We start from the raw sequence: 288,358 nt of genomic DNA, 5'->3' as shown, positions 1-288,358 counted from the left end.
GGAAGTAAATTTTACCGGGTCTGTTGTGCCCTGGGCAGATTATGACCGCTAAAGGGCAGGAAAGAACCTCTTCCTGGGTTTGGCATTAAAAGTCCTCACCAAAAGAGACCATAACAGTTCGAGTGAAGGTGTAGGAACCCGAGCCAACCTGGCATCGCACAGCTGACAAATAAATAGCATGCCCTGCCTCAACTCTCATTTAATTACAGGTATGGTTTACCAGTTACGGCTTATTAGCGTTTCCTTGGCAAACTATAAAAACTAATGACACCGTTTTGTAGTTGCCTCGGTTTTCTTGCAACTGCCTTTCTTTCCATGTTCTTAGACAGAGCAGATTATTTTTAGCCGTGAGTGGTGAGAGTTAAACACTTACAGCCAAAGCTAACGTCTGTTTTCTCCTTCGGTCAGCACTTAACATCCTGCAGTTTTAAGATACTGTGACTGCAGCTGCTTTTAAATGAGAGCTGGATGGAGGGCGTTTGCAACGAGGTAATACTCCAACGTGTGCAGTCGGAGTGTCTCTAACGTTTTAGATATAATAAACAGTCCGCTGTGTAGTTTGATGATGAGGAGATGGTGGATTTAAATCTGATGAAAATGTATTCTCAAATGGAATCACACAGTAACCAGCTCAAATTCACACAGCAGTTCTCTGCGGTTAATACTCCTGACGGACTTGCTCCCCCTGGTGTCACTGGTTTTAACTGCACGCTGTTCGACAAACTCCTGTCACAACTCTGATTCCTCCAACCCAGCGTTTGTCAAACATCGTTAATATGCAGATTTCAGACGAGACGCCACACATTTTCTGACGTTTGGCAGGCCGTTCTTTTTCATAAGCTTATATTTCAGAAAATCAAACCACAGTTACCCTTTGCCAACATTATTTAAACACTGTTAACTTTGGCCAGACATAAAGCTCGGGACACCCTGCGAGTAATCAGAGACCGCGGGCTTGTGTTCAGTTTCGTCGCCACAGGTGATACTTAAGATGTGTATGAGAATCACGGTGTCCCGACACTAAAACAGGCTTGAATGACTTTAGTGCCGTCCTGGGGGCAGGTAGAGCACCGTGACCTTCCTGAGCATAGTTCACAGACAGTGCTGCTGAATATTTTGTGGGCATGTTTGTTAATGTTCAGTTTTGGTTGGACGGGAATGGATGCAAAACAAAGAAAGATACCAAATGGCCCAAGACTTGGCAAGAATTTTCTTTCAAGTCAAAGGCAAAGAATATCTTTTTTTGAAACATTTAGTGTGTATGCAATGCTCACCGATGAGGAAGCTTACCTGTACAAGCACAGCAACACTGGTTTCAAAAATGCATTAAGATTAGTAGAACATCACCCCGAAAAATACAAGCAAGCAAACCTGTCAGAGCCATCATGTCTAGAGAGCCATGTGCATGTCGCCCTGCACGCATTACCCATTCTTCTCCACACATCCATTAATACATCTTGTTTGCTTGTTTGTTTACTAGTCACCACCTACTATACCTCGCTCCCACTCAGTGGTGCTTCAGTATTCACAATGAAGTAAAACATGCACATCTAATATTTTATTTAGTCATATTCCATGTTTTATTGTAATAAAACACATATTTGATTCTCCCTGGTATTATCCTGACATTGTATTTCCATTATTTTCTCTTTAAACATTAACCACAACATTGTTGCGGATGCATTTCATCTTCCTCTTCTACTGCTTAAAGATTCAAACGGCCTGCTGGTCAGGACAGGCAGGCCGTGATGTTTAAACGGAGCTGACAGAGGAAGTAGGGAAAGGAATGTTTTGCCTAAAATCTGCTGAAAATTCACTTTTTACAAGCCTCGCTCTCTCTCCCATTACAGTATAGTGCTATGGCTGCAGTTTGCGGCTCGCCAGGTGCTGAGTGGGGATTTCTTCTCCATGGTGATAATAACCTCATACAACACACTTACACACACAGATCCTCCATCTCTTGGATAGACTTACTGCTCTATACCTACCCCGTAAAATGAGCATCTTTATGCACTTTTCTTTTCTTTTTTCATCAGGAAAATGACAGAAGCTCATCACTTATTGATTTGGCATTGATTATCTTGGCACGAGAAGGACACGATGAGAGCCCTGGCTTGTCATACATTCATTAAAAATCTCTGAACTTGCAACTAAAGTGTACATTGTAAGCGTGTGCAGCCATTTTTTTTAACATCAATTCCATGCTAGCAACCTAAAACACATCCAATTACACTGATGCATGAGCGTCAAAGAATAATTCAAAGACAATTTCAGCTTTTTAATGTTGTAATGCATAACGTTTTTCACTGTCTGGTTGGCCAAAAATATGTCCCTGCACTGCAAAACAATGTTATTTCTTGAATAAGTTGGCATGACGTAGTGCATAAAAGTGTCAAGACCCCCTGGCAGGGGGAAGAAAGGAGCCTTGTTATCCCAGAAGTTCCCATACTGTTTCAGTGATTATAGAAGCCATGGGTCTTCACCAGAAGCGCCGCAAGTCCCCTCTAGCTGCCAGTCGGCTGATTGGCTCAAAGCTACTTTCTCACATGGTGTCCTGACTGAATCAGAATCAGACCCTGATTAGATCAAATTGCAGGGAAACCTGTGTGCACCTATGTGCCCATCTTTACATCGCCTCAGTGCAAGCAGTTAAATTGGAGATTTGGAGGCAGGGAAGCAGGTCCTGTTCCTGGCTTTCAAGAGCGAGGGAGCTGACACTTCCTGTGCTCACTTCCAAATTGATTTGGGTTGGAAGTAGACAACACTGCAGAATGACACAAGGTAGCCAAACCAAAATCTTGCCCATTTAGACTTTATGTGGGCCTCAATCTTTGTTAATGGAAAAGGCAGTGGTTTTATAGTATAGTATAATATAGTATAGTATAGTATAGTATAGTATAGTATAGTATAGTAAGTAGTACAAACAATCGACTCAGACCCTCTTCTCAGCTCTTGTGCATCAAGATGAAGGCACTGGTCTTCACGTGACGCTAAAAGGCCGTACTAATTTTAAAGGTCAAGAACGTTAATGGATTTTTGAGAAATTAAAAGATAGAAGATGAGGTTGCAGGGGCGTGAATGTGTCCCCTATAATTATTTCATCATAAGTGCAGCTCATTATCAGCAAAGGAGACGGGAGGGTAATAAATGACACAAATGGAAGCCATGGATGACAGCTATATGCCGGGATGAATACCTGTCTCCATGGTGCACAGATGAAGTGCAAAGGAGTCTGTGTGTGAGCAATTTTGTTTTTTGTGCACTTTTAATTACATTGTGAATTGCTTTCTAAATAAGCAAGGTGGCAATTTTTTGCCAATCAATCTCTACGTTTGATAGCCAGTTATGACATTGAAAAGCTGTGTTTGGAAGGGTTTTTTGCAAATGCATTCAAAATGAAAAACTCAAATGTTACATTTTATATAAAAATTAAGAGCCTCCGCTCTGGCAGAACGGTCCACCTGTAACTTTCATCATCAAATTAACCACTGGTGATCATTTATGTGTGTGTAGGGTTGTAAGATGAGCATATTTTATGCTCTGGTGTGCGTGCTCTAGACGTGCGTGAAAATGTGCATGTAAAGGCAAAACGAACGCGAGTTAACAGAAACATGGAGAGAAGACAGGAGGAGGAGGGGGAAATGGATGACATTCATTAGCTTTTGATGGATCTAATGACCAGGTGGATTTATGTAAAGCGGAGCCGGATAATGGAAAAGAGGCGAGAGGCAGGAGAAAATCATTTGAAAGAAAAGAGGGGGGTGGGGACTCTATCAATGGTATGATGAGGGGGTAACAACAACAAGCTGAGAAGCATCATGACCGGAGATATAAATCAATAAGTCCTCCATTATGTTATGAAGAACACGGAGATGAGAGGAGGAGGAGGGAGGGGGGGAAATGGAGGAATAATTTGCCTGATAAGTGCGCAGGGGAGAAGGTTGTGTATGTGTGCGCGAGGGGTACTGACAGGGTCACATAAACAAGTGGCAGCATCTCTCCCAAGAGGACCAGCAGTGATGATGAGGGGAGGAGGCGCCACTGGAGTCTGGGGGTGAATAGCGGGACGCGCTCCAGCAGCATCCCTCTCTCTCCCTCTCTCTTCGGTTGGTAAAAATAAAAGTCAACAGGAAAAGGGCTGGCGAGCGGCTGCCGGTGCGATAGCCGCCATCCGTTACGGGTAAATTGAACTGTCAGCCTCTCAGTGTCATTTCCATGGCTGGATGAGAGGCAGAGGCAGAGGCAGAGAGAATTATGGGGGTATTCACCGGGTGATCACAGTGTGCACCGAGACTGTTCCGGCAAATTAACTCCCGGCGGAGACGGGGAACAATGTTAGAGCTGTCAGAGAGATAGAAGGATGGGAGGATAAACAGGCAGAGGGAAGGAGAAAAAACCATCCATGTGTATTTTCACAGGATATTTACTTTGTTTTCTTTTCCTCAATTACCACGTTATAACATATTCTGTCACTGGATGCATTTGGTTCATGTTAGCACCCTGCCTGCATTTAAAACATCTCTATCGTTTATATCCTACTATATGAAAGCCAAAGGCCAGTGGGCCTATAACTCCAAAGCTGTCCACTTGTGAGATGTTCTGCAGGATTTGTGCGACTGTATGAAATAATGCATTCAGTTTTATTTCAAGTTGGCTGTGAAATATTTGGCATGTGCATGCTTTTTGCCAATAAGCCTCTTATAGGTGAATAAAAGTTTATAACATAAAGGAGAGCCTGCAGTATGTGGGGAGACTTCTACCCTCGTGTTTACGTGGTCACACAAACCTCACCTGCTCTCACCTGCATATCAATATTAATGCTCAGCCAGTAACCAAAGTGTTACTTTTCCTCCATCATGTCAGTCTACTTTCATTGTGCAACCATAAACAAGCACTTTTGATGTGCAACAAAGCCGAGGAGGAAAGGAATAAAAAGAAAGACAGAATGAATGAAATAAGAGAAAACTAAAGAGTCCCATGGTTGGACTCGAACTCAGCTCCAGGGAGTTTGGCGACTATCCACGTCCTCATCCTTTGTATTTTTTTTTTAAGAGCAAGAGCTGGAGAAAAATATTTTATCTCTCTGTAACTTATTTTACTTACCGTACTGTAAAACAGCTCCCTGTATGTTGAGAAGTTGCGCGAAAAGTACATACAAAGGGCTGTTGATGCAGAGAGTTAGGAAATCAGCCTTGTGCACTCAGCTCTCCCGACTTTTTGCCCATTCTCTCTCTATCCTCTTACTTAAAATATTTATGAAAATACCTATTATTGTATTAACTATTTATTGATTTATAATTTAAAAGATTTATACTAAGCCCCGAGAACTGCCGAGGAGAGCACCTTCCATTTACAGACATCCATGGCTATTTATTGTGTTTTAATGTTAAACCTGCTCCTGTTTGCCTCTTGGCATTCAGAAAGAGAGCGGAAGAAAAAGAAACATGGAGAAAGACAGAAACAAAGATGAAATAAATAGAAATTGATATAAAGGACAAATTGGCTCAATGTTGCTCCTGGCTGAGTGTTGGTGATCTATGCTGAGCGTCTCTGAGGAGCAGGTCGTGCGCCGGCAGCTCATACGGAGCATTGACAACGAAAATGTTTCGCTCTTTCCCATCTCTTATTGATTTACATAACAAGACTCTGGATGTGAAGCACTTTTCTATAAGTCAGATGGTCGAATAACATCATTTTGTAAGTGATCTCATTGGAAATTTTCCCTCGGGAAAAAAAATATAGAGCATATAGATTTTAATCCTTTTGTGCACAAATAATATATAATCCATTTAAGTGTTAAATGTCACATGTTATGCTCAATATCAACATCTCAACAGCTAAAGCTTCAATAAAGAACCGCAGGTGTAACTATAACGAAACTGTAATCATGTACAATTACAACGACTAATAACTGCCGTTCATGTCATTACTGGAACATTTGAGTAACAAAAAAATAGATCTTTGGTAAATCTAGAATAATTCTAGTGAACACGGACACAGGAAGTGAGTAATTTGTTCACCGTTTGGGGATTGAGAGCCTCTTAAAGCAGACGAGGGGGCAGATTCATCATAAATGAGGAGCTCAATCAGAAGACGAGGGTTTGAGGGACGGAAAGAATAAAAGAAGAAACCTGTCGTGGTCAGCAGGAGGAAGGATGCTTGTGTGTGGAGTGGTGGGTGAGGGTAAGAGGTTTGGCGCAGAATGAGAGGTGTTGGAAGTGAAAAGCAAATTGTGCTTTCATGCAGTGCCCTGTGAGTGACAGGGAAACCATTAACGGAGTAGCGCTAGCCAAAGGGATTAAGTCCACACATGCATGGCTATTATTCAAGCTAATTAAAAGTCTTCTTTTTTTTCTCTCTCTCTTTCTGAGAGGCCGGGTTTACATCCACAACAAAGCTGGCTAGGAAGCCAGAAGAAAACGGATCGGGAGATTTTGTTTAGCTGGCAAATGCTGACGCTAAACAGACAAGTGCAGTTGAACTGCTAAAGCTTATTACTCTGCTCATGGGTTCATACTTCGACGCTCCTCTGTTAGTAACCTAATCAAAAACGAGAGGGAATCATTTTAACAGTAAGTTAATATTGCAGAGTGTAAGCAGTATTCATTCAGGTTCTTGGACCCTTCACATGATGGAAATATGCAGTGTTTTGTCAACAGAGTTTGTCATAATTCTATCTAAAGAAAATCTGATCGCGTGGTTTTATCAAAATTCACCAATTGTACCGAATACTTGTTATCAAGGGTCTAAGACTGACTGATCATCAGATGAAATTCGAAAGGAAAAAGACCCCAAACACATGGCTAACATTTATACTATAGGTGGAGAGGGTGTGGTTTAGACTCATGGCTCTCATGGTTGGCTGGTTCTGGAGGCTCGCCCCCTCGTCCAATCCGGTGCCGCCGGTAAAGGGAAAAAACTACATCCGGTGACACCAGAGGAGAAGAAACTACATCTCCCACTTATTGACCACATTTACGATACAAAATGACAATGGCAGGTACATTAAATGCATTTGAAAGATGAAGAATAATATTCAGACATGAATACTGTATTTGACATGAATATATGAAACTCATGTAATTAAAAAAAAAAAAGTTTTTATTGATAAAATGTCTTACTCGTGGCATGAGTAGGACTTATGGCAAAGCTGCAGAGGATCCACGGCTTTGCTACAGGCTACTTGGAAAAGTTACTTGAAATGAACTGTGGGTATGTGTATGTGTGTCAGCAACGGCATAAAACACAACTGGGCCCAGTGAGGACTGACCCCACACAGGTCAGACATGTGTGGCTGCTGCTCGCCAGGGGCAACAAGTGCCCCCTGTCCACCTGTGAAACAGCTCCTAACACCAGCTGTGACTGAAGAACAGAGAAAAGGCTCTTATTCCTCACTGACCACATCATCATTATCCTCATACCTTCAATTTTTAGTAACGTTTTGTTCAGACAATACATAGAGTTAAATAACATACTTGATATTTTTATGGTAGCAAAATACTCCCACTGAATCAGAATTTTTCGTTTTATAATGTGCAAATTGTTTCCAGTTCGTGAAAGGTTTGGACAGCAGACAGGCTACTGCAGCAGCTTTTATAATAGATGCTATTATTGCATCGTCTTCCTGAAAAATTAACCATGGAAGGTCTTCCCAGAAAAAGATGTTCTAAACAATACTCTAAAACCTGTATTTTCATCAGTGACGCTTTGTTGTACAGTTTTCCAGGTATTAATACGTCCAGATTCCACCAGAGAGCCAAGCCAGGTGGTCCAAAAAGTTTTCCTTTATTCCTGATTGAACTTTGGCACAGAGACGACAGCATTCTTCACTTCGATGGGCGACCACTGCCCATCTTTCCTTCTGAAAGACTCTCACTGACCTGTTGCCAGTGGACTTGACTAGGTGCAAGGTGTCCCTTCAGATATTTTGCTGCACATGTTCCAACCTCTTTGAAACGTGTCGCTGCCATCAAATTTTAAATGAGATAATATTGATCATGAAATATTAAATTGTCCCACTTTCAACGTTTAACTTGTTTTCAGAAAAAAAATTGCAGATCGTTGCATCCTAATTTTGCATTCTAACAATTATATTTGTTTTGTTTTGTGTCAAATCTGTGGCCCACCTCTTCAACCACGAGCCCTGACTAAACCAGTGATTGGCTTCAGCACACCATCCTGGCACTCAAGGGAGGTTGACACACATGCAGTGTTGTGAGACGGCCCGCGGCTCACCAGCAGTACTAAACAGGGGGATCAGTGGAGGTTCTGTCCCCAGCGGCTGTAAATAGCTGCCAACTATCTTTCCTGCAGAGGGTGATTTCACCCTTAAAGCTCTGCGGAGACTGCTGGCCTCTCAGCAGACAATCAGGAACTTTACCAATGCAGACAGCCGCAGGGATAGAGGGAGGGATGTGAGGGGAAGGGAGGAGGCAAGGGACATCACTTTACTGGTTTTACACCCACGCACATGCCACAGCAGATCAGTCAGTTGGGATTGCACCTGACACCTGACATACCGCCAACGAGGCGGACAGGCAAGGAGGGATGAGAGCGAGCGCCAGTGGGAGCGAGAGAAGAGAGAGAGGGGATGTTAGAGTGTGGTGAATGACAGACAGCCAGCAGATAGGAAGAGACGGGTGTAATGGGGTGTGAATTGGAAGACCCCAGGAGATGGTGAGAGAGACCATCTGCCTGTCAGGACTGAACAGCCTCTCTTCTTTTTCTACAAACCTCTGGCACAGTGTACAGTGCCCGCGCGCACACACACACACACACACACACACACACACACACTAGGGATGGGCGGTATGAACTAAAAAATGTATCACGATAATTTGTGGCATTAATCCCGATAACGATAAAAATGACGATAAAAAAAATACCAATTCAACTCCACCTTTTTAACTATAAATCTATCTCGCTCTCAGATTCGCCATGTTTGTTACACAAAAACGTCATCAACGGGAATTTATCCTTCTTTCTTTCTTTCTTTCTTTCTTTCTTTTTTTCTCTTTCTTTCTTTCTTTCTTTCTTTCTTTCTTTCTTTCTTTCTTTCTTTCTTTCTTTCTTCTTTCCTCCTGCTCTCTCCTTCCTTCTTCCCTTCTTCTTTTCTCCCTTCCTTCCTTCCTTCCTTCCTTCCTTCCTTCCTTCCTTCCTTCCTTCCTTCCTTCCTTCCTTCCTTCCTTCCTTCCTTCCTTCCTTCCTTCCTTCCTTCCTTCCTTCCTTCCTTCCTTCCTTCCTTCCTTCCTTCCTTCCTTCCTTCCTTCCTTCCTTCCTTCCTTCCTTCCTTCCTTCACGTACGTTGTGCGTGGATTTAACACAGAACCATAAATCAGCTTTACACAAAAACGTCATCAACGGTAATTTATCATTTTTACCGTGAGATGACAAATTCTTATCGTGAGGAATTTTTTTTACGGTATATCGTGAACTGTAAAATATCGCCCATTCCTAACACACACACACACACACACACACACACACACACACACACACACACACACACACACACACACACACACACACACACACACACACACACACACACACACACACACACACACACACACACACACACACACACAAGAGAGATGGGTCTCTATCTAAATGACACTTGTTTGGTAAAAAAAAACTGTCAGCCACTGAAAGTCAACAAGAACAGTGGCTTACAGTCTGGTCCAGGACGAATGACAGAAACGATTAGAAAGTCATTGGAAAGTCTAGATCGGAGTTGTTCTCACAAAGTTATGTGATGAAATATTGTTTAGTAATATCCCAAAAAAATCGATAGCGACTTCCATCTTACAGAGGATGATTGGCGAGTGAGGCTTACACTTCATCTGCTGATGGCAGAGCACTTTCTTAAACAAGTAATATATCATCTCAGGAAACGATGAACAGCAGCAACTCAGACTCAAATACAGAATTAAAAATGAAACTGCAACATCTCAAACAGGTAAAAGATATTTGTAAGATAAAACTGAAATAAACAGAAAAAGACACTGAATAAGAAGCAGCAATTGTTGATGGATGAATGTATGGTTGTTTTTTTGTTGAGACCACATTCAAACTAAACTATTTCAGCAAAACTATTTGTAATCTGATTTATGTTCAGATAAGTTATGTTATGTACACAGTGGAGGCACTGTGGGTCGTATTCCTTTTAACGACATGATTGAAAAAAACAACTATAAACCAAGCCAAAAAAAACTCCAAACTTCTTTCTCCTAATGCATTATTTCAGTATTTCACATAAGAATGGAAGAAAAAACTTCTAAATTAGCTTTTCCCACTGCAGCGGGGATGTTTTCATCCAAAAAGAAAAACTTTTTCCTAATCTGATCGCAAGGGTGGATAGGATATCTGACATATGTGGAAAGCATTAAAGTTAGTGAATTAGCTGTTTCTATCCCTACAAAATCCCTAAAAACTTTTATTTTGAAAGGATGTACATATGTGCCATGAACTAGAGCACAACAGATAAATGCAACGCAGATTAGAATGAATGACTCAACCAGGGTAATTCTCAAGAAGGATAACAGGATAAGCAGAATCATTTTCAATTCTCAAGAAGAATGACTCAAGAAGGATAATTCATTACAATAAAATGTTAAAACCAGTATAAATGTTTAATTACTAGTTAAAGGTAGTAATTCAAATTACAATAATTAAATGTTTCTTCTGTGGGCCAAGCGTTATTTCTTCATATCATGTATCTCAGGCCATTATAAGAGGCCCAAGGTTTATTTGAATCGTGGTATTTTATACAGGAAACAAGTTTGTGCACTAAAAGCTGTAAAATCCAGTTATAAAAGGTGCACATATACTCACCCAGCTTTTCACTTTCTTCACATGTACATGCTAAGGATTTTTCTACATGTACTTCGATTCACTTTCCATTAATTACTGCCTAGATATCTGTATATCTTAAGAACGGTCCATATTGAAATCGTGGTGCTCAAATGAACACTCAGATAAGCAGCTAAGTATAGACTTACAGAAAATTCAGGACAAGTCACTTCTAATTATGCTCAACCGTGACAGGAACATAAATTCAATTAACTTGCGTATTCCAGATCTTTTGGTATTGTTGCATGTCAAGGCAAATAAGACGTTACTATACATAAATGAAAATATACCATAGTATATAAACTATGCTTCAAGAATTTTGAAAGATGCTAGTAGTAATTTTGTGCTCGAATGAGACCACAAAGTGGAAACTGTCAAACTTCCTGTTCAAAGTGCATCATAGTGACATGTTCTTGTGCAGAACTCAACACCGGCGGTATTTCATAATGTGGGACTGAACATAAAATGTGTTTTTAATGTATCAACATGTAATACAAAAATACAAGATACACTTGCTCAATATAATGATTTGATTGATTACAGCCAATCCTTGTCCTGGTGAAAAAAAATCTTAGATATGCATTAATAGTCTCTTTTCTCTAACTATTGTACCAAGACAAAAAAAATGCTTTGAATGTCAGCGAATCAAACTGTTTTCAAATCCAAAATCTAAGTTACTGAATCTGTTATGCGTTATAAATATATACAGTAGATAATTCCTTGTTGTGCTTGCCTCAAATCCAAAAGTTAGTATAAAAATGTTTACCTACGGTAAATGCTTTTTAGTTTAGATTTTAATATTTTTTCAAGTTCTGTCTTTCATTCAAGGCTCGTCGGTTTATTATTGATTTTAATTCATCTCCACTGCTCTGCTTTTTGTGTGCTCTGGTTGGATACGTCTACATTATCCACACATTTAGTCAATTTTGGCGTGTTCTTATTTACGAGGCATTCTTGAACTGATTCCACGGCACTGACAGAATTACGCTTTTTCAATAAAGTTTTGGAAGTTATTGTCAAATTCTAAGTTATTGTCTTTGCAATCAGGATTTATTCCCTCCATCTGTTCCCAGAGACGCTGAATTGGAAAAGTTTCAGTAAAAAAAAAAAAAAAAAAAAGAGCGAGAGAGAGAGAGAGAGAGAGAGAGAGAGAGAGAGAGAGAGAGAGAGAGAGAGAGAGAGAGAGATAAAAGAGAAAAGAGGGTACATTAAGAAAATACAACACTTTATTAATATGGAGAAGATCAAGATTAAATTATGGTTTCAGGTGGTTCAAGTAAATGTCATACAGTGGAGACAACTATGTCAGACAATAAAACCATCCTTGTAGTTTTTCAGGACTATTTATATCAGGAAATGAGCAGGACTGTTGTATGCCTTCGTGACTAAGAGAACAAAAACTTTCATTCTAAAAACATGGTCCATGTGTCAAGTACTACGTCATGACTATCTGTCGTTAAATTGTTGTGATGCGTCAAAATATATAAAATGTAGCCTGCCCACAAGTTAAGACCAAAGTGTTTACTGTTGTACCAGACACCCAGACGTAAATGCGGGCAAAGCAATAGTTCCCTTAACTGCACCTCACTCAACCATTCATCCATCCGTGGCTTCAGCTGAGCGATCTGTTTGTGTTGCCTAATTACCCCTCTCTACCTTCTGTTTGGTGCCTTCATCTGTCTATCTACCGACTCCCATTCTCTCTGGCGGTGATAAAAAACAGTAACGCAGGAGGGGGAACCAAACTGCTTCTTAATTTTCCCTGACAGCCTCCTTTAAACACACAGGCCCAAATCCACACTCTAATTGAAAGCACATTCCTATTCCAAACAAATTAAGCACAATTAAGGCCCCTGAATTATGAGTATCTATCACTGCACGATGTTTTTGTAAAAATCACTGAGCTCTAGATCAAAGTCTCTCGACCCCTCAGCTTAATTGCCTCATTAAGAGCTCCCTTCTTTGTGCTATGGGCTTCATAAATACAGGGCCTACTTGTTTCATTTGGGAATTACACTAAAAGACGCCCCTTAAACTAATCGCTTCCACGTTTTCAATAAAAGTTCATCTGTTTTTAGGTAGAGAACAAAATGAGATTTTCGTCCATTTATAGAGCATAATTTGCAAGGCCCTTTTAGCCCACGGTGTGATGTATCTTTTCACTGTGTCTTTAACAAGGCACAAACCTGTAGCAATGTTTAGCTCATTTGCAACGTGTGCTGAGAGGCTTCTATGGCATTAAAAAGTTTGGTTAATCGAAAGAAAACGCAAGCTGAGCTGGGCACCTTAGCTCAACGTCCTAGGTGTGGCATTTGACACATCATAACAGGTGACAGGAAGAAGGTGTCGCCACCGGGAACCAGAAAATCACATGGCAGGAAGATGATTGTGTGCAGCTGAAGAGGTTCCCTGCCTCCCTCTCCCTCATCCTCACAAAATGCCATCCGAGCATGGCTGGCTTTTAATTTAATCTTATAAATGAGGTGCGCACTCCTAGACAACATGCTGTTCCAATTTGAAATGGCGGCTTTATTGGGGGACAGCGACAGAGGGGAGGGAGGGAGGGACGGAGGGAGGGAAGGCGAAGGGGGGAAGCAGGAGAGTGGGAGATATAGAGGAGGGGGGCGGTAGGGAAGTAAAAGAAAAAAAAAAGAAAAGAAGGAAAGCCAGGGGAAAGACGGTGGTATGGAACATTTGTTAGTAATCCAATTCCACATACCATATGGCTTCATTACCATTATGCGGGAGAGAAGACTTCAGTCAGTCTGAAAATAAAGACCTACTTAGCCCCATCCGAACTGACCCCAAATGAGACATGTTTGTCTCTGTGTGACAGTGTTAGTGTTATTGCCCTGCTCTTGAATTCTTTGTGGTTCGGTTTAGATTGAACTTGCAGCTGTGCATGATAGTGTTGTGTGCGTGTACGCGTGCGTGCACGTGGCCGTCTGTGTCTGGGTGTGTGCAAGATAGGGATCGGGCTGTTTCCCAGTGACTGATTATTACGGAAGAGAGTCCTTAGTCATTACTGCGGAGAGAGGCAGAGGGAAGAAAAGGCCCATAAGCCAGCTCCATTCAGATGTGAAGATGACTGATAATGCAGGAGCAGCAGGACCCCTCGCTGGGTTCATTGGCCCCTAAGTGCTCCTTTGCTGAATGTGTCCCTTATCTCGCCCTGACAGCAGTAATAGAATATGCATAGCTCTATTAGCATACAAGGTAATGGCACCCTTGAGGGAGGGCACTGACATAAAACTTTAAGTAGAAATCAAAACATTGGTAAAGGCAGAAGCAGAATAAAAAGGGTTATTGTCACCCTGTGCAAACATGGCCCGAGGCCTCGACTGTGACTGCGTGCAAGGTATGCTGCTGTCACGCTTCCATGCACATCTGTCCGCACACACAGATACACAGAATATTTAATAACCTTGCCAACAGGAATTCACAAATATGTGTCATTTTATCACTTATAAAGGACGGGTTACATATTATGGGCACATTTTGCACATAGGCATGCATGAACTCAATTGAATAACCCTCCTCAGGGCTGCTAAGTAAATTAGATAAAATTGGGTGCAAAAAATAAAAAAAGTTCCAGGTCCAGCCTGCAAACATGCTGTAACCACATTACATGTGAGGTACTCTGTGGACAGTTACGTAGTTTTTCACAGGACCACACAAACAAAAAAGAGATGAAAAACCATGTACAGTCACTCCGTTGACTAGTGGAGGATCACAACCAAACTAACGGACATGTTTTTTGGACTGTTGTGAGGAAACCCATGTTAGCACGTCAATTTTCCCAAAAATGTAACTGAACAAGACCTAGCATGGCCTCACTACCTCTGATGAGGTTTCATTTATATATACATATAAACATATCGATTGAATGAATTAACTAAAATTTTTTTGTAGCAGGCGATTTAAAAATGAGTAAATCGAGTTTTTGTCTAACGTCGCATTTTTGACTCCTTAGCATTAGTTACACATAGCAGTATGGCAAGAGACAACAACATCATAGCACACAAGCGCACACACAATAAAAGCAACCGCAAGCTACAACGTGGTGACCGGTGAGAGTGAGAAGTTTGTTCCCAAGAAAGGAATAAAATCATTGTTGGGAAGAGACCCCACGCTGCAACATTTGCCTAAAGCCCATCGCTGTCAAAGGCAGCAGCACCACAAACCGATTCCAACCCCCGAAAAAGAGGCATCCAGCCGAATATGAAACATGCCAGTCTCTGCGAGACGAATAAAACCGCAGTGACCAACAAACCTTAGCTAAAACACAACTAACTGTAGCCGAATCCTTTGCACAAGACACCGCAAATGACAGTAAAGGGGCACGGTGGAGAACCATCACCGAAGCGGTCGCTTTGCAAATAGCCAAAGACATAGAGTCCATATATACCGTGGCGAAGACAGGATTCATTAATTTGATTAAAATCAAATTAATACATTTGAAAAAACAATCTAGAAGAATAAGTCTTCACCTGAATTAGAAAAGTCAGTTTTGATGAAAAATGTCTTTGCAAGAAGAGGAGTTTGACGCAAAGACGTCGAAAACTATGGTCAACAACAGATGGCTAAATGAAATTCAAATAGGCCAAAAAAAGAAGGTGATTAGTTACTTAGATGCGCAGAAAGTCATGCTACAGTTTCCAGATTATAAACCGAACCAGGGAAGGCAAACAACACAGAAAGGTCTGTCATCTGCAGTATGAACATTCAGCATAAGAAAGCAATTTACTGGTCCTGACATGCCACCCCAAAAAATGATACAAAGAGAGACTGAGTCCATTGACAAGAATAATTTAGTGTTGGGGGGCATGGGGGACATAGGGAAGTTCTCTTTCCAAATTATTAACTTTTATTAAATATATTAACCTTGAGGAAGAACAAAGGAAGTGGTGTCAGTGGAGGTTAAGAATTAACACCACCAGTGTGAACAGTTAAATAAGTATAGTACTTACATGTAGCATAACCTTTTCCATTTCTCTCTCCTTTATTCAGCTTTGGTAAGGGTGCAAAACAAAATCAACACTAATAAGCTCATAATATCCGTAATTGCATCCTCAATTGCAATTATGGTGATTATGGAGTCCTCTTTCATATGCAGTTCTGCTGTGCTGTCGATACGAGCCATATGTGAACATGAGGCAATTATGCTAATCATTCCACATGCAAGTACGTAAGTGAAATAAAGTTCACCACCCTGACTAAGAAAGGCCGGTAAAGAATGACCCCCTATGTTGAAATTTGGACCATTAGGAAATAGAAATTAGGCTAAGGCCAGTCGTCAGTGTAGGTCTTTGAAGGAGGAAATTCAGCAGTGCCTGACAAGTTAGGGACTGTTTTATGTTAATTACCATGAGGAATGCAGGCTAGATATCAGAAGAAAGAAAAAAAAAGGAGTAAAAAAGAAAAATACTGTTGACGCTTTCTAAATACTTTGCATTATAGGACTCATAATTAGACTTGGCCCAACTTTTATGGCCCATTTTGGCCCCTGCTAATGGCTCTGTGCTCGGACTCAAACAGACTAATAAAGCACCATCTTGCATTGTAGACTGGGCATTATTAAAAAGAGGCAGACACTATTAAGAACCGTCAAATCCATCTCTAAGTGGGCAGCACAATTGCTTTGTTTAGAGACTGGCAAAACAAAAAAAAAAAAGAAAATCTGACTTTTGTAATTTGTGGTTTATTTAATATGTTTATTGCATGGGTGGCCAGTTTAATGAGCAATCTCATGGCGACATCTCTTCAGGAATAAAACAGAGAACTATTCCAACAAAAATCCACCAGGCAAAAACAATAGAGCATAACTGTCTCCAGAGAAACCGTAACCATTTGTACATGTAGTGAGTATTGATTGTGAGTTGATTTTTCATTTTTAAGGATTTCAACTTTCAGTTGAGACTGGGTGTCCCACCGCAGGTCCCTCACTCTGGTTGGCCTGTTCAGTGAAAGATGAATGGCTGTATAGCAAATAGCGTTCAGAGTTTTCCTCAGGCTTGCACAGATGGTTTGGCAGGGTGACGAGACAAACTGGCACTGGCATCAAACCCCAACCTCTATTTCATGGTGGCTTAACAGTTTCTCTCTCACAAGATTGCACTTGACACGTTTCAAGGTTGCAGCTCCATAAACTGATTTACCAATCCAATGACCAATCCATTTACCAGGACCAGATATTATTCTGGAGAGGTTGTAAAGGGCAAACAAATAATATATGATGCTACACCCTTAAGAAACGGTTCATTTCTTAAACTGATATAGAGAATCTTTCCATTTACTTTCCTAGTGTTTCACGTTACACTTTTTAAGAAGGACGGTGTGGCCGATTCTTGATGTAGCACATTCAATTTCATTCCTGTAGCAACAACAAAGTAGAACAACATGAGTCCTGGGTGTCTGTGCTGTCTCTGTACCGTTCGTGCGACCCGACATCTCGCTCTACTGGTGACTGACTCATTTCAGAACATTACATTTTCAACAAACAGGATTACATTACAGTCATGTGATCATGTACCGATTCATCAAGTAAACATAATTTTTAAATAAAAAATAACCATCTTGCATGAACTATCCTTTTATAACGCTCAATTTTCTCTCAGAATAACAGCCTTTAAACTTATATTTGTTTTTAGGCCATTAATATTTACTATTGTCTCTGTCTACTCCATGTTCACTAATAACATCAATGAACCTCCATGCAGAAATCACATCTCCCATAAAATCTCTTATTTTGAACTGTGATAGCAAAACCCATATTACAAACATCTTTGATGCTCTTATTTTGAAACTCGCCGGAAACTGCCTTCCCGTCCGCCATCAATCAGTATGCAGGCTTCACTACTATGGTGTTTGTATTTGCGCATACATGCAGAACTTATGTTCTTTTCAATTTTCTCGCATTGTCTATTGGCACGACCTTGCTTCGGATTATCATTTATGTACTTATTTTTTGTTTACTATTGTGCAGTTCACTTTCCAAAGGACAGTTCCAGAACTCGCCCCCAACATCCCCGGCATCGCGCGCCAAATTATACTGTTATTCATTATCATGGGCTTAGCCTACTCATCTTCATTTAAATCCACGCTCATACTCATCACACGAAACTGTCAAAGTCCAAGGCTCCCACGCGTATTATTTTTATATTCTACTCTGGACATGGTTTCATCTTACCTGTAGGAACATCGAAGCAGAACGTCAGGCATGGACGTCTGTGCGTCGCCCGTTGACGCATTACATGCACAGCGCCCTCTGCTGGCTGTCGTTCGTTCGTTTTTGTTCATTTCGAACATGTATAAAAAACAAAAAAAATGATAAGAAAACAAATCCAGGTGGGCATTCCACCACATAAAGAAAAAAACCAACATCAAAACACATATTTCAGTTACATGTTCGAAAAGGAGTGGGAGGAAGTATAAACATATTTAATCCCACCCCCTTTCCACAACTAAACATAAATTAATAAGTCTTTATTATTTTTTATACATTTTCATAAATTTGATATAATTTTTATAAATATATATCATTTTTACAAAAATAACCTGTTCAATACAAGATATCAATACAAGATATAAGCTCTATCGTAAATATAATAATATATAATATAAATATAATATAAACTATAACTATAAATAAACTATGATATAAATATAATACGTATATATAAGTATATAAACATACAAAGACAACATGACAAAATAGCAGAATACACACAGCTGGTGATCTTTAAACACAGTCTTCACTTTTATACCTCAAATAAACTATTTCTTTATATTTGTTCTTAAATTGTTTTATGTTTATACATTATTTTAACTCCAAATTCAAACCATTCCACAGTTTAATTCCACAAACTGATACACAAAAACTTATTTTTGTTGTACGCACAAGTAAAGATTTGAAGTTTAGGTTACCCCTTAAATTATAACCCCCTTCCCTCCCAATGAATAATTTCTGAATGTTATCCGGTAGCGAATTATTTTTTGCTTTAAACATTACTTGTGCAGATTGGCTTATGTTTTAATTACGTCGAACAAAACCAGACCTGCTCGGAAGTTAACAAAATCACCTTAAATATCAGGATCAACCCTTTTTGACATGTTTTGAAGTTTCTTTTAATTGAGGGGAAAGATATTTTACTCAAGTCTTCCAACATCAATATCTCCGAAACACTTTTAGTGTTTCCAAAAACAAAAAATATTCAGTAGGAAAATACAAAGTTTGCTTTTCAATGAAAGTTCATGTGTACTTTGGATTCTACGCTGTTCTGAGAAAGAAGGAGTCGCATGCGCCTTGTTTAAGATGCAAGGTGTGCAAAATGAAGGTCAAGTACTTTGAAAACACATCAGGTCTTGGGTAACTTTCTTCCATCACCTACAGTTGAAAGATGGTGAACAAGCTGACTGTGTAGCTACGGAAAAAAACATCTTTCACTTTATATGTTCCTAGTTAATCAAGTGCTACTGATTAGCTGCACATTACTCTCTTGATTTCAATAGATTTCTATATTGCTTCTGCGTTCTGACTTAGTTTTTGTTAGTGATATAATGAGTTGACGCAAAATGTAATTGTGATTCATACTAGGTTGACTCGTGCTGATCTGTTAACCGTCAGTTCAAATTCCTATTGACCCTAAATTAAGAGTTTGGTGTTGGGAAGATAGAAAAGTAAGACATGGTGGAAGCAACCTCCTTAACTGTCCCAAGGATTCTCAGCAACATGTTCTGTGAGGACATATTATATAGATGTAACGCTGATTTAAGTTTGCTTATAATACTATTGACTACTGGTGGCCATGATGGAGGGGTTTCTCTTTGTGTTTGTCTCTGTGCATTATTCCATTTCTACATCTTTATAGCCACTCACATTCAATATCATTATTATCAACAATAATAATAATAGTATTTATTTCTTCATTGACTATATTGTGCCACACTGCTTACAGAATTTACACTGATTTACACTGATATTAGGGGTTTGACGATACACTTAATTCACAAGACGATACGATACAGATGAGTGGATATTTTTCCATTACTTTGAAGAAATCTTGCAGCAAAAAAAACTTTTTATTTGTCAGGCTTTTAAAACAATTCAAGTTTATGTTTCATAACTGCAAATATTTTAATAACTATGCATGAACTCACATAGGCTTTTGAGACATGAAAATAATCTATCAAAACATTTTTGTCTTGTACAAAATACAAAGGACAACACTGCAAAAAAATTCAATGCAATGCAAAAACAAAATCACACGATGTTGTGTTGGCCGTTGTGTTTCCAACTCTTCAGTAAGGAAAGTAGCTGGCTCTCCTGAAAGTAGCTAGAAGTCATCAAATGGCATTGTATGTCGACAATGACAGACACACTGACAGTATAATTTGTCATTTGTATGGAATCGATACATGCATGAGATACATGAGAGAAACAATGTCATGGGAAGTAGGAAAGGGGAGTAAAAAAACACCCTAAATCTGTTTAAAACTACAAATTAATAGTTTTTTCTCAATTGCTTTTATTTTGTTATCACAATTCTAGATGGATATATTATCAGTTATTATTGGCGATGGGCCAGTGCAGGGTTAGCCAGCAGCAGCTATGCGGATGCATGATCCATTTGCAGTCTGGAGAGATGGTGAACATCTCCAGCTCTGACTGGAGCTGGGAGCAGCTGCTGCTGCCTGCACATGCTTTGGTACGGGGAGGGGGCCACGGCTGCACCTGCTGCTTGCTGAGAAGAGTGAGAAGAATGTCTGCTTTTATGCTTGAGTCTACGGAAGTCTTCAATAACATTAAAAGTTGCTGGATTTGTCACAACTGAAAACGTCTGAACACGTGCTAAATATCGCAACAAAGTTGCTAAGTTGGAAACCGGCCAACTGTTGTTGTATACACGCTTTCTCTCTCACTCTCATTCTTCTTCTCTTGGTTTTCTGGCAGGCTAGAAGTATTAAGGATACTGTACATTGACCTTCCTACAGGCTGGTTCACAATACAAGTTTTCAAACGAGAAATATTGTTTATTTTAAATATCCTGGTACAATTATTCATCACACCCCTGGTTACTATGACAAAAGGAGAAGAAGTTTAAATAATGTATTTCATTATAATGGGGAGAGTAAGATCTTTTGTAAATAAACTGAATGAGTTTGGCGCACAGATGAAAACATTGGGAATTTGGTATGTTTGGTATGTTCTGCCAAGACAAGGCTGCAGGACGCCTCCCTATGTGGCTTTCGTACTAAAAGTCCAGACAGAGGTGAACATAAAAGAGGAGGGACTGCAGTGGTTGCTAACGACAAAGGAGCACCTTTGCATCCCAGAAACTGGAGAGATAGTCAGAAACTTTGGTCTATATTATCAACCTAAGCAGTCCACCTGTTTCATCTGCCACTGCTGGATGTGACGTCATCATGTATGCCACTGCTTCCCAACCCCAATCCTGGAGAACCCCTATCCTGCATGTTTTACATATTTCCCTGCTTTAACACACCCTGATAGATGTGAGTGTGTGTTAACAGACTTGTCCAGACCTTGATGATGACCATTAATTAGAATCAGGTGTGTTCCAACAAGGAAACATCTAAAACATGCAGGGCAAGGGGAACTCAAGGACCAGGGTGGGGAAACACTGATCTACGCTGTTACCGACCCACCAAATACTCCCAAATCAATTTATTGTGGTTTCAACCTCACCTCTCCCTCCTTTATGTTCTACCTTCCAGCAGTTTGTCAGCTGGTTTTCATTTTCTTTTACAGCATTCATTCATTTTTTTTATTCATTCATTCATTAATGTCACATGCACATTTATCAACACTGAGAGGCTGAAAGAGTGGGGAGTAAATGTTTTCACAACTTTGTAACACATTCATGTTTCACTGAACAGATGCTTTTTATTCTGTTTTTGTAAATCTGTTTAATTTGTCCCAGTTACCGAATTCCTTAAAAAAAACATACATACATACATATATATATATATATATATATATATATATATATATATATATATATATATATATATATATATATATATATATATATATACCGGTATATATATATATATATACACACACACACGCACACACATATACATATTTATATATATATATATATATATATATATATATATATAGAGAGAGAGAGAGAGAGAGAGAGAGAGAGAGAGAGAGAGAGAGAGAGAGAGAGAGAGAGAGAGAGAGAGAGAGAGAGAGAGAGAGAGAGAGAGAGACACAGTATACAGACCAAAAAAGATTTTGCATCTATAGTGTTTAAATTAGTAGTCTAAGATAAAACTGCAGTATTAATTAAATAACCTTTGTTTTTCATCTGTGATTTACATATAAGAAAAGCCACACAGTTTTACTCTCATTTTTTTTGCCTTTATCTACTTTGAAATAATTTTGAATCTTTATGTTTTCACTTCATTCACTTTGTTATTACGTTTAGTTGCAGTGTCCAGGTATTATCAAGCATCAAGTTCTCAAACTTAGCTCTCCTCTTTTTTTCTTGTTACTTTCTAACCAGTCCTCCCAATCTATGAATCTTTTATGGCAGCATCACGTCTGCCCAGAAGGGAAAGTGTTGAGGTGGGACAAACTCCTTGTGCTTCATGACAACTCAGTCAGGAACATAACACGAGTGCCCCTTTGCTCTGTCAGGCCCGCTCAGACTCAACCAACCTCTAGTGTTATTTTCTTTCTCACAATGGCCAGGTGTCTTGAAAGGGTTTTTTACTCAAGCAGAGCTATGGTTCACTTAACCATGAGATTGGGCTGTGTATGCATACACACAGAAGGAATTATTTTGATTACTTATTACTTAACCTTTAATGTATTCTGTTCTATTTTTTTTTTTTTTGTCTTTATGTCGTGCTTCCCCCTCAGTACTCTCCTCCCCTTCCAGTAAATAAATGGAAAAATATTCACTGCCCTGGGCTACCGCTGAACTTCTCACTCTCTGCATCCAATTTGGAGCGGAGCTGCTGTGATGTCACCAGATCATCCAAACAGGGAGGAAGAGGAAAGGGAGGGAAGGAGCCGTGTGAGAGAAGCTGGCAACCTTCAGACCTCCAAGGTTAAGCTTCTTAACCCCACTGCTAAAAATCCAATAACACTTTATGAATGTTTTAGCTAGAAGTCATTAATGCAGCGGAGCATCTCCTTCGAAAGGAAAACAAATGAGAGGCTGTCTTGCTCCACACTTTCCAACCTGCCTTCACTCACTCACACACATACGCAGAGTGGCCCTGGACACAACATCCTGCTGTTGGGTGGGGCCCCTAGGACCTGGACTCCACAGCACTAAACCAGAAGCATTTCTTTGGATTTGACAGGTTGCGTATTAAAATCAGAACTCAGTTTTAAATACTAGCCTATACATGCATATCATCTTAAATCTTAAATTACCACTGAGACTTCGGTGACATAGGATCCATATAGTGGTCTGAGTGTTGCAAGAGTCAAAGTGGATTAAGTGGCAGCCTTTTATTTCCCGATAGAACAATCTCTCAAGCATAACTCAATACCAAACGTGCCCACTCCAATTGGTGGAGAAATATTCAATACAGAAAACCTGCATTAAAGTAAAGAGGGAGTGTGTGCACACGAGTCTGTCCCCCTGCACAACAGTGAGTAAGAAGGCTGGCAGTTTAAATAAGCCAACAATGTTGCTTACCCTCCCATTTACCTGTGTTGGAGCTCGTGGTCACAGGAGGAAAAGGCCAAGGGAATAGAGGTGTCGCAGTGACCGTGATGATGATGGAGTGTCTACAAATATGACTCCAAAAAGGGTCATTTTGATGTGCCAGCAATACGCAAAGGCTGGCCCGTAAACTCCTGACCTTTAGAGTGTGACCTGTGGGGGAGGGGTCTATCCGCAGGAGAGGACAGAGAGAAAGGGAGAAACAGAGAAAGGGGCTGTGCGGTGTCACGCCCATTACGACCCGCTAAAAACTTGGACCGTTCTCCAGCGAGGAGCCATCCATCATCGGGGCCTCTCTAATCAGCATGTTTGTCACTGTAACTAAACAGTGGGCTGAGCCACATTGCCACGCTATTGGCCCTGACAGGGAGAAATAAATCTGCTGCCGGCCAATGGGCTGCAGGCAGCCGAGCGTGACAGGAAAGGTGACAGACTCTTGAGGTCTCAACTAGTGCGAGATTAAGGGGAACTAGCGCAGACTCTGGGGTGGAGGAAACATTTGAACGGTTTTACTGGTCTTTAGCAGTGGAGGCTGGGGCTGCAGGAACGTGGGTGTTGAAAGTGAGAATGCCTTTGTCTCCCCTCGCGCACAAGACAGGTCCATTTGTTCAGTTAGAAGGAACTCTGGTTCCCTTTGTAAAAGCTAACAGATAGATGTTCTGTTCGCTTTGTCCGTGACGTCTCACAAGTGAAAATGTTTTCTACGCTGGTTGCAGGGGATTAATCCTGACTCAATCTCCAGGGGAAAATGTTCCTCGGAAAACATAATATACCGTCAAGATATTGTGACGAGACCGCAGTTCATTATCGCGCCGTCTCCACCTCAATCATCTTTTCTGCAACTGCACATCACAGAAAAGAGTCCGCAATAAAAATGTTCCTCTTTTATATACACGTCATGTTTTAGAGAAAACATGGTTTCTGCGTAGGAAATCCAGTCTGTTGGCCTGATTACTGTTGTTTTGTTTCGTATTGCCTGGCCCCTTGCTTACATCTCAGCAGGCGGGCTGTACACAGAAGCTGAAAAGCTTCAGTTATGTGACCACTTGGAAAAGGAACATTCTTTCCACAACAGCTAGCAGCCCAGAAAGTAGAAAAACAAAATAATCTTGCCGATACAATGATGTTCACAACTAACGACTTGAAAAAAGAAGAAGAAAAAAAACCCCAAAAACCTGGGAAATCTCAGGAAATCACAACTGGCACTGTTATTTTGTAGGTTTGACGACTTGCATCATAACATCGTACTCCTGGCTTTTTCCTCTGGTCTTCAGCAAACTTGGCCAGGGAGTGCACACACTGCATTGTATGGATCCTGGCTTCCTACCAAACACAGATTTTATTAGCAGCCTTCTGCTTGCAGGCTGAGAACACTAATGCACATCAGTCCTTCCACAGTTGTAGCTTTGCATTTTTTCTGGATTTCTGCAGCACGAGGAGGCGGACAAGTCAAGTTTCTTACAATTACAGCTCTGCATTTAAATGTTTAATTCAATTATTGCAGTTTGAAGTTTAAAACTAGTTACATTTTAAAGCCATATCTAGCAAATAAATTAAATAAAAATGATTTAAGAAAAAAGTCTGTTTATTTATCTTTTTAAAGATACAATAAAGATGTATGAAGATGAATGTATTAATTCAAAAAATAAATCAAAATGCTCAGTTTTTAAGTGTCTGAAACTCCAATTGGTCCAGGACTTCCTTGCTCAGCCAGAAAGATGTAGCTACAGTTAATGATTATCAAGGTAAATGAATACCTTCAGGTTCCAATCCATAATTTCCGTGGGTCAGTAGACATATCTAATAAGGGGGGTGTTCTTTCGTAACAGCACTGGTAGTAAGCGGGGGTCACATTTCACCCTCCATGGGTTTGTAGTAGTGGTGGCGACTGGTTGAAGAAAGGGGGAGAACATGCATATACTCATTTCTGCAAAGTAAAATGACACTATATCAAATCAAGCATTTCCATATGTGGACTGTTGCGGGTCCAGTCGTGCAGGGGGGCAGGGCAGCAGAACAAGATATGGGCTGAGCTCAGTGGTTTGGTTGGAGAAACAAGCATTCTGTGTTCTCTGGAGCCTCCTACTGAGAAAAAACAGAAAGTGTCTCTCGTTCCACAAACACCGTCTGTGAGATATCGTGGAATAGCCCATCTTTGGTCAAATATACAATTCAAATATCAGCTTAAATGGCAATTCATTTTTGCGCCGTATAACATCATCATCTACATGCCAGTGGAGTTATAAGATCATTTTTTCTGCCTAAATCCCTTGTCATGTAAAGTAGCTGCAGCCAAAGTTGAGCAGACACTTAAACTAAGCTTGTTCAGACACAAAAATGGACACATGGGTTTGGGAGACAGCCCCATTTTGAAAAGTTAATAACTCCTACTTTACCATTAGACGTGGGAATTCAGGCTATAAATCTCAAGACCACTTCAAACTCGTCTGGAGGCCAGCTAAGATAATTGGGTGGCGTTCGGCAGCGTTGGGTCTTTCTACCATAAGAGGATTTGTTTTGTGTATTAGGGTGCTGGAGATTCGTTCCAAAGATCGGTATAACCCTCTTGACTCTCATCAAAAGTTATCTGTAGGGGCAGGAGTAAAATAAAAAAAAAAGCCTAAAATGTTTCCAAGATGGCACACTTTTTTCCTTCTGTTACCGCTTCCTCCTCCCACCTAAGAGAAATTAAATTAACCCGTTTGCCACAGTGTGGGTCAACGGCTCAGGCACTGGCCTTTTACTGGAAGCTCCCATTTGCCAAGCCTGTCTTTATAGACGTAAATAAGCCCAGGAGTGCTTGGCTAAAACATGTCAGGGGCTAAACGAAGATTGAGTGATGAGGTCGAACAGGGGAGACCGAAGACCAAGGAGGACTAGCAGAAGGGAGAAACTCTTGTCCTTCACCGCTTCATTGCTGACCCCCACCGCTCACCACCTCCCCTGCAAAAATAGAGAAGGAGGAGACGTCAAGTTCTCCGGTACATGAGTTGGCACAAGTTAGAGCTCAGGAAGTCCAGGAGACGCCTCTGCTTGCCCTGAGAGTGAAACATAAAACCAGCTACATAGCCAATACATGTCATATTCTCTCAGTCAAAAATGGTTTATTTTCCAAGGAATTTCAGCCTAAAACCTGTTCTGCATAATTATCCTGATTTGTTTGAAAAACCAAGGTGGATGGGGCTGGCCCACTTGCCAACAAGACACCGCTGTTTTGTTTGGTATCCCCCAAAAAAGGTTTTTAGAACAATGATAAAATATCTTGCTCTGGAGTGGAACTTGTGGATCTCTTTGGTGGCTCAGTTTTGACACACACACGCACACAAACATCAGCAAATCTGTTCAAGAAGACAGAGTACAGGGGCATCAACAGGCATAGTGTAAAAGAAACCAGACTTTCCTCCACTCAGAGAGTGCCTATGGGTGCCTGGAGTGTCTCCAGATACTGCTCTCCATCCACATAACTTCAATTACTGAAAAAGACCAGGGAGATTCTGATCACACTGTTGCAAGAATTACGAGACATTTTCCAAGAGCTGTGTTGAAAAAGATTGCAGGAAACAGACTGAAATATGTGCAACTCAAGGGCTCAAATTGTCTATAAAATCTGATTCTTCTAATTTTCAAATAGCATACAGAAGTATTGTTTTAAACCGAAGAATTCCTAAAACACGCGAGCAGTTTAAATTAAAATAGCCGATTTATAGCATTTCCAAATCTGTTGGGAATAAACAAATCATTGGCTGGGTGTGATTACAATATCTACTTGAATTCAAATGTATAATACAGCAAGATGGAAAAGATGAGAGGACTACGACCATGCTTGCAAGTCTTCACGTGTTCATGTTTATATATTGTCACGCGCAGGTGGCGTTCACGGTCGACTTCTTTTTTTATTTAGATATTTGTAATATGCAACTCATCCCACAATTTTAAGGAAAACTCCACGACTACTAATTATGGATGGGTACAAGCAATAAAAATGAGGAAAAAGGGCAAGATTTACTAAGATAGGCAAATACGCAGGCGTTCAAATAACAGCTCAAATTAGTACAGTAACAAAACCAAGCAGGCCTGTGATGTACTGGTGGCACAGGTACAGCTTGTTTCTTATTACGGCGCTGATTACATCATAGAACGGGTTAAAAAATTGAATTTGTACGAAAAAAAAAGAAAATACTCTTTGTTTGATCATCTTTGTTAAATAAACTGCCAAGTAAATGACATACGACTTCCCTTTTCGAGTTTAACGACATGCAAAGTCTTTCCAGTTTTCATTGTTAAACATTAAAAAGCGCACAAGCGTTAGGAAGAGTCATTATTACGTAGTACTTGACCCAAACGTCAGCTATAACCCTAACCTGGTACACCCTTGTGATATCTATAAACGGCCAGTATTCCAGGAAGGGAATATAATGATGAGGGAGAAATGAACATAAACCTGCTGCTGCCTCCCAACCTCCTGGCACTTTGGTTATATTAAAACCCTCTGAACAGTGAGGGAAGTGAACATCTGGACCAGGAGTTCCTTAAAGAAGTTGGAGTGAGTCTATTACTCCACAGCCATATTTCCTCCTTTCAGTTAAGTTACAGCATGAGCAAAAAATCTGATATCATCTTCTTCAGTCATTCCAAATAGGTTTAGATGATTGGTGAATGTTTCCCTTCACACGTTCTGCTCCCAGACGTGTCGGGCAACACCTGTGCCTCTTTGGCACAGCAACAATCAGAACCACATCAAGCACAAGATGCATTCATCTTTACAAGAATAATTCATGGTGCAATTAGCTGCAAATTCCCAACACAAACTGTACTAAATCACTCTGTGTGATTAATTTGAATAATCTCCCCAGAAATGGGTCCTGAAAGGAAAAGTCCCATAAATACATATGAAACCGCTCCGGCTGCAAAGGAAAGAAAGAAAAATGAACATTTCCAATGCTTTCAGGTGTTAACTTCCCACAGTGCCTCATTAGGAAAAACAGTGTTTTGGTTTGGTTTTTTAAGACTAAATCAGGGTTTTTGTCAGGTGCAAAATGATAGTGAATCTTTCCCCAAATCTTATCTTTATCATATCTTATAATATATTTCTTAGAGCCTGATTTGCTTAATAAACTGGGTGGGATCTGCTTCTCATGGAGCCTTGACTCCTTGGTGGGGTTGTCTGATTACTGTATGTAGTCTCGAACCTCTTTGTCATCCATACAGTTATGAAATTATAACAACTTTAATGCACAACTGTTTAAAAATAAGATATGGCTGAAACAAATACATCATTGTACAAAAAAAACAGGGTTCATAAAGGTTTCGGTGTAAACATCAGAACCGAAACACATAAAAATATTATTTACCTGAAGCAGCTGGATTAAGACCCCATGAATTCAACATTTGATAAACATCTGCAAAAGAAAAGAAATAAAAACATTAACAGGGTGTAAAAAAAAACCCATAACAAAATAACTACCATCAAAATTACAATTCGAGCATTGCTAGCACTGGCTGAGAAAAATATGTCTGTGCCTTTAAAAGTTCTTGTTTCACTATTAACAGCAAGTTGGTGAGGCTTGGCGTGGAACGGGTGGGGGCTGGAGGGGGGCTCTGCTCCTCTGTTTAAAAAACCCTGAGGTATTAGGGTGGACTAATCTTTAAAAGGTTAATTTATTCATAGAGATTTTGACAGAGATGTATGGCTGAACCAACATCTCAGGCACCTCTTCCCAGAGGGAGACGGCTTGTGCAAAGAACAGAGAGGAAGACGGGGAGGGGAGGTGGATGGTGGGGGGGCAGGCAGCAAGATGGAGTGCACAGGAGAGAGAGCGTGGAGTCAACACGCTATAAACACAAACACATAATTACTTCATAGGGGCTGACAATGACTCTGGCCTTTAACCCAGTACACTTAGAGCTCCCCCAAGTCTGTCCTCGTAGCTCAGGAAGGGAAACGTGGACGAAGTGGAAACGCACTAAAAACCAAACACATATGTTTTGAAAGGTGTGGCGATCTCATTGTTTGGAATGAGTGTTTTTTTTTCTGTTTTTTTTTTTCCCCTTTTTATTGGTACTGGAAGGTTAATATTTATGGAGCAAAGTGCTTCTAATACGTCAGTTTGGGTTGTTAATCTGCTGCTACTGCAGAGGCACTTGCGTCTAGCAGGAGGTCATCAGAAAATGAAACTACCAGCAGCAACTTTCACGTCACCGTGTCCGCGATGCGAGTGAAACTTCAAGAGGCAAGGACTCCGGACAAAACATGGGAGCCAGCAGCACCTTGGCTTCACAAAGGGACATTTAATCAAATTATCAACATTATTCAAATGAAACAACCATGAACTTAGGCTAGCGTTCTCGCATTACTAATGATTAGCTGCTGTGCTTATGTGAACTATTTAGCTGGAGGGGACAGAGTGAGGAGTTTTTGGTCAAAACCAGCTGCACAAATTCACCACTGCAACAAGAGCTATGGAAAAATTATAGGACGTGGTTATGGAGAACAGGGAAATGAGCTACTTGAAATAAGGTGATTCAAGTACACACATTCGCTTGGTCTCCCTTATTTTGTTTACACTTCCATTTTGCCGCTGGCAAAATAACTGGACATCCTAGCGTGTATAAATATACTACATTTGGTGATGTGGTTATGTTGCTTAAAGGAACAGTGTGTATGATTTTGCAACATCTAGTGTAAAAGGAGCAGATTGCAAAAATGTAATTGTCATAAACTACCATTGAAAGTATTTAGGAGAAACTTCAAAGACTAAAAACATGAAGAAAAAAAAGGTCTCTCTGTTTTTCAATGTGACAATGTATTTAAATGAATCATTTGCAAAATACTCACGAAAAAGCAAGGTCTTCATGACTTGGTTACCTGGATGTGACCCATTAAAAAGACATGCACACACACACACACACACACACACACACGAAAAAAAATGTTTGGTTTAGGATGCAACAGCTATAAAATAAGAGGCATTGTAAATTACACGTCATTAATGAGAGTTTGTTTCTGTAATTTACTGCATCTCAAACTGAAAAACAAAAAAATCTTAAAAAGAAAGCTCAGCAACCCAGGCAAAGTTTCCACAAATTGAAGATTAAAGTAAACAGTAAATATACATTTTTATGTTTCTTATTTTTTAACTCTTAGTGGTGAAGTGAGAAGTAAAAGGAAACTAAGTTTCAGTATCTGACCTCCAAGATAATTTGAATGCATAATGTAAGACAATGAAGGTGAACCAGCTTGCTGGATTTGCAAATCACTTAAGGATCCTACAAGCACTGCAAATAACATCTGAAGATCACAAAATGTTCTTATTATCGTGTGTTTCTACATTAATGAAAACATTCATTGACATTCTGTGATATTCTGTAATGTTTGCTCTTTTTCTAACTATTTGAGTTGAATTATGAAAAGTGCACAGAAAGGGCGAATAGGATTTATAGAATTTTTCTCGTTGCTAAAGTCACATTACTAACTGCAGGGTGACGCCAGAAAGGATCAGTGGATCCAGAGTTTATTGCAGTGTTTTGAAGATATAAAAACTCTCAACTCAACACCATTCAACAAAAACACTCAGTTCAGTATTTGTGGGGGGAAAAACAGTCACCTGCCAGTAACATCTATTGAAGCAATCATTTTTCTGGTCTTGTAGTGGCAAACACTTTGTGAAGCATAGTTTATGCACTTTGAAAAACTGTGCACAAACGGCCAAAAGACTGCTTTTAAACTCAGTCTGAGCTGAATGATGCTGAAAAAAGGATTTTTCTACTGATGGTTTGTCTGTAAAAGACACTGAAAAGAAAACCAACTTCTAAACAGTTTGAATAATCATGCCAAAAAAATGTAATACGTACTTAGCAGGTGCTGAAGTGGCATTTCATATAAAAGGATGGATATATATTCTGCATATGCAAAAATAAAGCAATGCATTTGTCTTTAATTAACACAAATGTGCTGGTTTTGGGAATTTCAGCTAATTTTTGAAGAATTCTGATTAAAAAATGTATTTTCACTCAGGTCTGCTGTATAGATGTAGATTATATGGTAACATTTTGTTGCATGACTGTATGATTTTATAAGTCAGGACATCAGGAGCACATGAAACATTAATCTTACCACACTGACACGTTATCCAATTTAAAGTATGAGAGTCACTGTTACTCAAGGTGAGCACATATAACCTCGCATTTTCATGAATTCATTTTCCTTAACTGTATTAGACTTGTTGTACGCTTGCATCTTAATTGTTATCATTAATATTATTCACGCACTTATGACTAACTTTTAGCATTTTACAACACACTATCTCTTATTTCAACGTCCTTAGTTTTGTGATGCTCTGCGATTCTACATAAATACTGAAACACCATATGTTTTATGGATCAGGCAGTCTGTGGGAGAATTGGGTTAACCAAAGTCAAACACGGCTTGTATGTGGTAACATTCGCAATCATCAGTACTGAGTATGACAGCTATGATGTCAAGAGGGCCAGCTCCAGGTCATCAGACAGAAACATTATGGCTGCTGAGGCAAAAAGCTCGGCCTCCCCTCTATAATACCCTTGACATTCAGAGTTATTTAAAGGGACATGCAGGACAGTGAAAACCGATACAGTTTGGTCTACCTCTTCCACGTCCTTCAGTCTTGTGTAGTTGGATAGAACTCCTCTGCACTTTAGTCATTTTTGCTTTATAAAAAAACAGCGTGGGGAAAAAAAAGGAAAGACATGGGAAAAATAGATTGTCTTAACTCCAATAGATTAGGAATATGTTTGTGCAGAGTATGTAGTGCCCTTCTCTGACCGCTAAATCAATTTTGGTAACCAAAAGCCCCTTCATGTGCCCTTGAGCAAGGCACATGAGCGTACGTGGTAGACTCGGTGGACACAGCAGAGGAAACCAGCGGTTGCATTTCTGGAATGAGCATTTGAAAGCAGAGAAGCACTGGGAGAAAAAAAAAAAAACAAAAAAAAAAACAAGCTTAGCAAAGTTTGATGAATGGAAGTGAAAAGAGAAGTCGGAAAAAAAAGTGTTTTTTAAGCAGTGATGCTTTAATCATGTCAGGCCCCTTGTGATATCGATCCTCTGTCCTGCGACGTGACCTGAGCAGTCCAGACTTTGGCACTGACTTAAATGAAGAGGAGGAAGTGGGAAAACAAGCCTGAGAGTTTGTCACCTTTCAAGTCACCTCCCTCACCCAGACGTTTTGGGCCATGCTGGTCTCTTAGCCTCGATGTCTTCCCAGTACCCTTGCTCTGGGCGCATCTAATTGAAAGCAATCTCGAGGCTAAGAGAGTTCCGTTTCTTCTTTAATCCCTCCACTGGGGAGGCTCACATGGTCTCAATTACCCCCACTCCGCATCAGAACACTGGGTCCCCTCTCTCTGCTCTCTCTGGCCTGCTCCTCTGCCAATGCACCGGCCCGGGCCCTTTTTCAGCAGTTTATGTTATTAAGCACACACTGCTGAGTTCCTGTCCTTCACAGAGGCCTGGAGATGTTATCTCCCCTGCTGCCGTATACAGTTACCTCAAAAATATTCCATAAATTAGATTGGGATTGGCAATTCGGAATATAGGGGTTGTGGCTGAGGTGGTCAGGAATTGGCTGGGGGTGAGAGGGTGGAGGTAGGGGCGTCAGCTAAGCACGCTGGAATAGCACAGGAGAATCTCCATGTGTTTACACTGGATGGAGAAGCACTGGGAGGTATGTCACTGGCAAAGTGAAGGTGAACTGAGGAGAAGTGGAGGGTGCTTAAAGGCTTTGGGATAAGCAGGAGACGAGACCTAAATCCAGTTCCTATTTGGATAGAGATTCTTTTCGGGGTGGGGTTGAATATCTATGTCTGAAATTAGTTAGAGTTGGCATTTATCGGGCTTGAGAGATTGTGTGTGATGATATGCATGCGTCCATGTCCTGTAATTAAACAAGGCTGTATTTGGACAACTGATGTTTCAAGTCCTGAATGGCTCTGTCAACCCCAAGAGCATGGAGAAAGGTCCTAAGCCAGGACATGTGTGGCCAATTGGATTAAGGGGAACCTGTGAGGTCTTCAAACAATGGATGCTCAGAGGATCTGCAAAAACACTAACATGGCCCCTGACATACAGCTTCAGAACTTCAAAAGGCTATTATTGGTCTAAACTGAAGGGGTTAAAGACACCATATTAGCAATCACAAATGAATTACACTGGTCTGCTAACTGAGAAAGTTCATGGTCATCATTTGCAGAGATAGTTGTGGGTATAACACAGCAACGTTTTCAGTCTTTCCAGGAGTTGATGCCTCTGAAAGTTCAGCCCAAGGTCAGTGCTCGGAGAAATTATCGATACCCATAAACTGCATCAGCAAGCTGAATATTGAAGTCTGTTAAAGTACAACTAGGAACATACATTCTCTAAAAAGAGCATGGCAGAACAGATTAGGTTTGCAAAATTGCATCTAAATAACCCACAAGATTTTTGGAAAAAGGGCCTTTGGACGGATGAAGCTGGAGTGAAGATGTGTGGGAATAACGTACACTGCCACCCTTGGAGAAAACAAATGACAGCACATCGGCACAATCGCCTCACAACTTACAGGCACTGTGGCAGAGGGGTGTTGTTTTGGGCTTGCTTTGCAACCACAGGCCCTGGCCTCCGTGCAGACGTTGAGATGACCATGAACTCCTCTGTACTCTAAGGTATAAACGTTAAACGTGACGCTGTCTCTCTTATGGCGTATACTTGGGTCAAAATCCGGTCAAGCAACAAGGCAATGATCCCAAACACATCAACAAATCTACAATGGAACGCCTGAAAAATGAAAAAATCATGGCCGAGTTGGAGGCCAGACCTCAACTTTATTGAAACGTTGTGGCGGGACCTTAATAGAGCGGTTCATAAACAAATACTTGCAAACAACAAGGAACTAATGCAATGTAGGAAGAAAGAACAGGCCAAAAATCCTCCAAAATGATGTGAGATACTGTTAACATCACACAAAATACAATTACTTGTGCTAAGAACACTTTTCCAAACAACTGAATCACCGAACCACGGAGAGTACAATCTATAAAAACATATGTTGTGAACAATTGCAATGACATGTTGCTGACAGTGTCCATGTCAGCAACATGTCATACGCCGGAATACTTTTACTGCATTTTGGCCTTTATTTATTAAAGGAGCTTGAGGCTCCTTTTAAGAAATGAGACTCTCTAGCGCCACCCTTCACCACGACGGCCGTCGGGGGTACTGCAGCCAACAGTGAAGCCGGCACGGGGAGAATGTGCATGCAGCGTCATGTGACGTCACATCCGCAGGACACCACGGGAAATTCGGGACCGAATTGCAGCACATTTTGCAGCACACAGCCTGTTCAAGGCAAAGGAGAGATACACTAGAGGGCTCATTCGTTTGGGTTTGGAACGCTTCATCTGACATTATTACTAGAAAACTTAAAATTTATACGGATTTTTTTCATAAATCTTGCCACAATCCGGCCTCAAGCTCCTTTAAATAATATCAAAGTGTAAAATGTCAGCTGTTGTTGTTCATCTGAGGCTGTATTTACCAAACTCTAAAGCCTGATGTGTACTAATGTTAGTCCATGATGAATCTAAGAAGCAAAAGAGGTGTACTATCTTTCTCATGACTTCATTATCATCTCATCAAGTGAAAGTTGCATTCACAGCTGTATCTGAAATCTATTTCTTTCAGTTACCTCCCGCACGACCCGCAAAAACCATCACAACAACGTGGTCATTTCGGCCAATACTAAAAAACCAACACACACACACAACAATTATGGGTCAACCTCTTTAATTAGAGTCAAGTAGTTTCCTGGGCTAAGTTGAGAAGTAGATGAAGGACGTTACTTTCTCTTTGTCCAGGTAAAAGAGAGGAAGACATTCAGTTAAGCTAAGGAAAGTCTGTGTAAGCGTGGAAAGAAACAGGGAAATAGGGCACTGGGTCTGGGTCAAGGGTTCAGTCTTAACCTTGGGGGCTGACGGATCTCAATATTCTACCAGCCTGACTCTGCGCATGGCTAATGCAGGGCGCACTGTCCCTTTAATTAGAAGTGACTTCCTTGGCCAGGCTGCAGTGGTTTACAGCATTGCAAGCCAGAGCAGCCTCATGATCTCAGAAGGCTGGGCACCCAGCGAAAACTCCAACCAGCTCACTAATTACAACAGTGTAGTTTCAGTAAGAGATCTGTGAAAAAAAAACAAAAAAACAACTTCAAACTTTCTCGTGCTGCCAGAAGAATTGAAACATAATACTGAGCAACAGAAAACAACAAGAACAGCCTGCAATTTCATGAAGGAAAACTCAGCAAATGACAAGTTTTCCATAATTCAGAGAGCCACCGTTAAATAAACACAGTAGCTCTGGAAGCAGCCACCAGGGTTGAGACAGAGAGAGAGAAGAATAGAAGCTTAAACATGCAAAAAGAGTAATAACCCCCTCTTTTTGTCATTACTATGAAATTAAAACAAAATTAGCTGAGGCAGAGTGTACAGTGCTGTCTAAGTGCACCTATTCACTTGATCTTGTTCTGGATATCATCAGGTGTTTTGTTTACCAGAAATAAATTCCCACAATCAACATTTCTGTTTGGATGAGCTTTTAATTCCATTAACGATTGTCGTAAACAGAAAACATTACAGTTAATTTAAGCCCACTGTGTGCTACCGATACATTGCCAATATAATAACTTAATCATGCAATCATAATCTCACATGAGAAACTAACTTTCAAATCTTAATGTTTGAACATGTAGTTTCAATTCTGGCATCATTGTTTACTTCTAAAAAGTAAAAGGTATATGGAATGAGAAATCAGTATATTGATTTATATGATATAATTACAGTTTATATAGAAATAAATGTCTCTTCTTAACCATCTCAATCATTTGCGTTGTTGCTGCCAAATGAAGTGAAGTGCACACCTCCCTAAACATCTGCTGAGTAGAAGAAAACATCCTTAATATTAAAAAAGAAAAAAAACAAGTCAGATGCAAATGCATCTGTTTCTCTGAAACTGTCTCAAATCAAATCCATTTCTTTGTTCTTTTCCATCATCTGCCCATCTGTTGCAGCATTGTTGTCGGCGGCAGTCTGCTTTTGATTCGGGTTTCCAGATCCCTATAAAATGCACGATGCTGAACGCGTGTCGCATAGGAGTCAAAATGGAACCCTTGATGATAGGGCACCGACTCCTGATGTGGAGCTCCGGAGGCGGCCTGTGTTTGTCTGTCGTACACTCTGGAACATGTGGTTTTAGTTACAGAATGTTTTACTGCTCAACAATGTTTCTGCCTTGGAGCTCGGCACGCTGCATAAAGACTACTTTGTCCCCTGATGCCCACACGGGGAGAGGCTGCCTCATTGCACACGCACACGCTGGCGATGATGACGACATCCGCCGGCCCACTGAGCCAATTTCGATAAAGGTGCCATTTTCCCCTCAGACCTCTGCACGTTACACATGTAACAGCGTATTGTATGACTTCTTAACCAAAAGGTGAAGATTAATATTTTCACTACGGTCCGTTCGCACCAAACTGTGATTTAAGTTGGAGTGTCTGTCGGCTGCAGCAGTTCAGCGAAAGCACGTGGTGCCGACAAAATCTCAGGGCTTAGATGGATCACTGCATAAATGCAAAAGCAGACATGCCACCAGCCCATGTGCACGGCACTGAAACCAATAAAGCTCAGACATATTGAGCGGGACATTTAATAAAAATAACAATGAAATGAGTAGAATTACACATGTGGATGGATGCTAGTAAAAGTTCAATGCTCAACTGTAAATTAGTGAATTGCAACAAAGCTCTCATAAGCCTATAATCTTTGTAAAAGTGTGCAAAAGTGATGGAGGTGACAAGTGAACACATGTCACTAACACAGCATCAGGCCTGCTGCTGTTTTCGCTTCTTTCACAGCGGCCTTTTACAACAAGAAAATGTGAGCGTGATCTCACGGCCCCCGCTCGAGGGAGGCGACCGGCACAGCCGGGAGTGCAAAGTGAAAGGCGACGCGAGACTTGGAGGATGTCTGGCATGAAGTCACTGCGGTTGTCACTTGGCGGACTAGGCCACGGTCTACAGCAGAACTGGCGCTAATCGCTGATCACGTGTAATATCAACGCTATTCAGCGCGCTGAAAAGCCATTTAATAGTTTCAGCATTGTGTCATGTTCAAACTCTGTTTCCCCGCAGAAAACCTGCCACAGCCACCAAGCCCTGGGTAATACGCCGGTGGGATACGGCAACTTATATTTCGAGCTTTCTGCATATCACTCTGTCTGCAATACTCAAGTGTCAGCTGTCACTTTATGTAAAAAAAAAAATGTTAATACCTCAGGGCATGACAGATTCATGCAGCCTTTGGAGAGGAAACGTGCCACTTGGCTCAACCGGCTCCTGCATATTACGTCTAATGTTCCACAGTCCATCACAGGATCCGAAGGTTTCCCCACAGCTTGGGCCCAAAGTGTTTAGCAGCCTTCGGTCTCCATCTAACGCCAGAGAGGAAAGCAGGGTCGAGAATTAAACCTGAGTGCCTAAAAACATCTCATTACAGCACAAAGAAGCTAAAAGATTACGTGTGTTAAACACGTTCCTCTTTATTAGTGCATGGACTGAAGATCTCAACCCTGCAGATTAGTGATGATCAGACACAGGCGTCCTGGTGAACACGAGCTGTTCAGCACATTGTGGTTCTTCTCAAACCAACCAGTGTGCACACACAGACAGAGCAAAGAAAAAAACACCAGTTCGGTTTAGTGAAGCTGCCATACAAAAACTAATACATACAAATATATAAATATCTTCCTAAAAGGGGGGGGGGTCAGTTTAGCTCCTGGAAACAGCTGGGTAATAGCTAAAAAGAAGCAGCTTTATGTTGACATCAGTCAGGTACCTCTTATTCTGAAGGTTCTGGTCGCTGGGCGAGTGGTTATGACAAGGTACTCTGTTGCCACCTTGTGGTAAATAACACGACATTACCGCAACTACTATTGACAACAAGTGTCCTTTTTTATTATTTATTTCTGATGAACATCCTGTGTGAACTTTCATCATTTTGTCAACAACACCTGTCAAGTACAACGTGACCTCTCAATTCAAGAAATCCCACCTGCTGTCAAATGTAAAGACACAAACTTTATCCATGCAACAGCTTTATCCTTCTATCCTTCCATCATTTTTATTATTCCATATCTCATTTGTTAAATCTTTTTCTCCACGTTTTCCCTTTCAAATCATTTGTTACAATATTTCATCCTGTGTTTATAGTAAATGTTTATATGTACTGAATGGAAAAGGCTGCTTGTAATTTGCTGATACATACTTGCATTAGGTTTTACATTTTATTTTACAGTTTACCTTGTGTATACCTGAATATGACATGTGAACAGATCCGTCTCTGTTCTTGGGTCATATATTGTATTTGGGTATCTGAATTGAGTACACATTGAAAAACGCAGCTTTGGGACTTTGCCTGGGGCCTTCCACGTCTCATTAAGACGTCTCATTCAGTAAGCTATTTAGCTTTGCACAATATTGTTATGTCACAAAATCAATTCAGCAGAATTATTATCCTCCTCATCTTTATCTCCATCTGAGTCAAGCGGGGCAGTCCACCATGAAAACTGGCAGCTATGAAACGAGATGCAAGACCTGGCTCAGAGGGCGCAGTGATACTGTAAGCTTGTGGTATTTTCATTGAAAGCATATCAAAAAGACCTCGGGAAATTGTCACCTTCTGAAAAATATCTACCTCATGAAGCTAAATCTCTTCACAACCACCTGAAGTCAAACTTGAAATGCTGATACAAAAATCCTACAGCAGCAGTAACGCAGTTAAGAGCATTTTAGGATCAATGTGCAAGGGGAGATGCTGCTCCAGCTGAAATTAGAGCAGAGACTTTAAACTGCCATTTAAAGTTTAGCAACTAAATACTTGTAACCATTATAATTTTTTTTTAAATGCATGTTAAATGTAATTTCTTTTTTATGCTGTCAAGAAATGAATAAAGATTGGAAAAAATGCACCTTGTCATCAATCGTTAGTGAAAGGACTCCATCATGTCAGCAGGAGTGGTTACAGCAATACATAACTCAAAAATAGCAATATGAAAAAAATTAAAATCAAATTGACTTGGCATATCCTTAGAAGTACATGAATATATATGAAAGAAGAAAAGAAAATTGCTTGATGCTGAGGGTGACCCTTCAACTGCCCTTTATGTGTATGTGTGTGTGAGGTGGATGGGCAGGTATCCAGCGGGGGTCATTTAAATGAGCACACAACAACTCCAACAAGTGGAGCTGAAAGAAGACCAGAAGACACCACAAGCTGGGTTTGAAATGCCGACTCACTATGGCAACCTCACGGGAGACGGAATATTTCCAGTCCAATGTAAGCAAACTTGTGTGCAAAGCCACGATTACACAGCTGAAAGAATAAGAACCAGAACTTGTTTTAGAGATATGCAGATATGCTTGGAAGAAAGCAGCAGCGGGTTGAGATGTATACACCCTCTAAAAAGAAAAAAACAAACAAACAAATAACTTAGAGGATGTCCCCACCCAAACAGGCACGAGTACACTCGCAGGAAAGAAAGAACACATGTTTCCAGTCAGCAAACCCTTGTGTTTAAACGTCTTAGTTTTCCACAGACTCAGAAAAGTCAACAACACTTATATGAAACAAATTAAAAACAGTCTGATACCTCTGGCCTCAATCACTAGTGTGAATTTAAATGTCAATCAACCGTCAGTCTTATTGGGTTTTTAATGTAAAATAGATTTGGGCTACACTGTGTTTTTATGCCTGTGATTGTTGCTGAACACTTTGCCAGAATGACAGATTTTACCTCCAAGTTGATGCTCAAAGGCCTCTCATCATCAGTTTCCACATGAAAGTGACGTGACAATAGAGGAAAGAGCTGATGTTTGTGAGTAATGTGGGCAGTTGACTTAAACAATTGTTCTGAGGTTGTGGGACGTTTGTATTATTTTGCATCCGATCTTAACATACTTTACGGTTTTGTTGCTTGTTTGCAGCCTACATGGCGACCTCTCCAGGGTGGAGGTTTACTCCTGTATTCCTCCAGAAGACATCTGGGATATGTTCCAGCTAGGGTTGCCACCCGTCCCGTAAAATACGGAATTGTCCTTTATTTGAGAAAAAAATGTTGCGTCCCGTATTGAACTAATACGGGACACGATTTGTACTTTTACACCATATTCTAGTTGAATTATTGAAATAAATTAACTTTTACACCATATTCTAGTTGAATTATTGAAATAAATTAACTTTTACACCATATTCTAGTTGAATTATTGAAATAAATTAACTTTTACACCATATTCTAGTTGAATTATTGAAATAAATTAACCTTTACACCATATTCTAGTTGAATTATTGAAATAAATTAACTTTTACACCATATTCTAGTTGAATTATTGAAATAAATTAACTTTTACACCATATTCTAGTTGAATTATTGAAATAAATTAACTTTTACACCATATTCTAGTTGAACTATTGAAATAAATTAACTTTTACACCATATTCTTCACCTGTAGGCTATATTACATCTGGGCTGATGTGGACATACGTAGCATAGGAGGATATTTCAGTTGCTAGTATGGTTGGCTGTCTGTACAGTCATGCAAGTTCAATGCTATTAAAGCACTTTAAATTTTAAATCAAAGCATTTTGTTTTTTCATATAAAATAAACACATTTTTATTCAGTTTAGAAGTTTTGGGGCTTTTTTTTGGCTCCTGCGCTGCTGAAATCGGGGCGTCCCTTATTTCTATTTCTGAAAGGTGGCAACCCTAGTTCCAGCAGACCCCTGTGAGCCTGCGTTGGAATTAAAGGGTAAACATAAAGTATTGATAGATGGGTGGTTTTAATATGTAACACATCATTAATCAATTTATAAACAGGCAGAAGACGTAACAGCCTGAACAAGACGATGTCCGATAACTTGATGCTGTATATAATTTGGCGGCCGCTAGAGGGCAGTGTTGCTTTGTTAACGATACCCTGCACGTCCATAAAAGATACACATCTATTAAAAAAAAAAATCTGTCAATAAATACATGTAGCTGCGGTTTACTTGGATCATCATGACTTTTGATTACATCACGCTTATAGAGGGTTTTAACTGTTATTTCCGTCCAAAGTTGTTTTAACTTTTAAACAAGATCTTAAATACAAGAGGTGACTGCATAAAGTTTAACCAACATGTCCCAAAGAGTCTGTGTGTGCATGTTTTTTTTTTGTTTGTTATATATATTTAAATATTGGTACACCACTTGATCCTCATGAATAGTATTCTTACATTGGAACATGCCTATTCCGTCAGGGAAGAAACACCTGTACATTCATTCTAGTCGTCATTTGACCCCACTTTTGGGTGCATAATGCTGAACGTGTAACTGGCCACGTACAGCAATCTCAGATCATGACACTCACCCTACAGGTTTGTACTGCAGGCACTCGGCATGATGGCTGGGTTTTTGTTTGGTTTGTCTTGTTTGTTTTTTGTCTTATAGGCGCGCTGATAAGTGGTTTTCATAAAGGTGTGGAACTGCTAGGGCAGGATGTCAAACCCCAAATCTCCCTCATTGCCTTAGCCATTAAGGGGTTACACAGCTGTGTTTTTACAGTGTCGGCCCCGAGCCTGGATAAATGTAGAGGGTTGTGTTTGGAGCGGCATATGACGTAAAACCCTGTGCCAAATCAATATGTAGAACACCGGTGTCTGATGTGATGACCTCAAAAATTGGGAAAGACATCAAATTGTAATTCAAGAAGTACTGCTTTGCTTGGAAAAAAGTGTCCCAGTAATAATTTTGTTATGATAAACAGTGCTGTAATATTCGGACAAATCCTGCATCATCATGTTCTAAGATTATATTCTTTAGTGTGGGTTGTTTCTGATCTTTTTCATTGCTTTCTGGCCTGCACGCAACTGTTCTCAAACGTGTCAGACGAGCCGCCAATTGACGGTGACAGCCCACACTTTATTTGAATCAAAACATTCACACGACCACCCAGGGACCCATGAGACCGGCGCTCCATCAGTTTGCATTTAATCAAATCTTTTCCCGTGTTTGTTTGTTAGATTCTATTGTGATACTGCATACCAATGCGAGTCGACTGCGCACAACTTTATCTCCCAGGAAAGTGAAGCTGGATAGAGGCAGGAAGAGGAAAGGCTCTGCAGACACCTGCAGCCATTCAGAAAACTCCCCCTGAGTTTTTATCAGGTTTTTACAGTACCAAGTTGCAAAAGATACATAAGTCATCCGTATAAAGATGCTGTGGCAGTTTTCACCGTGAGAAAACGTAAAGCCTATTTTATCAGGTGCTACAAATTCAGAAGGGCGTGTTGTTCCTGCGGTGCAACCAGCAGGCTGACAAATACACACCCCTAAAACGGGAAAACAGAAGAACTGCACATTGAAATCATTTCAATCCAAGTACATGGATAAATTGTCAGTTTATCTTTGACTGTACAAAAATGTAGGTAGAGGAAGCTTAAAACACAACAGCATTAACTAAAATGTGGTCACATCACAACTCTTTCTGAAATAACTAACATAAAGAGTAATTCTACAAGACATTGGGTTAATGCATTCTTTATTTATTGATCAAGAGCAAAAATCAGCCAATCCATTTTAGTTTTTGGTCATGACCTGGAATAAAAAAAAAGGCAAGCATTAAAAGAATATTTAAAATGATTAACTACAGAAATAAAAACTGCACTTATTCCCCTTTGACTGAAATGCTTAGTTTAGTAGTAAAACACAAAAGAAACAAACGGGACTGAATATGTAGTCAATAGGCCTTTGAGAGAACGAACAACAGACAGAACAAGAGACAGAAATAGCTTAACGTTTGATTTCTGGGACCAGTAATATAATGATAATGCATTTAAGCAAAATAACTCTATTATGCAATCAGTTTCATGCACAAATATTTTTAGTAACAAGAGCTTTTCTACTCACCTCGTTGATCCAGCTCATGTAGGCGCTGACTCTGGTGAAGACAGAGGGCTTCTTGGGGTAGTTGCAACCCATGCTTGAGCCAAAGCTCACCACTCCATGGACGTCCCAAGAACCATCGGGGTTCTGACAGTTCAGAGGACCGCCAGAGTCTCCCTGCAGGTAAACAGACACGAAAGTGACAGAGGTCATGGATGTAATGCTGAGGTATAGTTACAGTTTAAACATTTCACTGTACGGCTTTGAGTTTTTGAAGGGGACGTATTGTGAAAAAAGGGATTTTCCTGTGGTTGAAAGCATATTTGGCTGTCTGAAGCGACCACCACATCAAAATCTCTGCCATAACACAACCCTGACACTTTGTTGGGCAGCCTTAGAGTGTAAATATGTTACTCTGTCAGCTGTTCATATTTGGAACTTCTTCTGAAAGTCCCAGTCCTGAAAAGAAATACCCAGCCTCCCCGTATTTACATCATGCATCCTCTGAAATCAGTAACTCAAAGTTATGAGGTTAAAAAACATTCAAAAGATGCACATCCTGCACATAGGAGAGGTGGAATCAGTTTGAATGGTAGACTCCACCCCCCTAAAAACTGCCTGCTGTAAAAACATGCTGAAAACGAAGCTGTTTTATTCTTTTTGGTTATATATTTGCTATTTTATCCCTTAGACAAGGGTAAAATCCACTTCCTATAAAAACTGAGTTGAAACATGTCATAGATCAAAATCAGGGAACTCACGTTGCAGCTGGCCAGGTCTCCGTCTCCTCCGGCACAGATCATTTTGGTGGTGACCAGGCTGCCCCACCAGTCGTACCTGCTGCAGTTGGTGTGGTCAACCACAGGGAGGAGGGCCTGCTGCAGGATGTCAGCGATGGGACCTCCAGCTGGAGAAAAGAACACATTTATTAGATCATCAAGGCCACCGTATGTCTGTTCTCAGTCTCGGTCCTAAAGACTTCCCATCCATTCAAATGCAAAGAACATTAAATGATATAGTCCATATTTTTTAAGCAGCGATCTTAAAAACTATGTTAAAATTTACATCTGTTAGAAGCAGAGGTGGGTAGAGTAGCCAAAAATTGTACTCAATGGAAAGTACTGTTACTTCAGAATAATATGACTCAAGTAGAAGTAAAAAGTAGTCATCCAAATAATTACTTGAGTAAAAGTAAAAAAGTACTTGGTGAAAAAACTACTCAAGTACTGAGTAACTGTTGAGTAACGTCTGATTTATTTTTTTAACTCAGTGTGTGTGTGTGTGTGTGTGTGTGTGTGTGTGTGTGTGTGTGTGTGTGTGTGTGTGTGTGTGTGTGTGTGTGTGTGTGTGTGCGCGCGTGTGTGTGTGTGTGTGTGTTTGAGTCTGTGTAAATGTGACAAAACATGCAAAAACAAACATTTTTCCCAAAGAATCACCCAGTGATGTCATGAGCTTGACACGTACGCGGAGGGGATAAAAAAAAGAAACGTAATGAGCTCAACGTAGCCTAATGTAGCGGAGTAAGATTAACAGTTTCTTCTTCACAAATCTACTCAAGTAAAAGTAAAAAGTATAGCGATTCAAAACTACTCCTAAAAGTAAAACATTTCCCAAAACTTACTCAAGTAAATGTAACCTTTGGTTAAAAGTAATCTTCAAACCTGATTCAGTCCCTTCAGCCCTGTCAAAATGATTGACAAGTAGGGTTTCAGGTGTTGATTTAACCTTTGACTAACTCTTGTTATCTTGTATCTGAAACTCTAATGAGAAGGGAGGTCAAAGCGCTGAGAAAAACTCCACCTGGGCTGCCAAGTTAACACCAACCACACGGGGAGATGGATTACATGGGTTACACGGGGCTGGCAGGCGTTCAGAACAGCGGTGGAACTTACTCCAGAGACGACCCCAGCCGGTGACGTAGCAGGGAGCTCCGTGAGACAGGATTTCGTCGGAGTTGGGCAGACAGGCAGCCATGATGCTGTTTGAAAGCTTGACTGGAGTTTCCAGCTTGATCAGGGCAATGTCATTACTGGGAGCCGGATACAGATGGAGCAGTTGGAAACATGACAATAATGAGTATCAATATCACAAATGAGAGCCTCAGCAACATAATATCTAGTCCAGTGTATATCGTGAGGTACAAACCGGATCCTGTAGGAGTCCCAGGCCTCGTGGACAATGATCTTGCCGGGGGTCATGGCGATGGCACCATCCTCACTCTGCTTCAGGTTGTGTTTTCCCAGTAAGACTCTGTAAGTGCGACTTCTACAATGCAAGATCAGGAAAAAAAATAAAAAGCAGAATTTGAGTTTTCCAGATCTGATAAAGGGTTATAATACTTTTGCATTATTAAGACTGTAGGCCAGGGGTATTCAACTAGATTCGGCCGGGGGCCACATCTGCAAAAGGACTGTATGGAGAGAGCCGCACAATTTGAAAATGTGGGGGTTTTCAAAATGTATTTCGCACTCAAAGACGATGACTTATGTAAATATAATACATTTGTATTATACATTTGAATATATCTAGTTTACATATGAATTATGTATTAATTGTCTCCAGATTTAGTAATTGTGAATGTTAAATATAATATTCAGATAAAGAAATATTATTTTGAATGCAAGTTCATTTTGAAACCATGCATTGTGCAAACTTAATGAAATTGATATTGACCTACTTTTAATAAAACATGCCATAATGACAAAGCACCACTTTCCACCAAGATTTCCTTATTTGAATATTATATTAAGCATTGAGCACAACCATTTTAGTCCATAGTAGCCAGTTATAAAAATATTATTAAAAAAAAAAAAAATAATAATTTTTTTTTTTTCAACAAACACCCCCTTTTTTGAAATATGACCGGGGGCCACATAAAAGCTCCTGGCAGGCCGCATGTGGCCCGCGGGCCGCCAATTGAATAGCCCTGCTGTAGGCCAACTAATGCATTATATTTCAATCTGCATTAATCGAACTTGAGTTTAAGTATACTTTCCACTGGTGTGTGTTTTAAGCACATATTTTAACTGCTTAAATTCTACTTCGTATTTTATTGTTGATGAGACTATCCATCTATCTATCTTTGAACAAATTCCTTACAAGTATTTTGCCTTTACGCAGCTGTGCTTAGCTTTTAGTTAAGATGTTTTCTAAAGCCTGATGGGGGATTTAGAAGTCTTTCAGTTCTTTACCCGATGCAGTGAGCAGCGGTGAGCACCCACTGGTTGGAGATCAGAGTGGCACCACAAGTGTGATAGAAGTTGTTCCCACTCTTGTACTGCAGAGATGCCTGTGGACAACATGCAACAATAGCAGACAAATATCACAAAAATTCATGATTTCAGGAAGAAATTGAAAGTTAAAAAAGAGTTTTTAAGTGCGTGTACCTGCCAGGGCCAGCTGTGAGGCCTGACATCTTCTCCACCCACCACTCTGGTGACGGTGGGGGGGAAGGTGGGAAGACCGCACCCGTAGGCTGAGAGACAAAAGAGAACATTGCAACATATGATAGTGTCCTAAGACAGTCAATATTTCTGAGGTTATACCATTTAAATGCAGTCTTAAGTGTGATGAGCTTACCGCCAGCAACAAACAAAGCCAAGATCACAAACTTCATAGTGACTGTCTGTGACTGTCGGGGGGAGATTACCTCTTATATACAGCACACACCTTCATGGACGTGTTTGTTTAGTCATCACTCAAGTACAGCCAGGAAAAGTTGCTTAAAAAATAAATACAATTCAGCCTTGGAGATAAGAAACAACAGATTTCCCTGGATACAACATATCCCAGCCTGTGTGTGAACAACACAGATGCTGCCTGAGATGGGAGCAGTTGAAGTTATTTTTAAGATCATGCGTTCATTTTTTTTAAATGGATGGTCTATTTGTATAAAAAAAAAACTTTTTTAATTGTACAACAAAGACCCTGCTCTGTTTATACCTTTTACTCATCAGTCTTAGTTGATGTGTAAGATTCATCAACGGTTAACGAAAGGAAACACTTCATTTAAAATATTGTTCATCTGGTGAAAGAAAAACAAAAAATGAGTGGATCAGAGGATGGAAAATAAATGTCTTCATCCGTAAAGTACATCCAGCAACATATTGCCATTAATCATTTGAAAAGAAGGGTTTAAAGTCACTTTATAAGGGATGCCATCATTCTAGTTAACACCACACAGTTATCTGCATTATTCAGTGCTTACAAGCAAAAGAGGTTTCAGCTGTCAGAAGAGGGAGGGTTTCTGTAAAAGCGTAAGTAGATCAATGGTCAGCCGTGTAAGAATAGGACTCGTTGCATGACTTAAAGGTGCTGATGGAGCCCCTAATTCCACAGGCATGTTCAACAAACAAGTTAAGTTTCCAAAAAACAACACTTTGACCTTGACGCCTCACGCCTGTTCATGAGATTAAGAGTCCACTAAGGTCCACCCCGGAAAATGTGCAAAAATTTCCAGGAATTAGATAGAGGCGTTGCAGGTTATATAACTTTGTGACAGGTATAAATATGTCCCATGTTTAACAGCAGACGGTGGAGACGCAGAAATGATGAAGTTTGTGGTGCTCGCTCTGTTTGTTGCTGGGGGTAAGGACGTTTCTGTCACGAAAAACATTGCACAAAACTATTTCTCTCTTTTTGCTTCTTGGTTGTCTGAGAAATGTTTGAAAAACGGATTGCACAACTGTTGAGTTGCATGCATTTTTTAAAGCGTGTGTTTGGTGTGTCCTCTCAGCCTACGGCTGCGGCCAGCCCGCCTTCTCACCCGTGGTGAACCGAGTGGTCGGAGGCGAGGATGTCAGGGCTCACAGCTGGCCCTGGCAGGTAAATAAGACATTTAAAAAACCACTTGCCAAGTGTAGGACTCTGTTCAGGGAATAGGATGTATGATAAAGTATTTCTGAAAATGTAGCTTATAAAATGAAAAAAAACTTCATTTGAGTGTGCGGCATTGCACTTTTGTCTGGAAGAGTCAGAATAAAGGGACAAAAATGTAAGAATCGGGAGAGAAAACAATAATTAAAAGGTAATGGACAACATAGGATTTATTTATATGAAAATCTAGCTGTTGCTTGAATGGATGTGGTTTATTATGACGAATTGACTAAAGCAGGAACCTTGAACACATCAGGACATGCAGCTTTTTATGCAACACAAAACGTAACACCATCCAACAAACGCTGAGATTATTTATCGTATTTCTGTGCACTTTCCAGATTTCTCTGCAGTACAACAGGGAGGGAGAGTGGAGACACACATGTGGAGGTACTTTGGTCGCCCAGCAGTGGGTGCTCACTGCTGCTCACTGTATCAGGTAATTTAAAAAGTAAAAGTGAGACTTTATCACACTTCCAAACTTCATGCACTCAATCGAAATACTTGATTCTGTTTCATCAACTTGCAGCAAAGGCAGGCAGTACCGCGTGGCCCTGGGGAAGCACAACCTGGTAGATACGGACGCGGGCCAAGTGTTCATGGGCACCTCCAACATCATTGTTCACGAGAAGTGGAGCCCTGTGTTTATTCGGTAATGAAAGCTGAGTTTGGAAACACAGTAGGAAATGTGTCATGGTCACATCTGATGGAGTCTGATGTTCATGTTATCCAGTAATGACATTGCTCTGATGAAACTGGAGTCCCCTGTGGAGTTCTCTAACACCATCATGGCTGCTTGTCTTCCCACCGCCGGCTTCCTCCTCCCCCATAATAACCCCTGCTATATCACCGGGTGGGGTCGCCTGTCCAGTGAGTGAACAGCCGTCTTCCTCTCTTTGAGAAAAAAAGAAAAATCTGTGTGAAACGATAAATCTTTTTTATTTACCGTATTTTCTGGACTATAAGCCGCACCCGCTCTATTTTTTTTTTAAATAATAAAAAAAAAGATATACAAGCCGCACCTGTATATAAGCCGCATCCGCTCTATTTAAAAAAAAAGATATGCAAGCCGCAGATATTTATGTTACATTAGATATTTACTACATGTACAGAAGGATTTTGAACTGTAAATGATGTACATGTTCGTACCTAAATAGATCCTTTCCTAACAGTGTCTTTTAACACGGCAGAAACTTTGCTGATTAAAACGGGACAGAACCAAGAGAAAATAACCAGTATTTATTTATCTATTTATCTGTTTGAAATCTGCTTCTACCTACTTCTATCTGCTAAAGAAGAAGTAGCGTATTCTTCTTTGCATTTATTTTGTCTTAGTTTTGATTGTAATACCGGTTAGAGCGCCCCGAGCGGTGGAAGAAAAATCCACAGAATAGCCGCACCTTTGTATAAGCCGCATGTTTCAAAACCTATGAAAAAAGTAGCGGCTTATAGTCCAGAAAATACGAATGCCGATTGGTCTCTTATGTAACAGTAGCAGGATAGTTAGACGATGGTTTATCACCAGTTTGTGCCTGAGCTTGTAGGGATCTCTTTTATACGCAGCTGGTGGGCCCATCGCTGACAACCTGCAGCAGGCTCTGCTGCCTGTGGTGGACCACGCCAACTGCACCAAACCTGACTGGTGGGGCTTCATGGTGTCGGACAAAATGCTCTGCGCAGGCGGAGATGGAGTTATGTCCGGTTGCCAGGTGAGTCTAAAACAGTGAATGACATAATTGTGCTGCTTTCATGAAGATGGCACAACACACCGTAGTGCAGTTAGTTGTTCTGCTTATGAAACATATGTTTTCTTCCACTTTACTATACAGGGAGACTCCGGCGGTCCTCTGAACTGTCAGAACGCTGATGGAGCGTGGGAGGTTCATGGAGTCGTCAGCTGGGGTCTTGGATTCAGCTGCAACTACCCCAAGAAGCCCACCGTCTTCACCCAAGTCAGCACCTACGCAGACTGGATCAGCGCCGTAAGCCCTCAAATCACTGGATCAGTTGGAAATAAACCATACGATCATTCTTCAAACGTTCTAACACATCTGTGTGATTTCCCTTCGCAGACAATGGCAGCCAACTAAGAGAACTGCCTCTTGGAATCAAAGCCACTGTGTGCCCACCAATGAAGAATTAGGAATAATAAATCAAATAAAATATTTTTTTCTAACTTTATAATTTGTATGGTCTTTGTTTTAATGATATGACAGTTTCCCAATTATAAAAAAAAACAAAAAGTATTTTAAATCTCGACCCTTAGTATGTAGCTACTATTATTTTGAGGAACATATAACATTTTTAAGACTGTCCAGTGGAAAATCAGTAGAAAAAACAGTTGTTAACGTCACCAGTGGGGAAAATTGATGGGAAATTCTTATCACCGACCATGTGTTATGTCCTCTCACTTCAACAGGTTTGATTTCCCACAAGCCATACAGTATTACTGATTAGTACTGTGTAATACATTTTTAGTGAGCTAATTTGTATATAAATTGTGATGAGCTCATTGACTCATAGTTAAAGTATAACAGAAGCATAATCTACTATACATACATGTGTTTCAGAACATTATCATATTCTAACACCTTTGCCTGCTGTAAAATGTTTCTGATGTTGATAACCTTGTTCTGGAAGGCAAGACCTGCTCTGAGTGTGTCCAAAAAAACATTTCCATTTCAGCACTCCCTGTGGCAATAAATCTTGAAATTCTGACCTCTATTCTGGGACAGTTTGGAGGATTATACCATACTTCTATCTAATGTGTTTATGTGTTACTGCAGGAAGACAGCAGAGGGCGCCAGAGGCCTTCTCGCTTGCTCTAACTGGGTGTGATATGTCAAAACAAAATTTCATAACGAGAACAAATTACAAACATACTTATACATAACAACATTTACAAGGATCATGATAGTAAGGCGTGATCCTTTTTTTTTATTTGATGCATCCACTTTTATGGAAATAGAAAGCTTTGAGACTGTTCAAATTTGTTTAGTGTAAAACTGCACAAAAAAAGTAGCCTATATGGTTTTGCTATTTTCTGTATTTGTAAGAGCTGCTCAAGACATTTGCAGGATTTTTCATATATCCTCAGCAGCAATATCTTCCAACATAAAAAGAAACACATGTTATGTTGAGAAGTTCAAACTTAGCAATGCAGTAAAGGAAAACTTTGAAAGATTTGATCTCAAAAGGCAGCTGCTTAAAAGTCATGTAAAGTCATTCAGTCACCCAAACAGGCCTACAGTGACCCTTCTGCCATCGGTAACACACACATGATCAGACCAGTCAATACTGTTTTGTTTCTGCTTTGTGTGTGTGCTTTTTAAAACCCCTCAGACATGTGTAAACTAGCATCACAACGTGAATGCTACAATTGCAGAGTGGTGGTGATTAAACGCCGCTTTATGACCTCTGACGAAGACTCGCTAGAACGCAAGGCAGCTAACGGCATCATTCATGAGTAACTCCTGCCTCAGCTGATAAAAGCAGCTAACACAATACAATATCACCTCAGCAGCCACTACTGCGTACGTGTGTAAGATATGTGGAAGAGGAGTGTCTGTTATCAGTCAAATTGATTTTTTTTTAAAGAGGAGAGTTGCTGGATCCAAACAAGTAACATTTCACATACTTTTTTTCTTCTGTTTAACTCTTTCAGGTGAGGGTATTCATTTCCCTTTTAGAAAAAGGATATTATAGACAGAAATAGAATAAAGCATCTTACCATAGTAGGCCTTAGGCAAATACAACCTCAGATAAAGAACAACATTTGTTTTCCCCCTGTGCCATTCATTATTTAATATAAATGCAGACAAGATTTCAAAAGAAAAAAAACCCGTGGGTAAAACTAAGTACCCCCTTATTGGTTTGTTGCAGCCATGTGCTGCTGATCATCAGCGATTGGATTCAGATGTGTGTTAACACAAGGTCAACGGTCTAAAAGGAGCAGCCATTTCTGCACATGCGTCTGGAAAAGCTTAAAGAGCCAATTTCAAACCATTTGGAAAACAGTGTTTTATATTGATAGAGTTCATTCCCCTGTAGAAAAGCATTCAAAACAGCTGCCAGTCTTTGGATCAGGCCATGCAATGATCAAGGAAATACATCTCAGACACTACAGGCTTCATTCAGCAAGTACATTTTGGTCCATGACAGCACAATCAGAGGAAGGCTGAACAAGTATGTGCTGTTTGCTAAAGGTTGCCAATAGAAAGGTCAAGTTTTCATGGTCTTTGTAGACAGAAGAACCTAAGTTTGAAAAACTGCATTTGAGCAAAACCACAAACACTTCTGGATTATTGTCGTTTGGACAGATGAAACCAAAGTGGTGGTGTTAGGCCTTGATGCCCAGTGCCATGTTTGGGATAATCCAAATACAAAATCCCTGTCGAGCAAGGGGATCCAAATTCGGTCCTCGAGGGCCGCAGTCCTGCATGCTTTAGATGTTTCCCTCCTTCAACACACCATGATACAAATGACTGTGTCATAATCATACTGGTGCACGACCTTTAATTAGAATCCGGTGTGTTGGTGCAAGGCGACATGCAGGCTTGCGGCCTCGAGGACCGACTTTGGACACCCCTGCTCTACAGGCACTTCATATCCACTACCTAACACTGCAGTGGGGGGGCCTGGTGATTTGGGACCGTTTTCCAGCAACTGGAACAGGATGAAGTCTCATGTATGCTGAGTATTCTGGAGGCTAATGTGAGACCATCTGTCCAACAACTAAAAGTTGGTTGAAATTTGGTCACGCAGAGAAACATGACCCCAAGCACACCAGCAAATCTTTCTGAATGGCTGAAAAAAATAAGACAGTTGATATCTTGAAATGGCCCTGTCAAAGTCCAAACCTCAGCCCAAGTGAAACTCCATCCAAGGAGACAGAGATGACAGTGCTTCCGTCAGTAATAAGGAAACCGTCGTTTATTATTGGATGCATCATTGATTTAAACTCAGCTTATCAATCACAGTCAAAATTATTGACACGGACCTTTAACCTCAAACAGTTGTCCCTCAAAGAAAAGTTAGGTTTTTTCCCGTCTCTCCCAGAGATCCTCCAGTTGACAGAGTAGTAACTTCTACCTGTGGCTGTCCACGGTATCTGCTCACAGCCTGAAAGGAGGAGATTCCTGGTAACAGAAAACACAGCTTTTGCTGGAGGAGACGGTATCAATGTGGGCCGTCATGCACGTTTTTCCTGGAAAAAGCTCATCTAAAATGTCATCGGCTAGCACAATTGGGAAATTTTAACTGGTTATAAAACACGCAGGGAAGATTAAAGGAAGATTTTGAGTGAAGGCAAAGTTCAGTACGACTGAAATAATACCTCATGGTGTGTTAGTACATACATTGCCAGTTTAAAGTATGGCTACCCACAGAGAAGCTCTGGTGACCCCTGAACCGACAGAACCCCGAGGGTTCCTGGAATGTCACACCACGCTGAGGACATGCCTCTAAATAAATGTTACAGCCACCTCCCTAAAGAGGCTGTTGGATTATTTTCTCCACTATAACATACCCAATCTGGATAACTATCAATGAAACACATTTATACTATCGCAATCTTAACAATTATTTTCTTTTATTTTCTCAAAAAATATCAAAGAGATAAAATTTATTTTCAAAGTTCTGCAAAAGACAAATTATTTATCGCACAAACAATTATAGAAAGGCATATTTTCACAGTTCAGATAAAAAAGGGACACAGATTTGAGTAAAAAAACAAAACCATGAAATGAGACTGACAAACAAACAAACAGCATTACAAAAAGAAACAGACTCCTAAACTCTAATGCTATCTTTCATTTATGGAAAACATTTTAACAAAATAGTTATTATAAAAAAAAAGAAGTCACTTATTTGCAACGTCCATGGTCAATGCATAAACTATAGAGATCACATGAAACACTGTGTGACGTACTTCAGTTTAAAACAAGTCTAAGAAATGTTAAGGTGGCTAAATTCTAAAGACAATGACAAAGGGAAATTATGACCATGCTGTTATCATCCAACAATGATCGAGTAGCGTTAATGGGAGACACAATACTGATAAAGACGAGGATAGAGAGAGAAAAAGAGATGTGCAACTTCTCAAACTTAGTAACATTAAACTGAATGACCAATAAGTCTGCTTGGCTTCAGCTGTTTAAATTTAAACATAGAGAAGAGAGGAAGTGTGCTGAAAAGAGGAAACATTAAAAACAAAAAAAAATGTATTAACGGATGTAACTATTTCAAATAACCACTTCTCAGAATGAAACCTGGAGCCTCTTGTCTCTTTCTGTTCCCTCAGTGCACCATCTTAAGGTGAAAGATAGAGCCACGAGTTAAGCTGTGAATGAAGCAAGGGGAAATAGTTGCTGTAATTATGATGCAGCTGCACAGTGAAAGAGCCTCTCTGTTGGTCATCCAGCCCAGAGAAGCAGACAACACTTCTGCCTTTGCCGCTCACCATGACTACGGAGCAAAAGGCTGTCAACTATGAAGCAAGCTCCTTCCAACAGGCTTCAACACGCTTCCGTCGGTGCATGCTGCTGGAACGAGTACAAGCAACACTGCACAGGAAGAGCAACATTACACGTAGTGTTTTCACAATATTTTGGAAAGCGTTCAGAGCACGAGGCAATCAATACTTTGGTTTGTAGAGCCGGAAGGAAACACTTTTGTGCATCTGAAATCAGTTAGCATTAGCCATTCTTAAAGAGGCCTGGAGCTCACTATAAACATGACAACGAACAGTGATCACTGGCGGGCCGCTAGTTAGTGTAGTGTATTTCCTTTTTCCTTTTTTGAAGCATCAACCCCACCATCGCTTTGCTTTCACGATCCAGTCACTTAACACATCAATTACATTTAAGTTGTACCTTAATAAACAACTATGGCACAAGTTCACCATTAATCTTTGACTTATTTAGTAAACATGGCGATGGATGACTCCAGAGAGACTACATACCACTTGAGAACACAAGCAGTTGCCAAAAGCTGAAGTTATTCAGCTGTTAGCTGTCGCAACTATATGGTATGCAGATAACTTATAAATTGTGATAAATCAGTGACATATGTGGGTTATGTTTCGTTAGTTTTAGAAAGCTAGTTAGTATGACTAATAAGGTGAAGATACAATTCTCTGTCATATTTAAAGAAACGGCTGATGGTAAATTCAGGACTTTGCATATTTTGGATCATTTCTCGCTACCTGCAATTCCAGTTTTTCTTCTAGTCTCTACTAACCTGAGCTGGACCATACATATGGAGAGGTTGTTTTTTTTACTTTCTAGAGACAAGTCTGAGAGCCGGAGCTACTAGATTTTTAATAGTCAATGGGAAAGGGACCGTGTGGCATGATACCAAAGTACAAAAACACGTCTAGGCCCTCACCGTGGAGCGTTCACTCGGCAGAGCGCCGGCAGCACCAATTCCACAACTTCCACCGTGAAACACTGTCTCAACAGAAGCCGTCGCACAAAACGGGTGGACATATCACTCTACGTGGACATAAATCCTCCGTACAACGCCTCGCTCTTGTCCTTTGATCTCCTCCACCTCACACATACATTCGGTGAACAGTGAAAACTGGTTATAGCTGTAATGGATTAACAGAAGTGCACAATAACATACAAGACAACTGAAGTTCAGTCCAATGTGCCACAGTGTGCCGAAACCTGTCACAGTAAGGGAGGATCCAGCTAGTGTGTGTTTCAGTGATCCAGTCAGATCCACAGTTAGTGCTAGGTTTATAAAGATTGACAGTAAAAAAAAAATGCAAAAGAACGTTGTGCAAGAAGTCATATTCAAGTCTTGGCTTTAACGAGGCCAATCCAGATCTGCACGGAGATTTACAGAGGATTCCAGGAAATTCACTCCATTGTTTTAAACATGGTGTCAGCTTGACCTTAAAGATCTCCATGAAGATCGTTAAGAATCTCTTCCGGGATTTGGGTCTCTTCAGCTTCACCTTAAAGCGGAGGCAGTTTATCCTCATACTGAGGGGGTGGAGTAAGAGGTTCAATGCTAATCGGAGGTGCCGGCTGAGGGTTTCTAATGTTTTTCATGGGCAGCTTCTCCGACTTAATCCTGCGGATCTTAATAGGGAGGAGTTTGCGGTTATTTTTCCCAGGTCTGTGAGATGACGTTGAAACCGCGGCAGTGGTGGCGCCAGCAGCCGGGGCAGGCTGTGATACGGTGGTCGTGACCTCCGGTCCCTCACTCTCATACTGCACGCTGTCCACTTGGACCAGGTCGTCGTAGGATGGCAGCTGGGAGACGCTCGGCCGGAGGTTGCTCTGACGTACAGGGTACTGGCCGCTGCCTACTGCTTCTTCATAGGTGGGGACGGCGTATTGCTGGGCCTGCTCCTCAGCACTGCTGGCATTTACAGAAACGAACAGATATAAACATGAGTCACACACAGAACAAGGAGTTCTCTTGAAATTCGTTGTTGCAAGTACGACATTTCCAGGAGCTGAGAGGCTTCATTTTAAATAATAACAGCTAGTCAAAATTCTGAGTTATAAAATAAACGGTGTAAAAGGTGTATGACTGTATTAACAATCATCCAACAAACGTCAGCTATGTTGCAATACAACTATGTCCAGCGTGCATTTTTATTCATCATCTGGTTTGCATCACCTTAGAAAGGAACAGCTTTATGCATCACACAGTTAACCTACCAAGTCTGGGTAGTAGGCATGCATACTAAAAGGTGTTTTCAATCATCTTTTGTTCTCACTCCAGGGTCAAATAAATGCGGAACCTTTTAAAAGTGGAAAGGAATTACTTTTGCTATTTAAGATGAAGCATTATCGGTTAAACGGGGCATTAAAGCAGCACAAAGAAACTTTGTTACCATTGTAACCTCAGCCAGTCCCTGGGTAGGGATGGACTTTAAGTCATTTTTATGACACTGCGCAAGATTTCCACCCGTTTAGACTCTTTGTCATTACTTCCTTGAGTCTCCCAGTTGCCTCAGCCATGATATCCACTGTAGCTCTGTCCGTTAGCTTCATTGCTGCTCGTGTTGGACACAGGGCTGTAACGCGATACGCAGTTGTTGCAGGAGACAAAGTGGTGGAGAGTACAAAGTTGCTTTTGGGTGGCTTTTGCCAATGACAGAGACTGCAGGAGCTAAATGGAGCTTCCTAAAAGTAAATAAACATTTCTGCGATGAAGCTGACATTTTAAAATGTAAATAAAGTCCTTTGTGTGGTCTTAAAGTGAAAGCAAACCTGTGATTTTGACACTGTTACTCTGCCAGGCAGTTACTGCTGGCAGACAACATAGTAACCGTGTTATTCCGTCTCATGGTTTGTATACCATGCTCTAATAAGGAAGTTGGAGTCTTTGAACATAAAAAAAAAAGGAGTCCGGCAGAGAATCATTTTCACGCTTATTTAGGAAAGAGCTCTTTTGGATTCACAGCATGCTCAACATTGTTCCTTTTTGGATCATTTGGTTTTGGCATGATTACATAAACAAAAATAAAAAAGGCCAAGTAAAGTGGTGTCTGTACTCACGTTTGTCTGTCCTGTTGCTCTCTTGCTGCCTCTTCTCTCTGGTTGTGGGCCTCCTGGAGCCTCAGCTGCTCCCGCTGCTTGTTCCTCATTCCCAGACACAAGGACAGCAGCAGCATGGCCACCCCGGAGCCCGCCAGCACAAAGGCCACAGAAGACGCTTTATTCCTCTTTCCATCGATTGCACCACTTCCCCCCGCACCGCCGCTGCTGCTGCCGTTAAAAGACGCGTCTGCGGGCACCACACTCCACACAATCATCACCACGCCGAGGGCGATGAGACCCACTCCCAAAGCGCACAGCGCGTACTGGGAACCCGAGTTTTCTCTGTTTTCACTGCTGCTGGCGTTGTTACTGTTGTTGCTGTTGCTTCCTCCGCTCCCGAGAGGACAGGGCGATCCATCCACACTGGAACGCATCTTGTTACTTCCACAACGCCCGTCAGACCAGCTGCGATGAGGTCAGAAACTGTAGAAGGAAAGGGGTTCTAAGAGGGACACAAACCAGGAAAATCAATATAAGGACACCCCAGAGTGGAAGGACAACATACATACACTTGAAATAAAATTAATTATTTATCTGCTACAAAGATTTGTATATGTTTCTGATATTGCCTTACATACACTGAAGAGAGCCACTCTCCTGTCTTCCTCCTCTGAGCAACACCTGAAGCGGGATGGCCGTCTCCGGTCAGGGTGTGCAGAGCTTCAGCTTTTATGAGAATCCAAGCCCAGTTTTTTTTTTTCCCTTTACTTTCCTTACAGGAAAACTGATGTGATCTAAAATCCGCTGAAGTCATATAAAGCTGAGGCTTCTACAAGTGGGTGTGTTACCAGGTGAAAAATTCACATCAGCCTTGCCTCTCACTTGTGTCATCACGGTAGTCACTGATGTCAGAGCATTACACCGGTGTAGATAAGAGCTGCCCTTGTAAAGCAACGGCCTCAATAAAAATATTACACAATCCCACACTCTACAAGTTTACTGTGCTCATCCGACTTTACAGTAGAATAAAAGAAACATGCATGGACCATTTAGCATGAATGTGTAACAAAAATAATACGGGAAGCATAACTGCTGTACAAAATCAAACAACTCTTTGAAATCCAATGAGCGTGACGGACGGGCATTAGTGCACTTTACCAACACACTTAAGACATGTCACATGACCAACGACTATTTTGTTGTTGTTATTTTTTTAGTAAAACACAATTGTAATCAAAAATGCTTAACCAGTGCAAAAACAAAATCCAAAGAGACATTTTAATTTGACATGGAAGAAATCTTTTTAACGTAAATAGCAAAAGGAGAGTGAACTAAAATGTCCCCGAAACGTTCATAAACAAGAACATGTGCTGCCCTGCTGGAATTGGAGAGGGGGCAGTAACAAGCCTACCTGCCCTACATTTAAAGATGCCCTTTTACTACCTAATGCAAGGCCTTCAAGTCTATCCGGGCTTCATTTGGATCAAAAGTGGACAACTTCATTATGGTGGGCTTTATGCTTAAAAAGGGCAAATGACATGGGTCTGAAACGGTATTGCAGCAGGGGCTGCAAAGGGAGAAAGCCTGCATGGGCCAAATGAATGTGACCCATGTGGGATGCGAGTAGACTTTAATATCTATGGGCTAATAAAGGGGCAAATAATGTGGGTCTAATATAGTTTTAGTACCCCGAATTAGAAAATGAAACCAGTTGGATCCAACATAAAACCAGATAGATCCCACTCAAGAGTCCACATGGACAACCCATGGGAGACCACCACGGTTGAATTGGTTTGATATTGGATATTGGACATTGGACATTCAAAGACATCCATTTTACTTGTGATACATACCACCGATTTTGGTCAAACCACTTGTGATGTGTTCATGGTCATCTAGACTATATATCACAAAACAGTAATTATTAAAAAATCATATATAAAAAAATCATATATATGGGCTGATTTAATGTGGTTTAATGAATTCAACACCCATAAAACTTGTGATACATACCACTGATTTTGGTCATATTGCTTGTGATGTGTTCATGGTCATCCAGACTTGAATTCATTAAACCCCATTAAATCGCCCCATAATATGATTTTATAATAATTACTCTCTTGTGATATATAGTCTAGATGACCATGAACACATCACAAGCAATATGACCAAAATCAGTGGTAGCCTATGTATCACAAGTTTTATGGGTGTTGAATTCATTAAACCACATTAAATCAGCCCATATATATGATTTTTTTTATATGATTTTTTAATAATTACTGTTTTGGGATATATAGTCTAGATGACCATGAACACATCACAAGTGGTTTGACCAAAATCGGTGGTATGTATCACAAGTTAAATGGATGTCTTTGAATGTCGAATATCCAATATCCAATATCAAACTAATTCAACCGCGGTTGGGAGACCCATTTTTTTTGTTGCCCACTTGTAAAACGTATAAAAAGCTGGCTAACAGGAAAGGCAATGAATGTATCTATTCATAAACAGCCGGACAAAAGTGAAATCATCGGAGTCCCTGCTCCTCACAAGTTGCTGCCCAGCCCAGAAATGCAAAGGAATCCATGTAAGAATGCTCAGGCCATAGACCTGCTTACTATAGTCCAGCCCCCTCCTACATCTTCCACAAAATAAAAGCAAAAAAAAAAAGTTATTTAAGCATTTGCTACCGCAGTCTGAAATGTCTGCTTCCAGCAGAAACAAAGGAGAAAGTAATTCCCTGCAGACGCGGCTCGCTTTAATTGGCTTCATCATATCAGTCAATGAATGTAACTGTTAAGGCTGATTTATGGTTCCGCGTCACACCAACGCAGAGCCTACGACGTGGGTAGGCGGCAACGCGCAAAGTACCTGCGCGTCGCCGCGTACCATACGCCGTAGGTTCTGCGTCGATTTAACGCAGAACCATAATTCAGGCTTTATTTTGGCCAACACCGCCGTGCAGCGTCCATTTTCACCACCAGACACATGACGGGGTCGGGACGGCGTTAAAACTAAACTATCCGCGGGGCAAAAGCCCCGTTAATAAGTAGACGCGCTCCCGGCTCCGTGTTTGTAAATGTTTACAAACGCTCCCACCGCAACGAACGGCGACTTCTGCGGGCGAGAAAAAGCGCGATCACACTCACCTCTGCATCACATGCCAACTCTTCCTCTTCCCCTTTATTGGGATCGATTTGTTTATTTATTTCCCTCAAATCGGTGGAGCTTTTAGGGTCCCTTTTTTTTCAATCACGCCCTGCCAGAACGATCGGGACTTTACGGGGTTTATTTTAGTGTCAGGAGGCGTTGGAGGCTGGAGAAGTTAGAGAAGGATGGGCGGCCGGAGCAGGAAGGGGGGGCTTCAGCTACACGACACACTTTCTTAACCCTTTCGCTCTCGGGCTCGCTGGTGGACTGAAACGAGAGTAGAGGGAAAAATATGTCAGGTATTCCACTTCTAGGTTTGCCAATCGTCCCGAATTTATAAACTACACTGCAAAAACTCAAAATCTTACTAGGAATATTTGTCTTATTTCTAGTTAAAATTTCTCATTTTTAGTCAAAAAATCTCATTCTACTTAAAACAAGAGTCATTACCAGAAAAATAACTTAACTAACTAATAACTAAGTTATTTGACAATTTTCACCTGTTTCAAGTAAATTTTCACTTGAAATAAGTAGAAAAATTGCCAGTGGGACCAGATTTATCTTCTCATTACAAACAAAAAAAATTTCTTCCACTGGCAGATTTTTCTACTTATTTCTACTTATGAAAATCTACTTGAAACAGGTGAAAATTGTTGTTTCTTCCAGTGATGAGTCTTGTTTTAAGTGTAATGAGATTTCTTTTTTTTTTTTTTTTTTACTAAAAATGAGACATTTTAACTAGAAATAAGACAAATATTCTTGTTAAGATTTTGGGTTTTTGCAGTGTAAAGTATTGAGTCCCGTATTGAGCTGAAAAGGGACGCACTTTGTCCCGTATTACTGTGAGAGTCAAAAAAAATAGTCATAAAATGCCAATGGGAAATGGCATTGAGCTGTTGAGTTCATAAGTTTTTTTTTTTTTTTTTTTTGTTTTACTAGAACTGTAGCCTACAGTCATGGCCTTTGAGGCACAAATATGTTGCAGGACAGGCTTCTGTTAAGAAAGGCACTTATTTTATTCAGTTCATTTTGTTATTTTGTATTAAAGTGAATTGCTGGATAATAATTTGTTTTCCATGTGTTCATGGCATTCAAAAATATACATCTAATTCAATTCAAGTTCGAGTCAAATAGTTAAAAAATCATTTCACTCACAAAAAAGAGGCTAAAAAAATTCACCACGCCAGGAAAGCTGAAGGCAATTGGGTTGGCCGATGAGGTGTCCCTTATTTATTTTTCAGGGAGTTGGCAACCCTATCCACTTCTGCACTTTGGCAGTAGTGTGGGCAAATCTTTAACAAGTAAATGACTTAAGGCGAGTTTTTCATTATTATACTGTCCCTTTACCAGAACTGCTACATGTATTTCCTTGGGAACATACGTAAGTGACCACTCAAAACAAATGGGAAATAACAATAGCCCCTTAACCGGAAAGGTCTGCCCTATACACATGTTATTATATTAGGAACAGCTGGGAACCGCATTAATCTGACGATCCATTCAGTTTGAATACCACCTACAGTAGCAGCAGAAGTTAGTCATTATCACTGAACACCATGTGCAACATGACTGTAAGCTGCATACAACAGAATAAATGTAATAAATATTTCTCCAGATAGTGTTCTGAGTTGCCTGGAAGCTCAACGGTGGCTTAAATTCTAAAGATTTTCAGCCCAGGGCTAAGAAAAGGTTTCATTTCACTGCAGACATGTTGCCTAAAGGACTTTACTATCTGTGTAATGGCTGCTTTTATTCAGGTCTTTTATATGTAGGCCTAAGGGCTCATCTAAGATATACATGGGTTCAAAAATGGGGACCCATATGGGATTGTTCATTTATACCATATTACCCCCATGTGAATTGCCCACTTAGGTTCACTTCTAGGGTCGGCCAAGTTGGGATAACCGATAAGACACCCTTCATCAAACCTCTGGGTCTCATTATGACACATGTACCTGAGCATAACTACAGCAACACATCAGGGCAGCATGGAACCCATGGACGATCCCCATATTACTGTATATCTCAGATGGGGCCCACATTCAAATATTGGTTGGGATGTTGTGGGATTCATAAAAGTACCTGTAGTTTTTTGTATAGAATCGATGGACTGAACACTCCCCAAGGACTTTAGAATTCAGTGGCTGGCTGTTGCAAAAAAGTAAAATATATATATATATATATATATATATATATATATATATATATATATATATATATATATGTACACACAATAGCTGACACAAAAAAAGAGAATATCTTTCACTCTGCTGTTTTTTTAAATGTTCGCCACAGCTAGATGGCTCTGCATGAATGTCTTCAAAGTCCAACCAAACCATTAAGCCCTAATGACATATCCTTGAAGGTGTACATAGCTCTATCTTTTTTGTGACAAGAAAATAAGCACTCTGAAAGTCTGAATATGATTGATGGACACTGATTGATCAGGACTTCTCGCTCCAGTAAAGACCATTTACCATCTTAGATCTTGTAGGAATTCTTCTCTGTGGGTTTACAACTGGCAGTGCCTCTCCGTCACAAGTCCTTTAGACTCGAGAGGTCATGTGACATGGATGGTCTGTCACCATGCAGTTTGTACTTCCCCACTCTGGGCTCAGTTTGGCTCTTCTTCTTAGACCCCGTCCTGATGAAGTGATGAATGTACAGTTTTATATTAATGGCAAAAACACCTCCGATAGCGGAACCCCCTCTCCCAAGCCGCACCCTGCATTGTTCGTTTGAAGAGCGGCAGCTTTATTCTTTTGGGCTCTAGGGAAGCTTTCTTCCTCCTCAGCCGTGGTCTGGTGCCCCTGTTACAATACAGGAGGGGACGAGCACACGGACTGAGCAGCACTGAGCAGGCCCAGATTGTATCTGCTAGTCTGTATTTATCACCGCCAGTCTCTAATCAAATTTGTTGGAAGCCACAAAGGAAAAACACTGCTGAAAAATAAATGCTTGATTTACATGGCTTAGTACAGTAGTTACACGCCGCTAGTTAAAACTATAAAATACTCAGGGTTACATTCTTTCAGTCATTATTACAGATAAAACCACTCTGTAGTCAAATAGACACCACCTATGTTGACTTTTTGTTGTTTTTGTAATCTAGGTTTTATGGCTGCTGGGCGATTATGAAATTGTATTTCTCCACTGAATATTTTCCTGTAAGCAATGAAGCTGATTTCCCAGGTGGAATTACTTCCTGTTCTTTGTCACGCTCCTTATATCACAGAATACAAAGGAGCATCCCCACAACCCATGGGTGATTTACCAGACAGGTTTATAATGTTTAGCAGCCAGAGCTGAGTCATCCGCCTGACAGAAAGGCCGAATCACTGTGAGTAATAGGAAAGTTACACCGTTCTGAACCGCGGAGACGTCTAAACTGTGAATTGTGCAACAGAGAATAGGGTTGGTGAGTGGACTCATCAAAAATATCAATGAAGTGAATGAATTAGCACTGGAAGAGGATAAAAGTGGCCCCTCATTTGCAATACACTAGAGTTTTCCTGGTTACTTTTAAGCTGTGACTTGTGTTAGTTCCTGAGATAAAAGCTCAACACTTTCAATGCTAGACGGTGGAATCAGGCTGGCATTGTGGGGAAACCTAAAAAAGGAGACTTCCACGTTATGCATAAGTGATTTTGAATTCACCATACTGTACATTGCGGATTCAGGTTTTTGAGCATGATTTTGATTCCTGTTCTCCTGTTCAGACCACACATCCAACAACTCTTCTTCTTCTTCTTCAGCTTGTTCAAATATTACAAGTTTACATCATCCCTCTGGGGCGTCTGCACCACCAGCAGTATCTTAAGTGAAGACAAGTTAGTCATAATTGTAGAGACATTTATTTCCACAGCTTCTTTTCTGTTTTTATCCAAACATCGAAATATTTTCATTCTGACAAAAATACTTATATTGATGGAATAAAATGGCATCTATATTTGATAAGTCTTTCTCTTCATTTTAATAACCTCTCATCCTTTTTCATTGCAGCAGTCATCTTTTGTCGGCATTGTTCACATAAATTGTTTACTGCTGCACAGTATAAAACTCCATGAGAGGTGCTACATTTATTCAGACTCAACAAATTAAATGTGCAAGATGGAAAAAACACTGAACAATAACTTCCTTTTTTTTGTCCTCAGCCATTTGTCAAGGCATCACAAATATGAGAGCGAAACAAAACAACAAAACAAGAGCATTTTGCACTGATATGTAACATCTTTTTAATATCTTAAAGTACCCTGTATAACACAAAGAGGCTATTTAAAACCTTATTGCCCCTCAGAGGAACAGTCTGTCTGTCGGAGCAAATCAGAGACTCACATCCTGAGTTGCACACACAGAATAGTACATGAATAATGTAGCTTGACTTCTTTGTCTCTAGAGTCTGGCATTGAGGAAGAAAAATTATTGTCAAAAAGATCAAAATACCACATGTGCACAATTTACCAGGAAGCTCACAAAAAGAATCCCGTTCCTTTTTTTTTTTACAAAGTGCAATCTGTCCTCTGAAGGCTCAGAATAAGAGTGTCCGTGTTGAGGTCCACATGGATGACAAACGTCTGTGGTACGGTGGTTTTAGCTGTACTGGTCTCACACGTTGGTGACTTCGATGCTGGCGTAGCCCCGGATGGGGCTGCCCTCGGCTCTGGGCGGAGTGTGGTCTCTGCCTTCCCGAGGCAGGGAGCCGTAGGTGCTGTGGCAACTCAGGTCCCGCCCACTGCGGTTCTTGGGACTTAACCCTGTTGGAGGCTGTGACAGAAACACTTTCACTTAGGCTACTGCAAATACACGCACATGAGTGTAAGGTTATGTGTATCCTTTCCTGATATCATTTAAAATACAGTAACAGTTACATTTGTTGTAATAGGAGCATCTGCAGTTGAAGATCTGTAGTAGAAGCATTCTTCTTATCAAAATACTGGCCAAGAATGAGAAAAGTGCCTCAGGCTACATTGGGTAAATATTTTCCCACCTTGACAGCTCTTCTTCTCAGCGAGCTGTCTTCTTCAGTGTGTCGACCGTTAGAGCTGGGCGGTCTGCCCGCAGAGTTTTGGCGAAGCAGGACTGGGGGGGTGCCCAGGCCCGAACGCTCATAGTCCTGTTTCACATCCACTCTGCTGGGGAGCATAAGAACAACAACAATCATTTAAAATATGTTAAAGGGGACCTATTATGGCACCTAATACCTTTTTCAAAAAGGCCTTGAATGTCTTAAAAACAAGCTTTTGATTGTTTTTGCTAAATAAATTAGAAATTCAGCCTCCGAGCCATGTCTTTAGCATCCCATTCTCTAACCTCATTCTCTATGTGGGATTCTGAGTGGGCGGGGCTATGATAAGGAGGCACTGTGCTGATTGGCAGCCTGAATGACGCGATACACCGCTACGAAAAAATGGCGGAAGCTCCGGCCGGCGGAGTTAGTTGTGGGCGTGGTTTCACGCATCGGAGGCCATCCTGTTTAAATCGCTCAGGCCATAAGGGGCTGACACACCAAGCCGAAAATCGGCCGTCGGTCCGTCGGTGAGCGTCGGTGCTCGTCTGTCGGGCTAGTTTCCCCGGTGTGTCCCGCACGTCGCCACAGGTCGGGTGCCCGTCGGGAGCTTTTCAGCCAATTCGACATGTTGAATCGGCGTCGGCCGTCGGTCAAACAACTCACTCTGTGATTGGCTGTTCCCGGAATTTCCCAGAATGCTTTTCGTCGTCATTTGCGTAAATAAATATTTTGCATAAATGTTTTACTTTCATAATATTCACTCAGTGAATGTACATAATCACTCGCTTGTCTTTTTCAAACCACGCCAGAATAAAGGCTGATTTATGGTTCTGCGTTACACCAACGCAGAACCTACGGCGTAGGTTACGCGGCGACGCGCGCCGTACGCTGTACCCTACGCCGTACCCTACGCCGTACCCTACGCCGTACCCTACGCCGTACCCTACGCCGTACCCTACGCCGTACCCTACGCCGTACCCTACGCCGTAAGCTCTGCATCGATTTAACGTGGAACCATAAATCAGCTCCGGAGCCGGCAGGCAGAAAATCCAGAAATTTTCGGAGCAAATTACTTAACAGGCGTAGCTACAACTGTTAGATTTCATCTGCTCCAGCTGGCTGGAGGGAGATGGACAGAGAGCGTCCGATGTCACGCAGTGCGATGCGATAGTCGGACGCTCGCATGCAGTTACACGGTTTTATAGTTGTGGGCGTGGTTTGCCTTTTGGTTACGTAACGACGGGCGCAGAATCTGAACGGCTCGTAGAAGCCACATCACACTGGATGGCTCATCGGGCGGCTGTACAGACCCTGCAGAATTTGGTTGCTTTCCTCCTTCTCTGAGTTGAAAACGTGTTTTTCATAATAGGTCCCCTTTAAAATACAGCTTTAAGCAACATTTAGTCAGTATTTGTCCCGTTTGCCAGTGTTACCGTTTCATCAGGTGAGTTTTCATGATAAGACGTGACTTTCCATCTAGTTTGAATGTGTAGTTTATTCTCTTTTACAACAGCACCAGACTGTTCCCTCTCACCTGGCCGGGCCAGTTAGCGTCTTCATCTCCTCAACGAGGTGTCTGCGAACCATGTGCTTGTTACTGGGGATCCCAAGCGCTGTTGCCATGGCATCAGTGTTGAAAGTAGGGTCAAGCACCATGACGGCTCCGTGAACTCCGCCGTTCAGGAGACTGTCGGCGTACTCCTGGATTGAAAAAAGGGACCCGCTCAAAACAACAATGTCATAGCCCATCAGTGGGTGTGAGCACAAGTCTGGAAAGTATGCCAAATGTGTTTGGAGATAAAGAGCTGAGTGATTCAGTTGTTGTTATCAGTATGACATAAAACATCCCGTGGAAATGACGGAGGTGCTATCCCCGACAGACTTATCTGCGAACGTGCTTACTGCTATTAATGTTGCAGCGCCAGCACGGAGGTTAATGTGGCAAAGGGTGTGGCACGTTGTAATCAAGTGAGTTTAAGGTGAAGCAATACATTCCCTCTATACTATTCTCTCACTCAATGAGTAAACATAAACACCCCTATTCACCTACGTGATGATGCATGTTCCTGTGCACGTCCAAAGGGGACAATCTACTCTCTTTACTCCTGAGTGTCAGGGTCATTCTTTGTGCTCTGGTTTCTGTTTTCTGTTATTGTCTGTTCCATTTCCACATGCTTTGGCCTGTAAATTACAAACAACTCCATTCTTTTTGTGTTGTGTATGTGAATTGTCTACATGTCCCACCTTGAGATCAATGTCTCTGATCCATTTCATGACCCGGTGAGACGTCCACACCAATGGATCCACGTTCTGGTGTTCACACTGTATCCGTCGAGCCTGCAGCGCCTGGAGACCGTTTTAACCAAACACATTTCTTTTTTTTTCCCCCCCTCAGATGATTGCTTCTGTGTTTATCTGCTGTCTGAGCACAAGCTGCTTCTTACTTACCTCCTTTTCAAATTTGAGTAAGTGGAGGAGTTCGATGCCCAGCAGCAGGCTGACCTGATGGAACTTCTTGGTTATGTTGAGGTGGCATTCCAGGTCATGACGTGTGAGGGAGTTAAGCATGCGGCCGTCCACCAGATGAGTGTGAAAGGCCTGGGAGTACTGAGGCAGGCCCACGTCGCTTAGCCAGGCCTTGGCCACCCAGTGGTGGTCCATATCTGCAGCCTTGGACAGCCTGCAAAAAGACACAATGGAAACTCCACTTTTACCTCAGACATGAACTCACAAATTATACTTAGCTACGAAGAGTTTGTAGGCAGACAGAGGCAAGGCTCTGCAAGTGGTCAATCACACAAACAGGGCACATGACACTTTGTTACTCATTGAAGTCAATTCCCAGAGCTGCCTGGATCAGATTCAGGTCATGCCTCCTGAGTAACTGCAATTGGCTTTGCATGACTTAGCATCAACATTTTGTGAAGACATTCTTGGAATCTCGATGCTGAAAGCTGTTGGCTTTGATGCACAGGCTCATGGGCCTGAGACGGGGTCAGGGAGGTGGGGGAGTCTTAGAACCCACCACATGTTGGGAGATCTCCCCTCGTACCAGACTGCAAACCTCATGAAATGCATTTGAACTGGCAGCACTAACATACGGTAACTATGGACCAGGGGGAAAAAAAAGAAAGGACTACAGCATTTCATAGGGATTCAGCCTTGTCACTCTGATGCATCACTTAAACATGTTGCCCTTAGAGGAATGGGTTTAGAAAAGAAGAAAAAGAAAACCAGGGATTTGGGTGAACTCATCCTTTATCAATTTAAATTTTTTTTTAAATTGTATACTCAGATATATTGAATATATTGGATGGGCAGCCAAAAGATTGTTAACTATCTGTATAGTGAAGTTTTCACTTTAACTGACCAACAGTGATTCTCGGGAAAAAAGTGCTACATTTTAAAATAGTGACTCTTAATGTATTTATTAAAACTGTTTCATGTATTTATTTAGACTTTTTCCCTTTTGCAGGGGCCACCATTGCAGACCATCATGTTCCACCTATTGATTTAGAAAAGGTTTTACATCAGATAACCTTCCTCACACAACCCTCTTCACTTATGCGGGCCTGGGACCAGGACCATGAGCGGCTGGGGCAAAGGGGAAGATATAAAGGGCTTTTCCCAGGGACACTTCGTAACACGTTTAAAAATTAAAACATCTTAACATATCAAGTGTGGACTATGACTTCTGATATGTGACTGTAAGAAAAAGTTTTAAAACTCATCAACAGATAGCTGTCTCTTATAGCTCAGTCTTGTACTGTTTGTTTTTTTAAGTCCTCTTCATCCTTTCCTCACCTTTTGCCATTCTCAGCATCTCTGTAATCTTCAATGGCCAGGCGGAGTTTTCGGCGATGCATTAAGCTGCTGACACCTAAACCCACCTCAAGGTCTTCATCCGTTAGTCCTAGCAAAACCTGAAAAATATCAGAGTGGATGGGTCACAGTTTCTTACAACTGAAACCACTTAAAGGGGACCTATTATGAAAAACAAGTTTTCTCTTGCTTTAACATATATAAAGGTGTCTCCCCTCAGCCTGTCAACTCAGAGAAGGAGGAAAGCAACCAAAATCTGCAGTGTCTGTACAGCCGCCCGGATGAGCCGTCCAGAGTGATGTGACTTCTACGAGCCGTTCAGATTCTGCTCCCTTTCGTTACGTAACCAAAATGAAAACCACGCCCGCAACTAAACACCATGTTCTAACTGCATGAGAGCGTCCGACTATCGCGTCACACTGCGTGACATCAGACGCTCTCTGTCCATCTTCCTCTAGCCAGCTGCCACTTTATTGAGGTTTTTGTAGTGAAATGAGGAGGTATCATAGAGATAACTTCTCATTTCAACTAACTGGATCAGCCGTTCCTCATCCGTGACTGTTTCCTGTTTACAGCGCTTTCAACCGGCTTTCAGCGCGAGCGACAGGAAGAAAATAGAAGCAGGGCGTCCGACAAATGTTCAGCTCAAAACGGCGCGCCATCGCTCACGGTCAGTTAGGACAGTCCAATAGAAAAGAAAGCAATGGAATTGATTTTGTCGCTGACGCTCGCTCACATCGCATGCAGTTAGGACACGGTGTAATAATAACTCCGCTGGCCGGAGCTTCCGCCATTTTTTCGTAGCGGTGTATCGCGTCATTCAGGCAGCCAATCAGCACAGAGCCTCATTATCATAGCCCTGCCCACTCAGAATCCCGCATAGATAATGAGGTTAGAGAATGGGATGATAAAGACATGGTTTAGAGGCTGAATTTCTAATTTATTTAGAAAAAAACAATCAAAAGCTTGTTTTTAAGACATTCAAGGCCTGTTTAAAATAGATATTAAATGCCATAATAGGTCCCCTTTAATGTCATAGCAAAGCAAACAAATACAGTTGGATTAAAAAGGATCTGTTATAACCATTGCATTATAAATGAACCATTTAAGACATCTGACCTTACCTTGCCGCTCTTGACATTTTCTGAGCAGGTGCGAATATACATGGGCATTGCCATGACAACCTCCAACCAGGCCTGCACAGTGCCCGCCCTCCACTGAGACATGGGCGTGGTCCTGGCCAGCTCCACCTGCTGGAGCCGGTCCAGCTGGTCCTCTGAGCCGTCGGAGAGGCCCAGGCTGAGCCGGGTGGAGCTGGAGAGGCTGTCTGAGTCTGCGTGGGGATGGGGTAAGTACATGGGTGATGTAGTTGAGGTGGTGAGTGGAGGCAGAGGTGGTGGTGGGTATAGTGAGCAATGATAAAAAGAGACATTAATGTAGTGCAAGATTAAGCAGTTTAATATCAAATTTGCCCCGTGGAGGAAGCAGGTATGCCTGCTTGACCACAAGCATGTGTTTTCCAATAAAACTGCTTCATGTATTTTTTTCAAAAAAAGCAACTCTTATGGACAACCTCTGACTTAAGAAGTCCATTACAGCAGCAGCTGTTTGTGTGTTACAATTAAACTGTCACATCTGCTTAATTTAGCCTATGGCAACAGCTGCAGTAAATAAGAACCTGGGCTAATTTGATGTATTATGAAACCAGCTACCTCACATTAGTATGTGATGATATAATGTACCCATACTTCTGTAAAGCTTACCTAACATCACACTTATACAAATATTTAGATTGCATCTCCATAAATCATGTGTGAAGAAGTAATGAGGCCAAGGATGGTGTTCATTCTTGCACTTCCTCGTTTCGACCAGCAGATGGCAATCTCACCACACTGTTTGACTCTGGGTTTGGGGAAAGCGTTGCTTTCTGGGGTTCTGATCAGTAAACAGTGAGTAATGCATGTGCAGTAACACTTGATAAGTAACCTGGCATCTCTAATACTTGTCGAAATGTCTGAATTAGGACCAGCTCTAAGAAACACAGCTGACTGATGACTGTATACGACGCCCGGGAACATAATGAGGCCTGGATAAAAGCATCCATCTTCGAGCTCAGTCATAATGCAGAGAGCAGGATTTTTGTCCTTGTTTGTCTGTGCAATCTCAGCAACAAATTTTGTTATTTCAGTGGAAGAATAAAAAATGCCAGATTGAATGATGCACTCTGCCTGAATCATTCACTTTGAAATTTTGCTCGAAGCTTTTTAACAAAAGGGAAAGAAAGAAAACAGGAATCCTATTTCTAATAAAAAGCGAAATGGAAACCTTATATCTTGGCAAGCTTTACTGTTCTAGTGGGTTTATTGAAAAGGATATTCACAGGTACACACTTGTTTGGTCCAAATGAGCAGATCTTTATTAAACCAGCCTTCGGTGAGTCATCTCGAGCTGGATGCTTTTATGCGTCCTCCTAAGAGCAATGCACAGGATCACCGTTCACTCTGAGTGCCTTCTGAGAATAATTCATATTAACCTGAACCAGTTAGCTATTCGGACACAAATGCCTAGTCCATTTGCAACAGATGTGTTCACATTAATAGAGTAAATCTGAACAAAAGAAACCCAGCAAAATCTGAGTGGTACAACTACAGTGGTGCTTGAACATTTCTGAACCCTTGATGATTTCCTGTATTTCTGCATACTTACTATTTTATCCATCAATATGCCAATACAATAGTCCTAAACGTAGATGGAGAATTAAAAAAATGAGACAACCCTATTGTACTTACTTCTATATTTGCTGATGTCATTAATTGAAGACATTTGTGAAAGGGCAAACGTATGTGGACCATCGGTATCAGCTGTAAACTCCCTGAACAAAACATTTCCCTATACATATGTTTTTTTTTTTAGGATTATTGGACTCAGTACTCGAGTTGTAAAAAAAAATCAGGGGGGATGGTGGATTTTATCATATGGGGACAGATCATTTGTGCTCATTACAAATAATATAATATATTACAAATAATAGCACTGACCAAAACACCTGCAGAAATACTGCAGGAATGACATAGCAGCAGTTAAATGCAGCCTTCTGTAAGCTTTAAATATCCACTGGGCTTACATCAAATACATCAAAACACAAAAATAAAAAACAGTTTTCTGAACTTATCAATATGACTCTGTCCTTCACAGTAAAATGGATCACTGCAAAAACTCCAAATAAGAATATTTGTCCTATTTCGCGATTTTCACCTGTTTCAAGTAGATTTTCTCTTGAAATAAGTAGAAAAATCTGCCAGGGGAACAATATTTTTTTTGCTTGTAATGAGAAGATAAATCTTGTCCCACTGGCAGATTGTTCTACTTATTTCAAGTGAAAATTTACTTGAAACAGGTGAAAATTGTCAAATAAGTTATTTTTCTGGTGTTATTTTGACATAAGGGATGGAAAGGGGGGATGGCAGTTTTACAGGGGGGATGATTTTTACTGTTTTTATTTCAGGGGGGATGCCATCCCCCCTCATCCCCCCTCAACTCGAGTACTGATTGGACTTATACCTGATTACATAAGGTTCTCACTTAAATGAGAAGGTTTACGTGAATCATTTTTCCAACACTGCTCTGGTTTGTCAGTGTCGTCTGTAACAAACTGCTGATGAACAGCGATTCTGCCCTAACTCAAACCCCACGGCTGACTCATGAAATAAAATATTGAAACATTTTCCTATCTGTTGGCTGGGTAATCTTTATTAAAACCTGTGAAAATACATTTTTTTTTTGGGAAATTTTAGTCATGTTAAAGTAAAGATTGAGAAAACCTTCTGAAAAGCCCCTTTCACACAGCCAGTTCGAGGCGGGAACGTTGCGCCTTTAAGCCGCCTCCCTGTTCTGTGTGAAAGTCACGGAGGCGGAATGGGGGGGCCAAGTGGCCCCACCAATAAGCCGGCAGCGGAGGTAGTCACAGAGCCGAAACGGGGTCTGTGTGAATGACACAGCCGGCATGCCGGGGCCAGCCGGGGCCAGCGCTGACGCTGTCGTCACGCCTCTGATTGCGGAACGCCGGCATGCTGTGTGAATTTACAGACGGGAGCGGCGTTATGCCGGCGTTGTATGGTTCTGTGTGAACCAACAAAGGCGGCGTATTGGCAGGACTTCTTTACACCAATATTGCGGAATCTCTGTGTGAAAGGGGCTAAAGACTAACACACTTTCAAGCACCACTGTTATACCGTGAAGAGATCAACGTCGTCATCTCACAGATGAGCTGGTTAGAATGTGTGTTGTAAACACCATGGAGGATTACTTTATTTAATATGCTCTGCTTTAAATTACACCTGAATGACTTTGAAACACCAATCTTTAAATGTGTCACTTGTTAGACACTGTACTGGACTGTGATGCTAAAAGAAATATCTGCCTGTTCTTTAGATTCATAAACCGTTCTGCAGCTGAATTAATCTGTCTGGGAGGCTCGGCTCTCAGTTCAGTCTTCATGAAGTAGATTCAGAGAAAAGTCTGTTTAAAAGATGGTTCCATATTTAGAGGAAGAGAAAATCAGTGCTTCTTAATACCTCATCTTAGATAAGTTTGCTGAGAAGAAGCAACATGAGCTTAATCAACTATTTATGTGTGAAATTCACACATTCATTATTGCTGGATGTACTGTGTGTTTTTGTATGTAGTATGTATGTATAAATATATATATACTGTACACACTAATTATAGACTAGATAGAAGTTTGAAAACTTCAGAATGTAACAAAAACTATATTTTTTAAACGTCCTCTTGCTCTCAAAAGGTCAGTTTATGTGGCAGCACTCAGCTTTTTCCAGATGGTTTTCATAAGAACTAAATTCAACTTGAAGAAGTGCTAAACTCCTAGGGGAGTCTGTGACGTTTGCAACCTAGCAAAACTCCTTCTTGAAGCCTTTGGAGCTTGTGCAGTCGTGAGTCTTACTGGTTGCGTCTTGGGTCATTCCACTGTGCTGGGAGTCTGATGGAGGTTTGACAAGATGGGTCTTTGTTAGAGGTTAGTGGTCACATCGGTACAGGCCATTATTGACACAAGGTGCTAACACATGAGTTTTGTCCAAACCATCTTAAATGGCGTTATCTTCCCTCTGCTGTTTTTTATTTTTTATTTTTATTAATTGATATTATTGAGTCCAGTACAATCCTGTACAAGTTGAAATAAAGTCAGAATTGGCAACGAGAGAAGAGGAGGCCATTTGGAAGCTTCATCCCTCTCACAGAAGGACGTTCTGGGCTGAAAGAAGTTGTGCCGATGTTGAAGGGAAACACCAACATTTTAGGAATTAACATTTTTGCTGTAAACCCACAATTTGATAAGATGGTATATAACAGTTTCCTCCCTCTGTGCAGCCAATAGCCCTGTCAGGTGACGCCCCCGCTGGGCTGATTTAGCATAGTCGCTGGATTGCAGCACCTAGCCTAAGTAAAAAAAAAAAGAGCATTCAATCAACTCCAAGATTTTCATATTTACATGTTCTGACTTGTGCATTTGTCTCATGTAGCCATAACTATGTTAAAGCTTGTCAGCAGTATAGTTATATATAGGTATAGTTTTAGTGACTATGCTGAGCTAAGCCAGCAGGGTCTTTGTCAGAGCGAGCTATTGAAAGCACAGAGGAGAGACTAACGTGTACGTACCTTCTCATCTTACCCTGGGACTGAATTATAAAATATGATAAATCTCAAAATGTTGGCGTATCCCTTTAAAAATGGCAGCCCCCACCAAGCAAGAGGGGACAAGTCAGGATTGGAGGCATACCACCACAAATGAACACTTAACACAACACATACGTCAACACAGGGAAAGAGAGGACAGCCACATGGAAATTAATATTTGTTTTATTTTAAAATAATCTTATTTTTCTCATTTATTCTTTTTTTTAGCGTAACTTTGTTGCCATGCCTTGAAAAGTTGCTACTATCCACATCTAAACATCTCAGAGCTTCAGAACAGAAGTCCTCCACTGAGGCCTACATCTTTAACTTTAAATAAAACTCTTCATAATAATAATAATAATAATCATCATCATCATTTAATTTCTGTAATGTTATCTCATTTACAAAAAAGTTAAATATTTCTGGAAAAACAAAGACTCTGGCTCAAAATTATGAATTGATACAATGCGTGTGTTTTTTTTTTTTTTACATGTTTCCCTGTTGGTGTATTAAAGTTGGGTTTGTTGGAAAAATAAAAATGGCCTATATTTTCACACATGCGTTTGAATGGTTAATGAAATAAAGTGGTTGAGTTGTTCCTATGTGTACACTTACATGATGACTTATCTTTCAATATCCTTTTTTTAAATTCATATCTAAATCCCTTGTTGCTTACACGAACACGCTTGACAAGTACTATGGTTAAAAACATCTCCGGTGCGATCCGGCTCTTTAAAGAGTTTCAGGTGAGGCCCAGTGTTAGTTTAATATCAGGAGGAGAAAAGATTTCCTGGGGGGGAAGTGCAGACTCAGTCCAGTGAAAGGATGAAAAGAATCCAATGTCTGCAGACATTCTTTTGCTTGAAGAAATGCTATTAACCTTTAGCACAAAGTTAATTGCTTTTTTTCAGCACGGGCTCGAATTCTGCATAGGAAATTCTTGTGAGCTCATGGGGTCGTGGGAGAAGGTATGTATTTACTTGATTAGTGGGCTAAACCCCTGATTTCTAACCTTCAGAGGTGGCACTTCCTAATGTTACAGAAATTTGCTTAATGTCTAGCTCTTCTTAATTGAAGTTCTGGTTATCGGTTAAAATGACCTGAATTTTGAAGGTCTGGAGAAGTCATCAATGTAATATCTGCTTTCTTATTTTAGACTGACTTTCCCAGTGTTTCCTACGATTATCGACATAATGACGGCTTGAAGCGACTGAGAGATCCTGCAAAAGGAAAATGGCTCAGAACCTCATGAATAAGTTGGGTAATTATTGGAAGATTTAAAGAGCAGTGCTGGGGTTTCTTGGCGATTGTTGACGCCGCTGACCTTTAATACTTCAAATGTAATTTAGAAAAAAAAAAAGCCTGGCAGGCTTAGATCAAACTGGAAATCTACGGCTCTTATAAATTTCATCAAGCAACAATAACACTAAGTCAAAATCACAATCTATTTATATAATTTAAAATGGAGAGAGCTGTGAACAAACATCATTAAATCAGTAACTGACCTCTCTTTGTAAATCACCTTTTGGACAACAGACCCAAGTAAAGAAATTTCTCTGTGGGGTTTAGGTCGGCATGCATTCGGGGACTCTGGCCATGTGCATGCATGTCACATGTTGGGCATGTACCTTCTATCTGAGCAGATAGAAAACGTCTTCCTTACATTTCCTGTTTGGCTGTATGGCGCCGTGGAACAGGCTGTTCTGCAGAGCAACTTGATTTCATGCTCAGCAGCTTTTGAAGTCTTTGAGTAAACATCTAGCGAGTACCTCTGCAGTTTTTTTTGGCGGTTGAGGGATATGTTAGCCGACAACCGAACTGGTGGCGGCTCTGAGGAGTCTGCATGTCGCCTACAGGAAACTGTTCTCATCATGGCAGTGTGGAGGAGGAGGGGGGGGGGGGCTTGAACCAAGCAGGACAATAAACAGTGAGGAATTTAAGTTGTGAGGGGAAGGGGAGTACATGTCAAAAATAACAAAAAAAGGCATTCGGGACATGGAGACATTTACACGCACCACAAGTGCACAACAACTGTTGTTATTTACAAGTACAGCAGTCCTTCAAGTTTCCAGTTGAGTGAAAACAAAAAGCCAAAATGTAAAGAACAATTAGAAGATCCAATAACACAGCTGTTTTGGAGGGCAGATACAACAGAGCACGTCCACGTTGTCGCTGCGTTACACTCGCCACACTATGTACAGGAGTTTACATACATACAGGTGCAATTTGCTTGTTAAGGTTTACACTTCAGCGAAGCAAGACTCGCCTCCGGCTCCTGACATGGCTTCTGACCATGAGCGACACATACATGCACACACTGACACGCGCATACTCACGTTAAGTCTGCGTGCGGGTGATGTCGCACAGGCACGCTCATTATTATATCTGTACACACTGACACCCATCCTTGTCATGCATTCAACACAATGCTGTCCTCTGAAAAAAACTGCCACCGAGGCTCCGCGGGCGATTCATTCAGACGTGTGCGTTACCAGTCTGCATCCTCCTCTATGTAATAATCAGGTGTTGAAGTACCATCAAATAAACCGGGGTCCAAAGACTTGCGCTGCTTTCCCCGGGCGAAGACACGCGACAGTGAGCCCAACCCTATCTTCTCTTTCTTCTTCTTCCGCTTCGCCTCCTCCAGATCTTCTAGGGACTGCAAGAGGGAGCCAGAGGGAGATGAAGGAGATAAGAAGATGAAGAGATGAGCAAGAGGACAGAGAGATACAAGACCAGAGAAGTCAGTGAAGGGAAGCGCCGAGAGGCCAATAAAGACCTGAGGAGAACACAATGTAAGGGGATGTGACACTTTCCATGCTGCCGGGCATGCGCTTAGTCAACAACCACCACTGGTTATCACAGAGACTCAAGTCACCACTGCAGAGTGAGAACGCGTCATACAGCGGGGGGGCAAAATGCGAACTCAGCCAGAAGGATGGTGGAGGGCAGCGACGGCGGCCAGGCATCACAACAGTCAGCAGTAACTACAACGGAGGTGATTACTTTGCAGGGTGCCGTGGTGGGCAGCTCTTACATTGCAGAGGGAGTGAGTCCGATGACGTGGTGAGTTGATGTCACTGGGAGTGGACGACCTATCTCCCTCCATCGCAGAGGCATCGGAGATGATAGAGGGCTGACGTGAATGGCACGGGCTCAGCCGCACGGCAGCCACTAGACGGGACGAGAGGGGAGAGAGAAAAAGGCTTGTTTCTTTCCTGGGTGTTTTTGGGAAGGAGAAGAGACGGAGGAAGATCTGATTCACTTCAGAAATGGGCACAACACACATCACATAAAGATTTTTCTTCTTAATATGCAGGGACTAAAAAAAAAAAAAAAAGATATATTTGCAACCAGCTGCTGTTGCTAAGCAACAGTGAAAACAGCTTCACAGAGGTTGAGAGACCAGTGAGGCTGATATGTAAAGTGCATCTGACCGCAGAACAATTTGGAGTTCATGACTGTTTCCGTATTTCCTCTGTTTTCTTGTCTGTCCGCTCCTTCTGTCAGCAGCCGGTGTTAGCTCAGAGTGGCTATTTAAAGCAGTGGCCATACAGACAGAGATGGACTCTTACGCTTATCTCTTCGACGCAGTACAGCTCAGAATACATTTTCCCCTGATGAGAGAATTTGCTCATAATAAGAAAAAGCAATGCTTTAGTTATTTGCACCTGAATGAGAAAGCAACCCGTTTGGCAGACACTGAAATTCAGCAGCGTTGCCTCATTTTCCTGAAGGGTAAACAGCACCCGGCCCGGCCGGCTGCTTCTGCTACCTTTAAATCACAACTCTGTTTGGTATTTGCAAAGAAGTGCAATTTTCTGTTATTGAACTTCACAAGAAAGAGACACTCAAATTTCAAATGCCTGCCTGTCAGATGACTGTTCTGACAGCAGATGGCTTATTTTGCCCCCAAACCAGCACTTTATTTCAGTGGAATGTGGCCGCTGCAGTTCAGGATAAATACATAAGGTAGATAAATATCAGATAAAATGTAAAAAAGCTCACAAAAAAGGAGAGAAGAATAAATTAAATATATAAAAAAAAATAATTTAGCAAATGAGATCAGAAAATAATCCTTTAGACTTAACCACAAACAAACACTGACGTGGAACCGAGCCTCAGCTGCCAGCACCGACTACACGGAGGCGACAAAAAAGCGCATGACATGACATAACTGGAACATCGTCATACTGAGCAGATGGTGAGGTTTAATGAATAAAGCAGCTTCACATGAGCATGCAGAGGGTAAGCGGTGGTATAAACACCTCATGTCGCTCCGCTCATGTAGGGGATGGAGGTGTCGTTTGTTCTCATGTCGGCCTACCTTGCCTGTCAGTGGGATGCCCTGTGTGGACGTACAGGGTCTGCTGACTTTGTCTGATGGCGGCAGTCAGGGGGAGATCGGCCTGCATCACCCACTCCTGGTTGTTGCCGTTGACGACGGCCTCCGTGGGCATGGCTAGAGAGTGGCGCTTGGGCACGTCCTTGGTCAAGGTGGCGAGTGACTGTTTGGCCTTAGAAAGGTAGAGAAAGACACACGCAGGCTGTCAGGGAGTAAAGCCGTCGGGAGAAACCGACCATCCTGCTGCCTCGTTCATTTTCATCACAAGCTGGTGTCTCTTAAATAGTTTTGTGAATTTCTGTGTGTCGTGTGTCCACACATTTACAAGTTATAAGAACAGAAATCTAATGTCTGAATTAGGGCTGGGCGATATATCGAGATTTTAATATATATCGATACATTTTCAAACACGATATGGTACGAGACAATATCGTTTATATCGATTTTAAAATTTTTTTTTTTTTTTTTTTTACATTTTTTTTTAATGATTTTGATATAGCTTATTTTGTGACAAATTGACTTGAATGTTTTATTTGAGACTTGCACAAATGTTTTGTTATTTGCACAACTGTCAACCTCAGTGGAAAAGTCTGCCTGTTACTGTCTACATTGTATTAATTACAGTGTATTTTAATTTAATTGTTATGCAGGAAAGGGATATTTGTTTTATTTTATTCAAGAAGCATTTTTATTCTATATATGTAGGCAGTTTATTTTTATTTCATTTGTTTTATACATTTTGATATTGTGCAGACCTCTGTTAATAAAGGAACCTGTGTGACATTTGGCACGAGGCTTTGTATTAAAACTGACTGTTTTTTTAAGGGTTTGCCTCAGAAAAAAATGAAGCTAACAGAGATGCTATGCTATAATGCTTTGGGGGAAACCCCAATTAAGGCACAGAAAAAATATCGACATATATATCGAGTATCGCCATTTAGCTAGAAAATATCGAGATATGACTTTTGGTCCATATCGCCCAGCCCTAGTCTGAATTCATGCAGATATGTGGCTCACGCCTCATGAAGAATGAAGCCGTGTTGTTGTATTGCTTGTGTGAAATCTAGAAATCTCTCGCTACAACTCCAGGTTTCCTACTTCTACGGCTCGGCGCCGTGCGAGTGGAGGGGGTGGGAGTTGGTGGCTTGTGAAAGCGGAGAAACTACAAACAATTAAGCCTGTCTTTAACTTCAATGAATACATTTTCTCTGAAGTGCCGTTAAGGAGCAACAATGGGCTGCCGGAGCTGTGGGGAGATGTGTTTATTTTGTGTCGGAAAATGTTCGCCTTTTTCTTTTTGCCTGTGTTTTTCTGATTAGCTGTGGCATGTTGGCGTTTTACAAACACTTGAAATCTTGCTATTGTGCAAGTCTTATTATCATGCCAAGCACGGGCAGGCTGCAAATCACCAGGACAATCAGCTCCGCTGCAATCATATCTACCTACCGGCAGTCAAACAATTATCAGTCACAATCGTTGGCATGCAAAACAGAATATAGCCACAAACCTTCAGGGTAATTAATTGGTGGAATATTGATGCACTTTTTCCCCGAGCATTGCAGCGTCAAATTAGATCTAAAAACACATCACAGTGGGAATCTTTGGGATTGCTGGTGTTAGGATCACAGGGATCAATCGGGGGGATGGGCTAAGGATTAGTCAAGAACGTGCACCTGAGGAGAGGCTTTCCAAAACGACAATTAGGTCACAGGAAGGAGAGACGTCCGGGGGGAGCAGGAGGGGCAAAAAAAAGGTCAAACGTTCAAACTGGATGCCCATCTTACCGCCATGACCCTAGGAGAGAAGTCCCTGTCTCCATGCCGCTCAAACACCCGGAACTCCATTCTCTGATTGACACAGTTACTCATCTGGGGGGTTGGAGACATGAGGAATGGCTATACGGTACATTCAAAGGTGCTTTATGATTAAACTGTATGTGGTATGACCAAACAGTGTGTTGAGAGGGACTGTTGATGAAACATGGCTTCATTGTTTGTAACTATATCATTAATTGGACCAAAAATACGTGTTTGACCGATAAAAAAGTTTGTTTTTGGTTTATTTTTTTTCCCTCATCTACACTTTACAAATCATGTTTACATTACACCATTTAACTCTTATGAGTCTCTTTATTCAAGCCCCATTTTAAACAGGAAGACTACAGCGCAGTTTTTCAAACGTTAAAGTCAAAATGTAACCAGGATTTCGGTTAGTGTGGATAGTCAAGTGAAGTGAAAGCAGAACTGATCCTAAAAAGGCATGCCGTTAATCTTCATGGACGAATCTTATGATAAAACGCTTTCATTGGCTCAGAATTTATGATGATACGTTAGCAATCGTGCATCTAAACAAGCCAGATGGAGAGAAATGCTTTGCACTGATAAAGCGCATGGAACCTTTTGCTTGCACAGCGAAGAATTTCATGAATGAGCAACTTCTCAGCCTTTAAGTGTGGGCGTGGATCAATTGTGGTTTGGTCTTATGTTGCAACCAGTGGGAAAACACTCTTACTTTGGTAAGAGGGAAGAAAGGATTTGTTTTCATCTCAACAAATTCTGTAAGGAAACATCACAGTCCCTGCAAAACAGTTTAGGATTAAAACCGCATGGATTCTGCGTTACATGATGACCCCGAACACACCTAAAGGTTATAATGGTGCAAGCTGACAGTTTAGTTTTTAGATCTAGCAGTCTCTGACCTGACTCAAATGTTGAGTTTGATGTCAAAAATATAGTGCATATAAGCAAATAATCTCAACCAGCGATGAGTCTTCAGTAAAAATAATAAGCCAAAATCTGCAAAAAACTAATGACGAATCTTAACTGACTACAAAAAAACAAACAGCTTGCAATAGTCGGTAATATGAAGATTTGACCTTGCTTTGTAGTATAAATATATGTCTCTACTATTTTATTTATTGTGTTTAGTTTGTTATTTTGAAGTGGTTAAAAAGATGGAAGTTAAAACCTGGTTAGAATAATACAGATATTTGTCATGTTTGAATGCTCTTTTCAGGTTACCCAACACTCTATCAGCTATTCACAGGAAAGGAAATGCTGCTTATATTCCTAAACTACTGTATGTTAGTGTAAACAACTATGCTAAAGCGAGACGTTATGCACTTTACATTAGTGATCGTCTCTTCACCTGCCTCTGTGTGTCTCTGTCAATCATCCATCTTACCATGGCCAGTTCAGCCTCCAGCTCCTTGATGCGGTTCTCTTTGAGGTCGAGCTGAGAGCGGAGCATCCCCGTGTGCTCCGTGGCTTCCTTAGTCTGCCGTCGCAGGTCCCACTTCTCTCTCTCCAGGAGGTCTTTCTCCTTGGCCAGAGCCTTCACTGCGTCCTCGCTCTCCTAGCAGACACACACATCCTGATGGATCGGTTCACACATCAAGCACAACTTGACATGGCCACGAAATAATACTCGGGCATTGTGCGAGAAAGAAAATTGGATCTTGGTGACAAGAATAAACCCCCCTGAGCGAATAAACTCTCCTCTGCAGAAAGTCTAACAATGGATCCGTACCCTTGACTATATTAGTATGCCTACACTGTGCACACATTCACTTCACCACAGACTAATGACTCGCTGATTCTCCTTGTCCAAGCGTCACTGATGCCTGTGCATAAACTTTGTTTGCCTGGGAGGTATTTTTGTACGACATTCATCTAACCGGCCGCAGAAGAAGAGTGTCTGTGTAGCTGTTTGTGTGTGCATGTGTGAATTCCTGCCCGTATGCATACTTTTCTGTGCTGTTCATAGTTGCGTATGAAGTCACGGAGCTGCTCCTCACGGCTCTCCAGTGTGGCATAAAGCTGCTGCATCTGGTTCACCAGGTCGGCTTTCTCCGCCTTGAGGCGCTTACGGTCCGACTTCATGGCTGCAAGGAAGGAGAGAGAGCAGGTACAATTAACAGAGTATTCATCTTCTATGGAAAAAATGAAATAAGAGGTCAAGTAGATTGATGTTAGTAAGTTCAGTTTGTAGTGATGCACCGATTGTTTGGTAACCGAAATTGTTCGGCCGAAAATGGCAAAAAAACACTTTCGGTGTTCGGTGGAATAAGTGGGAAAAAAACCGAACAATTAATAACGGCGTTGTAATATAAATAGACTGGCCGCTCCGTAACTGTTGCACACCACATAAAGTGTTGGCCAACCAAAAACTAACCACATAAGAATTGTACCTAACATTCACCAGCAGGTGGAACAAAACAGCATAAATCAATCTATTACAGGTGCGTTTAGATGACGAAATCAAACAGCGAAGAGCGTGGAGTGAAGTGGTGCGGTGCAAACATGTCAGCAGTGTGGAAGTATTTTAGAGTGGCAAAGAATAATACAAGAATGGCTGTTTGCAATGAATGTTCTGCTCAAATATCTAGATGGGGCACATCTGCAAAGTCTTTCAGCACTACAAGTTTGATTTATCATTTGAAATGATAAAAAACCCTGAGCGCTTTAATGCATCTTTATTGTTTTAAGGCCTATGTTACAATGTTCAGTAAGTTAAGCCTAACGTAAGCTCAAAGATGGCCAAAAAATGTATTATTTATTGTGTATAATTTATGTAAAATGTATAATTTATTTTAAGTTATTGTTCTTTGCTGGTATAATGTCTGCTGGAATATTTAAGAAATGCTGGGAAATTAAAAAATGTTCAGTTTTTTATGTTCAACAAATGTTTTGTACCTTGTAATTTTGTAAAATATTTTTTTCTTTTAAAAGCATGCCTAAATCAAATTTATTTGAGTTATGCAATGGTGAAAAAATTGGCAAAATAAATGAAAAACTGCGAAGAACCATGTTCGGTATTGTTCGGTATTCGGCCAAGTGTTTATTATTATTTTCGGTTTCGGTTTCGGCCACAAATTTTCAATTCGGTGCATCACTATCAGTTTGTGATTCACCAGAAAATAATTGCAACTCTGTTCATTTTGCCTGTTTTCTTTCTGTGAGAAGCTTCCGGAGATATGAAGTGTCTGAGCAACAACACTAAACATCCCCCTGCTGGTGGTCTAATATGGCATAACTCCATGTTGATAAAGAGGTGAGTCACAATCAAGCCCTTCTGTCAATCTTCCCCGTGCTGCTGGCTTTGTTAGCGGCTCAGACTCGTTTCTCATCTATCTCTCTGCCACACACTAATCCTCTGGCACCGCACCCACGCATCATGATAAAGAATACCGTTCCAGTGGTGATTCAGAGAAGCTGTAATTTTCTCAAAGACGACATCCCCTTTTTCTTTCTTTTCCATCTGCTCCTTGTCTTGCTTGCTCTTTATCTTCTGCCTCCTCACACGCCGCTGTTTACCAGACATTTGCTTCAAGTCGGGTTTCCCTTCAGCTAACAATGTCAATTTGTGATTTATTTACAATATCTGTATTTATTCTGACCCCCTTTGTCTTCCTCGCCCTGACATCTACTTCCTCGCAGCACAGCAGTCCTGATGGATATTTCATAATGGTACATAGTCTTCTTTTCCCCTTGGTATTCGTTATCGGGTGTTTACCTTCTTTTTTCCCCTCTTGTCCCGATTCAAAGCCAGCTGGGTGTCATTAATTAACTAATATCACACTCTGGTTAATTGAGTGACATTCACAAGTTGCATGCAGGGCGATGGGTTCGGATGAGTAGTTTTCCAGAGATAGATTGCTCTCGTTTCCTCTTTTCACTTTCCTGTCACGTGCTCGGATCTTTCCCTCACACTCGTCCCTACAGGTGCAATCCCCAGGCGAAAGGCATAAAGAGGCCACACTAGCCGGTGAACGAAGACGAAAACATCCCATTACTGACCCAGAGAAACAGGAAACTTCATGGCACCTGCCTCAGGAAGTGAAATAAAAGCTGCCTTTGAGATGTGCCAAAAACGATGCTGCTGCATCACATCCTGCACCTGCGACCGCTTGGCAACAACAAGCATCCTGGTGTTGAAAGCAAGAAAGTACCCACTGTGACTCTCTGAAAGAATTCATTCATCGCTGCAAATGTTGTGACTATTAGTAACCAATTAAACCTGAACACTTAATGAAAAATGTAGGAACTGGGGCTCGGCGCTTATATTATATTTCACTCAAGAATAAAAAAAAAAGGAGATGGAGAAAGACCTGCACGTCTCCTCTAGCTGACAGTCATATTAATGACTAGCCGCGCTTTGCGGCTCGATCCAAGCCTCCGAGAAATATTACCAGATGAAACATGCAAGGAGCCACCTGGAGATGCGACTAATGCGGAGCTGGAGGAAAGCAGTTTATTGATGTTGTTCATGAAGAAATGATACTTATCGGTGCAAGCACCTGTTCTCATTCTATAATACAAATGAGCTCAAAGTTGAAAAAGAAAAAATAATTTGTATACTTTGTGTGATTTGAATAGCTTTTATATAAAAAAAAAAAAAAAAAAAAAAAAAAAGGTTAAAATGTGAGCTCTTGAGTGCAACCCACAAGTGTTAAATTAGCTGCAGTCAATCATGTCAAATAGCTCTGCAGCAGTCACAGAAACGTATCCCCATTAAATGGGAGCACAATACTCGGTGTACACACTCATTTTCAGTCGGAGTACTACTGTAGGGGTGGCAACAGTATTACAGGAAGCTCTGAAACTGTCAGCAACCGCTCGGTAACAAAAAGAGACAGGATTGATCGTCGGCAGGACAGCTGGCAGCTCATCCTAAATCCCCTGTGTGGGCTTGACGAACGCGGCCCACTAAATAAACTAGCCTAATTACCTCAGACAGTCGTGATCGTCAGAAAATGTGGTCCGGCACAGTTTCTCAGAGGCTAAAGCCATCCCGTCATGTTGTTGCTTACAGGCTGGACCCCGGGGAGGTGGTGGCCGTTAATCCACATCGTTTCAGGTCCAAAGCTACTACTGCTACGAAACCTGTTTAAACTTGCTGCTTCTGGCGTCAAAATGGTATTAGTTAGCGACTGAGTGGAGCGTTCATCTATCACTGAGCTCATTTTCAGCCATAAAGATAAGCTGAAGCAGGAAAAATATGGGCACTCCGTTTATTCTGGGCTTTTTCAACTTGCAGCTGTTCACGTTTAATGCTGATGCAGTACTCACTTAGATCGGTGCATTCTTGATAAAAATCTTGTCCATCATCAGCTGGTAACGGAGATTGTCACTTTATCAATGGATATTTAGAAACTTTCATGAAAAAGGCGGGTTAAGTCGGGACAGTTTAGGTGCTCCAGTTGCACCAGCTGAGCAGTGAGGTCAGTATGACATAACTGCAGTGATTCGGCTCAAATCACTGCAGTTATGCAGTGATTTTTATTTATTGTTTTACGTCAGATCATCCCTAGTGTGTGTAATGTGTCTTATATAGACAGACATCGAGCACCACAGTTTTCATTTCTGCCCTGTAACTGGAAAAGAAGGAAAGCCTACCATGGTCATTTTTTTTTATTACAAATTATGTAAATTAACCCTCCTGCAGATATATATATATATATATATATATATATATATATATATATATATATATATATATATATATGTATATTAGGGGTGTAACTCACCTTATAAGTGTAAGAGGAGATTTATTTTTGCTAAGAAGTTTATTTTGGTAATTCAGGGTTCATTATTTTATAAATATATTCTTTATATTCTGATGTAAATCAGGGACTATAATGACACTAGTCAGTTTATCTGTAGTTGTTAATATGTTTTAGATTGGGCGGAGTGATACAGCACTAGGTGCTGTGTTGATGCTCTAAAATCCTACGCTGTTGAGCGGACATTAAAGTACACTGGAGCTCAACAGAAGTTGCCCGGGTGTTTATCCCACTCACGACCCGAAAAAGGTTTAATTTAATAAGGTAAGGCTTAACTCTACACCAGCCTTACATTAGTAAAAGTTCAAAGCTCAAAACGGGACCACAAAAATGGGACTAGTTTCTTCTGAGCGGAGGAAGATTTTGGTCGCGTCCGCGGTAAGATGCGCGTTTCTAGTCAACACAGTAGATTAATATTAATAACCCAATATCGCGATACACTTTGTCACCTCCACGACACGTATTGTGACGTTTTTGTATCGCGAAATTTCGTGGCACGATATATTGTTACACCCCTAATATATATAATAATTATATATATATATATATATATATATATATATATATATATATATATATATATATATATATATATATATATATATATATATATATATATATATATATATATATATACCGTATTTTCTGGACTATAAGCCGCTACTTTTTTCCTAGGTTTTGAACCGTGCGGCTTATACAAAGGTGCGGCTATTCTGTGGATTTTTCTTCCACCGCTCGGGGCGCTCTAACCGGAATTAGAATCAAAACTAAGACAAAATAAATGCAAAGAAGAATATGCTACTTCTTCTTTAGCAGATAGAAGTAGGTAGAAGCAGATTTCAAACATATAAATAGATAAATAAATACCGGTTATTTTCTCTTGGTTCTGTCCCGTTTTAATAAGCAAAGTTGCTGCCGTGTTAAAAGACACTGTTAGGAAAGGATCTATTTAAGTACAAACATGTACATCATTTACACTTCAAAATCCTTCTGTACATGTAGTAAATATCTAATCTAACAACATAAATATCTGCGACTTGCATATCTTTTTTTTTAAATAAAAGTGGGTGCGGCTTATATACAGGTGCGGCTTATAGTCCAGAAAATACGGTATATATATATATATATATATATATATATATATATATATATATATATATATATATATATACATATATACATATATAAAATATGAGGTGAAACTGTTTCAGAGTGTTGCTTTACCCAACATTCCAACCAAATCAGTTTGAATTTTCCTTGGGATTAATAAAGTATCCATCCATATATCCATCTATCCATCTATCTATCTATCTATCTATCTATCTATCTATCTATCTATCTATCTATCTATCTATCTATCTATCTATCTATCTATCTATCTATCTATCTATCTATCTATCTATCTATCTATCCACCCCAACCACCCGTTGTCACAGCTCCAACTGGCACACAGTATTGTGTATTGTATTTGGCGATGCTATCCTGCCAGGAAATCATCTCTCATGATTTTGATCTTGTGAAAAACTCGACTTCATGGGGTCCCATACATTCTCAGTAATGCCAGCTGAATGCAGAGACACCTTCATGTCAACCATCCTTGGTCCTCTATGGTCTTTAATAGTTACTGAATAACAGCGAGGTGTGTGGCATTGTCCTGTAGCAGAAAGGTGTAGACACCTTCTCAACAACACTGCCGGAGTGAAATAGGCTGCTGTGACATTAATTTTCCTCGGTCAGGGTTGATTCAGAACAGCCGTCCAACTCCAGAGTCGGCCAAACACGACAACACAATGACTTTTCTCACCACCGTGTTTTGCTGTGAGTTTGAAACACTGCTGTGCCGCTGTCTCCCCGTTTGTCCTCTGAGAATACCTATTGCTACTCTGTTACTGACACTGATCCCCAACCAATCTGTCCATGTGACTTTTTCCTGGTAAACGCTTGCACGTCTTCTGCTGTAACTACAAACCTCGTCTCTCTGGGGGAAGGTGGTCCACAGACTTCCAAAAAGGCTTTAGATTGTTTTCACATATGGTCACTCCCAAAGCCGGATCAACGCCGGGCATGCATTTCTTTGTTTTTGAAGAAAGTTCACCTTTCATCCAGAGGGCTTCGTCAGCTGAAATCTGTCCATCAGAAACCACTAATCTAGCCCTGACAGGATGATAAAAGTCCTTTTTGACATATTTTTTGCCAGTTTGATTTGAAGCCACCTTTCTTATTATCTCAACAGTATTAAGTAAGTGCTCACTGCTCTGCTGGGAACTTACAATCATGTTTAATCAAAAACATAAAAGCACAGTAAGTTGATTTTATCGTCCAAGAGTGGATCAGCATCTTCTCATGGAATGAAAATGTGAAAACATTTGAATAAATCAACATGGTATACCTCACGAATGTGCCTTTTGTTTAACTGTTGACTCTAGCTTCCCCTCACAGTCCAAAAACCAGAACAATAGTTTAAGATGTGTTTCTAGATAAACCATGGTAGTGAGTCTGAGTAGGCCTGTGTTGAAAAAATCGATTTCCCAATTCTAAATCGATTCTCATATTAATTCCTAAAAATCGATTCATATGTCTAAAGATCGATTTTTTTTTTTAGATTTATTTATGCATTTTTTTTTTTCATCATTACATTACAACTTTTGGTTATTTTTTTGTTTATCCCCAAAAAAGGAATGTTTTGTTGGACACGAGAATAACTGGTGCCATGTTTTTGCCTTTAAATATGTTTAAAGGTATGAAAACATTAAAGTGTTAGGTTATAATTGCATAAATTGTCTATTTTTCATTACTTTATATACTGTCTTGGGGTTACATTTGCAAAAAATGATAAAAACCAAATGCTCAAAAATTTAAAACCAAAATAGACCGAAAATGGAACAAATAAAAACGGAATGTGGGAAAAAATAAAACCGATTTCATCCGTCTCTGTTTGCTGCCCTGGATCTGTTTGCTTTCAGAAACATCATGTGGGTCAGAATTACCAGTTATATCAGCATTCTGGGAGCTGATTGGTCCTTACAGCATCATTAGCTGCAATACTTGCTGTTGAATCTCAATATAATACTAGTAGTAATATTTTGCATAACTACAGTCATATAATTCATGCAACAGCTAAAAAACAGTTTTAATAACACTAACCCAAATCAATATCGGAATCAAATTGAATCGGATCGAATCAAATCTTGATAATCGATTCTGAATCTTAAGAATCCGAATCGAATCGATTCTTGACATTTGAATCGATCCCCAGCCCTAAGTCTGAGTGTGCATGGCTCTTTATGTCATTTGTGCCTGTGTCTTTGGGATGAGGGGGACTAGTGACCAGTCCAGGATGCACGCTGCCTCTCCCTTTTCAACAGCCAGTAAAAGCTCCATCAGCTCCATCAGCGACCTTGAACCAGATGACGCAGATATAGAAAAATATAATAAAAAAATATTCCATTCCATGGTAGAAAAATATATAAATAATAGCTCACATACAAATAGAGCAGAATCTTAAATGCCTTCCCCTTTTCTCTGTTTAAAAAGTGTATGAGAGGCAGCCATTGTTCAGAGCTGCGTAGCTCCTGATTGTAAACAGAGATGCTAAAAGCAGTAAATCAGGAATCTTGCAAAATAACGTGGTCCAAAGAGAGCAAAAACATATAGCTTACTGTAGCAAACTCTCTAAAAATATTCTCTAAAATCTACATAAGTGGTTATAAGCTCACTACACAAAGCCTATTCTGTTATAAAATCCCTTGTGTTTGTAAGTAGTTTAATGAGACCATCTACTACTCTGGTGCACTAAAAGCCTTTTTCTCTGCTTGGCTCCTCTATGTGTTGTTACTGGAGGACTTGATGAGCGAGACAACTCAACAGAAACAAGCCCTCAGGAGTCTATTTCAGAATAAAAGATAACTTTAAGCAGCGGTTCTTTACATTTTTAGGAACCCAGAACAAAGATAAACACGGAGCAGAAAGAAAAACAGGTTTTCTGAATTCATTTGCCATGAACTGCGATCACAGCGATAGACGAGTACAATTTGCTTAAGCTGGTAACATGCAAGCAATTATAATTTCTGACATCTTTATTAAACACCTAGCAAACATTCAGTGCTGAAGAAAAGTGCAACCACAAACTAATTGCTTCAACAAAAGGTAATTAGGGTCAGGAGTTTATACACCTGGAGTCCAATTAGCTAAATGAGAGCGGAGGTGTGGTTTACAGCTAATTTGACTGCGAAAGACACTCAAACTGTTTGCAGTTCGTAAAAAGCATCTGCTGATTCGGGTTTCACAGATGACTCGACAAAATGACTCCACTGCCGCAACGAGGAAAAGAAGAACCCACGATTCGACCCACTTCACGCTGAATGTTGTATTAGCATGTCAGGAGATAATACACTGTTGAATTATGGACAAGATTGCTGAAACTCTTTTTCATTATTTATCTGTGTTTCTTTAGTTAGGAGCAGATGAAATCAATGACATCTACGTTACACCTGCAGCATCAGCGTGACGTGCTTTCCACATCCCACTCAGCACTTTCTGTCTAGTGTAAATAACAGTCCTCATTACGCTCATAATAGACGGTGTGCCTCACCCATTGTAACATCAATAAAGGTAGATTCACACTTTGATTTTAGCTTAAAGTTTTCTCCCACTGTGGTTTCTATGTTTTGTCAAATCTGAATTTCATCGATTACGACAAGACAAATGCCAACAAAGAGACATTTCCATAGAATTCGTGCCATATGATGTCTTTTTTTTTTCTTTCAGTGAATTTAATTACCGGTAAGCGTTTAACAAGGACTTCAATCTGAGCGAGTTCACTTCACCTGCAAGAATCACAAAGGCACGTTTTTCAAACCCTTCCTCTGAAAATTATGTTCTTGGCGATAATGAGGAACCACTCCACGCTGACGCTACTCCATATAGCTTCAGTCATAAAGAGTAGGAACGGGCTTTTAGTCTACTCTTAACATAATTATTTTCCAGGGCGAACAAAAGGGACATCAGCTCATTGGGGGGAGTCCATTGTTCATGGTTTGGGATTTATAAATCTGCCAGCTGAATAATGAAGTCGAGCCATTGGAGCAGCACAGCACGCTCCCTTTCTCGCTTTCCCAGGAAAAACAAACTTACAGGCTGGAAGAAATTGATATCTAAATTTGTACTATTAGCAGTTCTTACAAAAATGGTGTGCAAATTACTTTTGTATCGGACATATTTTTTGCAATCAAACAAACAAGCTACTCAATGTTTTAAGTGGGACTCGCTGTTGCTCTGATTGGAAAGTGAGAAGGGATTGATTTCTTGAAATTAAAAAGAAACACTTGCAGCTATATTTGTCGTGCATCAAAAGGGTCTCATGCGTAAAGTAATTGCTGCTAGCAGCATTGCACCTGACAGAACCGTTTCTGGGATTATCGATAAATACAAAGACAGATTAATTTGCAGTGAAGAAGCCTTTAGGATGTTTAGGAGGAGTTCAGCAAGTGCCATGACCGTATTTTTGTGGGGATACAATTTAGGAACTGTGTGGACAGAGCCTTCTCAACAATAGCAACAGGTGGGAGTCTGCACACCGAGTGAAGCGAGGACTTTTGGACAATGGTACACGCTGGTGTACAGAAGCACCTTCTCTCAGCTGGAAATACAAACATTGTAAAGGTATTTTCTCCAATAATGCTGCTACCAAGTGGAAATGAGGATGCCTGCTTCTCCACAAAAGAAAATGTGAACGCTATCACGAATGCTGTCCGGTGCACAATTAAACAGGCCATCCATGTTTTGGGATTGCTTCTCAGTTAAAGGGAGATGATCAATTACAATTTCACCCTGAAACACTGCAGTGAATAAACAGTATGGCAATTTCCTCCAAGAGCAGCTTCTCCAAACAACCCTAGGAATGAATTGGTGATGATCCATTCCATTTCCCAGCATGATGAGGCACCAGGTCACAAAGAAAAAGTGAAAACCATGTTCCTCAAAGATTATAATTATATCACATTTTGGTCCGTGGCCAGGAAACCGCCCAGATCCAACAGAGGTCCTGTGATAAATCCTCCAAAAAAATGGCTATACAAGAGGAAAATTTAAATTGTGATCAACTAATAGATTCAAAATGGATTGTCAGACTTTGGCCAAAAACCTCAATCCCATCATGGTTGAGTGAGTCGCAGACGTTTTGAAGAAGAGGGTTCAACCCTGTAAATGTCAACTCTTTGAATAAATATGATGAAAGTGCTAATAAAATCCTTTCAAGCTTATGAAATGCTTAGAAGCGCTCAATACATCATGAAAACAGATGAAAAGCATAGTATAATAACAATGAAGCAACAACAACAAAAAGAGTTATTAAGTTGTAATCACAGCCAAACATTTGGCCACAACTGTACAATGCTTAGAAAATACTTTGTTGTTCTGTCTTGTGAACAAAAATCATCAGGTACTTTAATCTGTGTATAGTCAGAGTATCATTATCATCAGCAAGCACATTAGATTCTGACTAGGGGTGTAACGATACACTAATCTCACGATACGGTACGATACACGATATTGAGGTCACGATAACGATACGATACGATATTATAGCAGTATTTTTTTTTAACAACCTTGAATGAGGAACATATGACTGGAAAAAATGGTCTTTTATTTGAAAAACACAAAATATAAAACAATGCTGTGCGTTTGCCCTATTGTTACAGTTTGTAATGCTTTATAACTGTTTAAGTTTTAAAGAGAAAGCCAGGCCAACCATTTTCCACAAACTGAACTAAAAGTAAATGTCAGGTATGAATTATGCATCTTCAGTTTCATACAAGTACAAATATTTTGCCACAAACTGAATAGTTTCTCTCATGTATGATTTTACTTTTTTCTTTTTTCGGATGCGCGTTACTAGTCAACACAATAGATTAATATTAATAACCCAATATCGCGATACACTTTGTCACCTCCACGACACGTATTGTGACGTTTTTGTATCACGAAATTTTGTGGCACGATATATTGTTACACCCCTAATTCTGACCAGCACGTCGTCCAAATCAACTACCTCACAATTGGCAGATGATTAAGACTGATTGTACCTGACAACCACAAAGACCCACTGGGATCCAGACATGTGTTCTCGCCAAAGATTATCCAAACTCAGTAGATTTAGGTACAAACAAGTGCAGAGTAATCATCCTTCAAAATTATAGATGCTGTTGCTATACAGAGGATGCTTTTGAGGATGCAAAATCCCCCAAAAAGAAAGTGGTTCTGTAGTTTCCAGAAAGTATTTACATCTGAAGAATAAGCCTTAAGAGAGAGAAAGTAAAGAAAATGTACAAGTGAAAAAAAAAGGAAGTGCCATTAGTTCAGTATTTCCGGCTTATGTAGTAGTTTGTGCGTCAGAGTTTAAATGCATAGTGATGGAGGAGGCCTTGTAGTCAAGGACGGAGCTGCTTTCTGAGTACAGCGTAGCGTGAAATGACACTAAACAGAGCAGGCAGACTGAGCTTTGATGATACATAGCCTTCTGCTTCTTTCACATGACTTCAGGATTGACTGAGAGTCCCTCAGTAGTAAGAAAGTGAAAGCAGCTAATTAAAAACAGGAAGATGGGCCAACTATACTCTGAAAATTAATTAAAGAAACTTTGGTGGCAGTTGAAATAAGAGTCATGTACTTTTAAGTAGTGGCCAACTACATCAACCATACAGGGCTTGATATTCTTGGGGGTTCAAAGAGGATCAAGATGACATCTTTTCATCATCACTCATGGGTTTATTGGTGGAAATGCACCTTGAACAGGCATCATAACAAAACCTGCATCTTAAAAGCTTGGCCGCTCTCCTAAATCACAATTACAGTGCTCATAGGCCATAGTCTAGTTCACAGTGGGGTATTCGTAAGGCTTAACAGTGAAGAATGCCATCATCTTCACGCCAAACAAAGCCAGAGAGATAAAGGAGGAGACAGCAGGGGTGAAAATAAAGAATAAGCATTGAGAGAAAATGGACCGAAAAGTGGTCTTGTCTGTGTTCTTCATTTTGTATTCATAGACGCCAGAAAATATGCATGTAATTTAGCCGCAAAACCATCTTAACCGAGGACAACTGAACCATCGAGAAAGTAAACAGGTATTATCTCAAGTAGCAGAGAGCAAAAGAGGGGATGAATCATTTCTTTCATGCTACTTCATCACATCAGCCTTTTTTTTTAATCCAAAGCAGAACAACAATAGTCAAAAGAAACAGAGAAAAAAAGTATTTTCTTCACAATACTTGTTGATAGAATATCAACAAAATCAACAAAACACACCCAGGGAGCCCAAGTATATTCAAACATTGCTTTCATTTGTTTAGGAAGAAACAATTTGCAGGAGGATGGAGTTGACATTGGATTTCCAGTTAATTGGCAGCACATGGTAAATGCTGCAGTTAATGAGGCGTTAGAATAGCAACCCTTTTTCATAATTCTTCATCAACCACAATATAACCCAACTACTTCTTAGCTCCAACAAGTAATATGTATTGGTAGTACCACAAAGGAAATAAAGAAAATAGCCACAGAAATAGCCAAATATCGCATTTGATCTATCATCCCCTATACCTAAACAATAAATAGTCTCATCCAAAACCTCCCTGCATGCTTTAAAGCTAAAGAAACACCTCAACAATTATTTCAAAAAACTCTTCCATTTTTTTCACACCGCTACTTGTTACGTGTTATGGGCAACATCACACATACCTGGCAGGCAAGCAGTGTATTCCTATTAACTTTTGCTTTTACAATTCCTTGTATCCATCTGGCAGCTTTTCATTCTCTCTTCATTGCCTTTCTTTGCAGTAAAAGTCCATTAATACTACCAAATAAACATCACTTGTGTGCAAATATCCACATCATCTAACACAGATGAAAAGACGCGGCCAGAAAAGCAACAAGAAAATGAGACATAGGGGGACAGGTTGTGTTATTGTCTTCTGCCTGGAAATAAATGTAAGCATTACTAGAAACGAAGGCAAAAAATCCTTGTTACCAGCCACGAGCTAATACTGCTTTGCCTTATTTATAAGCCTTTTTTTAAATATCCATATGAGGAGTAACTGTGCTGCTTTAGCTTTTCAGCCGATAGGCTTTTCTTAGACAGATCTGACTCCGTCTTTGCTTAATTAAATAAGGTTCTAATCACAATAATAGTTAAATAATAACAGATGCTGCCCTTTTAAAACTGCCTTTGCATAAAAACAGCATCATTAGAGTGTGCAGCAAACCATTGTCTCTATTCATGAAGATAGAGAATTATGATTGGACAAATTAAAGACTTTAGAAGCATCTTCCTTTGCACAGACCAGGGCTGGAGGAAAATAACAATATTAATATGAATATTTCAGAAATCTTTCTGCAGTTGTATCTAAATGCAAATACAAGGCTCATAGCAATTCGTAGCTCAGTTTCTGGTCAAAAGATTCACTCAAACATTAGACTCTCCTCTATTCCTCCAACAAAACAGCTCTGAGAGCAAACGAATCTTTAAAAAAAACACACATAATCATTTCTATTTGCTTTCCTCAACCCACTCCAACAGAATCAAACTTCAACATAAAAAACAGTCAATTTCCTCTTGTTTCTCCGACAGACCCCATCTTAATTTCAGACCAGATCCACTCTGCTTAACATTTCTGGACCTTGTAAGCCAACCAAAGTCCCCTTTTATCAAACTTTCATAAGCTGCTGATTACTGTCTGTGCTTGCTGGGGCTGGCAGGCTTTGGCCTTCATTAACAGGCCTGAGTCATACAAATGACAGTATGAGGATGCGAGTAGACTGTTTAAGGAGCCAAACATCCAGCTGAGGAAGAGATAAGTATTTATTTAATGTGCGCCCCATTCCACTCTGCCCCAGTCCATTTAGTTGTCGCTCAGTTCTTCTAGAAAGGGTAAGCTGCAAATGTCAAGGGAAAATGTCGCGGCAACAACATTCTTCTGACAGCCTGTCGTGCTTTTGTGTGATTACAGAAGTTTTGAGCTCTGCCTCATTCCATGGTAGATAATTCTTTGAAAAGGGAGACTCATTACCATTCTGATGACATCTCTTCCTGATTCCCTGCAAGTGCTCTCTCTCCGCTGAGCCCTGCCTGGTTCATTACTTTACAGTGTGAACATTTGCATTGAAGGAAAGTCAAACATGACCACATTTGGCTATTAACACATATAACATACACTGGATCTTGATCACCAATGAGAAGAATTATGAATGTGGGTGGCAATGCAAATCCTGACTGTGAGTCTTAACGTTTAACCTTGCATTTATTATCTGCAACAATGCTGTTATCTGAGCATAATTTATAATTCAAAATCCATCACTGGTCTGATGACTTAGGTATGTTTTGCTGCAGTGTGGGAGAACAGCAGTGGATGTGTTTGGAAAAAAGAAAAACAAGCCGAAGCTCTGCTGTAGTGTCTCATCCTCACAAGCCACGGTATCATCTCTCAGGCATAACACATGTCAGTGGGCTGTAATTCAGCTAATGGGCTGCATGAACCACACAGTTACAGACACTTGTGTTAGCGTTAGCATGGCGCGAAAGATCACACCGGTTTCAAACTGTGTGGAATAAAAAACAGGCCTTTACTGAGCAGAAGTGGGAGTGGCAAGCTGAAAATTTGATGCAGTTGGATACAGAGAGATTACCACACTATGACTGGGAAATGGAAATTACTTTGCAAACTTTTTTTTTCTCCCCACAGGACAAATCCACTTAAATGTTTTACTTTTCTGCTAAGCAAAGTGAATTTTTTCTCAATTCACAATGTGTCATATTAAGTCACAGATAGACAATGTGAATTACATTTTTACAATGTAATTCTTTAATGTTTTGTCTTGTCATTCACATGCACTGACAATTGTATGGTTTTAGTTTTAGTAGTTTTTTTCCCCGTCTGTGTTTAGTAATGGTATGTCAGTAATTGACAAAGACAGATACCTGGAAAATGCTATAAAGTTGTTAGTGCATGCTGCATGTTGAGAAATCATAATAAAAGTGCACTCAGCGATGCAAAAGACTCCAAATCAAGTGTCGTTCGTGAAATGTTTGGAGTGGAAATGTGAAATGAACCCAACCTTCAAACTCCCCAAAATAATCCGATTGAGCATCTGTGGGTTGTTGAAGCACCAACCACAAAAAGTGGCCCAGCTCAAAACCCACAGGACTCAAACGATCCACAAGCAGCATTACACAACAATCCCCGAGCTTAAGCATCCATCCAGGACACTCCCAGAGGCCCAGTGTCCATGAACTGAGAGGAAAGAGATATTTAAGGAGCACAAGGGGGGCAGATTTTATACTCCCTCTCCTATTCTATCTTTCTTTTTTCGTGCTCATTGGAACTTTTTCTCAGTATACAATCTTGTACAAATTAGAGGTAATTTGAATTTATTGACCATTGAACATTTGATGAGAGATCAGAGATGCAGACTAAGTTTACAGAATACTGAAAAATCATGCCGGTCCTTACGTTGGTTTATGTAATTTTTTTAAGTTCTGCAACTAAAGTAACTGAGAGGAACAGCATGAAAGATAATATATGAATTAGAAATTAAGTTTGCTGCATGTCTTGAGACCATCAGGACACTCCAGAACTGTCTCTATAACGTTACATCACTTCTATTCAAGCCTCCTAAGGACCAAACATGTTGTCTGTTTTATGCCTCATAATTATTCATATTTTCCATAAAGCCATTTCATGTTCAAACGTCACACACAGCTTCTTGTTTCATGATAAAATCCTACACTGCAAAAATAGTGCCTGTAGAAATAAACCTGATACTAAATTGTCTTATATTAAGCAAAACCTTTATTGCCAATGGAGTAAAATATTAAATCTAGCAAAATATTTTAGAATAGTCTTCTAATTTTCTTGACCCAAGGCTTTTTAAAATGTTCTGAGGAATAATGTTTTGCAGTGTAACCTTGCAGAGCCTCCTTGGCTCGGTCCAGCTCCTGCTCCTTCTGGGCCAGCTGGACACGGAGCTCAGTGGCGGAGAGCACGTCAGCCGAGCATCCTCCCTGGGTTTCCTCCAAGTCCTTACTCAACATGTCCTTCATCTGGCGCAACAGGTGCACCTCCTCCTGGAGCTGGGCCACCTCTTCACGCAGCAGAACTACAACACACAAGGAGGAAGGAAAGCTTTTAGCAACATAAGCAAATCATAATCCAGCGTCACGCAGCTGCTCTCAGTAGGTGTCCCTTGAGATATTCTTCCTGAAATGCAAAATCGATTAGACAATCACTGTCGGAGGTGATTGTTTCTTTTGTAATCGGGGGAAAATTGCTCCGCCGATTTGCTCGTCAGTAAAACCAATTGTAGGAAAGGGAGGGTTCCAGTATATAAATGGAGACGAAAAAAGGAAAGCTGACATTTTTCTTTAAAGCTGCCCATTGAACTTATGGCAGGAGTCATAACAAAAAGCTTGCATTTAGTATTCACTTACTAGCACTTTGCAGAGCACTTGACTGATGTCAACCCCAAAGAGACACATAACAACACAAAAACAGCATGAGGAAAATAGATTTCTCCTTTCCAATTTGAATCATTTTATGAAATGCTCTCAGAACATCAGCGGCGGAGAAGACTTCACTCACTTTTAAAACAGGCCACAAGAAAGAAATGTCACACTTCAGTTTCACATACCAAGCCTCAAAAGAGGAATATTTCATCTGGAGATGAATTGTTTTGCATTCAGCATGTGCTTGTCTAAGTGGAGGCACATAAAGAATAATCTGCAGAAGGTGGAGTTGAGTCATTCTGCTCAATTTTTGCATCCTGAGGGGAAGAGAGAGGGTGGAGACGAGGAAAAAAGAAACTGTTCACTCACATCTTGCATACAGAGGCTCTATTATCATGTCCTGTACACAAACTACACTTCATACTTTCATTTCCCAACAGAGACGGATGGGAAGCTGCAAACGGGAAACAGACATTTACAAAACGCTGAAAGACATTTGGTGAACGGTACAGTAGGAAGCTTAATTTGTGTCGAAATGCAGTGTATCAGCGGCGAGGGTTAGTGAGATTTCAGAAATATAATATTGCTTAAATCCACAATTCTCTACTCAGTGCTCGTGGACAGCTGAAGCTTGTGCAGTGGGATCTTAAGAGAACTCTGCATAAATAAGGGAAATAAACCTAAATAAAGGCCAGGAAATGTGTTATATCCTGATACATAGTGTAAAACTCTCCAGTTAAAAACAACAAGTTAATTCTTTTGTACTAAACTGCAGGCTCTTCGGTATTTGCAGTGACATGTTATATAACTTTAAAAGTCTCTGATGGAGAAAACAGTTTTATCTGTAGTCATCTGCTGGATTAACAGTCACAGAGTCAGTGACTCAAACAGAGTAAACAAAGAGATAAAGACAGCCGGCTCTGGAATTCCTGGAGCTGATTGGGCAAAAAAATAAAAAAAGTAGCACAAGCTGTTCAATGTTCAAAATACTACACACCCTCAACTGCACAAAATACTGATTAAACAACAGTACGTTTACACGCAGCAGCTGAACTGCATGTTTATAATTCATATCAACCCATTAGTCTATAAATACCAGAGGTAAGTATATTTCACAAGTAAAAGCTGGAAGAAGTTTGAAAACTTTACAATTGGCTTGGAAGAACTCTGCAATGTTCTTCCAAAAACAGAATTGCTTCCACTATATACATACACACACACACACACACACATATATATATATATATATATATATATATATATATATATATATATATATATATATATATATATATATATATACACACAGGACTGTCTGAAAAAATTAGAATATTGTGATAAAGTCCTTTATTTTCTGTAATGCAAAAATGTCATACATTCTGAATTCATTACAAGTCAACTGAAATATTGCAAGCCTTTTATTATTTTAATATTGCTGATCATGGCTTACAGCTTAAGAAAACTCAAATATCCTATATCAAAAAATTAGAATATTCTGGGAATCTTAATCTTAAACTGTAAGCCATTTTTTTTTTTTTAAATTGCATTACAGAAAATAAAGGAGTTTATCACAATATTCCAATTTTCTGAGACAGTCCTGTATGTATGTATGTATGTATATATATATATATATATATATATATATATATATATATATATATATATATATATATATATATATATATATATATGTATATATATATGGGTCAATGACGAATAAGGATTTTCAACAGGTCAATTTTAAAATAATAAAAAAAAAGAATATATATTGCAGAAGTTCAAACATTAAGAATGTTGTGTACACAAACATTCATATAAAACTTTTAAATTAAGTGATTTTTGTCAAGATGAATTGGCACTAGCCTTAAAAAGGTCATGTGGTGCAACCATGATTCATATTAAAATAAATTAATTTCCTTAACATCTTGACATCTTTTTTAGTATTATACAAAATCAGTCAAACTTTGTTTGTATATTATGATGGAAATATAAATATAAATGTGTATAAATCTTATACACTACAAGACATTTTGGAAATCATGCCAGATAGGGCAAAAAATTGATTTAAATACATTTAGAATGATTTCAAAAAAGTTTTCAAAACAAGAGTTGTGGTCGGACGGTCGCACCACATGACATTTTGATGCTTAAAACAACAACAAAATCCCAAATAACTAGTATTTTTTGTCAAATTCAAGTGAGTCCATATGTGGGACAGGTAGTTCATATATCTGGTATTTTTTTATCCATTTAAACCTTTTTTTGAATTGAAAAGAAATCTGTTTTTTGGAAAATATAGGCGTCACGTCATTGACCCATATATATACATATCATGCAATGATTTGAATGATTTTTCTGTTTATACAATAAACATGGTTTTAAGGTTCTAAAGACAAGATAATACACCATTTTCAGCGCTAAAAGAAACTGTAAAACAAATAGTAACATAATATTAAGCCTTGTCTCTATACATGTATTACTTTACTACCACATGAAGAACTTTAGTTCCTATTTCCAGCCCTAAATCTAAAAATTAGTTAAAAAGTCTGTAGGGCCTATAGTGTGAACCTGCTTCTCAGGGCTTTTGAGCCTGCTAATTTGCATTCACGGACCAAATTTATGTGTCTGTGGATAAAAGCTACCTGCTAAATAATGAAAATTAAATGTAAATGGTGTAATTAGGAGAGGGGGTCAGGAGAAGACTGCTGGCGAGTGTAGTGTCATTACACAGAGCTATACTTAATGGACCTGATAAGAGAACCACATTTTATGGAGCAACTCAAGCAGCAACACCCTTACTGGTAAGCCAAAGAGCTGTCCCATCCTGGAAACTATCGACCGCAGGTTACAGTTAATTGTTTTAGTTTTTTTTTTTTTTTCATTCTTTCTTTCTTAAAAAAAAAAAAAAAATCCAATAAAATCCAAAGACTCGATCCAGTTCATTATTCACTGTGTTTGCTTGTATTGATTGTGCAAAGACAGCAACACCGGGAGTAATGAATAAGGGATGGGAAAGACTAAAAATGTGTGTTTAATGATCAATAAAGCATGCCGGTTAAGATTTAATATCACAGAGTAAAAAGCTTCCACCGCAGGCATCATACGTAAAATCTGGATTCTAACACGTTTAAGTCTTTACTAACTACATTCTGAATAGAAAATACTCAAGCAATAAGAATACAAAGCACTGTAGGAGCTTAACTACTCTATCATTGTACAAAGTAATTTTTTAAAGCCACGGCTTTACTGTATCAACCAGTTAAGCCAGCTTTGGATGATACCTTTTGACGCGGATCTGAAACATTTTCCTGTTCAGAAAGTGAATATATTTCCAGACCTCTCAGCAGACTTTTGCAAAACTAAAGAACTACACATTCATTCTAAAAATGAATAATTCTAAATCAAAATTGCATGTTAATGGTGCCCAAATATTTGCGAGAAGACTTTGGCTTCATACATACTGAGAAATGGTTACTACTTATATGCTTTTTCATTGTAATTCAGTTCAAGTTGACCTGATAAGAAGTCCGTGCAGGAAGTGCATTTAATTCTATGGAAATAGTTACTCGGCTGCTATCATATATACATTATATGGAAGGTTAAAATATTAAAAAATGGTGCTCTGACTCTGCTCTTGTATGGCTCTTCCGTTTGAGGTTTGAACAAACAACAACTCAGCCACCTGGAAAGCTCCTAACATGAACGTCTTCACAGATTTCCAAAGTGTGAGATGGCATCCCCGATAAAGAAAACAGGGCTGGATCGGGCTGCTGTAAGCTTGATACCACAACACTTGAGAACTGGCAACGATACTTGTTAATCGATGCCCCTCTGTCTTCCAAGGATTATTGTAAGACAGGACTCCTGCTCGCGGGCATAGGAGTATTGGTCATCACCATCTTTATATATTACACTTGACATATGACATGTGACACGTGCGCATGCTTGTCAAGAGTCTTGGCTTTCCCACAACTTGCTGTACAGCCCAGGATTATTTAAAAAAAGAAAGTCAAGTCAGATGTAAGTTATAATAATAAAAGGTATGAAGCACCTTTGTGTCTTCTACATTTGCAGCTGTGACTTTCAACATGTCAAAATGCTACACTTTTCTAACCGATAGCACCAAATCTAAAACAAGTGATGCAAGAGTCAGTTTCTAAGAAGACAATTGTAATAATCAGCAAAGTCTGTGTGGTGGAAACAGATACGTTGTTGTCTTCTGCAGCTTTTTGCTGGCGAGTAAAGAGCTGGAGCACAATAGATAAGACAGTCAGGGGTTTTGAGGTAGAGTGGGAGTGCAGAGGGATGAGGTGAAGATTGCTTCCCATTTTTCAATGTCTGGATAGCCTCTAGGTTGCCGAGAAGCACGCACGGCAGCTTTGCATTACAATGAAAGTCAGAGTGGGAGCTTCCTGATAAGTGCTATCTCTCCTGCTCACCTCTCCGGGATGTCATCCCACTCATTCCTTGCAGGGTTCTCCCTGCAGACGCTGACAATTTTGTGTTGAGGACGATGCTGCTGAAGTGACATGCTCATAATTTTAAATGTCAAAGTAATTAAGAATTAACCCTTTGATTTTGTGGCTTCCTGCACTATGCATTGCGTTTTGTTCCAAGCTCTCTTTATTTTATTTCATTTTATTTAAATTTATTCTTAGTTTTCTTGTCTGAATATATTGCTTGAATAAGCACAGTTCGACTATATTATACTGGACACATTTCTAAACAGCATCTATCAAGCACTTCTAGCTTTTTACATAAAGTCAGTAAAAAAAGTTCTATGAAACCAAAAACTTTATGGTTAAGTCTGCCTACAATGTTAAAGTGACTTGATTACTAAAGCAAGGACTATTAAATGAAATATATATATATATATGAAAAAATGGATTAGTAAAAGAAAACACTATTGAAAAAACACAAAACAAAAACACTGTGTCCATGTGCTCATGAATGCGTCCAAGTGCACGAGCAGCACCTCTCGTAAAAGTAATCTCCTTACGGTGCCAAGTAAAATGTCTTTAAATGTGTGGAGAAGTCTGACAGCAGGGGTGTGCTTCAGTGTGAAGTGGCGTGATTATGTTGCAATCAGAGACTTCAGGAATATAAAGAATGTATCAGGAATGCTCCTGGGAAGGTTAGTAGCTTAAAGCTCAAGTAAACCTTCGACAGCATCTGCTCTACTGGATAAGTGAGGAGGATGATCCTTTTCCTATTAAACAGGTTGTTACTTCAGACTTACATTCAAACACCCCATTTTTTTTGTAGTTTTTCAAACTCGTTTGCATGAATTCTATAGATTGTGAAAATGTGCTGAGGGGGTACTCTGGATCAAAAGCAACGTGACGGAGACAGCTGGAGCTCAGGAAGGGGAGGGATTGCTCATCAAATGAAAAATTCTTCTCTGGGCTACATGTACATGAACAATACTGAAAGCCACATCATTCCCCACATGCCTCGTCTGTATCAGCTTAATCTGATGTTTTGACATTTTCAATTTGCTATTTTAATGTAAAATAACATAAATAATCACTAAAGGTGGCCACATCTAGACACAAAGGTGGAGCTGGACTGCTATATTTGAAACGTAGATTAGTCATGAAATAATTTACAAAATGACGCCCCGAGTCCACTGGTATCGGTGGGTGAACCAACCATTCTTAAAAGCCATAATAGCTTTTCTTCAGCTATTTAATAATTCAAGCTTTGCCATCCCTGTGAAATAAGTAGTAGTTTCACTTCAGGTACATGTCAGGTGCTTTTTTTATGCAGTACATGATCATGATTTACATCTTGAAGACAGTTTTAAAAACTTGGACAGTTTGTGTGGAAATGCAATCCAATATATCTTCCTGTTTTTGGTTCTCATCAAAATATTTTAAGACTGATGTCTGGCTCTCCAACACTCCGATGTTTCACCATATTCAACACTTGGTGCCGGTATCTGTCGTTTGATACTGAGCGCGTAGAAACTCCTTCAATCTCTTTCCCTTCCTACTGTGGTGGGAAATAACTACGTTCTCTCATGTTCCCGCAATCACACCAGAACAATCATTTTTCTATCAACCTCCCAGAAGTACTGGCCACCAGTAAATCGAATCAAAACTTTTCACTCAAACTGGTTTGACAAATATTGAAAATCAAAAGAAAAATCAAAAACAAAACAAACCTGCCAAATTTGAGCTCTCATAGCTGTAGAGACAATATCTGACAACCTGGAATGAGCTTCTTCCTCCACATTATTCTTCTTTTACACAGGAATACAAATAAAAAGACAAAAGAAAAAAGAATAGCCTTACACAAGCAACACACAAGCAAAGATTTAAACTATTATCTGGTCCCACATAGGGGTGGGTATTGGGAAGGACCTCACGATACGATACGCATCACGATACTTGAGCCACGATACGATACACATTGCGATATCCCGATTATGCGATATCCCGATTATTATATTCTACATAGTTCACCGAAAAATTTAAAAATGCATTACACATCTTAAAATCCAAGTTGTATAAATGTACATCAGATGATAGTGATGGATCTTAAAATCCCAGTTGCACGTTCATCAGATTATAGTGACAATTCATGGGACAAACTGAGTCAAAACAATGTTTTATTATAACTATACAAGCTAAAGTTACAACATATTTGTATATGTTTTTCATATTATTTACATCATATGAAATTAACATTAAATTTAGTATGAGGTTGCTTTAATTATGTGGCAAATGATAATAAACACAAGAAAGATGGGTACTAAAACCAAGGACAGGCACAGTGATCAGTCAGTATAGATATAAATCCATAAATAAATAAACCTCTGTCCATTATTTTTCATTTTTTAAGGACAGGCAATTGTGTTATATAAAAAATAAATTATAAAATGAAATAAAACGTGAAATAAAACCTGAGCTCAGTGCAGGGCTATCCCAGGGTTGGTAGAGAGTGGCAATGCCCAGGACTGTCACTTAGGTAGGAGCACTGGGTGATATAATGGGAAAACAATCGGGGATAAAAAATATAAAAAAATAAATAAATAAATAAATAAATAAAAAATAAAAAAAATAAAAAATCGATATTCAAATTTTGAATATCGATATTGAATCGGCTGGAAAAGTATCGCGATATATTGCCATATCAATATTTTTGCCCACCCCTAGTCCCACATGAAGATGCGTTTCTGACACACAAGTCCAAGCTGCTTCAGATCGTTGCAGATCGAATCTTCAGGTTCAGATTAGACTCATTTTTGGTTTGTGCATATTTGCTGCCTGTTAAACATCGCAGGGGGAAACAAACGTAGGTCTGGACGCTGCAGTCACCAACCGTCACCTTGAGAAACAAAGTGGTAATGTCATATCAAGTGGAAATTTAAAAGTGATAGTGTATCTCTGAAGTACTCAGAATCTTATTAGTGCCGGAAAGATTGTGCTGAAGCTAATGAGAACTGTCAATGAAATGCTCTTTGAAATATCTACATTCAATAATCCGCCCTCCATCTCACCCCCCATTCCCTAAACGACCTGCCTCCAGTTATTATGATCCATTGAAACAGTAAATAAAACCTCCATCCTCAGCCGCTGATGTAAGTGACAGCTTAAATGTGTGAATTTGCATAATAGCAGTCATGCATCACCTGATGTAAAGTTCCTACCAGCGAATAATAATTCTGATCACTGTCATTTCCTGTTTGTATGATTTAAGCAAAACAGCCACGGCTGTGCCCCTAAATGATCCCGCAGCAATCGTGTGACAGTCGTAAATTCATTCTCAGGTATCAGCGGTTCTTCGGGAACATAAAATTTATCAACCTCTCTTTATGAAGTGGACTTAATGGCACTAAAACAAAGATTAAAAGTGATGTGTTCCTGAGGAACACATTACAAACGTCGCTCTGCTTCTTGGAGTCTCGGCTCTCCCACTTTAGCAACAGACAGCGGCAGAACTCCAGCAGAAACCAAACCTGGAAAAAGGTCCAACAATCTGTCAGAGAGTCCAGTGGCCACAAGGCAGCTGAAATTGCACTTGGCTGGAACAGCCAGTGGAAGTGGAAAATTGATAGAGGATGAAAGGAAGTGTCTAAAAGGCGTTAATTTTTAGATTGGCTTTCCCTCTTTTAGGGGCATGGGAGGGAAAGACAGGACGGAGGTCAATTTCTTTGCACGATACACGAGACGGAATCAATTAACGGGCCACATGTTCTGACAAAATTCTCATTCAGCAAGGTTGTAGACCGAGGACACACAGTACAGATGACGGTGATACTTAAGATGCTGCAGTCTCAGTCCACCATAGAAACCACACTCAGGCTGCACAACGGCTTCTGTGTGCAGGTTGCTTAACAGTGTATAAATAATGGAACGGGGCACACTAATGTTATAAAATCTTGATAGAATATTCTTATAATTCCCATAATGTGACTGCATGGCACAAACACTGCATTATTACACCTTTCATAACTGACAAAATCAACACAGTATTAAATGGCAATCAAGTCTTGTTACGCTGCTACTGAGTCAATTCCCTCCAAATATAAACTGTCATAAAGAATGTCATATTAAAAGACCTAGCTCTGCCTGTAAGATCATTTCCCCCGCTAAGATGAATGGGTGTGCACACGGTGTGGCGTGCAGCCTGAATGGAGAGCCTATTGTATCACATTGTAGGAGTATAATGTGCAGGACAAAGGAACAACCCAATTCAGGAATGTGTTACATAATAAAGAGGATGTAAGAGCAGTTAGGGTCAAGAATGTGAGCAGCGAATGCTTTCATGATGGGAGGCAACGGTTTGCATCCTCTTGTTTGTTTTGGACCCGGTTGAATAAATGCATTCAACCAGATTATCTCAAAAATCCACTTGGTGATATCACACTGGGTAAAGAACTTGACCCTCCACTTACACTGGTCTTGTTAACAGGGTTAAAACACTTTTTTTTTTCAATCATTCCTTAAAACCAAGTGACCAGATGATGCTAGTCCTGCTGAAAGCCAACACTGACAAACAAACAAAAAAAAAAAGAAACGCATGTACAACCATTTTAACTTTTACCTTCTGTCAACTTAGAAAGAAATGTCAGTGACTTACAGGAGAGGTTTATGGTGGTAGTTCATTTAAACATCTAAAGCCGGGGTCCTTAAGTTCATACAGCCTGTTGACTTGATTCTTCCTGCTTCCTCTACAGTCTGTTACAAAACAACTGAGCTTCACCAGCTTGATTCCTATAAAATCCATACAGATCAGTGGTGTTACTTCATCTGAATCTACATACAAGAAAGCCTTCAGGCCAAGGCGCCCCTCTGACATAGTTTCATTTCCTTGTAATGACTCTATGTCCCCATAAACACACACATCTTATGGATTAATCCTACAGCCTGCAGTGTTATGAAATTGGCACAGAAAGATTTTGATAGTCGAGCAATCAGCGGCGTGATGGATGTCTATAAAGACTGTATTATATATGGTCAGTCAGCTTAGTCAAGAATAATCTTAGACACCGACATGGGATAAAAGACGTAGTGTTTGTTCTTAGCCGGCGGGTTCAGACCTGTGAAAAGCTAAAGTGCATAGGCACCATAACTATAACAGATTACAAACAAACTGCTCCTATGGACTTCACATGAATAGATAAGAGCAAAGGCACTTAATTGATTAACCATTAGCAGTTGTAAACTCCTCTTTAAAGGTAGCGGTTATGGCGGGTTGTTGGTCTGGAGCATTTATGTGTGGATCAACACAACGCCAGAGAAGAAAGACAGCAGTGATATCCGAAGTTGTTGGTGCTGATGAATCTGAGAAGGGTTACAAGGTTGTTTCCAAACAATTTAGATTCCATTGTTCAAGAGTCAAGGATTATTCACAGGGGAAAAACAACAATAAAAGTTACCAGTCTTCGCAGTATTGGATGTTAAAGGTATTGTGACATGAAAAACAAATTTTTCTTGATTTTTTGTGTTTTGTTGGGTGTCTTGACATCAATTACACCCAAAAAACAACGAACTTTTAACATTCAGTGTATTGTGTGCTTTCTGGGATTTTCCGCATAACTATGCAAAAACTGCTCATCTGGTTTGGTGGCGGATCGTTACGTATAGACCCGCTAAATCACCGCCCCCTCCACCCAGCTCCCTGCCTCCTCTCCTCTCCAGCGCACCATAAAGGCTGATTTATGGTTCTGCGTTACACCGACGCAGAGCCTACGGCATAGGGTTACGCGGCGACGCGCACCGTACGCTGAACCCTACGGCGTAGGCTCTGCGTCGATTTAACGCGGAACCATAAATCAGGCTTAACACGGAGCTGTTTAGAGCCTCTTTTGTTCTAATCACCGGAGGACAACTGCTAAGAAGACCCGCGGCCACTGACTGGACTTAAGATAAGGAGACACTGCTGCTTGCATGCCTTTATTTTTATGATTGTTTGCTGTGGTTCGCCGTGCTGCTTTTCCGTGCATGCTTCGCCTGTCACTCCCGGCTTAACTCTCCGACGCCGCTGTGAGCGTACGGTTGGGTTGGAAGAGGTTTGGAGGAGGAGCGGCGCAATGATTGACAGGAAAGGGAGAAAAGGAAGCGTTTTTCACGGCGCAAAAAAACACTGTCATAAAAAGCCAGGAATGGAGTACTAGAGTGAAGTTTTTCTTGTTACACTCTTTTAGACACATTTTAGGGATGTTGGCCAAGACTTTTAATAGTGTTAAAAGCATGTTAAAAATGATGTCACAATACCTTTAAAGCAAGTTCACTCTGTGCTTTCTTTTCAATGAGATTATTACAGTTCGGAAAATCAAAATCACACCTGAAAAAAGCACAAGATTACTGGAACAATGCTCTTTTGGGACTGCTGTTTGGCCATAAAGTACAACACCACATGAGGTGAAAGAAAAATAAATAAATAAATAAACACAGCCCATCAGCACAAAGGTCTCATATCACCTATCGAGCATGGTGGAGGAATGAGGATTTAGAATTGTTTTTTAGCTGCAGGATCTGAACACCTTGCAGTCATTGAGCCAACCATGAATTCCTTCATATACAAAAGTGATCTAGAGCCGAATATGCTACCGTCTGTCTGACAGCTAAAGCTCAGTTTACAGATGGGTCATGCAAGAGTACAACAATCTCAACAGGAAAACAAAACAATGCAGCTGTCGCAGTGGCCCAGACAGAAACCACGTCTCCAACTGATTAAAGTCACAGGAAAGCAAGCATAAATATGAATTATGAATTGTTGACATAATGGAGAAATGTGTCATTAACCAACCAGCCAAACATGGAGATTAAAACAACTGGCAAGTGAATAAAATTAGATTTCAAAATCATGAGTGAATTAGTGGCGCTCTCTGCGGAGAGACAATGGGGACGCTGTCAATCAACATTCCTTCTGTCTGCAGAGGACGCAGACTGACAGATCTCTAACAACCTTTAATACATCACATTAAAAGGGCAACCAGAGCCGAATTGGTACTAACCAAAACAAACCGAACCCTGGAGATGTGAAATAACAATTGCACACTGGAGATATTTAATATTTTGTGTACCTTCCAGGCGTGGAATGAAGTTATCAACGCCATAAAATGACCACAGTGAACCCATTCATCTATGTTGTCTTGTTAAAGTTTATTAATGTAAATGGATAAAAAGGAGGAAAGTGTTGGCAGGAATGCACAAAATAAATCTGATGAGTATATACTTGCTCCTTCTCTCATATGGGTCACCGTCCTTGGATTTCCATGACATGGCTCTTCAAAAAATGAATCCAAGGTGTGTCATGGACACATAATATGTGTTACTTCTGGAACTACATGCAAAAGCACTCTCAATACAACTGTGATGTGATTAACTATTAACCTGGCCTTCAGTCCACCGCACAAATACCCACAATCATCAACACTGAAAAAGAGCCCTCTACGGGAACGTGAGAGTGTGATCTCCAATATCACATGAGATGTGACTGTTCAACTTTTTGCAACACCTATTCAATATATATATATATATATATATATATATATATATATATATATATTGAATAGGTGTTGCAAAAATAGGAATATATATATATATATATATATATATATATATATATATATATATATATATATATATATAGTACAGACAGACGGATGTGTGTTGATATATTACAACTATAAATGATCGGTTTTGATCAGTGAGTAAATAAGAGGGGGAAAAAAATCAGTCTGACGGGAACCAAAGGTGACACACATCTCTTTGATACGATGCACCACCTTCACATCTGTTCCTGCATGCATCATTCAGGACAAAATGCCTTAAATATATTCCAAATAGGCTTTCAGCTGAAATGAGGTACGCAAATCATGAATAAAGCTCAGAGTGTCTGTCGATCACATAAACACTCACACTCATTTTGTGGAGCATTGATAGCTAATTCATCAGTGGTTCCTGACGGTTGTAACGTTTAAGCTCTGACTGATGAAGGCAGCCTGCAGTCTCTGCTCTGTCTGGCAGTGTTTGCTGTGGATTAGCCAGTCAATTCTCATCAGCAGAACAATCTCCCTGCATCGCCTGAGGAGATGACAGGGTCATGGCTGATGAACGACAAAAAGGAAAAGAGGAAAAAAAAAAAACAGTCTGCCTTGGGGTGCTCCATCATAGAAATCAGACTAATATTCTGTATTAACTGAGACAGTGATGAGGAGAGATTGGTATTGGGGAAAACACGTACGGGGATGGTTTGTAATTTATTGATGAAAAAAACAATTTTGAGGGCAGGCCTCAAGTGTCTGTGGTTATCACCAACTTATGATTGCTCCTAAGCTCAAGGATTACAAATATTAAAGTACAATTAAAACTGAAGCTTGTGTGATCGTTAAGCCAAATAGTTGTCAAACCTGAAGGTCAAAGCTCAATTAGCTTGCTTTGTCCTACAAACATATGTGAAAAAAACAATAACAATCATAACAGTTAAATAAAACACAAAACAAGCAAATTATTCTCTTACTTGACAACCTTGATGAGGAAAATATATTTTTTCCCGCTCAATTTGCATTTTATGCTGTTCACATGGATGTAATAAATGTTATCATATTTCACCATGTATGAAATAATGCTTGGCCCACAAAAAGAAAAGAAAATAAATGAAGTACAAACTATATCGTACAGAATTTAAGGATGTCAAGGATGTCTTAATTAATTCACATCAAAGAAATGTAAATGACAATGTCACCCGCTGCATGAATCCCTGCCTTCTAGTCAAGCGATGTCAATCAAAAAGTCTGCGTTTTAACATCACAGAATCTGACATCCACATGCTGGCGAGCCTATTTCATGCTTCAGATCCTTAGAGTAATGGAGGCTGAACTTCAGTGAGAAAACTGATTGTAGAGAAAGATAGGCTGTAATCTCAGCCCCATTCCATCACAATCTACATCCGCTGCCTTAAAATTCTCTTTGTGGATAGTTTCAACCACACTGGCCAGAACTTGCATAACTATCATAAGAAGACACACAGGAATATGCTCTATTAGATATACAGTATGTAGTATGTGTTATAGCACAGTCTGTATGCGGTTTCAACTGTGTCTAAAAATGTTTTAAAATATATAGATTTGCACTTTATAACGCTGAAAAAGTCCAATTCTGTTTCAGTGATGGGGTGTGGGAGACTAAAGGATCTTTTTTCTGGTGCCCTTTTCCAGAGCTGCAGAAGCGGCCCTCTTATTTTCACAAGCTGTACTCGCACTGCTTTGACAGTAATCCATCAAAACAATGTGTTTGTTGTAAAGGCTGCCTGCTATCTCTGAAGGGAAACCGTAAACAGAGAAATTACTGTCTTTCCGGGGCTGCAGATGAAGCGATATACATGACAGCTTTCTGAATTTCTTCTTCATGGAGATTAACAACAGAGTTTCCATGAAACGGGAGATGTGGTGGAGGTCACGAGGGACGGACGATTGGAGGAGAGATAAGATAGCATGCATACACAAACATTTCTGTAAAACGTTGGGGAGGTATTTAAAAAGTGCTTTATTTAGAAATACTTCTATTAGAAAGAAAATCATTATATATAATCAGTTTAGCACCTATGCTCTTAATGTATGGCGCTGTTTAGAGAATATGGTTTGGCATTTTTTTTCTGAAATAATCAAGTCCTTCTTTGAAAAAGTGAGTCATTGATGGCACGATGTGGCTCTTAACCTCCCAAGACTGATGCATTTTTTTTCTCTTTATTTTGAATGCCTGTTAAGCATGATTAAATCATGGCATAGACAGCCCAAGAAATGATGTCCACATATGTGGATGCCAGCAGATGCTGCATAAATCTGCAATAATGGTGCCTTCATATACAGTACGTATATGCCACCATGTCACATGCAGTAATACCCTTCATGTTGGCAGCTGCTCCTTATAGGTCTTAAATAAGATTGGCTGAGAGATCGGCAGTATTTCTTAATCTTGTGTGTACGTACACACACACACACACTATATATATATATATATATATATGTATATATATATATACACATACACATACACACACACATACATACATAAATTTTTTCTTTCCCTTGGGTAGCAGACTCTTTTTTTTTTGTATGATTTATTTATGAAACTTTGAGCATACAAATATACAATACACAGAGAGAAACTGATACATAGATGAATACCGTGGAACAGGGTACCAAAAAAGAGGCAGTTTTATCCCCAATTCCCACCCCCACCCTCCCGTACAAGTAAAAACGAAATGAACACAACTAAGTACATGCATAAATGCAAAAAAAAAAAATTAAATAAAAAAAAAAAAAAAAAAAAAAAACACTGCTACTGCACTATAGGCTAATGTTCATGTGTGTGTGTGTGTGTGTGTGTGTGTGTGCGTGTGTGTGCGTGTGTGTGCGTGCGTGCGTGCGTGCGTGCGTGCGTGCGTGCGTGCGTGCGTGCGTGCGTGCGTGCGTGCGTGCGTGTGTGGGGGGCAGCAAGACTAGGTTGTCTAGATCCGTGATTCCCAACCCCCGGTCCCCGGACCGGTACCGGTCCGTAGAGCCGTCACTACCGGGCCGTGGAATGGCTTGTGTTCCGATCATAATTAGGGCTGCAATGATTCGCCGACGTTGTCGACAAAAAAGCGATAATCAAAATTGTCACCAGACGTTTTTTTCCCAATGGAGTGAGGCATCTCACTTCACTTCACCTCATACAATCTCTGCCGAGAGCAGCGCTGCACGACAGGGTCTCAGTAGCTTTTCTTTTTTTTGCGTGTCAGCGCAGTTGCGGGTAACAAAACTTGGCACTGGGGGTTCTAGGATTTTTCTGAAACAGGGGCCATTATGGGGCCAAATGTAACCTTCAGGGGCCAACAGTATTAAGCCCCTTTCACATAGCAAAGCGGGACCGCCGCCGGCTTTCCCATTCATTGTGTATGTGCTGCCGCAGCGCAAGAGTGGACCGCTCTGCTGGCGAGCTTGGCGGCGCGCGAGAGGCCACCTGCCACGGGCGTTTCACCTGCCTGCGCCTGAATTGAACATTTTTTAATTTCATTGCGCTGTGAGGGCATCTCGGTGCGACCAATAGGAGAGAAGGTGGTTGTCATCCTGCTGAGGACCCACTCCAAAACAGGCTGTCAAACTGCTCCCTGTTCAATCTGAAGTAGACCTGGTCATCATGGAGCTGTAGCTCCAACGAGCCTGGATTCCCCCAAACCTTCTCAAGTCTTCTCATGAGGATTTCATGGACCCTCCTTGCTGCTGCTGCTCGTCTCCTCCTCAGAAGAACTAAAGCCAGCATCCCCCCTGAAATAAAAACGGTCCAAATCATCCCCCCCTGAAATAAAAACGGTCCAAATCATCCCCCCCTGAAATAAAAACGGTCAGAATCACCCCCCCCTGAAATAAAAACGGTCCAAATCATCCCCACCTGAAATAAAAACGGTCAGAATCACCCCCCCCCCTGAAATAAAAACGGTCCAAATCACCCCCCCCTGAAATAAAAACGGTCAGAATCACCCCCCCCTGAAATAAAAACGGTCCAAATCATCCCCCCCTGAAATAAAAACGGTCCAAATCATCCCCCCCTGAAATAAAAACGGTCCAAATCATCCCCCCCTGAAATAAAAACGGTCAGAATCATCCCCCCCCCGAAATAAAAACGGTCAGAATCATCCCCCCTGAAATAAAAGTCCAAATCATCCCCCTGTAAAACTGCCATCCCTCCTTTCCATCCCTTATGTAATTTCATCAATGAATGTGGTTTTACTGCTATTTCAACATTTAGAGTCATCACCAGAAAAATAACACCAGAAAAATAACTTATTTGATAATTTTCACCTGTTTCAAGTCAATTTTCACTTGAAATAAGTAGGAAAATCTGCCAGTGGAACAAGATTTATCTTCTCATTACAAGCAAAAAAATCTCAGATTTTTCTACTTATTTCAAGTGAAAATCTTTGAAAAAAAATTGTTGTTTTTTATTTACTTTTTGTATGAACAGCAGCAAAGTTGAATAAAATATCTATTTTTCATTGAAGTACCCATCTTTCTCGTGTTTATTATCATTTGCCACATAATTAAAGCAACCTCATACTAAATTTAAGAAAACAATTTTTGCATTTTTTTGTCATATAATTTCATCCAAAACTTGTATAAATCGAAATGTGTTTCTTTGAGTGGCAGCCCTGTCATGGCTTGGCGGACAATAAGTTCTGGTACCCGACCGGACTGAACAGCGCAATGCACAGGTGCTGTATGCAGGTTAGGTTCAGTCTGCTGCAGAGATGGGCGGACCTCAGCAAACCTCCATGAGCCGTTTCTTTACTGGTTGTTCGAGTAAAAGAAATGGTGATGAACAAGTGGAAAATCCTACCAAAAAGAAAAGCAAAAGCTTTAATCGCAAGTACGACATTATGTATATAAAATACGGATTTGTTGCAACGGGCGATTTGGAGGCGCCAAACCCACTATGTATTTTATGTGGAGAAACGCTCGCCAACGAAGCAATGAAGCCATCCAAGCTTCAAAGACACTTAAATACAAAACATCCTTCTCTCAAAGACAAACCAGTGGATTTTTTCGAAAGGAAAAAACGTGAGTTACATTTGCAGAAGCAAGTTTTAAAGGCCACAACATCAGCTAACGTCGCTGATAATAGCCTGCATTTTAAAATGCATAGTTTTTTTCTAAAATGTTTATTAAAATTGACATAAATTGTCAACCGGTCCCTGAGCTTTTTGTTTATACTTCTGCTGGTCCTTGGCTCAAAAAAGGTTGGGAACCCCTGGTCTAGATGTCAGGGTCGATCTCTAATTGGAGAGATCTGACATGATCTAGGAAGGGTCGCCATATTTTATGGAACTTCCGTTCGGAGAAACGAAGAGAGTATTTAATATTTTCCAGTCTCATAAAATGCAGGGCGTCTTTAATACATTGAGAATGAGAGGGAGGGTAAGGGCGTTTCCACCGCATCAGAATGGCACGTCTTGCTGCTAACAATGTGAGAAAGGCAACAAGCTCAGCAAAGTGGGACGGCAGTGAAAGGCCAGTGGGTAGGACACCAAACAGGGCGAGTAGTGGCGAGGGTCGGATGTTGGCAGATGTGATAAGTAGCAGACTCAGTAATGTCTGACAATGGTCATGCTTATTCGATTTGATTTTAGTTATTTTCAATGCGATTACTGTGAATTTTCGATTTTCTTCATTTTTGTGATTTTTATATACCACGTAAAAATATATATTTAAAAAAAACCTTCAAATTCATTCTGATTTCTAATTCCGTCCCTATGCAACTGGCGCGCTTCTGTCATCTAGTTATGATGCTTTCTAGATCCCTCCCTGCAGGGGGTTTACCGGGCGTGTCCAACCAGGACAAGGGCCAAAGGCTGACCCGGGACACACTGGGAAGTTCTATTACTGGACTGATCTGGGAACTGGGAATGCCTTGGTGCCTTCCTCAAAAAGCTGGAAAAGGTGACTGGGGAGATGGAGGTCTCAATCTCCCACACTTGAACCAGCATAGGTGGGCTTTGATAGATGGAAAATGGTTTTATTTACATTTCACTTATCGCAATCATCACTGAAGTTAGAACATAATATGAAAGATGGATGGAGCCAATAAAATACTGAAAGAATGAGAAAAAATACTTACACAGGCTTATTTGTATTAACTTAATTCTTCTGTGATCCCCTTATTAGTTGCATGTCTTTTGTTCTCTCTTTAGTAAACGCTCAGGTGGGAACTCAGTTATGCACAAGAACAAAAAAGCGGAAACCCTAATTGCAAATCTGTGAAATTTTTGATGTTTTTGGGGATTACTAATTATGTGTGTGACTGATTTGGCACTTTGCGAATGTAGTTCTGATAGACACAAGATCCTTAAACTTAAAATGAACACTAATTAGTTGTTTGGTTATATGTCTTGGGTTGCTCTGATATTTATTTCAGTGAGTAGGGACATGTATTTAATTCAGCCGTGATTTGGATAAGATGCCAACATATTGATGCAACAGAAGAAAGACACTTCTTGTCTGGAGTTCTCTGACTGTCCTTAAAGAACATTGCAATTCAACTGATTCCCCGTGTCTGATGGATGTAGAGGCTGGCTTAGATTTAGGTAAAAATAGTTGAGAAGTGGCCTCTTGTGTCAAAAGGCTAATGGTGTCATTATTAATAGCGTGTGCCAAAGTCTCTGCGTCACCATGGTTATATTTCATCACACACAAACGCGCATGCACACCCACGAGCAGAGTCAGAACACCTGACAACGTAATGACACCCTGCAATCTCTCATAACGACCAAACACACATCAGCAAACTTGCCAGGAATAAAAAGTGTCGTCTTGACACCTACACACCAAGATAATGGTTACGATTTTCAAGACAAACTGGAATGCAGGGGAGTCGAAACTGCCCCGGTCCCTCTTGAGGTATTCAATAATATTTGTAGGCTGTAATGTGTACCTGGTGGCTGTGGAGTTCCATTTGTTCAGTTTGAAAAGAGACTACAGCTCTTGTTGACACCTTCAGTAAATAAAAGATACGAGATTGAAAAGACTGTCACTGCAAATGCTCGCTGCCATTTCAGTGACTTGTAGAAAGTGTGTTCTGTCAACCATGCAAATCTGATGAGCTGTGTGTGTGTGTGTGTGTGTGTGTATTGGGGCAGGCAGGGGGGGGTCTGAGAACTGCACCCAACAGAGGGTTGATATTGATTTGTGACAGCAGGTGAAGCAATTTTCCTTTGCTTTGGACTGAATATGATTAGATGCAGAAGTGTTCAGAGGGAGAAATAAGTGGAACATAATAAAGGCTATAATCAGTTGATCTTGATTGAAACTCACAATGGCTTCAGAAAGTGGCAGGCCTTTTGATTGTTGTAGTGGGTCTATAATCCGTGACTTGATGCTGACAGGCTGCTGATTCCTGTTACATGCTCTCAATTGTCACCCGTGTGTCACAATGGGAAGAAAACAGCCTCGACCCGGGGGAGCCGTTAGCTGCATTCACCTGAGATGGCAATTACGCAGCTCGTACCAGAATCAGCTGCTCTCACAGTTAGACTGTCAAACTGAGCTGGCTGGTAGGTTGTTAAGATCAACAGATACAAGTCGGAACCCAGTAGAACCCTGATTACCAGCCCCCTGTACAGGGGCCACATGTAATTTGAGAGCAGAAGCCTGACAACAGGCTGGTAAGTAAAGGTTTAACATTAAAGATGTCATGCACTAGCCAAAAATGTTCAACGGCTCAGTTGAGCATCTGAAATCCAAGTTTTTTTCTGCAGCTCCTACATATCTAATGCAATCTTTGTAGTTGTCAGAGTAAAACATACGAGTGGGTCCACCTGTTTGTGGACTAAGAACTTTTAATTTGAAAGGTTCATCCTTTTTGGAGCACATATGGTGTTTTAGCTTTTTAACTTTTATAACAATACTGCCTAAACAGTATCGTGATTGCAACAGAAGTGTCTGTGATTAGTAACCCATTTGTTCATTCGTTATTAAAAACATCACATATTTTCAACTAGGGGTGTAACAATATATCGTGCCACAAAATTTCGTGATACAAAAACGTCACAATACGTGTCGTGGAGATGACAAAGTGTATCGCGATATTGGAATATAAATATTAATCTATTGTGTTGACTAGTAACGCGCATCTGAAAAAAGAAAAAAGTCAAATCATACAGGAGAGAAACTATTCAGTTTGTGGCAAAATATGTTTACTTGTATGAAACTGAAGATGCATAATGCAAACCTGACATTTACTTTTAGTTCAGTTTGTGGAAAATGGTTGGCCTGGCTTTCTCTTTAAAACTTAAACAGTTATAAAGCATTACAAACTGTACAATAGGGCAAATGCACAGCATTATTTTGTATTTGGTGTCTTTCAAATAAAAGACAATTTTTTCCAGTCATATGTTCCTCGTGCAAGGTTGTTAAAAAAATACTGCTATAATATCGTATCGTATCGTTATTGTGACCTCAATATCGTGTATCGTACCGTATCGTGAGATTAGTGTATCGTTACACCCCTATTTTCAACATAAAATCGCTTCATTATTACTCAACACAAAATTATTAGATCATAACTGACACGTCAACATCCCTGAGTTTTTTATTTTTATTCATAAATTGTTGAAGTGACCCTTCTCCAGGAGGCATTCTGTGACCGTTGATCACAATTTAACCATCATATTGTCTCACGACTAGGATGCAAATCAGGGAGAGGATATCCCTCTTTAATCTTTCTGTTATTGTGCCATCAGTTATCACTGTTGTAGATTCAGCTGATAACATCCCACCCCAAACAAGTACAAATCACATTGCACTTAATGACTTTACAGATTACAATCTGCACCACTCTGAAAAACAACAAACATATCCTCCTCCAGTAAGTCAGCTGTACTTTACGAGTATTATCTTGTAGATATGTCTAAAAACCAGCTCTTCTGAATGGATTTCTGTGATTTTGCATAATTCACCCTCAACTCCATGTAAACAAACATTGAATTCCTGAGAGCGAAACCCAAGCAAGTTGTCTAAAACTATAAATAAAGAAAGTCAAAGTTTTTAGCTAACATATACAGATGTGTACAAATTTGCTAGTATCCTTATAGTAGAGAAAGTAAAACTCGCCATGGTCTCTGAAATGACTTCAAACTCACTCTACATTTTTTAAAGTTCAGAAGCAAAATATACTTTTATTTTTATGATTTTTCTTTTTCACCATGTCAACCTTGTTCCGGTAGTTTAAGTCTTTGGGTAAGTTAAGGCCAGAGCACAGCTTACCCAGATACCCGTGGATGACAAATGCTGGGATAACAGGAATCCCTATTTTATGGAAGCGCCAAATGCCACAGCCTTTCGTTTTTCTCCTGTCTGCACTGGCATAAACAGACAGATGCATGCATCTGGAGGCCACACAAATGTGGGCACACACCCACAACCCCCAAACGAACAGTAATGTCCTTCCCAGCAATAACCAAAAAATAAATAAATCTTACAGTTTGGTTCAGAGAGGATGTTCGCCTGCAGGAATCAATTCTGACAGCATGTCCGTCCTCTTAACACATCTGTGAGTGACAGCTGCGAGGCACAACGGAGCGCGGGAATCTGAAGTATTGATGGTCGAGCGACACATCTGACAGAGGCAAATATCTGGGATCCTAAACATTTTCCATTTTAAAGTTCCACACAAATTTGCTGACTTTTAATAGGTAAGTTTTGATATAAAGTGGGAGACATTTTTTTCTCTAAATAAATCGGTTTGAAATATAATTGTAAACATGAATGTTATGATCTCCATTACATTCCACTAATTCATACTGTAACTCTTACAAAACTATTTCCACTAAATTGATAGATAATTGTATTCAAAGTGTAAGCAAAACAGAAAAACAACAACACCCCAAAGAGAATGTGAACTATGTTCTCCCTGTTAACACTATTGAATAAATATTATACTCTATTGTCTTGTCCCTCACTGTGTTAGCTAAAATTTTACACGAATCAGGTAAATAAATAATTAATAATTAAATGGAATCCTTAAAAAAACTAAACAAAACAAACAAAAATGAAAGCTGCAAGCAGCGATGAACGGGCCATCGTGCGTGCAATTTTCACCAATAAAAGTCAAGGACTCAAAACTAAGTCCGATGACACAACCCATGACTCTTTATGTCAAACCATTCAAAAGTTATGTCAGAAAAAAGGGAACTATCAAATGTCGACCAATCAGAAGAAGGGGCGGGGCTAATTTGCACCAATTCTGTTCATGGACTCAAAACCGAGTCCGATGACACCCCCCACGAGTCTTTATGTCAAATCATTCAAAAGTTATGGCAGAAAGTAGGAACTATCAAATACGGACCAATCAGATGAAGGGGGGGCGTGCTTTTTGGCGTCTATTGTCGCCACGGTAATGCTTTTGACTGATAAAAGTAATGCCCATCGTCGCAGGATTGAGACGCACATTTTGATGTATAACACACCTGGGTGCACGTTACGGTTCGGGCCGCATTAACAGCTGAAGAAATGGCATAAATTGCGCCAAAATTACACGATTAATTCAAAATGGCCGATTTCCTGTTCGGTTTCGGCCATGGCGCCAAGAGACTTGTCTTTAAGTTGCGACATGATACAGGTGTGTACCGATTTTCGTACATGTACGTCAAACCGTATTGTGGGGCTTGAGGCACAAAGTTTTCTAGGGGGGCGCTGTTGAGCCATTTTGCCACGCCCATTAATGCAAACCATTAAATATCAAATTTTTCGCCAGGCCTGGCTTGCGTGTAAAATTTGGTGACTTTTGGGGCACGTTTAGGGGGGCAAAAAGGCCCTAATTTCATCGGAAGAAAAACGAGAACGAGGATAACGAGGAAAATAAAAATTCCTACAGATACAATAGGACCTTTGTACTGTCAGTGCTTGGGCCCTAATAATTGTAAACCTTTTGATAACATCCATATCAGGAGGTGATGAAGCCTGACACTGTTCATCAAGCCAAGGCTTTGTGACATCAGCTTCCTGCGATTACTATTTAAAAAGAACAGACTGTAAAAAAAACTTTTTCTTTAAATTAAAATGAATGATGTAGAAATTAATTGTTAAAGTATCTTTACGATGAGTTGACATGAGTAGACAGTAGGGGGCCAGACAACATGTTGAAACAAAAAGGGCAGATTATAATCTTAAAAAAATGACCACGTCTCACTTGTTCGTTGCCTGTTTTCCTAACGAGTTTATGCTCTTAATCACGGGCTTCACGCACTGCTGAAAAGCGGCACTCGCAATGGCTGTTTTAAACTGAATTCAAAAACAGTATTTGCATCTGTATCATTAAATACTGTGTTTCAGTATCACCCCACTTGTTTGTGGATGCCACTCAGGGACACATCCTGCTTGGGTCTGAATTCATGAATACTGGTTAGCATTCCGAAGCATAGTGTTTGTGAGTACTGTCCAAAGTGCTGCAGAAAGTGACTCTCACAACACATTTAAGCTGAATTTAAAAACTGTGTTTGCATTGTTATTGATGAACAGTTCAGGCTGTATCAGCGTCACACGCTGGCAATTATAGATCTTGCTTAAAACAGTGTGTATAAATGCTGCAAATACCATTCGGCATTTGGAAACACCGGTCGGCATAGCAATGAGGGATCACAAATACTGCAGGTTACAACGATCTTTAGAAACGCAGACTGACAATATTACAACACTGATGTTGTGGGAAAACATTGTGATGTGTGTCTTTTCTGATCTTTTGTCCTCAGTGGAAACTCAAGACTGCAGTAAAGGGAGGTTCAACATCGGAAAAGAAGTAATGATGTAATTTTATAGCGGCACCGACTGTATGGAGCATCAAACCAATTCTTAGGTTGGTTAAAAATGTAGAACCAGCTCTGAACTGGTCCTAGGATCACCCCATCACCTGCACCTGATTCAAGTTGGTTGAAAAGAGGTCAAAGTGACACATCTGTGATTGACTTTCCTATCGTCTTAGTTTGGCAGTTATACCACTGAACATAAGAATATAGGTATCTATAAACAAAACAATTTTCTTACAATTGCAAAGTTTTAGTCTATTTATTCAGATAGCTTTCAGCTTTATCCAATCTGAGACCAATCTGGGGGATTGAATCAAAGTTTAGGGTCTCCAAAACCAATCTGGAGCTCCGAAAATGGAGCAGCCGAGGATCAGTGTGTAGAATAGGTTGTCCTGTCACTGGAAGGTCGGTGGATCGATCCCCAGCTCAGAGACGTGTCCTTCAGCAGGACACTGAACCCTGTATTAACTCCACCCCACCCCACAATATACCCATTGAGGCTTGACTGTAAAAACCAAAGCGATTTTTTTTAATAGTGTGGATATATAATTCAAGTGCTGTAAATCTATCTTTTATACAGTACACATAAAAAATGCTTGCGTAACTAATGAATTTTAGAAATTCAATATTCGATATATATCTTCACATATCTTTTCCTTTCCCCCCCGTACTTATCTCAATCTGGAAGACATCAAAAACTAATTCTATACCTTTTACAATCAGCACAGGAACCCTGAAATTGTGGTATTTAAACAGATCAAAAACAAAAATAGATTCAAACCAAAACATTTTTCTATTCTGCTGGAAAATCATGCAACAGCTCTGATGATACATAATCGGCTGCCATGGTTACAAACAATAGTGGCTGCATGACTAATGTTTTGTTCCAGTTTGCAAAGACGAACCACAAATTGCCTAAACGGTAATAATGGCATGGTCAGAGAAATGAGAGACACAAAGGTGCGTATCTGAGTAAAATTGCAAATAAATAACCACACCTGGGATTGTAAGGGTTGTGCAAAGAGAGCCGTCTATAGCCTCCGGGGCTTGGTTTTGCTTTAAAAGCCCTAATTGTGTGACAACCACACCTTAAGTTAAGCTTGAAAAGATTAGCATGACATGCTTTCCAAATGCAAGTTTGAGCAGTTTTAAGTCAATTTTTTGGCATAAAAAAGTAGAAAAAACAAAGGGTCAATCTATCTATCGCCTCCGTGTTTGAGCTCTGTGTTCGAACTATTCAATCACACATGCAAGTGTTTGGTAAAAACAGCAAATTTTGGTACAACCGTGTGACTTTGTGAGTCTGTGTGACACCTAACGTAATCTGACACTTTTCAGTCAAGTCTGAATCTGAAACCAAACTGGCGGATACAGCAAAAATTCTCATGTGAATGAAAAATATAGACACAGACTAGGAACTGCAGCCCATGGACATAGATAACAACGTTTACCTTACAAACACAACACTCATCCTGCTTTGCATGACAATACAAACACTGTTTGGAGACAAACGTCTGAAGAGAAATCCAACAACAACCACATGTGACCTGGTCACCTCACAACCTCCCCAAAAATGTCCTGAAACAGCTGAGAATTAAAGAAAACTTTGTGGGTCATTCACCTCACGAGCACATGTCTGCAGATGCGGCGAGTCTCTTGCTGGCCCGAGAGTTTCCATGTTCAGACAATAACAGCTTGTGTGAGGTCATGCAGGTTAAAGTCTCCCAACGGCTCAACGCTTACACATGTGACTCACTATCAGACACGACACCTGCCAACAGGTCAAAACACGATGCTCTTCAGGTTAAGTCCAGTACGATGCTGATCAAGGTCTCAGAATAAGACCTTTTTTAAAAAGAGCTGTGCCGACACTCACTTCACACATCAGTCCATTAAAGTGCCTCTCTGCTGCTCTTGTCATTTCCTCTCACTTACCAAACTTCCCTCGCTCCCCGTCTGACCTCATCCCCTCCTCAGAGGGGAGCTGATCAAAGGATTCCAGGATCTGTCAAATGGATGACGACCACTTTCGGGACAAAAACATCCAAAAAAATCCTTCTTTTCTTTTTAACGAATGGCCTTCACTTAAACTCCACCATTTTACCTTCTTCTAAAGTCGGGCTCAGTTGACAGCAGGAAATGCATCCAGGAGCGACGGCTGTGTCTTTCCCTCCCTGAATGTACCTGTTCAAGGGAACTCCCACAAGTTCACCGATAGAGTACACTCTGGCCCGCCCCCTCCGCTCAAAGTTTGTGCCGGGGAAGAGGAGGAGCTCAGCTGAGTTGTCGCTAGGATTTTCCCACATTACTCAAACATATACACACAGAGTCATGTGCACAGACACATGCACCGACGAAGTAGGGAGCTAGGCTAAGGTACATATGCTTATAGACTCTTGATACGTGTGCAGGTGAACACGAGCTGGCTGCACTCAACAGATCTGCCAGCTGTTGGCTTCCCTGAGTCTATGTAAACTAATACCTTCATAAGCAAAGAATCATGTAAAATTAATGATTTTTTTTTTCCTTTCTTCCCATACAGTTTTTTTAAGGGTATAGTGCTGCCTTTTTTCAATAGCTTGTACTGTAGGTGCACTGGGAGTTCAACCAAGTTCAATAACAGTAATTGAAGCACAAATAATGAGGGGCTTTAGAGTCAAAATCATGGGATTCACGCAGGATATTGTCATCATTTGGTGGATTAAGGTTGTTTTCACATATGCTGGTGTGGCCTGAGTCCGCACCAGATTCTATTACTTCCTTTTTTCGGATAGCTTGATTCATCTTCACAAATATTTTTTCTCAAAAAGCTGTATTAAGTGTGCAGCGGAGCACCAACTCAAGTGAACTGGACTCTTTGGGCTGACCTGAACAGTGCCAGTGTGAAAACAGCTTAAGATGTAAAAAAAATAAAATAAAAATAGTATATTGAATATTTTTTCATTTCATTGTATAACCCTTTATAGAAAGCCTTCTACATGCCTTTTTATTCGCAACTCTTTAATTTCTCTAGTTACTATGAAATACAAAAAAATAGACTTTCAATAACAGCAGAAATAGTTGCACCCTAATGGAAGTTGATCTGATTCGATTCAATTCAAAACGCTTTATTTCATTGTATCAAACGGCACTATACACTAACGTTATTTAAACACACATGAATTGCAACAAATGCAATAAATAATATAATTGAGACTAGAAAAAGGTTTGAAAATAAATAAATCAACATCAGTAGCATAGTATAATAATATCCACATTAATTCCAGAAGGGTGACCGTGAAAATGGCACATGTGAGGATAAAAGGCAGCGGCTGTTCCTGAAAAATGATTTTCTTCTTTTGTTTTGTTTTTATCAGTTCAGTTAAATAGTTATCATGACGCAAAGGTGCCGGCAGCAGGGAGGGTCAGCTGTCTAGGGAAGTTCAGTGCAGTCACGACTCTTGGAAAGAAGCTGTTTTTCAGTCTAGAGGTGCGAGCTTTAGTGGCTCCGTAGCACCTTCCAGATGGTAACGGTGAGATTAGCTGGTGAGAGGGATGGGTCGCATCTTTGAGTATGCTGGTGTCTGCGGAGGCAGCGTGATCTCCGAATGTCCTTGAGTGTGGGCAGGGCAAGGCTGGTGATTGTTCTCACTATCTGTCTGCCTTCTCGTTAAAAATTTCGACCACCTTTGCAGTGATGTGATATTGGAGGGACGGTGAGTGAGTGAAGAGCGGAGAGTGAGTCAGAAACAGCTTTTAAAGAAACGTGATAAGCGTTTGCATTAATTAGGATTTATGTGTCTGAATGTGTGCAAGGATAAAGATAAAACCTTTTCATTGGTGACTCACAACATAAATGTAATCACGACAACTGAACTGCAAATTAAGGATTTGACATAACAGTTGGAAAAAAAACAACAACTGAGGACTAATTAATTGTCCCTTTCATTCCTGCAATAATTATAATAAATAAAGCATCAGGATATGTGCCAACCTCACAACCAGTTTGTTTTTGTAATTCAGTATTTTCTTTATATTTGCCAAAAAATGTTATTGATACTGTTCTTTAAAATTAGATCTGGCCATCTGTTGGTCTATATGAATAAAAAGAGACCATTTTAGGCATAACAATACAGAAAACTATTTTTTTATGTAAAATAATTGAACTTGAATTCATTTCATGGTTCCTTAAAACAGAATGATTAAACAACTTTGCAGTGAAACTTTATAGATCATCACCAATCCCTGTAAAACAGGTAACAGATGAACTAAAATCATCTCTTGTTGTGCATTGTGTCTGTATACATCCTTCCAGGGCTTTTACTCACCACCTCCTCTTCTACGCTCAACTTCATTGCATCAGACCACGTAATCATCGAAGACACTGGCACAATATACCACGTCGGTGTCATGAGATAAGGACGCGAGACTTTATTGTGTCGTGAACACGTGTGCGCGTGTGTGTGAGCATGCAGAGATTTCACTTCTGGATAACACACAAAGGCGAGCAGGTAGCTGATAGCGAGCCGCTGACTCACAATGTACGACACGGTTGGAAACGAGTCACTGATTTTCGCTGGACCTTATTGTCCTTCTGTAGCTACGATGCCATTTCACGGAACGGTAACAAATATCTTTTATTGCCACTGAGGAGGAGAACTGTAGTTTAAGTGGCTATAAAAGAAATAATGTAACTCTGCCTGGTAAGCATTGACTTAAGATTACACGTCCAAGGATGACAGGACTCCCCCAATGTGGAGAAAATAAGTCCAGACACAAAATATAATGGTGTCATCTATCATGTCATTTGAAGATGTGTTTTTTTTTTAATGCGTTTGTAAAATAGCCCAGTGCCTGATAGATGAGAAGGGCTGCTCCTGAAATGGGAGATGACCCGCAAACATTATGACATGTTTTATTATCTGCTATCAGAATAAAACCTTTCACTTAGACTTTTTCTCGCTTCAGACTGAGTCTGGGGTTACGGGAACATAAATTAAAGATAACCGAGAAAGATCGAGTCCCTGCTCAGGCGTCTATGAAGACAAAAAAGTGTTTGTTTCTCATTATAAACATGTAGCTGGTCGTTTAGAATGGATGAGGATACCATCAAATCGCTGCAGAGGGACCACAGGTATTTACTCTGATACATGCATTTTACTACACTATGATAAAAAATATTTAGTTGTTAAAAGTAATGTATGTTTCTGCGAGTGCATTTTGCCTTGTCTTATATGCCAGGATGTAATGAGTTGAGAGTGATAGCATTTAAATAAAAATCAAGTGAAGCAGCCAGCATCTCTGTAGCATTTACGTAATTCCTCAACAGAAGACTTTACAGCAAAGAACATGTGGACTTCTCACTGATCTGGGGAATACAGATTAGTATGAAACAGGCCACGAGAGGAGGATTGGAAATGTATTAAACCTGTGTGCGCTTGTACATACAAAAAGGAACAAACATGCATGTGGAAGGTCAAATTTTCAGCTTTTCAGCTCTTTGAAGAGAGTGGTGTCCGTCTTTTTACGAGCCGCATTCAGCTCACTGACCATTAGACGGCACATCGTGCTCCTGTTAATGGACGCCCTCTCCTCGTAAATTGTCGCTTTCGCTTTTGCCTTTTTCCTGTGATCGTTCTCAACACGGCAGCTTGAACTGCAAAAACCTTGGGCAACCCTGCGAGAAATGTCAGCCCACGAGTCACAAAGTGTGAAGCAGACGAGAGAAAATAGCAGTGAACTGTGAAGACAAAAGTGCAAAAGGGAAAAATGGCCCGAGCAGGAAATCATCAATGGCTACACACAGACAGATATTATATATATAAATATATATATATATATATATATATATATATATATATATATATATACACATAAATCACTCACTCACCTGAATCACACTGCAGAATACTGTTGCTGCAGTTTTCTGTTGTTTAAATTTTCAACATCGCTTCAAGTTGTTTTTCTTAAGCTTTCAAAAAGAAGAATTAATTTTCTACTCCATATAATTCAGAGCTGGGAGGTTTTTCTCTTTGAATTTTGAGTTTATTTATTTTGAATAGTTGCAAGGTGGGAAACATGAGGACTGGCGTCCCGCAGAGGTCCGGTTTGCAGGCAGTTAAACAGGTTCTGCAGTTTACTGCCGCTCAAGCGGTATGTGACCTGACCTGACCGCTGTGTCGGGCCGTTTAAAGTGCTAGCAGCAGCAACAAAAAGGTCACACTGTTGTGGCCTCTTTCATGATGTGTTTTAATTGTTGAAATATAAATAGAGAAGTTTAAAAATGTATTAGTTTATTATAAAAACAAAATCCTTTTTTTAAAACACATTTTGGGTGTGATTAATATATTCAAAAACCCCTAACTTTCTTCAAATCATCAGTTGAGTCATAAAAAAAAGAGTTAATAATTCTCCACCAGTATTTGACTGTGTGTCACCAAAAGGAAATCCCACTTCCTGTTAACATTTTCCTACGAAAGGTGGAAATCCCACTTCCTGTTAACATTTTCCTGCGAAAGGTGGAAATCCCAAGTTCCTATTCATAGTAGATCAGTGCACAAATGCAGCACGTGACTTGTAATAACAAGTTTTTACAACACTGTCCATATAAACATCCACTCTTGACCTATGACCTGCAATGTGTGAGCTGGCGTACTGTACACTCCTTGATATTCTAATAGTGTGCATCTAAGGTTGTTGGGCATATTTAGCTTCAGAATCGATGTTTAAATGGAAATATGATCTCAAAAGAGCCAAAAGAGAGAGCTGGAGAGGAGTTGGATGGCTCTGGTCCCTTCTGGCTTCTTCATCAAAGTTACTGCCATCTTACTGCTAAGATTTGACTTTGTTGGTCGTTAACTCCCCACAAAACAAACCCAGTCATACTTTTCATGTGTTTAATCCCTTCCCTTTTTATTAGAGACTACAGTTTCACTCTCTTCAGATTCAAAGATGGATTGGCATCCTATTTTTGACCACAAACATGACCAACAAGCCTCTCACCACTCCTGCCAAGACGATACGTCAGTTACTTTTTTCTTCCTCTTCTTCATACATTTTTTTTCTTTTTTTGGCATATTCAGTATTATCTGAATAGAAGTCACCAGACTTCAGTTTCTTGCAAACACACCAGGTCCAGCATCGACTGTCTCTCTCTGTTAGCGCTTCTGCCGCCAGTTCACTTTTGCTGGACACCAAGCGTAGTTGCTCGGCTTCCACCGGGCCTTTGAAACGGCCACTCGGAGGGCAAGCAGGAAGTTATAATACCGGTCACTGGTTGTACTCGACCTGCTAGCGGGTCATAATGATAGAAAACAGACCTCGACATCACCTTGGCACAGTGCTGCAATGAAGTGTGAATTCAAAGCCTGATGAGGTCACTCCATCCACTTTTAAACTCACTTTCTCCTGGTCAGGACAGCGCAGAGGGGAGAGAGGTGAGAGGCGGGAGGCTGGCAGGCTATCTGAGCTGTAATCATTGGCCCTGAGGCAGCGTACACCCTGGTCTGGTCACCAATCTGAAGAAGAACAACCTAAAGTGGCGTCAGGCACATGTTTCTACTGAAATACAAGCAAAATGATTGAAAAGAGCTGGTCTCAAAATATATTAAATTATAATCATCAAGGATTGGGATCACCATTGTAAAACCTTTATCTATTAATTTCATCAGCGCAAAAATGAAGGAAGCAGCATGTTTACTTTGAGTGTCTCCTTAGATGAATAAAACAGATGTTAATTTTCTCTTCCTTGGAAAAGGAATTGGTGACTTGTAGTTTCTGGCATGGATGCCTTGGAACACAAAATGATTTCTAATCCATCTTTGGCCCAAAGTGTGATATTTGAAAGCACTGACAGTCTATCTGACAGAAGGCATCCAAACACTGGTTATTAAAAGCATGTTTTCTAAATCTGCTAACTTTATGAGGGAAATAGATATTAGTTCACATGTTCTTGCTTTCACCAGGCACCTCAGAAGATAAATGAAAGAAAAATAATCGAAACACATAGCATGATCCAGAATAACGTCCTTGGATGTACGATATTTCTGAACATCGCAGCTCCAAAACAAAAAGGTTATAAGTGGTAAAGGTAATGTACCGTACCAAAATGCAAATTGATCTGAGTAGTACTCCAGAGGTGCCTCTAAACAGATTATATGGTATTAAGAGAGAACACAGAAGTTGCAACAGCATGGTTCACCGCAGGAGGAGGGCTTATATAAAGCTGCGTCTTAATTTGGACCTGCCAAACAAGCAAGCTCTTTTTATTTTGTTTAAACCTTTAGATCTCATGGGATCATTTTATCTATTCATAAAACTCACATTACATAGAAGCAAGTCTGTGTTGTGATCCCCATCACCCTTATTAAACAGGCGTAGATGACGGGATGGATGGATGGAAGCCAGTGTTGCTTTTACCCTTGTACGCTGTTGTCATAAAATAATCTCCGTTATAAAACCCTGGCAGAGTTTTAACGTTAAAGTGGCCGTGGCCTCATCACCGTAACAAACCAAATACAACAGCACTGTTCTCCACTTTTTGCTCTCTGGTGTAATTAAATGAAATGAGTCGCAGCCACATCGACTGTAACGACTCTGTCCGAGCGTCTCTCACTAGCCAGTTCTGACGTGTATAATTTACAGTGGAGCGGCCCGGATACTGCTGTTGGAAGCAATTTAACTGCCACTCTCCAAGTGGCATTCACAGGGCTTCGATGAGGGCAGGTATTATTTTTAAAGAGTCAGCAAACGAGAGAAATGGAAACACTCAACACTCTGCACATGCACCCACACAGTCACATTCTCCCTCTCGTTTTTTTTTTGTTCTTTTCTTCATCACCAGTCTCCTCTTCTCGGCCTGATTTTCTGTCATTAATCATTAAACTCTCTGTATGTAGGCAACCGAGTATCCTTGTGTAATTGTTCACCTTGTCCTCCCGCTCTTCATGGAGCTCTTCACCTCTATTTCTCCCCCCTTGTCACCTCTTCCCAAAGCCCCTTGTTTGACTTCTTTGCTTTGACCTTCCCATCTGAAACTAGCGCACACACCAAGCCTCACGCCGCCGGTGACATCACAGCCACTTAATGTGCAGAAGCAGCACCTGTCTCCGTAATGATCCAGTGCTCGCTGCTTCCGTTTGTTTCCGCTCCCCTTTCCCTTTCTCTCTTTTTTACTGCAGAACTGAGAAGGATTTGCTGATAGCACAGCCCCTCAGTTGCTCATTCTCACTCTGATGAAACTTGTAGTGATGTGCGTGGCCTTGGCCACTGCAGGGGTTTTGGTGTGCGTATGTTTTTTTTTTTTTTCCCTGAGTCTGCACATTTAAAGCACCCAGAAAATGACTACGGACCTAATGCACCAGCTGCCTCATGCTGCAGGAGTGTGTTTGTATACACACAGAGACGTGCCACTCTAACAGCGTGCATGAATCTGTTGTAGATGATAGTCAAAAAGTACGGGCGCTCTCAAAATCCAGGATTTATCAACAGTATGTTTTTTAATCTAAACATAAAGTCTTGAGATCACAACTAATTTGACTAATGCTGATAAGTAAAAGCAGTTGTTACAAGAAAGAAACCTTGAGAAGATTGTGTCAAATATAAATACAAACCCAAACTTGAGTAAATGTACTTAGCTGCATTCCACTGTGCAGAAGGAGGTAATTTTGTGTTCCTTTTCTGTAACGACAAGTATTTTTTGAGAGCCCTCTCGGTACGGCCACAGCAGGACCAGACGCAAACGGGAGGAAAGAGTAAACTGGCAGATAAACGCGCCCCCAAAGCGGGACACTAATGAGGACAGGATCCCCACGGGCTGCTTGGATGACACTAAAGAGCCATGCTGATGCTGCTGCTGGCACCTTTACATCGTACACTGTTCAAGAGACAGTTTTGTACCGCTGCATCGGTTAGCATCTTCAATCCTCTCTAAAAGAGGTTCTTGCTTTGGTCATGAAACTCCTGGATTCATGAAAACAGCGGAGCCACGAGTCTCTGAGCATTTTTTTTTTTTTTTTTAAATCTTAGAGAGGCGATGACGCTTGAGTAAGACCGGTCTGACCACCCAGCCTGATAACAGTCATGGGAATAAATACAGTCTTTAGAGTTTACAGGCAGCTCTTACAGGATGTTTCTTGGCAGAACAAGTCACCAAACACGCAGCAGGAAAACAGCACACCAGAGTGTCTATGAAGCATAACAGCAATGATAATTCTAAGAATTTAACTGAGCTGAAAAGGAAACTATTTTGAGTTAGTTCAAATACTTTGCAATCATAAAGTTTTTTTTTTCCTTTTGAACAAATCACCTGTCGAGCACAAACGGACTCATAAAAAAGATGTATTTAAAACAGATAAAAATATTTAGAGAATGAATGGCCCATAGCAATAGCTGTGTTTAGTAAATATTAGTGTGGAATTGATGAATAGAGTCACAACTGTTCTTACTTTTTGGTAAACCAAGCTCTGCATGAATCAACATCAAGTTGATTTATGAAGAGCAACATACAGGTGCAAACGTTTGTATATATACAGCTGTGTGTATATAAACCATGTATATGGTCCATGTAAACTGTATCTCAGTGCTATTAACCACACAGATTGCACTGCAACAGGAAAGCCATTCCCCCCATGAACCAGAGTTAATAAACAAACTAATAAGGTCCAACCTTTGTCCAGTGAGGCATCCGGAGAGTTGAAGTCCATGAGACTGCTGATTTCTGTCTTGTAGCAGAGGTCTGCGGCTGGTGGCTTCTGCTTTGGGTGAGCAGAGGGATCTGGAAGACCAAATATCACAAGAGTTAACTATAATAATAGCCTAATAGCCATAATAATAGCCATAATAATTCAGCATCAGGATACATGGAAACATATCGTTGAAAGTACTCTTTTTTTTGAGTTAAGTTTAAAAAAGGAAGAAAGCAGGTCAGATAAAAACTTTTACTTCATGGGCAACAAATGCACAAGTGTACAAGAAAGTACACAACAACTATCAATGCAGAAAACCAATCAGCTCCACAATATCCCTCTCAGTGCACACATATTGAACTTTACTCCTCACTCCAAACTCCACAGAGTCCATTTATCAACACGACTGTTTTTCTGCAGTGAAGCCACGGACGCACGGCCAGCAGCAAACGCATAAGCGCCTCAGCACGGGCAGGTGCGCAAACACAGTCGCTCCTTTACCAGACAGCTGCACTCTCACATACATATTAGCATTTTTATGACCAGAGTACGATTTAATTTCTGTTGAGGTTCAGTGGTTTCTGATAAAGTAGCCAGTTGTCACCAGTGACAGGCAGAGAAAGTATATTGAAGAGACAGCTTTGGGTCAGCTCGCATAAAAAAATGATGTTGTCATTTCAGTACGTGGAGTTGAGTCTTGCCATCCTCCCACCAGTCCAACACACTGATGCATGAACAAATATATAGAATATTTCTTTTTCTTTTTAGTGTCTGATGCATGAAAAAATATATAGAATATTTCTTTTTCTTTTTAGTGTCTGAACTGTTTAAAATCAAACAGCATTGAAGAGATTGCCTTGCTCTCATTCAGTAAACTCATCCCCTGTAGCTTCCTCTTCCACCTCTACTACACTCTGGCTTCCTCCTCCTCCTCTTCCTCCTTCTTCTGCCACCATTAAACTACCCCCCTATTAAGATGCCATTAATGGTTGAATTATTTGCAATAATTGAGTGCAGATGTATCTGAAAGCCAAAGTTCTAGGCTGTAATTATGGCAACATTAGTCATTACACTTTTGAAATGGCAATTTTAAGGCTACAAATCACAGCCTTGCTGCTCTCCGGAGGAAAAAAAACAACTTTCCTTAAATCTTGAATAATATTAGATTTCTCCGTGAACACTTTTCTGTCAGGTTCAAGCTAATGCAGCTGACTTGTAGCCTTGCAAAAATGTTTTCGCCTTCCTTGCATCAAGTCTTTGGTGAGCTCCCTCACAGACATATAGAAACTCGAAGGAAAGGAAAAGAGCGAGGTGGAATAAATAGAGAAAAAGAAGACAGCAGTTTGATGATTAAAATGAAGAAAAGCTGGTATCAGGTACACCACTATAAATAAAATAAACTCAAATAAACTCAAACTAATAAAGTAACTGGTGAGTGTATGCTGTAAAGTGAGCTCAAGTGTGACTCAGCATTTCATTGTCAGAATCTCCATTGTAATTATGGCTAATATCTGCAATGCTTTCACTCAAATAAAAATATAATTATAATTGATATAACATTTATACCTGTTGTAATGACCAAAAACAATAATCCCAAATCAAAATTCACAACAGCCATCATTAAAGAGAAATATACATTTTTCATCTTTGTATAACTACTTTGTGAATTAATCTTATATGTGAATGCATTTAGCTTTTATGCAAGATTCTACAGAACATTGCAGGTTTGCATTAAGAACTAATAAACATTTATAGATGGTAAACCGATTAGAAAGAGTTGATGGACAGATGAGAGATGTCAGGCTGCTGTTTTTTTATCTTCAGTCTTTGCAACCAAACAATATACTCTAATCAAATGGAAATATCCTTGAGGTTTTTCAGGCGCTGTCCACTCGATCCAAATAGTCTGTTTCCACCAAGCACTTCGAACAAAGCTCAATAACCAATCTTGAATTATTCGAGTCATATGAAAATAAGATTGTCATAATGGTTTTTTAAAGACCTTTCAGGTGTGACACTTAAGGTGGAGCTAGAAACACTCAGTAGTTTACTTTTTATTTTTTCTTTATTTTCTGTTTTTCCTTTCTTTTTTTCTTTAGGTTTGCTTTTAATTTTTTTTTTTTTTGTAATGTACATTATGTGTCGGACCCCAGGAAGAATAGCTGCAGTTTTGCTGTAGCTAATGGGGATCCAAATAAAAGTATAAACTAAAAACTATAAACTATCAGAAAGTCGAATTGTTGCCTTAATGCGGTCGATTTCGAATTTTTAAAAGCCATGTATACACCTTAACAGGTGTTCTGCCATTCCATGCTCCCTGCCAGAAAATGCTACTTTGTGGTTCTGCGCATGCGCACAGTCGATTTTCAAAATTTGATTGCGACGCCAATCATTTCTTGCACGATGTAAAATGGATAATATGGGATGTCGAGTATTCGATCCTTCAAAATACACTACCCATGACATGAATTGCATTACACTTTGTGAAATTTATACGATAAAGAGAGAAAAAAAAACAATTCTATCGCTTTATTTTATATTCATTCAGTCATTGGCCTTTATTTAACCAGGCAGGTCATTAATAACACATTCTTATTTACAATGACGGCCTGGCAAGCGACAAGGACCACTTGGGGGAAAAGGACGTGGTTTAGGGAGTAAAACACAATAAAATTGTAGCTCTGCAAAGGTAGAAAACCATTAGGTAGCATTTTTCGGCAAAGCAGCAAAAAATGGCAGAACACCGGGCCTAAATGAACCTCTTGAGATCAAGCTTTTAGTGCCAGATAATGCGGTCCTAATTCGAGTTATTCCACCAGGTACACACATCCCACGCTTAAGGCTGATTTATGGTTCTGCGTTAAATCGACGCCGTAGGGTACGCGTAACCTACGGCGTCGATTTAACGCGGAACTATAAATCAGGCTTTAGCCGAGCTACTGACCGCCCCGCGGGAGCGGGGATAACAGCAGTCACGGCATCACAACAACAGTAACAGAATAGGGAGACTTTGCTGCATCTTACCTGCAACATTATCAGGCTTAGTATGTACGAAATTGACAGAGCTACTGCATCGTTAGTGTCCATATTTTTGCATGTTGTTGTCTTCCTTCTCGATTGTTGCCAACGCGAAAGTGCGTGTGGCGCCACCTAGCGGCGCGGAGTCGAACACATCTCACTCAATAATCAATTATCCTCTGTATACTAATATTTCTCTGAACCTCTAGTTTAATATATATTGCAATTATTACTTCACTATCATACGATCTGTCTTTTTGGTTTTGTATTACTTATATATTTATTTTCTATATATCGTATATATCATACATAGCCTATATTATTACTATCATACATACATACATACATACATACATACATACATACATACATACATACATACATACATACATACATACATACATACATACATACATACATACATACATACATACATACATACATACATACATACATACATACATACATACATATTCTATATATAAGTATATTTGTATTATATTATACATGTTTCCGGTACACGCACACACGTATATGCACATATATTTTTATTCAATTTTGTTCTTTTGTTCTTCAATTCTATTTATCTTTTTATCTTTTATATGCCTGTATGCACTAGTTCATGTGTGGAAAAAGTTACATTATGAACATTCACAATTTTTCTGACACTGGAAATGTAGGCTATGCTGTGAGGTCTTAGCTATCCATTGAGACCAATACTATGCATATTGCCCTTATAATTGTGGAGATATTGTTGATTTCATTTGGATAGGCCTGTTCAGGTGAAATTCAACTCCAAAATCCCTAGGGGTGAATGGGTTAATAAAGTCGTCTGAATCTGAATCCTTAGCTAGATTGTTGCAAATAGCTTGATTTTTGCATGTAACCGCACTGGCTGAAGTCAGTTGATGATCATCTCTTCCGCGTAACATGGACACAAACAAAAGATGCACCGCTTTGAAATCTCCTCGCAAATAAAGCTCAGCTTCTTCTTGTCAAGAGGAAAAAATACAATGTGTTTATTTTCCTTACTGAGTTGAGATTTTCTTCCTTGATTTTACTGGTTAGACTACACCGTGTTGCAGAGGTATGATGCTATTAGACGTAGCTTCTTTGAACACATTCGGCAGCCGAGATGGTATTCTGAACTGTACGGTACAGACACAATCTGAGCTTTGGTCTCTTTTGAAACCACTGTACATGTAGGATCTGCCTGCTTGCTTCAGCCTTCAGCTTAGCTAACTACAGCAGTCATACATCGTATTTCCCGCAGTACAGATGAGATGAAATGGAAATATAATCTCTGTCGTTTTTATGGCTCATCAGTGGCTATACTGAACCTTGAAAGAGACTGATGTGTTCTCTAAACCTTTACTCACGCTTGCTCTATAAATCATGTTTGGGGTAATCTATTAAGGACTGGAGATAAGAGCATTATTTCCTCTGTCTCCGTTCAGCTTCTTTGCTCATTTCTTCACAGGCCGACAGGAACGATGTCTCACGAAGACAAACGAAGCTCAACTGTTCTCTCGTTGTGATTTTTCAGCCACATTGAGTGAAGGTGTGTAAGTCAGGGAGTGCATGTTTGCAGGACCAGGTAAGCCACACACAGGCTACATCAAAAACAAAGTTAGTTTAGTAGGCCATGACTGAAATTATTTTCTTTTTGTGCTATTTCATTTCAAGCATTTCAGCTGCCTCCCTCGTTTTAAGTAACGAAAAAACAACAAACCAAAAAAAGCCAAAAGCTGGAGACTTGTGGAAAACAATTAAAAAGAAGTCAACACCCACATCACGTTTACATAAGCCCTGTCCTCACTATTTACCATTACACTGCATCATATTAATGGCTTGTGGAAAGGTATATATATTCACAAACCAGCAGAGGGGGTATGATAACTCTAAAAAATACTATCTCCACGAGAAAGAAAACAAAACATGAAAAAACCACACACTGCATTACCATTTTTGTTATGTTTTTAAAGTTTTATGATTAACTTAACTGTCGTCAAACTTCCTCAGTTCCTTGCATAAAGAGTAAGCAGTTTAATTTATAGTTTCACATCAAACTACAAGGAAAAGGTAATTGAGCTCTGATGAAATAAGTAATGCTCTGCCCCAGTGATAAAGCAACAGCTGTGCTCCTTGTGGCTTTGTTATGGCATAATTATCTTAACCACTATCGAGGTCCACCTGCACTCTTATCTCAGATTTTTTTAAACCTGCATTCAGCACAGTAAAACTGGAGTATTTCTATGTTGAACCAAGATTAGGCAGGTGGGCGGAGGGGAAGAAGGCCCTGTTTGAATTGCTTAAAGCCACCATAGTACAAAAAGCACCATGCAATCAAGCTGAAACGGGTCCTGAATGCAGTATTTTGCACTCTTTTGTACACTTAGCTCAATTATGAAATAGGTTTTGACGTGTACAGTGTGAACTGAGGCACAAAGAGAAGCATCCAGACATATGGATGTATGTGGAGCACACTCTGCTCTGCATGGGCTGCACGCTCAAGTGAGGATCATTATCGCTTGTATAACAAAGTGAATTAAGGCGCTTAAATACAGTCACGGTGGGAGGTTTAATCAAAGTGAGTTAAGGTTTGATGACCTATTTCTGTTGGGCTTTTTATAAAGAGTTTTAACACTGGATTAGCTATTAATGCAAACAAGGTAGTACCTTTAGCTTTCAGTCGAGTATAACGCTACATGATTTCTGTATGAAGAACATTAATGATTTAAAATCAATCCCATCTAGAAAAGTATTAGAAGAGTATTTTATTGCATTGATAAAAAATATCCAACATCTGTTATAGTCATCTCCTCAGATGTTTTTTTTTTTTTCTATGTTTGGTGATTTTAAAATACAATAATACAATGCAAATAACTCTAAAACTACTATTATCACTGATAAAGACAATTTTGGATCATTTAATTTAAACAGTAAGTGGAGCCTTTGGATGGTTATGTTCCCCTGGTTAGTGCGTGTTTCTACTAGACAAGGAAAGATAAATAGGTGGCACACGTCTTTATGTATATCCCTCCAAAGAGTTTGCTAACCCCAGCACCGTTGCTGTTAAGTCTGACATGGAGAACTAGCCAGGCAAAGACTCCTGTTGTTATTCTTCTCAGCAGGGATGGAGCACAGAAATACTGCTCTTTCAAAATAGACATCCAAGGTTCCTTTACGTCATGGAGGATAGAAGATGATTTTGTTCACGCTGCAGTTTTCACTGTAAATTTACAAAAGAACTTTGACACATACTTGTGGGAAAAAAATTTTAATCGGCGAGAAGAGAAATTGTGAATAAGCTGAGTGGAAGTATAACAATAAAACTCTGCCTGAGTTTGATTATTTTCATTGATGATAGTTGTGGTAGTAGTTCTAATCGTTCCTGACACAAACATCACAAATGTTCCTGTATTTTCTACCAGGGATATGAGTAGCTGGGGAAATCTGGGGTTCAGTGGCAGGTTGTCTTTACATCAATGCTTTCCACAGCATTGAATACATATTAACGTCTTAATTTTGAGATCTGATGCGTTCCGAAAGGCAAATACACAAATGTCCATCTTTCATTGATGTTTTATACCAGCTTTATCCTATGCAGGGGGGCAGGGGTCTGGAGCCTACCCCAGCTCACAACAGGTAAAAGGCAAGGGAGGAAACCCGGGACAGGTCCCCAGTCCATCGCAGGGCCAAATATAGACCAACAAACATAGATGTTCACACCTACAGACAATTTTTTTTCCTGACACTAACCAATGAACTTTGCAAGGTTTATCTGCTTTGATGTTCAAACCTCACCAAACACTAAGAAAGAATGCAAGGGAAAATGACATCACATTCAGATGGGACTCACAGAGAATGTAAGAATGACAGAGATGAATTCAGCTGGGCCTTGAACCCGAGCCTCCACCCAAACAAAGTCCTGCCAACATAAGCCCTCCCACGTCCTAATGATGGTCGCTCCTCAACGAGCCAACGTTCGACATCAAGGGACAGCTTGTGCACATCAGAGACGTTCCCAGCTTTGCAAAATAAAAAAAGGAGAAAGAAAAAATGATATCACTGAATGTGAATGAAGACTGTACTGATCATTCATGTCTCCTCCATCATAAGTGTCACAGCAACAGTTTTATCTCTCTCTCTCTTTGAAAATGCTCCACCACTCAGGTTGCCTTTACTATTAATGAAACACATTAACCCTGCGCAACATCAGATGGAGCCATCAACTTGTAGATAACTATCAAACAGCAGCAGGAGGACTCCTGTGTTTTATCAAGTGGTGTAATAATTGAATAAATCAGCCGCTTTATCCACTTGCTGTTCAAGAACATCGTCTTGACAGTGTTCTGAGGTAATTCATACTTAACTGCTTAAAACATAACACTTCCCTTTACTACAGAGCTCTCTATGTTGGATACTCCATTAGTCCTAAAGGGAGACTGAATTACTTGTCTTTAAAGTTAGGCGACCACCTTTGGCTCATACGTTCCTGTTACTGCTCCTCTTGCGCCCCTATCTTCACTGACACCTCCGTTTCAACATTACCTATCCTTTCCCTCTGCCTACTTTCTTTTTTCAGTCGCTAGTTAATGGCATTCCTGAAGCTTTTCTTTCTTCAATGCCGGCCATACTTTATGTGCTGGCAGAGTGTAGGGAGAGGCGACAGCTGGAACAAAAGAAGACCCTAATGAGTGGAGGACATGATTAAGGAAAGAATAGAGGGCTGCTGTTGGAGCCTTCACCAGACTGCCCACGTGCCCTAGCTTGGTCTGCATTCTGCAGATAGACAATGCCTCACTTTCTTCTTTTTTTTGTAACGTTTGCCGCTCATCATTAATTGCACAGGCATTCTCTCGTCCTGAGGCTGCTGGGCTCGTGATAAAGCTTGCGTATTCGTGCATTAATCACTGCCAGCCAGAACAGGCCTTTCCCCCCCCCCCATGCTTCACCTGCCTGAAGACCCCAATTCAAGATACTCTATAAATATCTCGCAGATAAAAGGAACTAATGGACTGTGATGTGATTGCGGGAAGCTGGTGCTTAATGTTTAGCCACCCACACCAACCAATCCAGATCTCAAGATGCCTCCTTGTCAATTCATATTGTAATGAAAGGCGGCTGAATGTGCGAGGCAGTCCATAGTAGGAAGAGCCTGGGTTATTAGTTGGTGTCAGGATGTGGGAGACAATGACGTGCTGCTCGAGAGACAAAACCAAAAAGAAGCAGCCCATGAATGTCATTGTCACCTGTGTAACGAGCACATAACCTTTGAGAACTAAGAATGAAGAATGCTCCATTTGCTCCGGTCCATGACAGCACACACAGAGAGGTGTCTACAAGCACTACAGTTTAAAAATGACCCAAGCATAACCACTTCAACAACACATTTGTTCCTGGAATTGAAGCTGTTTGGCAGCTGAAGAGCTATATGAGCACGTCTACCAGGACAATGAATGCACCTTCCAACGAAACGCTACTTTTCTTAGGCTTAAAACTACACCTACATTTTTGCACAGCCAGGTCTGATTTTCTCTACCAGCCTGCTGCAGCTGTGAAAGATATGCTTATTTATTTATATAGTGAAATATGGACTATTGATTTGGCAGCCCTATACATATTGTATGAGCATGAGTACAAAACTTTACAGCATGCAAACTCCTAATCATAATAGCATCATAAAAAAAGCTGCAATGTTCTTAAGGATTTGTCTCTTAGAGGTCACCACAGCAGATCATCATATTCTGCTTATTGATTAGACTAGGATGCTGAATTTATCCCATTTAATGAGGCTGACACTGATAACAGTGGCTCGTGCAATAGTAAGGGGGTGTAGGACTCTTCAGCAAAGGATGGGGCTGGATTTTGTTCCAGAAACTTTCTGGTCTGATCTTTTCTCTTTTTTTTTTAATCTAATAGATTGGAGAAAGATTTTTTACCACCCCCATAGATGCTCTTCTGGTTGGAGAAATAAAAACAATGCCATAATTTGTTCAAAATAAAATTCTTCCTTCATTATATTTCTATTACTAAAGTATCAAAAGTCTCCCTGGGACTTATTTGGTATTAAACCATTTTACACCAATGCTGTAGCGTATAATAGAAAAACAGAGAATCTGTGGAAACCAATTTTCCTTTGCCTGGTATTAAAATAATGCAGTTATGACAAAAAAATAAAAAATAAAAATAACAATAAAAAGAAAACAACCTAGAAACTATGATTCAAATTGAAAATAAATCATCTTGGTTCTCATTTTATTCAGAGTAAATTTATAAATATCATGTAACTGTTTTTTGTACAGTATGTGCAGCATTTAACACATTGTGTCTCAAAGGCATTGCCAAATCATAATTGTTATTTTGTATTCACAAAAGGACCTCCAAGGCTGTTGTTATCCCCCCCGCCCTTGCAATGGCTAAACACATTAATTGTATTTGTTTTTTACACTGTTTGCATGTTTCCTTTCAGTGCTGCCGCGTGTATTACTAGTGTGCAAATTCTTCGGACCATTTAATGTGAAAAGTCACTCCATATCTTGTGTTATAATGGAAATTTAATGACTAATTCTGTCACTTTAATGGATTCATAATTGAGCCTGTTATGTCGGTAGGTAGGGCTTAGTGGAAACAGTTCAGTCGAAAAGAATCAAGTCAGTGAAATGACAAAAGAAACAAAAAAAAAAACAGGTAAAATTGTGATCATCATGTGCTATCAAGCGTACAAAAAATAATAGGTGTTTGTCTGGTATAAAGATTGAAATATGTGACTTCCTGTTACAAGTTTATTGTCGTAATTATATTATTTTCACTTCTTCATCACTGGAGAGAAATAGAAATATTAACGCTACAAACCAAAACTCAGTAGCTAACTAATACTGCCAGAAATAGCCAAATTCAGCAAATAGCACTTTCATTCTCATAGAGATTCTGAATATGTTCAACATTATGATTATTAGCAGACGTAAAATACAAGCAAAATCATACCACACACACATACAGTCTGCTTCTCTTCCACATTTAACAAACAACGCTGACTGAGGCAATATTTTAAATATAAAGCCAGCATTTGATAGTATTATTTAGTGATGACAGTTGACCGACAACTGGACATAAGCAGCAGCATCCCAACAGGTAAAAAATAGAAAAGAAAATCTGCCATTTTGGTAGAGTATGGGCTGCGTGTGGCATTTGCTGACAATGTTGAAAGCTATCAGCAGTAGGAAAACAGAATACAGAGTCTGTGGACTGCCAGAGAATCATTTAAGCCTGCTGATATTGTTGCCATTGACAACCACATCTATGTGCATCTTCACTATGGAACATGAGTGTTATTATCTTCTCCTGCTCTATAGACTCATTGTGTTATTGGAAAAAAAATTCAAAATTATTCTATTGGAACTGCTTTCCCCTCAGTATAGCCATTTTATTAACCAGACCTATTAATTACATTTAAGTGTAATTATTTTACTTACACTAACTCCATTATTCTACTATCGTTACTATGAATCAGATATCTTTGGGTATAAAATCAAGAAGTCACTAAAGCCACTTCTTGAGTGTGACTAACTGAAACATCCTGATGATGCCCATTGATGTCTGGACTTCTCGGTGTAGGCTTTTATTTGGACTGGACTATACCGTCAGCGAAGAACAGCCGAAGAGGGCAGCGGAAACTGGGGAAGTCCCAGGAAAGCGTTGTTGGCAAGGTCTTTCCAACCCACGTATGTGAATAAAACTTTGGCAGACTTTGTGCCATGTTGAACACATTAGATGTCCCCTGGTGTAATTTCCCTCAAAGTGGGGAGTCTAAACTCCCGGAGACAGCGCACCAACGTTTTTAAACAGCATGTAGGAAAGTATTTGTATTTTGAAAATTATGTTATTTCAAATTATAGGGTATAGTGTTATAGGGGATACAGTGCTGTTATTTTTCTTTTTTTATAAGCATTGCAAACAGGTGTTTTATTCATTATTGATACAAATCTCTGTCTGTTGAGGTCAGAGCGCTGTATTTAAAGGTGGTTAACTCTCTTCAAAAATGTGTTGACTCTAGTAATGGGTATTTGCACATTGTCCCATCAGCAAGAAGAAAAAGGAAAAACTGCCATCAAAAACAGAGTTAAATTGTTCAAACAAGAGGAAATGAATTAGGGTGAATTTATCCTTGCAGGGAGCATTTTTGTTGTTTTTCTTTTTTGATACACAGAACCATTAAATTCCCTCATGAATTGCATTTTTCTTGCCAATTAAGGCTGTTGAAGACAACGCAAGAGTCAGTCAATTCAGGGATTATTATGCCTCAAAGTGTCTGTGGTAATGGAAGATGTGCCGTATGATCAATGTGTGACGGCCCTGCATAGAAGCAGGTACAAACACTTGCAATTAGGAATCTGTGAAAACTGTCTAAAAAAGACTAATAGCAAACTAGGAGGCAAGTGTGTGCAGATGTGAAATATATGTACATCTCTGTAGCTTGAACTTTGACAATTGTGTTGCTTTTAAATATGTATCTGACATGACGCTGCATAACAGTGTCTGCGATGTATACAGTGTTCAGAAGTGATAAGCAGTGGATTAATGATTAGAAAATGAATGCATCTGTTCAAACAGCTTGAACTGGGCAGAAACTAATGGCTGAATCTGAAAAGGGTGTCAGCAGATGGAGGCGGTTCTCAACACGTTTTTCCATATACTGTCTTCAGAATAGAGAGATCACAGAAATGTATTTGTACTTAAAGTTTAGAAATGGGTGGAAAACTAAAAGTACATCCATCCAATTTTTCTATTTCATTTTATTTATGAGACATGAGGTGTTGATACAGGGCTTGGATCCCGTCCCAGCTTTTATAAGGCAAGGAGCAGGGCCATCCTGGGCAGGTCGCCAATCCATCACAGGGTACCAAAAGTAAGTACTCAAACTTTATAAAAGAGAAGATCATGGAAAACGTGTCAAATGTGATGGGTCCACTTTCTCTGTAACTTCTTGACATCTCTACCCAACATGGACAGGGAAGGATTCTCATCTAGGTAATAAGCATACTGAAAATTTAAATAATGAACTATATCTGCTCGGCACTGTTTCAACCTCTTTATAAACACCAACAATAAATCATAATTTCATTATTTAAACAAAATTGACATATTTGACAAAAATCTGTTGCCAAAATTAGTTGACAAATGCTTTATTAATTAATTATTACTTAGTTACGTCTGTTTCATGCTGCAGATTGGAATTACATTTCTTAAAAGGGATAGTGGTGTTTCTTTTAATGATGCCATTCATTATAATAGTCTAAATAAGTTTTTCAAAAACACAGATATTTTTGTCTGTTTCAGGAGGTTGACTCAAAGTATTTTCTGACCCTCTCTCTCTGGGGGTGGGAGTGTCTCACCTGTGGGCTCATGCATGTGTCTTTGTGAACACATCAGGGCTGTGAGAGATACACAGGAGAAAAGAACACGACCAAAAACATTGTTTTTCTTTAATTTCTTTTTTACTAAAAAGGTCCAAATAACTCAGAACTGCTCTCCAAAACTTGATGAAATTCTCACTATTCAAAGCTGCCGGTGGTCGCTGGATGATTTCTAGTTCAGACACACCATCAGAAAGCTCTCGTTGTATACATCCAGAAACTGTTAAAAATGTTTATTTGCACAAAAATATCCAGGAGTAATGACAGTGAAATGTTAACGTTAGAAATGTATGACCATGGACTGTAAATACTTAAGTGACACGCTTGTGAATTTCGTCCTTGGTTGTCTGTGGTTGTACTTTAGGAGGTCCTGGGGGGGCGCCATAAAGATTCGTATGACAGCACAAAACTCTTATTTCGGTTTCCTTTTCCTTTCCACTTTTCCCTTCCCTACTCAGGATAGTCATAAAGGACTTTTTAATTTGACCGTCATCTATATTATATATATAACCCAGTGAAGTCAAATTTGTTGTTTAAATTTGTGTTTCCTACACTATACAGCCAGAATCTTTGTATCTGTTTCAGCAGCGAGAAAAATTAACTTGTAGGTTTTCATAAGACCATCTTCACTAGAACATTCCTCTATGACCGCAGAGTTACTATTTTAGCATTCTGGTTCCAGTAGAGCGCTATATTCACTTATTTAATCTTAGTGATAAACTGAACTGATGTGTTAAAAATCAAAGACAATTTTTTTTTAAAGCAATGATGTGCCATTTTCCAATTTTCTCTTCTCCTGCTATGACTTGTTTGTGTCTGAAGACCAAAAGAGATCAAATCAAATATTCCCGATTATTAAAAATTGACAACCTCATTTCATCATACTTCAGTTTACCACAAGACTTCTTAACCAGCGATGAGATTAGCGTAGACGAGACCTGCGGGTGTTTTCACAACCCAAAACTTTAATGCATCACATTAGATGAAACTGACAGAGTTCAAATTAGATCATTTAAAATCATCAGCATAAAGATTCATTTCTTTGGCACAATGATGGATCCTGAGTCAAGTTGCACATCAAATTGGTCTTAGAGGCGGAGAAGCACAAAACTCCTCTGAGAGTTTCAAACCAATCGATCATGCTACCAGTGTTCCATGAAGCTCACATATCCTGATGGAGCCCAGTGCTACACTAATTATACAACATCTCACGTTGCAAAACAAATAGCCAGTAAAGCCTCACTGACCCCAACTTCAAGCCCACTAAGCTTGTAGAGAAAATATACAGGGGATGTTAGACATGAATATAATTTAAACTTTAGTGTTTCAGTCAACTGAGGTAACTCATGCAACATGAAAACCAAAATGATGATAATGTCATTCCCTCCAAGTTCTTAGAGACCCGAGTTATGGATTATGTAACACACAACCAACTAAGGCAGTCCACTTTTCATGTAGAGTTGGAGCAAAGACAGTCCATCGCACTGGCTGAAAACTATTCATATTGATGAAAGTAAACATTGAATCCCAACAAATGGTACCTTATTAATAAGCATTATTTGCTTGTATGTTTATACTGATGTATTCATGTACGATACACACACTCGCAAACATGTACATGAATGATTGTTCGCTGTCAGCTCTTTTGGACCTGGAAGTCGAGTTATGACATTTTGCCAGAAGTCTCACAAGCAAATGAGGCTGGTGCATTTGTTAATTTGACTTTTGATTTGCTGAATATAAATTTGGTCACAGATGTAAAAGGATAACAAAATACATAGGGAAAAATATAAAGAAAAATTATAATTAATGGTGACGTGACGATGTAAGACAGCCATATGACATGTTAAACCCCATTGTGCTATCATTTGCTCCTGTGGTTTAACTTGCAGCAAAGGTTTAGCCTAAACTCGATTGCACTATCCTCAAATCAACCGCTTTAGTCTGTTTTCATGCGTTTGCTTCAGCCTGGTACGGGTATGATTTAACATGGGTCTAAGTCATTTCTTGCAGGGAAACATGTGTTTCAGCCTACACACTCGTTTGGTTCATATTTAACCTCATTTAGTCCTGACTGTTTCTATCCTGAGTGTATTCCACTAGTGTCAGGAGACTTAGCGGGAGCAATGACATTTCCTTACTGTCTGCAGGTCATTTACGAATTTAGTCACTGAGCACTTTTGGCACATCAACCTTCAGTACATATAAAGGTCTGTGAATTGTCAGTGCTGTTACATTTGCACTCAGACAACCTGCTCTTCAACTGGTCCATCAGATGCAAGATCTTTGACTTTGTTTTTGAATGAAAAAAGTAGCTTGTGGAAATCGTTGTGATCTGCAACTCTAGCCATCTTTGGTCATAATTCTCAGTCTCTTTCTGAGATCAATACTTGCATCAGTTAAGTAGCACCTGCTCCAATTCTCCCGCTCTTATTGTGGATTTTTATTTTAATTTACCATTTGGTAGATTGTCTGTCTTATGTTTAACCTCATGTGCATGGGTATGATATTGTGAATCTTTTGTTGATGGTAGTTTTATATCGTGCTCCTCCTGCTATGACTCCTGGCTTTTGGTTAAATTGCAATACCATGTGGCAGAGTTAAGTTGTTCATCAAGGCTATTAGAATGTTATTGTCAGTTTATGTAAATTAAATTGCTCCTTATAGTACAATCCAGGCTGAGTGCTCAGTGTTTAGATGTTTGAAATGAAATATTCATGTCAGCTTTTTTACAATTACTTTAATAATGATAGGATTTAAGTTCATATCTGCATTTAACTTGAGATGTTGTGGTTTAGGTAGTTTAACGGCACAAACAGGAGCTATGTTATCAAAATGCTAACTGACAGTGCGATTGGTCCTCAAAGTTTAGGTATAACCTTCCATAATCTCCAGATGTCCATATGATAGCCATTAGGCTCTGTAAAGCCTTTTCATCACTCTGCAGAAGCACTCAGCAGCAGCAACAGCAGCTGCACTGAGTTGGAAACCACTCAGGGATGTTTTGGAGTTTTATTGATTGACTAATGGGAAAAGGGGGGATTGAGATCAGTGCAGGGCGTCGGCCTGGAAAACTCAGCAGGGGCCTTGGGGTCGGGACGAGCAACATTCAGCAATAATCAGCGTCTGAGCTTGAGCAAAGTTATCAGCCATGATGGCTCAATTTAAACACTTACTTCCTCTGCCAAAGTATTGTTTTTGTTCATATGTCATCACATTAGCAAACCCTTTAGCTTCCCATTTATGTTAAAGGCATCAATGTTCATTGCTATGCTGATGATAAGCACCTGTATTTGTCTATGAAGCCAGATGAACCGTTAGCTTTATGGTTTATGATCATAACTTTAATGATCATAAACCAAGCGTCCTTATTTCATACAAGACTTTATCACCAATAGCAAAATTTCATTTCATTTTTTTTTTTATTATTTATTTATTCAAACAGGTTAAAACAAAAACAAAATAATCAGAATGCATAAAATGTATATACAGAAAAAAAAAAAAAAAAAAAAAAGAACAACAAAGAAAACCATAAGCAAAACAAAGCAAACTAAGAGACAAATATGTAAATAAATATTTCCTGTTTGAAAGGGTGTAGGATGAAGTTTCAAAAAACTTTTCTAGTCCTACCCCTTCTAATGTTCTGTTTTTACCGTTTCTTCATTTCACACAACTTCAAAAGAAAAGCATAAAAGAAAAGAAAAAGTGGTTCAGCTGAGCAAGGCACTTTGGTCATTGGCTGTCAGTTCATGTGTCCATTTTCGTTTTGTATCCATACAGAGTAGTGTTTTTAAAGATTTGTTTAAACTTACTTAGTGATTTGCATGATTTCATTTCATCTTTACGGTTATTCCACAATTTGACTCCCTTCACTGATACACAATGGGTTTTGAAATTTGTTCGTACATGTTGTTTTTTAAAATTACATATTCCCCTGAGATTATGTTTATTTTCTTTTATTTGAAACAACTTCTGGATGTCTTGTGGCAACTGATGATGATTTGCTTTGTGCATGATTTGTAAAGTTTTGAAGTCGACCAGATCCTTGAATTTGAGTGTTCTCAGTTTGATGAAGAGTGGGTTTATTGATTCTCTAAAGGCCGCATTATTTACAATTCGTATTGCTCTTTTTACTAATACTAAATACTAATACTAAAATACTCTCAATTTGTCAAGATCCATGTTGTTGTTGTTTATTTGTACGTACACATGCACGTGAAAGTAATCAGAGGCTAATAGGTTTCTCCCTTAAGATGAAAGGGGAGAAAAATCTGTGACTTTTTCAGCTTTCAGGGGAGAGATGAGGATGTTGGGGTCACTGCACGTCTGCAGCTAACAAGCTCCTGAGAGACATATTGTGTGGGGGTGCTGCAGTGGTCAAATTATTTCAAGTGCCATGAGAGAACTGTTTGAAAAACTCAGTGGGTGTAAAACTTTCCCATCTAGGAGAGTGAATGAGAAGCAACCATACATCTGGAATATCTACTGAACCCATATTACCCTAAAATAGCCCTCTTCTTACATCTTTGCACTCGCTTTGGCATAGTAATGACATCCAGAGGGGGGGAAATATGCAAAATATGCAGCATCCTATTCTAATGCAAGTCTCCTTCCTAATAGCTGATCGTAGCCGTGAGGCTCAAGCCTTCTGTTGAACACACTGAGGAGGACATTTTCAAAGCAAATCAAGGATAGCTGTGTCCACATCCCTGGTTTTCAGAGAAATGCATCTTATTTGATAGGGGAATTCGGCAATTTAGAGTGACTATCTCATTTGTTTCCTTATGTCGTCTATATTGAATGATACAGTTGAATAACAATACATTCATTTCTGTAAACCGATATTCAAGTTGAATAGCATTTGGAAAAAGCTGCTGTATTTGTGACTGTACAATCTGTGATCTAAATCACTTAAACAAAAAAATCATCAAGATTAGAGAAACATTAAGAATACAATACATACTCATCACCACTAAATGGAAATTTTTACCCTTTGTTGTGATGTTTTTGTAATAAATCAGGTTCAGTGGCTTTGTTAATCTTTGAAGGGTAATTAGACTCCTGTTGGCACATGAAATTAACGACACAAAGATCACTTTCTGCCGCACAAGCTACACAGATTTGTGTTGCCAGTAGAAGTCATTAAAAATAAGTGATTTTATTTCAGAGAGTACTACGAGATCTATGTCACTGTGGAAGGAACTCGATTGTTAGGTGAGTAGCAGGTGAATCATGAACTGCACACACCGCCAAGTCTGAACCTGTTCGAGATGAAACTTAGTTTGTCCATTTTCATCCCAGACATAAATTCAGTTGACTCATCTCGGATAAAAATATAAAAGGACTTCATTGTTATAATCCGAGGTCTTCTCAGTGTTTCTCCTCAGTTCTTCTGCTTTGCCGTCTTACATTTACAGCTTGTGAAGTGCGGAGGAGAATCCGAGGGTGAGGTCTGCGATGTGAGCCGTCTCTGCTTTGTGTTGCTAGGCAAAGAAGGAGGGGTTCTTCTAGGGCTGTAATTTCCACGTGTTGACATGACTGGCTTCCCACCGCCAACGGTAGACGTTGTTAACAATAACGCTGTGAACACCAGCAGAATATAGACTGTCGGGGGTTGGTGCCCCAACACCCTGACACCAGCAGGATTCTGACCCTACTAAATGACTCGCTCCGAATCTGCTCTCACACTATTCTACATTGTGGAGCTGATGCCATTCCAGGCCAGTATATTTATCCCATTTCCACCACCACAGCAAAATAACCCTCAAAGAAAACGTTGAGGCTGCTCTCATGAAAACCTTCAGGGTGCATTTATAACAAAAATGTCACAAAAAACACAAAGTGAAGCCAAAATATATTTCAGCTTACTGATGGCAGGCCTTGTTCTTTCATTTATAAACTTTAACTTAAACCCTCTAAATAGGTCTCATTTGTTATGAGTCTCTTTTTCTACTGTGTGTTTGTGCTTAATGGAGACCTATTATGGCATCTAATCTCTATTTTAAACAGGCTTTGAATGACTTAAAAACAAGCTTTTGATTGTTTTTGCTAAATAAATTAGAAATTCAGCCCCTAAATCATGTCTTTATCATCCCATTCTCTAACCTCATTATCTCTGCGGGATTCTGAGTGGGCGGGGCAGCTATGATAATGAGGCCCTGTGCTGATTGGCTGCCCGAATGACGCGATACACCGCTATGAAAAAATGGCGGAAGCTCCGGCCGGCGGAGTTATTTGTGGGTGTGGTTTGATGCATCGGAGGCCAACCTATGTAAATCATGCCCGTCGTTTCGTAATGATGGGAGCAGAATCTGAACGGCTCGTAGAAGCCACATCAGACTGGATGGCTCATCCGGGCGGCTGTACAGACACTGCAGAGTTTGGTTGCTTTCCTCCTTCTCTGAGTTGGCAGGCTGAGGGGAGACCACTTTATATATGTTAAAGCAAGAAAAAATGTGTTTTTCATAATAGGTCCCCTTTAAAATACCAAATGAATGCAGTGTCAATACCCTTCTTTCATGTTTGTCTTTACATCTCTGCTGGCAGCCGCTTTTAAAAAGGTGTGGAGCGAGCCACTCCACTCCACCTCTCTCTTCCCCAGGGAGTGCCTTATTTGAACTCAGTCCTGCAGCTTTGTCCTACCCATGCAAATGTAAATCTTGACACAAATTACTCTCAACAGTCCTTGATGCACATTAGTACCATAAGAGAGAGCATACAGTAGCCTTAGAGGCTACATAAGCACACAAAGTAAGCCAAGCTCACACTACCACACAAAAAAGGACTTACAAAACTTCACTATTTTATTTTCAGTCTTCTCTCTCTTCTTAAAAATCATTTGTAGGCTGTTCAGCCACACACAATTGTTCAGTGGTCTATGAGATGAACTACGCAATCATGCTACTCAAAGTGACTAAGGAGTTTTTAAACCGTAACAAATAAGAATTAGCAAACAGCATTTAAAATTGCAAGTAAGCAGTGAGTGAAAAAGCAAACACTGCAGTGACATCTAGGTGTTTACTGTGAGCTTCAGATATTGCTGAGGCAGATTCTCAGTCACCCAAGTCAGTGATTTTTTTTTCTTGGTTAAGGAACCAAAAAGAAATCTATTTGCTTGCTATTCAAGACTTTTTTTCAGGGACTCTGTCTGACAGAGCCTGACAGGATAGATTTCACAGTGTTATATTCAAAACAGCTCAGTGGAGTAGTCACTCCAGTGGTGTAGTCATAGCTCACCCCCTGCAGCTCCTCAGCTTACATTAGTGGGAACTCCATCTAAGACATCTACATGAAATGGATACTACACACCAACATCCCCACTCAACTCAGCGCCATTAACAAGTCCTGCAGAGCAGAATGTGTGTCTGCTAGTTTCTTAAATAGGAGCATTTTGTCTTTTGAGTGCAGGGTGCTCAACCAGTCGGTGGTTTCAATGAGAAACTCAACAGCTGACCCTCTCTGCAGCCTCAAGTTGATGGGTGGGACATGAGCGGTCAAAATTATACGAGAGGCACGCCACACTTAAGGAGCTCTCCAGCTCTAGAGCACTCATTTAGCAGTGGAAGTCTACAGTTATTTCTCTGCAGGTGCTAAATCTGTGTCCTTGTTCGTAGCCATAAATGTTTCAAGGACCAACAGGGACGCCTTTATCTCCCCTCAGGTCAACTGCCCACCTCTTCAACTTTGGGTGTATTCCTTTAAACCTGTTCTGTGTTACTTCCAAATCTGAAAAGATTGGCAGGAATTCAATGGGGGAAAAAAAAAAATACAAAATTCACTTTGCATATGAAACACTCATTCCCCTCCTCAGGCTCATAAGGTTGCGTGTCGTGTTCTGTAGAGTTTAGGCCCTCCAGCATGGCAAAAGAAGCCAACGGTACTAAAAAACACCAATGAGTCTGTGTAAATTAGCTTCAGGTCAGACCTGGCATCAGTAATCCCTCTGCACTTGGCTTGCAGGCTCAGCAGCACATCTGCCCCACAATAATCCCCCTCTTTTGGATCCGTCAATCCCACAGTCACCGCATCACTTTGCCTTTATCCCCCGCTGCATCTCTCATTCTCTCTCACTGTCTCTCTTGCCGTTTCTCCACCTTCTTTCTAGTCAGATCTGGCTCGGTCACTCTCGCCTCTATTTCACTTCAAGGATGCTCATTCGACAAGTCAGCATTTTGGTGACGGTGAAAGGTTTCTTAACTATGTTTTTATTCTCAGTCCGTTTATCTAGTAAATGGAGAAGCTGTCCTGTTGCTCTGCATGACCTTCGGTACAGATAAAGAGGGCAAAGATGGAGTTATGCTGGCATTTTTTTTCTCATTGTTATTTCATTTAATTTTCCTCAACACACAAAAAAAGTATGAAAAACTATGAGTTCATTTTATATAATGACAGAGTACAAAGTCAATTTGATCCAGTTGACCTCTTCTCATCTCTGAAGTCACACGAGTCACACTTGAGATGAAGAGGACTTTAAATAAAGAACATGAACAAACACTGAAGACAGATATCCTCCAGCTGCCCACAGTATCTACAAAATGAAGTAATGGTAATTTCCAGGATCTACCACAACAGAGCTACACAATCGCTTTCACTTTAAATCCGTGGATTGATGGTGAGGTTTAAAACCGGTTCAAAAGGTGATTCCTTTTTTTTTTAATGCTCGCTGTACTCATAAAAATCGATATCTGAGCTTTTGTGCTGCAAAGAACGGCTTCTCGTGGGAATAACATTACACTGCTACAGTTAATCACTTTGGGATCTTTGAGGCTTTCTACGAGGTATTTTGAGATTATAATTTTATGAGGCGGATTTTAACTTTATTGTTTTTCCACTAATGAAAATGAAAACCTTCAAATGAGCAAATGCAATATCATGATAGCATACCGGCTTATTATAGTGGCCTACTATCATAGTGTTTCAGGAAATGAAGATAACATAGACTATGTTTCAGTTTAATGACCCTAAAAAGTTTTCAAAATAATCTTGTTCTGGATGAAAGGACATAAGAAATAAGATTTTGCCATTTTTTGCTCAGATGGTCCCTCTACAGGTGTGGAAGTTAAATCTCTTTTAGCCATTTGTTTACTTTCTTTTCCACACTTATAACTCTGCAACTCTGAGGTGTGTGATCAGTAACGTACAAGGGAGATGTTACATCACAGGAGATGTTGAGACTCTTCTTTGTAGATTTTACATCCTCAATTTGACCAAACAGTATGACATCAAGCAGGTGCTGCTAAGTAAAAACATGTGATTAAATAATTATCAACTGTGACCATCTTTGCAGAGGCAGAGGTTTTAATAGTTTACAGTTTCAGGAGCATTAAGGCGTAATAACACAATGCAGAAAAGGAAAGACGTCAGTTATGATCTTAGAGAGCACTTTCCAAACAATAAGTAACAAGAAAAATTGCTTACGAGAGGAAAATAAACTCATTATGCAGTGTTTATACATCACATTGTAGCTGTTAATGTGTGAGGTTGCAGTACATGTCTTTAAAAAGCTTCCATTTGCTGTTTCCTCCATCATTCTTTATCTTCTAATCTCATTATGTTAAATCCCCTGACAAGAAAATGTTGTTCTCATCAGGCTGGCACATGTTCTTGTTTGACAGGTGACCTCATGAGTTAGATGATCATTTCTCTTCTCGCCTCTCTCCCCTTAAGCTATGCAAAGCTGCAATTAGCTCAAATCAAGTGAAGGAAGCCAACTGGAAACTCTCAGAAGGCTGCTTCCATAGCTGCACTGCCCACAGATGACAGAGTGCAACAACAGTTAAATCAGTGGTATACCATGGCACAGTTGTGTGTTTGCAAATGTTTTCCAGAGCAACTATTAATAACAGTGCATCTCAGTGGATATGATATAGGAAGGCTACTCTTAAGAGTGCCGAAGATTTACAGAGTTTAATAGTCCCTTAGCTTTGCTATCATATTTATTGGAAAAGATGATAGATTCTTTGATTTTAGAAGATCTAAAGACTTCAAATGAAAATCCACCATGCTGTTCAAAGTCAAAAAGATGTAGTTTGTGTGGATTCTGGTACTGTTAATACCTGAAACCCTCTCAGAAAAAGAGAAAAAGACAAGGCTTTCTGGGAGCAGAGTATTTGATGAATGTTACACTTGAAAGGTCCAGGATTATAGCGGTTCATAAGGGCATGTTTTAAGTCTCAGCTTTGAACGTTACAGGAAAGTTTCCACCCATAAATACCAAAAATAGAACTTTTTTTTGTTTTGTTTTTTGTCTTATAGATTTGATCTTTATGAGATGATTCGGAGTTAGGTAGAAGCTTTCAGTTCAGCTGACAACTTGAACAAAGACATTTTGCCTTGTGACAAAAGCAATGACAAAAAGAAGCCATACAAGCTACTAAAGTCTGTAATTTGTCTTATTAGTGTTGTGAGCTCAATTACCAACATCACTTGTTATACATCGTGTTGTTTGGCACGTTCTAGTATTTAGCATCACTTAGCACAACATGGCAACTTCTCATGGTGGGGAATAATGCATGAATAAATAAAATACCTCATTATCCATTGTCTTTCTTTCTTTTAGACTGCAATCTCTCCTAGTCTTCTTTCTTATGGATCACAAAAACATTTTTCAAAGATTTTCTTAGGTTTTCTGCCATATGGTATCCAATACTTTTAGCTGTTCCAAAGAAAAAACAGAACACACCATTGTTTGTTTGGCTAAATCTTTTCTTATTTACCATCCAGCTTTAAAGTTATTCTGACCTAAACAATTCAGAACATTTGTAACATTAAGGATGGAAAGTGTCAAATAAGCTTTCGGCTTTGTGAAGTTAGACATAAGTTCTTCTGTGACTCTTTTATTTATTCCCAACCATCAAAGTATGAATTCACTCAACACGAGATCCCATGCTTAACTGATTATGTGGTCAAGAATCAGCAGGCAACCAGTACATCAAGGTTCATTTGCTTTAAGTTTGCCCGGTGTTGTGACATTCAGCATTTTAGTCTCCGACTTATCAAAGCGTGACTAAAAAGGAAGGCTCCGAGGTGAAATCGAGATGGCTTAGTCAGTCCAGTGTGCCATATTTGGTGTAAAAAGCAAAAGAAGAGTAGAGGTCAAAGCTCCACGGTTGACCTGGAACAATCCTGTCATCTCCTCTGGGGTGACCCAGACTGCAGGGTTGTAGTCGAGAGCATGTATGGGCAGTGCAAAGTCCCGTATAAACAAACCGAGGAAGCCAAACAACATGAACGATTTTGCAGCCAGATTGTGGACAGGAACATCTCACGATCTGTGATGTGAGATAGATAAAGACTTTCAGACGACATATAATCTTCACCTCATTTCTGACATTGAAGGGAGCAAAGAAAAACAATACTCATGGCCTTAATACAGTTTGTGAAGTTGACTTCAAACTGTAAATATGGTTTTATCTATCTATCTATGTATATAAACAGCATTACAAACATTGAATACTTGACTATTGTCACAGCTTATTCCAATGCAAAAACTTTAAAAACAAACAGAAAAGGGCAAGTGCAAAAAAAGGTAATAACAATAATAACAATAATATAAAAGCTAACAATAAAAGCAGAAAAGATAATCCCGAACGTAACATTTGGAGTGAAGGAAGACAAGAAAGGCACCTAATTTCTGGAAAAACCCAGAGGGGCAAAGCAATTTTAGAAGAGACAAACATCAAAACACGACAGCAGAAGAGGTTATAATGCCTGAGCATGCCAAAGCAGCTCAACAAAAAGCAAATTTCCATCTTAAAAAAAAATAACCCCTCGTTTTACAGAGGTTAGAAACAACCTTGACTTACAAAGCCTCAGGATTAGACGTTATTATCCGACTTCGAGGGAACAATGGCTTGTTGGCTTGCCACATTTTGAAGCTGTGTCTTGTAGAGCAACACAGATTATATTTGACCATTAATCCAGGAACAAGAAAACCATTTACCAGACCCTAATGCTTGCTGTTACTACATATTTTATTTGCTGCATGATGGTCTGTTTTTTTTCCCAGTAAAATCTTACATTGCTGTGCCTGTTTGTATTTAATTTGCAAATGTATCAGTAAGAACACTAAGAAAACTGTCCTGATGCAGAAGTACAGAACTGACTGAACAAAACAGCTTCAGTCAAGATGCATCATATTATTTGTTACTCTGATTCGTCTACTGGGGATAAAGAAAAGTAATGGCACCACCGTGTTTGTTTGTTTTAAAGGATGACAGTGTAAACAGTGCTAGGAAAGGTTGAGTGGAGGCGGGCATGTATCCGCAGCATAAATCAGCCCTGTTTGTAAGTTTGACTCTTGCTGACACTGTGCTGAGACGTTCAGATAATCTATAGCTCTCCCACAGCTGCAGCTGCAGAGCAGTGGGACATGATGGTGACCACTTCCATCATATTCCAGCCAAGCTGCTCCATCTGAGCACACAGAATTGAGTTTGAATGATGGTTTTAAAAACAGTTTTGCAGAGACGATCAACAACAAAGTTGTCACAGTACAGTATGCACTGCATATGTTGTGTCCAGCGACAATGCAGGCCCTCTGTGGCTTCTCTGTCCCGTATTTATATTTCCTGTAACAACACTGGGATAAATCAAGACCATACCAGAGGCTAGTAATAAAGCCTATTAGGTTCTATATTTATACACTTGCAGATATAGCCAAGACTTAAAGTGACCATGTTTGTTTTGAGCTCATCCAAGAAAGAACAGTGAACGACGTTGAATCTTTCAGTGAAGAAATTACTCACTATTAAAATATACAGGTAAAAAAAAGCAACATTAGCCAACTACAGCTCCGTCAAGGATATACACAACCCTGCTTACCACATATCTTTGCAAACACGGGGAACTTTATGAACTCAACCCCTCAGCCTCACTGATCTAACACGATAGGAATCGAAGAACAACACGACTGAACTTTTAACAGATTGGTACAACACAGAACAAGACAGAATGATAAGACATAACATTTGCCAAAGACAAGGCTGGCGCTTCCCCGGCACCTCATTCTCACGGCACAGCATTTTCAAAACTCCTGCATCTTATCAATTCAAAACAGCGTACAGAAGATTCTACGTATATGTGGACTGTATCGGGGGAGAAATCCTGTGGATCAAAAAGTGCATCTAAATTTAACAACAAAGACGTTAACTTTTTATCTGAAATTATTTACAGAAATTATAATTTATTTAAATATAGATAGAGATACTATTAATGTTTGTATGTATTTAACAATATTGAAACTAAATCAATGACTTTTTGATGTACCTGTTAAAAACAAAAGGAAATGTTTTTTTATGGATTTTCGGTATCTACTTATTATTATTCTTCCACATTCAGATACAGTGTACACATATATATACACATTATATATATATATATATATGGGTGATTCTTCAATTAGGGGCACTTTTGACTTTTGGAATTTTGGAAAAAAAAAAAGTTCTTTAATATCTGTTTTTTCTATTTCAAAAGGTTTATCAATTGATCTGGAACAAAGATCTTAGCATAGCTTTGACTGTACTTCATGATCATTTTGATATTATGATGCTTTTTTCAAAGTTGTCACAGTAAAATGTCATTACCATCACAAAAACAAAACACTGATTTTAAAACAAAATTATTTGACAAGCAAAGTTTTCACAATCATTCCAGTAAGTACAAAACATGCTCTTTAAAAATCATGTTCTAAATATTTGTAAGTACATTTAAAATACATTTTAACACCATGTTCTCTCTAACTTTTTAATATATTGCCTTGTCTCAACAATGAAATATTGCATACTAATGAGAATATTTGAATTGCAATGCATATTTTTTCAGAAAATGCAAATGTAGACAATTAAACATTACCACAATGATTGAGGTAAAACCCAAGTTAACAAAAAAGCAAAATTTTCTGTCAAAAAGTGTATTGTGACGGTAATGACAATGTATTCCGGTAATGACAACATGTTTTGGTAATGACATAAAAATTAACACTGGTGTTTTTTTTGTTGTTTTTTTGACAACAAAGATAAAGAAAACACTACTTTTTAAAAACAACACCTTTTGAACACTTAACCTTCCACTAAAATTAATTATTTGGTACCACAGCATTGCATGTAATAATATCTTCTTCGGGCCGGCTGGTTCGATTCTGACATAAAAAAGATCAAAAAAAGATAATTGGCATGCTCAACTCAAATTTCCCATATGATGGGTGTCAATCCAAAAATGATAAAATAGAAAATAAAGATTTCAGCACTCTCAAATAAGTGTGTAGCATTATAATTCATGCACAGCAACAGTGGTGTGACCCATATTAAAGGGGACCTATTATGGCATTTAATGTATTTTTTAAACAGGCCTTGAATGTCTTAAAAACAAGGTTTTGATAGTTTTTTTTCTAAATAAATTGGAAATTCAGCCTCTGGGCCATGTCTTTATCTTTACCGTTTCTAACCTAATTTTCTATGTGGGATTCTGAGTGGGCGGGGCTATGATAATGAGGCACTGTGCTGATTGGCTGCCTGAATGACGAGATACACCGCTACGAAAAAATGGTGGAAGCTCCAGCCGGCAAAGTTAAGGCTGATTTATGGTTCCGCGTTACACCAACGCAGAGCCTACGGCAGGGGTGGGCAATCCTGGTCCTGCAGGGCTGGTGTCCTGCAGGTTTTAGATGTTTCCCTGCTTCATTGGATCATGATACAAGTGACCGTGTCATTAACAGAATTGTGCAGCCCTGGATGACAAGCTGATGACGATGATTAATTAGAATCAGGTGTGTTAAAGCAGGGAAACATCTAAAACATGCAGGACACCGGCCCTCTAGACGCGCACCGTAGGCTACGCCGTACCCTACGCCGTACACTACGCCGTACCCTACGCCATAGGCTCTGCGTTGATTTAACACGGAACCATAATTCAGGCTTTATGCGATGCGAGCGAGCGCCAGCGACAAAATCAATTCCATGTCTTTATTTTCTATTGGACTGTCCTAACTGTCCGCAGCGACGCAGCACGACGCAGTGCGCCGTTTTGAGCTGAACATTTGTTGGCCCTGCTTCTATTTTCTTCCTGTCGCTCGCATTGAAAGCCGGTTGAAAGCAGGTGGAAAGTCGGTTGAAAGCCGGTTGAAAGTCGGTTGAAAGCCGGTTGAAAGCGCTGTAGGAAACGGTCACGGATGAGGAACGGCTGATCCAGTTAGTTGAAATGAGAAGTTATCTCTATGATACTTCCTCATTTCACTACAAAAACCTCAATAAAGTGGCAGCTGCTGGAGGGAGATGGACAGAGAGCGTCCGATGTCACGCAGTGCGACGTGCGATGTCCGACGCTCATGCAGTTACACGGTTTTATAGTTGTGGGCGTGGTTTGCATTTTGGTTACGTAACGAAAACGCGGCAAATCTTATTGGCTCGTAGATCCACATCACACTGGATGGCTCATCCAGGCGGTTGTACAGACACTGAATTATTACTGGCCCTACTGTTTCTTTGATTAACTTTCCACTGTCGTCTCCTGCATCTTTGTTCCCGCTTTGATAATTGTGAGATGGCTTTCAATTTTCCTGTCTCTTTTCTTTTTTTTGTATCTCTTCTTCTCTTTCAAGATATTGCTGATATTTCTCAGGATCTTCCTTGATTTTGTCTCTGTATTTCTTTGACCGTTGAGCTGGTTTAGCTGGGGCCATGTTGACATCTTCAAACAAAAATAATGTAAATTATGGTTTGTCACTGTTCAATTATGTATCATAGTAAAGTAGTGCATGGTAAATTAAGCTAATATATTCTAGTTATAAGGTGATTAACAGATAAATTGTCATTACCATCACTGATAGTCATCACCATCACAGTCACTTTTGTGATGGTAATGACACGTGATGGTAATGACAATTCTCACTCTTTGCAGAAAATGTTGGCAAATTTCTTTGATTAGCTAAGCTAACTGGTTAGCTAGGCACACTGTACACTGAATATATGTAAATAAAGGGAAATCTCCTATTAATGAATTAAAATACTCAACTAGTGACTTGTTTGGTAATGACGCCTAATAAACATACTCTCAGATTAGGATGTATAAAACATCAAATTACTTACATATGTGAGCATCAAAAAATCAGGCTTCTGTCTCATGTCTGGGAATGTTCCTCTGGAGCATCTAATTTGCATGCAACAATGTAAATAACTGTTTGTAAAAACTTTATTGCTCTCTAAAATGTTGAGTGTGATGGTAATGACGGATGTATGAGGGACAGCGATATTTAACTATAAATAAATTGCAAATTGAACAAATATAAATTATATGAATTTGAAAAATGCATTTTTAAGTTGTTACAAGGAAATGCAAAGTAAAGTTTTAATGAATTTAGCACTTTTTATTGCTTTATTATAGAGGGGATGTCAAAAAGTCTGGGTTGGGGACAAACCCAAAACAGTGAAATTCTTGCACATTTGAGTTTTCAACACACTGAAAAAGTATTAAAATGTCATCATTGAGACACAGTTATTTTTTTCATAGCTACTACAACCTAACTTTAACAAATGCAATAATTGTTTTTTCTAAAAATATTGTTTTTCTTGAAAATCTACCCTGGGGACAGAAAAACTCCCTTAATTAAATAATCACCCATATATATATATATATATATATATATATATATATATATATATATATATATATATATATATGATGCACACACAAACAGCATGTCACAATAAGATGCATGGTGTTCTTTTTTTTGTGCATCTTACAGCTGCTACTTTGAACAATTATTTATTACAATAGGGATCCAGCCTGTCCTGCGATGGGGGAGAAGATGTTAGCAGAAGAGACCCAGCTGCAATCCCAATCAGTCATTGATTTGACCCTCAGCTCTACAGGACAGTTTAGCTCCCAGAGGAAACAGCACAAGGGCCGTCGCAGGACTCATCTGGCCTCTCGCTCTCCTGCATCATTCCAATTAGTCACAAATGTCCTCACACTCTTCGTTTTAGAGGCCTTTCTTTCATTTTCACTATCAAACTGCTTTCATAACTATTTTTCATATCTTGAAAAGTTCCTTCAACTGGCTGAATGGATGTTGCCCTTTTCTGTCCATGAAGCCAGGACATGTTTTATTTCAGCAGGTCTGCTTTATTTGATAATACAAAAAAAAATCCTGCCTAATACTTTAAGATCTTGGGGAACCAAGTGGCCTTAAAGTTTAAGGCCACTTTCATGCTACATGACTCCCAGGTTTTGCACATCGATGTGCTCAGTTGATATAATTGATCATGTCAGTTATGAAAATTTGTCACCACGCAATTTTATGCATCAATTCATCACATAAAAAGAAAAAAAAAAGTTAAATAAATGTAACAGATGGTAAAAAGTCTTTCCAGCTCAGCAGTAATTGTTCAACTGTCCATCACAGTAACTGCTGACTAAGGCAAATGGCAAAACAAGACGATCATGCAGATAATCAGGGTGTAATTTCATTAAAAAAAAGAGGCTAGTCATCTTTCTTCATTTTTACGGGCAATAAGAATTGCATTGCAGACTGTGATAATCAGATATCATCTCATGATAACACTACGGCAAAGCATGTGGAGCGTGTGGTGGAAATAATTGATGACTAATCAATTGGACGATAGATTAATTGACTCACAATAAATTGTTAGGCAAAGTCCTGTTGTGGAAGGTGCAGTTTTTTTGCAGTCATCCGTTAGGGTTGCATCATCAGAGCCACTGACTCAAAAAACGGAACAAACTGAAGAACGAGGCTGGCTGAGTGGAGTGGGCATAAAGGTCTTATGGCGCTTTTACACTAGTACTTACTCAGCCCGACTCGACTCACCACGCCTCGTCTCGACTCGACTCGCCTCGCCCTCGTTTCTTTTCAATACCCAGATCAGAAGTGGGAGGGTTGGAGCGAAGCTGCTGTGATGTAATTGATTGTGTGATCTAAACGAAGAAGAACATGGAGGAGATGATATATATGTGCTGCTGGGTCTGTGGCTTGTGTTGGCTACGAAGTTAAAAAATGAGAGTGAGAGAAGCTACAAGCGGCGACGCTTTTAAAAATAATTTTGTTTGTCTCTGCGCTGCTGAAAAGTCCTTTGGTAGCCGCGAGCAGCTATGATGTGACAGAGCTCCTGGTAGATCTGGCCGTTCCCTATCGCCCGTCTAGATCCCTATTTTATTCTCTCTTTAGCCACCAGGTTTAGGAACATCTGCACCTCAGAGTTGGATCATGAAACAGACTTTTGGGTTGCCATTGCCTGTTGAATAAAATGAACAAGAAGCTGCGAGTCGCTCTTTCGCTGATTTCTGCCTCCTGACTCAGACGTCTGACGGTCCCGACCCCCGACCAATCGGTGGCCTTTAGTGTGATGAGGTCAGATGCAGGGCCGACTCAGACCGCTTAGAACCTCGTAAAAGTAAAAGTATCTACTCGGCACGGCTCGACCCCTAGTGGAAAAGCGCAAAACCGAGGCGAGGCGAGTCGGGCTGAGTAGGTACTAGTGTAAAAGCCATTAGAGTTGTCAGCACACCATCTAGGTGATCCACCCGCAAAACTAGAAGTGCCTCCAGTCAGAGGTTTCTTCCAGTAAAGTCCAGTGCCATCATACCCACCCAACACAAATAGAAATAGACAATAATACGCCACAAAGAAAGTCTGCTCTTATTTAGCATATCCATTTTAATTTTTTTTCTTTTGGTCAATACTAGTCAATAATGATAACCGTAATATCCCAATGGTGTTGTCAAAGTAACATTTAATTCACTTAATTACAATTCAATGCAGTATTTGAAGAGTGTAGGGAATGTGAAGTGTGAATGTTTGATGCCAGCAGGTAAAGACTCCATTCTGACTTGAAGCAAATTTATTTTATCTTGTGTTATGAGGTCTTTTCATTTTCCCATCGATTTTTATTTATTTATTCATTTTTAGGGCTCTTGTTGTCACAGGATTTTCATAACAAAAGCCAGTGACTCAAAAACAGAAAAAAAAATTATGAAAAAAAAAAAAAAAAAAAAAATTATATATATATATCTACACACGCACACACACACACTTGTGCTAACCACTTTCCTACAACCACTCATTTTGTGCATGGCAGCAATTCATGTGAAGCATCTTTTGACAGCGTGACCATTAAATCTAATAACTTGGCTTTTTGCTGCAAACAAAAAAGTGCCTCTTTAAAAGTGAGCATATATTAGTGCAAATTACCACAGGGACTGAAAAGAAGGAAAAAAGCTGAGACTGACAGCGTGCTGGTCCATCCCCCGAGAGTGGCATCGCTAATGCTTCGTTGGCTCTCAGGCAGCTGGGTATTGATGGTCTATTTCAGCAGGGGCGAGTGGGGCCAGTGGGGGAACAAGGGAAGTGGGGATGACTGTTAATGTGCTAATGTGGTTCACACACAACCTTTTTATATAATAAAGCCGGTCCCCGTGCCAGACGAAGCGGGTGACATAAACTAGTGGATTGTTTACGTTAAACAAATCGCTGCCTCATTAGGTAGACCCCCAGAGTGCTGTGTCCATATATGCAAATAGATGCACACGCACGTACATACTGTGCACTGATCTATCTCCTCTGCACACATACACAGACACACACATATTCACTCCATGCATATGTGTATATATATATATATATATATATATATATATATATATATATATATATATATATATTTATATTCAGAAACTGATATAAGCATTAGGTTAGCTTTGTACGCAGTTAAAGGGCAGCACACAAAGGCAATACACTGGAGGGTACAAGCTCCATCTAATAGACTAATTAACATCTCCCACCACCCAGCACTTTATGGTTCTCCAGTTAGTTTTTTGGATGATTTTACACAATACCACAGAATGTATCATCATGGATGTCCGTGTCCAACCAACATCTGAGCCGCTGCCCTAAAGCCAAGCTAATGACTGCAATTAGCTTCATTAGATTCCAAGCCGAGGCCTCAGCTGGTGTAAAGTTGAACAACCGGCTCGTCTCTGTCTGCCAGATAGCTCTCTGCATGAAAACTGGGGACAAAAAATGTTGGTGGTTATTTAAACAATAGCACAGAAAGAGACGTTAGACTGATTTCCAATGTCCTCTATGATTTAGATCTGCCTCAAACTATCTACCTCATACTGCCCTCAGAGAAGTCATCAGTCAAAGTTACATTTACAACAGAACAAGCAGAAGTTTAGCCATTGTTTTTTTCCCATGCAATATATATATATATAGACTATCATAGAACGTCTTGTTTTATATGCTCTCCACAAAGTACAAATCTTAGGCATAATATACCAATATAATATGAATTTTTTTAAAATGAGCCTAAGTGAAACCGTCTCTGTCTCTGAACGTTTTGTTGTCCTTGTGTGGACAATATTTATATTATTATTTGCCATGTAAATAGGACGAGCACTTCACCATCAATATAAAAAGTATTAAACTCGCAGCTGTGAGGAAAAGTCACTGATCTTAATTTAAAAAATGGGAAAAAAAGGAGGAGGTGGTGGGCAGCCTTCACCCACCGGGAGTCTGGTCGACAAAAGCAGTTCAGCATCTGCCACCTGAACTTCAGCTAAATAATGCATGCGTGTGATGCGTGTCACACCCATCTTATACTCATTATTGCTGCCGAGTGGTATGAACACCCAAATGCACCAAGGCTGGGGGAGACATGTTAAAGTGCAGGAACAGGCAGAGATCATAGGGATGACTAATTTTCTCTTTTTCTTTAAGTATATATTTATAGATAAAGCTAGCACACATCTGTGAACTAAATGAAGGTGTTAAGATTATGTGCAAAAGCTGAATAAAGGCAGAATAGGCTTACTTCCAAGAATAACTCAAGTTTATCACATGAGCAGCTCATCCATCACTCTCCATAGATCGGAACGCACAGCATATGTGTAAAATTAATACAATTAGTGGGTATGTTTGTGTTTCTCATGTTTGCATGTGTCTCACAGCTTTTGAACAATAAACAGCTGAAGGGATTTGCACTACATCAACCCCAGCATGGGCCCAAAAGTCACAGTGACCCAGGACTTCGGAAGCATTTCCCATCAGAAGCCCGCTACACCGCAAAAGCCATTTTACTCCCAAAATAGCAAATCTGCGGAAATGCAATCTCTGAAGTTTCAGCTAAAATAACCTGACAGAGTCGTTTTGTGGCAGTGCAACAGAAGGGAGACTCACACACTGGAGGCACATTTCAAATGCCTTGCTTTATATTTCAAAGGGAATTAGAAAAAGACTTTTGATTTATGTTTCCAAGTGGACGCAACGCTGTTACAGTGGTTGACCCGGTGCTGGTTTAGATCATAACATTAGTGTGGAAGATCGGCAAAAGTGCTGAAGCTGTGGGTCGGAAACCACATTTTCCATGATGTGCTAGTGGAAGTCCGATGTCTTTACCAAGTAAAGCGATCCCTCTATGGTTTGTTTTTTCCACTAATGGATTTGCAAATGTATCTATTAAAAACTGTAAAAAATTGTACATCAAAAAATAGCCCTTTGGTTATTTTCGCAGAAGACATTTAGAAGAAACAACATTTCTGCGTAACAGAATACTCCAACGCAGGATTCTATCAAGGCGCTCCAACTCTCCAGCCTGTCTGTCTCTCTTAAAGCTCATTTCTTTCATCAGCACACTCTGCTTCGGATAATTAATAATTTAGTAAGGCCTAATCATTTGGACATGGAAACTTATTTGATTTAACCTTGATTTAACAGGGGGAGCCCCCTGAGACACGGGCAGGAAGTTTGTGCATTTGGGCATAAATAGTAAAGAGACTGACAGAGAACCGGTGGGAATTTGATAACAACCATCAGCTGCACACCCAATCTGGAGAGGTGTCAGCACAAGACAAAATGATTGCTGCTATCAGAGGATGTGAATGGAGGGCTGTCTGGTGTTACTGCATACACAATATTGGCACACATACACACACATACCCACACACACACAGCAGAGGACAAATACAAACGCATGTGTGAATGTGCAAACAGGTATGGACAACCATCTGCACAGGCACATTTCCAGTTTCCCCTCATCTGCAGCATTATCAAAACCATCTGCTTAGGACTCAGAATGTGTGCAGCTTGTGTGTTCTGGTCGACATCTGACATCACATCCAGTGTTATTACCGTGATAAATTAAGACGGTGGCATGTGTGAATTTAGACTCCTGCAGTCAACATTTCTGTCATGGTTAACAGATACAGAGGAGATCCTATGAACAAAGGAAAATAAAGGATACATTTCCTTTGGAGGATCCATTTGGCTCCCTGAAGTCTCAAACTCAAAACCTCTGAGAAAACACAACTTTTTCTTTTGAAGCCATCTATGTGTGAAAACATGTAATTCCGGGAGATGGTAGGAATTGCAGGGAACTGTGACATCACAGATCCAGATCAGAGGAGAATTATCCAAACTGCTTCCCCATTTTTATCTCCTACCAACTTCACACCATGCTGAATTTGCTGTACCTCAGGAGTGGGTAACACAAAGCTACAGCACTTATTTCAGGAGAGGCACACCTCACAGAGGAGGGATGGAGTGGAGTTGTGATGCCAGCCAGTAATACATTTTGCTATCAGCAGAGCTGAAAAATCCTGGTTAAAAATGGAGCTTCGGTAATTTTGTACCTATGAATGTATCCTAAAAAAAGTAAGAAAATAGAAAAAAGAAATGCTGAGAAGCTTCATCCAAAAAATTGAAGCTGTTTTGGTAATTTCTTGAAGGATCAGAAGGTATGCTTATATGTTCCCATTCATCATAAGGAGATACCAGCTAATGTGAAAGTTTAAGGGTGGATAAAGATTCTGATTGCTCAAATATCCGCCTTAAAGCCAACAGCCTGCAGAAAACCACAAAAAGATAAGAATTTCCTAAATATTTAAGGTAAAAAAAAGACTTAGAGTTAACAATACTTGCAGAAGGATGTAAGGACAGGTCAAATCCTAGTTTGACAAAACAGACTAGTCATTTTGAAGTTAATGTCAAATGTAAGAAAAAAAAAAGTTTAACTTAAAAATATAAAAGAAATGTGTCATCAACTTTTTACCTTTTGGAATTCATGTTACTTTTTTTAACTTTGAGCTGTTTATAGAAATGAAAACCTTTGACTAGGTATTCAAATTTTTGGATTATTATTGGATTATTCATTTTAATCTCTAAATCAGTGACAATAAAATGCTCCCAGATCCAAAAGAACCAGGAAACCAGCAAACATGTTTTCTGTGCCAACACATCACTCAAACACTCAATAAAAAGTAAGATTTGGGACAACATTGATCATCGTCCTTTGACAAAATGTAGCTCAAAGTTCCCAAATGTCTTGGCTAGTCAACACCTTTTATCTGCTTTTATGTGTCTTCATACACCAAGGGCCTGATTTACTAAAGGTTTGCGTGCGTAAAAACGTGTGCAAACTTGACATCACGCGCAAACCAATGTGCAAGCTGATCTACTAACAGCGTGCAAAGAGGACTGCGCCTCTCAAATAAGCAAAATAGCACACGCTGTTCATTTAGTACCTTTGCCCTGATGAATAATCAATATGGGGTGTACCCGGCAGAAAGCGCTAAATACTGGTAGGGGAAAATGCAAATATGTTCATTTACAACACGCAATGAGATTTACCAAGCCTGAAAGTTTTTGCGGGGATTGTGATTGCGTCTGTATTTAATACGTTCGAAAGGAAGGTGCTAATCTGCCCAGCATTACGCAGGGATGCTTGTTGGTGCCTGATTTGAGGACTGGGTTGGGGATGGCTCAACTTGTGGTGAGGATTCTCCACATGCAAAAGGAGAAATATTTTATTTGAATGTTAAATCAAGTATTATTCAGCAAAAGGTTGACAAAAAGGTCTGACAAAAATTATATTCTCATTCCGTGTCACGTTCTGTTTAGCGTCCAGTTTTGTGTTAATGATTCATGTTTAAATGCGCTCATGGATTCCACAATAGTCATACTTTCCCACAATCACAGTCACAGCTAACAAAAATCGGGTAAATGGTTATTGATGTCATTAATTAATAGCCTGCTTACTGTGTTGTCTTCCATAATATTTGTCAATATAGATAATATAAACTCCTAAGTATGTGTTTGTGTGAGTGTGTATATATAAATATATTGAAGTGTCAGTGTGTTGTTTTTTTTCTTGGTCTACTTATCATTGAATATACGAGGGGGTGCTTTTCACGGCAGGGGTGCTGAATACGGCGCAACAATTTGCCTCTTCCACTAATATCTCTAACTCCAACTCGTCAAATTTCATTTTGCGCTTGCGACTATCCTGCTTTCCATCCAAACTCTCCATGGCGCAAACCTTAAGACACGCAACAGCTCATTTAAATACTGCTGTTTGCACCTGTTATCAATTGCGCACGCAATCTTAGTTGATCACCCGCAAAACACACAACAACAGCACGTGCAAACTTTTTCAGTGCACACACAATTTAGTACTCTTTATTTAGGATCTTAGTAAATCGGGCCCAAAGAGTAGTAACTAACAAGCACACACACATAAGTGCACATATGCAGTAAACATGAACGTGCAGTGACCCAAACTATCGCATTTGGATATAAAAATAGTTTAAACATGAAAGGAGTTCATTGTAGAAGAGAAAATGTAAAGCTTTTGTGTGTCAAAATTGTATCAAAGTAACTTAAACACGATGGCCCGAGAGACATTTAAAGCATTTTTCTTCCCTCCAGAAGTTTTTATTTTAACAAATTATTTTATTTTGTACTGCCCACACACTTATGCACAGCTTCTTTCAATCAGTTTTGTCCCAGAAATGCAAATGTTCCACGATTAAACAGTGTGATTGAAGTTGGGTTTGCTCTCGTTAATTCATAATCTTCTAGAAAGACCAAAAAGGTGGTCTCGTCTGAAATAAGTCAAATATTTTGATGTGCAAAATGGGTCCAGAATATGACAACCCTCCAAACAGACTGAACATAAAGAGGATTTTAAACGTCGGAATTTAATTTGCACCCACAACTGAACCGAGTGCTCCAAATTAATTTGGGATTTTTCTGTGCTGAGGTCAGCATGTTTGCTACTCGGATCGTTTTCTTTGGCAAGCAGCACTGTGATGTATTCAAGAGCCAATGAATTTAATCCCACATTTCAGGAGTTAACAACATTCAGCATTTTTGGGTCATGATCATTTCTATAGCTATCATGAATGTTCATCTGTAGACAAAGCAGCGAAGGATTAAAATGACTGGTCACTGTTGTCTGTCCCAATGACACGGCTTTCATTGGTACATAACTGCCTAACAGCATCGGGCCATCTGGGCTCATAATGCACTGAACAAGGGTGCATGTCCCAGCATTATACGTCTGGTACTGTTTTATCAAACACATAACTCCTCTCTTTCAGCCACTGTGACACATCTGGCGCTCTGCAGATCACGTCACTCAAACTGGAATTCAACATTTTTGTGTGTCAGGCAAATTATTGAGTGTTTATTAGTGTGTCAGGCAATAATTTGCCTGACACACTAATAAACACATATTAAAAAAGAGCACTGACAAAATGATACAACTTATTTTACATAATATAATAAAAAACACTCATTGAAGATCTGCTACTTGTCCCTTTTCCACTGTGAAAGAGAAAAAGGTAAGAGGAGCCACTGCCATCTCCACCTTCTTTGCCTCTAGGTTATCGGTGAATTTGTTTCCCAATCCTGGTGCAGTTAAAGAAAATAAATGAATAAAAAAAAAAAAAACACTGTACCTCCACCGGTTCCCATTTTTTCCAGTTCAGGACTGATGCATATCCAACGTGGCAACCGGTCACCAGCACTATGGCAGGATGAACAGTCCATCATCTCTGCTCCCCTCTCCCCCTCTCCACTCCTCTCTCTGTCTCTTGCTGTAGCTGTTTGCTCAGCTGTTCCCCTCTCGGACTACATTTATCCCAGATGAGCGGTCCAGCTTACCCCTTTAATCTGTGTGTGTGTGTGTGCTTGTGTGTGCTTGAGTGTGTGTCTATTGGTGTCTCTGTTTAAGGCATCCTCTCATTGCCCTCCTGATGACAATCAGAAGACATGCCCTGCTCAACGGGGGGATTCACACCGTCACACATGAGATAAACAGCACTCCAGACGTTAAGAGGTCATTTAGACCATATCTAAGGTTCATTAAATGTCAGCGGATAGAGTTCAACACATTAACGTTTAATGAATCTTGTAATTAGTGACGTCACCCAAACGTCTACACTCAACGAGTCGCATCAGTATGCAATAACATTTCCCTAAAAGAGTGTGCTTGTGAGTTGACGCCTGGTTGTCTCTAACCTGGGATGGCAGCACTATTAGCGGTCCACATCATCTTTAATCATGTCTGTTTTTGTAAAGAATGAACCATGAAACAACCTGAGATATGTGGAAAGGTTTCAGCACTGTTTTGAAAAGGGAAGACATCAGGAAGAAGCTGTTTTTAGCTGATCCATAAAGTGGACTACTGGGGGAACTGGAGATCTGAATTCTTACCTGATCCTCTCCTGGGTTTTAAGCTTCACTGAATATTATACTTTGTCCTCAATTTGTGCCGAAATTGTCTTTTTATTTCATCTCTCCATAAGTCCTTTTTGAACCAAAGAGGACAGGGAATTTCTTTATTGTAACATCTTATTCTACATTTTTTGAAACCAATTTGAGTCTTTTATGTGGGGGTACCAAGTTCTTACTTTTGACCAGCCAATGTGCAGTTATACTATCTACAATCACCTCAGATTCACATCACCATTAGTCAAGATGTAGAGCAAAGACATCAAAAATGGGTTTTTACAAACTGTAATCGTGTCTTTTTTCTGTACTATGGACACAAATACTGTACTTTTTTCAAGAAATAATAGTAGAACTCTAAAAAAGCTTGGAAGAGTTTCACTTTTCCTTTCAGTTGTAACAACACACATAAAAAGAAAAACTTAACAGACAGTAGGGATGGGCGGTATGGACTAAAAAATGTATCACGATAATTTCTGGCATTTATCCCGATAATGATAAAAATGATGATAAAAAAAATACTTTTTCTTTCTTTCTTTCTTTCTTTCTTTCTTTCTTTCTTTCTTTCTTTCTTTCTTTCTTTCTTTCTTTCTTTCTTTCTTTCTTTCTTTCTTTCTTTCTTTCTTTCTTTCTTTCTTTCTTTCAGGCTCATTTCTTTCTTTCTTTCTTTCATTCTTTCTTTCTTTCTTTCATTCTTTCCTTCAGGCTAATTTCTTTCTTTCTTTCTTTCTTTACTTCAGGCTAATTTCTTTCTTTCTTTCTTTCTTTCTTTCTTTCTTTCTTTCTTTCTTTCTTTCTTTCTTTCTTTCTTTCTTTCTTTCTTTCTTTCTTTCTTTCTTTCTTTCTTTCTTTCTTTCTTTCTTTCAGGCTCATTTCTTTCTTTCTGGCTCATTTCCTCAATTTATCATTTTTACCGCTAGATGACAAATTCTTACCGTGGGGAATATTTTTGACGGTTTATCGTGAACGGTAAAATATCACCCATTCCTAACAGACAGTTCAGTCTCCAGTTCAGACTACATGTAGCAGGTACAGCATACTGGTCCTCATGTCTAAAACATGCACTGAAGCAGTAACCGCATATATTTCCGTAGCCGGAGAGCAGAAAGGTAAAAGGGATGTGGAAAACGTGTCAGTTTGGTGGTCTCTGGTTTGAAAGGCAGCAGAGTAACACTATCCCCTCACCCCTCCTCCTCCTTCTAAATATCCACTCAATAGTGACAAAAGCTGTACTGTGTAAAAAGTTGGACATGCAAGATCATGCACGGGAGATTGTGACATGCAAGAGTGGCTTCCGACAAGAAGATTTAAGGCATAATCGGATTTCAGTCAGCGACCGGTAGCTGCTGCTCGGTCATCATGAGTGAACAACTCCAAAACTTGTCACTGCAGACAGCTGATGGATATTAAACAAGTGAAATATCTGGACCCATGGTGGAGTCCATGTTCGAGCTACAGCCAATGAGGGACTGAGACGGTGAGGTTGCAGTGTCAGGAAAATCATGTTGTATAGTTTTGTGAAACTGCTGAATTTTATTCTGTCAACCAACAGTTACTAATGGCGCTTCCACGATGACCTCCTCGGCTCAACTCTGCGCGCCTCGACTCGGTTTGACGCTTTCCCACTAGGGGTCTACCCGTGCCGATACTTTTCTGTAACTATTCTTAGTTAGTTAGTGATTTATTCCAAACATGCAAATGATATATAACGTAAATATGAACAAGTAAAACAGAAATAATAATACAAAATGGCCGATCACTACAATTTTACAAAACAAAACAAAATAAAACAAAAAAACAGCACAGTAATTTCACTTGCATGTCCGAAAAGGGGTGGGAAGAAGTATAACTTATTTAATCCCGCCCTTTCTCCATAAAATATTAACAATATTTATTTATGTCCTTCTTATTTTTACATTACTCTTTTCTTAATTATATATAAATATATACATACACACACACACACACGCACACACACACATACATACTGTACGTACATAATATACATATACACACAAACATACAAGTACACATACATACACACACATACACTCTTTTTTCGTTATATTTCTTAATTGTGCTGACAACATATAAATAAATAATAATTAACAAAAGAAAAAATATATAAATATACATATATACATACATATATATATATACATATACACATAAACAATGAACACATGGTGACAGTCAATAACCCTCATCCCTGTACCTTGTGAAAAATATTTTTCTACACGTGTTTTTGAAATGATTTATGTTTGAACATTCCTTGTGCTCTACCGAGGTTCTAAGCAGGCTGTATAAGACGTCATCACACTACATCCCACCGATTGGTCAGGGGGTTGGCCAGTCAGACGTCTGAGTCAGGATGTGGACATCGTTTGAAGAGCCACGACGGCGGCTTCTTTTTCATTCTATTTGACCAGCAATGGCAGCGCAAAAGTCTGTTTCGTGATCCAACTCTGAGGTGCAGATGTTCATAAACCTGGTGGCTGAGGAGAGGATTCAAAAGGGATCTACAGTAGATGGGGCGATAAGGAACGACAAAATCAACCAGAAGCTTTGTCAGTCCATAGCTGCTCACAGCTATCAACGGACGTTCAGCAGCGCAGACACAAGCTAAACAAAAATGAAAGAGCCTCACCACTTGAAACCTTCTCCCACTCTAATTTTTTAACGTGATATTGAACACAAGCCACAGACCAAGCAGCACATATATCCTCTCCTCCAGGTTCTACATCTTGGTGTTTTTCTTATTCTTCGCTCCAACCCTGCCTACTTCTGCTCCGCATACTGGATTGTAATGGAAAAGAAACTAGGCCAAGCTGAGTCGAGCCGAGTTGAGATGTACGACGGAGTATTAGGGCCAAACTAAGACAAAAAAATTGGAAATTACGAGAATAAAGTCATAATATAATGAGAATAAACTCGTAAAATTACGAGAATAAAGTCGTAATGTTGCGAGAATAAAGTCGTAATAGAATAAAGTCGTAATATTACGAGAATAAAGTCGTAATATTATGAGAATAAAGTCGTAATGTTGCGAGAATAAAGTCGTAAAATTACGAGAATAAAGTCGTAACGTTACAAGAATAAAGTCGTAACGTTGCGAGAATAAAGTCGTAATATTATGAGAATATAATTTATGAGAACTCTAACAGGAAGAGCTTCTTCTCCCAAATGAGGAATATTGAGCATCTTGTGAAGTTATATTTATAATATATAACGACTTTATTCTCGTAATTTTACGACTTTATTCTCGTAATATTATGACTTTATTCTCGTAATTTTACGACTTTATTCTCGTAATATTATGACTTTATTCTCGTAATATTATGACTTTATTCTCGTAATTTTACAACTTTATTCTCGTAATATTATGACTTTATTCTCGTAATATTATGACTTTATTCTCGTAATTTTACGACTTAATTCTCGTAATATTATGACTTTATTCTCGTAATTTCCTTTTTTTGTTTGGCCCTAATACTCCGTCGTAGAGATGAGTAGAGCCGAGTAGGTACTAGTTGAAAAGCGCAAGAAGTTAATTTGCTGTATGTTCTGTCATTACACTGGGTCTTCCCTCTAATCTTAAAAATGCTGATTCATCACACATTACAGGATATTTGCGAGAACAATTTGCGATAACTAAACAAATGACAAAAACAGAAGTTTAAACAGTTCAAGATGAGAAAACAGAGACAGGCTGTCTATTCGTCATAAGGGATAAAAGTAGAAAATTTGACCGTAACTTATTATTGGTCTGGGGAGCTGCAACATTTAGTGATGTCTGGCTCCAGGATCATAAACACCCAGATTTCACCTCAGCTGCAGCTATTCCACAAGCAAGTCAGAATAAGACTGGATCCATACACCTCTCACCCTGCCTCTGCGCTGAGCGTCGCTGATTCCTGACTGGAATCTTGGACGTCATTTTCTTCCTCTAAACATAACAGGTTGAAAGGGGGATACATAAATCGCCTCAAACTCTCTTAGTCTGACAAAAACGAAGTCTTGGCATGCAGCTGTCACTGTTTCTTTACATCGAACAGTGGAAGAAGGGGTTTAGGAGAGGAGCAGCTTCCCAGTGAAAGCGTTTGAACAGACCACCAATACTCAAACTTTTCTATTTGCACAATGATGTTCCTTAAAAAAACACCCCCATTTATTTAGTCATCCACGGAAAACGATTCACTCCATTTTAAACCCAAATGTTGTAGATAAAAAAAGCAAAAAAAGAGATGAAACTGTTCATATATAGCCATGCATGAGCTTACTGTACACCCATAAAATGTAACTACACCCGCAACCAACTGCAGCTTCACCATCCCATGTTGTGTACTATACGAAAAATGTTTTATGTACCTGGTACAAACATTGCACGCACTTCCAAGCTCATAAACTGTGTCTTTCAGGCCACAGACTGCCGGCTAGACATTGGGCAGCTGTTGTTATGGGTGAGCCAATCCCTCACTACCCATTTATCTTCCAGTGTGTGTCTCTGTGTTTGTGTTCAGAGAGGAAAAAAATGGGAACGCATGCCTGGTCAAGGTGAGAAAATGACATAGGGTGACTGATATTAGGTATTTTACCACACATTTTTGAAAACAAAGACCATATATCACGCGTCTTCTATTCTGCAGGACAAAACTATTATTTATCCCTTCACATAAAGAGAAGTACATGGCTGAACACCGGACCACATCCACATGCACTCTGTTTTTATCTTTTCACCCCAACTTTTCATCTGCCTCCAGGACCTTTTATTCAACTCAAGGTGAAATACACACCGACCACTACAGCAGGCACCCTGTAAAATTAAAACAAATAACCTTTCCCCCTTCCCTTCTACGTGGAAACTTTGTAAGCCTTGACTTAGATTCATGACATAAACAATGATATAAAAAAGGAGCAGTGGGCAGCTTGCAGTTTAAATGCTGGCTTTGCTTTTCTAAACACTGGTTGTTCTGTGATCCATTATTCCTGCGAACAAAGAGTGTGACTGTGCTGTTTTTGCTCCTGTAACTCTGAGGCCATGTTCTCCCCTCTCAGACAGAAGTAACACACACACACTGCTCTGAACTATTACCGTTAAGAAAAGGTTAAGAGTTTAAGAAAATTGTTTAATGATCATCAAGACAGACAAAAAAAAGTTAATATCACAATTAAAAAAGTTAATTATTGCTTAAATATAAATTATACTCCATGATATTGTTATCTTTTCTCCCATAGAGTCACTATTTTTGTCTCACAATGCTCCGTTAAGAACACACTAAAAGCCTGATTGAGTCTGATTACAATTAACTGCATTAACCTTTACGTCTTCAGAAATTATAGTTTAAAACTAAATTGGATCCAGATTAGTGCAGCCGAACCAGAGATGCAATCTTTCTAATTTCACGCATTCTTTCTCTATGTCAAAATCAGCCAACTACATTTCCTTTAATTCAGCTTGACCGCCGACTGTCAGAGATAGACACAGTCTGTAATTCTGGCAGCTGCTTGTGGAGCCTCAAGCTCCGGCTACTGATTAAGAAACAAGTGAGAAGGTTTATAACGGCACATTTTTAGTGCTTCGTCAATTCATTCATTGCATAAATGCATTCTTTTTCATCTAAAGTTTCTTCTTGAAGCCTTGATGAATGCAGAACATGAACAGAAAAAAGAGCTGAAAATAAATGCTTGCGTAGCCGCAGTCGACTTGTACGGACTTATAACGAGATGGAAGCTACCAGATAGAGATATGTGTTCAAACACTTCTTCTTATGCACTCCTTGTTGATGCGCAAAGTTAAATCTTTCAGTAGGGATCCTATACACACTATCACTTAGGTAGAATTGCAATTTTAAGTCTTGTTATACGTCTAAAATAGCAGTTTATTTTGATGTTGATGCAAACAGATATTCTGTTGATTTGGTCCCCAACGAACATTCGTACTCCTTACCATCTAATAATAAACCTTGAAGTTTTATGTCCAGGATCTTGATATATAGATATATTCAAAATCATGTTCTTATTATGGCTTAATTTGGACCACCAGCACTGATGCACGAGAAGTGTTTTATTATACCGTCACAATTCAAGCTGTTTGAATTATGGCATTGCATCTCTATTAATAGAGATGAGAGATATAGATGGTGGAACTTTGCCTTTCATCTGCGTGCATGTTTATGTGCATTTTCAAGTTTTAAAAACATTTATAAATTCTGTTTTTTCTTAAAAGGCGCATCGCTATAGAACATTTGTCACTGCAAAGAGAATACGTGAGGAGGAAATTCATTCAGCTGCAACAACTCTTCAGTTGAAAGACAGTAAATTTCAGTTAATACTTCTTGTCTGGTTTAGAATGAGTTGTACATCACAAACGCTGACAAACCCCGGTGCCTTTAATCCCATATTGAGATGCAAAGGTTGGCTCTTCCTGACTGATGGAGGGTGCAAAGCTATTATTGCTTGCAGTTCATCAAGTTAAACTTTTTACATTAGGAAGTTGAATTAGTTTCTAGGAGATTATATCAATGGCAATTACAAGATGAGCAGGGATATGAAGGGAGTTGGGAAGGAGGAGGTTGATTAACCGTTTGACCTGCCTTGGATCTTCACATCCAGCATGTGACTAGAATACATGGCAAGAGGTTGGCAACAGTGTGTGCGCAGGATAGTATCAAATGAATCTTGAGATTACCTTTAAACAAAAACATATTTAATGGCATCAGCTCCAGATATACAACGAGTGTTTAATCAAGAAAGTTTGGAGGGAAATGAACAAGCACAGGTAAAAAAGAAGTACAAAGGTTATTGCATGGCCTTTTATTCTTTTCATATGTGCATGTTTATTTAAATTTGTCACTGCCTTTTACTGTTCTACCTGCCCCTGGTACACCCGTTGTGTCTACTGAATGACTGTCACCTTCTTCCTCTGCTCTCTCTCAGTCCTCCATCCTTCCCTCTTTTCCAATTTCCTCTCTCCTCGTCTCACCGGTCTTCTGTTAGCTGCTCTGCAGATTGCAGTAAACCCATAAAATCCTTTTCATCACACAGTGCAAATACAGTGCGATGGGTTTGCCCTCAGCCACTCTTACAGATGTCACTGTAGCTTTTGGGACTTTAAAATTCGAGTTGCACTGCAAGGCAGAATGTCTGGTACCTGGACGGTTACAAGGCTGAAGGGTCACGCTCGCTCCTAAATGCTAACAGGGGCCAACGGTGGGGCTTCTGAACCAATGTGTCTGTTTTTCAATCACATCACAAGAGACTGAAATTATATGATAAAAGTTTTCTTTTTTTGCTCCTAGCTTGTGCCTCAAGCCAGCATTGACTTACCGGTACATCTCCTGCGGCTATTTCTATTCTTAAGTTTGTTTTGTTTTGTTTTTGTGGGGGGTTTTTTATACCTAAACTCAACAACTACAGCCCCTGTTACATTTTAAGTAAAACAACAGAATGTTTTAGACCATATTTTTTCCCATCAGTCAGAATCAGGAAAAATCCTGGGGGTGGGGTTTATGTGTGACACACATGGATGAGTTGTTTAACTTGTTTTATTTTGGGGGGTTTTACTCACTGAAAAAGAAATGTGGATTGTGTAACTAAGCTGCAAGAACCACTCCTAGAAAGCCATATAATGGAGCACATCCAGAAAGCCAGAAGGAATACTTCAGGCCAAGTTCAGTGTTAGTGACACACTTGAATTGCTGCAATCTAAAGATTCCTGGCAAAACCTCAGCAACTTCCAAGGTGCATGTAGAGGGGGAGGGGGTCTTTCAAAAGTCAAGACTCCAGCAGTTTTTGTTAAGAAGAAGTTTGATATTTGACACTTCAGAGTTGTCTCACAAACACTGGCCCAGGTCCCAGACCATGTCTTCATCTATCTTATATTACATCAGCACATCAGATCAGCAATTTGGATAATTGTGCCAGTTCTCAGGGCAAAGCGGACAAAATCTATAAGGCCAAGCAGTGACGAAAAATAAGAAAATCATAAGTGAGCAAGAGATAACTCGTCAAGAGTGAGTTATTAGTTTATCTGACAACATGATGGTGAAATGATCGCATATAGAGGCAGATCTCTCAAAGGCAGACTGAGCTCACCGGACTGCATAAAAACAGTTTTTCAAATTTCATGACAATGTTCCTTGGTGTAAAATTGCACAAATCAAATAAATAAATCAACAAAATTAACATATCCTCATTTAGAGGACACAATATCATAAAATGATTCACATAACCCGGATAAGTCTCTGTTCTCAAATGACAATGCTGTAAACGATATCGGATGCCCATAATTCTGAAATGGAAGTTGAAGCACACACTCAGAAACACTTCCGAATAAGAAAACAATGTACCAATTCATCCACAAATGCAGATTAAAGTCTCTATCATGATAAAGGAAGCCATGTGAGAACGTAATCCAGAAAATCGACTATGGGCCAAAGCTCCTCTAAAAACATTTTTTTCTAAATTAAAAAGCGGACTGAGAACAACTGTGTGGTTGAATTTATTTTTGAAAACCATGGATGTTTCATTCTCTGGACTAAAGAGCTTTTTAACACCACTCACTTCAGAAGGCTGCATCTCTTGCATCTCTGATGGTAGAGAGTGCGTCAATGCTTATGTGATGGACAGTTTGTACATCTGCAAAAGAAACATCCATGCTCAAAGATATATATATATATATATATATATATATATATATATATATATATATATATATACATATATATATATGTGTGTACATCTGCAAAAGAAACATCCATGCTCAAAGATATATATATATATATATATATATATATATATATATATATATATATATATATATATATATATATATATATATATATATATATATACATATATATATATATATATGTTTTAGACCAATATATTTTCCCACCCAGATTATGTTTTTTCCAGGAAAAGTCTTTCAGCAAAACAATGCTAAACTGTGCAATGCATCCATTATAAAACCATTGCTTGATTTCTGTATTAGACAAGAATGGGAAACACTCCTCCCCCAAAATTCCAGAAACTTGTCTCTTTCAGTCTTTCAGATATGTTGCTGCCATCATATTCAAAAGTGCCAAATGATTTTAAAGGCTTAAGGTTTCTACAGTCTATTGTGAATCAAATATGGGTTCATGAGATTAATGAGAAAGAATTCTGATTTAATTCCCATTTTACAGAGTATCTCGATTTCTTTTTTTTCTTTTTTTTTATTGAGGGTTGCAGGTGCCTCTGCATGTAATTACCAGACTAGTGACTCTCACTTCTAAAAGGAGAAACTGAGGAGGCAGAGCTCAGAGGCATAAAACAAAAGACAAAGCAGAATTGTTCCCTCATCTCAAATTAAAAGTGCTAAAAATTATAGAGAACTGTAAATGGAGGTGGTCTAAAAGGTCTAAAAGGGCGCAGAACAGACAAACCCAAACATGAAGCCTTGAAAAAGTCCCAGCTAAACATGAAGTTTATAGTTACATTCAAAAAAGCAGCATTCAGCCAAGATAACATTAAATATTCTGGACTACTGCTTCATGGAACATGTTTATCCAGGGGTTAAGAGAACGTTACCAAAGCTCACTCAATGAAAAGATGATGCACACATATGGCAACATAAGAGGTTTGCACTCAAGGAATAGGAGGTCGTATGAGGGTGGTCCTTTGACTTCAATAAAAAGAACCTGGACAAAAAGAAAAAAGAAAAGATGACAAAGCAACATGTAGCCGAACCATCCTCAAAGCCGTCTTTTGTGGTTGCAGATGGTCAAAGTGAGTCCTGGGATTGTTGACCTTGGCTTTGTTTACTCTAGCCAGAGTCTTCAAAGACACTCGGCGAGAGCGGTCCCAGAAACTTTACCTCAGTCACCATGGAGACGGTGTAGTTTCGACTGTGAACTTTCCAGGCTCATTACCAGATGAGGTAGTGGGTTCTAAATCACCGCCTCACTCTGTTTGCTTCCTTTCCACTCGTGACTCCAAAGTTACACAAAAGAGGGGGAGAAAGATCAGAGAAGAAAGAAGCTAAACGATGGGAGAAATGATACAATGGCCCTCCCTCTCTGAAAAAGGATGAGTCACAGATGGACAGTAGAATACGACAACAAATGACGAGGGAAGCATGCGAGAGAAATGAAAATGGAGTTGAATAAAAGAGGGAGGCAGAAAGGTTAACAGACATGGAGGGTGAAGAACTGGACTGACTAAAGGCAGTGTTTCTTAAATGTCAGCCATTCGCACGGCTTCAGAATAGACGACGCACTGCTAATGGTCTGTCTGGACTATAAAGGGACCATGTGGAATGGCGGACTCTCAGAACTCAGGGTCAAATTTTTGAGAAGCCATAATTACCTATTTGAAAACTGAATGTTCAGCTCGCACCAAGATGTTTAAAACCCTCTCTTTAGATAAGTATCTTTGATACAAAAAGAAGAAGAAGAAAAAAGACATGTAGCCTATGAGCTATGAGAACTCCAAAGACTCACATGCCTCAATTTGAACTATTTTAAATGAACAAATTACCTGATGCACACCTCTTGTGCTCCACTTTTAAATTAATAAATTAGTAAATAACTGAAACAGACTTAAATATTTTTATATGCATGTGTATATATGTTGTACATTATATATAGTGTTTATATTTTTGTTACTACTATGTATTTACTATATATATATATATATATATATACAGTATATATATATATACAGTATATATATATATACATATATACAAGAGAAAAAAGTACCAAAATAGTAATATATATATATATATATATATATATATATATATATATATATATATATGACTATTTTGGTACTTTGGTAAGAGAAAAAAGTACCAAAATAGTAATATATATATATATATATATATATATATATATATATATATATATATATATATGACTATTTTGGTACTTTGGTAAGAGAAAAAAGTACCAAAATAGTAATATATATATATATATATATATATATATATATATATATATATATATATGACTATTTTGGTACTTTTTTTCTCTTGCCGCTGTTGTAACGCAAAAAAATCTTCATTGTGAGACGAATAAAGGAATTCCTATTATAAAAATGTGCCGTTTAGCAGATCAAAGGTCACTTGAAAAGCAGAGTAAAGACAGTGCAGGTAAGAGTAGCCACTCGACCACTGGCTCAGATGTGCTGCATGAAGTGAGCTAAACTAATGGAGCAGAAAATAGAAGAATCATGAGCCTCTTATCTCCCTGCTAATCGCTATCACAACAGCAAAACTAAAGGAAGATAAGTGAGAAGGAAGTAGATGGAGAGAAATGAAAAGGGGATCAGGAAAAAGCTTGAGGGTCTCTGTAATCTTCATCCCTCCCAATCACAGCCAAGAAGGCCTTTTACTGCTATCAGCATTCCTTAATACTTCCCATCATTAGCTAGCGAGCTCATTCACTTTTGCTATCATTCTCCTGGGTCCCTGTCTATCTGTAATCCTGTCAGGCAGCTCTATTTAGCATGTCCAGCCTTACAGGGGCCAACATTCCTACCTCACTTCTTCCCCTCCCCCACACCCATCGCTGCACCAGAGTCCAGTTTAGTTTTGATCTATTTCTGGCCCCTCCATTGCTTTGCCTCTCACCAGTTCTTCTCAGTTCAGAACTCGCTCAGCAGCCACTGCAGAACCCTAACGTGCAAAGTAAACTCACGATTCTGCTTTAAATGCCCCCAGCAAGCATGCACGCTGTTGTGCATTCATGTCCCACGAGCGCAGAGACACTGTTGCCGACGTTTCCGTGCGGAGGCATCCGTAGGTCAGAGCGCACACTGAAGCAGTTCAATTGTGGAGCCGATAAAATAATAAAAGAGTTCAAGTTGAGGCATGTGCATGAGATTTGATAGTGTAATCATGTGGATGTGATAACTGTGCCACTGGACCAGAATACTCCAGTAATACTGATATGGAGCTACAAAGTGAAGCCCACACCTGCCTCCAAGACAAAGACTCAACAAGGTAATGACAATGTAGAGCTATTTCATGTTCCACTTAAACTTTAATGTAACATCCATTTCAATCCACTATGGTACAGAGAACTTGTTTAACTGCCCAAACATATTCTTCTGGCTCACAAGTGTTCATGAAAATGGTCTGCTTCACGCTGGATGAATTGTTAAACAAAAGCATCTGGTAAAGCGTCAGTATGACAAAAAGAAAAATAAACTAATTAATTAGTGAACAGAGGCAGGACCAAACCATATCTGTCAAACAGTTCTCCCGTGTAACAGCATTTAATAAGAGGCGCAGAATCTAACGCTGTGGAACGACCACGAGTCGGATGTGTTGTCAGAGCTTCAAGGCAGGAAAACATTCATTCTGCACCGTTTCAACGCCATGGTCACTCCACAGTTTTCTCTCTCCTAGCCACAAGCCTCTCAGTATTATGATCGCACAGCTCAATATTTCTCCACTGACCAGGATGAAACCAGGCTGCAAGTGGAAATGAGAAGTGTTGAAATTTCTCTGGAAAAATGTAAACGTAACCAGCGCTAGATGACAAATGTGACCAAACTCAAAACTCGGTTTGCCAAAAAAGTACGTCATTCAACCAAAGGTAATGCGCAAAATAAACAAACTACTCTACAGCCTTGTTCGCCCAGGTGTGTGTGTCTCGATCACAAACTAACACTTTTTGAATGTGAGAATTCGAATCCCTGTGTTTGTCTTAAAGGAGCATGAGGCAAGAATAAGAAATGAGACTCATTAGCGCCATGATGACCGTCGGGGTTCCTGCAGCCAACAGTGAAGCCGGCACGGGAGCGCCATTCAAATCAAGCTCTAAATATGACTTACAATATTATCTTACCTGGTCAGTAGGAAATGAGCCATGTCAGCATCTGTTTTCAGTCCCAATTCAAGTTGAAGCTGCCTCAATGACTCAAACGCGTATCCAATGTTTACTCGTGCTCATGCAGCGTCATTTGACGTCACATCCGCAGGACAGCGCGGGAAATTCCAGTCCCGAATTGCAGCACATTTTGCAGCACACAGCCTGTTCAAGGCAACGGAGAGATACACTAGAGGGATCATTCTTTTTGGTTTGGAACGCTTTATCTGACATTATTACTAGAAAACTTAAAACGTATACAAATTTTTTTCATAAATCCTGCCTCAATCCTGCCTCATGCTCCTTTAAAGGATCTCCTTCGATAACATTATATTTTCAAGCTCTGAATATAAACGAGTGAAAAGAGCTTTTCTGCTTGTGTGTTTTCAGCTCGCAGGCAGCAGCATTACAGATCACAGGTTTACTTAGGTAGAAAAAGAAAATTAAAAAGAGAACAAATCAAAGCTATACAGATTGGGAACATTCACTAGAATAATACAGAAGTCATTTTAGTAGGCAGTTAGACATTTGTATCATGTATAATGGACTCCATTCAGCTGTCAATTATATATTGCATACAGAGTGCTAAGAGACTGAATATGAGGCCCAGAATACCTCCCCGTGTGGTCTGATCACAACGCCTCCTCCATGTAGCATCCTACTTGTGATCAGATCAACAAAGACTTTAATGCAGATGTGAAAACACCGTCTGACACCACTTCAGTCATTTAGAGCAGGACTTTTAATCCAAATATTGAAAAAAAAAATATGGATAAATAAAATGTGCTGGACATTTACAAACATTTACTTGTGAAGAATAACTCTTGAAAAGGGAAGATCTGAGATGTAAACACTTGACCACTGTGACTTCAAAAAAAGCATCTACTTCCAAATGGCAGCTTAATGGCCAACCCACGTAGCTGCAGTTTCAAGAACAGACGAGACAGAGCCTTTTCCATTTCCCAGGAGGGCCATTAAAAAAAGTTTCAAAAAAAAAAAATCTGATGATACTTACTTTGATATTGACCAGCTTTTTTCTGTGTATAGAAAATGATACAAAATTGTTCTCCATTATCCCAAAAACCTCACAGTGACACTACACGCAGCAAATGCACTAAACAGCAAGAACTCTTGGAGGCTACCGATCAATGAATCAATGGTACACGTTGGCATCACTGTGTGGAACATAAGTCTGGGAACATTTCTTGGACACCCCAAGCAGCAAACCAATATCTGAGCCCTAAGCCTATTATAAGTGATTTTTGTGGGCGGGAGACAAAGGAGACCAAACTCAGGTTGGCATGTCACTCCTCACAAGGATTGATTGTCTCATAGACCATATTACACCTCAGAGGCCATTTCAAACGCCATCAGCAGCTGACTTTTCATTTGTCCACTCAAGTAAGAAATACAAAGTGAAAAAACTTTGCATAACAAGCTAAAGAATTATGCAGCATTAAAAATTTGAGGGTTCTTGGCAATCCGTCAGCACATTTTTAGCATCCAAATAAAGTTTGTGTGAAAGATCCGATTATGGACTGTAGAATCAAAGCTTAGATTCTCTTGAGTGATCTGATGGAGTTTAAATCTGATATAAGCAGCTTACTGCTTTGGATCCAAATGCATGCAAACATCAATATCTAATTTTTGTTTTTTCAAAACAACAAGTTGTAATGATGTATCCAAACATGGGTACAATTATAGACTCAATGTGATATCATGTGTCATCTAACACTAATCTCTTTATGACAGAGCTATGACCTCCTTCTACTAGTGAAAACTCATTAACTGAGATAATTCTGACAGAATCAGATCAAATTTGCACCTGCGTACTTGTGTAATGCAGAGGTTTTCTAGACTGGAAAAAAGAAAGGAAAAAAACACACCAAATCTTGTTCAGTGATAACTCAATGTTGGATGCTTTCACATCCAACAATCCAATCATTGATTTGTTGTTAATTCTGGCATATAACAGAAAAGCCCTGAGACATTAAGGAAATTTCAGTTATTGAAAGTGTATTCTGAATCCAGGATTACGTTTTCAAGTTACCAACATCTCAGTTTGTTTCTACTCCTAATAAAAACAGGATAACACTATCGCTTCGCTGTAATTAAAAAGTACTTTTATAATTTATATTATAATTAATATTGTGACTCATTAAACCCTTTCTATACCACTTCATTAAAAAGCACAGTGCTGAATGTATTTGGACATATTATAATTCAAATCCTTTATTAAATGGATTAAAATGGGATCACACTTTTCTAGGGGGATCAGATTTTGATACAGTACCTGTTTTCTAATTAGCTGATCTCCTTCAACGAAGTGCTTTTCCATTTCTCTAAATAAGATTAATCATTTCCTGCCCTTTATACGTCTTGACATCACGTACATCACGAATGACTCGTTCGATCGACTATTTAGCTTAATAAAACAAAAGGCTGGCACAGGTAACGGGAGTATCTTCAATGAAATCAGTTCCCTCTGAAGACTAGGGACTCAGTTTTGTTGCCTATTAAATGTTCATAATCAATCTGGATATAATCTGATTGAAAAAAAAATGGCTGTCAGTCTGAACATGGCTTTTATTTAGACAGAGGCAGTTTAACTGTTACACGCTATGACAGTTCCCAGTAGAGCTTAAATATATCTTCAAATACTGTATGCTATCATAGAGACTTAACTTGTCCCTGAAATAAAATATAATGTGTAATGTTATGTAATTACTGTCACCAAGACCATTACTTTGCTCGTTCTGTATAAGGCAGTCAACACGTAAATAAATCTGGTAATGTCTCTCCAGCATGACCACTCGAGCAGTGCAAGCTGTTAATAAGTATGCCAACAACTTTATTTGGTTTTAATGACCTAAGGCAGTATTTGAAGCTAAAATTATCCATTTGTCATCAGTTTAACTGTTCAAAATGCACAATTCCCAACAGTCAACTACTATTTAATAAGCTACAACACCAATAAATTAAGACACTGATGGCTGGTACTTTTCTGTATCCATGACGACGTACCCTTCAATCTATTGAAGAGATTGAAGGCAATGGTCCTGTAGATTCTAACGATGAAAAGTTTTGGGTCTGTATCAGAAATCAATTCTGTATGCTCGGCCAAGCATGTCAATTAATGGCCACAGATCATGCCAGTGCATGAATCACTCGCAGCGCAAAGCACATCACTTAGCCAGACTCAATATGTGTCCCTCTGACTGTCTGTCTGTCTTTTCCACAGAGAGCCTGCAAAACATGTTTCCACACACAAAACAATAAACTCTGGAAAAGGCTCCAAAAGTACCAGATAGACATAAATCTTATAAATGTATTGCCTTTAAGCCTTATCGACCAAAAACTTTCAATAAGATGTACAACATAGCCTAATGACTCTACTTACAGTCCCCTTTCTTCCGTGCATCTAAATCAAACTGAAAGACAAATGCATGTAACTTCAATATCCTATCTTTTGTATTTGGCAATCGATCACAGGGCTGAACTTATATTATTCTGAATGAAATGTGCATCTCTCAAAATATAGCTTGTTTTTTTTATTCAAAATACTTCCAAATTAACTTGCCTTGCCAAAACACTGATGAGGTAAAACGAGAGACATTTCCTTTGAGAAATTGTAAATATTACAAAATGAATGCATCTAAAACTTCCACCAACACACATGAAAATGTCCTATAACAGGATCGTTATGTAGAAACTGGTTAAAATCATTAAAACATGATATCCTGAGCTGGATCAATCTGGTGTTCTTCCTAATAAATCATTAAATCCTATATACTTTTTTTTAGAGATAGTTACCAACCTGAGATGCTGTCAGATAGCAGAAATGACCCATTTAATTAGCCAGTCAGGCTGTCAACGATCTATTCTGAGATTCCCTGAGATGACAAAGGTTTACAACGTACTCGTTTCAAACAAAGGGCTGAAGAAGTAGACATGTCATATCAGGAAGCACCAGCTGTCACAGCAACATCTTCTCATGAAACCCCTTAAAGGTGGGAAATAACTGACAGAGAGTCTCCCTCTTAACTTGATTTTGAACTTTGGGTGAACTTTCTATGTTTGGATGGGAGATATGAGACAAATCCTTCTCACACAAGGTAGACCGTGACTTGACAGAGCGCCTGGCAGTACCTGTCTCTTTATTCTGCCACAGATCACAACCAGCTTAGTCAATGCAAGTTCAGCAAAGCACAACATATAAAACATTCTGTTAGTTCTTTTTCCTTTGAAAGCCTAGATAAATGATGTACATTCTGTTGTTGCCTGCAGGATATTACATGTAAAATGTCAGATAAAAGGGCATTAATATTTCTGTTTACATTCTGAGATTCATCTCGTCCAGAAATAAAACACAACTATAAAAATCATACCTTCTTAACCAAAAGCTTGGCTCAAGCAAAAAAGATGTTGAGATTCCAGCCACACACCGGCAGCGCCACTCTCCTCTGCCTCCGAGCATGTGAACATGAAAAAATGCAGGGTTTGTTTACAAGAGTGTGTGCAGCGGTGAATGCCAGAAACCTAGCGAGCATTGCAGGTTTGAAAAACTGTGTGACAGTGTTACTATATACACATATAGGAATTTCAACAGCTAATAGAGGAGAACTATGCTGGACCTAAACACACACAGAACCCACTGATTCAAGGTAATGACACAAAATGTAAAAAAAAACAAACTATGGTTTATCCCGATCACACTTATGTCTGGGCAACATCACAAGTAGGCTATTGCATTCTTGCTTAAACCTGAGACTGAAAGGTTTCAAGAAGTGTTTGTGATATTTTTTGATTTTTCTCTCTATAAAATGAAACAGCTACGAGAATAATTGTTAATTTTTACCATCGTTTAGGCTCATGGAGTAAGAAAGTCTGTGAAATAATAAAACTATTAATTTCATGTAGACAATACTGACTCCAGGCTACGTTTCAAAAACTTAAAACACAACCTCAAAAGTTACCTCAACCTTAAAGTTAGCTTCCTATTCCAAGCTTCAGATCTAGCAGTCGGCAAAAGGACCACTGCTGAATTGAAAACTGAGAACTGATTGCCACCTCCAGCTTTACTTCCATTTTCCAGCCAGTTGAACTGCAGATCAAATGAATCTGTGCTTTTTGTGATACTAATCATGTTTAACTTTGAGCGCAGCAGCAGGTTAGCCACATGCTAGGTTGGCTGCGGCATGCAATTGGCCAGACTTGTTTATGAAAGTGATATTACATTTCCGCAAGCCTTATGCCTCCAGATTCTGTAGTTCTCTAAATCCTTCATGTCTTACATGACATTACCCAAAAATATTAAATTGCGAGATTCAATCTGTTGAATGTTGAAGAATGAAGACTTAATTCTCCGGACATTTGCATCAGGTTGACCCTAAAGCAGCAGGACTGTGACACTAAAAAGCAGTAATTATTTTATTTGTAATTATTTTGTGGAATTTGACAACTGAACTTTAGACAGACCATTGTAACTAAAGGTATCTTAAGAATCCACTAAAAGAAGTAATATTAGCAAAAAGTAATAAGTGATTTCATTTGAGAATAGTAATGACTTGTGGATGAGTGTTTGTGTGAGCTTGTAATTTCTAAAGTGAAAAAGAAAATTATATTATGTATGAAAAGATACACCTGGCATTTGAAAAAAAACCTTTCGATATCTGTTAGAAAATGAATCTGTTAGGGAACAAACAACTCAACTGGCGTATGAAGGTATTTTTGAAAAAAGATTTCATCTCTGGAAAATAACATCTTTGTAATGGTGATACACACTTTTCTGGTACAGCAAGTCCTGAAAACACATTCCTTTCCAAATCAGCAGAAGAAAAATATCTGTTTTTGGCAAACTGTCCAGTTTTTATCCGTAGGCATAAAAATAAAATAAAAACAATATCAACAACGAAAAATGATTGAGCTCCCATTGGGACACGCTGAAAATTGCTTGACATTATCATTTATTAAAAGAAAAAATATTTTACAGTATAAGAAAACTTAATTTGTTAACTAGCTATTCACTGTAAACAAGTGCTGGCTGTCTTGTAGAAGATTATGAGGGACGTGTTGCATGTCATTTATCAAATCATTATATGTTCTTGTCTCTGGGTTTAATGTACGAAGTTGTTAAAAACAGTAAACCAGTAAATAAAGTGACATGATCAATGAGAGGCTTTTAAAACACGTGATATAGTGGAGCTGCATAAATTCATTACATTACACATCAAAGCCCTACAGAAATGCACATTTTCGAAATTAAACTCTGTGGCAAACCTGCACCACAAGTATGGTGGCTTTTTTCAAGCCCAAATGCTTCAGCAGATGAAATATAACATTCAACATATATTTCATGCTTCGTAATAACAGCAAAAAAGCAGAAGAATTTGGTTAATGACGCGTGAAAAAAACTAATGAGGTAGATGATGAAGAGTTTCCCCAGACAGGAGCTGTATCCTGTAAAAATAGCACCATAGGTAATATTTTCTATCCTTGTTACAGAGGCAAATGTGCCCACATGCACGCAAGCCCACACCAAGAAAAACACTTTTTATTTTGGAGGACACACATCTCTCTGTTTATGTAAGTATGTAATGTTTCTTCTCCTTCAGTGTGATAACAGGGTTGAGATGGCAAACACATTTGCTCTCTCCATCCACCAAGCCGGTCCTTTTCGTATGTCGGCCTCACTCTAGCACTGCGCTTCCTATCAACTGGAAGCTTTATCCAATTTGTCAGGGTTGACATACACATGGCAAAAGATGCCTCCCTTTCTATCGGTCACACATGCCCATTCCTCCTCCGTCATGCGGCCTTGAGACAGTCTCGCCTGTGCCAGCAGGCATTTGGATACCTGATGGTGGGGCCCACCTGCCACCACTGTGACACACAGGCTTGCCTGATCCGCCGCTCCGACCCAGCGGGCTCCAGATGGCTGGACATTCTGCATGCTGATAGATGGACTGTTGGACACTAACTGATTATTCATATTAACATCAGCCAGCCTCGACTAACTGACCAAAACAAACACAGGAACAGCATCATCCCTGTTTATGTCGACTGCTGACATGATCTTTAGCAATACAAACTGAGATATCAAGAATGATTTCTTTCAACTTAACATACTGTATGAAAGGCTCTCAAACATTTAAATGTGTGTCACTTTGAATGGCCACATATGCTTTTTCATGTTTGCTTAAACACAAAGTTATACTGATGAATTAACATCTTTGACAAGACTAAAGCTTCCAAAGCTGAAAAACTGTTACACTGAGGTGGTAAGTGAACAGCCTGTTTTGTGCAAGCAGCTGGGATGTGTAGGGTTTTAGCACAAAAGCGTTTGCTACAGTGACTGTAGTTGTCATGTTTGTTAAGGAGACAACAAAATCTATTTTCCTTTATGTATGTCATAGCTACCCAAAGAAAAGCTATAAATGTAATTAATTATCATGTGGAAACAGGTTAGCAACTATGGACTCTTCTACAACTGTATTGATGACACTATTGTTGTTGGTATTAACCCAGGTTCGTTTTCCAGCTGGGGCCTGTACTACGAAGCAAGTTCAACTTACCCAGGATATCTTTTCCTTATCCAGATTCACTAACCCGGACAATTGCAATCACGCTAAGCGGTCACACGACGGTGGTTATCAACTCGGTATATCAACCCAGGTTTCTCCAATCTGGATATGAGCGCGTGCACATAAAAGGGGCGGTGTTTTCAGCGCATGACCAATCGCAAGCATGGAGAAGTCCGCTGTCAGAGCCGCTTATTTCAGTAGCGAAGAGCAAAGGATAAATTACACTGTGATTTAACTTAATATTTAGACTTGAAATTAAAAGTTCATGTCGTGTTCAAATTAAACGAGGTCTGACATTTCATCCTCTCTCAAATGACTCATACCTTGTTTGTACAGTATATTTACAGTTTGTACATAAAGGTTTATTTGCAAAAGTAGTTTTCTTAGAAAGACGGAGTGAGGGTATCTACAGCAAAGACAAACGTACTCGCATACCTCTCTGTCAGGAGAAAAGAAATGATAAAGTGTTGATACTTGGGTATGAAAGGAATTGCTTAGTTTCTTGACTAATTCAATTTTTGTTGAAAGTCAGCCCACTCTTTTTTTTTTTCCTCTCACGATCCGCGCACCGAGCTCCACTGGATTCTCTTCGAAAGGGCATGCCATTTTCCAAGAGAGCTGATTGGTCAGTGGGCGGTGCTTTTATACCCGGCGATCTGTATCTCGAACATAACCTGCTCCGGAGCAGGTTAGCGGTTCAGCATAAGTTACCATGGCGATGTACCCCGGTAAGAAGTGAACCACCGTCGTAGTCCTGAAAACCCAGGGTTAAACCTGAAGTTACCTCGCTAACCCCAAATCCCGCTTCGTAGTACAGGCCCCTGGTGTTCCTGATCTGTTGTTGTTGCTGTTCTCTCCTCTCTCCTGTCCTCTCATCCCCCAACCAGGTGAGGCAGAAGGCCGCCCTTCCTAAGTCTGCTTTTGCCAGAGGTATTTTCCTGTTAAAGGGGAGTTTTTCCTTTCCACTGTCACCTGGTGCTTGCTCAGGATGGGGGATTGTATCAAAGAAACGTTTTAAAGCAATCTCTTGGTTTCCTTAGCAAAGCAATAATTATGGGCATGCCAGAAGTGGGAAGCTGCAAAGGGTGTATGGCATGACCCCAATCTGATATGGAAGGAAAAAAAAGCCAGAAACATAAAAGACAATATGATCCTTAATGTGACACGATAGCAGATAATCAGCCCAGCATCAAAGAAAGATGTCCAGCTGTGATCTTTGTTCTTGCATTCCCTCGACTTTCATAGTTTTGATCTGATTCTTACATGAACATGAAGGATTTTAGGTCATTTTCCAGTACAGTATGTGTTAAAAACATGCCTTGACAACATGTATATGTGTTGAAAATGTTTGCGTCTGACCTGCAATAGAAGCGTGATTAACATGTATGTCATCAAGACCCTGATGTCACACCAAGGGAGAGGAAAGATTACTTATTTAGTCATCGATCCATGAGCTCTGCCAACTGCATGGCCTTCAGAATTTCAACCAATCAGAAAACACGTGAGCCAAATCTGCTTGTAATTCAGAAAGAGTCTCTCTGTTTAAATGTTAGAAATGGTTAGAAATTATGGCTACTTTAAGTTGCCGTTAGAAAGAAACAAAACCTTCAACGTTCCTCTGAATCCACTCATCGGTAGCTGTCAAGTTTTTGCAAATTGTCCACAGCTTAGAAGAAGGAAATACTCAATTTACACATCATTTAAACAAAAATAATTCTTAATGTTATTTTTCCTGTCTCAGTAACGTAGCTCTCCCAACAACGTTTCACTCCTGTCAGCAACTCAGATACGACATGTGGGAGGTGGAGGAAGTGTTTAATATCAAATAGCTAATTTAATGGCATGTGTGGCTCCACACTCCCCCAGATTCTACTCTGTAAACATCGAATGTCATTGCTTTGTGCCAGGAACATAGTATCCTGTGCCCTTTTCATGAACAATGTAGCATTCTCAGCTCCCTCGACTGGCCCTTGTGAACCGTTGGAGGCCGTTTGACACATGAGTAGAGGCTTTATACAATCACTGATCTGAGATACTACTCTTTTTGTTAGCTCCTAATCGGTTGCAGTGGGATGCGCAAAAGAGGAAACCTGACTCAAGACCAACCAGCAGTCTAAAAATGCTCCTGGGCAGGGCGATGGCTGAGCTAATTCTATTTGTCCTGAGCTAAAATACTTGTATCGTCTTGGGTTACACACTATCCTTTGGCAAAGATGCAAAAATTCACATGCAGTTGTGAAATCATGGCCTGAAGAAGATGAACAGTGCTCTAAATGAAACTGTAAACTGTAGAGTAATAGTAGATTTCAACATTTAATGCTTTATTATGCTGTACATTGTTATGCTTTCAAAGTGCCTGCAGAGAGACCTTGTGAGAAATTAAGTAAGACACTGATTTCACCATCTCCGCACAGTTCTGCAGCTTTTTGTAATGATCACACGTAGTGTGCGCTTCGACTTCATCGAAAGCCAAAAATACATACAGGTAAATCTCACTTCATCTCGGTCTACAGCCTGAGAAATGTCATTTCATCACAGCTGCTGCCAGCCCTCTTTGTTAATAATAGACCCCCACTCCTCACCAAGTCCCCATCACATCACATCATTCAAAAACCACTGGGGGAGGAGGGCTTCATGCTTGAAGAACACACACTTTCCTCATCTCCAATCTCAGTCTATTATGAGTCATCTTTCTGTGGCTACAGAGCAGGCCTTGCAGCTTGCAGAGTATTATCCAGTGAAACTGCGGCATAGTCTTGCATACACCCGTCTGCGTATTATTTAGCAACTTTATTTCTTTCAAGATGCTCTTTTCACTGGCGAGAATACAATACCATACAATTCTCAGCCATGCTATCAGGTCTGTGGGGTTATGTATGTGTGTTATTTATGACTGCATCACACTTATAAAACCCACAGTCCAGGCTCGAAATGCTAGAAACTGAAGGATAATCGCAGTACTGGTAGTATGAAAACATTGATGCACACCATTACCCTCGAGTTAATCTTTGTTTCAAATTAATGAGACTTTTAATTCATGTTCACTGTAGTGTGTTTATGTGCAGCACTCATGAACACACAGATTATTGAAAATCTTTGTCTCTCCGACATTAAGAATTACATTGCGTTTCCCTTTTTTTTCTCACTCTCAGTCTCCACTCTTTTACAAAACACAGCTCAGCGTTTGCGTTAAATGGCATTTGAATATGTGCAATGTCACCAATTACCGAGGACGCTTGCTCCAGCCATCTGCCGCCGTGTGTGAGGCTGCATGTTAGCATCACTTTTCAGGACAGGTGGGCTGAAGGACATAGGGCAGCATACATTTGCATAACTGAGAGTGTCTTACACTTAAGGCAGGCTGACCAACCCGAAAAAAAAATAAAAATATATATATAATGTGCCTAACCTACCCAAATGCAGTGAAGAATGCAAATTGTCAATTGAAGGCCTGCTGGTAGCTGACTGTGTTGAAAAATCTTTTCTCCTGTGTTCAATGACTTATGACAAGGCCACAGAGGGGTGTGTGTGGCAGAGCTGTGACTACATACACACCAGGAATATGGTGAACACACACGCAGGAGAAAACACATCACACGTTTTACATGGTAATTACCGAGTTCACTGCTGTTCTTAATGAATGTCCTTAAGGTCGCCGACTACGATCACTCACCGCTGACATGCTTTACCACATTCAGCCACATGTTCGGGTTTAGTAATCGTAGTTACTTTGGAAAATCCATTTGAAATACAACCTCCCGGGTGGAGAGTCTTCATGTGCTTGAAATATGCTAGCAGAGTTACTGCACTTGGCACCAGAAAAGGAGCTAAATGACGTTTTCCAAAGCAATTGCTGCGTAACCAATTTTTGCTGCACTTTTGAGGGCTGCTCTGATGAGTAACCATCTGTTAGCCGACTCTGTTAAATAAATGACTATTAAATGTGCTACAAACACGAAACCTAAGGAGGACAAATTTTCCCCCTCACACAAGTCATTACGTTTCTCGTCTCCATAGACAGAGAGGGATTCCAATTCTATCTCCATTGACAAAAAGAATAATGAGATTTGGTGCCATTTTTCACAGTTTGCGGTCATTCATTAAAGCCATTCACAATTCCATTACCGTGTCACCGCGTCCCTCTACTTGTTTCGCTGTTTTTCAGCCAGAGCTGGCGTCGTGTGCCTCTCTGATGGAGAAGCGCTGCATCAACCCCTCTTCAAGAGTTCAGTAAAAGAGAGTATGAAAGGGTAAAGATGACAAAATGGCACTTTTTTTTATGAGAAGACAAAATTCAGTGGGAAATGCAAATTATGTAAAAAACTGGCAAACTATGCAGGGTATTTTAATTTGAAAGACTCTGCAGGGACTTGTGTTGCAGCCAGTGTGGCACAGGGAGGAGAGACTGGATTAAATTAAACACTAGTACATTCTGAAGGAAAACACTGTTTCAAAGCTGAAAAAACACGGACTATTAAAAGGCTGGAAAATACATTTGGATAAAATCCTAATTTCAAGTTAAAATCCACAATGGACTGCCCCAAGACGAGCAAACTGAAGGTTTGGTATGGACTGCACAGTCCCCGACCTAATCATTATTAAACCTCTGTGGACAGACTTCACAGGAGCAGAGCACGCAAGGCAGCCCAAGCATTTGACAGAAAATTTTGAGAGAATGACTGAAAATCATCCACCATATGAGCTGAAAGGCCTTTATCATGCAAGAGGCTAGGATGCATGTCAAAAGGTCGTTCAGCTCTACTAACCAGCCTCTTACACCCTTTTTGTTATTTTAAAACAGTAAAATATGACAGCAGTAATATTATTTTTCTTAGAATAATAAAAATGCATCATATTTTGTAGTCTAATATGTGCACAGTGACAATATTTATGCAGCTGAGACAGTTTTTTTCTTTTTTTCCTCTTCTTATTTAGTCTTTGGTCAACAGTTGCAAATTTGTGATAAGGAAAGCTTTAAACATTTTTGTTTGTACTTTTTATCAAAAATTTCCGGATAGAAAAAATAAACGTAGAAATAATTTAGCCTACCCAGCTATTCAGTTGTGGAAGTTGCTTGCAGCATGTTTAGAGGGCAGTATTTTTACATTTGCATGTAAGAGCATAATTTAAGGGTGCGTGTCCCGTTCCAGTAGGAGCACATGTACATGCAGCACATTTTAAAAGTTCCAATGCCCAAACTCTTCTTCTCAGTGGTAATGAAGCATTTACTGTGCGAGCACTGTCTCTCTGATATACTGACAGTTCAATGTTAACGCTGTACACAGCATGACGGGACCCCCCCCGAGCAGAGAGAATCTGCACTCACGCATGACAATTGTAATCACAGACCAAAGTAATTTCACCGAAATGCCACGTTACCCTACAGAGTCTGATACGAGACCAGGGAAGTCAGTGTATAGAGCAGACAGTGAATGCATTTTTGTCTCGTGGCAAGATTACATTAAAAAGGACATCAAATATTTCTCCTGCAGTTTCTGGACTGCCTGATGCTAAAAAGAGATTGAGGGAGAGATTTGCTGCCCCTCTCCCACTAAGATGCCAATAGGTTTTGCCACACAGCTGGTGGAAAATAGCTAAGTCTCTTTAAAATCTCGCTCTGACAAATGGGGCGCCGTCACTATACTGCACTGCCTGGAGGCTGCAGGTTGGACCAGCGCGAGACGGGAAGGGCCGCTTTCTTTCTGCGACATTTATGGTGATCTCTCTGCAGAAACACAGTACAATATTTGTGTTTTTATTGAAATTAAAACTCTCCATGGACAGCTAGACAACAATGTCAATGAGAAAGAGTGAAGCCAAGGCACAAACGTTTAATAATTCAACATTATTGTGTTCCACATTCGATCAGCAACAGAAAAATTAGGTTTGGACACTATGAGAACTTGATAAGACAAGACGTTGAGTTATTACTTTACTATGGGCCTGTGATGGTTGTGGCAAAGTTTAAAGAACGTCTGTAGATGAAGTTTCATTGTAGGTGGGGATCATTTTTTTAGTTTTTTTTCTAACTGTGTACACTCCTGTGAAAGATCTTCCGGAGAATAACAGCTTCTCGATCACAACTATTACTAAAAACAATACCTAACGGTTGTTGCAGTGAAATACGACAGAAAAGGCCTTTACATTTCCTGCCTCAGCTTCCAGAGTGGAGCCTGATATGACATCCTCCCTCGTACACGAGGAGAGTGGTGTCACAGCATAAATCAAGGCTATGGGCAGAGGTTTTGGATCAGATATATGGCTGCTCCGAATTTTTCTTTGCAAGCAGACAAAACTTAAGCAAAGCTAAATGACTTCCACCAAAGTCTCTTAGAGGGGATGATGGTAACAACCTCAAGGTGTAACATATTGTGAATGAGCTTTGGAGGCTCATATCTGTATTTGTTTCAGAAACAGCTGTGTGGTTGATATCTTCTGCAGGAGCTCTCATTTATTCAATTCTTTTTTATCTTATTTTTATTTTATTTTACAACCACTGGGTTGTAAAACATAACATGCATATGCTTACAGTAGAAAAACAATTAAGCTCTTCCCGTCTGCCAGTCGTGATGGTGCTGCTGGTACTGAAATGCCAGATAGCACCCCCAGCACAGCTTCCCTCAGGACTCTGACTTTGACGGCTGTGCAATGAACCAGCGACCCTCAACACACTCTGCTCTTCCCAACACAGCCACCGGTGATAAATTACCTAATCCCCCTGTCCCTAGTTCTATTATGCACCCTAAGCTTGGAAAAAAAAAAAAACATCTGGGAGAGAAAGGGCTTTAGAACAAACAGCAAGAGATAGGAGGGAACAAAAAGAAGAAATAAAAGGGAGGAATGTTTTATTGACATAGACACAAGTACATAGAGATGATATACTGGCCAGACAAAAGCTATGACCAGCACCCACCATTCAGTGTCAAAAGGGCAAGCCATTTTTGAAAACAAGCAGCCATTCAGGGGCATTGTATTTCCAGATAATTGTGTCTAACAAAATCCACCATGGGAGAGATCTGCAGATAGGTGTCAGCTCCTGATAGTGTCTCATTTTAGAAACACTGCAACTATCATCAGCACGGACCAGTTAGAGTGCCCTTTTCTGCAGGCTTTGTGGTGTAAATGTGAGCTTTATGCATTTTCTCGTCAGTGAACATGCTCGTCTCAGGAATCATTTCAATTGATGTTTTCAGTCCCTCGTTGCCGCTGAGAAGCAGCGCTGACATCACTGATCAAGCCCTCCCGGAGGAATGCTCGTCATCCCTCACACCGGTACACACACTGCTATGGAAACAGCAGGAATGCGAGCGTGCATCAGAGTTAAAGGGATAATGCAAGGAGAGAACAAACTGAGAAACAAAAGGCGCACGATCAGTCCATTGAAAACACTGCTGACACACGTCCAAACTGCCCCCGATCAGCTGTGTAAGACAGCCTGTGTTCACATTTTTTCTCTTTCAAATGCACAACAGAGGTCAAATGAGGACTAAATGACTCATTGTCACAGAAAAAAGACAAGAAAAAAGGAAAGTTGGCTGACAGTTTTTTCGAATGCTGGGGGAGGAAATACTGCAGGTCCATTACTGACTCTGATCGCGGAAGTGTCAGAGGGAGATGTGGTTTCACAGCGAAGAGCTGCCAAAGTGGATGAAACGCAGCCTATCAGACAGATCACCATACAAACTCACTGCTATGGAAACGGCAAAAGTGAGCGTATGTGTGTGCCAAAAGTTGTACGGACATGAAAAACCATGGGCACACCGCACTTATGCATTTCAACAGGAACTTTAGCGAACATCTGTTATCCATCTATATGTCAAAGTGAGTGTAAAAGTTAAAAAAGGGCAAACAAAGCAGCTGCAGCGCACACAACCACACACGGAAGACGGATTGGGCACCCATTCAAACGGCTCAGTAACAGTAACCCACAGCAACCCTTAAAGCCCTCTTTCCCTTCCACCTCAAGAGACCCAGATCCTCTTGCCCAGTTAAGGGAGAAGCAAATGAACTAGCACACGGAGTGCCTGTGAGTAAAAAGACGCTGTAATTTTACCCACCGTGCCCCTGCTGAAGTGCAGCACCACCCCCTCTCAAAAGGTTCAGGGGGTTAATTATTCAACATGATAGCAGATTTGTGGGAGAACTGAGACTGGACGCAACCCAACAGAGACTCATTACCTCTTCTGTTCAATTCGCCCACAAATCGACTTTCAAATGTGAACTTATCGCCATGAATGGAGGCATGAGTGGAGACCTTTTCAGATCACTCTTCAATAACATCCAATGCATGCACGAACGTAACGACACACTTTGCAAGCTGACACACAGCTGCAACTTCTCCTCGTGTTTGCAGGACACAGTCAGGCTCGCTACACACTCCATGTGGCTCTCTTACCGTTGTGGTTGTGCTGCAGGGTCTCAAGCATGCTGGTGGAGGAGTCTGTGGCTCCCAGCTCGGCCAGTCTGCGGCTGGTGGCGCTCAGCTCGGACCTGAGGTTGGTCACCTCCTGGCTGGCTGACTGAATGGCCCCATCGATGCGCTGGGCTAATTGCTTGTTGTCATCCATCATTTTCAGGATTTTTGCCTGAGGAAGAGAGGGGAATCCAGACACGGTGTCATGCTGACAAGTTGATCATTTCCTGACAAGGAAGGTGTCCCCAAATAAAATCCTCTCCTCTTTCAGTTTTTTTCCTCCACTGTCCTCCTTTCCTTCTCTATGAGAAAGCCAAGTTCCTCAAAATCCACAAAGCAGTTTGTCCTTTCCCTTAAGGAGACACATCTGGCTCAGTGGGAATGTGCATTTGCAGGAGGGAGTGTAAATCTTAGAGGTGGTGTGTGTGTATGTGTGTGTGTGTGTGTGTGTGTGGTGTTAGGGTGTCAGTGTTAAAGCATGCCGGTGTGTGTGAGAGAGAGAGAGTTAAACAACAGCATGAGTTTGTCTGTGTGTGTCAGAGAGCCAGCACTGCTCCTGTGAAATGTGCTCACTGCAACTGACTGCTGGGAGGACACAGAGCATTGAGAGATGACAAGCACCTTTTTAAATGGACTGTACCATTTGTAGGAAAAGGCATAGGGGGGTTGGAAGGCTAGTCCAAACAATACCATACAACTCACAGAGCCACTGCACAGCTGGCTGCAGGAGATACTGCTCTGAGGCTCGTGGGTCGTGTCTTTGACTAAAATGATCTTTGGCTTCCTCAGCAAAGTTCTGTAAGTCAATAAAAATGGACTTCAGTGAGATACTCTTGCTCTTTTCTACTCCTTTGTGTGTGCATACTGCACAGACCTCCTGCGGTGGACTCATGGACAAAGGGAAGGAAATCATTAGGTTCACAAAGGAACAGCTGTTGTGAGAAAACAATAACAGTTAAATCAAAGCCTTTAACATCAAGTAGTCCTCGTTCAAACAAAGAAACAAAGCCATTTTTAAAGTTTTATTATAATGTTGAAGAAAATTTAACAACAACATATTAGCTGACTAACATTACCAAATGGACATTTATGCATTCGTTTAAGTGCTTCCACTGAGGGCTGATAGATTTCAATGTACTGTTGTCACACGTCACAACGGCACTAACTGATCGGTAAGTTGAGTCTACAGAGAATTATTTAGCCCAAGTCCAAAGCAGTTTTTTCTTTGTTCGTTTTGTTTTGTTTTTGTTGGGGTTTTTTTTCCCGTATTTCCAATGTCTTGTTTAAATATTATATTTCTTCTCGATGGACGAAAGACGTGACTGGCTGGTTGTGATGTTGTGATGCAACATTAATCTGAAAAACATAAAAGACGGAAGGAGAGCTGTCATCTGCAGTCTTATACTTATTATCAAAACCCCAAAAATCTCTGTTATTCTCAATATTAATAGAAATTATATTAAAAGCAATTATACAAACACTGTTCTTATTAACAGTTTATTTTGCTACAGGCAAAGTGCAAAGTGCAGAAACAGAAAGGTCTACTTTTGTCAATCTCTTAGATTTTTAGTGGTGGAAATTATTTTTCTTTGGCAATGAAATAAAATAAACAGAGGGTATAAATATTGACACATTGCAGACACGGTAGCTAATACTAATCATTCATGAGTTAAAAACTGATGTTTCTTTCTTCCCTTTGCAGCATTACAGATAAACTGTATAAACTGTGCATGCAACTAGGATATGAAATCTGTTGCTTTTAAACAATTCAAGCCAAATAAAACTTTCATAGTATTTGACAATACAAAAATCTAAAAACATTACCCAGAAATCAAATGAGACAAATGAACACTGGAAGCTTACAACGTTTAAGTCCCTTGTGATGAATCCAGAGTCGTTCAATACCGAGACGCTGGATCTGACATTTTTGTCAATAGGCATCGGAAACATCCTCTTGTTGCTGTATGTATAAATGCAGTAACGTTTTGAGAATAAACAGGTAGCAGGGACAAACTATTTCTCTAGTCTTCCATACATACTTTTGTAAATTTCAATCAATATTGATTATTTTTTGGGCTGTTATTGTTTATTTAAACTGCGTTTGAATGCATCTTCCTTTGAATGCTACCCTGGTGAAACATGATTTTATATGCTGATTAGAAATAAACCAAAAATAAAAATATGGTGTTAGTCAAAATATCCCAAAATATTTCTTTTTAAAGTTAATGAATAATAATGCACACCTCGCTGTATTTTATTAAGTTTCAACAACCATATTTATTTTTCAGTCAGAGAAAATACAGCAATGATATCAGAAGTAAATTTGTTGGCCAATTATTCAGTTGGCTGATTATTGGCTATATTGTTTGTTTGTTTTTTAATAATCTGCATCAGACATAGAGGAACCCAGATTGTTTTAAGGGTTTGTATTTGGAAAATCTTTTTGCATTTAAGCTTAATTCTTCTAGTAAAGCATCTGTTTAGTTTATCATTCAACTTCAATTCAGTTATATTTTAAAACTGTTTCCCCTCATGTGTGATTTGCTCTTGACTTGTTGACTTTGGCTGTTTTTGAAACCTACCTGCACGTATAGTGTAGTAGTCAGTAGGAATGGGCGATATTTTACCGTTCACGATATACCATCAAAAAAATTCCCCACGATAAGAATTTGTCATCTCTCGGTAAAAACGATAAATTCCCGTTGATGATGTTTTTGTGTAAAGCTGATTTATGGTTCTGTGTTAAATCCACGCACAACGTACGTGAAGGAAGGAAGGAAGGAAGGAAGGAAGGAAGGAAGGAAGGAAGGAAGGAAGGAAGGAAGGAAGGAAGGAAGGAAGGAAGGAAGGAAGGAAGGAAGGAAGGAAGGAAGGAAGGAAGGAAGGAAGGAAGGAAGGAAGGAAGGAAGGAAGGATGGATGGATGGAAGGGAGAAAACAAGGAAAGAAGGAAGGGAGAAAAGAGGAAGGGAAGAAGGAAGGAGAGAGCAGGAGGAAGGAAGAGAAAACGGAAGGAAGGAAGGAAGGAAGGAAGGAAGGAAGGAAGGGAAGAAGGAAGGAGAGAGCAGGAGGAAGGAAGGAAGGAAGGAAGGAAGGAAGGAAGGAAGGAAGGAAGGAAGGAAGGAAGGAAGGAAATGAGCCTGAAAGAAAGAAAGAAAGAAAGAAAGAAAGAAAGAAAGAAAGAAAGAAAGAAAGAAAGAAAGAAAGAAAGAAAGAAAGAAAGAAAGAAAGAAAGAAAGAAAGAAAGAAAGAAAGAAAGAAAGAAAGAAAGAAAGAAAGAAAGAAAGAAAGATAAATTCCCATTGATGACGTTTAGTAGTATTTAGTATTCTTTTAGAGCAGTGATTTGGGGGCTCCAAAGACTGAATTTGGTGATAGATTTATAGTTAAAAAGGTGGAGTTGAATTGGTATTTTTTTATCGTCATTTTTATCGTTATCGGGATAAATGCCAGAAATTATCGTGATACATTTTTTAGTCCATACCGCCCATCCCTAGTAGTCAGTATGTACTGCATACTGCTCCGGTGCTTGTTTTTAGTTTGGTGTATGGCGCCGTGAAAGCAACCAAGCTCTGGCACAAATGCCCCGCTACAGCTCTGGCCAGCTCCTGCTGTGGTGGCACATTGCATTATGGGATGGACTGGACTATATGCATAGTAAAAAACTTTCTCAGTGTGCATACTGCATAATATGCACTACATTTTAAAATCAGTATGAAATAGCAGTTTAGTGTGCAAGAACACTTTGTGAACTTCTGTTTAAATTGACTTTATAAGGAGCTCCTCCACATAGTTATCTTTGAGACTCAGTGCTGAATAAAACTGCTGCAGTTCCCACCCAACACCCAAAACCATTTCTGCTTCTTTTTTTTAACCATAATCTGAAATTAGGCTGCTGAAGCATGCCAGCAGGAGCGCAGTGTTATTGTTTCACAAGGTTATGTGAAGGAAGACCACCAACTCATCCTGAATGTGGAAAGCTCAAATCAGCCACCACGCTGTTTAATCAGGGTCCCAATCAACCGCTGTGAACTCCTGGGAAATGTAACGTTAGCCTCAAGCACCCTGTGCATGTGTGTGCTTGTGGGCCAGACACTCACGCCCACACAGTTGTCGCGAATAAAACTTAACTGACCAGCCGCCACGTTATGTAAGCAAGGAGAGAGGGAACATCACACTTGCACGCTGTCCATTCGTTCATCCATCTGTCCAGACAAGACTCACCCCTCCTACTCCGTAAGTGAACATCATGTTGTTATTTATAGACGACCCTGCTGCCGTATGATACATTAGTCACAGGGGACGGCAGGCACAGACAACACACACCCGCTCACTAAGGCACACTGGGGGGCTAACAATCCTAAAGTCATCTGATGTTCATTAATGAAATTTATGTCATGGCATGTGTCATAAAAGTCAACTGGACCCTTCTGTGTAATTAATATATCATGGTATATACAGTCCTAGTGTTTCCTCAGCTAGTTTCAGGTCTGTGTGTATGTGAAATCTGGATATTCTGCACTCATTCTGCATGTTTGAGTAAAAAGGGTGGATGCAGATCCTGTATGTTTAAAATACCACATAAAGTCTTACTGACATTTATGTGTTAAACATATGTATTCAATTGTAATTTGACACAGCTATGCACACACACACACACACACACACACACACACACACACACACACACACACACACACACACACACACACACACACACACACACACACACAACAACCCTTTGTTCAAAAATTAAAATGCAAATGTGTGGCATTTGGGTTTTATCATAAAAAAACAACTATTTGTAATTTGACTGTAGAAAGCACCAATGAAAGCCGGAAGTTATTGTGGCATTTGTTAAACTTTCATATCATATTCACTTTGATCAAGTAGAGCAATGCTATTTCCCCATTCGCTCAAAACAAACCAGAAACATAATAAAGTGCTTGCATAAAGGAAGAATATTGAGCAACAAAATAAACAACTTAATTATAATGAACTGGCACTCAGCGTTATAAACCTGTCAACCAGTTATGACAAGTATGCATCTTCTCATCAATAATAATTATTATAACAACAACAATAATCAAACAAATGTGTTTATTTTGTGTTAGATGTTGTTCATCCTGTTCTTTTTAGGATGCTTACTGGTCTGTTGTGAACTAAGCTCCAGATATGCACCCATGCTATGAGAACTTGATCCATTTCTCTCTGCACATAATACAAATGGACCATTGCTCAAGTTTCTTTCTTGGAGTCTTGAATGTGCCTGCTGATCGGTGGAGTGAATCAGGACACAGAGGATCAGTAATTAGTGGGTGTGCTGGGGTTTGGATTAGCATATGAATAGTGACAGTAGGGAGTGGGATCAGCACTCTGTAATCATTCTTTGGTGTGCTGCAGCTGGGAATCCAAACACAAGGCGTTTTGCTGCCAAGCAACTGGATTTGACTAAAAAGTCATAGAAAAGTTACTGTACTGAAGTCTGCATGGACTAGTTGTTTTTTTTTAAGCTTGACTGATTTAATTATTTCACTTACAGTGGTAGAATTTGTTGCTGGACAACAAAAGTCTAAACTCAGAGTACTCAGCAGCATGGAATTAGTTGCCTGGCAACAACAGAGCAAGAATTCAATTTCAGTTGCAAAGAAAAACAAACATCTTTTACAACTTCTGTCAGAGTCTGTTTATTAAAAATGATTTTAATATATTCAATAAAAAAAAAACCTGATATTTCTTTGTACTGCATATACTCCCTGAATATTCAACGGGGCATAAATAAAGGAAAGGCAACTGGAAGGATTTACAAAAGCATAACATAAAATCTTTATACTCAAGCACAAGTTGTTGTGTACAGTATATATATATATATATATATATATATATATATATATATATATATATATATATATATATATATATATATATATTAATAGAATAAATATATGTGATATAGTAAAACAAATATATATCATATGTATTTTATGTAAAAATGCACATATATATGCCTTAGGTTCTTACCAGCATGGTATTGACCATTAATATGTGTGTAGACGGAAAAAAAAAAAAGCACAAGTCGTTGCCTGCGGTTTTATAGCTGTTACTATTGCTATAGTCAGACAAGATCTGTCTGACATTAAATGTTTTGAATTTATTATCATTACTTTTTTTTACATAAGCCTAATTAATTTACTGCTTATGCACAAAAGAAGAGCTATGAATCTACAATATACTATTTTGCTAAGCATTCAGTAATTAGAAAGGGATTAAACATTCTTGAACAGCCCTCATGACACAAATAGACTATCAAGCACATTCAAGGATAATCTGCTGCAATTAAATGGGACATTCAACTGGATATAATCAGAATGAAATTACTTGATTGAACTGAATTGGGCCGTTTGCATGTGCTCCAGGTGCTCTGGCCTTTTTACAGGGTTTTTGGATGGATGGATGGATGGATGGATGGATGGATGGATGGATGGATGGATGGATGGATGGATGGATGGATGGATGGATGGATGGATGGATGGATGGACGGACGGACGGACGGATGCTTTCAGTACCCAGATCACAGCTATGCAGATAATCTACCTACAAAACAAACTTGTATGTAGTGATACAGACGATGCCTCTGCAATGCAGAGTTTATGGGCTGCACCAGAATCACCCGCTCTATTGATAGCATCTGGAAAGGCAAATGATGTGGAAAAGGTGCTGTAATGCAGGGCCTTACTGATGTGATTTTTTTTTTCCCCCTTCAACGCAAAAGGAAATAGTGTTACGTCCCCCAGAGGAGTAAGGAAATTGAGTTTTTGTAGCTGAACACTATCTTGATTTCTTATCAAGATGATATTATCTTATAGGGGAGAATGTGGCAGAAAGCCTCTCTCTCACTCGCTCCCCGGAGCCTGAACACGCAGGACCCATATAACAAACACACAGGTGGAATGTAAAAAATGAGACAGAAAGAAATGATATGTAAAGTTGTTTCCTACCATAATTACAACTTTGGGTCTTTCTGTTTACTCAACCACTGCTGTGCAATTCTGACTGTTCATCTTATTACTCAGTCAGGCAGAGGCTGCAGCCAGTGCCCAAAGAAAAGATAACCAGCAGTGTTCCTCTACAAACAGGAAAGTGCCACTGAAGTTGCAGGTACTGCTAGAAATTCATGGGTCAGCCTATTGAGGTGGCAATAGCAGGTCAGAAAATGAAATGAAGTGGACAGTAGGCCCTTATTTGGACACAATTTCCTGAAATCTCTGAAAATCCCCCAGGAATACATTGCACAAGCCACCTTTTAATCCATGTCTTTACACCTCCTTCCATCTGTTCATAGCAGTCAGTTTTAAGGGGTGGAGTGAACCGTTCTTTTGCAGTCAGTGTAACAGTTTTGCAAAACTCATTTCCAAAGTTCAACAAATGCAGAATGATGCAATGTTGTTTTTTTATAAGAAAAAAATGCAAAGTGGATTTGTTTCCTTTTGATTTATGAAATTTAAATAGTGAATTGCACGTTTTCATAACTCAAACAAACTGACATTATTGTGCCAGAATTTGGGATTTAATAGTCCCTTCAGACAACCGAACATATTCTCTCTGGGAAAGTAAATGTTATTTTTATCACAGTATGCCCCCCTTTACAGACGAGGTCAAGGGTTTCTCATACTTTTTAATACTGTTGCAGTCACACAAGTACAGTCACAACAGCAGATCCAAGGAAAACTGTAGCTAACTGTGTTCCTGTTTCTGTTTCAGCCTGAGTGGAAGGAGAGGAGCTCAAAGAGCAGAGCACTTGTACAAACAGCACTGGAACTGAATACAGAAACAGGTTTTAGGTGAAGCACAGCACATGGACCCACAAGCATGGACATTTTGAGAGCGAAGGGACGAGTTTTAGGGGAGAGCAATACAGTATCTGGGAATGAAAACAAGGCGGTTTCTTTCAATTTGGAAGAAAGATCTGATCCTGGTCAAAAGTTTTGAAATGCCTTCATATAACATTCTGGTGAGAACACTATTATCAGCTTTCACAATGAGGTTAATGGTTTATCTCCATCATCAAAGGGGGGGGTGGATACTCCTCCATCTCCAATCAAATTAAAATGTATGTTATCGCTGTAAATATATATACTACAGGATAATCTATATAAGGAGGGGTGAGTTATGGGGCGGTGGAAAAAAGTAACAAGAAAAACATTTTTTGTAAACACAGAATTGTGTTTCCTGCTCTGATGCATTTTTTCCTCACTCTTTCTTTCACTGTTCAAACTAGGTGAAAGTAGATGATACAGAACAGCTGGGGGATGGCAGACAGACCTCTACGAGCCCTACCTAACCCCAAGGGATATTGAAAACAAACTTCTGAAGTTTGACACCCTTAGCACTAGCAGAAATGTGAGTCTGAGCCAGCCAACTTCTGAAAAACTTCTCTAAGGGTTAGAGAAGAACTTCAAAACATTTGTGTTTCATTGTTATGATTTTTGTAATCAGAACTGTGATGGAAGTAAATCATTTAAAAAAAATGACCAAAACCATTTCAGAGTTAAGAAATAAAAATAAACAAATAAAAGCTTAAGGTATAGATTAGGTCACACTTAACGGTTATATGAAAATGTTTTGGCACAATTTGTCAGAACATACCATCAAACATTTTCTAAAGATGTCATATAAATATTTGTTTACGACAAATCACCCAGTTAAATTATTCAAAAAGCAATCAGTTTGAAACTAAGACAGACATTATTGCTCTTTTTTAAATTGAACAGGGAACTGGGCCCAGATGGGTTCACTTCAGAGTGGTTGAAAGTAATGAAAGAATGATTGGTCCTTGTTTTGCCATCTGCCTTTAATTGTGTTCCTGAGAGACACTTCTCTCAGAGAATGAGCAATTTTAGTCATTTAAAGAGGAATGGATAATTGTGAGCACGATGACATGAGATCAATAACTGCATTCAACCAAGATTATAAAAATCCAACTGAAGTGCGGGGCCTGAAGTTTTCCCGCAGAACATGAATGTTTTAACTTCAGATGCCGTTGGTTTGAAATGCTGCGCCTTTCCGATTTAGCAACGATCGCGATATGTTCATTTTTACGCATTTCATTAGCTTCTAAAAATTTCTTTCTGTGGTCATTATTATTAAATGATCCCAAAAAAGGATGTTTGAAAAACATGCTCACAATTATTATTTATATATCAGCAAAAACATGAAGCCTTATCACTTCTGAAAGAAAGATACTGGCGATGTGTGTGAACTCATGGAGCCTTAGAACCTTATAAGAACCATGGACCTGGAATTATTAGAACTAAAACCTTGACTTAAAACGTCCTATAAAAGTTAACCAAGTATGTTTTTAGTTTAGTTTAAGTGTATATTGATGGGCCACATAGCTATTTTATTGCTTTAAGATTAAAACAAGTACACACACACACTGCTGTCAAGGAGGATAGGATGGAGGACCCAGATGCATGAGACCAGGAGGAGTTCCAAAAATAGTGATTTATTTTAAATCAAACAAAACACAAGCGCTTAGCAGGATACAAAACAAAACAAAACATGAACATTGTAAAATCCAAAAGACCAGACCTGAAACATGGAGGAAGGAACAGTACGGACCAGCAGGGAACAAGGGAAAGACAAGACAAGATATACACAGAAGGGTCGACGAGACAGAGGTGCAGACGGGAACAAGGGAAATCAAGACGTAACTGAATAAAAGACCCGGGTTTCAAAATGAAACAGGAACTAAATAACAAAACTGTGACAACTACTCTTTTTTCATGTTATATTCTGTAATAACTCTGTAATAACAAATAAAATATTCACGATTACCTCACGGAGAGGATCTTGTTGTCAGCTATCAACCAGGCTTGTGATGAGTGGATATTCATGGTCAGGCTTTTACCACCATCACCACTGCATGTACAGTACCCTCAGGTGAGAAATAAAGTACACAGATATGTACGATTAAACGCTGCTTGTTGACACAGACAAATGTCTTTTTTCTCACTCTGTCTGATAAGGGAGGGCAGGTTTAAGGTATGGAGGTGTATACTGGAATAGGGCATATCTTCATCCCATCTCTAGCAATTTCTCTAATCTCTTCTTCCATTTACACTAAGCTTCTTTGCACATTTTCCCACCGTCACATGTCTATTGTCGGCACGAAGCCGATCCAGATAACGTTGGCAAAGAGACATTTTTTTTTCTAGGTTCACCGTACGGCCAAATGTACGGCTGCTCCTCGGTGAAGCTCGGAGCTAATCTTGGACACAAACAGGTTTCCAGGCTTTGATGGGAATTACGATACGTGTGCCTTTTGAAGTGAGGCACGCAGGGAACGAAGCGCTAACACGGGTTTGTGAGGAAAAAGAAAAATTCCTCCGATAACCGCTTGACTCCGGCTACGTGATACCGATCACGGGCCGTTGAAGGTGGTGACGACTGCGTTTGCAGACGCAATCAAAAATCCTGCCACTGAAAAACTATCCAACCCAATACATGAGGTCAAAGTGAAAAACACAATTTACAATGTTTTTGCCTCAAACACAACTATGCAGCCGATAGATAGTAGTCAGGTTAGTTCTTTGTACATTACTTCCAATTTAATGCAATTTAATGATTTCCAAAGTGCATTATGAAGAAAGCTTTCTGTAAAACATTCTTTCAAACTAAATAGTTCAGTGATAAAACAGATGTGCAGTTTATTTTAAATGAAAGTTCCACCTCGTAACCTTCAGTAGCAGAGCAAAAACTCCTATGTGAATATTTATTTGTAATCCCCCTGTGTTTCTTATGTCAAAGGGGTGAAAACAAATGTAAAGTTTAGTAGCTACTAAATTATTTAAAGCACTGAAGTGACTCATTTCACATCCACTAATAAAACTTCAAAATAAGAAACAGCCGGGTGAAGATTGAAAAAACCTTGCTCGTGGGTGTTGTTAAAATGAGTACAACATCGCCGGCTGACGACCTGACGAACTCGCAGATGCATCACTTTTCCTGCTGAAAGGGTCGTCGCACATCTGACGCCGTCGGTGTTCTCTCGAAGGAAAATAAACAAATATGAACGGTGCGCGCAGTTCACTGAAAATGTTTGTGCCTTTCTTTGTTCGCGTGAGAGAGGAAATGACGGTGAGGTTCGGTTGAGGGGCAGCTCCTGCCTCATCTGTTCAGTATGCAGAAACCGGCGTCTTTTTCTGACAAGGACTGAGCTGCACGTGGGGGGTTGGAGGGCATGATGCCGGTTGGCTTGATGCATCCTTTCAAAACACTTTCCTTCAAAAGCATAGTGCATGAATGACAAGCTCCGATAAAAGAATAATGTAGATCATTTATTATTTTCCGTCCCTTTTTTTAAATGCTAATTCATGTTTATTTTGTGTTACATTATTGTGAGTGATTCGCAGGAGACTACACCAGGCAGGGTTTGTTTTGAGCACCCTTTTATCAAGCATATCCCAGCACACTTCCTCTTTCTCAGGGCGAAAATGAATATCCAGCTTTGTCCTGAGCTATGACTTAAGAACTCTTTGGGTCAATATTTAGGTCATTAAAGTCAATGTAAATACGTGAGAATTGCTTTCGGGTTTCAGGGCTACTTAACAGAAACAACAGTAGCCCCTTTAATTACACCATTTCTAAGCTTCCAACCTGGGCCAGACGGGACATCCACCACGTTGCTTCATCTGGGATTTGAACGTCCCACAGATTGCCATTAATCTTCAAGAGAACGCAAAGCAAATTTATTTGTACATTTTATAACCTCACACAAGTAAGAAATTCAAAGGGCTTTGGCAAAAAAATGAAACAAAATTAAAAAGGAAATCTAAAAAGCAGAAAGAAAAACAGCATGAAGCATGTTAAAATATTAAGAGGTAAAAACAACAGTCATAGCTGGCTAAAAATAATAAAAAATTTAAAAGACAAAAAAAGCTGAACGTTGCAGACTGCTTGTTGAGCATTTCATCAACATTCTGCTTAAACATAACCTCTAATTTCATGGAATACCAGAATAAATACTAATCTTTTAATCCCTGATTTAAATGAGCTGGCATTTTTAGAAAGTTAAATCTAAAAAGTGAAAGGGGTCACATGATGAGAGGAATCACTTTTCAATCCTTCGTGGCATGCAGTATGTTGGTGTGTCTGACGTGAGTACGTGCTCAAAACATCCAACAACCTTGTCAGGTCCAAAACCTTTTCATGAAGTGAGCGGGTCACATTTGCAGGACACTGTGAAATCACATATCAAGGTAGTTGCAGGATTATCCAGCTTCCCTGTCTTTATCATAAACCAGCTTCACAGCATCCTGCAATTGCTGTTCTTTGGAAGTTAATAACACAAAGCTGTAACGCTAGTTTCAAATAAGGCATACTCCTTAGAAAAGGAGTGACTCACCTCATGAAAGTAGCAACTACAAACAGAGCTGTAAGTTCAGCTTTTCTAATATATCCATGTGCTCTTTTTATCCAATATGTCACAAGATGGCCACAGATACATCAGGAAACTACATCAACCTCAGAATAATTGTTACAATATATCTCCTTTAAACTAAAAGCTGCTTGTGAATACTGAGAAAACCAACTGCACATGGCCGGAGGGGTATGGATGTTTCACAATGACCATTTCAACCTTTATTGACAAGCAACAGGATTTTGAAAACTATGCTTTGACACAAAGGAAGACAGTGCAGTGATTTAGGGGCTGGTGTTAAGGGCTCCATCTTCTTAGCGTTAGCAGGACGCTGGCAGCAGATTTCTTGACAGGCCGCAGTAGTTTCATCGATTTTTTTGTGAGCTCTCTTTTACTATGTAGCTTACTGAGGAATAAAATCAGAAATCTACCAATCCTCATACCTTTTACAGCCTGTCATTTGCTAACGCTGCATTTGCATCAATTAACATAGAACAGCTAAAACAGAAGTGTGCAGGAGGTGCGAATGACTCAGCGACTTTTAAAATAACATTAAAAACAAAAAAAAACACTCTTATCTAGTAGAGAACGCCCATCCAAAGACATTTAAAGCTTTAACAGTATTTATTTTGCTAGTTTCACTTTAATCAAAAGTAAACATTTTAAAGTACTTTTTACTTCAATTCCAAGTAGTTTTATTCTTTTACTCATGTCCTTATGGTATGAAAAGAAAAAAGCATACGTGTATCTAAATTGGACCTGAAGCCTGTGTTTGCCCTTCCAGACTGCACACTGAGCACTCTCAATACACTTGCAGCTCAATTCTGTCTCCCACACTCTTTTCAATCTTTAGATATTTTCAACCAGGCAGACAAGAAATAATAAATCAGACAGCTCCTCTGCTGGCCCAGACAGCAGACCACAAACAAAAAGAGTCCTTACAGTGAACACAGGAAATCACTCAAAATGTTTTGCACTCAAGTGCTAACAATTGAGAGAACCATAAGAACATTTGGCCTGTTTTCATTTGAAAAATACAAAGAAAAAAAAACCAGACGGAAAAGGGTTTGGATGGGATGAAGTCTTGGACAGGACATATTGAGGGACTTAACATGTTAGAGGAGGAGTTGGAGGTGAGTTAAATTCGTCATGAATGTCATGGGTTTTGCAGATTTTGGTATGTCTTAGGTCTCTTCGAAGAAACTGAGAATATTGTTGAATGAGCTTTAACTCAATATTCATTAATGAACCCTCAGTCAACTCGCTTTCCGGTTATTATAATGTTCCTCTATTGCAACAATCCTCAGAGTGTGTGAGCCTTTGTTGTCAGGGTTCTCTCTGAGACATACGCCTAAATATCTCTGATGTTAGATATTCAACATGTCGTGTTTATGATTTGAGATGAGTGCAGTTCAAACAGCCTTCCAACCAGGTTAGATCACATTTAACACACATCACAACACAGGAACATCTTTTCGTGACTACTCCGGAGCACATACTGTAGATTGTTAGTATTCAAGCTGAACTGCAGTTTTGAATCAAAACTTAAACAATCTCAATATGAAGCTAAATATTGACTATAACATCCACAAGTTATCTTGTGTGCTGCATTTTCATGCATTTTTCAGTATGTATTTTCACATAACTAACCAATATCCTTGGGATGATTAATTAATGAATGGTCTCTCAGACGTCACAGAGAGTCAAAGCCATCAAAACCTCAATATGTTTGACTTGCACATTATGTAAAAACTAAATTCAACTTGGGTTCAAAGTTGATTGCTGTACATTTGTACATGGATTCAGCTCAGTGTGAATGAGGCGATCCAGCGGTGCATACCAAACTTCTTCGTGTAAATGAATGCAGTTCATAGCAACAGTTAATGTTGTTTACACTTGATTCATTTAAGCAGGCTCCCACAGTCATTATGACTGCGGAGGAGTAACGGCAACCAATTAGAAGAATGAGGAGCAAAGCCTGGAAAAGCACCATAGGGGATCAGCTTTTCCGTCACTCCTGGCATTACACATCATACTTCTCTCCAAAATATGCAGATCTTTGCAAATGAACTCATTACCTCCAGAATTAAATTAGCATCGAGTGCTTGCTGACTGCCTGTCAGTGGGTTTATTGGAACAATGAAATGTGTGAATTCCTGCTCACCGCCTGAGCCAAGGTCGCACCCGTATTGCATGTGTCTATGTTGTCGTGTTGGAGAAGTCTTGCCAAAGATCCTTCACGTGACTTGACCGTGCAGAACACAAGAAAATGGGTGTGACTTTTACACAGACTAGAGACATTTGGTTATTTATGATATGACCAAGTGCATCCATGTGTTTTATAAAGAACATGAAAGGTGGTTCAGAGCGAATGAGTGTGTATAAACAGTTAGATGAAGGAGATGACCCTTTCACAGTTGAGCAGGCTGCTTAAAAGATGACAGATGTGCAAGGAAAATATGAAGAGTAGAAAAGGTTTTCTTTTCCCAGTAGAAAATCTTATATGCCAACTTTTTTGCATTCTGTACATTTTATGTTAAATAAAGGGAAGTGTAAATAAAAATTAGAGGACTCCACCTTTGAGAATAAGGAAAGATGTAAACCACTGACAAATGTGCATGAACATACAGTATTGAATTAAAGCTGGAAACCTGCACTGTGCACACAGTGACACATTAATATACATATTTTGCTCCTGGCAGCTCTAGCAGTGAAGGCTACTTACACATGTGGCCACCACAGATTTTTAAGTAATTCTTCTCATCCAAGCAGTGCCAGATAAAAGGTCTTCTCAGTTTGACCCCAAGCTGTCAGAGCAGCAAGTGGCCTAACGGCCTCCAGCAATATACAGAGGTGTTTGGAAAGCAGATGAAGAGAAATGAAGCACGAGCTCAAGTAGGATTTAAAAAGTCTGACTAATATGTGTTTTATCAACAGAGCAATGAAGCAAAAAGTGCTTGAGGATGCCTTGCTGCTGTTTCCGTTCCACATTTGCTGAATTTGTTTTCTTGTTTGTTTCCCAAAGGTGGCTTTTGTGTCATCTATCCATCCATCCACTTGATGTACCTGCTTCAGCCTTATTAGGATCACAGAGTAGCTGATGTCCAAGATGTCAGCTTTCAATCGAGAGTGAGCAGGGTGACTCCAAGTGCCCGTTACATCCCCTTTTTTAGCTTTGTCAGTCTCTCCACACCCTTTCAGGATAAAGTCTGCACCCTCCCTGCCAGTGTCATGGAAACCGCAGTCGAAACATATCTTTCAACCAGCTTATGTTACTATGTATGAAAACACACTGTCTTAAAAAAAAGGCTTAGGCTATTTACACCCGGGTGCAAGTACTGATGTGTGGGCTATTTACACCCTGCTACCAATATCAATGTATGCTATTTGCACCCATGTATTATTAGAAAAAAAAAAAATGTAAAAAAAAGTATTTATAAAAAAAAAATCCATCTAAAAAAAAAAATCCATCAGCTCAACAGTGATTGACAGGTATTCACACCACTTTTGATAAACTTAATTTAATCTTTTCAAAATATGTTATAATGACATAAGAGCAAAAATTGTTCATACAAAAGTGTGAGAGCAGACGTTTGCCTGGCTCTATTGTTTGACATGGTTCCAATTTTAGAGTGGTGCACATGCGCATGGGCAAGTGAAAAAGTGCCATAATGTCAACAAGGTGTGAATAGCTCAGCAGGTGGGGGCTTGCTATTTGTACCCTGGTGCAAATAGTCACTCCGTAAAAAAAAGGATACAATGCTTCATTCCCTAATGGATGTAGATGTTGGACAGGATATTTGGAAAGGATGTTGGTTTTACTTGCTGAAGGGAGACTTTATGAATGTGGCCTGTGTATATTTATCCATGTTCTTAGTATCTGTCACTGTATTAATCAAGCTCCAACTGTAGATCTGATTAACAATCAGTGATGATTTAGAAATCTCACTTTTTTCAGAATGCTTTCGCACCGCAGGCTTAATGCAAACTGGTTTGATTTCTCACTTTTGTATGCAGAAAAGGCACTTTCTGTGGACCAAAACAACCAGATTAAGGCTATGACAAACGGGTTGTCTGGATTCAGAGCAGCTGGTAAACTCTGGTGCAGTCCTCCTGGGAAGAAACCAGGATCAAAAGCCTAGAATTTCACAATTTAGGGTGCTGAATTAAACGTAGACTTCCATTTTTGCAAGATTTACACTCAGCTGAATCACATAGTTCACAGTTCTGTATGATTAATCCAAGCAATTGCGGGTATTGTTGTGTGATGTGTCTTTGGGGACTGCAGTGCATCCAAATATTCCTCTCTAATCGTAGTTACATTTCATGATCAAACTGAAGTATTTGGCAAGAGTGAAAAAGAGCAATACAGAGAATCACCAGGGTGACAAACAGGCAATAAACATTTGAGAAGACAGGATCTTCTCTCTGTGTCGACACTTTCTTGTTACCGCAGTTGTCTTTTTTTTAACCAATACGTTCTGAGAACATTCTTGTCTGGTTTTCAGTATCACATTTAGCTTGGATTTTAGTCTTTGTGAAAGGAAACCAGATCGCAGGACAAGTTTACACACTTTAATGAGAGATTCAATTGAAACAAATGAAGGTATAAAAGCATCCTGAGAGGCTCATTTACTTAAGGGAGTAACTTTTATTTTTGTTTTTATTGGAATAAAAACAGAATATGTTGTTTGTTTGTTTGTTTTTTTCACTAAGCTTACTTAACAATCATATAAAATGAGCGTGTTCATGGTTACTTCAAATGTCTTACTCATTGGTCACCCTGCATTTGTCACTCTGCAGTCTGCGATAAAAAAAAAGGTTTTGATAAACTAACAAGAGCAATTTGCATAATGCAAACTAAATGTCTAAAATATCTAAATAATGACAATAATTCAACTTATTTAAACCCTCCTCTTAATCCTGCAGTAGCATTCCTTCAGGTCTACTTACATGAATGGGAAAAGACACAAAGGTGGACCTCAAAGGCTCACAAGTGATCAATCTGGGCGAGAAGCCTGGAGGAAGAATTAACATGATTTATGACCTTATTTGCTGTTATTTACTATTGTGTCAAAAGCGGCCAAGTAGAAGGTAACTCGTGGGAGGATCCCAGGGAGGGCAGTGGATATCAGAGAAAGCTAAAGTGCAATTATCTGAGGCGCAGTGAAGAAGACAAAAAGAGAGAAGAAAAAGAGGAGTACAGAAATCTTATCATTGTGCCTGGAGAAGTCTGTCCACAGCCAACAAGGTTTCAAGATAACAGTTCAACATCACATGATAGAAAAGAATGAACTGAAGAAAAGATTTGGGTCTGTTTAGCAGAGCTAAGTGAAAAATAATACAAGTAATTATGCAAACTGGTTCAGCAGTCTGCTGCTGAAAACACAAGCTATTCTTAGTGTATATACAAAATTGCCAAACATTTCCCCTGTTTTCTGCTTGCGCTTGAAAAGGGGCCAGAGCTTGTAGCAGTTCTTTTACGTTTCAACAGTCAAAAAGCAAGGTCATGATCAGGAAAATGGGTTCCTGAAACACTTACAATCTTTGCAGGTCCAGATAACATCCCATTATGATAATAGTAGCAAAAAAATGTAACCTTTGTGAACACTTTTCAAAGAAAGAAACTCAAAGAAAGAAAGAGACAGTGTCTGTAGCATGTTAATGCTGGTTGATATTACAAATGGCGATGACAAAGCCAAGTACTGTTTGTAACTGGTAAAATTGGACAAATAGTGTGGTTTGGGGGTCAGACAAACTGTCTTCTAGCATAATGGTTTTCTGCAAAACTACAGGGAGGTTTAAACAGGATCAGTCTTGGGAGAGATAATGTGTATACACAACAGAGCTGGGGTAACCGTTGTGGATCTCTGGACCACCAAACTGGCAGTTTTGCAAGACAAAAAAATGGAGCCAACTCCAAGCTGGAATCAGATCCAGCCAAAGGGCAACATCTGGTTTTCTGGGTTGATTGCTGTGTGAAAGTAAGAAAAATTGCAGCTCCTTTTATCCCCCTAATATATTTCATTCAATATTCAATTGTCTGTTTAATCACCTGTCAATCTAGCACAACATGTTTCCATTTTTTCATACAAAGCACTTTAAAAACTAGACATTTGCAGTTAATCAGCTGTGGTGATGAAATGTTTCATCCTAATAGTCGCTGTGCAGCAACAACCCACATATCAATTTGCTGTACATGACATATCAAAGTGAAGCAGCTTTTTCCATTAATATTCTGCTGGCAACATAGTGTGTTTATCTTGCTTTTTCAGTCCCTGTGCAAAAACAGGGCGGAATTCAAGGGTTCAAACTCTGACCCTTTTTTGGCAGTAGTTCACTCTACTAGGGAAGTTATCAAACCTTTGGATGAATTTTGATATAAATCAGCAAGAGTCTAACATGACTGTGCTTGCTTCAATCCCCTGGTTGTAGCTGGATAATCAACCTCAGCACAACAATGAACAGATCTCCTTTGCTTTCACTTCCATTTCCTCCACTTAATTAACTAAATCAACATGTTAAATTAATCTTGCAACATTAATTGAAAAATGTCAATCATTTTCCTGATTTGCATGTGACTAGTTTCTCATATCGTCTGAAAGAGGAAATCTGAATCACTAAAATCTATGAATATAAAATGAATATTATTATATAAACTAAGGGACAATACTACTTCACCTATTCTTCAAATATTAAAAAAATAACAACGCCTTCACAAAGACTCCAGTAAAGATGGTGCCATCTTCTTCTCTTTTGACAGGGAGGGTACTCCTGCTGCATATTAATTAATGGAAAAAAGAAAGAAAAAATAGGATACGCAAAAAGACCAATATATGTATTTTAAAGTTATATATATAGGTTGCATTTACAAACACAAACAGCAGTTAACAGATCAGGGAGATTGAGCTTGTTTTCAGAACAACTACAAAATTAGACATTGCTTGTATGTCTGCACAATCTCATAGCTGATAGAACCACAGTGGCGTAAGCAGAAAAACCACAGCCACTTAAAATGAAAGTCAATATATCCTCAACATTGCATTTGCAGTAATGATAGAGTAGAACAGGATTTGCTGAGCATGTTGTCCTCTGGAATCATCTGGAAATGCAGCTCTGACCAGCAATAATGGACAGCCATTCCCAAGAACCACATCATACAGCAACACTCCAATTAAGAGACGTGCATTAAATCTAATGCTCAAAAGGTGCAGCAAAATGGGATCGAATTTAATTATAATTCATCCATCTATTATCTATAATCGTTTCTTCCTATGCAGGGTTATAGGGGTCAGCTGGAGCCTATTCTAGGCATAGGTCCACCCTAGACAGGTCACCATTGCATATAAACTCACAGAAAACTTTATTAGGTACACCTTGCTAGTACCGGGTTGGACCCCCTTTTGCCTTCAGAACTGCCTTAATCCTTTGTCATAGATTCAAGAAGGTACTGGAAACATTCCTCAGAGAGTTCATGTTGATATGATAGCGTCACACAGTTGCTGCAGATTTGTCGGCTGCACATCCATGATGCAAATCTCCTGTTCTAACACATCCCAAAGGTGCTCTATTGGATTGAGATCTGGGGACTGTGGAGGCCATTTGAGTAGTGAACTCATTGTCATGTTCAAGAAACCAGTCTGAGATGATTCACGCTTTATGACATTGTGCGTTATCCTGCTTTAAGTAGCCGTCAGAAGATGGTCCACTGTGGTCATAAAGGGATGGACTTGATCAGCAACAATACTCAGGTAGGCTGTGGCGTTGACACAATGCTCAATTGGTACTAATGGGCCGCAAAGTGTGCCAGTGTGCGTTAACAAGCAGTTGGACAGGTGTACCGAATAAAGTGGCCAGTGAGTGTACACAAAGGAGAGAAAAAAACAATAACACTCATTCATGTGAGCAATTTAAAATCACCAGTAGGTATAAAGTCCATGTTTTTCAACTCTAGGAGTTCCTTCAAAAATCCCACACAAGCACAGGAAGAACATGCAAACTACACATCCTTGCTGAAAGACCCCAGCAAGGATTTGAACCAGCAACCTTCTAGCTGTGAAGCAAACAGTGCTTGCCATCAATCCACAATGGTTTGCTAAATTATACACAATATAACTGAATTATATGTCAAATAAATCCATCCATTTTCTATTCCCGTTTTTATCCTGTGCAGGGTCACGGGGTCTGCTGTGGCCTATCACAGCTCATTGCAGGCAAGGGTTCACCGTGGACAGGTCACCAGTCCATCACAGAGAGAGACAGACAACCAAGCACGCTCAAATTCACGCCTATGGGAATTTTTTTAGAATCATCAATTAACCTAGCATGCATGTTTTTGGACTGTAAAATGAAGCCGGAGTACCCGGAAGGATACAGTGGCGTCAATTCAGTCAAAGCTAAGGTATGGCAAGGTTACGAGTCACAGAACTTAACTACAGTACCAATCAACATGCCCAGCAAATCACAGAAGTCTGCTATGTAGTTTTTTTTTTTTACTTTTTCAATTGCAGTCTCACTGACATCCTGCTAACTATGAATACTACACTTTAACAACGTGTTGATCAATTCAGCCAATGGGCCTTTACGCAATACGCATCCGTTTCTGCACCATGGACAGCAAGTGGCAGAGTTAGAGAGCAGAAATAGCGTATCTGACGAACGCAATTTAACTAATTCGGTTCACTTCATTCACTATGTCAGTGCAACAATATCACATGGACATCCCAGTTTAACCTAAAACAGTTAAAGTCCAAATGCAAAAAGGAGAGGGAGGGAACAGAAGAGAGTAAAAAAAAGTCAAATATTTCCCTTAAACAGATTTATAAGAGGGTAGGATGATTTGATATCTTACCTTAAGATGAACTTGCATAATTAATCCATCAGTGGCTAACAGCCTCGTTAATAGCCTGACTCCCGCTTTCACTACCTGCTCCTCCTCCCTCTGCTGCTGGGCCAACCCATCATTTGCCATCTTTTTTTGAAAAAAAAAATTTGCAGGGTTGCCTGCTTCCTTTTCATTTTTGTAAGTTAGTAACACTGCAGAGCGCGCTAAAGACGAGATTGATAGAGACCACTGTTGTGTCGTGTTTCGGGACGCTGAAATCGATCATGTTGTACTGATATGCATTTGTAGTTATTTTATATGTATTAAGTAATATAATATTCAATACAAATAGACATAGAGTAATTCCATAAATGTATTTAATAAAGAAAAGCATTTACATTTTCCCCTGAAGCCAAGGTGTGGCGGCTGCCATACCTTGCCATACCCATTGACGTCCCTACGTGCTCGGGTTCCTTCCGAAGGAGCCTGAGCACGTACAGGGAGATCATGCAAACTCCACACAGAAGGACTCCTGCTAGGCCCGGGAACCCAACCAGGAATTTTCTTGCGGTGAGGCAACAGTTCTAACTTCTAAGCCACTGTGCCGCCCCTAAAATAAATAAAAAGGTAAATAAACTAAATCCTACACAGTGGATTTATTTACCTTATTTAAAAAAAAGGTAAATAAATAGTCTCGTGTAGGATTTAGTTGGACCCACTGTCCATAAACATTTGGAGTACAATATGTCTTCAGTCGATTAGAATGGCATGAAAATAAGTATTTGTTAACTCTAACTCCGAAGCATTTATGTAAACCATATAATAACTCACCAAATAGTAAGATGAAGTTAAACAGCTTCATCCAAATGTGTTTCCCCAGAACACATTTAGAGGATTACTTCCTTCTCTGGAATCTAGATTATGTGTTAAAAACAAACATGAAAAGAAATTTACAGAAGCTCATGCGTACACGAATGAGACACTTACATAAAAGAAAAATCATCCCACGGATCCACATTTAAAAGCCTGAAATCCTTTTCTCCACATCTTTGAATGCAAGTTAAAAATAAAGAGATATTCTTCTTGTGAACGTAGGTGCCCCTTTGTGAATAAACAGAAGTGAGCTGAGTAATGTCCTGTTAGCCAGGGGAGACAGCTGGCTACAATCGATAAAGCAAGGTGCATTCATTTAGCTGTTCAAATGTGCTAGAATGTGTTAAGCCTTTTTCCATTCCTAATTACAGAAAGCAGTAGTGCTTTTTTAGCTGAAAGCCTTAGGGAAAGAGGACACGACTGCCTACTGAGAGAGTGAGAGCCATTTGTTCTAATTTAATTTTATCAATTGGGGAAGGCGAAGTTATCAGAAGAAGCTAAATTGAAAGACGCCCAAGCGTGCCCAGACACAGTCAGCAAAAATCCCGTGTCTCACAAATGAGGCATGTACAGGATGAGACGGGAAGAGAGGATAAGAGACAGATTCAGAGTTTGGACCTATGAAGATTACAGCAGAGCTGAAGGCCATGATGTTCTTTTTGTCTTTATACTTCTGCAATGTGTTGACAGTGTGAAATCCAACTGGCTTTCACTTGGGACTATTTTGCCATCAGGTCACATCTGACAAATAGATATGTTGATTATACAAAAGTTAAATATTGCAAATAACATTTGAGCTGTTTAAAACTGTCTTCAAGCCAGAAATCTTGGTGTAATTATTGATTCAGACCTGAACTTCAACAGCCATCTAAATTTTATCACTAAATCTGCCTATTAGGACCTGAAAAACAGTGCTAGAATTAAGAGGTTTCTGTCTAAAAAAAAACATGGAAAAACTTATTCATGCATTCATTTTCAGTAGGTTGGATTATTGCAATGGCATCTTTACAGGCCTTAACAAGAAATCAATCAGGCAGCTGCAGCTGATCCAGAACGCTGCCGCCAGAGTCCTTACAAACACCAGGAAACTGAACCATATTACACCGGTCATGAAATTACTACACTGGCTTCCAGTTAGTCAAAGGAAAGAGTTTAAAATCTTACTGCTGGTCTACAAAGACCTGAATGGTCTTGGACCAAAATACATGTTTGATCTGTTAGTTCCTATGAAGCTCCCAGACCCCTGAGGTTCTGGTTTGTTGTGGTTCCCCAGAACCAGAACCAAGCAAGGTGAGGCAGCGTTCAGTTATTCTGCTCCTCACCGGTGGAACAAACTTCCCGTAGACATGAGGTCTGCTCCAACTGTAGATCCTTTAAATCAGGCCTAAAAACATCACTGTTTACTGAAGAATACTCTTAAATTAAATACTTACCTGCTGTACTCTACTGCCCTTACTTTTTAACAACTTGTGCTTTTTATTATTTTACCTCTTTTCTTATCATTTTATTTCATTTTATTTGTTATTTACTGTTTAATTGTGTCTTGCTGCTTTTAATGTTGATGTAAAGCACTTTGAATTACCTTGTGTTGAATTGTGCTATACAAATAAACTTGCCTTGCCTTCTAGTTGAAGCCAAATTAAAGCTATTTCAGAAGCATTTGAGCTGAAATTTTAATTTCTGTAGCTAAAATGATGAAAAGAACTGAAGTTGTTTCTCAAACTACACCCCCCATAGAGAAGCCCACATTCATCTAACAGCCCTGTCATTTGAGACCCACTCTGAGAAAGAATGGTACTATCAAAGCAGCAGGACCAGACAGGGAGCCAGGCCAGACCATGAGGTCACGTATCCTCCTCATGCCAAAATAGTGGTCAGAAGTCTCAGTGACTATCGCCCAGCTGCTGTAACACCAATTATTATGAAATGCTTTGAGAAGGTTGTTCTTTCTCACATCAAGGCCAACACCCCATATCTGGACGGCTACCAGTATGCTGACCTCAGAAAAACCAGAGGATCCATTTCAATTGCAATTCACACAACGCTGTCTCAGCTGGAGCACCCCAGCACATACATCAGGATGCTATTTGTGGAAATCTACTCAACTTTCACAAAAACAGCCACCCATAAACTGATAAACAAGTTGAGTGTCTTGAGAGTAACCATTACCCTGCTCATGGATTTTGGACTTCCTCACCAGCAGACCACAAAACTGGTGGGAAACAACACATCGTCATGTCTCTAGACATGCTGTAGGCGCACCACAGGGGTGTGTTCTCAGTCCAGTCCTCGTTATTCTGTTCCCAATTGACTGCACATACTGGTAGTTCCACTCCTCTTGTACTGTAGCGAAGCTCTCAAAAGAGTAGTTGGTCTAATATCAGAAAAAGGCAAGACATATTAAGGAGAAGAGGTTAAACAGCTGGTGAGATAGAGTGAAGACAGTGATCAAGTCTTGAATTTTATTAAAATAAAGGACATCATTGTGGACTTCAAGAGAAGCAGATCACACCTCCTGCCCTACATAAAAACTATGCAGTCAAAAACACCAGGATTTGACCTGAACTTTTAGTGTCAGACTTCCCTCTCAGCTATTTTGGGAGTTTTACAGGAACACAACAGAGGTGCACATATACCACACTACATAAAACCGCAGAGACTTGGCCAGAGTGGCTGGGACTGGACAGAGGGCTGCAGAAACCAAGCTTTAAAATCTGGTAAGTCTAGACAAGCCTCCTCAATGAAATGAGATGAATTAAACTCAATAATATTTTATTATTCCAGAAATGTAAATTATATATCGTTTTCCCAGGCAGAACAGCATTCAAGCCAGCATTGAGACTTTTTGAAAAATCATACTATAAAAAGATAAAAGCTCAGCTAACAATGTTTCAAGCAGATACAGAGACATCATTCTATTATTTAATTAATATTATCAAAAGAGAAAAATGATTCACATTTGATTACTTTCTCTTTCACTACCCAGACTCAAGACGTTTACCCTTGTAGAGCCTGTACCAATAGGCTATACTCAGGGCAACAGGGTTGGTTTTGTTAGGACGCGTGCTTCAATTGATTCAAACGCTCAGACTTAGAATCCGGGTCTGATATGCCAATCCATTTATTCTGTATTCAGCAGTAGTCAAAGCAAACGTAATTCCAATATTTAAACTAAACATAAACTTATGACAGAACGCCACTCTCTGTCTTGCACGTCTTGCACGGTTGCACGTCTTGCAAGGTCAAAAACTGTTTGTCTTCCCCCTGTCGCACCTGCGTGCAATCACCACTCAGGTGGCTTATAATGGTTACCAGGACAACCACCCACCATGGCTGATTGACAGGCTAAACATGACGTCACCATAAAGGGGGTGACAATTCAATATTCAGTTTAAATAAAACAAAATAAATCAAAGTATTTTGGCTCCAACAACCCTGTACATTTTTCTTATCATGTATAGTGTTTTTGTGAATCGTGTGTTGTTTAGATTTGTTTACTTTTCCTAACTTGTATATTGTTTGAATCATTTTTCCTCTCATTTAAAAAGGGAGTGGATTTTATTGTCATTGTAAGATCTGCGAACAATGAACTTCAGATCGCAACTTGATGTAATAAAATAACAAATAAAAACATACCAATTAATGAATAAATAAATAGCTTAAAGTGCAAGCTCATATCTAAAGTATAGACATTGGCAGTGTTGCAGCATTAACTCAGGTTAGTGCACCACCGTCTCTTAATCCGATTGTGTGTGTGTTTATAGAACCGTAGACTCTGACAGATGGCAACAGAGCAACAGAGTGGTTGGTGGGATTAGATGACACTTTGATGACGTTTCTGAACTAGTAAGGAAGTGAAGAAAATATCAAGAGGAAACAAGGTTTTCCTCACGCTTTAAACGCATTACAAAGGACACACATTCACTTGTCCGACAGAAATTCAGTTGTCACTTCTGAAGAGATGTCACACCGATATTAATTCTCATTTCACTTCTTGCAGCATCCAGTCTTTTTCTTGTTGGTTTTTTGGGGTCTCAGCTGTCTCAAATACAGACTTTTTTTCTTGGCTAATGCTGATTTATGTGTTCTCTCAGTCATTAATCTTGCTTGCTTTGCCAGTGCAACTTGCTGGAAGTAACACTGACAACAAACAGCAGCTGGGTCCTTCCTGTGGCTTGATGTGAGGTCTCAGTATGACGGTTTTACCATTTTTCTACACTGTAAACCTTGAATTCATAAAACCCTAGCCCTTCTGTTTTAGTATCCCACTACTCCTTACCTGTAGGTCAGATTCAGAGTACTAAACTACAATTTTGAGTAAAGACAATAAAATTATGCCTCAAATACCATCACAATAAGCTGACATTGAATCTCCCTGGACTTCAATGAAATATGTAAATCAATGATTCTGCTTTAAGTTCATAAATCAATAAGCACACTTAAGCACACGCAATACTGTCCCGAAAAAGCCTCAATGAAATTAAAAGCATTAGACATGCACATGCTGTACAGAGGCGTTAAAGACCTTGAGCAGAGAGGAAATGATATCTACTTGAGAAATATTGTGTTCACCTTGGGTGAGACGGCTTTGTATTCTGAGTTAGATTGTCTCATAGGAAACCAAAACCTTATCCCATTTTGGCCGTATTTAACCATGAAGAGATTGTTCCTGTCTTTTGAAGAGTCTGTAAATCACTTCTCTAGTTCAAAGACAAGATTGATATTTCTCTGCATTCTCTCCCTTCCCCTGAGCCTAGCACTCTTATATGTTTCTGAGTATCATTTTCCTGCAGGAATATACGGCACTCTACCAGCAGAGAGGAAATGTCAGAAGTAACTTTTTACTGTCACACTATAAGACAGGTACTTTCTGTAAGCTACATGTGTTACATTTTCTGCTTGGAATGAAAAGCTAGACAGCCACAATGACAATACTGTCGTTCAGACAGTACGTTTACATGCACTAACAGGAAGTCGAATTGTTGCCTTAATCCGACCAATATCAAAATTTTAAAAGCCATGCTGTAGTCGAACCAAACTGAAGCTCTTGAGTGCCAGATAATGTGGTCCTAATTCGAGTTCTTCCGGCATGTACAGTATACCCAACCCACGCTTAGCTGAGCTACTGACTGCCCCAGGACTCCCCCTTCTGGAAGTGACGACGCTGCAAAAGCCAGAATATCAACACAGTAAGAGAAGAAAACGAACAACAAAGAAGGAACTGGAAGAACGTCAACGGAAAAGTGCATGTGGCCCCACCTAGCATCGCAGAATCTAGCTAAGTTTAGGCAAGGCAAGGCAAAGCAAGTTTATTTGTATAGCACAATTCAACACAAGGTAATTCAAAGTGCTTTACATCAACATTAAAAGCGGCAACGCCACAATTAAAACATAGTTTAATCCTTAGCTAGATTGTTGCCAATAGCTTAATTTAGATGTGCATGTAACCGCACTGAGTGTAGTACTTTAACCCTGACCCTGCAGAACCTCGTCTTAGACTCGTGTCCCACTAGATGACGAGAGTACATCACAAACTGGACAGGTCAGTTGACTTTATCCATGTTGGACACCATGCATATTTGTGGGTGGGTGTTATGGGAAGGGCACCTTCATCTATTGACTTTGGAATAATGCTCTCTCATAAACTTTGATGTGGTACCCACCAATTCACAGTCATTTTCATAGGGACAGAACATACTGAATCAATCACATTGGAGCAATGGCAGACTTTGTGGGATGACTCATATAAAAGCCACCATTTAAAACAACCACCATGGCGGTAGTAATAGCAACTTTTGATCAAGAACGCTTTACTGCAAAACTCCTACTCCACTGCGTGCCATTGTGGATGTCTTTAGTTGATACTAGCCTGGTTGTTTCTCTGCCTGTGTCACATGCTTCATTTATCTGATTGGCCTTATGCCAATTGCATGGTGACTGGAGTCAGTTTCTTCTGCATCCATTGGTGCTGCTCCCTGGAAAAGAAAGTCTGATCCACATGAACCAGACTTATTCTTTGTATCAAAGAAAAAAAGAAATAAGCTACAATGAGTACCCAGGCACATACTGTACTCTGGTTAATGTACTCTACTGTACTCTTCTTTATGAAGACCAAAAGTAGCACATTAGCTCTCAAAATATTAAATTTGTTTTTCATAACTTTAAGAGGTTAATGTTAAAGTAATTTTACTCAAAAATGATGTAAAAAATATTCCTTTTTGTTGCCTTAATTGGGAAAATGTGTGTTGTGTGGAGGGTTTTCCATTGCATTAATTCACAGAACTATCTAACCCAAACACTCACCCATGAAAAATACATGAAAATTAATTTAGGACAATGGCAACCCAAAGTCTAAGTGTTCCACTATGAATTCTTATCTAAAGCTTTCTGAAGAAGTGCAAATCATTTTCTCACACAACTGAAATGATCTACGTTCTTTGAAGCTTGTGAAAAGGAGATGGATTGCCTTGATTCACTCTTGAACAACACATTAATGATTTCAAAGATAAGCCAAACCTAAATTATACTTTCACCAGGAGTCATCGAAAAGTGGTTATTCCAAAAAGAAAAGAACAAAAAAGACTGATTGCTTGGAGCCTCATTTGAGGATGAATGACTTTAAGTGATGAGCAGGCTTTAATAATGGCACCAGTGAATTTAAAATTATGGATAGGACAAATTGTCATCCGCTCATGACTTGGTTGTCTTTTACAAAGGCAAGATGTGTCCTCTCGCTCCCCTCCCCTTCTCTCTTCCCCTCCACCCATCATCAGCACTTATTTCAGAGCGCTTTCCCATCTTCCAGTCAGCATGGGCCAGTGGGGCTCCTACTCCTCCGTCAAGCCCCACAAGAAATGATCAGCTCCAGGGCAATTACGTCCTATTTTGTTGAAAAGAGTGCAGAAGCATCTGACTTGAGAGGAAACTGGTTTACAAATCCAACATGAAAGGAACAGGCTTCACAGAAGTAAAGACCAAAACATGATCAAACAGTTTATCTGAGCAGTGAGCAGGACTGACTCTGTGAGCTCTTTCCATGATGCATATGTCGATCATTTCGCTAAGGAGTATGTCTACTCCTGTCTGATTTACTTGCATAGATCATTTTTGACAAGAAAAGAAAATATGATAATTTGGTGACATTAGCTTTTTTTGAAAAAGGAACTTTATTAGATATGCCAAGTGTACCTAATAAAGAGGCCAGTGAGTCTATATCAGGGGTCTGCAACCCGCGGCTCCCTGGAGCTTTTAAAAAAATGTTTGACCTTTTTTCCTTTTCTTTCTTTTTTTCTATTTTTTTCTTCTTTTTTCCTTTTTTCTTACTTTTTCCTTTCCTTTTTAATCTCAAAATTTCGCCTTTTTTCTCAAAATTTTGCCTTTTTTCTCGACATTTTGACTTTATTTCTCGACATTTTGACTTTTTTCTCGACATTTCGACTTTTTTCTCGACATTTCGACTTTTGTCTCAAGATTGTACTTCAACATTAATCTTGGCATTTCGACTTTTTTCTCGAAATTTTGACTTTTTTCTCGAGGTGCATAATGAAAAAAAAATCTCCCCCCAGTTATAATTAATATAGAAACATGCAGCATGTGTTGCCTTCATTCTAAGGCTTATACAAGACTTTTCATTTTTTTGCAGCTCCAGACATATTGGCTTTGTGTGTTTTTGGTCCAATATGGCTCTTTCAACATTTTGGGTTGCCGACCCCTGGTCTATATTATAGAGAAGAAAATATTTTCTGCACTTCAGCCCATATAGTTTGGTATCTGAAGTGTCTAACCAGCACAAACACTTTGACAACACAACTAACCTACGTCCTTCGGGACTGCCTTGGCCTGGAAAGGTTTTGTTTAGCAAGTATTCAGATTTGCAACCAGCTCCAGCCTCACTGTTCAGCGAGAACCGTGAAGTGAGTTTAGAACACCCTGTTCTGTGGTTCGCTGCTTACCAAAGCATCATTTGTCACAACAATACGCAGCCTCAGAGGAGGAGGAAGACATTGAATCTACCTTATTTCTGATGGCATTGTCCAGCAGCAGGGGAAAAAAACCTTATAGTGTGTCTCAGCTGGGGATGGGCAACAAGAATTGATGCTAAACTGGTACTGCCTCTGAACTGGTCAGTACTGCAGGATTGTTAAGTTATACAAGAACTAATACTATCAATATTTACATAACGTAAGTTCATTGTAATTGTGCACCACTGTCAGCAACAAATGTGGTCTAACTAACCAAATGTAACAAAATGCTTACAACATTGTAGAGCTCTAGAGACAATTTGAGCAAAGTAACTACTACAACTACAGTGTAGCTGGTTGCACCCTAGACATCATTGTAGTAGCTGCTTCGCTGGAACTATGGGATTTCTTGCTTGTGTTGTTCCCTCAGATGTTAGTCCTTTTGGATAAAAGCGTCTGCTAAATGACAGTAGTAGTAGTAGTAGTAGTAATAAATATACTGTATGTACAATAGTACATTATGAAATCCTCCAATCCCTATGGATTCAGGACTGTGTATGTAAATAATTATTTTTGTTAAAATGCTTCTCATTTATATTTTGAAATTGTCCCACAAACTGTGTGACGCAGTATACAGGCATAACTTTGGCAGAAGTCCATACAGCTAGACTGGAATAATATTCGTTTGGCCTCATATTTTTAATGACTTAGCTTGTAATCATTGCAATTAGAGTACAAAATTATTTCAAACTTTTATCCACACAGATATTAAAATATCAGATGTTGAGGTCAAGATTTTTCTTATCATGCATATTTTAGTTTTAGGACAATGAAATATACCACAGAAAATATGATTAACGCTTATGGGATACATTATGTAGAATACAGCTTTCAAAAGTTATGACGTTTTGAGCTACACTAAACTACAACCTTGATATAGGCTCTACAAGCATGGTCACAAAATGCTTTTTGATCTCATGTGCACATACTGTATAAATACAGATATGTACCATTTAGTTTAGTTAGTTTGTGAAGTTGTCCCTGACCTTACTGAGAAAATGTGTTCTCTACATGAAGATAGGTATTACTTCTGTTGGGAGCAGCGAGTCAGTCATTTTAATCATCTGCAGGTAGAGCTTGTTACTTTTAGAGGCTGCAGATAAGTTGGCACAAGTCAGAACTTTAAAATACAACCCAATATGAAAGAGGTGGGATGCTATGTGAAATATAGGTTAAAAACAGAATGTAATGATTTGCTAATCTCATAAACCCATATTTCATTCAAAATAGAGCATAAAATCAGATGTTGAAATTGAGACATTTTGCCATTTCATGGGAAATATTAGATAATTTTAAATTTGATGGGCGCAACACAATCTCAAAAAAGTTGGAAGGGGGACGTCAGCTGTCATCAGACCTAAAGGAAGGTCTGAATGGGGCCTACACCTGATAAGTGGCTAGACTGATACTGAAATACTAGCTGGTATGTAGTATTTTAACTATGAACAAGTTCATATGACCCTTTTAGTACATCAACTATATCTGCCTTAGTCTTCATGATCCCAACTCAAAGCACAAGCCACTATCTGCTCGGTAAACTGACAACATTTTGTTCTGGCTTTAAATGTTTATACTTGAGGGTGTTCCCAAATCTGACCTCAAGCTTGCAAGTAACCTTGAAGGATGTACTTTTATCTTTTCCTGTCCCAGGATAACAGAAAAGACGGCAAGTAATTACCCCAGCGATTTACAGAGAGCAGCATGGAAAGATAGTCGTCTGAAAATCTCAGATCAGATCCTGCATGGATCAATGAAGATGTCATGTAGTCTTTGTTAGAACAAAGCCTTGACCTCTGATGGGAAGGTCAAACCACTAGGGGACGGGGTGCCTGACGGAAGATGGAAACTGCACGTTGTGTAAAACAATTGTGCCAGATTTCAGCTTTATGCCTTGTTTTGTTAAACTCACTGCCAGATCAATAGACTAGTGATTTTAAGTTTTCAAATAGCGAGAGAGAGAAACAAGTCCTCATTTACTCCATGTAATTGGCCTTTAGATGTAAAATCATAAGAGGAATGGTTTCCTTCTCTTCTACAGACTGCTTTTGACAGGTAAATACTGATTTTGACCCCTTTAAACAAGGATGTAAACACATTTAAAAGCACCACGTACAGACACATTGATAGACTCAAGTGTAAGTGGACCTATTTCAAAACAGTTAATTTAAAAGTAGTTTCATTGACAGCTGGGTAAATTTTCTCTGTCAGTTTTAAAGTAAAAGCTCATGAGCTGATTCCCCACATGGTATTTGCTCTTGAAAGCCTTTTAATATGAATAAACAACAGTCAAAGGAGCTCATGAGGAAATACAGGCTCATTTAAGATGCATAAAACAAACAAATACTTAATATTACAAATACGTGACAGCGGAAACAAGTGACAAGGTCAACAATTTGATACATCCTGACACATAAACACAGCTGTAATTTCGGCATGATAAAAAGTTTAATTCTGAAGCGTTTTCGTATTCAGTCAAATGCCGAAAATCTTAACGGGCTTTCCAAAACAGAACAAATCAAAATCAGACTGCTTTAGTCATGTGATATAGACAGTACTCGAGTTGAGGGGGGATGAGGGGGGATGGCCTCCCCCCTGAAATAAAAACGGTCCAAATCATCCCCCCTGTAAAACTGCCATCCCTCCTTTCCATCCCTTATGTCATTTCATCAATGAATGTGGTTTTACTGCTATTTCAACATTTACAGTCATCACCAGAAAAATAAAAACAGAAAAATAACTTATATGACAATTTTCACCTGTTTCAAGTACATTTTCACTTGAAATAAGTAGGAAAATCTGCCAGTGGGACAAGATTTATTTTCTTATTACAATCAAAAAAATCTTGTTCCACTGGCAGATTTTTCTACTTATTTCAAGTGAAAATCTACTTGAAACAGGTGATTTTTTTTTTCAAGTGATGAGTCTTGTTTTAAGTGTAATGAGATTTTTTTTACTAAAATGAGACATTTTAACTACAAATAAGACAAATATTCTCGTTAAGATTTTGAGTTTTTGCAGTGATCCATTTTACTTATCCTGTGAAGGACAGAATCATATTGATAAATTCAGAAAACTGTTTTTTATTTTTGTGTTTTGATGTATTTGATGTAAGCCCAGTGAATATTTAAAGCTTACAGAAGGCTGCATTTAACTGCTGCTATGTAATTCTTTTCTGTCATTGTTTTGGTCAGTGCTATTATTTGTAATATATTATATTATTTGTAATCAGCACAAATTATCTGTCCCCATATGATAAAATCCACCATCCCCCCTGATTTTATTTTACAACTCTAGTACTGGATATAGAGCATATTTCCTTTAAATTTAAGCATCCAGTCAGTTCTACTGCATTGACTGTGGGAAGCAAAGTACCAGTAAACTGTATAATTTCTGTATTGAGCCCTGACAATTTCCATAGCATAACTGCTTCACTGCGAAAGAGAGCTTCTCTCTGCAGGCAACATTCAGAACCATATATTTATAATGAAATGGTTTTCCATTTATGCTTTACAAGATAAGCTGTCATTTTTAATCTGCTCAACACAGAAGTCCATCAGCCTGAGGAGTGTTATTTTGCAACTGACAATACCATTCTAGCAGCTCCACCTGGCCTGAAAAAAAATGTAAAAAAAATCAACCCTGATAGTCTCATTTCAAAAAATAAAAATGTGTGTGTGTGTGTGTGTGTGTGTGTGTGTGTGTGTGTGTGTGTGTGTGTGTGTGTGTGTGTGTGTGTGTGTGTGTGTGTGTGTGTGTGTGTGTGTGTGTGTGTGTGTGTGTGTGTGTGTTCATTCTGAACCCATCCAGCCGGTGAATGAGTTGCCTCAAGGACTGACGAAGGTGGGACCTTCTCTATAAAAGCATCATCTCAAAAATAAAATGTGTTCTGAGATCAGCCAATTATGACTTTGAGGAAAGGCTAAAAAATGCCAAGGACTCCTACACAATAGACCTCATTTTAAGCTGTCTGACTTTGACATGAGGGAACCATTTTCATATTTGAAGCAGCCAGCGACACTCGAACTGAACTTGAATGAGCTAATTCCAGTATTTCAAAAAAACACTAGTGCAAGCCAGAAAACACTTTGCCTCTTATCAGCTGTAGATGAAGACAAAACTCTCTTTGAACCAAAGTGCCCAATTGCCATTCTCATTTGTCACACTTTGAGACTGAGCTGGGGCCACAATAAGCCATCGCCATAGTAGTGCATGGCAGTTTATCTGGCTGGCCCTGATTGGCGCAACGCCTATTAGACAGGCCAGTGGAGTCAGAGGACAGACTGAGAGGGCAGATGGAACCTAGGTGATGTATTATGCATGGGTAAAAACCATGTGGGCCAGCTGAGGCCCTGGTAGGAGAGGCACAGACTGACCCAGCCAGACCCATCACAGATTTGCTCGCTCTGCAGCACCTCCCCCCCCAGTCCTCCGAGACCATCAGCAGCCTCGTTCATGCACTCTTCCATGACCCTGGGCACAGGTCCAGCACTACTGGATAATATATGTGGGAGTCCATCATTTGTGTTGAAATATTAATTTGGACACTTCAAGGATATGCGTTTAAGTCAATATAACAGATTTATCCATTCTATAATGACAGATGCAGTGGATGTTGCCATAGAAACTTCTGTAAGAATAGTTATTGATTGCCTAAACTCATACAGAGATGGAAAGCATTTTTAATCATTTTTAAATAAATCCTAGAGACATGGAAATGTTTGGTAAGAATTATTTGGCAAAAATTTTCTTTGAAAGCTGCAAATAACTGGAAAAGAATTTAATGAGTAGTGAGAGGCTACAAAAGATGACAATGCCCTTCATCAAAACAAATGTTGTCATGAATTTAAATGACATGAGCACTCAGAGAAAGTAGCCATCCAAGTAATCCAGATTTATGCCACAATTTAATGGATTCTTTTTTTTTTTTGTTTGCCCATGCTCAACCTAACCAGAAGGCTTCTTCAAATCTGGTCTGGTAGGTTTGGAGTCTTTTTAAAGGCAAGGCGTGATAAGGAATCATACTTACTGTGTTACTGTGTCACTGAGAAATCCCATTTTTACCTTTTTATTAAGATACAATTTAGTTTGTCTCAGAACTGGCAGTTCAAATAAAACACACTCTGATAAGGATATTTATTTTACTGATTGATTTTGGCTCCTAAAATCTGGGGTAAATATGTTTTTGTCAGAAAGTAATATGGTGTATTCGTGTGTCTGCTTTGTTTTTCTTTTTTTTTTTTTTTCCTTGAAGTGACAGCCGTGTCTTCAGCTCTTCACTAGTGATTAGAGTAGAGTGGAGGTCACACAGGGTCAGGAAGATCTTATTTATCACTGCCTCCACTCAGTCACTGTCAAAGTCACCTTTACTGGCCTCCAAACTGCATCTACACACTCCCACCGATGCCCAAACTATACCTTTCTCTCTCCCTGCAACCCCAATTCCCTGCCATGGATGAGTGACAGGTCAGCTAATGCAGTCGCAGCAGAGTACTGCACGGGGAAAGGGGAATTAGAGGGAGGGTCGGTAGAAATAGCTCAGCAGCATTCTCCTCCCAGCTTGATTGCAGGATACGCACCAGATGGGCCTTTGGTGTAAAAGGAAGACACACATGAAGCAGCTCTGCAGGAAAGTAGCAGCAGCTATGTTTTAGTGGCATACCAAGTTCAGGATGGTGAGGTGAGAGCCGATGAATTCAAATTCTTAAATGTCAGCAGCTCCATTTTGGTATTTGCATTTCCCTGATAATTAGGGTTGTAGCCACCTGCCTTGAAAGTAGAAGTCTAATTAAATAGCAAATTGAGCTCTCAGTTAAAGTGCACAAATGAAAAACAAACAAACATCTGTCACAGTTCTTGTTACAAAATAGATACATTTTATAAAACCTCACCAAACCCTTCACGTCATTGATTTTTTTGGGGGGGCAATGAGAATATCTCAGGGATGGAAGGAATATCTATTTCTAAGTTTGTGGGTCCTTGAAATTAATCATCTTCTACTTCAAATACGTTTTTATTTATTAATCGGTTCCTGGATGAATTATTAAAAATAAAAAGTCCAATGTTTCAATTTCCGTCGAAGGACAGAAAAAGTTGCAGTTTTTGAGCAAGTTACTGATGTCTCCACTCCTTGAGACATCATTCAGTCTTTTCAGAAATTTGTAATCATAAGCACAAAGTATGCACAGTACTTCTCAGCAAATGTATTTAAAATGTTCCTGATAGAATTAAATAAAAGATCAAAACAAAATAAATAACAGTTTGATTTGTTTAGCACTGATTTAGGTATTTACCTGCAAATACATTTTGTTTAGTGAAGTGAATTGATGTGGGATGACTCCCTGTTGCCCACCGAAGTGACTGATGTGCAACTAAACTATCCAAACCCACGTTTACACAAGTGCTACAAAACAAATCTTCAGAATAGCTATCCCCTGTAATGACTATATGGAAAATCATTTTTACCTCTTTTTGTGCATTAATTATTGCAGGAAATTTGTATGTAGTTTTAAAATAAAGTCTTATAATAATAATTTTCTGCCCACAAGATATTATTTATTTCAAATGTACACTGTAATATATATGAATATTATTACGTTTTTGATACATCTAATGAATGATGATTAGATGTAACGATGTCACAGATGGGCAAAATATGACTTGATGGACTGAAATAGCCCATGAAACAATTCAATCGTGCCCTCTTTACGACAGGAGATATTCATATTTCAGGTTCAGTTGAATATGAAGGAATATTTCCTTACTTTTAGGAAGCATTGTCAGCAAAAAACAGCCAAAGTAGCGCTTGACTCCCACCCCAGTCAGCTCTTTTAACAACTATATATTGCTGTACAGAACTATGTCACAACAGCAACCCTATACCCTCTGGGGAGACCTGCATTGGTTAAAAACATTAAATAAAAAAATGCCAAAAGTACATTATCTCTCTTTTAAATAAAAATGATAAGCACAAAAGTGCCCAGATTTTGATTAAGTACAGGGTGTTGCCTATATTTATATTGGACTGCAATCTCTCCCAATGATACATCATTAATACAGCAGTTTTGATGGTAAAACCAGATTTGGAAATAATATTTTAAAAATGAGAAAGGTTGACTCAGAAAGTTACATTTGCAGGCAACTATTGAACTTTGCTGGAAAGACAACTATAATATGAACATTTCCTTGCTGTCACTGTCATTTATGTTATCATACACTCACTATGCTTCAGGCTGTGATTGATTAAACACACACTTTTTCTTCACAATTTGCCAATTAGCTACTTTATATCCAACTGAGCTGCTTGCAGTGTGACAGAAAAAATGAAGAGGATGATATTCAAGGACGCTGACAGAAGAGATCATGAAGATTTTTATTGAAAGACTAAGCTCGAATCTTGGCTACCTGTCTTATAGAGGAAGTGTGAGACAAAAAGAGTGATACAGAGAAAAAAGGAAGGGGCATTCAGGGTCTGTGGGCAGTCACTCAGCTGTCTCTGCCTGTCTCTTGTCCAGGCATGCAATTAATCTTCTATGAACTTTGTTTAAATCCGTGTGGTAATTAAACTATTTTTGCGTAGTTTATTTTGTTTGTTTATTTTTTTATCAATGAATGAATCTAAAAAAGGGATAAATATGAACCCAAGCCTTAAGTGTCAAAAGTAACCTCCAAGAAATCTTGATGAACGCATTTATTTGCCATTTGTAATCAAGGACATCTGATAAATTTAGGTTTTTGCCAGCACATTTGCCATCAAAGTTATTATGAATCTGTGTGAGCGAAGAGAAATGAAACTAATTAACAACAAGTTAAAGTGATTCCGAAAAAAGGGTCAAATCAGTATTTTAGCTGGGGTGATAAAAGCATAAGAAAAGTCATTTTTTTGTAGACAGTAGGGTCGTCTCTAATAAAGAATACACAGAGAAAGATCAAATGAAAGGCTATGTAAAAATGTGGATAGTAGGATAATGTAAAGAACCTGTTATAAAGTTCTCTAACGCTGCCTTGTACTCAGTAGATTTGACCTTCTGCTATAGTATTTGAGTGGCAATTGACTGATGCAGGAAGTGTGCGCTTGTTGTTTCGTCCTTATTGAAGTCAATATTTATATCCCCTCTGAGGCGTCTGGAAAGAGACGATCACAAACATCATTCATATCTCTCAAAACGGTTTCCACTGATGCTCTTCCCTGCCACAAATCCACATAAACTATTGTTTTCTAAGATGTTATTTCACGCACTTGCGCATCTCATTGACTATTTTTCAAAATTACATTCTCCATCATATTGTATAGTGGATTAAACACATTAATTTTAAATTAACTAGTAAAGTTTCTTTTTTTTCCTTTGTCTGCATATATATTAATGGTTAATACCAAATTTGGCAAAAGCTACATACTGTATATATGCATTTGAATCTTGAAACAGAGGGTTTTGTGGTGTGTGCATACTGTAAGTGTGTGTGAGTGTGTTTCTTTCAGCAGTCTTCTTCACAGTCTAGTCATATTTTATTGATCCCTTGAAGAAAAAGAAAGCCAAAGAGGACCAAGATCAGCGATGCTGGGATGTGAAAGACCAGGAAAGAGTGGGACATGAAAGAGCAGCAATGATAAGGCAAGTCTTGTGCAGTTTGGTGACTGTGATGTGTTGTGGTGCATGTGAATGAGTGTGTGACGTGTTGTGTTGGTGTAAAAGGAGACGTAGGACAACCAGGTGTTTGCAAACAGAAGAGGACAGAGAAAAGGGGAGGAGCATTCCCTTTACAGTTGTTTAATTTTGGTGTGTGACGTGTGTGTGCTTCATGTGTAGTGTGTGTGGAGTGTGTTTGGGATGCATGAATTCCCGTGGGTAACTTTACGTGACTGGGTCAGAGCTTGGGTTAGGGTTAGGGTTTTTTTTTAATTGAAGGATTCAGTTTATAGAGCACAGTATCGACAATGTCACGAACAGATTAACTTAAAATATAGTGATATAGCGATTTTATCTGGGAGGCTTCATAGAGCTAAAATGACAAAGAGAAACAGTGCAGGTGGAACCAGCCTGGGACACTCAGCTCAATCTTTTAACAGTATTGTCCCATGCCTCTTGAATGACTTGTTTGGTATACCTGAGCATCAGCGAGGAGGTGCCTCATCAGGTTCATGGACTTGTGCAGCGTCTCCTTCTCCGGAGGAGGAAAGGTCTGCTCCGCCTGCTCCAGGGGCTTGGGTCGAGTCACCATGAAGCTCGCGATCTGGTCATTCAGGCTGTTCAAAGACTGCACAGCTGGAAGGAGACACAAATGTTGAACAAATCCTCTTAAACGTGTACAGACGGTCAGGATGTTAGATAAGGTGAATTTCATGTAACATGAGCAGAAGCTGGCTTAACCTCCTAGGACCCGGTGCAACTTCTTTTTTTTTTTCTTGTTGCTTTGGGCTCCCGTTAGAAAAATTAAATATTATGACACAGACGACAAAAACGCGCGATGCCCACATGTGTGTGCGTACGCCAGGTCTTAGAAGGTCAAATGAACCATAAAATCATCTCCTTACAAGGACACCATCATGGGCACAAACACTTTTATATTTGTCTTTGGGGAAGGATTATTGACCTTTTACTGAGCAGGAACAACAGAGATAGCGCACTGCGTTTCCTACTGTCACACTGTTACTGACTTTCTCTGTCAACACTCTCGCTCTCTTCCAGAACGTTCCACATCGGCCTGAGATACATCCTGTTTTTGTTTCCCTGTTCTTGCCCTTGTGTGTCCCTGGCAAACCTCTCTTTTCAGATTTCCTCTCCAGCTACGCTCCCACACGAAAAAATGGGCCACCCCTACTGCGTTTCCTCCTTCGTACACACATACACATGCACATGCAGACATCTTCAACACATTTCCCATTCACTATTAAGCGAACCTTGGTCATTGAAGGGTCACCACAAAGAGTTTTGAAGCCACCCCATGGTGGAGGGCATGTTAGATAATTTCCATATTTCTGTGCTTTTTAGCTTAAGTATCTTTTGTATTTTTCATGAGCTGCTACCCTCACCCCTGATGTCTCATTATGCATCCTTTCAGCATTAAATTTCCTTCTAAAATTACAGGTTTGTCAGTCAAACAGGGACACAGAGGTGGAAGGATTGACCCTTCTGTCCAAAGGTGATTACATGCAAACTCGGAGCTGTTAAATGGGTTACGTTTCACCAGAATCCTCCACTGGCACATTTCTGCCAAATAAAGGAACGCAACCCGCTTAATCCGTATGAGTAGGATGATTGTAGGCCAAGAATATGGATAAGGTCTTTTCAGGATGCAAATATGAATCCTGTTTTAGACACAAATGCCCGTATATGGGTGAGAGAGAAAGAGAGAGAGAGTAAGAGGTGGTGAGGGGGGAGCATTAAGATGAACGTGTTATGTAACCGCAAAATTCTCTCACAGTGGCTGACATTTTCAAGCAAACAAGCTTTGAGGAGGAAATTTGACAAGTCGTCACTGAAGGCAGCAGAGATAAGAAGGATACGAGGGGGCTGAAGAGGAAGATTGTGTCCCCTCGAGGTGAGAGTCGAGTCGACGTCAGAATAATGAATAACGAGTAGGGCGGCTGTCGCTCCAGTTCAAAAACTCCAATTAAGTTTGTAGTCGTAACAGTGTCGTAACACATGTATAGATGGACTGCAGGACGCTGGAGAGTGAGAGCTTGAAATTGACTCTTCTCAGTTTTTACTAAATTGAGACTGATTAAAATGCAAAAGGTCACGTCAACTTTTCCTTCTCATTTCACAGATGAACAATGAGTGTGAAGGGGGCTTGAGCTTCCAGTCAAGCGTCGGAGGATGACATTTTATTTGCATAATTGCAGTGCCCTCTACTGGGGAAATTACAGACTTGCAAGAAAGTCTTATTGAATTGGAATATTAACAGAAATACACACTGGGCTGATAATTCTGTGCGCCTGCACAACTTTTAAAAGTACAGGAAATGATTTAATATTAAATATTGACAATACAGGGTCAATATTAGCATGTGTATTCCCTTCTGGCAGTAATGTGTAGGGAAGGAAAAGAAGAGTGGCACTGCTGCTGCTGTGTTCAAAATAACCAAAGTCAAATGAAACACTTGTTTAGCGTGGGTTTCTGTGTACATTAAATTCTTATTGGTTATTAGAGTCACGTGTAATATCAGTCCCATTTCAAGGCATCTCTACTATGTATTCTACTATTTCACACATGTTTATACTTTGGCACTTAAAAACGTGAAACTTCGATACCCTGCCTACTGGCAAGGTTGGAGTGAGAGGTGTTGTTGAACTGGACAGTATTACCCGAACAGGTGTGTCTACAGCCATTGATCATGACAGGTGCATTACTAAGTACTAAAATCAACATCAGTATTTACTGAAGTAGAGTTGGTGCAACATGTACAAGGTTCTCTGACCCTGCGAGTTAAACATGAAAACACTGCCCGTCAGAGGTGTGATCACTAGGCGTCAGAAGCAACATGTTATAATTAGACGGGTTGGTTATTATCCCAGCTGTCATCAGTTGAGGGATAGATAAATAGTTGTCATTTCATATTTAAACTATCAAAGTATTAACCATTCAACCAGTCGACCAATACTAACTGCATATTTCAGTAAAAAAGATAACAGAACCTCTTATAGCTGATTTGAGAAGTTTATTTAACATTTTTTTAAATGCTACATTGACCATTGATTCGATTAAAGCTATGCAATCTTAACCTAATTACTTGTGTTTTTTATATGCACCAAAGCAGTCAGATAAAAATAATAAATTATATTAAAATACTGTTGCTGAGGACAAGAATGCTAAATAACATGTCAAACTGCAATGATTCCCGCTCAGTGTCTTCATCTGAAACCAAAAATAGATTTCACCTGCAGCAAATATGAAACAGATGAAAGTAAGGCAGAGGTATGCAGAAGGGAGGGGGAAGAAGGGGTACGAGTGCAGTAGCTAGGTTACAAAAGATACCAAGAAAATACTGAAAAATGTCTCCCCAGCTCTGCTCTTGCACTTTTTTTCGTCCTTTCATCTTTCTATTTGTGTCTCACCAGCAAAGGAAAAATTTGAAGTGCGTTATTTGTCCTCTATAGGAGAGAATCAGCACAATAGAATAGCAGCACCAGACACAGTGACATTGCATCATATGTTTATTTATTCAGGTCAGAGTGTTCTGGCTGCCAGAGTAAATAAGATCTCTTCCAAAGGAAAAAAACAACAACAAATGTCAGAAAGAACACATGCAGCAAACCCAGTTGGATAAGGTACAGTAGCTGGGCCAAAGGTGAGCTCAAATGAATTATTTCAAAGAGAATGGTTTGCACCACACACACACACACACACACACACACACACACACACACACACACACACACACACACACACACACACACACACACACACACACACACGGACACAATATAATTGTGTTGTTATAACTATTCATATTCGTAATGATAAACATTTGTATGTAAATAAAAAAGTTATACCCAAAATTCTGCTGTCACACACATGAGTCTGATAAATTATTAGGGTTAGGGATCTGGGATCAATAAAGTTCTTATTTTTGCCATCTTATAAAATTAAATATATTATATTTGGTGCCTAACTGTTTCCCAAGTATATTAGTGCGTGTGTGAATGAATAAATGACACGTAAAAGGTAAATTTCTTTGTAGAAAGGCGCTTTATGAAAATAAGTCAATTTACTTGTATTAGTTTACAGTCTTGCCACATCCAATATGGCGGCGGCATTGACGTATCGCAGCAGCGGGCAAGAAGTGAAGACTCGTAGTCGTAGAAATTAGAGTTGTATTCACAAGACTTTGCACTCACAGCTTTTAGATTCATACTCACATAAAAACAATCTTAACCCTAATAATTTATCAGACTCATGTGTGTGACAACAGAATTTTGGGTACAACTTTTTTATTTACATACAAATGTTTATCATTACGAATACGAATAGTTATAACATGGACATATCTTTTTGGAAGTTATCTTACTCCCTAGACAGGCAGCTGGAGCAGAGGACGGTTTGGGCTGAAAGCTGCAGACTCGGCCTCCAGCCTCCAGCCCGCAGCTGCAAGGCCAGCCAGGCACTCAACAGTCTTTCAGCCTTTTCTCCCGATACCCATCAAAGCAAATTTACAGCGTCAACAAACCATAATATCTATAAAAAGAAACTTGAGTGATGATACCTACTTGGCTTTTAATTCATTAAAAATGCTGTTGATGCTGTGAGGAGCTTCATACAGACTGATACCAGTTCAGCTCCCTGACGTGTCTTGATTGAATGCCTTTCTCTCGCTCAGGTTTCTCTTTTAGAGTCTACCACCGTCACAATGGCCCTAACTCCACCACACAATCAAATTATGTGTAACCAAATAGGCTGAGTGGCCCTGAAGGTTATATTTATATCGTTTCCACACAGTTACTGGAAATCAGCAGGGAATATTTGAGGTTTAGGCTTTGTTTAAATAGGCTTCTAGTTTTTAGACTTGGCTGGAAGTCAAAACTACAAAAACACTTTGCCCTTTCAAATCCACTTCCCGGCTGATGTTTGGCCAAATGTAACGGCCTAAATGTCAGAACACACTCACACATTCACGTCAGAACCTTCGGTTTTGGATAAAAGCCTCAAGCATTGTAAAAAGAAAGAAACAAAGAAAGAATGGAAGGTATCTGTGTATTTTACACAGATATTCTAAATGATAGACACTACTCATCCCTGACGTCATAGTGATGAGATCAATGTTTTAACATATTTGTTAACCATATAATGCTGACCATATCATATTTGGCACATGAATTTCTGAAAACACTGCAATACCCCATAATATAATAAATAATTAAAAATGTATTTTATATATTTGTATACTATATATTATTTATATATATTGGGAAAAAAATGGAAAACTTTGGAAAAGTGGAAAAAATAAATAAGCAAACTGCCCATTCTTTTCATAATTATGCAAAAATATTAGGGTTGTTTATAATTTCAATATATGATGAGCAAAAAAAAAATAATCTTTTGTGTCATAGCTCACATGTCAGGCTTTAAAGGGTTAAATAACTTGCTTATGATTTTTTTCAAGAAACAAACAGTATGATGCCATACAGTATAATGGAGAACAATTATGTATCCTGGTGCTCATTTTATGTTCGCAGTGAATCATTTCTTCAGTGCTTGAAGCTTGAATTTCATTGTCTAGAGTGAACACATTAAACAGATGTTAGAGTGATTTTAATGTACAATTAAATGTGTCTTTTGCATCTTGCTATCTTCTATGCAAATCATTTTGAATTGCCTTGTACATGAAATGTGCTATACAAATAAATTTGCCTTGCCTGTTACTGTGAGGTCATTTGTGAAAATGACTTACTGCATAATATCACAGTTCAGCCATGGAAGGGAGTGTTTATGATCCGTAGGCTAATTAAGAAGTACCTATGCATGAGAGCTGTCCTGTGTCGGCACAATCTCTCAATAACATCATTAAACAAAAAGTAATCTCTTTTTAATTGTGTGTGTTCTTTAACTTGCAATACTTGCAATAAAAAAAAAAAAAATATATATATATATATTATATATATATATATGTGTGTGTGTGTGTGTGTGTGTGTGTGTGTGTGTGTGTGTGTGTGTGTGTGTGTGTGTGTGTGTACAAGCTTATCTAACAGAACATGAAAATATAACAAGGGTTGGGACTGATCCGAACCTGCAGCTGAGACGTGATCAAAGAATAAGAACAATCCAGAGCAGAAGGATTGCCGATGGGATCATTAAATCTGGCCAGATATGAAGCACTTTAAAGTTATTTATTAATTAATTTTATAATCATTCAATTTTACACAAGTGATTACCTTAATAAATGCAGGAAATACACATCCAGAGTGAATCATCTTCCTTTGCAGCAGTGCAATTCAACACTGCCCCCTACTGGCAGAAACGATTACCTGCCTGGTCACCTTCATGTACAGTATGTGGAAGCAAAAACAGAGTAATGTTGCTTACGGCAATTTATTTCACCCTGGTAAATGAATGCAAATCAAGAAAATCAGGCACCATACCGAAAATAATTTCCAGCCTCATAAAATGTGCAGGGAGCACTGCATTAATTTGTAAAGGGAGGAAGAAGGGAATGTGACATTCACAGGCGCAGCAAAGAGAAAAAAAGAGAAAGTTGACTGCAGCCTTGGCACATAAAACACATCCATATTGCAAAATTGATTCACACAGGAATCTAAAAGTAAACAAAGTTTTTATCATTAGCACAATCACAAAAACAGAAGCAGTGAAGTAAAAGTGACAGCTTTTCTGATGAAGATATTCAAGCGCTGTGAGACCAGAGATGAAAAGGCTGCCTGATAATGTATTTTGCAAGAAAATTAATAATGAAAATAACACAGTGGATTAGCTGATCCTATTTGGGATTTGATGTTTATGAATAAATGACAGAGTAAACAGTTTCTGCTGCCCAAGCACAACAAAGCAGTGATAGCAACAGATACAAATATGTCAACTGCATTTAGGTATATGCTGACACATCGTTCGTGTACAAATCCCCACAATGGCAGCCCACCGATGTTATTGCATACGATTAAAATGATGATGAAGCAAGGGATGGTGCCAACAGTTGGGAACACACTTCATTGGTTCGGTGAAGCCGAACCTCTGGGGTTGTGCAGCTGTGAATCAGCAGCAGAACTCTCTCCTCTGCAGAGCTCATTAAACCTCACTAATCATATCTGTTACTGCTTCATGGGAGAAATAAAGGGAGAAAGCAGAAATGGAATTCGGTTTTATGGAGGTGCAGTGCTGTGCACCTAAAATAGTTTGTTTGTGTGAGTGTCTATATGTGGGTGTATTTATGTCTGTATGAGTGCAACAGAGAGATCTGGCAGCGGCTTACCATCGCTGCCTTTTTCTCCCTCCAGCAGAGAATGTATCCCCCTCAAATTTCCCCTCTCTCTTTCTCTCTCTCTCTCTGCTGAGCCTTACACAAGGCTCTCTTCATCTTTTTGTCCTCATTCTCGTGTTTTTGTTCTTGTAACAACATCCTCCTCTGTTGGATGAATGGATTACAGACCGGCTCGATATTACCCTCCATTTCAGCTCGGGAGATAACGCAGCAACATAATAAAAAACCGTATCTGATATCTACACACGAAGGCACCAGCAGCATGACAGAACAGACATTTGTGGCGCATTAAGTTCATCTTCTGGTTATTATGTGGCCTCATAAACATTATTAACGGGTGACCAGACCCACGGCTCTTTGGTTAAAAGAAAAAAAAACCCTCATGTCTGTTGCTTTTAGTCTCTGCTTGTTTTTGAATTTGTTCACAGGCGACACAAAGCAGCCGAAACAGGAAGGACTCAATGCAAACATCCCCGATGAGATTAAACTGTTAAAAAGTTTGGAGCATTTGTGGAGTTTTTTTGTTTTTTTTTTATAGACACTGGGTGGTCTGGGAGAGGAGAGCAACTGTTTTTCCTGGCATGTTTTGTTCAAGGACAAGTATAACAAACCAATCTTTTCCTGTACTTGATGTAAAAATAGATGTTAATTTTTGCATCCCCGTCTACCCTCAAATAATGCTAAAGTAAATTCCAGCGCAAAAGCCTCAAGTTTAAAGTTCCCACCTGAACTTGTAGATCTCTGAGGACTTCCTCTGGACAAAACAAGGGTCTCATAGCTGTCAGGGCTTCACATTCCCCCCAGTCTTTGAGTTTCTGTTTTGCCCCGCCTGTGTCCCATCTGCCCTGATTGTCCGCACCTGTGTCTCGTTATCCCCTGTGTATATCTGGTCTTGTCATTCCCTCGCTCCTTGTGGTTCCGTACTGTGTTATCCTCCATGTGTCCTGCCTGTTTTTGCTCCAGTTTCTTGATCCCTGTTTCCGTGAGTTTTTGATCCTGCTAAGCAGCGCTTTGTTTTTTGGTTCTTGCCCTTTTTGTTGGAATTAATAAATGCTTGTTTTTTTGAGAACTCCGGCCTCCCACTCTCTCTCCTGCATCTGGGTCCTCACCACACCAGCCTGACAGAAGGCCTGACAATAGCTAAATTACTTGAAATGTTATCAAAATACAGTAATGCTAAGAAAAAAAATGCAGTAAAATAGAACTTCTCTCTTTCATCTGCTTTGAGTTTTAAATCCTAGGTATTCATAAACGCTCAAGTAGTGGCGGCTTATTTAAGTATGGCCGTGTGAAAGTGGAAGTGATGCAACGCGTGCGTGGTAGTCTGTAATGTGAGTAGGGGGAGTACGAGTAATGCTTGACAAGACAATTTCCTTTCACTGACGTCCCTGCTGATGTTGCTGCAGGGGCTGGAAGGCTGCTGCCACAAAACATCACCAAGAGAGATTACACGTCTAATGGGAGTGAGTCAGTGTGCGTAAGTGTTTAAAGGTAAAACTCAACTGTGTGTTTCATCTGGGAACTTTCACTCCAGGAACTCATTTGATTGAAATATTTAGAAATTTGAATTTGAAAAAAAAAAATTTTTCATTGTCTTTTTTTTCTTCTGTGCATGATGCTTTTCTTTCTTCTTTAGCTACTTTTATTATGGTGATTGTTTTCGTTTTTTTTCATTTACTTTTTTTTCTTCTCTACTGTGCTTGATGCCTTTCTTTTTAGCTACTTTTATTATTGACTCACTTGTCTTTTATATTGACATACTTTTATATGTCAAGAAGAAGGGTATATAGTGTATATATGTATTATTGTTGTTATTATTATTATTATTGTTATTGCTACTATTATTCTTTTATATATCGGATACTCTTATATTGCAAGAAGGGGCCGGACTAGATAAGCATTTGCTTCTTCCTGTCCCTTCTTGAACAAAACTGGTTGTGCTTTATTATTGTTGTTGATGTATGGTGTGTTTTTTTTTTATTGTTTTGTTCAAGATGAATAAAGATCAAATCATATCAAAATATATTTTTAAGTCATTACAGGTTGGTTGTTAGTTGTATTGATTTCTTACTTTCCTATCGGTACTTATGTACTGCAGAAACATATAAAGCCATAAGCTCATAATCAGTCACAGACACGAACATAATGGGACAACCCTCCCTCTCCAAAAGTCTATGTCAGAAATGTGTAAATTTAGCCATCCAAACAAACCTGATACACTTAACAAACAAGTCATGTTGAGAGCAGAGTTACACAGTCAGACACAGCAAACACACATGTGCCAGAAGTCGAGAAAAGAGACAGAGGAATTTAGTTATTTACTCAAACTGGTGAAAACTGTTCAGCCAGGGATCAAGCTGTGAACTTTCCAACCCGTGAACAATTACCGTATACCTCTGAGGCCACAGCCAGCCCAGCAGTAGTATTTATGGAGTCTCGTCCTCACCAATGTTAACAAATTCAAACACAGCGGCAAGAAAGAAAAGGATGCTAAACATTTAGAGTTAACTGTTTTTCTGCATGGATTTGTCATAACATGCAATGTGATCTTCATCTAAGTCACAAACAGACATCGTGCTTAGCTGTTAACACACACACACACACACACACACACACACACACTTATAATTTTCCATATTTTTATCGAACACACCCGTTAAGCCTTTACAATGCTACTTACAGTGACATACAACAGAAAAAGCTGGAGGTTGTGGTCGGTAGAACCTCCTTTGGCAACAATGAGTCCAGGCAAGTGCTTCAGAAGTTCTGGCAATGTTGAGGAGGAATTCTTGATTCCTGCATGACCTGGTCCATCACCACTTGCATGCAACAGAGATGTTTGCTGGTTTTAGTGATGCTTTCGAGCCTTTTGGTGTTATCCAGCAGTTTTCTTTTGCATCACTGAGGAATCTGTGTTGTGCCTTTGCAGTCAGATTGGCTGGAAACTCACTTCTATTTAAATAAGCCTTAACTGTCAGCACCTGTAGAAACTTTCTCTGGATTGATGGATGACTCAACAGTGATTATTTTCAACCTGTTCCACACTCATGCAAATCCACTACTCTTGACCTCCAGACATCCTCATTTAGGAAGGCATGGTTCACATCAAATATCTGACTCATTTATCAGTCATGCAGCTCTAGATCACCTCTCCAAACTCCTTCAGTGAAGTCTTCAGTGAAGTGATTAATCTCTGGTTTACCTTCATTTTTCCTCCTGCATTATGAAGTTACATGGCTGTGTTCAACAAAGACACAAGAAATTATAGTTATCACCTTAAGCAGATTGTGTTTGTCCATTAAACTGACTTTAATGAAGATCCAGTCATATTTCTAATAAATTAATGCAAAAAAAACACTTAATTGCAAAAGTTCCACATACTTTTATCTTACCAGTGTAAGTGAATCTGTTGTCAGTGGTTAACAGCCAACAAACTCTGCTGTTGGGTGGGCTGTGGACTTGGAAGGAGAGAAATTGATGGGTCGCTCCCATGTACCGTAGAAATGTCCTTGAGCAAAACAACAAACCCCCACATTGCTACTGCTGTGTTTCATCAGTGAGCGTATGATAAAGAAAATCTATCTATTTGTGTATGTGCATGAAAGGGCAATTGTAGCTCATTGTGTAATCTCTGCAATTCGCGGTACATAAACTGTTTAATGGCATGGACAATATATTCTGACCGAAGCACTAGCAGCTCTCGGGATGATAGCGCTACAACTAGACACCGAAACAAAATGACTAGATAAAATATTGGAAAAAAGAGATGTTATCACCTGCACACGCGCACACACATGCAGGCCAAAGCTGTCCACCCAGGAGAAACACTGCATTGTAATAAAAAGAGATTAGATTTTAGATGTTTAATCAATTCCCAGTTTTTATTTGTTTTGTTTTGTTGTTTTTTTATTTCTTTTGCTTGCTTTGTAAATTTAATGTGATACTGATATCTGATGGCATTTGGAAACATAACATAACGACATCATAACTTTAATATACTACGTATCGCATACCATAAAACCAATTAATCTCTTATAAAGACACATGCAGTAAGTGCAAAGTCCTTTCTGTTTTCTGATCTTATGAAGCTGAGGAAAGTTTGACACAAGGCATGATTGCGTTTAAGTGACATGTTTAATTATATATTTGATTGCAATTCCTCTGAAAAAGAAATCTGAATTAAGAATGGAGTTTTCTGCAAATAGTGTTAACCAATAGTTTGGAGCTTTTGAAATGAGATGAGTGGGTGAGCACATTGCTGCGCAGCTTCCATGAATTCATTATAAAGTTGAAATGTTTTGACACATGACAAACATCTGAGAACCAAAGTTCTAAGTACCAAATAAAAGCAGAAATTGGCTAACTGTGAAACAGACTGTTCATTTGACATTTAATATGTCTTTTAAGACTTTCTTGGATAAACATTACAGGAAGTGAAGTGCAAAAACGTCCCACCTCATGTTCTCAAAGTCACAGCGTGCACTAATGCTTCACTTCAAACATGCAACACTGGCCTATAATCCTGTATGTGTTTGGGATTTAAGTCTAAGCTTTTATCACTCATCAATGATCTCTCATTGCACAGAGGAAAGCTTGGCGGAGATAGATTGTCTAGATGGGAGAGCACAGATGCCTGGAGTGCAGATTTAAAAAGCAGAAAAGTATAGGATTACACATTTGGACTGATGTGACTGGCAGAATCACACCCATGCTGACGTTACATAAAACTAACAGCTGAAGATAAACAGGAAATACATCATCTCACCACCAAAGAATAGATGAAGAACCCCTTTAAAACAAACATAATCAACTTGAAGATTACATTTGTTAATAAATCTCTGTCAAGTTTTAACCTGAATCCTATAATTCGGTTATAAGAAAGGCCACACACTGCGATATAAAGTTCCCCATTTCTCTCTGTGTCCTCAGACTATGCCAAAGTTCATTGCAGATAGAGTGTATTCCCTGCATCTGCCATCAAGGGTGGATGATCTAAAAAATAAATAAATAAAAGAACATGATCCTTTGAGAATTTAGGTTATTAAGTTAAACATAATAATCATTAGCATGTTTAAATTGAGCCACTGTACACGCCTTAGCAGATGCAGCTCCCCGGCTGTTGGCCAACATCCAGCCCTGCCAGCTTGTCTCCGGCTGCTGTGCAACACCAGAAATCTGACAGGATAATCGCAGGACTGCTGAGAACCGACAGGTAGTTTTGTACACCACTTTCCCACTGATGTCAACAAAAAATCCAGCGGCTTTGCTGCTGTGAGGTTCAGTGTATAGGCAGCAGCGCAAATGAGCAAGACATAGTAGTCTAGAGTTTACTCCAAACCCACTATTTTAAATCGTCCTCAGAAACTTAACATAATAAATGAATAAACGCAGCCATTGACTCTTTTTTTCCCCCATTAATTCAAAGCAGCCCTCTGATGTTCAGTAATATAACTAAATGTGGCTTCAGTCTTTGTTCCAGGAAATGAGTGTTATCTTAGTTTTCCCCATTGTACACTGTTGTGAACTTGCTTTCAGAAACATCTGTGAGTTATTATTAAAACATACAAATGCGGAGGAACACATAATCTCCAGCTACTCTACTATCCTTCTCCGCAGTGTCCAACTGTCAACGCTGAATAACAACACTGACGACTACAAACATGGGACACCTCCTAACTCTGAAGCTTCACTTTGAATTCTTTCTGTATCAACAAAGGACAATACACCGACACCTAAGTCACAGCGGCACTTTGAACACAGGTAGATATGAGCACATTTAAACATGGTTTCAGTCAGAACATTACTTTTATGTCTAAAAGTTTATATTGGATGTGGAAATACTTCCCTTTCCCTTTTGCATGTAGTGGATTGGGACCTAGGCAAAGATTCAGTGTAATCTGGGTTTTTTTCATGAGGTAGGCTGCTATTTACTCAACATTACATGATTAATTGGGCGGAACTGGATTGCAAACAGATTAGGTTCAGTTGGAATGAAAAGGATTATAACTGGTCCGAACCACACATTACTTTTACTTGATCTACGCTTGTTTTTTTCTCTGATGGCTTTTGCTGTGGATTACTTTTCTTTTTTTTCAAGAGAAAACAGATGAGGTGAGAAAAAAATAATTCTGTGGCAGAAATTTGAAGGCCAGGTTGTACTGCAATAAAAGTGACATTGTACTTGTATTTATAAAAGATGTCACTCTGTGGTATTGTTATACACTATATATAGCTGTGCTGACTCAAACATCAGTGTATCATAGGTCTGTCTGTATAGTTGGCTACGACACCTTTATAATTACGAATAATAACAACTTTTCATACTAGTCTTTACTATAATATTACCATGAATTCCATGAAAATCAGAGATCAATATAAAGAAAATCACTCTTTGCAAGTATCTATTGAAATTAATGTAAAGAGTGCCATCTACATATGTTTCGATCCTTGCAATCCAAACAAATAGATCGAATCACATTTTCACAGATTTGGACAAAAATGTGAAAGAAACTTTACATCTGTTCAACAATCTTTCTTGTTACCAACATTTCCTCCTAAGTCTCTCAAGTCTGTTATTTTCTCTTAAGTCTAAACTAGAGGGCACCCGGAGAGCTCAGCTGCCCACTGAGGTCAATGCCCCGTTTCATAATTGCACACAATCGAACAATCAGCTCACAGAACACACCTCAGTCCCGACAGAGTTGCCAACACTTTTAAAGGAACAATACTACCAAGGACTTGACTATCTACACCGCTCAAAACAAGAGTTCCTCTCATGTGCACTGTTATTGTCATCCTGCAGCCTTTCCCATTTACACATTTGAGAATTATATCAAAGTTTTGTATCTGCTGTTTTTAACACTCATGTAAAGCATATCTATAACACCTTATCTCCTCTTAAAGGAACCATGACAAGCCATAAAGCACCCAATCTGAACACTTGCAAGTGTAGTGAGTAAGGTGAATTATATGCTAATATGTTGCTGTTTGAGATAAATTTCAAAGATTCATAAATGATTGCTTTAAATTCCACTGCAGGCTAAGTAAAGTAAAATGAATGCATAAATTGCTATATCTGTGTGGCGCACCAAAGCACCAATATCATCCACACTAATGTCCTTGAAGGGATGTTGAAGCTTTACTATGGAAAAAAGCAATTTTCTCACTTTCTCCATCACATCTTTGCATTATCAAACATATAATCTTCTTCATGGCCTTAACTGTCCTGTAGATAAAATCAGTAAGCTTGCTGGTCTTAAGGCTCGTGTAAAATGCACCTTCCCGAGAGGAACCACCAAGTTAAAGCACCGCAACATTTTTAAATGCATCTCATTTGTATTCACAATGACCCTCATGTGTGTCAGGCTGCGCAAACACACCGACCTCATATTAGAAATGTGGCTCAGTGGAGGATAGAAATAGGATGAGGTGGCAGAGGTGCAAAGACAGAGCCTCCTCACTCTTCAGTCAGGCTCCTCTGGGCGCCTGTTCATTCATCTGAAGGTAACAGAAGCTAGAGATGTCCAAATCTAAGATATACTGTAAACCAGTAAGTGCATTGTAATTTTTTTGGCCTGCCACTTAAACTGACATGGCTTCAGCGGCAGGATGTTTCATTTGTTTAGAAGCTTTGAATACATTTGGAATGGAGACGTCTCCGAAGCAGATCCATAAAACAACTTAACACAAACTCTTGTAACCACCGAGGACATGTTTATAGAGTCTGAAGCTCCTATTTATACACTAGAATAAGGTTAAGGTGACATTAAATGACTTGTCATAAATTTGTGCATCAGTTTACCTACGAGAAAGTTACGCATTCTGCAGTTTCTGCTTCACCCACATTCACTGCGATGTACTGCACAATTAATCTGTTGCTATTTTCTTTCCAAGAATAGTGGATGAAAATGTTAATTTATGGTTGGTAAAAATATTTATTATAAACGGTGGGCCTGTGTCCTTGTAAAGCTGTGCATCTAGCGTCTCCGCTGGTCTTCAGCACGGATGGTTAAACTCAGGGGGAAGCTTCAGGTTGCACATGTGATTCTGATGGGATTTAACTTCTCGGATGCCGGTGCCATTGCTTCATGCTCATGCGGAGAAAACTTAGCCCAGTGGTGCAGATAGATGACTTGTACTCGTCTTTGACTGACCTGTCAATAACAGGAAGTTCAACAAGGTATGTTACATAATTATCTCCCAGTGGGGTACACCTGTTTTTCATCCAGCCGTGTCGCCTTCCTGACATTTCTATGAACAGCCAAACTGCTCAAAATCCAAGCTTACTGTTCACAGCTGCAACAATATTATGTAAGTTATGTAGCAATAAACCAGAAATACTGCATTGAGACTAATCTTAAATAACTAATTCCCCTTTACACTCACAGGCCAAAGGAAAGATAAAACCTTCTGAAGTGGAGTAGAGATGCATATAAGATCGTACCTGGCTACAAATTAGTTTTGTGGTGTGAAAAACGATCGGTGCAGCCTACAATAAAACGTAGGCCCCCTGCAGGGCTACTACATGTTTCAAACCTCTTAAATTCTTCAAAATATATCGCAAAATAAAATATCTCCGAGTAATTTCTTTTCATTCATTCATTCCAGCCTTTAAACTTAGTTATCCTGAGAATATGGAACAATGTGCACAATGTGCAAACTGCAAATAGTTCTTTTGATGTACCTGGATTCTTTTTTAATAAGATGAAGCATCCAAGTGATTTATTGTGTGCAGTATTGATGTTTTACCCGTGGCTTCATTTATAATTAAGTTACATGATGTTAGATAAAAAATAAAGCGGCAGCATGGGGGCTTGGTGGTTAGCACTGCTGCCTTGAAGCAAGAAGGGTCATTTGCATTTGTCGGTTCTCCCTGTGTTTGTCTGGGTAATCTGCCTTCTTCCACTCCAAAGACGTGAACATCAGGTTAATTGGTGATTCCAAATGGTCTGTAGTAGTAACGTTGCGTGGTAGTTTGTCTACATGTGGCCCTGCAATGGACAAACAGCGGATACAGATTCCAACGGATCCCCATGAGCGTGAAAAGGAATGAGCAGGTATGGATAACAGGTGGATGGATAATAAAATGAATGATAGTATTAATGAGGATCCCCAAAGTCCATGACTCAAATTAAAAAGACAATAAGTTACTTTTCTGGGAGCATATACTGTCTATACCAGCAAACTACATGCAGCGTGACTCCTTCTACATGATTAACAACAGCAGCAGGATGAAGCTAATCTCTTACTGCAGGAAAGCCCACCGGGTAAGGAGGTGTGAGGAAACGGTGAGTGTGCTGGAACCGTAACATAAGGACAGGAATTAATCACTTCAGAGAAGAGCAAAATATGTCCTATACACCTATGGTAACATATTAAAACTTCAAATCACATTCACTCCCCCTGTACAGGGATTTACTGAAGGTTTTATTACAATATTCAGAGGATATTCAAGGAAACACTGTCCAGTTTTTATTCTCCTAAAAAGAATGCCTGTTCCTTTCCTCCTCTCCAGTGTTGCCTGTAAAAGAACATCCTGTTGTGGTTTTGCAAAGAGTAAATGTCACTTTTCAGCTTTGTCAAGCTCCGTCCGGATGTTTTCTTCAAAAATGATTGGAATTTATATATATATATGGAAATTCTCATGCATTTTTAGACATCATTTGTCAATTGTTTGTTCTTTCTGTTGATATATGGGTAAATGGGTGGATAAAGAAAAGAGAAAGAAAAGATGAGTAGAAAAAAAAATTATTATTTCTGACGTATGTAATAAGAAGAGCATCGAAAGCAATTTACCTAAGGGAATAACGAGCTATAAACAGACCAAAGTCCAAATCAGCAAATGACGAAATGCACCGCAGTTAGAAGCAAATTAATGTTTGACATTAATCATTTTACACGCTGATTTATTTTCAAACTGAAAAGTGGGTTGACGTCTGGAATATGGGCCAAGAGATAATGTAAGAGAAAAGAAAGCAGGGCGCTTTTGTTCCAATGTAGTAACAGTTTGGAGCTGCGTTGGAAAAAAATCTCTGGAAAGCTTATGCGAAAATATCAATTCACAATCCTTCCAATTGTCCACAGACATGTTTGAAATGTTTTTCTGCACTCCCAAGTAGTAGTTTATTGTTGTATTTTTTAAACTGCCAATTCTGTCTTGAATATCAATTCACAATCCTTCCAATTGTCCACAGACATGTTTGAAATGTTTTTTGCACTCCCAAGTTCTAGTTTATTGTTGTATTTTTTAAACTGGCAATTCTGTGTTGAGAACTGTCAAGAGGGACGAATCTTTTCTATAAAATCACAATTATTCCCAGTGGACAAGTCTATAGAAAACTGGTGCCACAGTTGTTTTGTTTAAGGCACGTTGAAAAGGCATACCAAAAAGAAATCAATTTTAATGTGATACTTTCAGCACTGTTTCAAAGCCAAGGTAGTGACACTTCTCCAGCAAGCAGGAGCTGCTGAGAGACTTCTGACAACACATCGCAGCAGCGAACGCAGCATGAATCACACCACCAGTGAGGAGGAAGAGAATTGTAGCAGGATTATGCACCTGGCACTGCCACGTGAATATGATTCAAGAAAAAAAAAAAAAAATCTGTCAAGTGTTTATTCTGCCAGGATCCCACTAGAAGGTTGTCGATATTCTTTGAGGATGTGCAACACTCATGGAAGGAATGTTCCTCTTTGCAGTTCAAGTAGGACTTTGCATATAACTGAAGTTCTCCTGATCCAATGACAGGTGACGGCCAAAGATAACAAAAACAAACAAAAAAATCCCCTCTATAATTACTGTTCTGATATTGCAAGCCAGCACTGTTGTGGATTAATCTTCCTACAGCTGTGTAACTGTATGTAATATTGCTAAAAATAGAATACCAACACCCATCACTCCTTTGCACAGTTTGCCGCGTGCTCACTTTTTTTCCTCCTCTCCCCGCCACTCCCTCCTCTCTCCTTCCATCGCCCCCTCCCCTACCTCTCGCGCTCATCCAAAATCGCAGACATGCAGCACAAGCTTCAAAGAGCATAGATAAGTTGGGTTAGCACAGGACTGCCTGTAATTCATCACAAGCCATGCAGTGCTAATGCCATTTTAACAAGCATTGAGTGACATTTAGGTTTAATTCACGCAGCATTTGAAAGCCACATCAATTGATTTAAAATATTTCACTAAGTTCTGTTAGAATCGGGTGCAAACAACAAAGAACAAGCACCTCGGTGCCTCTTGGGAATGTTGTAAAACAAATGTATAAGTGAGGTGGTGCATGGCTTTTAAACGTGCAAATGAAAAGCAAAGTGCACCTTGATGTGTTTATTCACATTTCATCAGTCACTTCATTGTTTATCTCTCTGTTTTGCTGTCTGGTGCACGCAATTATTCACTGTGCCCGAACGAGATGCTCTAAGTGAGTCAGTGCCCATTTCCATTGTACAAATCAAAGAGGACATTGCTCAAACAAATTTCTGTAGCTGAGGCAAATGTTGGATTTCCACTGGTGAGGAAAACCGAGGAAGTCCACTGTTTTCATTCTGCTGAACAGCAACATTAAAGGAGGCCATTATTCATTCATGAAGTAAATAAAATCTAAGAATGTACATATTTAAATATGCGTATATGTGTGTGTGTTTCAGCTGGACTAAGCAGAGGAACAGAACTGTTGACGGACTCCCTGAGCAGATACAAGCATGTAATAACCTAAATCTGCAGCAAACCTGGGAGAAATCACAACCCTGCTCTCTATCAGGTCAGCCTTGGCCCAGGGCTTTTATTCTCTGCTTAAGTGCATTTTAACACCTTCTGACACTCTCTCCCAAAATATTTGAGGCAGTTTTGGTCATGCTGAGCTATAATCCTGTGACAGAGACGGATCCTGAAATTCAACCATACGCTGATGCAAGTAGTGTATTCAAATTTTACATGACACGAAAAGAGTTGGAATGATGTGGACGAACCTTAAAATATGCCCAAATGTAGATTTTTACAATAACAGGGTTGTTTTTTTTTTTTTAATCAATCATGAGCAGCTCCTGCATAGTAAAGTAGTAATATGCCAGCTCTACAAAATTCAAACATTAAAAATGCAACAAAGGTATTTTTTCACTAAATTATACCTACAGGTATTTTTTTCCATTGCATCTATTTATTTGTCATGTTCACTCGAATATTTGCCTGCTGTTTGCATTCTTTTTCTTTTCAGTCCTGTGCCAAGTGCGGCTAGACTGAGATCAGAGGAGAGCATCCATGAAAACTGAGTTTGGATCCTGAACACCAACCGCCAGTCTGAGCATGCAAAACACAGAAGACACATTTTCACACCTGATGTCTCCCTTGGCGCCTTTCAGCGTTAACACATTGCCGTGCCACACTGTATTACCTGCCATAATATTTGAGCAGAATGTCATGCAAATAGTCTTTTTATTCATTTTGCTATCACAAATGACAAACTGTTCAAAAATGTATAAAATGATAACAGATAAAATGTGACAGAAAGTGAATGAAGACGCTTTAATAGGAAATATATTAGAAAGAATAGGCATATATTGCAAAAGTGGAACACACTCAACTGTTGCCTCCCTAAACACCTTCATTGCATAACAGTATTGCAGAATTCCTCGCACCCCAACAACTCCTTTTGTTAAAAAGATATACTGCATGCAAATGACCACAATCAAGCAATAAAATTGTGTGTCAACGATAACACTCACTGGCTTGCATGAGCTGACCCTGACGCCCAAACACCTGGGAGAAAGGGCTTCGTCTACAGGTGAGAGTCTCCTCCATAGCTGAGCTTCTTCAGGAGAGAAGGCGCCTTTGTTTTTGGAGAGAGAAAGTGCTCTGAGGGTCAGCCTCAGAGTGTGCAGAGTCCTGCAGGAGCAGAGCCCTGTCCTCTCACTGTCTCTACTGATTGCTGATTTGCCTTTGAAGACTCTTCACGACCTCTCCTACGCCTTCACCAGTGCCGTCGAATGCCTTTTTACATTTGTTTCCCCAGCTGACTGCAGATCAGTCAGTCATCTGGATGCTTCAGATGCCGTCGGAGTTGCCGCCGCTCCTCAGCTGATGGGAGATCTGTGTGTTGAGGTTGCTCTCAGCCTGCTCATTAGTGCTCCAGTGCAAGCACAGCATGAACAACGCAAGAGAGAGGGAGAGAGCTGTGAAAAGGAGAAGCCTGCTGCAGAGAAAAGGCAGATTTCCCCCCCTGACGAAAAGTGAGAACAGAGATGACTCTGTATGTGTGTACGTGTGTATATGTGCGCACAGCCAGTTAAACATTACACCATAGCTGAAACTACTTGTAGTTCCTTGCTGCAGTTTCCTTTCCCTCTTTATTTATTTTATGTTAATCCAAAATCCAATTGCACAGACAGAAAGAAACAAAATGCACAATATGGGCACACAATGGTATCTAACTTGGAATAAAAATAAATCAAACTGAATAAGTTAATATAGTGCATTTGAATTTGAATTTGAACTGCAAAATAATTCCAGCATTCATTTATTTTTTTGTACACTTCTGCTTTTGACTACTAAAGTTTCTTCAGAAAAGTAAAGCTTTCTATCTCCTTTTTTTCTTGCTTCTTACATCCCTAGTTGAGGATTATCTTCCAGAAATAGACAGAGAAGACTGTTTCTTCCAGTGTCTCACACACACTCAGGTGTATGCAGGTTTCATGCAGCACTTTGGTTGGTTAAGTAAATACTAAGGATAATAAAGTGGCACAATGACAATTCCCACTAAAAGCGAAGCACAGGTTTTGAGCAAAAAAAGATAGCCAACCAAAGACACAAAAATCAAGTTTCAAACTAAAGGGGCCAATGAATCATTAAAAATGGATCTGCATCCTTTATTAATGTCCTCGTTACCACGTCTGTTCTGCTCCCACATGAACAGCGTTGCAGAGCGGCAAGAAGGGTTTCAACAAAAGAGCTTTACCCCTGTATCATGTTAGTTTTATTGGGTCTAATAGGAGGAGGTTGGTCACCAGCATTGTGTCAAACATGCCAGTCTGCTTTGAACTGCGTAGCCACAGGCATTGTACAGGAGGTGAGCGTTCAACATTCAAATGATGAATTTCAGTGTAATTACCTTCATTGAGGTTCTGTATAGCTTTAATGAGAACTCGATCAAGGCTGATCCAAAATGAAATGACTGCATTATCACAATTTTCTTAGACTTGGTATTTTGTATTATCATAAGATCTGTCACATCACCAGTTATATTAGTGGTTAGAACTGCTGCCGCATAGCTGGAAAGACTTTTGAGTAGAAATGGATGTTAGCTTGAGAGTTGATCCTAAATTGACCTCAGGAGTGAGTGGGTGTGTGCATGGCTGTGCCTTTTTGTTGTCGAGTTATCCATGGTACCCCCCACCTCTCAACAGTGACAGCTGGTACACCAACACACCCCTGTAGCCCTGTACAGGATGGAAGCAGGGATGGAAAATGAATGAATGAAAGTTCAAGAATGGTGCAGCAGTAGAAGCAGTTGTTTCGGTAATTTTGGTCCAACTGTGTATTCCTGTGTGTTTTCTCAAAATGTATTCATTTATTTCGTAAGAGTGATGTTTAAAACATTTTTGTACTTTAGTTCGGAGTCGGAGCTGCCTCAAGGATTCTTGTTAGTAATTGTGGCCCTTTTTAACCCTGTAATGGTGGATGTATCATTTGATACATGAATATCTGAGACCTCTGCAGCACCCCCACAAAATAAAAAAACTGTAGTTTTATTAAATAAATGAATTACATTTCCCAATGTATTTATAATGACAAAAATATATATTATTTATAAACTGTTAAAAGCAAAACTGAGGTTTTATTTTTTTAGGTTTTGGGGGGTGGGGGTGATAATTTCATATGTCAGGGGTGCATACGGATCAGCTGATCAGGATTCCCAAGGTTTAAATCATGGGGATACATGTGGGCTTGTTGAACGGGAGGCATTTAGGATGCAGGGCAGGAGCAAAACTGAGAGCAATGGGGAGGAATTTAAAAACCTTTTCTTCGTTTGATCATACTGGCAAATTAAATGGATGAGCTTGCAGCCCAGATAAGGCTTCAGCCAGAGTATCAGAACTGCAGCATTCGGCGTTTAACTGAGACATGGCTGCAGGAACGTCTCAGACTCAGGTTTCCGACAATATTGGTTAAACTTTAAAAGATATTTGCAGTAAGACAGAAAGAAGAGGATGAGTACAGCAGAAGGACTGGAGTACTTAAAAAAAAGAGAGATGATGTAAAAATGGGAAAGTTTATGTTTAGAAGGGTCTATGCACCCCAGACGTTGAACCTGTAACTGTGATATTTCATCCGTGTTATATTTCAAAGACCGTCTCGCTCTCTGCCTTACTTCCAAATATCACTATCTTTTATTTATTTGTTCATTCATTGTCCGCAATAATTTATACTGGCATGATATCATTCTTTGGGGATTCATGAAGTATTATTCAATTACATTCAGTCATCATCCACTGTTAATACACTTTTGCTTTATTTAAATTTAAGCATGCGGTGTGTAAGATTTATTGCAATATTGCTAATTGCTACCCACTGGATAGCATTCAGCCCCCACTTCCCCGTCCACATAGTTAATTAACGTAGTTTTCAAAAGAATCCCAAATTCACCTACGTGTTTGCCTTCATTGCTTGGTAGAGAACTACGAGGAGAACCCATGACATTTACAGATATGACTCATTCTAAGACGATGAAAACACAACATTTCATTATTTAATGAAACATATTACTATCATATTGCATTTATAAGTGTATCTCAAGGGACCTCCTGGTAAAATAGAGGTTCAATAAACAAATATATTCATTTTATCTGTAAAAAAAAAAAAAGATCTTTGCAGGCTTAACTTCTATTGTTCAAACAGCATCCATTAGATATTTAACATGACTTTAGTGACAAGTTCATCTAATCAATTTAAATTCATCTAACATTTATGACCATGGAAAGAGTGGAGCAGAGAATATTTTAAGATTTGCAGCAAAATTTCAAGGTCTACATTTCAAGGTCTTGGTACCACTTATCTAAAACTTGGTGACAGAGAACAAACAGAAAAAGACATCTCAATTTTAACCCAGAATTATCTGCAATGAAACAATGATTAATTTCACTTCTCATGAAAAATGTTGTATCAATGACAAAACCGAGAGAAGCAAACAAACACAATACGTGCTTTTATCAAACAAACCAGCAGTGCAGTTCTAAAGAGCGATGAGCAAACATCGCTGTCACATTAACGAGGCACGCAGCAGCCAGATGTGCTGTGACACGTCTCTCATCCGTCTCCGCCGTGAGACTGTGATGCTGTCAGCTCCTGTCACATTTTCGCAATTTCACGCTGGCTTAATCGCTTCTTCTAGATAACACACTGCGTCATTCAAACCCTACCAGTTGGCTTTTAACTCATCAAATACAGGTCACACCTCAAACCTGTATGAGGAGGAACATTACAATTAGTCCCTTATTGCGCTGCTGGTTTCAGTTCAGTGCAACAACACTTGAACGCAATTTTAATAATGATGATGAAATTAATAAGAGGGAGATCAAAGGTTTCTCTTTAGACCTCCGGCATGGATGTTTTTTGTTTTATTGTAGATCATCTCTGATCTTGTGTCCTCACTTCTCATCGTAGCTTCCTGGGAGAGTTCAGCATGGCCCTGGGCTAAGATCCGATGCCGTGCTGAACATACAGACGCAGCATCACAGTTTGAAGAAGTTCTTGCTCAGCGTGTGAGCTCTGGGAACTGTTGTACCTCCCGGTTGGTTTTTGTCACTAAAAGTAGGCTGACAAAAAGCTCCATCTGCCCAACACATAAGTTGTGATCTTTATTCCCAGAGACTTTGGATTATTTTACTTAAAGAACACCAGGTGGGATAAATAACACAAATCTGCGATGATTCCTGTGAAATGCAGCTTCTAACAGTTTCTGCTGATCCTCGGTCCAATGTCGGAGAAGTGCTCTCAACCTTATCTGTTCAGCTGGGGTGCAATCCATTTGCATCAGCTTTGAGTATTTCTAAAAAAATAAATAAAAAAAAACTCAAACCACTTCTTAATTTGTTAAAAACACACACACAAGGAGAGGGAGCGAGAGAGAGAGAGAGCGAGAGAGAGAGAGAGAGAGAGAGAGAGAGAGAGAGAGAGAGAGAGAGAGAGAGAGAGAGAGAGAGAGAGAGAGAGAGAGAGAGAGAGAGAGAGAGAGCGAGCTTCTGAGGAGAGAAAGTACGCACTTCACCGGAGGGGAGAACAAATCCATAAGCCTTGACACAGAACACACGGTACATTTTACCAGCTTGCCTCACCTACTGCTGCTGAACCGAGTGCATTTGCTTTGTATTATAGTGCTGGCTACAGCTGCGGCACAGCATGAAGCAATTAAAGCGATTTGTCAGTATCAAACTCAACACTTTCAGGGCTTTTCATAATGCAGAATAATTACAATATACATATATATATATACATATATATATATATATATATATATATATATATATATATATATATATATATATATCACCCTAGGCCGGAGGTCAATGATCGACTTTGTTTCATCTGACCTTCGGCCGCATGTCTTGGACACTCGGGTGAAGAGAGGGGCTGAGCTGTCAACTGATCACCACCTGGTGGTGAGTTGGATGCGCTGGCGGAGGAGGAGGTTGGACAGACCGGGCAGACCCAAAAGGATTGTGAGGGTCTGTTGGGAAAGTCTGGCTGAGCCCTCTGTCAGGGAATCTTCAACTCTCACCTCCGAGAGAGCTTCTCTCAGATCCCAGGGGAGGCGGGGGACATCGAGTCCGAGTGGACCATGTTCTCTGCCTCCATTGTCAACGGTGCGGCTCGAAGTTGTGGTCGCAAGGTCTCCGGTGCCTGTCGTGGCTGCAATCCTAGAACCCGGTGGTGGACAACGGAAGTACAGGATGCCGTCAGACTGAAGAAGGAGTCCTACCGTGCTATGTTAGCCTGTGGGACTCCTGATGCAGTAGATGTGTACCGGCAGGCCAAGCGAGCCGCGGCTCGGGCGGTCCTGGAGCCAAAAACTCGGGTCTGGGAGGAGTTCGGGGCCATGGAGGAAGACTTTCGGTCGGCCTCAAGGAAATTCTGGAGGACCGTTCGGCGCCTCAGAAGGGGGAAGCAGTACTCTGCCGGCACCGTTTACGGTGTGGGTGGGGAGCTCTTGACCTCGACTGGGGACATTGTCGGACGGTGGAAGGAATACTACGAGGATCTCCTCAACCCGACTGACATGCCTTCCACTGAGGAAGCAGAGGGTGGGGACTCTGGGGCGTGCTCATCCATCACCCAAGCCGAGGTCACCGAGGTGGTTCGTAAGCTCCTCGGTGGCACCGGGGGTGGATGAGATTCGCCCTGAGTACCTCAAGTCTCTGGATGTCATAGGGCTGTCTTGGTTGACACGCCTCTGCGACATTGCCTGGAGGAAGGGGACAGTACCGCTGGAGTGGCAAACTGGGGTGGTGGTCCCTCTGTTTAGAAAGGGGGACCGGAGAGTGTGTTCCAACTATAGGGGGATCACACTTCTCAGCCTCCCCGGGAAAGTCTACGCCAAGGTACTGGAGAGGAGAATACGGCCAATAGTTGAACCTCGGATTCAGGAGGAACAATGCGCTTTTCGTCCCGGTCGTGGAACACTGGACCAGCTCTACACCCTCCGCAGGGTGCTCGAGGGTTCATGGGAATTTGCCCAACCAGTCTACATGTGTTTTGTGAATCTGGAGAAGGCATTTGACCGTGTCCCTCGTGCCATGCTGTGGGGGGTGCTGAGTGAGTATGGAGTCCGGGGCCCTCTATTAAGGGCTGTCCGGTCTCTGTATCGGAGCAGGAGTTTGGTTCGCATTGCCGGCAGTAGATCAGACTTGTTCCCGGTGCATGTTGGACTCCGGCAGGGCTGCTCTTTGTCACCGGTCCTGTTCATAATTTTTATGGACAGGATTTCTAGGCGCAGCCAGGGTCCGGAGGGGATCTGGTTTGAAAACCGCAGGATTTCGTCTCTGCTTTTTTCGGATGACGTTGTCCTGTTGGCTTCATCGGACCGGGACCTTCAGCATGTGCTGGGGCGGTTTGAGGCAGAGTGCGGGGGATGAGCAGGGATGAGAATCAGCACCTCCAAAACCGAGGCTATGGTTCTCCACCGGGAAAGGGTGGCGTGCCTTCTCCGGGTGGGTGGAGAAGTCCTGCCTCAGGTTCAAGTTCAAGTATCTCGGGGTCTTGTTCACGAGTGAGGGAACGATGGAGCGGGAGATTGACAGACGGATCAGTGCAGCATCCGCAGTTATGCAGTCGGTTTACCGGACTGTCGTGGTGAAGAAGGAGCTGAGTCGAAAGGCGAAGCTCTCGATTTACCGGTCAATCTACGCACCTACCCTCACCTATGGTCATGAACTTTGGGTTGTGACGGAAAGGACGAGATCACGGATACAAGCGGCCGAGATGAGTTTCCTCCGCAGGGTGGCTGGACGCTCCCTTAGAGATAGGGTGAGGAGTTCAGCCACCCGGGAGGAGCTCGGAGTCGAGCCGCGGCTCCTTCACATTGAGAGGAGTCAGTTGGGGTGGCTTGGGCATCTGTACCGGATGCCTCCTGGACGCCTCCCTAGGGAGGTGTTCCAGGCATGTCCCACCGGGAGGAGACCCCGGGGAAGACCCAAGTGTCTGGGGTAATATATATATATATATATATATATATATATATATATATATATATATATACATACATATATATTCATGACCACAATTAGGAAGAGATTATTTGTTGTCCAATGATGTGATTGAGAGATTGTACCGACACAGGACAGCTCTCTGTGGATATGGATTAAATTGTTAGTCTGTATCCGTGCTCTATTCACTTCAACTGAAAATTGACCGTTTAGCCCAGTATAATCAACATAGTAAATGTTCAGTCACACACTGATATTTGTGGTCAATAGTGTTTATCCTTGCTCACCCCAAAGAAAGCAGCAATGTCACGGTTCTGATGTGAGAGACAAATACAGATCAGCCTATAACAACTTCTAGAGCTGTTTAATCACAAACCTTAAAACTGTTCAATGTGATTTCAGATTGTTCTGTTCCCAAACTATCTCCATCACAAACAAAACAGTCTTATTTCTGAGGTCTTACACCTTTTTCTATCCTTGAACTTCACGCAAAAATTGAAAAAAGCATTTAAATACAGTATGTTGTTCCCTAAACCAAAAGCTGGCCTGAAAATGATCTTAACCTTATAGAATTGTTCAAGAGTACAATATTTTGAGTAGATCTAGCTGTGCTGTAGATGACCATCGAGGCCCAGGCTCTCTTGAGCAGCGATGACTGTGATTGTATCATTTCATTATGTTTTACGACAGGGGTGGGCAAATGTTTTGGCTCAGGGGCCACATTGACTTTTAAAATTTGACAGGCGGGACAGGCCAGCACCAGATGCACACATATCAGACATAAACATTGAAAAGGCATTCCAGTGTTGATACTTACATTCGCTCTGGTGGGAGCAGTGTCGTTGATCACCCTTCTTTGCCAGTGCATCGGAAATTTTGAGTTTTAATGTGGCAATTCTCAGAACAGATCTGGGGTGTTCATGGCTCAGCTGAGACCTGTTGGGGGCTTTGTTGGTGTTCATCACACTAAAAGTCTGTTTACACATAAACGTAGAGCCAAACAACACCAGCATCCTCTGTGCCATCTTCTGGATGTTTGGAAATGTGGCTGCACTTAATGAGCGTTAAAACTCATCCGGTTTGAGAGAGTTGGACCTCGTCCAGTCGTCCTGTCTTTGTTTGAGGTCGTCCAGCAATTTCCTGTATTTCTTTCACATGTCGAGGGGCCTCTATAAGCGTAGCCAGTGTGGGGGAAATGAGCGGATGAGCTTGTTTGACGTCTGCTTTGAGAATAAAGCTAGCTGGGTTTCGAAGGCTCTGACGTTTGTGTACATTTCATGCACAAACTGGTCTTTCTCTTGTAGCTTCACGTTCTGCTCATTCACGCGTGTCAGTGTGTCTACAGCGGAAGCTAAATCACAAAGCCAATCTGTGTCACTCAGCTCAGGAAAACTGTCAGCTTTCGCTAGTAGCTACAAATGAATTTACACTGTGTTTCCTGGCAGATGATGCAGAGTAAGAAAATCACTACCTGCTGAGGATTGTCCCTTTTCACCTTCTCCTGGATTCTTTGAGCAACCCGTCATTTTTTCCAGTCAAATTTGGCGATCCATTGGGGGTATCGTTGGCGAGCATACTCCAAAGTAGCTTGTGCTTCTTGATGACCCCCAACAGGCTGCCATACAAGTCCTCTCCTTTCCTTTAAGGATTATATCGCAAAAAAAACTCCTTTTCTGAAAATTGTCATTACTGTAATCCTTCTGATAAAAATGACAAGCCTAGTGGTGTCTTTTATGTCATTACTTTCGTCTAGTGCCAAGAAATATAATATACATGACTCCGCTTTTTTGTTTAGCTTGCTTGCCAAGTCTTCATCGTCAATTAGCTCTTTCAAATTTGTTCTTGCTCTCAGGATAGAAACCTGCGGTCTCTTCCACACACTCAGATAAACTCCCCTTCGGAGGAAGGCTGGCCGGTCTTTGCTAAACTGAATGCCAGCTAATAACTTCCTTCGTGGTTGATTGTTGGATGGCAGGTTGTCAGGTAAAGATGTTTTGCTGAGCCTTGCTGAAAACTAGCTGCCAACCTCTGAGTTGTTAGCGTAATGAGCATGCTTGGTGGAAAAGGGACGGCTTATGTTGTATTCCTTTAGCTGTATGCCAGCGGTTTCTTGGCAAATACACAGCCTTTGACCGGACTTCAGTGAAAAAGTGTTTAGCTGTCCATTCCTTAATAACACTCTGCACTCACTGTCTGCTTTTTTTTTCTTTGGCCCACTCAAGGTTGCAGATGAGTTCAGAGCTGTAGAGTAATAAGTGAGTTGCCCAAGTCAATGCATCACTGCGTCTAATGCGCCACCGGGTGGAAAGCCAGAACTAACAGGACAAGGTCAAACAAATACAGTCAAAATTTTATATGATTTGGTTTGGGCAATTCTGCACCACTCTTGGTGGGCCAAATTAAAAAGAGCAACAGGCCCGATGTGGCCCGCGGGCCGTAGTTTGCCCACCCCTGTATTATGATCATTTACTTTTTTTCATTCTGATGTTTCTTAGCCCACATTTGACTTCTTAAGAGTCTTCTGAGCTAAAAACTAAACACAAAGAAACACAAGAATAGTCAGCTTCCCAAACTCAGCAGAGCAGTGTCTCTGCTAGTGAAACATATTTGTTCACTACAAGTTTGAAAACATGAACTTCGACCAACAAGGTCAAGACTGCCATCTCAAACCGATTACAAGCCCTGTCAATCTCACCTTCAGCCGTCAGGAATAGCAGCTGAAAGCGATGACAAGGACAACTGAACTCAGGGCGAACAAACTCCAAAATATCAAATCTTAGTTTTACTCTTCCAGAAATCTGTGACAGTACGTGTCAGTCAGATAAAAGTTTGATCAAAGGCCAGATTGCAAAATTCCTTTCTATGGTATATCTCTAGCCTCACAACATCATGGCTTTTCATGTCTGCTGCTTGTATTGCCTGTATGAAACAGCAAATCTGGGTTTTTTACCTCAGTTCAAGGTTTAAAATGTGTCGTGTTAGACTTCAGTTCCTCAGTGCACCACATCCGGCTTCAAGTCTGTTTAATGTCCAGCTCAAACAAATGACATGCAAGGAGTTTTAAGAGTTAGCTTTAGTGATGTCAAACAAAACTAAGACTTGTCTCTGCAGAAAACTTTTGCAGAGCTAGACTGACCAGCACTAAGGCTAGTTCACAAGATTGTGAGATTACATTAGGTTTATTATTAAGACAAGCTAACTCTACCACCACAGCTCAATATCTGTTTAACTGGTCACGAAGTAAATAAAACGTGTTAGTTTTTCCTGCTGCATTGACTTGGAACATCTTATAGTGTAGCCTTCATTTAAAGTTTAAACAGTGGTTACTATATAAGCCGATTTACAAATATGATTACCAAATATTCTGTTTTTAAATTAAACTGTTTTTAAGTGAGTTTGCTCTGTGGTTGTCCGTCTCCTGTTTTAATTTGTTTTCTGTCCTTTTACTATCATTGAAAATGAGGACTCCATGATTTCTTGAGATTAAATAAAGGCTGAGTAAAGGAAAATTTAGCTTATTTATACAATAAGCATACTTCCCAAAATTAAAAATTTGTCTCAAATAACACAAACACTGACAAGCATTTGTGATACAGCAATTAATGGGAACATTTTATACATTTACATAAACCATATTTAAAAAAAATGCTACTTTTCATCAATTTAATTTAATTTAATTAATTTTACCTAATTTTTCTTTTAAGATTACTAGTTTTTTATATATATATATTGATAAACTTTCAATGCCTTTATAATCCAATCTCTCCTTTGTCATCTAAAGTGAGTGTATTTCTTTTAGAAAATGTTGCCATGTCCTGTCGCCCGCTTTTTTTTTCTCCCCTTCACTTTTTATGTAAATAAACATCTCAACTTTGCCCCAGAGTGCAGCTCCAAAACTCTGGTTAATGTTAAATGAGAGACAAACCACACCTCTGATAACGTTGACTGAATTTTAGTTGGCATGTCCATGCTGAAAAGGTCAGGGAATGCAAAGAAAAATGTGCAATTGGATTTTTAAAATGCAGTTAAAAAAAGGGGGGTGGGGGGTCAGGTCAAGTGCTATCACTTATTAAATTAGTTAGTATTCTGACTTCAAAGCAAGGTAATCAGTTATTCATCTTTTTTTTTAATTCATGCAAAAAGAATATCACACAGTTATCAGATTTTATATGTTCTGTTATTTAATACTTTCACAATTGTATGTTTACTTGAAGATCACAATGGTTTATACTTTAATGGACAATCTTTCTGTGGCCAAAAAAGGGTTTTTCACAGGTTGATGGCTTTGGATGTTCTCATTTTTAAAAACAGAAAAGAGAGAAAACAGGAGGTGTGAGTGAGGGAAGTGTGCCATCATCTGGCCATCATGATAACATGTAGGGACACACTAAAATAAGATTCTTAGCATCAACCTTTTTAATCCTACTAATTTATATTCCTCTTGATTTTTTTTCTCCCCCCTGAAGAAAGTTTCACACCGACTTCAACATTAAACTTAACATTCTCCATTTATTCTAAACACTTGCTTGAAGAAAAAGAAGATTTTTTTTTTTTTTTTTAGTGCAAATCATACAGAGGAATCGTTCAATGATTCATAACTGATTTTAAATTAATAAATATACATAAGTCCATTTACACTTTGAAATGCTACAAGCACTTTTCACAGTTAAATAACAGTCTCCCAGACTATCCTGGTCATCCAACACACTAGTCTGAATAAAAGAGAAATTACCAGCAGGGGCTAAAGACGGCAAAAATATAGGCGTACCATTACGTATGCTTTTTCACATACAGATCATTTTCAAATTTTAGTTGAACAAAATCTAAAGTTAAATCACAAAGCAAAAACTACCCTGTATAGCGCTTCATCTTTTTTTTTTTTTTTTAGCTTATAAAAGGTTTAAATAAACATACCATGTGATTTCTGACACAGTGCAACATTTTCATGTCACAACAAAATTATCCTCTGACTTAAACATGTTGGAATTCATCAAACACACTTCACGGTTTAGAGCAAGGGCAACTTCCCCAAAGGCCAGAAGCAGAAGGGAAGTCCTCGAAGAAATTAAAGATGAAGCAGACTGTACTAATAATCAAGGCATGGGGACAGCAGCACAAAAGTTCAACAAGCATTTGCAGAAGAGGTGCAAAAAAACAACAAAAAACCTGAAAGCAAACTGGGCCAATGTGAATATATTAAGATTTAAGATGAAAAGTTTTGAACCCAATTAAGCTGAACAGAATATTAACAAAGAGAACATTGTGCAAATGTAGCAAAGGCTTTTAAATCAAATTACTTGTGCTAGCCCAAACTTCGAAGATCATTTGTCCACAAATTCCGTCAGCATTTAACAAAAAAAAGGAAAGAAATTATGTAATTTAATTTCACATTGTACAGACTTTAAAAGTAAATTCAGAAAACATGAAATAAATTTCAAGGACGGGTTGATTGATCCTGTGTAAGTTCGAATATAATAATTCCTTCATCTGGAATCCACTGAATATTGTGAATTTTGAAATTAATGGCACATAGAAAGCATTGCTCTTCAAACCCTTCCGCAGCACAGAGGAGTAGCTGGAACAAAAATAACTCTGACTCAAAAAAGATGAAACATGAAAGATATTACACTTTACATTCACAACAGTCATGAAAAACTGCTTCCCCGTATAACAATGACATGCTGGAGATTTGACTGGAGCTTGTGGCTAGTATTAGACTGCACTGCCCTACTTGTCTTTGATTCTGTAATTTGAGTTCAAAAACAATCCCCCACATTTATTTATTTTTTTTACATTTGGTATGCCTTCCATGTACTGGTCACCTTCTATCATAATAAAGGGGTCGTGACTTGATTCAAGTTTAAGGCGTAACCTCGTCAACACAATCCGTTTTAGATCAGTGTACAGTGGCTGTAGAAAAAGCTCAGAGACAGCATGCAATAAGTTTAAATTAAAAGGCCACAAGACTACAGACAAGAAATAGTGCAAATGCATGCTGAAAATGAATGCCCCTCTCTATCCTCTTAATAATAATCATCAAGAAATACCAGCAGCTCAGTTCCAGTTACTTCCTTTCCAATTTTAGGCATGACGCAGTCAGATTAACTTCAAGTGCAAGTCCAGACCATTGACAGCAGGCTTATGCAAAACAGGGGAGAAAAAAAATAAAGAAAACTTCTCAAAAACAAAAATCATTTAAACAACTAAATGAACACACTCACACTGTGGTATCCTTTTTAACGTGTTCAGAATTTTCTTGTACAGTATAATGCAGCCTAAAAGTCAGCTGGCTTTACAGTGTGCCAACCATGTATTTCCCCTTTAGAATAACTTAAAAAGCTCCATGCAGCAGAATCCTGAAAATAACAAAAAAAAAACACAAGACAGAAAAAGACAGATACATATAAATTAAGTTCATCTTGTTTTTGTTGTCATCATTGGGATTTAAGATGGCTTTTTTCTGATGTCCATGAAATTTGAGTACTTAACCTTTATTACTTTCAAATTAAACTGTAAGAATAAATTATGCCAGATTTTCCATCTGTTCTGCAAGGACTGCACTTTTTTCCTTGTGTTTTTCTATAAATCATAGTTTTTAAGTACTCAAACTACCCAATGATCCCAGATGGCTCTCTGAGCAATCAAGCCGAGGTGCTCTGCTCGGATTGGCCGTTAGCAGCTTCCTGTCGGCTCTGAGTGGAACGCGACTCATTTTTCTGTGCAGTAGTCTGTTGAGGTCTGACTACGGTGATTTTAATGGGCATTCCTTTGATATTTTGCTGCACTTTGCTATACTGCCGCATGGAGGGGTTGAAAGTGCGAATGGGAAGTTCTGCCAGAGTGGGCGCCTCTTGCTTCAGCTGTGTGCTCCCTTTTATAATAATCTTACTTCTTTTACTCGAGAGCACAGTTTGCACTGGTAGGATAGCGGGCCTTTTTGTCAAGCCAGATGTCTGGAGCCTTGTTTTATGCTGAGGCGATGGTTCTTGTTTCTCTCTTACATGAGAAACCCCTCTGTGCAAGTGTCCATTGTTTTCCTTTGTGACAGAGATTCCTCCTTCTTTTCTTTTCTTTATCTCTTTAGGTTTCTTGGGGCACACGGCCATGTGTTTGGTTCGACTGCGGCGCATTGTGAACTCTCTCTTGCAATGGGGGCAGACAAAGATTTCCTGCTGATCATTTACCTGTACTTGTGACACTTTGTTTGACGAAGGGACCGACTTGTTTCTCTGTGGCATGACCCTTTGGACCAACTTTTTCTTCCTTTTTTTCAGCATTCTGAACTTTACCGGTGGATCTTGACTTGGTTTGGGCCTGTTCCCCTGAGTGACTCGAACCGAAGCATTTAGTCCATTGGCAGAATTAGTTGTAGACAACACTCCATTTTGAGATTTTGCAAAGTGGCGTAAAGGGATAGGATTTTTTCGAGGTGTGTATCGCTTCTTATCACTAGCATTTGCACAAGCCAAAATGTGTTTGTGAAGTTCTGGCATGTTATCAAAGCTTTTTCCACACTTGGTGCACCGAATAGCCGTACTAAAGGTTTGTGGGATGTTGTGGGTGGTGAAGTTTGTGGCTGAAGCAACTGAACCTGCAGGTGATCGGTTATGGTAAGGAAAAGGTGGCGGTTTGAAGCTGGGATAGTGTTGATTAATCCCTAGACGAACATCAGGCCCTTTGATTTTGCCACCATCGGTGGCCATGATCTTAAGGGTTGTAAACAGCTCTTCAGCAGCTACATCAACTTCACATTCTTCCTTTTTCACCAATTTCTTGGTGTCAGCTGGAGATTCATTGGCCGAAGAGCCAGTGTTTACTTTAGTCGAATTGTTGTAGTTTTGAGGTCTTAGCTTTCCCGTTTCATCCTCTGTATATGTACACTGCTGGCCAGGGTGCAGTTCTTCTTGATGCTGCTTCAGATTGCAAAGGTAAACAAACTCTTTTGTACATGCACTACAGACATAAGTCTTTCCCACCCCGTGCAGGCTTGATCGATGGTCATGCAAGTCAGAGGGCTCGCCAAAGAGCAGCACGCAGAACTCACATTTGTAAGGCCATTCATCAGCATGGTCACCCACATGATGGCTTAGCTCTTTCATTGAATGGAAAAGTTTGTCACACACATTACAGATGAAATTTTTTGTGAAAGTCTGCGGTTCTGAGTCGGCTTCTGCAATATTTGAGGATTCTTCTTCAGCTTTTTCAGGAGAGGGTGAAGAGATTTTTGGTGCAATTTCAGAGTTGGAAAGAGAAGAGTCACTGGCTTCCTCATCTTTTATGGTTGGTGACTCTATATCAACAACCGGATCAGGGTCAGAACTGGAGTCACTCAGAGCAGGACAGTCGGACACCATTTCCGTATTATTGATCAGAGTTGCAGATTCTGTGATGGACGACACAAGAACAGTGGGTTCCACACTTTGGGGATCTGTCACTGACACAATCTGCTGCTGCTTGATATGATTAACAACCATCTGAGTGGGTGCTGGAGGTTCAGCTGTATTTTCTTGTAAGGGGACAGCAGCAGGGACAACGCTTCCTGGGGCTTCGAGAGCTATCGTGCACTCTATTAACACTGTGTTGCTGGCAATGTTGTAGGAATTAAACAAAGAATCATTAAAATTCACGGTAGGCGTGAATGGCACTTCTGGCCTTGCAGTAGATTCAACCATAGGTGGACTTATCGCAATCTGATCTGTGAGAAAGACATGACCAGGTAGATTTAGAGTGGGGTCAAGGGGCTGGGAGAGAGTGACAATGTTTGCAGAATTTGTAGCGGCAAATGCAGTAGTTAAATCACACTGCGAGGTTAATGAACTTTCTGTGCAAATGACCATGGGTTCAGGAGGTATATTTGGGGCTACTACCTGAATTGGTTGAGTAGAAGAATTTGCAATAGATGAAGGTGCCAAAACGGTGATTAATGAAGGAGCAGTAGAAAGCACAGTTTGCGCTGGTGAAGCAAATGCTATCGTGCATGGTGGACCTGGCTCCAAGGTCATAGGATTAAAGGAGGCAGGAGATGGAGTCAGCGAACTCTGGGGTAGAGTTAGTCCATAAACAAGTCCCTCTGTAACAGGCTCCAATGGAGTCACGATCTCTGAACCTGTGACTATGGTAAAGTCTGTAACAACAGGAGTGTTTGGACCTCCCAAGTTCATTTTTTGCTCGCCCATTTTCATTAGGGCGTTTTCGACCATGCTCGCATTTGATTGATTTGCCAGCGAAACAAAATTAAATGCCAGTTCAGATTCACCTGGGTTCTTTCTTTGCAAACTCAAATCCAGCACTGCATCAACTGATGCTACATCTTCATTTCTCTTGACTGTATTAGAAAGATCTAGCGGTCGCTGATTACATGAGTTCCCACCGGTCACAGGAGGCCAGCTGTTTGACAAAACAGGTTTCACTACTGGCTCCACCACAGATAGAGTCGCGTCATCATTCTCATTGGCTGTTTGTTGCACATGTGAGCTATGCTGCGTCTCAATCTGCCCTGTGCTTGCAGGACCAACCTCCCCTGTATCAGACACTTGAGTTTCTTCATTAGATGTTGGGTTTTGCTGTTGAGAGCTTGTTGGAGACCCAGTTCTTCTTTTAAATCTTCCGGTTGTAGAGGGCAGGGCAGAGAGAGAAATGGGTGAGGATGGCTTCTGACCATCTGAAATCAGGGCAAGCGTAGGTTTGAGACCATCTTGCTTCTCCAGGAGCTGCTTCAACTTTGGAGACAGAAACACCGTTCTTTCCTTCTGTACAACTATTGACTCTGAATTCTGTGGAAACAGATTCTCCATTATCGTTGATACGAGTGAAGATGAGGACGAAGAAACAACCACTTCAGACTCCAGTTCAGTTTTAATTTGAGGTAAGAGGGGTGGTGTTGCGGTTCTCCTCTTGGCATATTGTTGACCAGGTATTTCTTTATCCGTCTTTAAGACCTCACAGATTTGGGGAGGGTCCACAATGAGGGCATCCAGTCCAACTAGAGCTGAAGACCCAGCGTGCACCTCAGCTAGTTCACAGTTACTGACAGTACTTGTTGACACTATTTTTCCATCAATGTAAAAACTTAGATTCTCTGAAATATTGCTAGAGACATCAAGCATGTATTGTTCTGCATGTTCTCTCTCCTCCCCCTGTGCTGTATTCTCACCAAACTGTATTTGATGTTGAGATGAGTCACTAACTAATTTGTGAGGGCTTTCTTCTTGAAGTAGCTTTGTTTCTGTTTCATGTGCGTCATTCTTTGTGAAAGCATGGATGTGCATGTGTCTTTCCAAGTCTTCTCTGTTGCCAAAACGTCTCTCACAGTGCTGACAGAGAAAGCATTCGTCCTCTGTATTTTGTTTGGGGTTTATAGAAGTTTCTATAAGCTCAGAAGCCATGCTTGGTTTGTCTTGATAAATGCCATCCTCCTCTTGTATGTCCCCATCGTCTCCAAGTTCAGAGATGGACCAGTAAGAAGAATCCTCCATCTTCTGTGGGGCTTATTTCAGTTCTCTGAAGTGTGTCTGTCAAGCAGGATTTGGTAGTTAGCACTCCTATTGAAACAATGAAGGAAACTGACATTTAGCAAATTGACAACTAAAGGCTGAATTATGGTTCTGCGTTAAATCAACGCAGAGCCTACGCCGTAGCGTACGCGGGTACGAGGGAGGCTCTCCGTAGCCTACGCCATAGCCTGACGTGCACCTCCCAAAAATTGAACTACGCGTCGCGGCGATGCAGACCCAACGCAGACCGAGAGGGTTGTGATTGGTTCGCTTGATAGCAACGCATTTCCGGTTTCGGTTCGTGAAGAAGCAGTGAACTTTCAGTGCTCTTTTCTTCGTGTCTGTGTGATTTTTTTTTTTTGTGGTTGTTTTGGTTTTTTGCCCAATAGTTGTCCTTATCTCTTTGATTCACTGTGACCGGAAAAGGCGGAAGCTAAACAAAGTATCAACTAGCGCTCTGGCGTGGGTTTTGCACCGTGGCAAAATGGAGTGACTGAGAAGTCCAAAGGGTTCACAACGGCATTACAACGGCATCACAACGGCGTCCCGGCAACGGCGTATGCTATGCATTGGTTTAACGCAGAACCTTAAATCAGGCTTACGAATTAATAGAGAGGGGAATTTACATCAAGTTCAGTTCTGACTGAACTTACTTAAGTATCTTGTTTTTGTGCATGTACACTCGTATAACTCATTTAAAAACCGGGATACAAGTACATGCACTGGTTTTAAGACACCAATATATGCCATCTGGATTACAGGGTCATTGGTGTCCACATACATCTTTCCAAGATTACTGGCCAATGAGTCAGCAAAGTGACTTAAAAGCAAGACAAACAATAGAAAGAACTACATCGTTCCATGGTTGGTGGAAAGAGTTTTAAATTGAGGCAATTATCTTTACTTTATTTAGCAATTTAGATGAGAAAACGTATTAACAAGTCTACTTATTTAAGTATGTGGTACAGACATTTATAAGCATATGAATTACTGTACTTGAAATTGATTTTTCTGTTAGAAACACCACAGATGCATATAGAAGAAAGTATTTACATATGATAAGGATATGATATGGATAACCACATTTCTGCATTCCATGAAATGACATACTGTATCACAAATACAATGTTATATGAAGTGAATCACACTAGAGCACATGTAAACACAATTACCAGTTTTCAAAACTTCAACTAAAACCCATTCATGGTTTCACATCTATAAACTGATGGTTTATGTGGAAAATCTTACCATTTTAATGGTCAGTGCAGGGCAGAGTTTTGTTGGTGAGATGAACACACATGCTTTTCTTTCTGTTGAAAAAGGAAAGAATGAAAAGCCATCATCGAAGGTGTTACCTCATTGTAAGACAACAGTAAAGAACCACACAATGTTATTGACGGGAGTGTAGGAGCTCAGGAAATTTGTACTTAAACTCTTTGTTCAATCAAGATCCTGATTGAGCTGGGGTTTTTTAAATGGTGTTCAAGGATGTCAAGATTTTAATATGAACTACAACGGTGGATAACAGGTTTGCAAAAATATTATACTTTTCTTTTAATGACTAGTCACCTATATACTCAAGACGTACTCCTAATTTGTTTCCAGGATCACCTAATTTACCTGGTTATGGTTGGTTTACACCAGCTGCTCAATTGATTCGAGGCGTTCTCACGTGACAGGGAGCCACTAACCCACACACCATTCCATGTTTCAACTGAATCTTTTTTTTTTTCTCAATAATTGTGAGCAACCTGAAAAGAAATAAGGTTATGACTGATTCAGTGTTCGTTTTTCTGCATGAATCCTGCCATACTAAGACAAAAATGGAAGGTCTGTCATGTGGCACATTTGTGTTATAACCTTAATATATAACCCAGCTAAATGCGCATTTGTCCGTGTCTTACCAAAGTTATGTTATTTCAGTTATACTTTTTAATACGTAAACTCCATATGCAAACTTTTTTTTCCTAAATTATTCTGCAAAATTACATATCAGCACAGGTCAAGAAAATGTAAATAAAGCCTTGTTAACTTATTCACATTCATACATATTCATACATGTTACCTCTCCGTGATTTTAAAGTAATCCTTTGGTGCATTCTTGATGTACAATATATATAAATAACGCACATCCTAGGTCACCTTTGTACAGACTCAATACTCCGGCACTTTAAAAACAACATGTTGTACATTTTTTCTTTTAATATAAGATAATAAGATAAGATAATCGTTTATTTCTCCCTCAATGGGGAAACTCACTTGTTAGCAGCAGTACACTTAACACACACATGCAGGGGAGGGGGTAAAAAAGTAAAACGTAAAAAATATATATAATTACAAAATATAGACAGCATATACATTGCAATGGAAGTAAAGGTAGTGCGAAAGAAAAAACAGTGCAAAAAAAGCAGGTAGAAATGAGTGTGAGGTAGACAGACATTATTATTTTTATTATTATTATATTATTTGTTCTTTTGTATTGCACCAATCACCAAGACACACATTTTTTGTGTTTTAAACTACTTGGCAATAAACTTCTTTCTTATTCTGATTCTGATTTTTTTTTTTTATTGTAACTGGCAGCTCCTTTAAATCAGGGTTAAAAACATTACTGTTTACTCAAGTGTACTCCTAAATTAAATACTTACCTGCTGTATTCTACTGCCCTTATTTTTAACAGCTTGTGCTTTTTATTATTTTACTTCTTTTCTTATCATCTTATTCTTAATTTTTTCAATCTTATTTGTTATTTACCGTATAATTATGTCTTGCCGCTTTTAATGTCAATGTAAAGCACTTTAAATTACCTTGTGTTGAATTGTGCTATATAAATAAACGTGCCTTGCCTTTACACACACATGCAGGGGAGGGGGTAAAAAAGTAAAAAGTAGAAAAAAAATATATATATATAATTACAAAATATAGACAGCATATACATTGCAATGTAAGTAAAGGTAGTGTGAAAGAAAAAACAGTGCAAAAAAAGCAGGTAGAAATGAGTGTGAGGTAGACAGACATTATTATTTCTATTATTATATTATTTGTTCTTTTGTATTGCACCAATCACCACAACAAATTCCTTGTGTGTGTGTGTTAAACTACTTGGCAATAATCTTCTTTCTTATTCTGATTCTGATCATTTTTTTTAATAAAGTACTCAAAAATTAGCAGAACTGGCAGAATCCAAGGGCCTACAGCACTACATTAATTGAACCAATTTCTCTTGTTTATTTTATGTTGCCATCCATGTGCGCTGCAAGTGCCTTGATTTACGATCAGATTCCTCACAGAATGAGTAAATGACAGGCATTGTTGTGTTATATTATTACCATATATTGAGATTTAGCTGGAGTCGCGTCCCCGCGCCTCGGGGACGCGCCCGCCCCGCTCCATTGCTAACTGCTCACACAACACGTCGTCACACTGTTGTGGCTCCACAGTCCGCACACACTCTCGAACCCAAGCGCTAAACTGACATCTGCATGCAAAGGCAAGGGCTAACGAATTAAATGCAAACAAATCCGTGAAGGTGTGGTGACAAAGCCTTGAGTAAAAGTTAGCTGTTATCGAGCTACTCGAGTGTTGCAAAGCTGCAAAGCTGCAAAGCTGCAGAGCTAACTCGGAAGCTGTAGCTGCAGATTTAAACAGATCAAATCTAAATTCACATGCGTCATCTGTTAAACGAAAACTTTAAGTTGCGGTCTCGATACATACTTGTCTTTACTGCCAAACTGCCTTTGATACATTTAAAACTGACCTCTTGTTCAGGTTGTAGACTAGATTTTTTTTTGTTTCGTTATTAGTATACATTATTCGGTCGTTTTGATTGGTCGGATAATGACGATGTCAGAATCTAACCAATCAGGAGAGGTGTTGTTAAAACCATTTACCAGAGAGAGAGACGGGGGGAGAGAGAGAGAAGAAACAAACACTCTTTGGTCTTTTTTATTTCATTTTTAAGTATGTTATTTAAATCAAAAATAATTTCTGTTACATGACAATTCTCCCTACAAAGAACACCAAAGAACATTACCAAATACAGAAAAAAGAAATTTCGATAAATAAATGTTGTATTACCCATGAAATCTAAGAGCTTTTATTGATTTTTTCCCCTAACCTGTTACATATAAATTGTTAAAAAAAAAAAAAAAAAAATAATAATAATAATAATAATAATAATAATAATAATAATAATAATAGTATATAGTAATATACTGTCTCAGAAAGGACTGTCTCAGAAAATTAGAATATTGTGATAAAGTTCTTTATTTTCTTTATTTTTAATGTAATGTAACCTGAATTATTGCAAGCCTTTTATTATTTTAATATTGCTGATTATGGCTTACAGTTTAAAATTAAGATTCCCAGAATATTCAAATTTTTTGAGATAGGATATTTGAGCTGTAAGCCATGATCAGCAATATTAAAATAATAAAAGGCTTGCAATATTTCAGTTGATTTATAATGAATCCAGAATGTATGACATTTTTGTTTTTGTAATTGCATTACAGAAAATCACAATATTCTAATTTTCTGAGACAGTCCTGTATATAAAACAGACGTCAGTTGGTGATGTAATGTGACAGTAACTTGCTGAAAAAAACGGACAAGGTTCACAGTTTTGTTGTAAGTTGTGAATCAGTAGTACAATTTCAGAAATAAGTCCACGTCATGTAATGCTAAAACGTTCACGATATCTTCACTGTTGAAATAAATATTCATGCCATGTGTTCAATATCAAACACGTGCGCACACTTTATTTTCAAATTTCTAAATATCAGTGATTGTAGTCCATATATCAGACCACTAGAGGGAGCAATAATAAAATGCTTACTGTAAATATGTTGGTTGAAACTTTGATTGACTCAGCGGATTTCACTGGATCAATATCAGCATCTTTATGAAAATTAATAGAAATACTCCGGCAGTGACCTTTTGAAAGTTTTTCAACTCTGTAGTAAATGTGTCTGCATGTGTGAGAGTGTAATATCTATTATTGTAACAAAATTTTACAATACTTTTTGAATGAAAAAACTTGGAAACATGGACGAGAAAACATATTCTTGTCATTTCAGTATTCAAGATTTAGGTACTTGAGATTATATCTACAGTATATGGGCTTGCATATCTTATTTAGTCATAATATAAAATACAGTTAGGTACTTCTTAATTTCTAGTTAAATATTCAAATCTTACATCAGAACATAGAACATACACTACAATCTTTTCAATTATCGCTGTCATTTCGGTTTCACAACCAAAGGGAGAACAGAGGACACATTGTCCTGGAAAGTTGATTGATGATGTGCACAAGCAAACGTTTTCTTCTTCTGACGAGTTCTCTGTTTTCCTCAACAATTGTCGATTGAATCACATAGCACTGGGTCATCTAAATCTCACACCTACATTGACAGAAAGCCACCATCAGGGCTTCACATGGCTTCATTCCCAACCTGTAGGAGTTCTCTAGATGTACATTTGTGACATTGTGCAGCACATGGGTGGTGTTCTCATGGCACAAGCGCATCTATCTTTACATTATATTGTGCGTGGGCCGAGTGGTGTTTCGGTGTGACACCACATGGCAGACCTCCATGAAACATCATAAAGAGATCATAAATAACACGCTTCTCAATTTAGTCTCTTTTGTTTGCCTTTATGTTAGACTCAGGCTCTCAAACCTTGCAGTTAAGGGTTTTTTTTTAGGTGTGTTGAGCTCTTGTGGAACACACTTATGTGGGATAATTTATTTAGGAAAACCTGACTCTGATCATAGCATGTCAAAGCAATTAAGCCTGGATGTGCACAGAGCTCCAAAAAGTCTTTCGCAGCTGATTGTAACTGCAGCTGTGGAATTATGAGCAGCTTGCAAAAGCATATGCGCCACTAAAGATCACTCTTTTGTATAAGTAGGTGTTGATTGATATAATGATTTAAATAAGTTAACAATTAAGAAATTCTGCATACGCACAATGCAAAAGCATCACGTTTTTTCTTTGTATTCTTACAATAGCTGAAGAAGAAGTAGATAATGTGTATATAAATGAAGTGCCATATGCAGGCATTATTTGAGAAGTTAATCAGGCAAGAAACATCCACTGCCTGGGACAGCATAGACCACTTGTCGCACTGTTCAGCATTTATATACGATACAATATTGCATTTGAATGTGAATTTGGAACCAAACTCCAACAAGGTGAAAAGACTGTATTTTAAGACGAAGAGATACTTGTGGAGCTAAATTATTGTTCTCAACAACAGATTTGGTTGTATGTGTGGTGTGTATACTTATTGAAAATTGTTTTATAGTTTGAATGTTGTACATACCTATATAATGATCTTTTCATATGTGTGAGTGTTTCCATCAGGATATTTATAAGTTATGATTACATATACAACATTGGATTTAGTTCATGAAGCCGCTTTATTGAAGAAACTTACAATAATGAATAACTAATATCATGTATGTACAAGCTAAATTCCATCAAAGTTGGAACACTGTGTAAAATGTAAATACAAAAAGAATGGAAGGATATACAAGTTTCATAATCTGATTGACTTTTTTTAACACAGCTTAACATATTGAATGTTTAAAATGAGGAAAAGTAGTTTTAAACAAAGGTAATTTTGGTTTTTGATGGTACCAACACAGCTTAGAAAGGTTGGGACACGGTGATATTACTTTATTACCATTGTGTAGCATCCCCTCTTCTTTTAGCAACACTTCATTATGTCTGGGAACTCGCCTCGTACAGGACAGTTGACCACTTTGCTTCAGTCCATTTAAATGAGCTTAGGCCCAGAGAAGCGTTTCTGGATGATTGTCCACACATGGCTTCTCCTTTGCATAATAGCGCTTTAACCGGCATGTGCAGATAGCGAGCAACCTAATCTTTTAAGACGCTGATTTCAGACATCTTCTTGAACCCACGGAAAGATTTCCATTACAGAATCCTGCTTGATTTTTGTTATAGTTCCACCCAATAGAGATTTTCGGCCTTGTTCTCCCACTCAAACAACTATCTACAGATTCTCTGAATCTTATGATGATATTTTACATTTTGTGCATGAAGGTATATTTAAAGTCTTAGCAATTGTGTGCATAGGAACAATATTATTAAATTGTTTTTCAATTTAAAGATCAAGTTTTTTTGGACGTTGAATTTTTGCCCATCTTTTTGGAACCCCATGCTCTTTTTTATACCCAACGTATTATTTGCAAGATAATGCTAAATTATTTTCTTTTTAGTCCCATTTATGAGCTTATATCACCTTTATTAAATGATAAAATGTATTAATGTCAACAATTTTTCAATGTTCTATTGTGAATAAAATATGGGTTTATGAGGTGCATGAGTGTTACGTCTTGATTTATATTTAACACAGCATTCCTGTTTATTGGAAGTAGGATTGTAAAACTAATCATCATTTTTGAGATACTGTTTTGAATTTCTTGAGGAAAACACAAAGTGTAATCAGAAAGATTGTAACTGTATTGCAGTGTTTCCCAGATGCTTGTCAGCATATCCTGTTGCAGGAGGCGCCGTCTTGTACCCATGACTGTTCACAATAAAACAATCAACATGAACATGTAAGACAAGAACGACAAAGAGTGAGAGAGACAGAGAAAGAGAGAGAGAGGTGGTCCTTGCATGTCCATACATAACACAGACCACTGAAGAGGACTTTGATTTGAAACAATGAGGGTCTCTTTCAGAAGATGTGTGCCACGCAGCACAAAGATTTGAGTGTCATCAGATGAGTTATGTCACAAATAAAAATGTATCGTTTCGCAATGCCAGATGTGCTGGGAAGAATATGTTAATGTGAACATGTAGGCGCACAATTACAGATTGTACAGTGAAAAAACATGATACAGTATGTAAGCGCACACAACTGTGGCCCACTTGTGGCAACAGTGCATCCACACACCACACCCACATCTCAACCGTAAACACACGTGCAATGCAATAATCAGTGCCCATGCATGCACTCATACAGAGCACGTACGATCTGTCTCCAGCAGCACAAATGTCGATTTATTTAACCTCTGTATCATCCACAACATATGTAATCACAGACAAACCCAGCGTCTGTGCCCGACACCCAACTTTGTGTACGCTCCTGCACTTCTCCACCCCACGTCCACCCAGCTGTCAGTGGCACTCAAAAGCGTGTGAGCTGACATTTTCATCATGGCATCACAGACTGCAGAGTTCCAGTCGCTGCAGGGTGGTATTTATGTCAGCTTTGCAAGATCAACACTGTGAGAACGCAAGTTAATGAAATATGTTGAAAACATGTTTACACACAACACAAGTGAGACTTTAACACTGTGTTTTTTGCAAAAGAGCTGGATTATGGGTTTGCCACGAAACCTTACATCACACAGTGGACAGGGGACAATTACAAACAGCAGTGGGTCTGATCACGACGTGGCCTTTCTGTGTGGCGCATGCATGTTGTCTCCGTGTTTCCTCTCACATTCCTCAGCTTTTTCCGAAAGTAGGAAACACGCAGGGTTGGCGGGGTTGGAAGCTTACAGCTGATGGGTGTGAAGGTGTCAGACGACATATGGATGCCTCTCACCCAGAGTGAGTCGCGACATGCTTGACCCCGGTGCAGATAACTGACTCGGTGGATGGATGGATGTTTTTAAATGTTGTTGAAAGAAGCAGCTGTTGAAATAATCTGGTCATTGTTTTACTCAAAGTGCACAAAGCGGATTAACGGCATCTTCACAAACGGTCGTAACATGTTTTTGTCACACCAACAAAATAAAAAGTTTCCAGTCAGATGTTTGGTATTGTACTTAGACTGGCTCTTTCTGGGAATATTACATTTTGAATTAATAATTTTTTTGCAAGAAAATTTTAAACACGTTATGTTCATATGTTCAGATCTTTGTCCCACGGTTCTCTAAATTTGCCAAGTGTCGATATCGCTCTAATAATTAAAAAAAAACTGTTTAATAACAACAGAATGCAAAAAAAAAATCCAAATTATTGAAACACTCTTGATAAGAATATTACAAAGACAATGTATCTACAGTCAAAACTGAATAACTGATGAATTAAAAACAAAAGAAGCCAAATAAAGACGGGAATGTTTACCTATTATGTTTTATCAAAGCTTTTTTCAAAATCGCCAAGTGAAATGTTCTTCCGTTTTGACTTGATACATAATTTTAGCTCACTAACAGTTGAAGGCCTAGTTTATCTTATTTATTCTAAATATTTCCAGCAGGTGGGAAGTCTGGACTGCTGGCATGCCACTTTAGCAGCTGAACTCTTCTGCCATTGTGACATGTTGTTGTAATACGTGGAGAATGTGGTTTGGCATCATCTTGCTGAAAGTAGGCAGGGCTTTCTCTGAAGCAGATGCTGTCTGCAAAGCAGCATGTAGATCCAAAACCTTCATTCAGGATTGGCGGTGCCCTCACAGAGGAGAACTGATACACCGTGACATGAATTCTGGCTTTTAAACTGTGGTGTGGTGATGAAAAAATAAATTAAGAAAAGACAGATGATCCATTTCCTTTTTAGCCTACAGGATACAGTACATCGTCTACAATTTCCAAAATGTCAAATATTGATTCATTAGATGACAACTTTGTACTTCGCCTCAGTTTATTTTAATTGAATTCAGAAAAAGCAGCTGAGTTTTTTGGATCTTAAATAAAGCTCACAGAGGGTGTATTTTAGGAAAGTTCTCAACATCACATAGTGATTTCTATATACAGACCAAATGATTTTAATTTGGTAACTATTCAGCTTTGGTTTTCAGATTACTCCCTTGTCCATAGCAATTTTTTCAGATTCACAAAATCTTTTCATTGAAGTCTGCATTGAAGGTGATA

General features: G+C 39.6%; 5 protein-coding genes across 14 annotated transcripts; 1 reads left to right on the top strand and 4 right to left on the bottom strand.

The window, feature by feature from the left end:
* Window positions 1–43,187: 43,187 nt before the first annotated feature.
* On the bottom strand, window positions 43,188–47,197 carry LOC133457324 (chymotrypsin-like elastase family member 2A). The gene is made up of 8 exons (XM_061736464.1): window positions 47,128–47,197; window positions 46,935–47,023; window positions 46,740–46,837; window positions 45,694–45,813; window positions 45,441–45,577; window positions 44,310–44,455; window positions 43,573–43,725; window positions 43,188–43,260 (listed from the first exon to the last, which is right to left on the bottom strand). The coding sequence occupies exons 1-8, from the start codon at window positions 47,162–47,164 to the stop codon at window positions 43,243–43,245; spliced, it is 798 nt and encodes a 265-aa protein (XP_061592448.1). The 5' UTR covers window positions 47,165–47,197; the 3' UTR covers window positions 43,188–43,242.
* An 861-nt stretch (window positions 47,198–48,058) lies between these two features.
* On the top strand, window positions 48,059–50,607 carry LOC133457323 (chymotrypsin-C-like). The gene is made up of 8 exons (XM_061736463.1): window positions 48,059–48,135; window positions 48,284–48,372; window positions 48,765–48,862; window positions 48,953–49,075; window positions 49,157–49,293; window positions 49,987–50,132; window positions 50,253–50,405; window positions 50,496–50,607. The coding sequence occupies exons 1-8, from the start codon at window positions 48,096–48,098 to the stop codon at window positions 50,511–50,513; spliced, it is 804 nt and encodes a 267-aa protein (XP_061592447.1). The 5' UTR covers window positions 48,059–48,095; the 3' UTR covers window positions 50,514–50,607.
* A 3,456-nt stretch (window positions 50,608–54,063) lies between these two features.
* On the bottom strand, window positions 54,064–61,236 carry tmem51a (transmembrane protein 51a). 3 transcript variants are annotated; one of them, XM_061736460.1, is made up of 3 exons: window positions 61,076–61,236; window positions 57,945–58,428; window positions 54,064–56,796 (listed from the first exon to the last, which is right to left on the bottom strand). In XM_061736460.1, the coding sequence occupies exons 2-3, from the start codon at window positions 58,358–58,360 to the stop codon at window positions 56,388–56,390; spliced, it is 825 nt and encodes a 274-aa protein (XP_061592444.1). In that variant the 5' UTR covers window positions 58,361–58,428; window positions 61,076–61,236; the 3' UTR covers window positions 54,064–56,387. The 3 variants fall into 3 exon arrangements, with proteins under 3 accessions (XP_061592444.1, XP_061592446.1, XP_061592445.1); XM_061736462.1 differs by having other exon boundaries at window positions 54,064–56,793; XM_061736461.1 differs by lacking the exon at window positions 61,076–61,236 and adding an exon at window positions 58,561–58,698.
* Window positions 61,237–64,928: 3,692 nt separating this feature from the next.
* On the bottom strand, window positions 64,929–261,412 carry kazna (kazrin, periplakin interacting protein a). Of its 5 annotated transcripts, none has more exons than XM_061736480.1 (18): window positions 261,035–261,412; window positions 241,499–241,656; window positions 202,241–202,430; window positions 134,432–134,539; window positions 99,459–99,650; window positions 83,689–83,825; window positions 83,126–83,296; window positions 81,727–81,810; window positions 79,925–80,114; window positions 78,635–78,771; window positions 78,133–78,256; window positions 71,031–71,239; window positions 69,889–70,007; window positions 68,533–68,764; window positions 68,329–68,430; window positions 67,619–67,785; window positions 66,064–66,205; window positions 64,929–65,840 (listed from the first exon to the last, which is right to left on the bottom strand). In XM_061736480.1, exons 1-18 carry the CDS (start codon window positions 261,108–261,110, stop codon window positions 65,682–65,684), a joined length of 2,697 nt encoding a protein of 898 aa, XP_061592464.1. In that variant the 5' UTR covers window positions 261,111–261,412; the 3' UTR covers window positions 64,929–65,681. The 5 variants fall into 5 exon arrangements, with proteins under 5 accessions (XP_061592464.1, XP_061592463.1, XP_061592462.1 ...); XM_061736479.1 differs by having other exon boundaries at window positions 66,064–66,208; window positions 83,126–83,293; window positions 261,035–261,411; XM_061736478.1 differs by having other exon boundaries at window positions 66,064–66,208; window positions 261,035–261,410.
* Window positions 261,413–272,159: 10,747 nt separating this feature from the next.
* On the bottom strand, window positions 272,160–282,295 carry prdm2a (PR domain containing 2, with ZNF domain a). 4 transcript variants are annotated; one of them, XM_061736456.1, is made up of 3 exons: window positions 281,829–282,295; window positions 279,748–279,809; window positions 272,160–278,547 (listed from the first exon to the last, which is right to left on the bottom strand). In XM_061736456.1, exon 3 carries the CDS (start codon window positions 278,479–278,481, stop codon window positions 274,648–274,650), a length of 3,834 nt encoding a protein of 1,277 aa, XP_061592440.1. In that variant the 5' UTR covers window positions 278,482–278,547; window positions 279,748–279,809; window positions 281,829–282,295; the 3' UTR covers window positions 272,160–274,647. The 4 variants fall into 4 exon arrangements, with proteins under 4 accessions (XP_061592440.1, XP_061592442.1, XP_061592441.1 ...); XM_061736458.1 differs by having other exon boundaries at window positions 272,160–278,517; XM_061736457.1 differs by having other exon boundaries at window positions 282,214–282,286.
* Between the last annotated feature and the right edge of the window lie 6,063 nt (window positions 282,296–288,358).

Source organism: Cololabis saira, chromosome 12, assembly GCF_033807715.1.
Source record: "Cololabis saira isolate AMF1-May2022 chromosome 12, fColSai1.1, whole genome shotgun sequence".
In the NCBI taxonomy this organism is placed as follows: Eukaryota; Metazoa; Chordata; class Actinopteri; order Beloniformes; family Belonidae; genus Cololabis; species Cololabis saira.
This window is presented reverse-complemented; position numbering and strand designations above follow the sequence as displayed.

Coding starts and splice junctions, on each gene's coding strand:
- LOC133457324 (XM_061736464.1), bottom strand. CDS start 47,164: ATGAAGTTTGTGATCTTGGCTTTGTTTGTTGCTGGCG. Junction 45,814..46,739: donor ACCGCTGCTCACTGCATCGG/GTAAAGAACTGA, acceptor CTTGCATTGTAG/AAGTCGCACTTACAGAGTCT. Junction 45,578..45,693: donor TGGGACTCCTACAGGATCCG/GTTTGTACCTCA, acceptor TCCGGCTCCCAG/TAATGACATTGCCCTGATCA.
- prdm2a (XM_061736456.1), bottom strand. CDS start 278,481: ATGGAGGATTCTTCTTACTGGTCCATCTCTGAACTTGGAGACGATGGG.
- LOC133457323 (XM_061736463.1), top strand. CDS start 48,096: ATGATGAAGTTTGTGGTGCTCGCTCTGTTTGTTGCTGGGG. Junction 48,136..48,283: donor CGCTCTGTTTGTTGCTGGGG/GTAAGGACGTTT, acceptor GTGTCCTCTCAG/CCTACGGCTGCGGCCAGCCC. Junction 48,863..48,952: donor ACTGCTGCTCACTGTATCAG/GTAATTTAAAAA, acceptor ATCAACTTGCAG/CAAAGGCAGGCAGTACCGCG.
- kazna (XM_061736478.1), bottom strand. CDS start 261,110: ATGGAGGAGACTCTCACCTGTAGACGAAGCCCTTTCTCCCAGGTGTTT. Junction 241,657..261,034: donor GGGTCAGCTCATGCAAGCCA/GTGAGTGTTATC, acceptor GTCTCCTTCCAG/CTGTGCAGTCTTTGAACAGC. Junction 202,431..241,498: donor ACCTCCTCGCTGATGCTCAG/GTATACCAAACA, acceptor TCTCTTCCTCAG/GCAAAAATCCTGAAAATGAT.
- tmem51a (XM_061736460.1), bottom strand. CDS start 58,360: ATGCGTTCCAGTGTGGATGGATCGCCCTGTCCTCTCGGGAGCGGAGGA. Junction 56,797..57,944: donor GAGCAACAGGACAGACAAAC/GTGAGTACAGAC, acceptor TGTAAATGCCAG/CAGTGCTGAGGAGCAGGCCC.